The sequence below is a fragment of the Toxotes jaculatrix genome, chromosome 11, assembly GCF_017976425.1.
Source record: "Toxotes jaculatrix isolate fToxJac2 chromosome 11, fToxJac2.pri, whole genome shotgun sequence".
Taxonomy (NCBI): Eukaryota; Metazoa; Chordata; class Actinopteri; family Toxotidae; genus Toxotes; species Toxotes jaculatrix.
Window position 1 is genome coordinate 20905582 of NC_054404.1, and position 288358 is coordinate 21193939.

Sequence of the window (288358 nt, forward strand, 5' to 3'; positions counted from 1 at the left end):
ACGCTCACACAAGGCTTGCATCCATATTTCATAGCAGAAATATATCCGCCCGACAGTGTTTTACACCCACTGCAGAGCTCACCTCCCAGTGGCTGAGAGGGCTGAGGAGGGCCGAGCCTGGAGGCTGCTCCTCTTCCACCGACTGAGCCAAGAGCAACAGGGCCAATCGTGCAATCATCTGGAGCAGGAGAGTGGAGGCAGCTACGGGGGCTTAAAGAGGAAGATCCATCAGTCCGTTTTCCAGCCCTGTCTTGCTACTTGTCAAATTTGTTGATCAATAACTCAGCTCTGACTCGGTCTGACACAGCCGGATCTTTATCACGAAAGCCGAACAGGTTGCAGAAAGTGGCAGCTTTACCCTCATGACCTTTGCCCCCTACGAATTCTCAGACCTCCTGGAAAGTTGACTCCCCACCTGTCCAACATCTGCTAGCCAAATGAAAGCCAGGTTCTGCTTCACATAATCTGATTAAAGCCAACCCCACATCCAAACCGCGCTTAACCTTCTTCTCCGACACCCCTTTTCCTTCGACAGTCTCTCTACCCCTCCGTTCCAGAGAACTTGGACCACATGTGAACAGTCAGTGAACGGCATCTGGACTGGCCTCTTTTTTTTTGTTCTCTGGCAGAGACACTGGAAAATTTCAGTGGGCATGTCCTGTTAATTCCTCTGTCTTTCTCCCCTCCTTCGCTCTTTCTCATTCTCCATTACTGACTCCCTCCCTGACCCTATTTCAATCTCTCTCTCTATATGTACAGTGTGTATAGACCATATGTAGATGCATACATATCAAGGGAATTTTTTCCTTCTGAACATATTCGGCTCACAATACAGAGGTTTAGTGTATCCTATCTATCTTCTTCTCTCCCTTTCTTTCTTCTCTGCTCTCGTTTCTATCACTTTTCTTCTCTCCCCTGTCCTTCTCCTCCATTGCAGTGTATCATTGCAGCTTGGCTGGCCTCTGCATAAACCCTGGGCTCGTTCAGCAGCCATGCTTACTCTCACCCTTGGCCTCCCCATCGCTCTGTGGGCCTCCGGAAAGTTCTCCTCGTGCTGAGCGCTGGCATCAGGACCCAATCCATGTATGTGTTTATGGAGTTCTGACAAATTCCTTCCTCCTCGCTCCCTCTCTTGCGTCGCAGACTTGACATGCGAGCATTATATTTAATCCCTCATTCCCCGTGCAGGCAGAAGCAGTGTGGTGGAGGAACAGTGGGGCTTGGAGCTGGAGCTATGGCCTCTGTGGTGGCTGGTGCACCATTATGGAGGCAGGAGGACAGGCAAGCGATGGGTTCAGATAGGTCTTGTGGTAGAGCTATGGGATATGTGGTGGAGCTGTATTTTCTTATGGCGGGGTACTGCCTGGGTCATTGGCACTGGGGATGCTGGTCACTTTGTAATTAATTGAATTATGATTAAGCAACTCCGTTTCTCAGAGTATTAGGTTCTCCAGTGGAGGTTAGAGAAATAACTGGAGCTGTGCCTGCTTCTTTGTTAACTGGACCCAGTTATACCATGCCACATTATGACTAAAGTGAAACATAAAAATGCATAGTAAAGCTACCGCACATAATGGTACACCACATATGGTGCTATAAGTATAAATCAGTCCCATAACAACCCTGTTAGTAGACAGTGTTGCCTCCAGACTGGGGTCAAATTACATTTGCAAAAAAAGGCACTACATGGCCAGTCTACCACATGACTTCTGAAATGCAGCAAAATAAATTAAATTGACTTTTAAATGTGAATTAAACCTCTTTGGACCTGAACTACACCCCACTTATCTGGTGCACCACAGAGTCTGAAACAAGACTACAGGCCTCAAGATACATCAGTGTTTGTTTAAGCACCTAACGGGGCCTGAAACCGCCTTTCCCAAAATCTGACAGTCCGACAAGCACGGCCACTTAAAGGCACCCTGTGAGTTTTCCACCACTGTTAATGCGATGGAGCATTGTTTTTACATGTGGATCCGTGTTTGGTTTAACAAAGGCAGGCAAAGTGTTATGTGAGTAACACAGGATGGGAACAGCAATGTGTTTGTTTACAAGAAAAATACACAGAGCATCTTTAAGAAAAAACCGACCACAGTTTCCCAGAGAGATATTTACTTCCTGTATTGAAGTGCCAATGAATTGAATTGGTTGCAATGTGCATGTGGTCCACTGAGGTGCACATCTATACTTAACCTGCTGGTTACAAGAGTGTCAAGACTACTATGACACCCATAAGCCGGTTGCTGACATTTGCTGTTTTGAATGAAAAAAATAGTGGTGGAGCCTTAAGTGCAGAAACAACTGTACTTGATGTGAGACACTGCTTGACTTCCTGTTTGTAATGCAAACTTTAGGTATGTCTGTTTCGCTTTTTGTCTTTGGTGTCTTGTGTTCATCTCCATTTTGTTGCAGGGCATCTATAGCGTCACTCTGGAATCTGTGGCCGTGTCCCATAACTGTTGTACCTCAGAGCACACATTTGGTTGCACTTGAGTTTCTTGTTAGGGGGGGTCTAGTGGTTAGAGAACCTTACGCACAAGATGTGGAATAAACATAAAGCTGGGCTCCGACAGTTCTCTCAGCAGCCCAGCAACCTCCATCCTTATTTCGGGACCAACGGCTCGTATAGTCTTTAGGAAGTGAGATGATAGGTTTCCTGAAAAAGTGGCTCAGTGTGTTGTAAACTCTGAAGAAAATCCTCTACTACCATTTGTCATGTTGACAGCGCATGAACAAAAATGAGGATGTAGATGGTGATTAAGTCAATTTACATGTGGCATTTCTCTTCTTCAAGATCTTCTGGACTCCACTGCGCTTGCCCGACATGACAGCTGCTCCGTCATGAACTTGACTCAGGATCTTGGCTGCGCTCAGCTCTGCTTTTCTTGACTTCAGTGATTCTGGTGTCGGTCAAAGGTTTAGTGTCCCCATGCATCAACAGAAGCCCCTGAGAGCAGGCGCTCCCTGATTTCTTTGTTATCTTCAGAGACAAAATAAGCAACTACTGATTCTTCATGCCAGTGGGATCCGTTGTGCAAATTCTGTTGTATAAAAGACTCCTCTATTTCTTTTACCATTGTGTCAGTGATGATTGACAATCAGTTGGTTGTGCCCATTATGGCATGTGTACGCTGCATTACATAGAATAGTTTGCACTATTTTGACCACCTCTTTTTCTATTGTGTAATCCAATAAAAACAAAAAAACTCAAACTTCCTCCATCTGCAGTATCATGACATGTCAGCCTTTTTCTCTAAGAGGAAACTGAGTTGATGCTAGAAATTAAATTACATCCGTGATTGTCAAAATATAGACTCTACTCTTTTTCAGCTGGTCTGAATTCACAAACGATGACGTTTCTTTTCCTGTTTCACATTTTGCTTCTCGTTCCCTCTACAGAGACTGACAGGTGAGATGTTTCTTGGCAGTAGCATACTTGTAGAAGCCCCTGTTAGACTCCAAAGCATGTTACCAGTTATAGTGGCCCTTAAGCTGAAATGTTGAATCAGAGCTCTGGGCCACCGCCCTAAATTTTCAGCATGGATAACAGAATGTGGTGTCAGCTTTGACCGTACAGTCCAGCCAGTCTCTGCTTTGAAACCACGAGCTCATGAATGGACTCTTTTCTTTTTCCCCCTGAAACACACGGGTTGGATGTTTTTCTAATTTCACCTGTGCAGGACTGCCTGTGCCAAGGTCGTCACATGGTCCAGTTGGGACTGAAACTCCCGGAGGTCAATCACAACTGACACGCCAACAAAAACATTCAAACTTCAGCTTTAGTCAGATTCACAGTTCACAGAAATAGACATAGATATGAATGAGCATCATCATCATGTGATCAGTGAATTGCCACATTTTAAAAATGGAAAAGTTCTGTTGCCATAAAACCAAAACAATGAGCTGAGAGACAACAAATGCTGTGCAGAGCGGACGGGAACTGCAGAGTCGGGTAGATGTGTTACTACAAGCAGCTTTAAACCTGCTGAAGAACCAAGTGACTGCCATTATTAAAGCCTGGCTCCTTCTAACTTTGCTGAAACACACAATTAATTACTTGTTAATAACTGAAAAGGTCCTGCTCAGCCTTAACAATGAAAAGCATCAGCACCTCGGTCCCTTTCCTGTTAAGATGTCTTCCAGGCATGGAGAGAAACAACAAGAACAAAGGACAAAAGAAATGAGAGGAGATCAACACGGCAGTGAGAAACAGGGCTGTTTTGCGGTTTCCTTTCCGACCCAGCTTTCCCAGAAGAGTGAATCAGCTAAGGGCGACCACAGAGGAGCCCAGAGGTTCTTCATCAAGGCCCCAGGGTCTCTTCCAGGACGAGCAGGGAGGGAGGGGTGTCAGGGGCTGAACCACCACTCAGCTGCCACAGTGGCCCCTCTCTGTGTTTCCCAGTGACTCACACAGCTGTTGTGTTGTCACACCACTGGGCACCAGCTTTTTGACCACAACCCACCCAGGTTGTAGAAGGTTCAATTGTTTTGTTAATGTGTTGACGTATTTTCTCTGGCAGGACCAGTCATAACTCCCCATACGCTGTTTACATGCTGCTGACATGTTTTATTTTGTCTGGCATCTGTGACACATGTAACTCTGCTCAGGGGGCTATAAATGCTATGTATGAGCGTCTGTGGTGTTGAATGATCTTCTTTGACCGGCTCATATGCATCCACTGTGGATGTTGATGTTGATGCTGTGCCTACAGCTGTGGGGTACTTTATGAGTAGTAATATTTCCAGTTTGATTCCTCCACTTGTACACTACCTTATTCTTATCTATGTTTTTTTTAAATGCTGTGTGTTTCCAGCCGTGCTCCAAACTGACCCTGTGCTTCAGCCTCAGACAGAACCTTTATTATCAAGCTCTGCAATATTTTGTTTCAGTGGAATTTTGAAGAGAGTAATTTTAGTTGCTGTTTCTTGTAATCTTTGTTTCACTAGAAAATGTTCTTGGAGACCTCTGCTCTTTTCTCAGCAAGGCTCGCTTTCACATCCTGCATGGGAGCTGCCCAAAACAACCACAGGTCATTGAGCAACTCCGCTGGAGCTGCTGCTTTTTGGGTAACTTGCTCAAGGGCATCTGTGGATGTGAACTTCTCCATCTGCCTAAGCTTTTCAAGGTATTCTGACACAAGCCTTTTCTTTGTACGCATATTTTCAAAATATCCAAGCTTTGCAACTTAAAGGATAATAACCAAGAATAATTCTGTGGTATTACAACTTGGGCCTTACTCTTGTAGTTTTGGATATTTTTCCAACAAGTGGTAAAAATACCATTGTTATTATTCCTAAAAATACCAACGCAGTACTAACAAAGTTACTGTAATTGCTGAAATCTGGGAATGTGTAGACATTGCTAAACAGAAGTCCAGTGCAGCAAGAAACAGAAGCAGCCCACAGCTTTTAAAGGACAAGTTTAATTTATTCTTGTTACCAAGGATCAATTAATTTGTTCTACCAAAACGTGTGTGTGTATATCCAAAGCTGCATTTGTGATCATAAACTATTAAAAACGCATCAGTGATTAGCCTTAGTGTAGCAGTGGGAGACATGGGACTGAAAACCACAAGCAGACTGGGAGAGGCAGAACGTATTGAGGCGTGGACTAACATGGCATTGGACTGGGTCTTATATTATTTCCATAATATTTCCAGATTAACCCTTTAAACAAACCCCCAGATTAGCCTAATCTATACAGATTTACCCATACAGGCAGATGTGGGGACAAACAGTAAAAATTGTCCCTAAACTTTTCACTGTAAACATCTGTAACAGGTTACAGGCTGACTTCATGGTTCAACTTTGACCTTGTGTACTTACTATAACTGTACATTCTTACATATAGTCACAGTCCAGTTTAATGCAGGATGATTATGGAAATTACTGAAACACTTTCAATTTTACCCCCAAATGCAGTGGTTAATGTCACCTGGATAAACTGCTGGTAAATGATGGACAAAACAATCACTGTTGTATGATGGTTGATCTGCTGGATCAGGACAGTCACTGAACGTCCCTCTGCAGCTGCAGCCTTACTGTTAGACACTGCTTGAAGACACATAGCCATTCTGCTCCCTGTTGAATGTATATTTGTAGAATGATCTGTGTAGTCTACTGTCCAAACTTTGTCTTGCACTACTGTGCCTCTGCAGTGCATGTGAGGTCCTCATGTCCCAGGTCAGAACAGTGTACCGTATGTTAAGCCTCTGTACCAGTGTCGACATTGATTTCTGTATATTTATTAGTGTGGATATGAATGTAGAAGCATTGTAAAAAAATCAAAGTGCAGGGGATTATGTGTAATTTATTGTTTGAGAGAAAAAAAAAGATTTGTCCGAGCACTGTAAAATTCTTTGTTAAAATAAATCAAAACAGTGCCGCTTTGTTAGCAGCTTTGCTGATTTACATTAGGAACATGTGAGATTATTTAACCAGCTTTTTGGGCTTGTTTTGACAGGAGGATTTTAGGTGTCATCCTAAATGAAGTGCAGCGGTGAACCACAGACCAAGTGTCCTTTGGTTTATCTCTGCGGTGGATGTCGCGTAACGACATGGACAGCTCACTAGGGACGCACTGTGCTTGGGTGTGTGAGGAATGGTGTGATGGTGGAGGCCAAGCGCAGAGGCACAGAGCGTTTGAGTCTGCTTGTGGTCAAAAGCACAGCGAGTCCTGCAACAGGAAATGACAGAACTCGGCGCAGTGGCTAAAAATAATGCCCGTTGTTAAGGGAGAACAGAGCCGGGGAGGCAGCGGAGTACAGCAAATATTATTTCAATTAAACCACAGGCCCAAAACCACGGCCCTCTTTTCAGAGAAAAACCCAGGTGCCTGCCAGGGGAAAAAATAAAGTGAGGAGAGGGAGAGGTGAGGAGTTGAGGCTCTCACAAACGCAGTTAAAGGCTGGGTGTTGGTGATGTTGTGGTGATGGGTGGGGGTTCTGAGTAGAATTCCTGTGAAGTTATGCCATGACAATGGGCATTTCTTTGGGCCTTTTTCGCAATGGCCTCCACCGCCTCCTGCCCTGACTTCACCATTGTTACCAAGAGAGGGAGGAGGGGGCGTGGAGGGCTGTAACGTTGGCATCAAACTGACACTAACTCCACTCCAGTTCACCTCCCCCTTTTCTAACACACACACACACACAAATACACACTGGCAAGCTCAACACACCCTGGCACTCAGTGGTGCCGAGCTAAGAATGGAGCGCTCCTTCAGCTCACGCAATGTGGTGTGCTGAAATTTCCTGCAATAAAAACGTGATTGGGAAGATACCCATTAAAACGTGTGAGGAAAGAGGAAAGAGCCGAGAGCCTGCCAGCCAACAAAGAATGAGAAGGCAGAGAAGAGGAGGAGGAGGTTGATGGACGCGGTGGGGTGGGTTGGGAGGGGGGGAGTTGTGTAGAGAAAAGTCAGAGGAAGAGAAGGATCAGGGAGGGGAGGTTGAGGGATATTCTCTGCGCTGACCACTGGCTATCCTGCCACCCCTCCGCAAGAAAAAAAAATTGGCTTCTTTTGCCTTCTCTCGCACTCCTCTCTTTCTCTCGCTCTCTCTTTTTTTTTTTCAAATGCTGTTTTCATTTAGCACATGGCAGCGCTCCCTCAAACTCTTGAGTTTCCCAAACCAAAAGCTATTTCCTGATTCACTCCCTCTCTCATATAATTATTCTGCTGGACCGTTTCTCAGTTCTTTTTTCAGGCCTTCTTTTCCAGCACTGCCTGTTCTGTACTCAGGGTGACATCACAGCCTCAATGGGGCAAAGGCGGCCAGGTTTGTACTCCGTAGGTCAGAGGTCAAGGCTGCTCCCACTCGTTCACACATACTTCATAACTGTTTGCACTAGCGCTGCGTTAGATCTGATGTAATTTTCTGAAACACTTTTTGCATGGGATAATGAGATCTGTCTGAATCAGGGGCCCTCAAATGCAGTCGTTTAAGGTTAAGAATTTGATTTTGGCAAAGAAAATCTTGCCCTAGGAAAATACCATGCAACACTTATGCATGCAATACCATCTGTATCTGTATTTGGGGGTATGGGTGTATTGCAGGAGGGTGCAGCCGGGGTTGTTACAAGACATTTTCTGAGCTCAAGCAGGTCACATGGTTAATATGTTAAGGGCCCTTGTTAAAGGCTGCAGTATTCACCCCATAAATGGCCACATTGTTCCCGTTCACACACACACACACACACACACTTGTGCACACACTGAGGCTTTTTATGCCATAACTATTCTGAATCACCCATAATGTGCCCTCAAATCTGCTGTTAAAAGTGCACACTCAGTCGCATTAACAGTGCATTACAGCCACTCAACCTATGTGCTCTGTGTTTTCTAGCCCCTCTGCCTGTGTTTCTGCCGGTGGTGTGAGCAGTGTTAAGATGCGTTGACGCCCCCCTCCCTCCCAGCTGTGTGCTTCTGTCTTCGTTCCAGCTGTTCGGGTGTGGCTGCTGCTGGCACCATCAGAAACCTCCACAAACTCAGGGACGTTGTGCTCATTAATTGGCTGCTGGAGACGAGGCTGCAAGAGGACAGGCAGGCTGCGGACAGACGCGTACTGGATAGTTATGTCTGTATTACTGCATGTTAACACAATGGTTAGATCAGGGAACTTATACGGACTTTAGATTCTAATCCACCGTTGTAATGTACAGGGTGATAACATACAACAGTTTAAGCTCAGAAAAATACCAACAAATACAAATATAGTGTATCAAACTGACAATGAAATATAAATGATAATGGATTTTGAAGCTGCAATGATTAAGATTTTCATATTAAAAATGGGTTCACGGACAGTTTATAATATAAAAGGCGTCCTTCGTAGTAACAAACTCACAGAGAATTAACACCCAACCCTGCAGCTCAAATCCCCTTTAATAAACAAAGAAACTAATAAAATGCATAGTTTTTTGCTGAAATGAAATACAGTCTAAAATTAGCAAAATGATTATTTAAAGAGTAAATAATCTAAGAAAGACAAGACCAAGTCTGACAATACCAACTTTTGGTATTTAACAGTTTTCTATACTCAGTTCTGCTATTTGGTTGGTATCCAAAGAGTATTGAAGTTTGTCAGCCAGACTCACTGTATGTGACTATAAATGAATGGAGATTGTTTATCCAACATAAATGCCAAACATATACACCCAGCATTAGCTGCAGAGTAACATGGGGACAGCAGATTATATTTAGGAGCCATCACACATGTACTTCTGACAGCAATGCTTCACACCAGATTCAATCATCTGAATGGAACCGTACCATTGCTTTCATGCTGAGCTCAAGTTTGGTGAACTTTTAACCTGAAGATTCAAACTACTAACAGATAGCAAAGCTGCTTTGAGTTTGCTCACCTCGTAATGGGTGGTCAAAAAAATGGAGCCCAAAGTGCTAGAAGCAATCCAGCTCATGCGGTTTTATATGAATCTCTTCTGGCTGAGTAAAAGTTATAATGCAATAGTGGCAATAGTTTTTTTTTTTTTTTTTTACTGTGTTCTTATTTTATTTTTGGAACATCCCCTAAGCGCCCCAGCTTGGGAATGGCCAATTCCCCTCACACTCCTCTCTTCCACAGCCACCACTTTTTGCATCCCAGGCGCACACAGCTAGGTGTTTTTAAGATGTGAATGATGTAGCTAGTTTGAGAGCTAACGCTACTAGTACTATAATGACAGTATAAGAGGCTAGTATGCATTGTTGGACACAAAGTCCATTTGACTTGGAATTTCTTCAGTCAAAGCTGCAAACCATCAACGTCTTTGACAAAAACAAACAGAACCAGACTAAGGCAGCGTTAAAATAATTCGGTCTCTGTGCATCAGATACGTCATTTGCTGATTTGTGGAGGTATGCAGCATATATCTGATGCAGACTTTAAAAACCTTCCCACTCTCCTGTTCATGTTTTCACTTATAGCGGCGCTAAGAATAGCCTGCAGACTAGACTACAATATGCACTGTAATAGCAGCAGAAATCCTATACCAGTCTAGAGGTCACACAGTGTACATGCAAGTGCCGATCTGAGTTGAGAGAGCATGAGTTTGCGGGGTAATATATAGCCTACATGTGTGTTAAGTCGAGAAGCATGCATGTCTACATGACTGTGAGTATGTGCATGTGGGGCCTAACAGTGTATGATTGGCTGGTGATGAAGAGGAAACTGCTCAGCGAGGTTAGTGTAGTGTGCCGGAGGTAAGAGCAGGGCTTAGCACCAATGACCATGATATAACACGTAGAGTAGTACAACCATGCAGGAGAGGTAGCAAGCAGCCCTTTCAAACCAGCTGCAGTCACCATGGTTACGACCACCAAGATGCTGGCACACCCTGTCTATGAAAAGCAAGTTGTTGCACAAGAGGAAGCGTTAAACAATCAATTCAAGTAGATGCTCATAAACAAGGTTGCACAAGAAAAAAGAGACATAACCGTGAGGGCTGTGGAGGAATGTTACTCAGGGCATGGTGAGTCCATGTACCCTGTAAGTTATAGCTCATAGCAGGTCAAAGATCATTTGAAAAAATAAAATACGATAAACCAATTTAGCTGCTACTTCTGTGAACTATGTCTAATTGACCATTCACTAAACCCTCCCATTATAGTTCAGCAACCATCACTGGGTACAACAGGCCTGTCAAGTTTTAGATCCCTCTGTGAGTTAAAAATAAATTAGTTTAATTAGCTAGCTACATCTGGTAAAATCTGCTGGCAACAGATTTGTCATTTCAAATCAAAATGAGAAGCTTGTTTGTGTTTACCTGTATCTGAAATCAAGGACCCGTTGTTAAAATAATTACAAAGACTTTTCACTGGTAAGGATCAAGCTCGACAGGTGGAACAACTGTAGCTGAGGCTAAATGTGCAGTTACAACAACTAAGTAATAATATCCTGTCAGACAGTCGTTGCTTTAATTTGCCTGTGGATAATTTGATATAAGTAGGTTTCATGGTGGTAAATTGCACTTACATCTTTGCCATAGCTTAGAGTTTAGTGAGTTGATCCTCCTGTTAAGTACACCGACCCAGTTTAAGGTGCAAAGTTGAGCAATAGAGGAATCATGAGATATCTTGTGAGGAAATCAAGGTGAAGAGAGAGATTTAGAAAGAAGATAATTATACCATGCCACACTGAGCCTCTTCCAGGCCATTTCCTTCCTTGTGGCAGCGGATGAGGGCAGAGATGGGGTGGCAGGTTTGGGGGCAGAGTATCATGCATGGGTTCGGGGAGTGCCTTTGAGGGCCACAGGAGGCCCGAGGAGCCAATAAAAGGCTGGCAGGGGAGAAAGAGGACACCACCAAGGGAGTCTGGAGCAGGTGGAGGCATCCAGACAACAGCTCTGCAAATCCACCAGCCCTCCCTGCCAAACAGCTGAACCTCGAAAACCTCACGCAGGGCAAGCTGCCACACGCCACCATTATCTCAATCACTCTACAATAAAGCTGACATTTTCATGGAAGTACAAGGGGAACAGCAAACAATTTGTATTCTTAAAATTACGTTTAGAGCTACAGTCAGAAAAGTACTAATCTTTTAGGCTGTAGGACTCAAGGCTGCATTGTATAACCTGCTGAATAGGACGTCTTTGCAGCGCCCAGGACAACCTGTCCAGTTCAAACCTGGCATTCTTGGCTTTGTATCTGTATCTGGGAAAGATGAGATTCCCAAGGCGCAGGGTAATATGACGGCCTAGATGAGTTAAATGTCATAAGAGAACACAGAGTACTCCTGCAGGCACATGGGCACTGAGAGGGTGGTGCTGCATACCGCACCATCTGCTGAGTCATAATGGGCGCAATGGTTCCCACTTCAGCCTGCAGACTGGCCCAGTGGTCAGAGAGAGACAAAGCTATAACCAGAATGATTTGGGCTGAAACAGTACTCAGAGTACTGAAGAGCCTCACTTTGCTTCAGTAACCGTGTGACAAACTGTGTAATCAGTGTCAATAAAATAGCAAGTAAAGACATTTTAAGCCGAGAAGTTTTAAAGAACAAGATGAAAAGTACCAAGAAGTCTACACTAATGAGGCTGTAAGGGTCAGAAAACAAAAATGTAGGTTACTCCATACATACATAATACAATCAAATGAGCTGTATTTTGTCTGCCTCATGGCACTTGAGATGCATTTGTGTCATGTGCGATAAAAGGTAGTGGTGATAAGGATTCCCATGGCAAGTGTTCACAGCACTTGACGCTTCAAGGTGGCCTGTGTCACATATGAGTGTAACATACTCAGTGGTTATCCAGCAGTTAGAGCAGGCCATCTGTAAGTTTAATGATTAAACCTGATTTTTTTCTCTTTTTGGGGGGGGGGGGGGGGTCATCTGGGGGCAAAGCAACAAGCTTTTACCACTGCATCTGACACATTATCATCTTACTGAGTTGATATGGACAACATGTTAAGCAAACAATTCCCTTTGACAGATCAGTTCCAGCAGACAGAAAAGCTTTAGCATTCATCTGGAGTCATGTTTCAGACCACCTGACGTATGTAAGTAATATCATACTTCATGAATATTGATCCAGCACTGAGTTATGATAGACACAGTCAGTCATCCATTTACCAATTTAGGTATAAATTAGGGAGCAGGTACCAAGTTCAAAGCTAATTAAAGGAATAATGATTAAAATTTCCTGTTGTAACTACCACATGGGTGACAGTGTGAGCTGCAGCTGCAAGCTGGTTTACATGGTAACATCCATGTGATGAGAATGTGACTTTGGGCTTTAACATTAACATGAGCTTTGTTCTGAGCTCAGTGCCAAACTCAGCATGCTCCTTCTGTTACCGGATCTGTAGTTTTTGTTTATTGGTGTTGGGAGTTATAAATGGTCATGTGGTTGCTTTTGTTTCTCTTTGTTTTTGCTCTTATTTTTATTGTGGAGTTCCTTTGCTTGCCTTTTGCGCTTACTGTTTATGTTGTTACTTTTCAACTCTTGTTGCTGCCTTTGCTCTTGTTGTGACAGATATTGGTCGTTCTGCTGTTGCTCTTGTTCCAGTTGTTGCTGCTCTTGTGGTTATTTTGGTGGGACTGGCAGTATTTTCTGAGTTGCATAAATTAGAAAAGAAAATAAGAATTGCACTGTGTGTTGGCTCATCAGTGACACTCAGAGACACAGAAACACATAGAGGACACCTCAAAGATTAACACTCGCTCACTGAGGAGTTTGAGAACTGGTTAGAGGTAAAATGCATCCGTCTCACCCTACAGTACCGTATGTTTCTCTCAGTGTCCTCACACAGCTGGGCCAGCAGACTGCTGGATGGGGGTGGGGGGGTTGTTGAGGGTGATGTGGGGGGAGTTGAGTTACATTCCTTCCATCGGGGCTGTGTGTCTGCCAACCAGGTCACTCCCAGTTCAGTCCCGGGAACTTGGGAGGGAAGAATTTCCTCTATGTGTCCATACTGGACATGTCCACAAAGATGCAGAAGCCTGTGTGCATTGTGCACCGAGGGCACATGCGTGTGCATGTGTGTGTGCGTGTATACTGTATATGTGTGTGTGTGTGTATGATGTTTGAAAGTGATCACCCAGTGTTGTATTACTTGCTTACTATTTTCTTGCGAGTACATTGTAGGAGAGGTGGGGTTGTACATGCTGTGTAAGTGCGTACTGTATCAAATTGTGTCGGCATGTGTGTACTCTGCAACTGATGTGTGTGTCTGTGTAACTGAGATGCAGAGAGATAACAGAAGTTCTTCTCTCCAACATTCTTGGGCTGGATCTACAATATTTTTCACATTTTACTGACGAAAATATTAGTTCAGGACTCCGAGACAATGTAGTATTTTCATCATCCATCAAACCTGTGGCCTCTAATGATCTCTGTAATGATGACAGCTCTTCACGTCAACGATGAAACCAAGACAAGTTTTTACCTATCCAAAAAAAAAGAAAAACAGATCCACTTACTGAAGCAATGCTTTAGCCTCCTTCCAGCCGTCCCTGCATCCCCTGTCCTGTTCACTACAGACTCACTATGCACAGCAACAACACACAGATGATGGATGATTCCAGAAGATTCCAGGTCTTCTGGCCTCGCTGCAGCCTAATAATAGAAAGATGGAAAGACAAACATAACCATGCATTAATGTCAACCTCCTAAGTGTGCACAGGCCATTTCACACACATTTGTTGCTTTTCTTTGTTTTTCATACAGACATTAGTTGTTGAAAATGGTGTTAAAGTGATGCTCACTGAGGATATCTGCTCATCTGGGAAACAGTGGTTCCAACGACTGAGGTGTAGATGGGACTAATTTGCATAAGACCCTATAGAAAATAAATTATAATTATGCACAGACATGCACAGTGATGAGCAGTAACTTTTGGCCACAGTTGCTTATTTTCCAAATCCACTAGATTCAGAGAAGCTTAGCATTTAAGTAATGTGTCTGTAGATCTGGGGAATGTAAGCCCAATATTCACTGTTTTTTTGGCTCTGTTTTTGGTCTCCACCGATTTCTGAGGAAAATATCTATCTCTTTAGCTGCTATATGCTCCACTATGTTCACCTCGTACTTGGTAACTGTGTGTGCCTGCTGTGTGGTGCTAGGCAGATGGTGTACTGTGCCTTTATTAATGACTTTTTTGCTGAAAACAGCTGCTTCCCGCATCTAGGAACACAAGTAATGGGAGTGGTTAGAAAAAAAAATCAAAACAGTAAAGTTGTGGACCATAAAACCAAAAAAATTAGTTAAAAGACACTGAAATGAAAAAGAGCTGAAGGGAACAGCAGAATCAAAGGATTATTATCTGTAAGTTTGTCACCGCAAGCAGCCTCTTCCCATACACACAGTAATTGAATCCAGTTTTGAGTATAAAATAGTTATAGCAACTTCAAATTAATGTGTCATAACCTGGTAAATTTTGAGACACGAGCCGATCTTTAAAAACAAAGGCAGCCTCATCATTCTATCGTGCCACAGGGTTTTGGCAGGAAAAACTGGCCTGCTCTATAGCTCTAAGGAGAGTTGCTTCATGGCACCAAACAGAAAGTGATTTTGCTCAGCAATAAGTTGAACTTTTACTTCAGCTCCACGACTCTGATGGAAAATGTTCAGTTTAAGCTTTTTGTACCTTGAACCAAATTCCTGTGGACTGACATCTGGAACAAAGAAGAGGACATATGGTAACATCCTCCCCAAGACAGGAAGTCTGGGGTTTTTGTGAAATATGGTCTTGATTTTGAGATATAAAAATTCTATACATTGAACCAGCCAGTGGTTGTTGCTCATTTTTTGCTCAGACAAGTGCAAAAATCTCCCAGTGAACTGAGACAACCTCCGTCTTTTCACCATCAGCCTCTTCTATATTGTTGTTCAGAATCCAAAGCCAATACCTTCTGTAAAAATATACATGAGGATAATAAATTTTAAGCCTAAATCATTGTCTCTTCTAGACACATTTATTAGGGAGACAAACAGAAGTGGAGGTACAGACTGAAAACACAGACAGGCTCACTGTGCTTTGCTGGGGGTGGAAGGGGGGGTTGTAGCTAAGTCGTCTGGGGCAGGAAACGTGTGAGCTGAATATGGGATCCGTAGAGGACTTGGCAGAGTTATCACAAATACACACACACACACACACACACACACAATGCAGGGAAGATGGAAGCTCTTCCAGGACACACAGGACTTGGCCCTTGCAAACAACGAGTCACAAGGAATTAAATTAGATGTTGCTGCGCAGAGAGCCCAGAACAAGCAGAGGGACTTTCTCAAGGAATTTGCAGTAAAGTTGGTTCTCAAGAGTAATTCAGCCACAGAATTCATGTGTAGCAGACGATCCTTCAGACCTTCAGGCCATTCAATCTCTGCATTTTGTCTGTTACCCTTTCCTGGTAAAGATCCTGCAGCGGGGGCAGAGGCGGGTGGGTGTGTGGGGGGGAGTAATACACAATCTACTGTATCAGTGTGACACATCAGTCTGCATTTGAACCTCTGATTTACTGGTTCTTGGGAGTCACATGTATCACTCGGGTCAAATGGCTTGTGATATGACAGACATGTTACACAAGATGGAGAGGGACAACTCAGAATTTAACACTATCAAACACACACTGCTATACGAAACTCTAATCTGACACAGTAACCACCCTTCTTGGATAAGCTGCATGTGCCCAACATGTGCAGGCCACTATATGGATATACATTCACACACAAGTAAACAGCACTTGTTTGGCAAATATAGTACATGATGAATTACTGCCTCGTTTGAGCCTTGATATAAAGCCAGCTGCTGCTCTCCAACTATGTAGCTGCCTCCCATGCTGCCCTGTCATGACTCAGTGCTGAGTAGGACATTAGTGGGTCTCTTCCTAGTATCCAGCACAGTGTGAGAGGGCCATTCCTCCACAATGGCCCTGGACTGAGTTTAGCATCATGGGAACTGCTGATAGCAGCTGGGGTCCTGGGAGGTTACACGGGAGTTCATCTGAGTTAATCCAGCTGACGGGGTGCCCTGTCAGTCAAGATACAGCAAACCAAAGGCAGGAACTGACCTGACAGGGGTTGTGTTTGTGGAAGACAGGGGAGTGTACTCAGCTGGGTGGTCTCAGCCCCTGCACCAAAATGTAGACTTCTGAGGATTGTTCGTTTTGCATATGCAAGGTTTTGTAATTCAGCTTTCAGTTTGCCTCTGTGCCACAGCCTGAGGGCCACCTAGTGGTCACAAAGGCTGCTGCAACTCACCAGACTTCTGATCAAAAACAACAAAAGTAGCATTACGAGTCCAATGCAAAGAATACATTTCTCTGTTATCTGTTTCTGTAAAAAAAAAAAAAAAAAAGAGCAATGAGAATCTTTGACATTCAAGGGCATTGTGGGAAATGTAGGAAATTCACTGTCATGACTAGCCCCTAAGGGGGCTGATCTCTGAAACCTTTTGTTATGTTTGGATCTCTTTTGTGGACATTTGGACCTTTTCAGATTCTTGTTTAGTTTGTTAAGTTTTGTTCACTGTTCCTGTTTTATTTTGAAATCATGGCCTTTGTGTATCTTGTCTTTTTCTACTTCTACTGTCTTTGTCTCGTCTCCCTCCATTTGTGATTGTCTGCCCCGCCCTAATTGGTTTCACCTGTTGCCATTTACCTTGTGTATTTAAGTCTCGTTGTTTCCCTGTGTTCTTGTCAGTTTGTCTGTGTCCATGCCTGTGCCGATACCCAAGTCTGTACCTGGGTCTGTGTCTTACCTGTGTTTGTTCCTGTACCTGTGCCTTTCTTTTTTTCCCCACCTCAGGGACTTACCTTAGTTTCCTCTGTTTTCCTGTAAGAACATTTTGTATTTTCATTTGGTTTTGTTTCTGAGTATTTTTCTCCTGCGTGGATGATTTTTAGTTATTTCAGTTTTGTTTCCTGGCCCTGGACACTTCCAGTGATTTTTGGTTTATTAAAAGACTTTTAGTTCACTCCTTTGCTTTGGGGTTTTGCTTTTGGGTCCTGGCCTGATTCCTAGTCTCAGCCTAACATTCACAAAAACAAATGCAGATATTTGAGAAAGATGGATACACCAAAAATTGTATCGCATCTCAAAATAATACAGTAAATAAACTGAACTTAATAGCATGAAGATATGTGAGACTCAAAATGCAAAGGTCTCCCTGAGCTGCATTAGACTCAGAAATATTCTGGTTCGGTGGATGCAGTCCTCTGGCCCCTGATGCACACCCACATAGTTGAAGGTAAAGCTGATGGGTGGGACATGGGCACGACATGTGACTTTATGGTCAGTTGTGTCTATGCAGGGATCAGATAATGCAGACCTTCCCATCACTGAGCAGAGCTGCAGTTATGGCCCAGGTAAAGGTAACAGGGGACACAGTGAGGAGCCACCAGGACTGTGCTGAGGTTTACTCTGATATGGCTACTGTCAGCTCCAGTGCAGGTGAGTCCAAAAAGACACATAATATGAAAATTATTATTAGATTAAAAAAATAAAAGATTATTTAAGTTACTTTAATGCAGTGATGCTCTCCATCTATTCAGTCAGTAGAGAGTTAGAGTTGTATCGTGTCCTAAGGGGCTGTTTTTAGAGGGATCGCATTTTCAACTTGAAAACGTATGAAATTTCAAAATTGTTTAATTAAAAGACACTGAAACTAGCACAGATTGACGTGTCGCAGCAGCTTTAAAATTAAACAGCCCTGAAAAGCTCATTGGTCAGGTCCTAATTGTGTATTAATTATTGAAGCTGCCAATTGGCAAAATAAAGTTATTATTTTGTCACGGTATTCAAAGCTTAATAGTTTGTACTGTGTAAATCCAATTAAATTCTAATTTGAAAAAGGATTTTTGAGACTGTTTGTAGAAAAAAATAAAGAAATAAACCAGAGAAAATACAAACTGTGTCAGAAAGCACACAACTATGTCATCAATTCTGCACCTTCAATGTCTTTTCAGCCATCGTGATGTGAATAGACAAGGTCGTCTCAGTCCACCAATTTGACAGATTAGTCACTTTGTTAGTGATTGTGCTAATAACCTTGGTCAAATCCCCCAGTTTCTGGTATCCCGTTCTCACGAGCTTGTCTTTGGCAGCTAAAGCTCTCTGGCTCTCAGGTTGCCTGATGGCAGTGGGAACCATTAAGTCAGTATAATCCCTCTTTTTTGAGACAGTCATTGGCGAAAAGCGCTCTTACAAGTTTAGGACACTTTTTTCCATCATGCCAACCTGGGAAACACAAGGAAGTCAAGAAACAGGAGCTGGAGAGTTGTCTGCAAAAAAGTGAAAGTCTTTTCAGCAGTTTTGCAAAGCCTCAACCTTTTTTCTTCCTCATGAAAACAGATATAGGAGAGACAGGGAGGAAGGGCTCATTGTGTGGGACCCCCATGGCTGCTGGTCTCAGTCGGCGGAGCAGAGCCTACCCCTCTCCAGCTAGGAGACGCCACCGCACCACCTTCAGCCACAAGCAGCTGGAACAGCTGGAAGTGGCCTTTGGACAAAACCAGTATCCCGACATCTACTACAGAGAGGAGCTGGCCCGCATCACCAAACTCAACGAGGCTCGCATACAGGTAAGACGGCCTTCAAACTGCAGGTCTCTTACAACGTCAGCTTTTTAACTGTTGTGATGTGCAACTTAATATTTAGGAAAGAGATGTGGGTTAGTTATTTTATGAATAATCAACTTCACTTTGTCACTTTCACCCAGCAGAGGTGTTACTGATAACAGTAACAACAACTCTGTTCTGTTCAAGTGTCCCAGTGAGTGTAGTTCACACACTGTGACGTGACAGGGCCTGATCAATGGTACCACACCTCAGGTCAAGTCAAGTCAGGCAGGTCTTATTGTCGTTTCAGCCATATACATAGTATACAGTGAGACGAAACAACGTTTCACTGGGAACAGTTGGTGAGATACACAACTGTTGTTGTACACAGTAGAGACGAGACAGATACTTGTTCAGAGAACAAGCAATGCTGAACCCACCCTGTTGAATTGCATTATGACATCAGGTGTTTGTGGTATTATTTATATGAAGGAGTGCAGGCCACCCAATCTGTCCTTTTCTCTAACCCTCCCTTGTCTCCACAGGTGTGGTTTCAAAACAGAAGAGCCAAACAGCGGAAGCAGGAGCGGGCCTCCCAGAAGGTGCTCCCAGTGGGCGTGATGCCGGGCCACAGGGCTCTGCTGGGAGGAGTGCACGTCCAGCCATCCAGCATGGCTCGACCGTACTACACTCAGCCCCTGGCTCACATCTCCCGCCTCTCCCCCATGTTACCCTCAGGGGCGTACTCCCGCCACCCAGGCCCGGTCAGCCAGTGTCCCTGCCCCAGTGTCCCCCCACAGCCTGCGTCCCAACGCCAGCATGACGACTGGTACAGCCCTCTGAGGGGCAACCTCACCTCACCCATGTTCTCCCTGGCCTCCATGCAGCCTCTGGACCACACCTCTCACTGGAGCTAAGATGTAACCAGGGAAACATATTGAGTATTTCAAAATAAAATATGTTCAAACATTTCCTTTTTTATCTACATCTTGTTACACATTCACATTGAGTCTGCTGTTTCACCCCTGACTTTTCCAAGCTACTCTGTGGATTTTTTTTTCTTTTATTCTGTACTGAAATGTTTGTTCATATGTATTAAAATATTCTTTAAATTGAACATGAAGGATATTTTTCCCTTGGAAGTAAATTCCATCCACTGTTGAAGGCCTGAAGATGTGTCTGAAAAGTCCAGAAGAAATCTGGTTATTAGCTATTAGTTGACTATGTGCAGAAACACACACACACACACAGAAACATAAAACATGTTTTTATTGCATTTCATCAAAATATGGTTTGGAATCTGCTCCATGTGCAGACCATCTCTTAACTATGTCACTGTAATGAAAGATGAAGCTCCATGGTCTGAAAATCTTTGTCTTTCATAAATGAACATCTGCAGATGATGATGATTAAATGTGATTTAATCCTACACCATAATTCACAAAAGAGACATAAAACAAAGATTGTAGTTCTTTTGTTTATTTGACATTCCAGAGACAATACAGTTGCATCTGTTATGCTTTCAGTTTTTTTTTTTAAATATTTGCATTCAAGAACCTGAATTGATTGAAGAATCAATACTGGATGGCAAAAATATAGAATTCATCCATATGAAAATCATACTTCAGAAGAAATCACAGATCTATTCAACAAACGCTGACACACACACACACACACACAGACCTGAAGTGTTGTCTCCACATCTGTTTTAAAGGCAGCTATTATCGGAAGCGAAGGAGTTGTGTACAAGTGCTTTTCTGGAAACCCATGAAACTGCAATGGCGGCAGCATCAACCAGTGTGCTTTAAGTCTAGCTTATCCAGTGACAAAGAATCAACCTTGCACAGTACGGTGCTGATTTACATTCACTTTATGAGAACAGGTTAATATGAAGTGCTAGCTGACCAGCTACAGGGAGGATGATGGCAACTGGCTCATATTGTTGTTATAATAATCATGAAGACCACAGAAAAACTACCTCAGAAATGTTAGGTGCTGATGTGCCACGCCACGCTGCAGGGAACATTCACTTTTATCTTGTTCTGCTTGTAACCTTAGGCTCCGACCAAAAAAAAAAAAAAAAAAAACTCCTTCAAAGCCACCTCATCAGTTCAACAAGGTTTCCTGCTCCCTACACACATAGCAAGGCCACTTTCTGTTGTCACGAGAATGGCCTGTTAGTCGCATCATCCTCATCACAAACAGCAAATGAAATGGATCCACAAAAGGAATCATTTGGTCCACGATGCTGAGTATCAAACGGCAAGTGTGTGCTAGTTAATGTAAGTGATTTACACAGCTCAGTGTGAAGTGGAAACTGGTCCATTTAAAGTGATGACATTCTGTTTCGATGCTTCTGGGCTACCAGAGGGAATTAAGTGTAGCACCACTAAAAGAAGAACAACACACAAGTAGACACACATTACAGCACTGTGGTATTTATAAAGGGTCAGTTCACCCAAATTACAAAACTTGTTTTATAGCTTGTTAGTATAGTTTTTAATAGATCTGATCTGATCTGCTGCTGAGACCTCTGCTACCATTTCAATGCAGTGGAGGTGAATCAATGTTCAGGTCACTCAGTTGAAGTCCACAGACAATTCTCACTGGCAGCTGTACATTGGTAGAAAACCGTCCCCGAAGAAAAAATTTGGAGCTTTACTTTATTTGGCCGTTGACAGGAGCCAGATGGAATTCTATGTTTAGATACCAATAAGGTTTTAAGGTTTGTTCTTTAGTGATATTGGGTGAACTGGCCCTTTTAAAATGGCATTATTTCAAGAAGCCTACAAAAACAGAAGATGCAGAAATTTCCCTCTGTGATTTATAAATTTACTGGCACAACCCCATTGGCTCCTGCTTTCCAGCTTGAAGAAGAAAAAAAATTGTCACAAGCTTAGAAAGAACAAAAAACTAAATAAATTATCAACAGCCCTGATCGATCGCCTGTGAGAGAGACAGATAAGATTGAGTGATGGTTTTCCAGAATGTGGTGCACCTTCTCAGCTTGGCTCCATGTACGCCCACTAATGGCCCTTCCTTTCTCTGCAGATGTCTCGCTGCTGTTGTGGACATGAAGAAACATGAAGACACTTTACTCCAGTGATTTGGCAAACTCTGCGTAATCTATATAACCGTCGTTGTTTTTGTCATCGTCCCTCAGAACATCATCGATAAGACTAATAAGGTCCTCCTCTTTCATTGGTTGGCTGTTTTCTCCTCTCTCCTAAAAAAAGAAAAGAAAAATAAATGGACAAATGTCTGACGGTGGACATATTATGTGGTGAAAACAGAGGTTATTCATCAGGAAAGCTACAACATTTAAAATAAAATAAATTGCTGATTAATCAATCAACAGGAAATAAATAAGCAACAATTTTAATAATAATTTTAAAAATGGCAAACATTTGATGGTTAAAGTTTTCAAATGTGTATTTCACAGACTAAATGATACACAATTAATCAAATAATCAAAAGTGGTCGATAATGAAAATAACTTTAAACGTTTCAGACAGTATTCTAAAGATGTTCTAACAAAACTCATGACTCAGACAGGGACATGTTGGTGGTGTAATATCTAATAAGGGCAGTGAAACCTGTTGCACGGTCAGAGATGTGTATGGGATAAAAAAAAAAAAAAGAAAGAAAAAAGTAATAACCATTAAGTGCATTTTCCAAAGTAGTGCAAGCAATTATGTTGAGATGTAAAAAATTGAAAATAAAAAAAGGAAATTAATGAGGAATGCTTAGGTGCATTAAAGCTTAAGTGCACTAAGCTTAAGTGCACAGAGGACACATACATATCCTCTGTGCTCCCTCTTTAAGCCGTCAGTAACAAATGGTTTTAGGAAGTTAAGGTAAACGGGTATTATGTTCACACTGAAAAGGACAAAAGCAAATGTATACACAAGCACACACCCCTACCTCTCTGTGTACATGTGTGATTGCTGTGGCTAGCTCCAACCCGTCCAAGAGGTTGTTTCCATCATAATCGTGCATCTTGAAGTAGTGCAGCTGAAGCTCCTGGGGTGTCATGTCTTTCTCTGGTTTGTCTATCACTCCCTCCAGATGCTCCATGATGTGACTGGTAGACAAAGAACCACGGCTTTTGAATACACACAGTGTGTGAACGCTGTTGCTGACTGAGTTCAAAGTTCATTAGTATCTGCAAATAAGCCCTTAGAAAATATTAGGAAATATCACTCACTCTTTGTCCTGGACCATGTTTTTGTCCAGGCGACCATGACCATGGCCCGACAGGTGAGCTGCACTCTCTACGACGGGTGGCTGCTGCTGCTGCTGCGGATCCCCGTGAGAATCAGCACAAATCAGACAGCAGGACAGGAGGAGGAGCAGACCCCCCCAGTGCACACTGGACCTGTCACTCTTCATTCTGCTGGGCACACAGACAGACAGAAAGACAGGAAGACAGACAGATAGACAGGTAGAGTGAAGACTGGTGTGCTGGGGTGCTTATATATTTACTTCTACTTTTCTACATTCTGTAATTCAGTTTTCTCACACTTTTCATTCCTGTATCCTAGTGATATAACCAGACATCCATTAACATTTAGACTCTTAGTTATAACATATTCTTGATTGTTGTTTCTTGTTGTTAAATCACCATTGAATGCCATATGTTTAAAGTCACAGATTCATAGAACTACCACAGATAAACATGTCTATAGGCTATAGGCTAACTGCATTATTGTTTCTCTGTAGATATCCTATTGAGCCCCTTCTGAACTATGAGGTTACATTACTCTGCTAATTAAAGCCCAGAAATTAACGGTCGCAGTCACTAACGTTAGCTAAAAAGCTATACTAAGATTTGCTAGCACGAAGCTTCATTTCAGCACATTGAAATGAAAAGGCCTGTTTAACTACTACAAGACTTGTAGTAACTACGATATAATTAGTGAAAATAGTGGTTCAATACCTACTTGAATGTAACGTGTATCTTCTCCTTGGGCAGTTATGTTGTTTGAATAGTTGACTGGCAATAACGATTAGTCACCGCTTTTAAGGTCCAAGTCGCTTGCCGTAGCCCCCTTTGGACACGACAGCTGATTATGATTGGTTAACATTGTCAGAGAATAAACAACCGAAGCGAGATGATTCACTACACTAACTTCCGTATGTTACTAAATATTTTTCCATACAGATTACATGGCAACTTTTAGCTGTCCACGAGAGAATGACACTTTTATTATAACCTGTACATGTTTCACTGTAATGTATAAGCTTACAGTGGGATAATGACACAACTATAACACCTAGAAATACCACTAATTAGTCGACAAAGCGTATGTTTCGTATGGTAAACTGTGTGTAGTCGTGTTAAGTTGTGAAGTATCTTGAGTAAACTGACACAAGCTAACGTTCAGACTGTTTGGCTAAATACCGTCCGCCTCACGTTAAGCTACATGTGCACTTGTGGCACTTTCCGAGGGAAACAGTATTTTGCGACGTGATGTATCTTGACAGAGGAAAAAAGCCTTTGAGGTAACTGTGTTGTTGTGTCAGCAGGGGGAGTGAAGCGGCCACTCAGCCGTCACAACTGCCCCGCACAGGTGCTCGCTGCGCGGTGCACGTCTGCTGAGAAGACGGAGAGGCGTCGACCTGTGTCAATCAAATGTCAAGTTTCCAGAGAGAAAATGACGCTGCTAAATCTCTGTTCAGGAGGCTTGAGGTTTTATTTTATGTCATAAAGTAGCTGACATAGACTCGCAGTCAAATCCCTCAGTAGTGAGTGACCCTTGTCTCTGTGTATTGACACCCTGTGCTGTGGTTGATATGACTAATGTTAGCTGTTGCTCAGCTGCTGGTGAATTATTCCCTTTTTCCTCAACTTCACAGTTTCCCCTATTTAGGAGAAAATATTTTAGTGCCCTCTGCCTAATGCATCCATTGGTTTGTTAAACCTTGTGTCTGATACAGTGCAATTACATGTCACACTGTAATAGCTGACAGATGTAATATTTTTGTAACTGAGCCAGGAGGTTAGCCAGCGTCAGCCTGCCAGTGTTGATGAACCCAGATCAGGGAGCAAGCCAAGCAATTACAAATTGATTTTTTGTTCCACTGAATTCATCTATGAAATGAAGAAAACAGCACCTTACATGCATGTATCCTGCCTCAGCTGGGTTGCACACTTTGCTGCATTAGAGTGCAGCATTCTTTGCATCGTTGTTTCTTAAGCCCCATCTGATCCAGTTAAAGTGTTAACGGAAAGGATTAGGGACATGGGTCTTAAAAGGAAGACACTCTTCTCTCAGACAGCTACAGATCAAGCCCTCTCAAAATGCCACACTTATTTCAAGAAGAAACCTTTACTGACAGGAGTCACTAATGCATTGCCAAATGCTAGACAAGATCATTTGTATATAATAGTGTGCAAAGTGATAAATATGCATTGTAAAGTTCTGCAAGATGGCAGGAAATAAGAGGGTTCAAGGTGAAAAAAGATGAATTTACCATGAATATTACAGACAGTTTCTTTCCAAATGGAATAAAACTCGGGCCTGTTATAGATAATATTACACATTAATAATTCTTTCCTGTAATAACAATAACATCATGACACCTGTTCCCACACTGAGAATTAAAAACAGCGACATTTATGCCAGTATTTCCTTTTGTGCACTGGCTTTTGTTGCTCATGACCTTCTGTGCCTGTAGTAACCCACACTCCACCCTCCCCACTCAAAGATTACACATTTATTTCTCCTTGTAGTCTGCAGTTACTCCCATCGTGTCCGGGGAGTACAGTCACCACCGGGACAGAGCACCGATGGCATCCCGGGTCTCCTTCACCCAGATCCGGCTGGAAGCGGAGCTGGAGCGCTACCGGGCCGAGTGCCAGTGGGACAAGATGCCGGCGATCATCGAGCAGATGCAGGCTGCGAAGATCCACGAGGACGGTGAGTGAGTGGTTTACACCTGGAGGATTTAAGCCTCCTGTCGCTTCCTGACTGTCTTAACCGCTCGCTGATGTGCACGCTGCAAAAAAATACCACTTGAAAAAAGTTTAAAAAGTTCACTTAACTGGTCGAAAATAGTGTATCTCGCATAATAAGATTGAAAAGCTGCCTTAAGTGGCTTAAATTCCACTTGTTTTAGTCCTGTCACTTGTTTCAGGAAGCTGTTTTCAGGTTGTCTTGTTAGTGTTAAGAAAGTTCTCGATACTAGTAATATTTGAAATATGGGAACAAGCAGGATTTACTGTGCCTCAATCATTTACACAATTGTTCAGCTGATTTGTACAAAAGTATGGTTTTAAGACTCAGTAAGAATCTAAAGTGTTTTGTCATGGATGGATATTTCTTGCAGTGCAGAGATACAAGTTGAACTTTGGACTTGCAACAAGATAGATTGAGTTACTGTACTTCAATGTTTCTCAGCAAATGTTTTCAACAGCAACAACAATAACAATAACAATGAGTTTCTTACATCTGTCCCAGTGGGTCAGAGCAGGGGTCACAGGGGGGTTACCAGATCTCTCCAAGAATAAAATGTCCCTCCCTGAAGGTTTACAGTGTACACAGTGAAAGGTTGCATGCATGATCAAAGGTATTGTGTGGACCTCCACATTGTTAACACCCCTCACACAGGACAGACAGTGCCATCTGCTATTTCTCATGCAAAACAAGATTTCCCAGTGAACTACTCACTGCCTGCCTTTACCCTTGAAAACATTCCACACTGTACATGTGCTCAAAGAAATGCAAACACACTTATCAGCCTGTCCCCTCATAAAGCATTACTTTGGTAGGTTAACTAATGCACCTGCCTCCACCTCTCACCTCAGTAAAGTAAATATGGGTTCAGGTGACTGGACTGCAAGTCTGCTGTTATTGAGCCCATAACAGGCAGACCAGCCGTTTCTCCCTGCCTGCACACGCATTGATGTGTTAAATCAGTGTGGTATTACTGTGTGCATGCATGCCTCGCATTAGCTGATCAGACAGTGAGTGTGCATTGAAGACATGGAGAGTTAGTTTAGTAGAGACAGAGGAACTTCATGGCAGGTAAAGCAATAAGGAATTAAACCTCAGTGGTAAAATCCACCCTGCTGTAAAACAGTCAGTGTTACTCTGCAGGCTGAATGAGGTATTTTACTTTGCATAGCATGTAGTTAGGTGATGTAGTGATTATGGTGTAATAATCTAATTTGATGTCAGTCAGACACAAAGAGCGAGGATTGTTATTGAAATGTGATACGATACAACAAGGTCACAGAGAGACACTGAAAGTACAACAGACAAATAAACCAGTTCAGAACTGTACTGCTACAGTTTCAGAGACACTGGGTCATGTCCACTGTATTTTTTCTGGTAATTTGGGAGTTCAGTAACCTGAGGGGGAATTATGATCAACAGTTAAAAATCATGATGAGTATTTCACAGGCTGACTCAAGTATTTTTAGACTCCTGTGGAGTTTTCCTCTAAACTAAACATATATGTTAGCATTTAGTGTTTCTCAACTAATTACATAGTGTGTACTTTTGGCCTTCTGGGGGCAGCAGAGACAAACTGTAAACACAGCCCTGACATGCAGTAGTTTATACGGTTTACACGTTGGTAAACAGTTGTTTATTTACACTACCAGTTAAGGAGTGTTTGTTTCTAGCCCTCCCCTCATGTGGTGTCGTGGTTATGTCCACCTTAACATTAAGTCCCTATGTCCCTTATGTTCCCTCTCCTTTTAGCTCTGCTTTTGGTCTCCTGAGGAAAATATTTGGCTCTTTAGCTGCTGAAGTCTCGGCCACTTTATCTTTTTCTCAGTTGGAGAGCTGTCACTCACACACACATACAGCAAAACTTATCAAAGGGGCAGTTCTTTAAAATTATTGAATAACTGAAGATGAGGAAGAAAAAAGGAAAATAACTCCTGGAAAACAGTGTGAGTGAACTCATGGGCATTTTCTTTTACTGCCAAATCTTCTTTATCTCAGACTATCACACAACAGTGTTACCAATTGGTTACTGTATTGCAACATTGGTTCTTACCAGAGTCTATGCTGCAACTTGTTTGAAATTACTAAATAGCTCGCACTGTGATTATGGGCTGAAACATGTCCTGCTGTTTATCCCTCACCTTCCCCACACTGATAGGTTTAGCCTCGGCTGTGCTGATAAAACCAACTGGCAAATATGTCAAGTATATCAGGACATAAACACTGCTCACAGAGTTGGCGTCAGAACACACACACATACACAGGGTGACAAAGTTAAACAGGAAGGCTTTAATCAAGTGTGTGTGTACACAAAAACTTAGAGGTTTACTACCGGACACTGAGGGAATGTGAGGCACAGTCAGAACAGGGTTAGTTTATCATATGAATAAACTTTGATAAACTTTGATTCAGTGTAGGTGGATGTGGAGTCCTTATCATGTGATTATAATGTTAAAGCTATTTAAGGAAAGTATGAGGGAAATGGAAACTGTAGCCTTTAAACAGACGTCATGTTTGAACTGCCCTCCCTGAGCCGGTGGGAAATGCTGTTTTTAATGGACTGAGTGAGGTTTGCTTTGGCTACAGAAACAAATGACCTGTGACCTGCAGCTCAGACCTACTCCAGCAAACTCAGTTCACTTTTAACTTTTTGAAAACCCTCCCCCCAGATGACTATGGGACACTGTTGATGGCTGAGGCGTTGCTGGAGGAGTGCCTGCAGGAAAACATGGACCTGTTACGGAGATCCACACCTTTGATGGACAAGACCCAGCCCAGGTTGTGCAAGGCCAAAGGCCACCTCAACACCATCCTGAGCCGAGGCCGTCTCACAGTCAGTCTGATCTGTGTTTCTTCATGTCATCCTATAGTTATAGATTCCTCTCTGCCTCTATAAAGCTTATTTTCTTTATTTAACCATATAAAGGACATAAATTGTCATGGCACAGAGCACAGGAAGCTTTATATACAAATCTTTGTCCTGCTTCTCCATTTATTCCCTCTTGTCCTCCAGCCCAGGTACTTGAATGAGGCTCTGCTGCTGATGGCCAAAGTGCATTATGTGCAGGGTCGCTACCGGGACGCCCAGGGAATGTGTGCCAGAGTGGGGCTGGAGGAGCTGACACAGGATGACCAGCCAACCTACCACCTGCGACTGCTGGCTGAGGCGTTCGTCATCAAAGGTAAGTGTTATTCCAGATGCAACAACGACAACAGCACTGTGCTCACCACAGTAACTGGTCCGGTCTGGGAACACTGTAACATCACTAAAAAGAAATAAGGCAAAACGACAATCAGACATGTTTTTAGCAAAACCAACAATTTTTAAATTATTATTTAATTATTTGGAAAAGATTATTTTAAATACTGAGTACAATCTTAACTCACCTGATAGCATGATAGCAGCCATGGCCTATGAACTATGAAAACTAGACCCAAGTTGTATAAAAACTGGAATTTTCCTTTGAAAGTGTTGCGTGAATCATTTAAACTTCTTCAGTTGCCATGAGACTTTAGTATGATTATGATAAACAAATGAGCTGCTGTTTCCAGCACAGAAAGAGCTTTTAAAAAAACTAAGCCAGAACAGAATCACATATATGTGAAAAAACACTTCTCTTTATTGGTTGAGACTTCCAAGCAGTTTTTATTATGTCTATCCGCACCCTAGTCAGTGATTTCATATATTTTGCCCTTGACATCTGAAGGAAAATACTAGCTCTGACATCAGTGATTGGGGTGTGTCCAGAAGTGAAAGACATTTCAGCTGAGAGAGAGAAGGCCAGCAGCAGAGTCCCTTCCTGTGAAATTCATTGTTAAATTACGCTTTTTTAAGAACTTTGAAATTGTTTGTCAGTGAAAGGCCAGTGGAAAAGAATACTTCCTACATGGTTATCTTTATAAAAGTCACTGAGCAACAAACACATGCACCAATGGCAGAGAAGGAAAGGGGAGAGCTATCAATAACATGAAGCAACAGGTTTGTCAGATAATTTGACAATCAGACATATCTGTATCTACTAGCTCACGCACAAACATGCAAATGTATGCACAGCACTGCCAGTGATTTCACACTGTTCCCACCAACTGACAGTTAACACTCAGCTCGCAAATATTGTTGTAAAGGATGCAGCTAGCAAATGTTTAATGAGGAAGGAAATGCATTCAACACATTTGTCAGACCTCAAGGTTACACATGCATTTTGTTGAAAAACTGTGAATATAAACACAACTGTGCTGCAAATTAGACAAAATAATGATGGTAGAAACTTTCAGGTAATGCCTTACAGTATCAAAAGTATTAAAAGAGTATAAAGCTGTTCATTAGGTGTGGGACTCATATACATCCATTCAGAGAAACCTGTGCAGTGGTCTTACACCACTCAGCTAGGGTGTGACAAAGCTATTTACTGTTGTAGTGCAAAAAACATATGTATCATGGGCCCTAATAACCGCTGGAGCCTGGTGCTTGCTCAGTGGGATTTCAGACACTTTAGTGCTGCACGGTTTACATTTACAGCAGATCTCCTACCTGTTAGCCCGGGCCTTACATAACAGAGGCAGCACTGCAGACTGGCATGTTTCCCTGAAAAACACCACAAGCAAGACTGAACAGCTCCCTGCATACATTTCCTTGATGATCCCATTCCTAATCCATTTGCTAGGAGTTATTACAGCCTTAAAATCACAATGACCTTGTATGGTGTTAAGAAGTGGAAATGGAAGTGAGCAGGGGTGGGTGGGTGAAATTCAGTCTGTGGAAATGAATGTAACACGGCTGGAAAACATCAGTTTGATTGGAAAGATAGTCATGTCAGTAACCTCCTAGTGAGTTTTGCTTGAGTTTTAGCCTCAGCTTGTGGATGACACTGATGAGGTGAAAGTGTGAAAGATTGGCCCCATCATCATGCACGACAAAGACAGCCTTTGTGTTTTCTCTGTAGCTGCTCCTGAAGACACCTCTGGGAGTAATAAAGTCTCACACTGGATAGACTCAGAGTGAAGTAACAACACGAAGCCCTTCTGGGAACAGATTTACAGCAATTGGTGTGTGCCCTGACAGTTTTCTGTACAGATGCTGTTTTAAGCGCCCGATGATTGTGAATCATATGTCAGGGAAGCGTGAACTGTTACTCACAGTCACACATGCACGCAAGATGTCTCAAGTTAAAAGAGGCAGTTTTGTTAATAGTGGATTATTTGGGGGTTTCTTTAAAAATGCCCTTTTTCCAGTCAGACACCATCCTGATTGTTTCTGTCTACTTTAACACACTGAATACCAACATTGTGAAAGGTCAAAGGTCACAGAACTTTGTACAGTAGGTGGTGCTTAGAGCAGCGGAGAATCTTGTTACACTCATCATCATCATGTCATTATACTCCCTGTTTCCTGATAAGCGGACATGACCTCATGCTCATGAAACTGAAAGAATTTTGTAATAATAACTGTCAGATTTTGATTTCATTTGATTGTTTTGAAACCCACTAAATCACATTTACAGTGGATTGTTATGATAACTCTCAGAGGCTAGATGAGGAAACAGATCAGATCCTGTGGGGGTTGCATAGCTCCTTCCCATGCTTTTTTTGTGTACGTATTGTGTATTGTACTGGGAATTAAGTCTGATGTGAATATTTAGATGATGATGTCTTGTCTCTGGGCAGCTGTCTGCTGATTTAATTAGGCCTGGCATCTGGCCTGAGGTTGCTGTCCGTCACAGGCCTACCATGGTCTAGAAAAGTTCCTGCTCCATCCATTTATTTGTACCAATAAGTCCAATAACAGACATCAGAGCAGGCATCTGGACCACCACTGCCCCACTCACTCTTTCCTCTGTATTTATAAATCTGTAATGCATCCATCTACATGGCACAGTATTTTAAAAACAAGCATCATAAATTTAGAAATGCAGAAAAAACAATCAGTCCATGCACTTTAGCTATGAGCTGACTCCTGTGACTGGTTTCTGTTAAATCAAAATAGCTGCATATATGTTGTCATATGGTGAAATTTTCCAAACAACTAAAACAGATGAGATTAAAACACAGGGGGATGTGACACCAAAACTGAAACTATAAGTATAAACTATAAAAAAAAAAGAAACTATAACTGAAACTATAAAAACTAAAACTCCAATAATGGTATCTGCACTCTTGCAACTTAAATCACTTTACCAGCATTTTTCTAGCACTGCAGCTCAGTGATTTAGTATTGCAATTTTATAAAACTAGAGGACTTCTGGGGAACAAGTGACAGATTATTAAAAAAAAAAAAGAATTCTCAAAGGGATGAGTTATCATCTCCTTTAGTCTGTAGTAAGAGGCAAGCTCCAGTAACACTTCCCATACTGCAATCCATAATTCATTATACCTTCTTTGCCTGGTAAATACCCTGATGACATCATCAGGGTTAGTTTCTCCATTTTGAAGGAGCATCAGGGACTCGCTGCATGTTTTTACTCTTGCTTTACTCTTTACAACGAGTGAACTGACTTTTATGTTTAAAACTGGTGGAATTTCCATTTCTTTGATCAGTTCGCTCCATCACACAAACCTCATGCATTTACAACTTAAACCCTGCTACAAAACGAGAACAATTAAATGCTTTAAATTAGGGCTGAACGATTTATTGTTTTCTGATCCAAACTGTGATTTCAGACAACGCGATCATGTGATCGCCAAAGCTGCGTTTTTTTTGCAGTGCTCCTGGCTGACCCAGGATCTGCTGTGTCAACTATTTTACGCATACATTGCGTCTCTCTACCTGCCAAGCTCACCAATCAGAAGCGGCATTTGCTGCGCGTGGACAGGTCGCGCTAACGCAATCAGTGTAACCTGCTGCACGTGCTGCTTAATTAGTGAAATGGCTTCAGCTGGACCAGAAGCCGAGTTACGGGATTTAATCCCCCCAAAAAATAGCACGTCGGTTATTTGGGAGTATTTCGGGTTTGAGGCTGCAGACGTGTGACAGAAACAGGTACTGTGCAAATGTTGTAGCGCTAAAGTTGCAACATCCAGCGGAAACACAACCAATTTGTACCGACACTTGAAAAATCACCACAGGCGTTAGCTTGACGAAAAAGTCCGGTGAAAAGTCTCGGCCTGTAGTAGCGAACAGAGAACAATTACAGCATCTTTTGCCAGCGTAACTCCGTATGATAAGAGCAGCCGAAGACACCGGGAGATAACGTGGTGACTTTTAACACGGTCACCAAAGACGGATTTAAAAACCTCCTCCACACGCTGGATAGAAGGTATGTGACTCCCCCCCCGCACCTGTTTTAGCCATGTTGCCATCGCACAGCTTGTTCGCGGAGTGTAAAGAAAAAGTGGTAACAGAGCTGAAAAATGTGGAGTATTATGCCACAGCTACTGATATGTGGTCAAGCAGAACGACCGGGCCGTATCTTAGGTCGACTGTGTATTTCGTAAATGACAACTTTGAGTTGAAAAGTCGCTGTTTGCGGACAGAATACTTTCCCACTGACCACACCGGAGAGAATATTGCCCTGGAATATTTAACTTTTTAAAACTTAACACAGTTAAGTCAGTTTTGTTTTTTTGCATTACTCTAAGTTCAGACAGTCAAAGATGGCTCTTTTAGCATTAGAGTAATGACATTTAATGTTTTAGTGGTATGGTGTAGTTTTCTGTCATGTTTAACTGTTACTTGTTGTGAATATTGCACTGAAGAAAATCATGAATCAAATCAAAATAGTAATATCTGCCAGAAAAATCACAATTGAAGGATTTTTCCTAAAATCCTTCAGACCTACTTTAAATGGTACGTTTTACAATAGACTTTCATTTCTGTTGTAGACCACACATTCCTTTCTTTTTCCATGACCACTGTGTCCCCTTGTGTTTCAGGTCTGTCTCTGGACCATCAGACAGTTTCTGCAGTGTCTCGGGTTCGTCTGTCAGAGAGGGAGGAGGAGAGTCTGTCCTGTTACCTCAGGGCCTGCGATGCTGCTCTGTCCTACCTGCAGGAGCTTGACAAGGTGGATTTTTATACATGCAGAGTGTGTGTGATATGTGAGCAAGTTTTTGAGTGTGTGTTTCTGTAGAGTCACTTACATTAAAAACCAATGTATAGCGTCTGTGTGAATTAAGTACAGCTTGTTGTAAGAGGAGTTGTGATCGTCAACTATACTTGTTGCCAGCACTTTTTTTTTGAGTATTTATAGTTTAGTTTTTTTGTTCTTGTTTTCTAATGCAAATATTTAATATTTAGTAATCTGTGGTTCTGTATCTGTCAGTGCTGTAATTCAACTAAGTTTGGTTGTATGCAAAACTTTGGGCACCCCCAGGGGGGGCCCAAGTTCTATGTTGGGATTTGGGGTTTTTAAGTGAAAGGAAGTAAACACAACCCCTGCAGCCAAAAATGTATGTGTAATAAAAAGTAACATACAAAAATTTTTGTGTTCCACAATTTCTGTTATTTAAGTTAATTGAATAAAAAGTAGATCAGTGCGTTAGCATTTAACAAAAGGCTCATTTTAATACCTATTTGCTTCAGGTTTTGTTTTCTACTTCTTTTCACCTACCCAAACTTTATTTTTGTACAGCTGTACATTTAAGGTACATACTTGAATATTTCCAGCTCAAACTCTCCATTTATTTATTTATTTTATTTATTTTGCAGCTGTAGTTACTGGTTAATTTTAGGTTTAGATTTGACATATAAAACTACTGTTGCACAACAGAGTGTTAGGTAGTTATGATTAACTGCTTCCTAAAGGATTCGAACATTAAAATATTGCTTACATGTCAATGCATCAATACTAATGATCCAATAATATAATATTCTGTCATAAGTATTTTCACTTTTGACACTTTACATTTTATTGCCAACACTTCTGTGTGTTGTGCAAGTGTACTGAATATAAACTATATTGTGTGTTTACAGGTAGTTACCACGCCACACACCAAGACAGCCAAAGCCAGTCTGCTTCCTCCACCTGTGGACATCGACCTGGGCTACTTCCTGCAGGCTGCGTTACAGAGTGCTTACATTTGTCTGCTGCAGAGGGGGTGAATCTACCAACCATATATAGATATATATATATATAGATACATACACACACACACACACACACACACACACACACACACACACACACACACACACACACACAAAACAACACAACACAACACACACCAAATACCTAGTGTCTGCCTTCTTCTTTGCTGCTCCGTAACCCATTTACATGTTCTGTTATAAATGCTTCTTTAAATAATTCTGACTTGACCTTCAGGAGTTAAAATATATCAGGTAATAAAAAAATACTCAACTACATGTTACGCACAGTTGTGTAATAATTAAATACCAACCTCCTCTACAGCAGTACAAGTCAACCGATTCTGAAAAGTCTGCCAACTATAACTGCTTCTTAATCAGGATCATTTTTAAGAAAAGCAGAAATAACAGAATGCATCTATTAAATTGATTTTTGTTATGTAATTGGCTGTGGGCCTTATGTAATCACAGACTGGAAGTCATAGTTTATCCACCTGTATTTATGTGATGTCACTGGCTATGCAGTATGTTTATTGGCTGCATTCTCTGCTGATTCATCCCCGTCTGTGATGGAGGGAACCTTGGGCTTTGTCCTCCTGTCTTGTTTTAGAAAGTGAGGAGAAGAAGAAATCAAGCTTTCACTTGCTACACAACCTCAGGGCAGGAGATATGCAATTTAATTTGTGACCAGCAGGTGTCAGTGTTGCTCTAAGACTCAGGAAAGCAAAGTAGCCTTTGAACTAGTGTTGGACTGTCTCATACACTCCGTTGTCAGTTTATTAGGTACACCCAGCTAAAACAAATGCAGTCTAATACAACAGTCTAATAATGTTCTTTGCTGAAACTGTTTTAGATGTTGATTCAACTGCATGACCATCTTGGAGGCTGTAGTTTGGGGCGTTGTTGAATTGTATTACGCTGGTAGTGTTTTTCTAGTATTTCCACCATCACTGATGTCAATAGGGTGGATGAAATATTGCAGCTGTGGCCCAGGATATGTAAAGCAGTTTGCAATCAGAATATCAGTTCTATTATAAAGAGTATTAAATGTGTTAACTGCTGTTCTGTCCAGAAGACCATATATGTAGCTGCTTTGTCTTCAGTGTATTTATTTTTTTGTATTTTTTACAACTTCACAACCTATACATCACACTGATATACGCCTACTCTGTGTGTGTGTGTGTGTGTGTTAGTCATCTTGCGCAGGGTGCTCACCAGCTGCGTAGGGTGCTCAGGGTGGTAGAGTCACGAGGGTCTCAGAGCTTCAGGAAGGTGAGGTGTCTCACTCATACACATACACATACGCACACACACAAGTTGTGGCTGTACTTTGCATTAAAAGCTACTAAGCATTAATTATTCTATAGCTTAACATTGCACTGTATTCCATTACTCTTTCTGTTCTAAACTTTCATCCATAGTCCATTTAGTATTGATTATTAAGGAATATATTGATATAAATGAAATGCACAATATATGATGAAAACAGAATTCTGTGCTTTGAAGATTAAGCATAATTTCCCTGTTGCCATCTGGGGTACAGATGATGGACTGATGGGACATGTGTATCACTAAAAGTCTCACATTGAGTCTCTTCAATTAACATTGGTTCAGTATAATTAGTAATGATTACTTATCATGTTTCTGTCTATTATAATCACTTAATATGCTCATCAACATGTCAGTATAGACAGGATTTTAAATAGTTCAGTAATTACTGCATTGTGGTTGCATCCTAGTCTGCAGCGAGGAAGCTAGCAGAGGTGCTGCTGAGCTCAGTGAGTGAAGACAGCTACTGGCCTCCGCTGGGCCCCCCTCCCTCAGCCTGGCTCCACAGAGAGGGAGCCGCCGCCTCCAAAGACGCCATATACCCCACTGTTAAACCACCGCAACGTTATAGCACTGAATGGTTTGTGTTGCCTTTTCTTTTTTGTTTCACTCTTTTTTGTTTTTTGTGGACAGTGTGCTAAGTCAAACTGCTTAACTCAAACTCAGCATTTACACAGCCATCTGTGGTTGTGTTTTGTTGCTCCACTGTAACAACTAACTATTGTGTACAAAGCAATTGTCTCTGTAGGTTTCAGTTTCCTTTTGTCAAAGTTTTGCTTTCAGTGTATCAGAAGTGAATCAGTTTTGTCCAACTTACCGTCCTATCAGCTACTGTAGATCTTGGAAGCTGGTGCCAGTTTTCTTTGTTCTAGTGGTTCTTGGATGATTTTGTTCTAAATATTATGAGTCATCAGCAGGGTGGTGTGAATCTGAGCCATATCTCTACAAAGTAAAAGAACACCCTTTTATGGAAAGCAAATTGGTATTATGTAACACAGCTGCCAGCAGGGTGCTCCTATAGGTTACCAGTTAGGGTCATCCAAGGTGAGTTTACTTCACACTCCTTCCTGCTCTTATCAGTGTGATCTAAAATTCAACTTTCAACTAGGATGTTTGGTCCTGTTCAAGTCATCTAGAAAGACAAATATGACAGAAAAAAATATATATACTTGGGTTTGACTGCAGTCTATGGGATATCATATGAGTACAACTTTGACAAAGAATACTGTACACAATACTAAGAAGACCAATGTTTTCCATTTTCTTAGACAGTGCTGACCTGCAATTTTCAATTACCCAAAACAGAAATCCACAAAAGTTATTAACTTCAAACTTTCTGCATCATCCCTCAGAGTTGAACAACACGTGCATGTAAAGAGTGCTATATATAGCTCATCTCATTATACCTGAGGTCACAAATTTGTAGCTTGTCATTAGCGTAGCTGCAGTTTAAGGTTTAAGATGAGTTTAAACCTACACCATTGCTGTGTCTTCAGAGGCTGTGGTTTAAAGTGTACCAATGACTTACCTGTGTCTTGTAGAAACCACCTAAACAAAACCACCAGAGGCAACCATGTATTATTTAATGCAGTGCTAGTTCGGTCCCTATTCCTGGCTGTCCTATCTTCCTCCTTTTCCTCCTTTCACCCAGCCCGGCCATCGGCAGGAGGGTCCCCCATCTGAGCCAGGTTCTGCTCAAGGTTTCTTCCTGTTAAAAGGGAGTTTTTCCTTGCCACTGTCGCCTTAAGTGCTTGCTCTGGGGTCAGGCTCTGGGTCTCTGTAAAGCGCTTTGAGACAATTTTGATTGTGGAAGGCGCTACATAAAATTGAATTGAAATACAGATACCTTATGAGTTTGTTGGTTTATCAGTAATCTAGACACCTGTGAACTCTGTCACCTGACAGTACAATTCTTTTCCAAAGTAGGATTTTTATATATATATATATATATATATATATATATATATATATATATATATATATATATATATATATATATATATATATATATATATTACCATTTACTTTGATCACCCTTTTCCTGAGACTTACATCATTATTATGTGGCTTTTCTTTATAAAGTAACTTCATCATACATCAGATTCAACTTAGCGTACAAATGACTTTTAAACCCCTCAAAGTTCCAGTTTAACTGAAAGCTCTTAAAGCCACTCAGATGTAAAGTGGCACAGAAACATACTATCATCTTATTATGTATGGAAACTGAGACATGTAGGAGATAAATAATATAGTAAGAAATATCATAGTATTGAATAATATAACAGCATAGCATCAAATAGCATGAGATAACACAATATAGCATAACACTGCATAAGAACAGAACCTAACAGACCATAGCATAGCATAAGCTAGTATAGCACAGAATAGGGTAACAACAAAACACAACAGTATAGCATAACATGATATCCTAGAATATAGTATAACAGAAAACAGCAGAGTATTTCATTGGATAACATGACATGACAACGTGAGATAAAGTGGCATAATGTTAACAGGGCATAAAAATCCTTTGCACAGTCCTGACAAGACAAGCTGGTTATCTGCATCATCACACACTACTGTATCACCATTTTGTTGCCTCCTTTCTGCATTTCCCACTTTGCAGGGATCCTGCGCTTGTTGTTCAGGTCCTGCGAGCCATACTTAGTCACCGCCACATGACTAATCCTGCCCACACTATCATAAGTGAAGATCTAAATCCATGTCTGAGATTAGAAGGAGAGGTTGAACAGGAGAATTCCCCCCTGAGGAATAGCTGTACTTCAGTACTGTTCATGGCTTTTGTCATCAGTTACCTCTTCTGAAAAGGCCACGGTGGTGTTTGGTAAATGTGTCCTTGAATAGGACACGGAGCTGACCAGAGAGGGAAGGGAGGCACAGAAAGTGATGAATGAGAGGGATGGGAGAGGTAGAGATGGACGAAATGAAGGAGCCTGTCCGTGTGTGTGTGTGTGTGTGTGTGTGACATCTGAGATAGTGCTGTGTAGCGATATACCCAGGGTGGTCCGTCTTGTGTTACAGCACCACAGGTGAGACAGAAACTGGACACTCCTGGCAATCTGACAGTCTACCTCTGGACAAGCAGTGTGTATGTGTGTGTGTGTGTGTGTGTGTGTGTGTGTGTGTGTGTGTGTGTGTGTGTGTGTGTGTGTGTGTGTGTGTGTGTTAGGGATAGACTTGCTGTTCTTGGTACTACTTCCTGTTTCCTGTGTCCTGGCAGTTGCTTCTGTCCTCAGGACGTGGTGGAAGAGGCAGTGTTGCTGCTGCTCATCACAGAGTCCATGGTGAGATACACACACACACTGTTTTCTGCCTTTTTTGCTTCTGAACATTTCAACACATTTCTCAGAGAACACTGTGACTAAGAGCTTAGACCACCAGTCCAGCCACCTTTTCCTTCCTTTGTCTTCCTCCTTTTCCTCCCTCCTCCTTCTCTTCTTCACCCCGTCTCTCTCTTCATCCAGGCCAGCGGTGAAGCGGTCATCAGTCGTCTGCCTGACCAGGCGGAGGCTCGCCAGGCCAGTCTGCAGGATGCCACCTCTGTCTACGACCTGCTCACCATCGGCATGGCCAGGAGGGGGCAGTACGCCATGCTGTCTGAGGTGTGCTCATACACTTACACGCACTCTGTGTTGGAGGTCTGAGGGGAGCAGAGCAACAGAGTGAGAGATGAGATGTGTTAGTAAGAGCTTTGCCTTTGTCAAACTTTTTAATGAATGCCCTCATCACTTTGAGCAAGGGGGTTATGTATCTCTTTCTCTCACTGTCTCTCCGTCTTTTCTCATCTCTCAGCATCCATTTCCTGCTTCTTCCTCACTTGGTCTTCCACTATCTTGCTCCAAAGTCCACCTCTGTTTTCCCACTTTTTTTACTCTCTCTGTTACCCCCCTAATGTGACAACTACCCCAGATGTGGGAAGTTGGGGAGACAGAGGTTGGAGGGGTCACCTGAAGTTAGGTTTGTCCACCTGTCTGACTGATTCATAGACAGCATCAGTCATCTTATAAAGAGGACCACACACACACACACTGAGGTAGTTCCACCTACACCAGTGGGCCAGTTTGCTGATGTATAAGGCCAGTATGGGCCATTTATTAAAACTTAGATGTCAGCCAGTCAGTGCCATCCATCTCTCCTGTGATGAATACAATTCACTGTGATTGATCACGTACCCACTGTAGCATTAATCAATTCATGGGGTGTCTGCTGCAAACTCCAGTTCTAATGTCAAATCTCAGTTCAGGGATACACATCTATGTATCAGTATTATTATAATGCTTGAAAGTGAAACATTCAAGGAAAATGTTGAAGGCTTGTATGGAAAAAAAAAAAATCAAATTCAGTGATCTGGAATATCTACTGAGTAAAATAAACTCCTGGCTGTGGTGAAACATTTAAATATTGTAGTTAAGACAAAGTAGCAATACCAACATTTAAAAATATTCCATTACAAGTACAAATATATAACTGTTATGAGGAAAATGTATCAAAAATAAATTTGTTTTTTATGCATGATCATTTTCAGACTGTTAAGTTACTAAATCTGTTAAATTGTTGGACTGATATGTCAACATCACTTTAACGTTGCTGATTGAAGTGGAGCTGGTTTAACTACTTTATACAGTAACGGGTTGTTTAATCTATGGAAATGCAACTTATTGTACTACATGTACTAAATTTGTAGAGAAATGTAAAATCTTAATCTGCAAAGTAACACAACCAGCAGATACAGAGCAACATGAGCATTAATTTGAATCAGTGTTTGTGTCCAATGCGTAAAGTCCAACATTCTGTCTCCTTTTAGCTCTGTTTTGGTCTCCGTTAACTCCTGAGGGAAATAACTCATCTTTAGCTGCAAAATGATCCACTATGTTCACCAGCTAGTCTCTAACTTTGTCTCCTGAGAGTTTTTTTTCACCGAGAACAGCCAAATGCTCCTGCTGGAGAAAGGGGATGATGAGAGCAGTGAGGCTAAACCGAAACAGTGAAGTTGTAAATCGGTCCTTAATCTAAAACACTGAGTGGATAGCTGCTGAAACACAGTCTGGAGCTGAGGGAAACTGCAGAGTTTGGTGATAATTCTCTGGCTTTGTCATCACACATGACACTGTACATATTACGCATCATTCACGTCATTAGAACAAATGAGAATAAAAAAAAAAATCAATTGCAGCTTTAAAAACAGTTGTTGAGTCAGTGTACCTTCTCACCTCAGCCTCTTGGCAGTTGTCTGGTCCTGTGTCCCTGAAACCTAATTCAGCCTCTGCTTGTTAACTGTCCACACAGGGGTTAAACGGGGATTTGTAATTGGGTGGGGCCTGATTTAGTAGGGTTAACAAGGGTCAGCACTGTTATGTAGCAGCAAAGATAGTCACAGCTTCAAATGGCTTTATAAAGACCGAGGATATATCAGTGAAGCATTACAATTCATACATTGTTTAGTTCATTCATTTGTCCTTTTTAAAGAAATGTCTAAAGTCTGTTTAGTCCAGAGTTACTCAGATCACTCAGAGGGTGATACTGTACGATGGGCTCTGTACAGCAGGACGTCTTTCTCTTTAATGAGAATATTGGGCAGACCTTTCTCCTGGTTTAGCTCACTTCTGCATGAGTGACAACGTCTAACTGAGTGGCGCTCCATACCGTCCTCTGCTCGTCCACACACACATCAATCACATCATTATGTACTCCAGCAGAACAGAGTGGGTGGTGTGTGGTGACTGACAGTCATTCCAAGCTAGAAAAATGTAGCCAAGCAGAGAGGCCATTCAGCTTAGTCACTATGTAAAGGAGGAAAAAAATGAGTTAATAAATTGAATGATCCTCACACCCCTGTTTTTCTTGTCTTAAAAATTGGTTTCCTAATGACTTGGTGTAGGGACAGTTTGAACACAAACACACATTTTTTTTTTTTTCTGGGTCGGTCCAAGCTTGTACAGTCTCTCTGCTACAAAATTACATAACTAAAACATATCTGTCTGTCTTCTCCAGTGTCTGGAGCGAGCCATGAAGTTCTCATTCAACGAGTTCCACCTCTGGCACCAGCTGGGCCTGTCACTCATGGCGGCCGGGAAGGTGAGCTCACTTCTCCTTATATACCAGCAACAGACCTTCACGCACACACCACGCCACACCCAAAGGAGACATCCATCTTCTGCCATGCCTCTGTCCTGTACACTGCGGTGCTCCGTCCTCACCCCTGTGTCCAGGCGAGCAACAAATAGCATTCACAGCTAAGTGTTTGCTGTGCTTGGAGGGGCAGATGGTTTGAATTTAACTCAATCTGGATGATTCAGGTACTGCCAGGTAATGGACAGTTACATAAAAAGTACAGTGAAAGGTGATTCATGTACCTTTTAAATCTAAACCATGTAGTATAGATTGTATTTCATACTAATGCTACCCCCACCGCCATCTGCTACTATAAGAATAACCTTGAAATTATTGGGAAGTGATATTGAATGTATTTGGTGCTAAGTAAATGTAAAAGCTGCTCTAAGGTTAAAAAACTGGACATTCTTTAAATGGGAGAGGAATATGGAATAGCTAACAATCCTCTCTATCTTCCTCCTTCTGTCTCTCTCAGTCCCTCTGAGTATGTGAGTGTGTGTGTGCGTGCGTGCACCCATGTGTACCCATGTGTGTGACAGAAAAATTGATCTGGGTTGCAGGATAAAGTGACACTGCAGATCAATGGAGAGCTCTAGAAATAGGCTGCTCCCTAGAAGGAGAAGGGGCCGCCTCAGTGTCGTCAGATCCGCTTCTATTTAGGGCCAGCCGAGTGTGTGTGTGTGTGTGTGTGTGTGTGTGTGTGTGTATGTGCATGTGCATGTGCATGTGTGTGAGCGCATGTGTGAGTGCACGTGGTCCATTAATGATTGACCCATATGTATTAAGTGACTCTGTGTCTAAATGGGTCTATTAGGGCTGTGTAAGGACAGTTGATGTGTGTTTGATATACTCGCTTAAAGCACTCGGTGTCATCTGTGGTTGCATGATAACTGACTACTGCATTCACATGAATCACAATTTGTCACTGACATTTGTATGTGTGTGTGTTTTCCAGGGGGTTGGTGCTGTGTCTGTATTTAAAGAGTGTGCCAGGATGAGACCTGAGGACCCCTCATTGCCCCTGTTGGCTGCTAAAGTCTGCATTGGTCAACTGCACTGGGTGAATACACACATAACACCTACATAAACTTGTATGCAATAACATGCACACACGGGCAGTTGGGAGTCAGGCCTGGGAGCCTGAAAAAAATCACACACATTTGAATAATAATCTTTAGTCTTTTTCTGTCTCCGTATCGTTGATGATCGGTGGTGTCCTTGCTGTCCTGTTTTTGTGCTGATTTTCCTGGAGATACTTGTTGCTGTGAATTTTCTGTGGGTGGAGCTGTTTTCCATGTCTGTTCAGCCATGTGGCGGCTCCTCTGTTTAGCGTGATGCCAGTGTTTCGCCTAGGATTTTTTTCAGCAGTTGTGTGCATGTCCACGAGAGCGTGGTGCCGCACCGTGGCCATATTATGTGATGAGAAATAACAAATGGATCTTGGTTCATTTTAAAGTTTCATTAGTCAGAAAAAAGTTGGGAACCACTGGTTTACAACAGCTTTTTCTTCCTGTGTTCCCCCTGTTGATTCATCTTTCTTTCACATGCTTAGGTGCCTCAGTAAGACAACCAGTGGTACAAACTAGCTGCACAGTTATGCACAGTTATGCATTAAAAATCTTAGTAATTTAGATATAGTCTCTCAGTAGATTTATTCCAGTGTCTGGACTGACTGCAACTATCTCACACATGCGATCCTGCATTAACCCTTAAAATAAATAAGAAGAAAATAAATTCTGTGAGAAAAGATATGTTTAGTTTTAAAGGTTTTATCCATGCTGAGAGCATGGCTCTAAGCATGGCAGTATTGGTCTATTAGTTTTATCACTTCTTCCAGACTGAAATAAGAACTACCATATGGATTGCCAAAAAGTTTTGTACAGACAATTATGGGCTCCAGACAATGAATTCTCCTGAACATGAGGTTGACATTTGTGGTTTTGTTGCCTTGACAACAATCAGATGGATCGCCATGAAATGTCGTGCACACATTCATGTTCCCTGCAGGGGGATTTTAAATATTTTTTTGTGATCCCCTTCACTTTTCATCAAAGGTCAAAACATTTTGTTTGTCTAGTTCTTTGGTTTTTGACCAAAATACATTCAAAGCTAAAGATATTCCCATCAGCCTCAGCTGTACTTTGTGTTAATGCTAATTAACGAATGATAGCATGCTGACCTACAAAACCCAAATTACTGTACAGTAAACATTATACCTGCTAAACATCAGCATTCTAGTTCTGTTGTTGTGAGCATGTTAACATACATTAGTCTTCAGCTTAGTCTTGTTTCATGTTGAATGTAATGTAACACAACTATTTGACATGCACTGTGACAAGCGGCCAAAAGGACAAATTGCTTTGCATCAAGGGGTTAGAGTAGAAAAGTAGAAAAGGTTGCTGACTTAAAGCACCAGTCCAGTCAGTGTCAACAAAATATGGACCAATCACAAAGGCAAACAGTAATGTATGTAAAGGTTAAAATTACACAGGATTACAGTGATAGAAACAAAGGTCCATTCACCATCTGGAACTAATGAGATACTGCAAATCTGCATGTGAATGCAGTATCACGGACAATCACTTTTGTAATCCATGCATGTTCATCTGCATTTAGTTAGACCTTCAGCTTCGGGTTAAAACTTATAAGACCATGAGCTGGAAGGTGAAGTTGCGTCATAGAATTCAGTAGTTCACGGACTGGAGGTTTATGAAATATTTGATGTGTGTATTTGTGTTTTGAAATGCAGTGCGTGTGCATGAAGTCAGAAAGTCATGGCGCAGCATCACTGTGCCGCTAATGTTTCAGGATTGACACTGGGGTCACTCAGGCAGATACACATCACCGTGAAGCCCCGGCCAGCTTGGGTAGTCCTGCTGTTCATGATCTGGGCAGGAGGGAGAAAGTCACATCAACAGTGGTATTCAGGGTGGAGGGAGGGAGAGAGAGAAAGAGAGACTGAGGGTGAGTTAGACAGAGAGAGAGAGAGAAAGGGGTCAGAGATTAGGAAAGAGGAGCTAACAGGGGCGAATGGAGAGAGCACATCTGTCAGTGGCTGGAGATCATGGCAGGCCGGAGACACTAAGGAGCTTACAGCCTTAATCACAATGGGACACTATGGCCATAGTGCAGTGGGGCATTACATAAATGGGCCACCATTATCCACCATCAGCTCCACTGGACAGTCTGGACTGTCATCCAGCCAGCAACACATATTGCATCAGACCAGACCAGACCAAACCTATATAAGAATTTCTTCATATTTTTTCAGGTTTTCATTGTTCTCCTATACATGTATGTGAAATGGTAAAAGGCCACGCAAGCCAGGGCATGTGAAACCCCCGTCCAAACCCATGACATCACTGCAAACTGCACGATTGGAGATCTGAAAGCAAAGCTGCTTTTCTAAATTCCTGAAGAGCAGTTTTGCAGATGCAAGTTTTTCACCCAACAACAGCGACATGCTCTTCTTTCACACCATTCAAGGGAGGAAAAAAAAAACGTAATCCTCCTAAGACGTGCATGGACGGGCTGCGTGTTTAAATGACAGGCTATTGTGTGCTGGCTTTGAGCTCGCAAGGACTGGAGTCACAGAAAGAGACAGAGAGAGAACAGAGGAGGATGATGGGAGGAAGAGGAGGGAGGGTGTCAGAGCAGTTGGCTTGCTGTTGCGCTGGCTCGCCGTCAAAGGCATTACCCCCCTACGCCCACCTACCCACCTGCCTGCCCACCACCAGCCATACCTCACACGGAGTGACACACTTTTTCCTCGGCTCAGCTCAGCCACACACCGCCTGCAGTCTACTGCTGTGTGTGTGGGCGAGTGTGTGTGTGTCCTTCACCAAACTCTGCGTTGTCCTTCAGCTGAATCTGGTCGGACTAAACTCACACCAGGCTCAGGCAACAGTACTCCATTCCCTGCTGTACTTCAGCCAAATTTGCCCTTCAGTGCTACAAAGGCTTTTCCTGTCACACACTCATGTAAGAGGATGTTGCAGGTCCTGCTTACAGCACAATATTTTGCAATGCTCCTAGGAGAATTTTTGTTTTGTATTATACATCAGTGGTTTCATGATGTAACTGCATTTGTGTGAAATAGCAGAATAATTCAGTTTCACCTGCCGATTGAAGTATATACACTTATTTGAACATCCTTCAGAGATTAACTGCGTATATGTTTTGTATTTGTGTCTGTGTCCAGTTTGAGGAGGCAGAGGTCCTGTCCCAGAGTGTGGTGTCTATGGGGGAGGAAGCTGGAGAATTTCTACCCAGGGCCTACCTGGCTCTGGGACTCTGCTGCAGTCTACAGGCCTCTGATGGTATGGATACACACAGGCAGGCCACAAAACCTCTTAAGGAGGAGTCAAAGGAGGGTGGTTAACTATGGCGTGCTTTAGTTGCATAGAGTTAACCAGATCTTGAGAAATGTTTAGCATTTTGGGAAAACTCATTTATTCACATTATTGTCAAATGTTAGATAAGAGGACACCACTGTGCTAACATGGTGACCGTTAGCTTAGCTTAGCATGAAGACTGAAAGTAGGGGCAAACAGCTATCCTTTGGACCTGGATGGTCTAAAGCCCATCAAAGTCTTTTGGTCCAGGGCTTAAAAAATTCTGCCTTCCAGCACCTCTAAAGCTCACTAATGAATATGTTAATGTTTAATCCATATAAAAATCAAACCAATCATTGTTCATTCTGTTGTTGCTTTTACACAAAATTCTATGCCAGACTGTTTTTGGCTGGGCGCAGTGACCTAGAGTGTTGACACCGTGAGGTTGCCAGGAAGTTACTGTGCCAGCTGGGTTATCTGTTCCCAGTATTGCCAGTATTTATGCTACATTATGGGTCATAAAGGTACATGTGTCATAAGGGTCATTTTAAAAGAGTACTGATGAATTACCTGCTTTGTTGTTTAGGTATCAGGACTTGTTTAGCACATGGTGCTTTCATTTTATACAACATAAACTTCTTACTGTTAAAAATATAAGAAAGCTAAAAACTAATGTCTTTCTGCAGCTTCTCTCAAAGCAGATCGGAACGAATTCAACAAGAAAGCACTACAGGCTCTGAGAAAGTAGGTCCTGCTTCTTCCAATCTTTACTACATAGGAGTTGCCACCGTTTTTGTCACTAAATAAACAGCAAAACTAATGACATTCCCATCAGCTCAGCTGTACTGTATACTGTATTTACTGCTAATTATCAAATGTTAAGATGCTACATTAAGATGGTGAACATATAAACAGCATATCTGCATATAACAGCAGCATGTTAGCATTTAGCTCAAAGCACCACTGCACTAAAGCACAGCCTCACAGGGCTGCCAGCATGGCTGTAGACTTGTTGACTGCTTTATATGCTGTTGATTAGTTTAACCTATAAAAGTGCATGTCTCTGTTTCCTCCACAGGGCTCATTCATTAGACCCCCACGATGCTCAGATTGCTATGTACCTGGCTCTGCAGCTGGCAATTGTACGCCAGGTATAAGCAAACAGAAGGAAAATATATGTTTGGATAATCAACAACAGGTATTATTTATTAGAAAACATTGCAGACTGTAAGTTATACCTGAGAGTGTGTGTGTGTGTGTGTGGCAGGTATCGGCAGCCATGGAGCCCCTGCAGGCAGCTTTATCTCTCTATCGGGACGACTTACACTCCCTCCACCTGCTGACCCTGCTGCTCAGCGCCCAGAAACACCACCATCATGCCTTGGACACCCTTGGCCTGGCCCTCAGCCAGCACCCCGACAACTTCAAGTAAAGCCCACTACACCATCCCACTCACACGCGCAACAGAAAATGTAGTTAGAAGTGTTGGTGAATTGAGGATAAGGTGCCAAACGACTGCTGTACTTTTTAAACTTTTCTCACGTGTGAGTATGTGTGTGTTTAAGAGTAGCTCCAGTGAGTGGTGCAGCAAGGGCCTGTCTTAACACTAGTCCTCTCCGTAGGGATAGGGTGTCTCAGCTTCACTGTGTTGGAGGCCAAGCACACACACACACACACACTTGAAGCCTTATTTAGATGTGCCAGAGTGGAGGCCTGCATTGCGGTACCTATGCCCCTCATACACCCTTACCCTTTTAACTCTGCAGCTCTGACCCGAGCCCCAGTGCTGCTTTCCTGACAGAAGTGAATCATCCAACACATAAACCCACTCTTCTAGGCTAAGCAGGTTAAAACACAGTAAAAGAGATTTTTACACTCTAATCATTTTGGGACATGTAGGGATTTAGCACTTTGCTGTAGGGCACTTTGAAGGGACTCAACCTTTGACCTTTTGGTTGTGGGTTGGTATCTTTAATCATGCATTCACCATTTTAAGTCATACCTGACGTAGGTTTTATATGTGCATACATTTAATGAATTATATTATTGCATCATATCCTGTAGCTTTAAAGTATATCAGAGTTACTGAGAAGGATATGAGATAGATAATGAAGATAATTAATATTTTTAACACCAGAATTCTGTTCTTGTCAAGGTTAAAAAGGCTCAAAAAAGTCATATTTGATTCTCAATGAGAATCAAATATGAAATTAAATAGTTTGAGGCAGGTTAGGGGCTGTACAAACTGGTTTGAGATGCTCACATTATGTCACAGAAATGTTTTCAGTCAGTCGTGCTGAATAAAAACAACAAAAACATGTTCATTAGCTCTGGAGGAAGCTCTGTTGTATCAGAGACAGACAGCATTAACCATCCAAGCCAATTATTCCACACTAACCATAACACAGAAGCATGTTGCATCATCTCTCTGTGGTTTGATACTCTCTATTTCAAAACCCAGTAAAGCATTTCATAATGCAGCCATTTGGGGTCAGTGTTGGCCTCCATGGTCCCAGCACAGACAGATGGGGTACATGCATACATCAGGAGAGCGAGGGAGAGAGAGGGGAAATGCAGAAAAACAATAAAACTGATGACACAATGAAGGCAAGGAAGGATGTAAGAGCCTGACAGGAAGACGAAAACACAGAGACAGAGTGTGAGGATGCAGGAAAGACGATGGTTTCATCATTACACGGGTTTTACTGATAAGTACTGTATGTACATTTGAAAGATGAAATCTGTTCTCTTTCTCTCTAGATGCACAATCACACTCTTAGAGAGAGAGACACACACACACACACACACCTCCTCCGTAGAGACACTTGACTGCTTTGACCCATTTAAGAGCTCTTTTCCGGGCTCAGCCAATCACATCGTTCTCTGCGCCAGGAATCCCCATCGCCCCAGTAACCATGAGGTCATATGGGTAGAGCAGGCAGCATCAGTTGTTGTTCCCAAACTGTTGTTATGGAGTGGCAGAGAGACACTGAGTCAGAGAGGAAGAGAGAGAGAGAGAGAGAGAGAGACAAATGCATGTATCTGTGGTTTGCTGAATGGAAAAGCTGAATTAAAATGGCTTGTTAGTGAATGTTCATTAACTGTATTATTACCTCTAAGATTTATTGATCTATATTAATGATGACAGTTTTACTGTTCTGACATGCCTGCAGAACAAATAGTAACTGAACCCACTGAGAGGTATAGAGAGATGCAGACAGTAGATCTCTGCATGGACCTGAAATTTCCACCCTAATCTGACCTTGCCCAATTGATTTGTGCCCAAACTTAGTCTGGGACCAACAGCACACTCTCTCATAAAATAATGGAGTAGACTGGTTTGAGTGGAGCAGTGTAACAAACCAGTGGTCTAGTCTGCATTTAAATCAGTCTGTCCATAATGATTGAGTAACCATCTGTGGATATTACTGGAAACATCATGTAGTGTTGTATACTAAACGTATGTCAGTATTATAGAACATAGTATAGAAACATAACATGTTGTGTTATGTTCCCTGGTGCGTTTCAGTATCTTTCAGCTTATTGTTTTGGTGTTTTACTTGAATATCTTTGTTCCACCTCAGTGCTAGCACAAAAAACATCAGATAGGCAAAGTTAGCGCCTAGCTGGTGAACATAGAGGAACATTTAAAGAGCCAGATAATTCCCTCCAGGAGTTTGTGGAGATGAAAAAAGAGCCAAAAATGAGAAATGAATTGCTAATATTACTCACAGAGAAACAAGCTGCATGTCTCCAAATGACACCTGAATATGTTTGCCAACATGCAGACAGAGAAGAATGTTCCAAGTGTGAAAAGGACAAGATTATTAGTATGCAATGTCTTTTAGCCCTAAACCCAACCCAAACCAACAATATGCACATGAAGATTAATCCACACCCAGTCAGACTGTATCAATACCCTCGGAACCCATCGGGCTGAGGCCGAGTTGCAGATCTCAGAGTCAGAAAATCAGAGATTGAGACAGAAAGAGAGATGGGGGGGGAGAGAGAGAGAGAGAGAGAGTGTGATAGTGAAAGGAGGTGTATTCTCAGTAACAAGCTCATTGAATATTATTTGCTTTGGATGTGTGAGCGAGCATCAGAGATCAAAGCTTGTATCGTGCATGGTGCTGGGCATTCCACAACAGTGTGTGTACTTATGTGTTGTGCTGCTGGGGGGATGTGGGTCTTCACGTGTACCAGATCATAATCTTGTACATGCATGTTTGTGTGTCACTGTGTGTTTTTGTATGTGATTCTTGTTAGCCACTGCCTCCCTGCACCACAGCAAACTGTCAGCTCGCTGTAGCATACCGAATTTCTCCTTCCTCCTTTTCTCCCACATCCTCTACCCCCGGCTTCTGTCTTTCTCTCGCTCTCTCTCTCTCTCTCTCGCTCTCTCTCGCTCTCTCTCTCTCTCTCTCTTTCTCTCTCTCTCTCTCTCTTTCTCTCTCTCTCTCTCTCTCTCTCTCTCTCTCTCTCTCTCTCTCTCTCTCTCTCTCTCTCTCTCTCATTCTCCATCTCTTCCTCTCTTTCTTCCTTTCTCACCCTCTCTTTCTCTCCCTGGCTCTCATCTTTTTTTTTATCTCTCTCTCTGTTTCTCCCTTTTCTTTGAAAATTTAATCACCCAGTAAACAGGCATGCATTTCAATGTGAAATGTGATTCTCCTACAGATTGAGAGAGCTGAGGAAAGAGAGGGAGAGAGGGGGGAGGGCTGTGTGTGAGAGAGAGAGAGAGAGAGAGAGAGGGAAAGGGGGGAAGAGAGGTAGAGAGAATGATCATGGTCTCACAGTTTGTACCAAAGAGAATGATTAATCCCAGCCTTTGATTCTGCATTCATCCAACGGGATGTTGCAGCATGAGCAAGTGTGTGCGTGTGCATGTGTGTGCATCTGTACGCATCTGTACAAGAGTGTGTATAAGCATGCACATGCGTGCCTGGCTTATGCTCTACTACACAAAGCAAGCATGTCTGCACAGGCTTGTGTGTGTTAATCTCTTTGCATGTACTGTATACACCAATGAGCCACAACCTTAAAACCAGTTACCAGTATATAAATATATATATATATACACACACACACACACACACACACTACACACGTGTGTGTGTAATGTGTGTGTGCAGTGTTCTGGCTGTAGAGAATACACACTCTGATCTGTGGGAGTGCAGAATGAGTAATACTGTAGATGTACCACTTTTTTTCAAGGGAACATTATTAGCTATTTTTACATGGAGTTTACACTGGCACTCACTACTCTTGGTTGGCCACCACTGAGCATTTATACCGAGCTACACTGCTACACATCCATCCTCAATCACTACACGCCAGGCTCATTCCCAGGAGGCTGGAAATGACAGCCTTTGTAATCTGATGTGTAGTTGTGAGTGCTGTAATCTTGATGAAATCTATTTTTTTCTGGAGCTACGAGGGAAACACTTTTGTGTCTGTGATCGAGCAATAAATACCAACATGGAAAAGACTCTATCCTTGGATGACTTATATCAGTTTGATATTACTTACCATGATGTACCAGGTGCCATGTCCTCATGGCAGATTAAATATGTCAATACATTTCAAAGAAGTAGTTATTCCATATTCTTCTTTCCAAATATTGCCCTCACATGCAGAGAAAACAAACCCTTTATTGCAAACAGGCTTTGACAGATCTTTAAACCTATTTTTTTTTATTTATATGGCTTCCATATTAGTTTGCTGTTAATCCAAACTCACGCCTTCCTCTGTTTCCATTGTTTCAATCTGTATTAAGCTGTTGGCAATTAAGATAAAGACCTTCCAGGTTCTGCCACAGTCTAAGGGCATAGCACCTCCCTTCCTTATAGGCTTTTAATGTGAAACATCTGCAGGAAGTGCTGAGTTTCTTTGATGTTAGCTTATGAATAAATGGTATATAATAGTAATTATTTTAAAAACAAAAAACAAGAACGGTCAGTAAAACAGACTCAGCTATTATTTGAACACCATTTGAACAGCATGCATTACCAGCTATATTTAATTCATGTTGTAAACACTCGTGACGGCATACAAATGTGAATAAAGGGCAAAGAGGTGTAAATAAGGTGTAAAATCTCTGCAATGTTTTTTGATAAACAGTGGCCTCACCGGCAGGAAGAATGGGGAAACGTGGCCTTTTCCTGTGGTGAAAATTGATAGAATGCACATCCAGTCCCAGCTGTGTTGGGGCTCCCCACACACACTTAAATTGAACAAGTTCCCAGGAAATGCGACTGAACTGCGTTTCAGTCTACAAGGTCTCTGTCAGGCAAATATTATTGTGAACAAAAATGGGCTGTATATACAGACCAAAAAGTTAGAGGCCCACTTACAAATAAAAGCTCACACGATACTAAATAATTGAGTCACAAGTAAAGATATTTATTTAGAATAATCTGAATATTTTGAGAATTTATGGTAAACTCTGTTTTGGTGTTTCATCATAGAGTATTGTATTGTATATAGTAGTACTGTACAAGACAAAGAGAGAAGTCAGTCCTTTGTCCGGATGATGTACACCCACACAGACACCTTGTCACGTTTCAGCACTAGGATGGATTTACACCATCACAGCGCTAAACGCTTTGCCACACTGGTAATGGGGAGCCCAGAGACACACAAAATCACACACATACTCCGGTGGACCCCTACTGGCAGGCGCAGCCTTAACACAACGTCCCTCGGCAGCACTTGTCATCTGCACGTCAGAAAATCCAACCTCCCTCCTCCCACACACATACACTTTCAATTTTTTCTTTCTCAACATCCCCCCATCTTCTCACACACACACACACACATACATACACACACCCTTCCCCCAGTCGTCCACCGACCCGTGAGTTGGTAACGAGGCGCATTTCACTGAGAGTTTTCTCCCCTGACACAAGCTCGTCTCGCTCTGCTATTGATCCTCACTCTCTCTCCATCCCTTCATCCATCTCTTCATCCTTCCCTTTCTCCTTTCTCTCCCTCTATCTCCCCCCGCCCCCCCCCACCTCCACCCCCATCCTCTGACAGGAGAGCATGGAATAATTGGAGGAGCCTTCAACAACAGGGAGGCAGTGGACGGCTAGGCAGGCGTGCATCAGATGTGGTGCACTACATAGTCTCCTTGTCTCTCTCACTCTCTCTCTCTCCGTCCTCACACTCATGGATGAGTGATGCCCATGACAGACAGCATCCTCTGAGAGCCCCTTCTGGCAATTACTACACACACACACACACACACACACACACATACATCAGAGACTCCCACATCACTTAACCAGTTGTCTTCAACTAAAAGGGCTGAGCGGAAATACTCTATGGCCTCTACTCATCAACCTCTCAACACACCGCAACACACACACACACACACACACACACACACACACACACACACACACACACACACACACACACACACACACATACACGCACACACACACACACACAAGCACACACACTCTTAGAGCTTGTTGTTGATGGCTGTCTTTACCCCCTCTCTTTTTCTATTGATCCTTGTGTGCCTCAGTCCACATGCATCAGTTCAGATGTTTATGGATCCTAAGCACTTACCCAGCTACTGTAGAAGCCCAGACTTTTATACAAGGGCATGACTGTGTACATGTGTGCATATTTATATGCTTCTTTATTTTTATAGCCAAAGAAGCAGCTGGGATAATATCAGCTAGTTGCCACTGCTCATCCACAGAGCAGTTTGCAGAGAGCCACTTCTCAGTAGCCAACACTGACAAGCATTGGAAGTGTTGGTCTCTTGCGAACCTTCAGTTGTTAACATGTTGTGTGTTCATATTCCAGCTAATGTGATCAGTGACAATAAGAACAGGTTTGACTGTGTTTGGGTCCAACTAAACATTCCTTCAGGCTCATTTACTCAGTTCACACTTTAATTTCCATACAGGTGCAAAAACAGCAGATAATTCAGTGCGTAATAAGATTACATAAGTGCATGATATGGCAATAAAACATGAAAAAAGCACCGTAACATTACAAACCTGAGCAACGTGTGTGTGTGTGTTTGTTTTTGTGGTCCAGTTTGCTGTTCACCAAAGTGAAGCTTGAAGAGGCCCTGTTTGGCCCGGCTGTAGCTCTGCAGACCTGTGAAGAGATGCTGCAACGCTGGCAAAGCCGCTATGATGTCAGCCGCTCCAGGTGAGTGTGCTTGTGCAGGATGTGCGTTTGTGCTGCTTTGCTTATCGTGTACTGCAGAATGTGTGATATCTCACTTCTCTAATGTGTTCTTTCTCTGCTATGCATGTTGAAGCTGGGAGTGGGAAACTTTTGCTGCTGTGGCATTGATTATATTGATGTCTTATTGCGCGTGTGTTTGTGTTTGTGTGCACATGCATCTCTGCATTTCTGATATATCATTACCATCGAATTATAGGTTCTGCTGCTGAGCTAGCAATATAATTTGATTTAAACTCTTTCTTTGTTACAATACACAAAATCAATGTACTAATTACTGGTGGAAGATACTTTGGCACACACAACAGTTCAGACAGATTTTGGAATTTAGACTTAAAAAACCGTTTAAGTCAAGTCTGTCACATTCTGTTGATACTTTCTGTCCATATTCAACATTTCTTTCCTGACGGCATCTGTTCCCCTGTTTCATGTTCTTCCTTTCAGTGCACACGCAATATGTGTATTGTAGAAAAATCACCAAAATGAACATTAACAAGAAACTATGACATTATGTACTGAAAATTGTCCTGAAATATTAAATTTGGGTTCAATTCACAGTCGACTTCCACTTAAGACTCTTTTACAGGACAGTGACACAGCACGGAGGGTTAGGGTTGTTGATTGGTTCTCCTTTTTTCATTCCAATTACTGATTGGCTTCACAGATGGAACATTATAGGCTCTGGAAAATAACTTAATACTGGTATAATACTTGCATTGGTGGGTGTGCTTGTTCATGTCAGTTCATACTGTACTATACACGTCTTCATTGGTGTGTTCATGTTTGTTGCAGTGAGACAGATGACAGCAGCAGTATACCGATGGCTGAGAGGACAGAGGTCAGCCCTGGAGGCAGGAAACCCTCCATCCACCTCACCCTGCCTGACTTTCAGGACGCCTCCACTGGTCTGCTCTCTTGCTGGTTTGAAGTGTTTGTAATGAGGGCCTGCCACTGAGCATATTTGGAGTGTAACAGGCTGAATTGATTATTTTAAGTTAAACACATCTCTCTTCCTCTCTGATGTTGGGTAAATACCAGTGAGGAAGGTGAATGTGCAGGTCAGTTTAAATCCCCCAGCATTTGACCTTTTATGGATTAAAACTATGTTTGCCTGTCAGCAAACCCTTTTTGGACAACAGATGTGCTCTTTAAATATCAGACTCACCTCCACATCCGTGTTTCTAACAGGATGAGCGCTCTGTACATTTGCCATTCAGTCACAGGAAATCTGTTGATGTTCTGAAAATGAACAGGGAATGAGTGTTTGTTTCCCTGAGCGTGGCGCGATTCCGTCATCGTGTTATTTCCCGATGGCAAATGAACAAGTGATCTCACATTTGATGATGATTAAATACTAGTCATTTGGGACAAAATATTGTTTCAGTGTTTTTACTATTCAGTATTTGTAACATCGTATTAATTGTGTTAAAATGTAATCAGTTTGCCAACCAGTATTTAGTTTTCTCCAGTCCCGTGAAAAGGTACAGTATTTGCCAACTCTAAAAGCTTTTCTGTCCCTTCATTTCTCTTCGCAGGTTCATTGAGCCCTTCGTCAGTGGCAGTTTCTCGTCTGGAAGCGGCGCTTTCTGAGGTGTCAGACATCAGCTCCACCCGTCGCCAAGGACCCATCTACATCTGGACCACTCTGGAACGCATTTGGCTGCAGGCTGGTACGACAGCGATACACGTGGCCATAACACAGTTTTTCAAACCTTGAGGTTGTGATCTCTTGGAAAAGTGGATTTGAAATTCCTTCTGTCAACAAGCAATTGCTTTTACCATTGTAATTACCATGTAATCACAATGTGTGCTGCACGGGAGTTCATTTGCTGTTGGCCTGAGAGAACAGGGAAACTTTCCCCTTTGTATTTATGGACTGTGAGCTGAAACAAAGTTAGCCATAAGAAAACTTGGAAACTGACAATCGACAGTAATCAGATTCCACAGTTTTGTGTGTCACAGTGTTATTAAGCTTTATGAATAATAATCCCATTGGGAAGTGCAAAATGGACAGGACATTGATTTCAGACAGTTCAAGCTTTCCAGTTCTGCACTTTTTGTATGAGAGAGTACAGCAACAAAACCTAACAAGACTAAGAGTCTACAGCCCTGCTGTAAACCTGAGCGCCGATGTTAGCACTCCTTCATGCACACAGTGACAATGTTAACATGCTGATGTTTAACAGGTACCATCTAAGTTTAGTGTGTTAGCATGCTAACATTTGGTAATTAGTATGAAACACAAATTTTGCCACTGACAGACTGACTGACACTACTGTTCCAAGATGTTAAAAACAGTACTTTAAGAGTATTGTTTTAGTGTAAAGGCATTTTAGTTTGTTCATACTGGTCCTGCATGCATCTTAACATTTGTGACTTTGACACTAATGATTGTACCTCGCTGGATTGTTTCTCTTCCTGTTTGTTAAACAGGAAAGTTGTGACTTTATTGTGGAAACATGTGGCGGAGCTCAAGGATCTGTTGTTGAATTACACATACGTATGATTCAGCATATTGTTCAAACGTATCCCAACAGTTAAGGCCCAAGTAGGGGTGGAAATCTTGCCCTCCATGTTAGGAAGGCCGTCATCAGAAAAATCCAGATCAAACAAAAATAAAAATCAGACTATTTTTTTGGAACTTCTGAGTGAAAATCATCTCCGCACAGACTGTGTTATGTAGATGCTGCTGTGAAAGCTGTTCAGCCTGACTGTCTTACACAGCTTACTGACCTGCTTACAAGCTCAGTTAAATTTCAGTCTCTCTGGGGAGCGACACATTGTTTATGCTCTTGGTACAATGTGAGCACACATTTTTCTCATATTTTGAGCATCGCAGTCACAGAAATTCGGTTGACGTCACATATGCATGAGAAAAGTTTGAAAAACCTTGTGTTATAACGTCAGGGATATAGGTAAACAACAAAGCAGTTCCTTTGTAACATTATTTAAAACAACATAATTTATTGTTCCCATTTTCTATTGATGCTGCCTTCACAAGCAAGAGTAAATAAGGAAAACTGTTAACAATTCAGTGGTCAGAGCCATTTCAGTCCCATTGAACACTGCATACCTTGTGTAGGAGTGCTCGCTGTACCTGTATACATGCTGCCGCTGGTCTATTAAGGGCAGGATGGCAGTGATGCATACAGTTATTACTTCCACCCCTTCAGCCTTCAGTCTGCATGTGGACGTTCACAGGAGAGCAGAGCATTAGCAGGAAATGAAGGGAGAGGAGTACAGAGAGGCTCCTCACAAACAACACTCCATCCATCCACTCAGCTGGAGTGGGTGAGGCATGGGAATGGGAATCCATACAGCCACCAAGTGAAGGCAGTGATGCAATATCAGTGTGTCACAGTATAGGATGGGATGGGTGGAGGGGGTCGAGGGGTCATGTCCCCTGTGGCCAAATGTAATTAGAAGGTTATTTTCTACGTCCAACCTTTGAACCCAACCATTCCTCTGTTGAGAACAGGCAAAATAGAGCGTGTACACTTAACTGTGTGTCTGTGTGTGTGTGTGTGTGTGTGTGTGTGTGTGTGTGTGTGTGTGTGTGTGTGTACATGTGGGACCAGGGGTGTGTCCCCCCGACCCCCTCCACCATAGCATTCCTCTTCACATCGGTCACTTCCTCCCTCAATCTCACATTCTCATTGACCACATGGGAAAAAAAAAACACACACACACACACACAGGCCTCTTTAAAGAAAATACCTGCAAACATATAAATGGACTGTATACATGCATGCACTGATCTAATAGTTTGTTTTTTTTCTGAGAGCTCAGGTGAGGAGCAGGAAAAAGCCTTACATAACCGTTCACTGAACCCTTTTTCCCCGAAATGAAGCTATGAAAAGGAACCCTGTGGCAGGGAAATAGCTCTTTTTCATCTCACAGAGGTAGCATGCGTGCACTAAGAATTTCCCATCTGTGCATCTGTGAGACACAGGTAAACAAACAAAACATCCACTACCAAACACACACATGGGCTCACACAGTGCTCAGGAGCAGACGGCGCGTACAATGTATTTGCACAGCACAGTACACTCTATCTCTGTGTAACGAACACACAGGCTGCCTGTGTTCAGAGCCGAGGGTTTTTTTTTCTTAGGGTTTCTCCGGGTGTTGACCCAGCGTCCACTCGTGAGAGTGACTGACAGCTCCCCGCTCCAGCTTCCTGTCCACGCAATGGTCGGCTCTGTCCTCAGGGGCGGGTCCTCTGGTCAGCTCTGTGTCTGAGGTCTTATTGGACAATGAATTGCTTGTAGGCGTAATTCTTTGTGTGTGTTTGTGTGTATAAGTGTGTGTGCCTGGGGTTTGTCCTCGTCTTCCCAGCAGCAGCAAAGAAAGGAGGCAGGCAGCTTTAGTATGCGATGGCCATATTTAGGCAAGACTTTCATGACTTCCCAGGCACTACATTTCTCCCACTCTCTCTTTCACACTGTGTGTGTGTGTGTGTGTGTGTGTGTGTGTGTGTGTGTGTGTGTGTGTGTGTGTGTGTGTGTGTTTGTGTGTTTGTGTTTGTGCGTGTGCTGCACAGTTTACATTTTAATATGATGCTGTTGAACTCACAGTTAAGACATCTCTGTCACCTTCACTTATTACTGAGGGGATTAATAATATTTTTTTTCCTCCATTCTCTGTCCCTGATAATCCCTCTTTTCTTCATCCCTCATTTTCTTACCCTCTTTTCCTTTAACTCTTGTGCCCTCTCTTACCTCCCTCTCTGTCCTCCTTCACCCCTCTCTGTCCTTTCTCCTCTTCGCTCCATTCTCCTTTCACTATCGTCTTTTCCTTTCTCTTTCCTGTACCCCTCCTTCCATTTCTTCTTCTCTCTCTTTATTTTCCTCCATTCTAACTCCCTTTTTCCTATCCTCTCCCCCTTCCCCCCTTTCTCTCCATGCCTCCCCCTTCCTCTCTCTCTCCTCGTCCTCCAACAGGGGAGTTGTTCATGGCAGACGGTCGGTTAAAGGAGGCCCAGTTCTGCATCGCCGAGGCCAGCTCAATCTTCCCCAATTCTCACTCAGTGCTGCTGCAGCGGGGCCGCCTGGCCGAGCTCCGGGGCCAACTGGACGAAGCCAAAGGCCTGTATGATGAGGCGCTGGCCATCCATCCCACAGGAGAGCGCATACTGGTGCACATGGTGAGAGACAGTGAAAGCATTAGAGGCTGCTAAATTGAATTAGAATTTATGTAACATTCTGCTCTGTTAAGTGTCTCACACAATCTATGGTATTAAATTACCAGTGATGTAAGATGTAGGCCAAACATTCATACACTCATGTATGCACCCCCTGGCACGCACACTGTACACATACACACACATCCATATACGCATTCAAAATGCTTTACTTGAGCTCACTAAATTATATTACACTCTATGTTACACAAGAGCTTCAGAACCAAGTCAGCATCACACATGCAGACGCATAGAGAGATGCACACAAATTTAAATGTTTTTTTTTTCCTCAAATCCACTAAATTAAGTTACACAAAATAAAATAAACTGTGTGCAAAAATACACACACACACACACACATATACACTCAGGAATTAAATCTGATGGGTTCCAACCTGGACATCACATGATGTATATTTAGACACAAATGCACATGCACTAAGCATTCAGACCTTCAGCTAGGTAAACAGGGATTTACAAATGTAAATACTGCCAGAATATTAATTTGTGGACATTTTAAATTGTATTAGAAAACCTAAACTTATTTATGAATAAATCATAACGATAACAGTGTCTTTGCATTGAAAGGATTCAACAATCAATATATGTGGAATATCTGTAAATCTTAATCACAGCTTTAATGTATCCTGGCATCTTTAATATCTAATCAATACCTCATCAGGCTGAACCAGGTGTGTTGGCGGTGGAGCTTAACAAAGACCTCCTTTTTTAAAGTGAATGTGTGTAATTGTTAGTGTAGGGCCTTTCTCAGAAGTATTCACTATCCACCTGTCAGCAACAACGGCAGCTGCTGACAATCATTATTCTTTCTGAACTGGACAAATCCCTCCTTTTTTAAAAGGTTGTAGACTTTGTAAGCCTCAAATACTCCACTGCATTGTACATTGTTGTAATTGCAGTGCCTCTCTGAGAAGACAGTATCACTGTTGGTTCACAACATTTGTGTTTTTGTTGTGTAGCGCAACAGAAATGATGAGGCTAGGTGGATCACTGCTAATATTAGCGCGCACTCTGTCAGTAGCGGTGGCAGCTGCTCATAATCATTACTCTGGAACAGAACAAATCCCTCCTTTCTTTCAAAAGCGTATGGTGTATGTTAGCCTGAAATACTCAGTTAAACTAAATTTAATAGTAAGTGTTTAAAATGTTTATTTTCTAAGAAATAAACATTTTACTTGTGTAATGTAACAAGAATTATAAGGCTAGTTTGGTATTAACTGCCCACAAGCTGGCAATATTAATGTCAGCTCCTCATAATCATTATTGTTTTTCTCCCGCGTGCAGCACTGTACTGTGTCAGTGTCAGGCTTGTGGTCATTATAGTAATACCACAATATAGCTCAGTCATATTCTGAGATGTGTTAATTTGTTGTGGGCAAACTTCAAATTTCAGAAAATAGAAACAGGCTTTGGTCCATAACCAAAAAAAAAAACAAATACTGCTTAAAGACTGTCTCTCTCTCTCTCGCCTGATCACTCCCCCACATTTCTTTCATCCGAGCAGATCCTCTCTCTCTCATTTCCGCACTATAAAGATTCTCTCTCGCCCACCTCCACCCACTCCCTCGCTCAGTCTCTCTCCCAGTCGGTCCTCCAGATGATCCACTGGATTAACCACAGTTGCTCTGACCTTTGAACTTTCTGTGTTGTCATGGTGAAGGGACCAGAGAGGGATATTCGTCAAATCCAAGACACACACACACACACACAATGACTGTGGTCTCCATAGTGACCATAGATGTGCTGGTTGATATCTCTTTGACTTAAGGACTGGCCACCGTGTGACCACATAAGGCTAATGCTTTTGTCTTTTGTTCCTACTGTGCACTTTAGTTTGGGTGTGTGTATCCTTGTGTGTGTGTGTGTGTGGTGTCGTGTCCCACTGGGACAGACATTGGGGTAGACAGAGGTACGCATCTCTTCCATATTTGGCCTGTGGGAGAACCAATCCCAGGGGGTGAAAAGTTGAAACAAAGCCAGCTGGCAGTGTCCTACTCTGGGTCTCTTACAGGGCAGATGTGTTCTCAGTCTGAGTGTGTGTGTGTGTGTGTGCTCACATGTGCATGTGTTAAAGGATGCCTGTGTTTGTGTGTGCCTGCCTTCCTCCGTGGATTTGCACACATGTAGACTATTTGTTCATTTTTTTGAGTATAGTTGCTTTAGAAAGTATTCAGACCTCCTCATTTTTTGCATGTTTAATTTTAAATAGATAAAATTGCCGTCTTCGCCCATCAATCTAATTGAAAAGTGAAAATGTTTTTATAAATTCCTTCAAATTTATTAAAAATCAAACACTGTTCAGACCCTTTGCTGTGACACTCAGAAATGTGGTGAAACTTGAGTTAGTATAGTTTAGACTGTGTATATAAGGTCCTACATTTCACTCTGGATGTCAGGACAAAAACTAAAGCATCAAATACAAGGAACTCTCTGTGATAAACCTGTGGTGAGGCATCGATCAGGGCAGTGGTTTCTCAGCAGCAGGGTCAGGGAGACAGGTCAGAATTTAGGGGAAGATGAATGCAGTCAAATACAGAGAAAAGTTTTATCCATTTTATCCATATTAACATTAAATTACAACACAGTGAATTGTGCAGAAAGGGAAGGGTCAGAATAGTCTAAAGCCACTGCATGTACTTGGATTAAATCATATGTTTCTGTAGGAACTAATAGACCCAAATATAAAAATGCTGCTATATAGAACTCTGTATATTGTGGCTTATACATTGAAGATGCTAATGGAGCAGTGTGATAAATAGTTGCATCCTTGCATTGTGATGGAGCCTAAGTGGGACAGTGTGTGGGACATTTTATTTGGAGCACTGCCCATGTTTCTGGCTTGCATCAGCCTGCCAGAGTAAAACCTACAGTTGCTGCTACTCAGTGGCTCTGGCTTCATGCATTTATTTTTATACTGTATCTGCTGTGGACACTTTGTGTGCCGGTGGCCCATTTATTCTGCTCTGCCTTAAGGGGGATTCTGATGATATTCTTGGTTGATATTCTTACACTTGAGCTATTATTCTGCAAAAGTACATACTGTACTTTCCTTGAATGTCCTTAAGATCTTTTACAGCTTTTTTTAGTTATTAGGGGTACAGATAAAAAAAGATGTACTCATACTGTGGCTTCACAATGAAGTTGTTGTTTTTTTTTTCATTCTCATGCAGTATCCATTTCATTTTGCCTTGGACAGCCTACAGTGTCGATATAGACAGGAAATATAGGGAAAGAAAGCATTTGATTACAGTGCAATACTTTCCCCACAATTTTCCCAATTCAAACATTTAAGGTTTATTTTTACACATTTAATTTTCTTTTCATTAAAAAAAAAGCTATTGTTAAGCCCCTTAAAGGAATAATTTGACATTTTGGCAAATGTGTTTATGAGCTTCCTTGCTGAGAGTTCGATGAGAAGGACGATACCACTCTCATGTTTGTGCATTAAGCTGGAGAGGCTTGAGGCGATTAGCTTAGCTTAGCATAAAGACTGGAAGCAGGGGGAAATGCCTAGCCTGGCTCTCTCATACACAAAAATAAACATATAAATAAGAATTTGTGGTTTTTCTTGGCATTATGTACTGTAACTACCTACTGGCAAAAAACATTTGGGAGCAGTGACTTCTCCTTTGGTTATATATGTAATGGGCTTTTGAGTCTTAAGTAGATTGATTTTTGAACTTCAGTGAGGGCCAGGCTCGCCATTTTTCTCAGCCTTCTATCTATCTATCACTGACAATTAAAATTGCTCTTCTAAGACCAGAAGAAGAAATGAAGAAAGAGAATTCTTTTGAAGTTTAAGACAGAACTGCCTAGCTTCACCTAAACCAACCAGAGTGGCGTGTAGTCGTAAATCTCTCCGCAGTAGCCACAGTAGATGGAAAGGGGAAATGTGAGTAAGGGAAACCCATAACTGGAAGTCATAAAGAAGCTCACCAGCCCCTGTGGTGTGGTTCATAATAACACACCACCACCATCTTCCTCCATTCACCGCACCCCACTTCACTCAGTCCATCTCTACATGTTAACATGTCCACACGGTTTGTGAGTGTGTGAGAGAGAGAGAGAAATTCAGTGATCAGACAGTGACTCACAGCTCTGGTCAGCTGCTGGTTTCAGAGTATTTTTGGATGGACGAGGGTGTGTTAGTGAGGGAAACCAATATAGGGCTATGGTATGCTTTCTCTTTGTGTGTTAGTTTGTGTGTGTGCTAATGGTGAGCTGCAGATTTCTGGTTTAATGTCTTGGTTGTTACAGTCCACGAAGCATCTATTCTGTTTGTCTATCATGTTATTAGCCATGTCAGCTTTTACACCTATGTCTGTCTGTCTCATTATCGTAAGTGTTTGGTTGACGTGTGTATATGTGTGGCATGTGGTGCATGTTCGTCTGTTCTGATGGATAGCTGATCCTGAAACACGGCCCAACCTTGCTTCCGGCGTTGGTATGAAATGAATCTGACCCACTCCCAACATCCTCCACATCTCATCCCTCCTGTTCTGTAGTGGAGCCTGCTCTGAGTCAGCCACACACACACACACTTTTCCTCCTCTCCAACTGAAGCATATTCATACACAGCTTCACATGCATGCATACTCTCAAGGACGAGGACTTGTGCTCATTGAATTAATCGCGTTCCAATTATCAAATGCCCCCATCTTTCTCTTCCTCTCTCTCTCTTTCTTCCTCTACTCTCCTTTCTGTGTAGATGGGGGGGTGTCAGCTGATTAGATAATGCAAATACATTATTTATAACACTTTGCTCGTTCTCGCCGCTTTATGGGATTGCCTAGCAACCAGGGAAATATATTCTATTGAGCAAGACCTCTGATAACCAGAGAGAGAGATAGAGAGAGAATGAGATTGTGTGTGTGAGAGAGAGAGAGAAAGACGATGAAAAAAATTGGGGTTGCAAACAGAGAGACGATTGGGAGTTGGCTGGTGCCTCCGTTGCTATGTATGGCTCATCTGGGCTCACTTATTTTTTTCCTTTTTCTTTGACGCCTCTCTCTTTTTTTCTTCTCCATCTTTTTCTCTCTATTCATTGTTCCTGTTTTAGCTCTTTCTCGCTTGCTCACACTCCCTTCCTTTCTTGCTTTCTTCCTTTTCCTTTCCTCTGAGGCTCCTGCATCACTCCTCTCTTTCATGCCTTCCTCCTCTTTTCCTTTCCTGTTGCTATCTTTCCGTGTGAGTGTGTTTTCGCAAGTGTGCGTGTGTCATGTTGACTTTAAGACTGTTCTATATTTGTATAACTGCTTTAATTTGTAGAAAGGTGAGAATATACTTTGCAGTGCAGGAATCGATTCTAGATGCACTGTTTATGCTATTTATTTTTTCTCACCCTTTTCACATACACACTACAGGATTAGATACACATATATATACACATACTATTTGCCATGCAAACACGCACAGGCATACCATGGTGGAGATGCTTAACATGTAAAGGTCAGCATGATCAATATCATATCATGCTGACAAAAACAAAAACATACTGTGAACAGATGGCTCAGTGAAAGTGTGAAGAGGCTTTAACCTCTTAAATCCCACCGTGAGCAGTTGGTGAGTCAGTGGTTACACACTGTTCGAACCCAAACTTCATATTGAATTTTAATGGAACTCCTAAAGTTTCCAAACATGATGATGATCATGTTAAATTGTAAGGCATGTAGACTGAATGTAAAGCTACTGCAACGAAGCAAAGAGTGTTACTTTCCTCAATGTTGAAGTTTTACTCAAAATAAAAGAGGGGTAAAAGGGAAACTGTACAGTAAGAAGTTAGGAAAGGGGTAAAGAAAGTTCAAGCCAATATGACTGAGGTAAATACAGGAGGCTTGGTTCACCTCACTTCTCCCTGTCTGCCCAGACTTAACCACTGATGGGATTAAAGGTTCAGACAAAGATTCAATGGCAGGGCAATGGGCCACTAGGTTACACTGCATGTATGTGTGTAGTAGATATGATCCTGCGGGGGTTCAACAGATGGTTATTGGGTGTCAAGTCATAACAAGCCCTCTGGCTGCCACACTGCATTATTATGGACCTTACTGACCTGAACCATGCCATGCACACACGTAACCACTTCTAGGCTAAAACAAATTAGAAGCTTGTAACTAAACTTAACAATTTATTACCTTATTCTTATTTTCTAGTCTGCCTGGTCAGTCACAGCTCCTCAGCTCTGTAGGCAGCATGGCTGACAACAGCAGATTGCAAGTCTAAATTTAGAGTTCAGCTGTCTCTACACTGTCTAGAAGATGTTAATTCCTGTGCTTTTTTTCCTGGGAACTGATTCATATAACCATTTTATCACTGACTGATTTTGTGTTTATGTCATGTTGCTTCCTAAAGTATTCAGACTCCTTCACTCGCTATGCACTTTATTGTGTTGTAGGTTTCACTGTAAATTGATAAAACTGCCATTTTACCCATAACGACAGAGTGAAAACATATTTTTAGAAATTTCTGCAAATGTATTAAAAATCAAAAACTGAAATATATATGGTACTGTAAGTGTGTAGCTAGCTGGCCATCAGTCTTCCCGTTATGTGGTTAGAGCGGTTTGGCCCTACGTCAATTCACACATTTGTTTAAAGCCTATATTACAGCTTTGAATCAGTGTGTGGCTTTATTCATTAGCTGGATTTGCATCTGAGTTTTCTATGTGAACTATGATGTAATGAAAGAGTTTTACTGTTCGCTTAAGGCACAAAAAGTTTTTTGGTAATAAAGAAGTTATACAATAAATATTATTCCCATAAATAAATCTCCGTGGTGGCTGCTTAGCTGCGGTTGATGCGTTAGGATATTACAAAGCACTCTTTTTGTCCTTGCACAGTATGAAATATGAATTACATTAGCTGACACCAAAGAACAAAAACTCATTTCCCCAATGCTAATCAATTCCATAATCAAATCTCTGTTGGGTGTGTTTGTTTGTGACATTCAGAAAGCTTTTTTCACTCTCTCCAATCTAGCTGATGGAAATATACTTAATTAAATGCTGTGTGTTCTTTCAGCATTTCAAAAGTTTGCTTAAATTTAGCTTGAACGATGGATGAAAACACCACTGCCCACTTGCTCAGTTTGGCTCAGCTCAGCTCAGTTGTGCTTTAATGGCACGACAAGAAACAAACCTAGGCTGCCAAGCTTGATGGGATCAGCTGAGGTAAAACTGGAGACAGATGGCTGGGAGTAATTAAAGCAAAACCAATAGATACCAGTTTTATCAGTGTAATGCCAAAAACACTCGGTAGCAATCTAAATGTTCTTGAACACACATTTGTTCCCTCCCTTCCTTTTTTGTCTGTTCACTCTCCTACTCCCTCTTTCATTTTCTGCATGGCTGCATTTATATTTCACTTTTATCCATAGCACTTTACAATCTGCCTCGTTCACCCATTCGCACTCACACACTGACGACGGTGAGCTATCATCAGAAGCAATTTGGGGTTCAGTCCCTTGCCCAAGGACACTTTGACATGTGGACAGACGGAACTGGGGATTTAACCGCCAACCCTGTGATCAGGATGACCCGTGTGTCATTTTCTGTTCTCATACTGATTGAAAAATTTATTTTGTATTCCCTGGAAATCTGTCTTCTTTATCTTTCTGTGAATAATTTTATTTTTTGGCTCCAAGTTAAAGGAATAGTTCAGTGTTTTGGGAATTACACACTTGCTTTCTTTCTGATATTGCGACAACAACATTTATTTCAATCCCTTGTCTGTGCATTGTGGGTACTGAGCTGGACTCAGGACGTTGTTAGCCTAGGTTGGCATGAAGACCAAAATGGAAATAAAACACCGACCAAAGCCCCTAAAAGTTCACTGACATTTTGTATCTAGTTTAATAATTTCTCAAACAGAAATGTAAAAGCAACAAGTTGTGGTTGTTGGAGAAGTTAAATACTGGAACTTTTTCTTTGGTTACTTCAGGTACTGTGTGCAAGTCTTGTTACACTAAAGGCCTGAATGTACCAGGAAGTGGCCAAGTGAAATTAATCTGCTTTTTTTTTTTTAGATAATCTACATGGGTCTTGAAGCTTGGACCCTTGGTCACTGCTCAAAGGGCTGGTTGGTGAACTGAATACTGTCAGTGGCACACTACTCACTAACACAGCAGCCAGCTGGGACATGTTAGCTGTGTGATTGTGGCGAGCTTGATAGCTAAGGGGACAATTTGTTCAGACAGTGTTTGTGCCAGCAACTTCTGCAACTATCTGTATATCAAGTCTGCTGTGGCGCAGTTTACACTCTGACAGAGAAGGTTATATAAAACTGGATGGCACAATACAGCTAATAAGTTATAGAAACCTGCTCCATTTTGGATGTCCCTGTGCTCCAAGGTGAGCAACGTTTGGTAATAGGATGCTGTGAATTTGCAGGTCAAAGTTCACCAAAGTTGAACTCGGATGATTTATTTGCCTCAGCAGGCAAATCCAGTAAATGTGGCAGTCACAAGGAATTAACTGATTTTGCTGTGAGATTCTGCAGCTTGTGTGAACAGACCTTAAAACCATCATGTTTACACAGACCAAAACCAAAATGTTGTCTTTTTATTTAAATGTTTTACATGCTTCACTATTGGTCAGTAGGTGTATCGTGATGTATGTTCCTGTATGCTTGTCTTATTCAGCCTCTCCTGTCTTTATATCAGACCACACTATACAGTCGTGTTTATTTGATTGAGCTGCTGACCCCGAAGGATCAACTTTTCCATGATTACCAGCATAACTGATGTGCTGCACAGATGGAAGGGTGTGCATTGGTGTGTATTAGTGTGTGTTAGTCCAGCAGTCGACTCTGTTTATGTTAGAAACGTTGGAACAATGTAACCCCTGTGAGTCTGGACACTGGGGAGCACAGACAGTAAGATGTTGAAGCTAGTGGCCAAACCAGCGGCAAGGAATACATCATATACCTCGAGAATACACCCACACACACACGTGTGCATGCAAACACACACTCTTATAGTCACACACAATGGTAAACCTGTGTTTACATCCTGTGACAGGTTTTCTCCATACCCAAGAGTTTCAGTCTTCCTCTGAGTTTTCCCACACAGCAGTGCTGAGGAAAAGGGGCACCGAGAAAGAGAGAGAGAGAAGGAGTGTGTGTGTCTTTGTCATAGGCTACTTTTGGGGACAAATTTCAGACAAAAGACCAGTTAATTGGGGACAGCTTGTCCAATTGGGGACAAAAGCTGTGCCCCTCATTGGGGAAAAGCTGATTTTTGGCTCAGTGATCAAGGTTAGGCTTAGACAAATAGTGATTATGGTTAGGGTAAGTCTCCAGGAAATTAATTTAAGTCTATTTAATGTCTCCAAATGTGACCTTGATCGACATGTGTGTGTATGTGTGCTGTTATTGAAAGTTGCATCAGAGCCCCTAGACAGCTATGTGAATTTCAGCCCAATTAATCTGGAGCTTGTGAGTAGAGACAGCATAACAAGACTCGTCTGTCTGACCTCAGGCCAGCTCTGTGTGTGTGCGTGTGTGTGTGTGAGTATGAGTATGAGTATGTGTAACAGCTAGTCAAAAAAAAGGGACGAGATGATATTGTGCAAGAGTGGCTGCCTGTTGTCACCTTGAGTGTCCATGTGACACTGTAGCTTTTATGTGTGTGTGTTTGAGTGTGCGGTATGTTTGTGAGACAGATTTGACTCCATGCTGTTGGTCAGTTGCGTGACGCCCTTTTCTGCTGGGTTCTCAAACACACCACACCCCAACTGAGCTGAGCTCCGAAGAGACACACACACACACACACAAAGTTCTGCGTGACCTTTAACATGGCGTCAACAGATATCATCTGGAATATCCGTCTCCTTTACACATATATTCTTTTTTACACACACGCACACACACACACACCTTGAAACATCAGCCATAATAGCAATTTATTCAGTTTATATATCTTTACAGTTTACATGAAATGCCAGAAACTGTGTGAATGTATATTCACACAGAGTAAAGCCAGTGAGTATAGAGATTGCATGCATACCCACCACTCTTCCTGGCAGAGCCCTGGGCAGTACTCGGCCAGCACGCCACTGCAAATGAACACTTTGGAGTAACATGTTCTTTAAAGGTACATACAGTCAGTTTTATCTATTTTTCTCCCTTCCAACAGAGCCATTAAGTTCAGTTCATTTTAACATGTTTTCATAGCTTTGAAACTTTGAAAACCTGAAGACCAGTGTTGGGCAGTAATGTATTACCTTGGTAACATGTAAAAGCAATGTGACTAGTTTTGTTTTGTTTTTTTTGTACGGGATAACAGTTTGGTTTTTTGGGGTTTTTTTTTAATTAGTGAGCACATAACATTTACTTAATCCCAGTATCACTCTGTTACTGTGGTATTGCAGATTGTTGGTCAGTTTGTTTGTCTGCACCTGACAGACTTGTCCAGTACCTATGCATTACCTCAGCACATTGGCTGGAGGTGTGGGAGAGGAAGTTACAGGGTAGCTTCGACTAAAGAGAGGAAATGCACCTTTGGGTAATTCCAGAGCTGTCTGGTTTTCACATTCTTTCACATACTGGAGCTTGAACAGAGGAAAGGTATATTTTACCAGAGTAAAAAAATTGAGGCTATGCTTTGGCAAATCATCCACAGTGATGTTAAGCGTACAGAATATGTTTACACTTTTTGACCTGCAGTCTCTGATCTGAGCGGGTTAAAGGGAGCATCATTTTCACGTTCATCACTCTATTCTGTGTGTGTGTGTGTGTGTGTGTGTGTGTTGTGCCCAACTCCTAACATAGTGCATAATCTTTCTGCAGAGGGCTACCCCTAATCTCATGATTTGTGGATTTTCTCCCTTCAGTTGTACAATCCCAGTTGAATATGACTCTAGTCAAGTGTGGCACAGTTGGTTGTTGTTGGCGTTTTTTTTTTGTTTGTTTTTCTACTAAACTGGTCCACAGGACAGCAGGCAATATAATCCAAGATTTGGATTTTTTTTGTAAAAAGCCACCATCTGCATACTTGATCTTATCATGCCATGAAAAGTGTTTTAATGGTAGATATTTAGGATAAAAAAAAAAAAAAAAGCATTAGAGACAAGGTTCTGAGGTTTAATGTGATATCGCCCTTGTGTATTGTGAAAATGAGAGCATGCCATAGGTCAACTTTTATCCTGTAACTTACCTCAGAAGTGGGATTAATTCAGTTTTATCTCAACACATTTAACAATTAAATAACACTTTGTTCCATTTAAACCACTGTCTGTTTAATTACTTTTTATTCCCAAAATATAAACTTTTCAAGAACTGTGTACCTTTGAGTTACTGTTTGTATATCAGAGTTTTAAAAGGGTTCCAGGGGATGAATAGAAACACTGGGATAACATAACCGCTGCCATAGATTTTTCGCATTGGTGCAAATGATCTGATTTTTATTTCAATTAACATTTTCCACTGACTAAGACATTGAACATCGCTGTATCCATCTGTCCATCCAGGGCCGTTTGCTCGTGAAAAGCGGCCGTGTCCACCTTGGGGAGAAGGTCCTGCGTGATGCAGTTCAGGTCCACAGCACCTCCCATGAGGCATGGAGTGGCCTGGGCGAGGCCCTGCAGTCTCAGAGCTCCAGCCAGGCCCCCGACTGCTTCTTGATGGCTCTGGAGCTGGAGGCTTCTTGCCCCATCCGGCCCTTCACCATCATCCCCAGGGAGCTCTGAGGGGCCGGAGCCAGGGTGGAGGTTTGGGTTAAGGCTAAGGAATTTGCCTTTGGCTGGATGATTATACATCGATGCAGATACACTGTAAAGCAGTGCTGGGTTCAAAAATATTCCTTAAGTGAAGAGTTTGACATTTTGGGATATAAACCTGTTTGCTTTCTTGCCAAGAGTAAGATGAGAACATTGATTCTGACATGTGTCCATTAAATATAAAGCTACAGCCAGGAGATTTCAAGTTTTCATACAAATCAAACAAATAAGATATGTGTTTATTAAAGGACTTAAGAGGTTAAGAGATGTCCTGTTTGGACTCAGCCAGGCTATCTGCTGCCTCCTGTTTCCAGTCTTTATGCTAAAATAAGCTAACAGTCTCCTGGATGTAGTTTCATATTAATGGAATCAGTTTTCTCGTCTCACTGTAGGCAAGAAAGTGAACGTGTTCTTCCCAAAATTTGAAGTATTTCTTTCCAAAATACCCAAAATTCCAAAATACTTTATCTGTACATTCCAAGCATCCGATCTTAATAAGCTATATTGGATGAAAAATAGCAAAAATACATATTTTCACCTAGTGTTGAATATTAACATGAAAACAGTAAAAAAAAAAAAAGGTACAGAAGGATCCAGAGGTTTTCAGATAACAGAAGGTTGTATAGAAAAAAAATAAGTACTGTACCAATGTACATCTCCTATGGAGTTATTAATACAGAAGTAGTTTTTTTCAAAATTAGTGATGAAATGATGAGTAATAGTTTCAGTGATCCGAATCACTGGGTATCACTTTAATGGCTCATAAATGGCAGAGATGTGCTGGTTACGTCTTGAGATAGAATGTACAGTATGTTGTTGTGTTACATGTGGAAATGCAGATACATAGATTATGTATAGGCTGAGAGACACAACAGGAGCTCCACTTCATCTTTATTTTAGCCTTTGATGCATATTTGATGATCATGTTGATTGACACAGCTTTTATGTACACACACACACACACACACATCCCACCCTCTAATCTTCAAATGAGAGCTTGTATATGTTCTAGCAGGGGCATTCACTTATCAGTCCATATGTCGCCATTATGAATGTGTGTGTCTGTGTGTTTTCATACAGTGCGTCTTTACATTATGTATCTTCACGCATGTGTGTTTGTTTAAGACCATCCCTCTGGGGTGTTATCAGTCCCTGTTATGTTTGTTCTGTTCTGGTCTGTGTGTGCGTGTGCGTTTTGTTGGGTTTTGTTTGTTTGTTTTTTGACTCATCTGTTAGTAATGTTCTCCATTATAAACAACAATGGCTTTTAAAAATCACTGCTGGATGCTGCGTCTTCACCTGCTTTGTCACTTGTGACTAATGGACATCACTTCCGAGTGCCTAACCACATTAATGTGAGCAGTGGGACTGGGCTGCCGGCTTATGTAATACTGCCAGCACAGTTTTCTGCCTCCAAACTCCCTCCTCCTCCTATCTCTCTCTCTCTCTCTCTCTCCCCTCCTCTGTCTCTCTATGTCTCTCGCCCTCTCCCAGCTTGCCTGATGTGATGTGATGTGGCTTGGTTGCCTAGCAGCCATCCCCTTGTTTGAGTAACTGGGGAAGTGGAGAGATATCTGGTCTGCTGAGCAACACACACACACACACACACACACACACACAGTGAGAGGCAGATAATGCCCCTGTTGTGTGGTTTTACAGGCTTGACAGTGTCTGTTTGATGTCTGCTGTTACCATGTGAGGTATGAGCCAGCTATAATCAATGTCTCAGGCTGGTGTAAATTGATTTGTGTTATGGGAAGAGTCCCTGCCTTTGCTCTCAGCAAACCCACAATTTCTTAACCCTTTACCTCCCTGCAGGGCTGCGAGCAGTAATCCCTGCCTTCTCTGTCTTATTTTAAAACTCCACAATCGCCCACGTTCCCAACGCTCCCGGCATGAAAATCTCACATTTATCAATATTTCGTTTTTTCGCGCGGGAATTATCGATCACTGTCACCTCTTTTCTGCCGTCCGAAAAATCTATTTTTACTTTTTTTCCTCTCCTCGCTCGCCGGCTCTCCCTTGTTCCATCCTCTCCTCATTAGCGTTGTGTGTGACACCTACACAGGGGCTTCGGGAGATGAATGGTCTAATCCCTGTGGGTAAGGAGTGAAATATTACATGGTGTGCTCACACACACACACACTGACAATGAGAGACACTTGAACACATTGTGTAGTACACATGCTCACATACGCACTTGCACAGACAGACACACACATGCCATGGTCTTGACAGCTCTGGTAAAAGGAGACAGATTAATGGAGGAAGTGGCCCGCTGCAAAGCCTTTCAGAACGACAACAAGCAGAGGAAGCTCTATTCGCTTGACCGGGTGTCACCACACACACACTTATATATACAGTACATACACCTGGGATCAATAAGCAGAATGCATAGGATCTTACTTGCTGTGTTTGTACTTGTACATCATTGAGATATCAGAGCAGCCAGATGAGTCACTCTCACTTCTACACCTGAGCATCACAAGACTGTCTGTGTGACAGGAGGGAGGGGTGGTGAGGAGCGACAGATATCAAATGCCCATGTACACGGGCATTGTACTGTACGTTTATGGTTGTGTAGACACACACACACACACACCTCCATACACAGCATCATGAAATACAATAGCTATGTTAGATCGAATAGGGATCAATAACAAAGTACTGACAATCAAAAGTGGTGACCGCTCTGAGTGAGGTGTGTGTGTGCTTGGTATTCAGGTCACTGTGATGTGTATGTGTGTGTGTGGATGCCAGCCCTGCAGGGGGCATATGGAGGGCATGGGCTGGGTGGTGCTGGTGCAGGGCGCCAAGAAGGAAACCATAAACCGCCATTGTGATGTCCAAACAAGGCCGGGGAGTCATGGATGGGTGAGGGGTGTGATGGAGGTTATGAGGATCAGATGCGGTTCCATAATCTCATTTATAAATAAAATGGCTGGTATGGGAGACGTATAGGAAGTTCATCCCCGAGGGCCAAATGTGTTGTTCAATGCAACAGTGCTTTGAGTGTTCACATGTTGACGAGAGAATGTATTGAAAATGCCGTAAAAAGAAATGTGCCTTAGGCAGAGGAGTAAATACAGTATATTCTCAGAGACAAACAAACACAACCAACCATTTCCTGTACATTCCAACATGAGCTGAGCACTTTCCAAAGATGCATGTTTTTTTGCAGTAATTTGTGAGTCCTACATGGTTTGTCATTTTAGGAAATCACTGATTGGCATTCTTTCACCACTCTTACATTTGGATCTATGGTAAACGTGAAGCCACAAGCCGGACTCGGTGCCTCTGCCTCACACATTCAGCACCTCTAAAGCTCACCAATTAGCACATTTGTTTCATCTGTACAAAAACCAAACTGTAAAAACGACAACTTGCGGAGGTCACTGGGCCCAGCCAAGAACACTTTTTAACACTTCAAGTTTTCTACAGATTAAACAAAGGAGATGTTAATGAGTGAGCTTTAGAGGTTCTGGTAGGCACATTTTGCTGCTTTTCAACAGAGCCAAGTTAGTGCAGTCAGTCTTCTCTTGGCAAGAAAGAGAATTTCCCAAAATGTCAACCATTTCTTTTAAACTAAAATATCATACAGGCATGAACATAAAATGCAAGTGTAAAGGCATAAAGGTCACCTTTTCAAACGCACAGCAGCTCTTGTGCTCTGCAGGCCACAGGCAGACCTGATAGCCCTGTTTAATGATATGAAATAAGAGTTGAATTATTCTCACATTGTTGCCGCTCTAGCATGAGACAGATTTTTGGACATGGCTCTGATGCTTGTTTTTTTGAGGCTGAAATGACGGAGCAGAGAGTCCAGTAACAGCACAGTAAACAGCAGCTTGGCAGACAGTGTGTTCTCTTCCATCAATCACTCCAGCTCACCTGATCGCCCTCCAGCACTCTTGGTCCACGTCCACACACGCTGTGACCGTGCCAGCGCCATTACCCACTTAAACAATGACCCCCTTGTTCGCTAACAGTCGCCCATTGGAGCTGATTAAACTTTTAAATGTCATTTAATAGAAGCGTAATGTTGCTCCAATGTGTCTGTCAGCAGCTTGGGGGGGGGGGGGGGTAAAAGGATACCTGGTCACCCTCCTGGCGTGTCACACTGCCTGCTAAATTCCTCGGCTGGCTAGTCATCACCCTTAGTGTGGGATGTGGTGATGAGAGTGAATGTGACCTGGACTTGAAGGAGACATGAGGGAGCAGCACCTCTGAACCTGCCACCTCTTTGTTTGACCCTCTTGCTGCTGGCTGGAGTTTCCCAAGGTGCTTGTGTTATACACCCGGGGAGAAAGGGAGATGAAGCCAGGCCGGTTCTGTGATACTGGGAGGCCATTTTAGTTCAGCACAATGCCAGTGAACGAACAATGGCTGCTCTGTATGTGAGGGGGTTTGTTTGTTTGGCGACCTTTAGCTGCGACTCAGCAAGTGATAATGGCGTTTGTCCCGCACCAGTATTGGATTATGGGTATTTTTAAGTAACCTCACATTCTTAGGAAATTCCAGCAGTCTGCCTTCGTCATCATTCTGGAGCACTGTCACATTTCCTCAGCATGTTGTCCTGAGTTAGCTGTTAATTTGATGTCCTTGACTCTCGCTCGGCTGTACCACTGAGTAGCAGGGTCACCTCCTGTTGGACGCTGCCAAAAACACAGATTTATTCCCGACCCTCACTGATGTGCTACACCGATGTTCTTCCTCAACGTTCTCATTAAGCCGTTCCCGCAAACTGAAGCTGATGTTTGGGTTCCCTGTATGACCTGCCCTGACACCAGATGCTCCTGTGATCTTTAAATGATACAACTCCACTGTGCCAGCTTCTCACCAAACTTCACAGGAAACAGATCTTCACAGATGAAGAGATCGTGTGTGTTGTAGTATTTGTGCTATGCATGCTGTATAGACTTTACTGTGGTGCATGTGTTACCTACCATGCTGATCATTTTCTCTGCAGTGTTGATGCAAGTTCCTCTTTCATTTTCAATAGAGGGTTGATTTATATTTGTAAAACATGTCCATGCTTAAGTGATTGTTTTAAACCTTTAAAATTTGTATTTAAAAAATGAATGGAAAACAGTTGAGTCCATAGAACCTTTAAAAAATGAGAACATCTGTGTGCACGTGTTTGCAGGTTTGCACTTGAGTTCGCAAGAGCGTTTTTAAAAAGCACAGGATCACAAGTGCATGCGTGCATTTGCATTTATGGCATTGTGCGGCTGCTGTCGTATTCTTTGAAGCAATGTGCGTCTACGAGGGGCAGCTTGATTGACAGTGAAAGAGCGGGTGCCTAACCGTGCCTGTGGTCGAGGCAGGCTGTGGGAGATGGAGGGTGTTAAGTCGTCAGTATGAGGCATATGTCAGAGATCAGTGCTGGACTTTGGAGATCACTGAGATGAGAAGGGAGGAAGGGTGCCCGGGGTGGAGAGGGACAGAGATTACTGGGGGCTTGGTGCCTTGACCACAGGCAGAATAGCTGCTCATCACACACAAACACGCACACACACATTCACATCTCTCTTATTGCATCTTCTTCACAAGCAGTGGATACACTTGCCCAGCCTTCCAGAGGCTGCGTGCAAAGCCCCGTGTTAATAAGATTGTCTTCTCCGGGTGGAAGTGTGTGCTCCTTTGTCTCCGCACTAATGACAGGGGGAATAAGAGCCCGGCTCTTGAACCTCTTCATGCTCTTAAGTGTCGGCAACTGAAGGAAAACAGAGTGGTGGAGATTAAAGTCAGGGAAGTAGATCTGCCTTGATAAGGTCCTGCACGCCTCTCCTGCCTGTGGTCCCAAACAAAACACTTCACTGATGTCAGTACGTGTAAAGGGTCAGTACAGAGCCTCTTTATGTACAGTAGTCCCCCTTAGGTCCTCTGTTATCACCAACAAGCAGTTCTTGAAATAAGCCTCTGATCTAGATTTATGCATGTTCACCCTGCTGAAGTTCCCCTGAGCATGACACAAGAACAGTGCTTACCAGCTCTGCGGATACTACTCTGTCATCTGACCCTGAGTGTTAGCCCGCTAGTGGAGGTGGTCTGAGGTGTTGGATAATGAATTAAAGTCTAATATTGTCTGCTGTTCTCCTGTTAACTGTTTTTCGGTCTCCACCAACTGTGGAGCTGTGTACGGAGGGTCTATCAGAGCTTCTTTGCTGAAAACAGCTGCCTTCTGCTGCTAGAAATGGGGCTGATGAATGAGATGAGACTGAATCAAACCAATAAAGCTGTGAGCATTAAAAGATAAACGCTAAAATGTTCCATAGAGCTGAGGGACACTGCTGTCAGGTGATAAATGGGTAATTTGATCTACTGTTAACATCAAAATAATGGTAGGTGCAGCTTTAGTGCACACTCAGTAAAGAAGAAGGGGTGAGCCATGTTTGTAGTTCTAATCTGAAAACTGAATTCACAGAGAGCTAAGAAACTTTTAGCTGCTCAGCTGATGATCTCTAAAAAGCATCCAGCTGATCCAAAATGCTGCAGCGAGAGTACTGACTGGAATTAGCAAGAGAGATCATATTACTTCTGTACTAACTTCTCTTCATTGGCTTCCTGTAAAATCCAGAATTGATTTTAAAATCTTTCTCCTTACATATAAGGCCCTCAATGGCCAGGCTCCTTCATATCTCAAAGAGCTGATAGTACCATATCATCCCAACAGATTGCTTCGTTCCCAGAATGCAGGTTTGTTTATGGTTCCCAAAATCTCTAAAAGTAGAATGGGAGGCCGAGCCTTTAGCTATAAGGCCCCTCTCCTATGGAACCAACTGCCAGTTTGGGTTCGGGAAGCAGACACCCTCTCTAATTTTAAAACGAAGCTTAAAACCTTCTTGTTTGATAAAGCTTATAATTAGTTGTAGTTACAGTCCTAGTTATTTATTAAACTTATAGTTAGTCACAATTATCTCTATAGACACTGACACTGAATCATCCCCTAGTTATGCTGCTATAGGCCTAGGCTGCTGGGGGACATCCCATGATTTACTGTGCACTTCTTCTTTCTCTTTCTCTTTCTCTCCTCAGACCCACTCTCAAATTTATTAGCCTTTATTACATGTCATTAACTCTGTGTCCTCTCTGTCCCGTAGTCCTGTGCTTGTTTCTCTCTGGTCTCTCTTTCTCTGTACCTTACTGCAGGTATCTCTGGCTCCGGAGCTGCATGTCCTGTGGTCCTGGCTCCACCCACCTGCTGCTGTTTATTGTTTACAATGATCTATTTCTAACATGTTTAATGTTCCATTCTGCTACAGATAAATATTGGATTAATATTCTTTGCAAACTGTAATGTAAATAATTACCAGTCATGACAGCTTTTTGCCTCCATTCCTAGCTGTCCTATCTTCCTCCTTTTCCTCCTTTCACACAGCCCAGCCATCGGCAGGAGGGTCCCCCATCTGAGCCAGGTTCTGCTCAAGGTTTCTTCCTGTTAAAAGGGAGTTTTTCCTTGCCACTGTCGCCTTAAGTGCTTGCTCTGGGGTCAGGCTCTGGGTCTCTGTAAAGCGCCTTGAGACAATTTTGATTGTGGAAGGCGCTATATAAATAAAATTGAATTGAATTGAATTGAATTGAATTGACGACTTTGTAGATTCATAAACACACCTGTTGAGTGTCTGCATCCAAATGAGCTCAAAAGTCATGTCTGATTTTCTATCAGTGAAGCAGCTATATGATATTATTGTTTGTTAATGGCCTTGTGCAGACTCCTTGCTGTATAATTAGCTGCTATGGGTGATTATTCATGCACTCAAATAAAGCTCAATCAAGTGGGCTTTAATTACTGTTCATCCTTTCTTCCTTGGATCCGATAGCAGAATCTGGGTGGGCAGTATGGATGAATATAACTCTGCACTCCCTCAACAACTGTCTAAATTGGCCGTGGCACAAAATTGTGCTGCTTTATAGCTTGAGCATCTAACTCTGAATACAAAGCAGTGCTGACATGCTCAGCAAAATCCTTCTCTGAATAAGCAACAGATTAAAAAAAAAACATTGCCTGGGATCACACTAATAACAAACCTGCAACGTGTGTTTTTTTTTTATTTTTCTGCCTTTTCCCTGTTGTGCTGTAATCTACACCACCATTATGTCCCATGCGGAGGTGATTCCTATCACTGCCGCTCTCTGTGTCCCACCATTATTGCCTGTGTTTGTTTGATTCGTCAAAAGAAAGAGTGAGTATGCGGAGTAGGTAGCGATAAGAATAGCTGTTTTATTGTGTGCCACTGCCTTGGCCCCTAATACTGAATGTGTTATCTGAGGGTGCAGCATGCCACACTAAGCTATGTGCATGTGACGCATGGCTGAGCAGCATTCCTCCTCCTGAGTGCATCGCAGGGCAGAGATAGTAGGAAGCCAAAGCAGCCTGACTGCCAACAGAGAGGGAGAGAGGAGCGAGAGCAGCCGAGGAGGGATGAAGGGAGAGAGCAATACTGGGAACATGTAGTTAAGTGGAATGAAGTACCCTTTGTTGCAGATAAGATCATTCTGCTTCCCTGGCTGGCGTCACTAAAGGGATTTGAGCACAACGAATGTAGCTGATTATGTTGTTGGCAGCCCACAAAATCCCTCACTGACATGCAGATAAACATTTGTCCAAGTAATAAGAGACGTGAGGTTTTCGTTCTCTTGTACAGTCAGGATTTTACTTCTTTTTGTTTCAGCAGCAAGGTGAAGGCAGTGTGATCTGCCAGTCGGTTGACAGGATGAGGAGATGGTATTAGGATCAGGGCATTATGGGTAATAAAGTCCACACTAGGGAATGCTGCGGAAAAAGAGGCTGAATGAGGGATCCATGACCTCTGTGTGTAGACGGTCACCCAACTTCCAGCAAGGTTCATAGGCTCCTGGTCCCGGAGTCTTCTGCGGATTACAGAGACAATACACACACACACACACACAAATACATTTTTCATTATACCATAACTCTGAAATACAAAAAAAGAGAGAGACCTTAGCCAAAAGAGAAACAGTTTTTAGTTTTTTCTGTTGAGTTCTCTGTTACATAGAGAACTTATGAATGTTCTGAAGCCCATTGCTTATCTACAGTACACTTATCTCCATTCTTGTCTGTGGTACAGGAGGTGTGTGTTCTTTGCTGCACCCTGTTATGTACAGTGGCTTCAGAAAGTATTTGGATCCATTCACGTTCGGCACTTTTATTGTGCTGCAAATTCAAATTTAAATTCACAAAATTAATCAGTCTTCACTCAATAATCTATACTGACATAGTGAAAATATGTTTTTTGAAATTTTGGCTAATTTATTAAAAATAAAAAAATTTACAAAAGTTTTCAGACTCTTAATTCAGTGCTTTGTGGAAGCCCCCTTTGGCAGCAGTTACAGTCTTCGTGGGTAAGTTTCTACAAGTTTTGCACATCTGGATTTGGGAAGTTTAGCCCATCATCCCATGGGAAGCATCTGAAGTGCCATCTTCAGGTGTCTCCACAGATTTTTCTGTTGGGTCACACTCAGAGACTTGTCCTGACTAACTTGGCATGCATTGACTTGGCTTTTTTTCTTGGTTTTGTACTTTAGGTCTTGGTCGTGATGAAAGGTGAACCGTTGTATTGATAGTATTGATATTCTGTATTTGGCTGCACTTATCCTTCCTTCAATTCTAAACCACCTCCCTGTAGTCAGTTGATGAGCAGAGCCTGATGTTCACCAGGAGTTCTGCTGGGTTTGATTTTTGTCTCATCAGACCAGAGTCTTTCAGTCAGGATCCTTTAAATGCTGTTACTATAATTAGGCGCGGCGACTCAGTTTGGTCGGACAGTGGTTTCAAACTTCTCCCGTTTCATTACTGAGGCCACTGTGTTCCTGAAAACACTCGAAGCCTTACTATTGTTTTATATGCCACAATGTTATCACAGAGGTCTACAGAGAGTACGTATTATTATTATTATTATTATTGGCCTGTGTGCAGCTATAGAAGAGATGTAAACGTGAAGTACTGGACTCACTGGGTGCTCATAGTGGAGCCGTGGCAAAGTGGATTTGAAGCAGGAAGTGATGCCTTTTTCAGGTCTGGTCTGTGGATTGTAGTGACATGGAGCAGGTCCCTCCTTCTGAGGTGGTCAGAGATAGGAGGAATTACTGAGCAAGATTGACTGATTGATTTTATAAGCAAACCTCAATATGCTGTGGAGCAAGGCTAGCATATAATCATTACCATGTAATCACACAGAGTTTTTCCCACATGGCTTCCTGATTACAAATGTCAAACATGAGGTAAAGCTAAACATGAGGTTGGATTATTTTCAGTTGCCTTGTTTTAAACATCCCTTCTCATGCTTTTGGACCCTCAGAAGTCTCTCCACTATAGTTAGACAACCCATCAGGACTAGTGGGGCATCGGGACTACCGAGACAAATCCCAGTGGTCCCCGGTATCAGTGGACCAGTGGACCTGTTCCTTGGCCATCTATCCTTCTTGACAACATGAAAATGCTGTGGTGTATACGCTGCCGTCATGTTCTTTCTATACACTAGCCTTAACGTCGCTGCTGGTCTCTCATCTGCAGTCCCTGTTAACCACATTCAGCTGGCCAGCAACAGAAGGGTCGACTTCCCCTTCCCCTGTAATCCTTAAATTGGCACGATCCATTAACATTACGTATAAAGATTTACGATCTTTATACTTCCATTGCCCCTTTTGCCCCACCAACCCTCTTCTCTTCTTCTTTCCCTTGTCCTGAGCACAAGCACAAACGCCTGCTTTTTCTGATTGGCTGGAATAGTGTTGTGTGGCTCGGTCCATTTACCGAGCCAGAGCTACATAGGAACACTGGAACTTTTTTTCAACACACTCACAGAACAGACAGCTAGCAGACTCTGAGGAGATATAAAGTGTACTGGATTAGAGTGGGTTACTCCTTTAACTCTCACACCCTTGGACCTGTACTCATGAAAAAACTATTGTTATTGCATGCTGATACTCCGATCATCTGACGGATGCACTATCAGTATACACCAGACCTATTTTAGGGTCCCATACCAATATTTTTAAGACTCATGACATAGCATTTGACTCATGACTTTATGGTCTTTGCCAGTAAATCTGTTGTTCAGGTATGTTAGGGTTAGTCTCTAATAAAAGTCAATCTCTCTCTCTCCCTCTCTCTCTCTCTCTCTCTCTCTCTCTCTCTCTCTCTCTCTCTCTCTCTCTCCTTGCCTTTCACTTCTCCTTTCCTCTTACCCACTAACACACATACTGGTCATCACCAGCGGCGTGCCATGCAGAAATAGCATCAGTCCCCCCTTCCACCCTCCTCCTCAGACATAAAACTGTCTCCCTGTCCCTGAACACTGGACTAGCCTTTCATTTTCAGCCGCTCTCTGATTCTGACAGAGGGAGACAGGAAGGTGTCTTTTCTTCTACTCCTTGGAGGAATGGCTGCTACCATTACGTGCCATTTGAACCCAGTTGCCAGTTCACTTGATCATGTGTAACTGGTTCGCTGACCCCCACGTGCCTGGCTGATGCTCCCAGAGGTGCTAATGCAGGTGTATTTCACAGGAGCCAGCGGACAGCAGTGAAACTCTTTTACGGATGTGCCTGAGTGTGTTTGAGGCAAAGCACCTGGCCTACTTTCCTTCAGTGGCACAGCACGTTAGAAATGTTCTCCTGAGTGCCGTAGGTAACTGGCACTTGCTGTGAGTGTCTGTGAAACTTTTAAACTTTGACCTGTTTTTGGTGCTTGCTACACAGTACTCCTTAAATAACCTGGAAACCTTGAATTTATTTTCTAAAATGACGTGAGGTGAAATTAATATGACATATTCTTGAATTTCTTTAAATCACAAAGTACTGAATAAATTCAAATTTGAGCTGAAGGTCAATTTGAGCAAGGCGAAAAGTAAAGGGACCACCAAAGTTTAACATCCTGAGGGGGCCATGAACATCTGAATTCAATTTCATGGCAATCCACCGAATAAATGTGTAGATGCTTCACCTAATACCCCAAATGTCACCCTCACGGTGGTGCCAGAGAAAAAGGCACAAGAACACCATCTTTAAGATTCATCCTCTGGGCACCACAAATATCTGTATCACATTTCATGGCAATTATTGGGTCACAGCTGGTTACAATTCATCCTCTGGGGAATACAAAAGTCTGGTGGACTGATCAATCAACATGACCATTCATAGAGCCTCGCATGGCAAATAAATACCACCAGTCAGCAGGTGTTTCTTCACACACTAGTTATAGGGTGAATCACATTTGTGCCAGAGCAACAGAGAGTAGGATATTTATTCATATGAAAATATCTGGGATTAGGACTTTAATTCAAACAGGCTTGAATCTCAAGGAAGGATTTGTTCCTTCCCGTAGCACGTGCAGTTGATATTGCAAAAAGGCACAAGACGTAAATCTAGGACACACAGTGGCCCCAGGATGCAGAAATTAAGTCAAATCATGAAGAGGAGAATATCGTTTTTGTTGTGTTCCCAAACATCTTCAGCTGACGAGAGGTTTCTTTTTGAACGTGTGCAAATCAATTTCATTTTTTTTCTGGGTTGAGTCCATGCTCAGGGAAGTCTGAAATTCTTGTCTCCCATCTCAGGATAAGACTAGAACCTACTGTAAACTATTAAGACACCTCAACTTTGATCCACTAATGTCCGTCCAGCTCCGTCAGGTCAGCTGTCTAAATGATCTGCTCTTTCAGATAACTTCGCTGCGGGATGTGTGTAGCTGTTTAACCTTTGACAATAAACTTGTCTTAGAGTCGCTATGACACCACTAACAGCAGAAAACTGCTCCCAACTCTGCAGTAATAACACCCTCGGGATTTCTTAGCGCCTTTCCTTCTCTGTCAACACTCAGCAGCTGCCAGTACGGCTCAAATATCCATCAGCTACCAGCATGGCCACACGGGTAAGGCTGCAGCACTCTGCAATATGAACCAAAGCTGACTGGTCAGCCAGTACAGTGCCATAACAGGCACTCGGATGGGGCAAATGATACAATCAGCCGGTGGAATCAGTCTTCTGTTTGTTGTAACTAGCTTGTGTACAGCATGTACCAGATACACATTAGGTCATAGCTTGTAATCAAAATTGTAATAAAGCCTTTTTTGTGGGCAATGGAAAGACTGAATGGTCCTAATAACTAGTCTTGGTGACCAGATACTTACAGGCGGAAAGCTGATCCGTTGCACAGTTGACCGAAACATCACATGCCTGCAAGGAGAGGAGAGGGGAGAGTAGGGAGGGGTGGCTGTCAAAAAAAAAAAAAAAAAGAGGAGAGGAGAACAGTAAGGGGAAGGGTTAGAGAAGAAAAGAAAAAGGCTGTGTGTGATCAGAGGCACAGAAAGTGAGAGAGCAGGTTGGTGATTGCTCCTTCATCTTTGAGATGCAAGGAAGATGAGATAGGGAAGGAGTAGTTGAATCAGGAGGAAGGACTCAGCGATCAAGGGGATGATTCATGGGTTGTGTACTCCGCTGTGAACTGAGAGTTAAAGAGAGGCTGTTTGTCGAGAGCTTACTTGCAGGGAGTCTTTTCCACTGGTTTCGCTGTCACATTGTAGTCGCACGGTGAAGTGTTTATATGCTGCCATAGAGAATAAAGATGAAGAAGAGTTTAAATATACTGTATATGACAGCATCGCCATGGGTTGGCTTGTTTTTGTTTTTTTGTTTTCTTTTTTGTCTGTTGTGTTACGCTGTCTACAGCAGGCTTCTGTTTTCAGGTAGTCTGCTGCAGGTACATGCTGAAGAGCACCTGCTGTAATTTTAAGCAAAGTACTGTGATGATATCCAGATGCCACAGTCAAATACACTATCAAAACACAACAATTAATAAACACTTCTTAAATAAATTACACCCTTAGCCTAAGAAGTTCCTGCTAATAATATCTTCAGCAGGAAATATATTATAGACTGGTCATTACACTGCTCATTCATGTAGTATGCTCATACATTTTGCCCAGTACTGCACAGAAGGACTGGGCAGGGATTTACTTTTGCTGCCAAGACATAGCTTCAACACACAACTCACTAAAATCATTGTTCATAATTTGTCAACAGAAAGTCAAGATTTTTTTTGATAATTTAAAATCCTGCATTGTTTACGTCCATGTTTGCTTGTGCTTGGGATACAAACAAACAAGGACCCACTCTTATAAACTTTACTACATAGCACTACTAGTGGTCAGACACTCCACAGGGTATCTTTAATGCACAGATGTGAGAGTTTTCATCTAACTCTCCAAAAGCGATTTTGGAATTAGCGATTTTCCCAAAATATTGAACTATTCCATTAATATGTGCTAAACTGCAAATACCAGCAGGAGGGTTATAGAGAGAAATCTGAATCCCACCTTGTCTCTGATGCCGAGGGTGACGATGTTGGGCCGTGGACAGTTTTTGAAAGAGTAGGACGCTCGGTGCATCAGGACCTCCTGAGTGGAGTCAGTGTAGTCATACGCTCCAGGCAGCAGCAGATCCCCGTTACGTACGCCCAGAATCTGGGCTTTTCTGCCCACGCCTTTAAACCCGTAGGTCTTCTTCACAGGGTTCAGTTCAGCTTCTTCGATGAAGTCTCGAATGTGATAGAGACCAGGGGTGGGTGTGTCCTGCAAGAAGATGGGAGGGGAAAAGTTTGGGGAATGCTTGACCACATGTAGTATTTATAATATCCTTTTTGAATGCAGCTGTATTTTGACATTGCATGTCATAGGAAGTCACCTGTTTGTACAAGCAGAGCGGATGTGTATTACATAAATGTACTACACTAAACATCAAGCTGCCTGGCCTGTTGTTTGATGTATGGGACACATTATTAGAAAGAAGAAGGCAGCTGGTTAACAATGGAGCCTGAGAGCTGGGATCACATTAAGATAAACTGATAATTAATTAGGTCTACGTGTTATTACGATGAATGCGCTGTGAGGCACTTAGGGACTGGACTCAGTGTAGTGTAAGTGTTTGAATTTATTTCTGGCAGACAGCACACTTTGGACAGAGACAATGGGAAAGTGCTGTGCAATAAAAGCCAGTAATTGAAAACCATATATGCTGAAAGAACAATGATGTGTCTATGAGGCTGTGCTCTGTTTTATAAGCTCAAATCATGGCAACTGGAAGCTACCTGACTGCAGCAGAGTGCTGCTATACCTACACATGAGCTAATGAGCCACTTCAAACTGACAAACCAGTGACAAGTGCTCGGGCCTGCTCAGAAGCTAATGTAGTAGCCTCTGCTCTGAAGACAAGCTATGAAACCTTACTGCAGTATGACACCTACTTTCAGTGCTCCCAGCCACCAGCTCCCCCGGCCACACAAGTCCACCTTGTCATCACCCTGCAGATAAGAACAGGACACAAACCACAATGCAGTAGATTGTTTCAGTTGTGATGAGACTGCTATGCCAGCAATGTGTTGATGCTTCTCCCACTTGCTTTACCAGTTCCTCTTGTCCTCATTAGCCACACAGAGTTATGAGGGCTTTAAAGATAGATCCTTACCTTATCTGCTCGATTACTGCCCCTGGACATGTCACTGACTTTAGAGACGGTTTTGTTTTTCCATGCGGCCGTATCCTGCACTGTACTCATTGTCGTTGGCTACCCGCTTGACTGGAGATCCAGTGACACCTGACCACCATTAAAACTGTGACTGTTACTATAGCAGCGACTCCACTATCGATCAATTTTTCAACAAGCCGGCCCGGTGGAGGGCTAAATTTAGACTCACCTACCAGTTTGACTGAGTGTAAGACACAGTGGCCAGCCAGCACCGAGGTATATAGCCCACTGTTACATAGGTCTCATTATCATTCTCTACCATCATGTGATATTTGGAAGGAGACTATGATATTGATTAGAATAAGGAGATTGAAAGTTGTCATTGAAGTGCAAATTGCAATCCAGGGCGGGATAATACAGGAATGCATGTCTCCTTCTTCCCAATGTCTGGAAGGGACAAGGTTGTTTGTTAGTACTGGTTTCCAAAACTAGAGTCTGAGGACCACTAGCAGTCCAGTAAAGTGAGGAATATTTCTGTCGTACAACTTATTCTCTCTTTTGACATGAAGAAAATAAGAAAGCCATACAGATCATTTCACCTGCAGAGTACAAGCATGTGTAGTCATGTATTTAGGAAAGGTTGGTTCTTGAAATCAAACACTTAAAGAACACTACAGGTTCCTAATATAATACTTGCCTTGGGAAATTCTTTCAAACTAAACCTCATCTCTGTGGATGAAGGGTATCTTACCACTCTTACTCACTCTTTCTCTCAGTACAGCAGAACTAAAGACCTGAATCACCTGAAGTTCTCGCTCTGGGAGCCATAGCGCAACATTTGGCCTCGTTGCTAGGCTACATGGAGCACATGGTTCGAACCAAGAAATCATGTTTACACTACTTGTCAAGGAAGTCTCTCAAGACCTGAGAGTGCATGAGGAGAAATGCACACACCCTGAGAACACACAGGCGGCAAATGGGCTGTTATGTGATTGATATTGTCCTGTACATGTCCCTTTTCATCATAGTACCTGATGAACATTCAGTCTTCTGTCTCCTGTGTTGACAGTGCCTGAACGCAGAGGAGGTCTGGGGACTAGCTTTACATGTGCTGTGTAATTAACAGCTTTTTGTAAGTAGACTGCGATGACACTTTGACTGTGAGAGTTTTTTAAGCCTTGTAATAATTGGTTTTGACAACATGACAGCCACTTGTGTCATCGATTCACACCTGAAATTGCTGTGGGTCGAGGTGTTCCTCTTTTTTCTGTCTTGGAACTGATGTTGTTCCCTTGCAGACTCTGTAAAAGACAATCACCTCATTTTTAGCTACAGATGACAAAAGAAGAAAAAAAATCAAACCAGGCCAAATGTAAATAACTCATTTCTTTACATCATAGTCCTTGTTAAGTTATTCTGATTCTGAATGTGTGAGATGTTACTTAGGTGCATTTTGTAATGCTCTAAATATTTGAATATGCATCCACAGGGAATCCTGAACATGCATGACTGAACAAGCCACAAACAACTGCTGCCCTAACTACTCAACAGACATTACATAAAAACTTCAGACATAAAACAATGACAGCATTTTCCTAGGAAACAATTCAGCCTCTGAGCACTACTTACAAACAGCTAAGCATAGAATTCACACAGGAGACAGAGCAGAGGTCCACAATAGAGCTTTATTTTGTCATTCATCAAAATAACAAACTTAGTATCTCTGCAAGCTACTGTAACAAACTCAATAATCAGAAATTAACAAAAAAAAAAAAAAAAAAAAACAACAGGTACACCTCTATTTACACCATGGTTTCTGATGTACACATCACCTGCACCTTGTGATTGGGGGCAAATCAAATGCCAAGTAAGACATGAGGCAGTCAGCTTCTACATGGTGCTGTGCCAACAGTAGCAGACAACACATGGCCTATATAGTCAGTAGGGGAGCTGGACAGTACAAGGCTAATCTAATGTTGAGTACCATTGTGGGCACTTCACAATAGAAGCCTTTGATCCCACTCAGTGCTTTTATTTTAATGACAATACAAATTTGATCTGAGCTTATCTGAACATTAAGAGGCATTGGCTGATGCTCCTCAGTGCTTTTGGGAAAATTAACAGGGGACACTTTAAATTCAGAAAGTTAAACATTTCATATGTATTCTAAGCGACAAGGAGAAAAAAAAAATCCTATCAAAAACGGAGCATCTTGTCCTCAATACAAAAATGGGAATTATTACAGGTTATACAAACTCAAGGATTCATTAACTGAGAAAACAAGACAATTTTCATATCCGGGTAGATTGTAAATTTTATTGGAAAACAAAAATATACAACTTGGAATGAATTATTTGAGGCATGACCAGAGGTCATTAAAAAAAAAAATAAGAAAAAAAGAAAGAAAAGTAAAAGTTGTGAGTAAAACATTAAAAAGCATAAGATTAGTCGTTTTCTGGTATATAGAACAGCAGATACAAAAAGAGTTTGTACGAGTACCTAGGAGATACACCCGTGTCATTTTTTTTGCAGTAGTGCAATGCTGAGAGATTTCCATATATACTTTGTCCGTAGTCCATGCAGAGTTTAAACTCCTCTACATTGTTTCCATGCCAACAGTGTTGCCAAGTGACAACCAGCTGACAGGTTTCCAATGTCGCCATGCGTGGAGGGGCCCCGAGCACACAAGACAGGAAGATTCGAAGTTCTCCAGCTCCCAGGGGCCTCCACGGGCATCTGGTTGTATGACCGTTCCGTCACTCCAAAACACCATGACAGCAAAAGAAAGGGACATGGGGACAAGAGCCTATGCAGTTTACATGCAGTTCCTTTGGACAGCAGAAGGGGCAGGGACAAAGGGGGGGCTATTAAGATTTTACAGATAAATTACACAAAGAAAAAAAGGCAAATTATTTATATACGAAATCTGTACAAGGCCTTCACTTCGCCGTCATCATTTGTACGAACTCTGCAAAAAAAAAAAGGGGGGGGGGAAAAAAAAGGGTGTGAATCTGTATCCAATGAGCAACCCAAGCAGATTAAAAATATAAAAATACTACATCTACCAACCTTCATAGTTGACCTGTCCATCTCCATCAATGTCTGCTTCTCTGATCATCTCGTCCACTTCTTCATCGGTCAACTTTTCTCCAAGGTTTGTCATCACATGGCGCAGCTCAGCAGCACTGATGTATCCATTGCCATCCTGAAAATCAGATCAGTCAGTAAACAAATTTAAAAACTGCTGTACATGTGCGTGCGTGGGAGAACAGACAGCACTTACCTTGTCAAAGACACGGAATGCTTCTCTGATCTCCTCCTCGCTGTCTGTGTCCTTCATCTTCCTGGCCATCATGGTCAGGAACTCTGGGAAGTCTATCGTTCCATTACCTGAAGACAAAAAACAGACATCAGTGAGGGATGTCCATCCAGCATTTAGATGGTATGTGTGTGGCTAGCATGTATTAAAGCTAGACTGAGTTCTCACCATCAGCATCCACTTCATTGATCATGTCCTGAAGCTCTGCCTCTGTGGGGTTCTGGCCCAGAGAGCGCATAACTGTGCCCAGCTCTTTGGTGGTGATGGTGCCATCCCCATCCTTGTCAAAGAGCGAAAATGCCTCCTTGAACTCTGGTTGCAAAAAATAATAAGAATATCAATTAAAAAAAAAACTTAAAATTAAATTAAAGCAGATATGTACAATGAAACTGATAAGACATTATGGCAGTGGAAAAAACACACTGCAGAAGGCTCAGTCGATCTTAAAAAAAAAAAAAAAAAAACCCAAAAATTTAAATCCATGTAAATGCTGTCAGCCAACGCTGCATAACAAACTCTCCATCTTATCTTTAAGTCTGCCAATCACATTAACCCAAACCCTGAATTAGCTCAGGCCTCAAAAAGGGCATTACGTCACTCATGTTTCAGTTATAAACTAGCTACAGCATAATGATGAGTCTCTCTGTTTTGAGTTCCAACTGCAGACGTTTCTGGCTAAACAAGGACAGCGAACACGAGACCAAGCAGCAGGGCAGAGTCAGGCTGCATCAGCACTGAATGACAGCCTGTGTAGTTTGGTGGAGCCGTGAGAGATGAGGAATGATGACACACATCAAGTGTGATGAGGCCAATGGGCAATGTGCAGTGGCGTGCAGTGGCGTGCAGCAGCTTGTCAGCATCATAAAAACTACAACCTGCCCTGCCATTTGCAGGGTCAAATACACAGGGCAACACCCCTTTTGTCATGAGGAAAGGCCTGCTTTCTGGATCAGCCACAGGAACTGTCAGGGAGGCAGGTGTCTAATTCCTCTTGACCATTAAAACCCCACATCACTGCAACTGCTTACTGCACATGAATTTCCTGTTAATTTCCCCAAGCTATCTAAATCTAAAAACTAGAACATCAGCAAAACATAAAGAGAAGGATTGCCAAATTACAGTAAGCATATGATTAACAGATTGTGAAACCTGAGACCTAAGCTGAAGTCAACAGAAGCAGGAAGATATTGTCAGGAAAACCACTACAACTGTGCCCCATTTTAGACAAGACCTGCACACATTTCAGCAAGTCTGAACACATATTGGAAGCAAGGAGACACTCCTCCTACATGTCTTACATCACAACATCTAAGTCCCATCTTAGGATACCAGTATACTAAGCCCAGGCTGCTACTGCAGTTGTTCTTGAAGCATTCCATCTGAAGAGAACACACCCAGGGCAAAGGACACATCATGCATAGCACGTAAAAGGTGACTGCCAACGCCTCACCAGAACAGCCCTTTCTGATTACATCATTTATAACATGGCAACCATGAAAATGCAAAGTTTTCCATGAGGGAGTCCTCCTGCGTTCCAGCGCCAGCAAGCAACAGCCATTTCATTCATTCCCATTTTATGACCAGTAGGCTGCCCTGTGGAATGCCTTAAAAGGCAAAAGTATAGATCCACTGCTGGGATCCATAATGCAGGCCACTTTGCAGGATATGAGGAAAGTAGAAGATCAATGCAGTGAGGTCTTACCAGCAATCTGCTCTTCTGTAAGCTGATCAGCCTGTAAAAATGAAAATTAGGTAATTAATGGATTGTAATATAGCATATTATCGCAAAACTCCTATTCGTAATAGATGGCCTCATAATTAAGACAGCCTGGTCTTTTGAAATACCGCAAACATGCCTTTGTACAGCTGGTAAAAATGGCTATTACAGCGACTGTAATGTTGTAACTACACTAAAACAAAAGGCATTTTCGTGCTCATAGCAATCTTGTAACTGAATTTTGGAGAAAGCAGAAATACCGAAAGAACGAAAGACTTCGCATGCCCTTCAAACGTTAAATTGATCTACATTTGAATGTTCGATGACGCCAGCTTTGCCACAGACAATGAATACCTTAAATTTGGCGGTAAATGTTAGCTAGAGCTAAAGTTAGCTAGCTACCGTTTTGCGCCGGCTTATGACAAACACCAGCGCTGCACACTTTCAGCAGAATGACTGAGTAATACAGCAGTCGTCACTATCAAGGCAGCGGCTGTCAAACTGAACTAAATGGGACAAGGAACGTATTTAACGAAACGGACAAACGTTCGGCTACCGTCACAATTAAATGAACTATATACTAACTAAAATGCTGTGGGACTTGGACAATAGCAACATTATTTGAGAGCGTAACCCTCACGGATTGTTTCAAGTGTAACTACGTTAACGTTAGGCACACGGGTGTTAACTGCATTCATTCAGAACAACCCAACATCAGCTAACGCTAGCTTTGGCTGCCAAACTAGCAAGTAGCAAGCTGTCATTTATTCGCCCGGCACTGCGGTGGTTCCAGCGCACCGTTTACGTGGGCTTAAGCTTACCCACTGGTGACGTTATGTTTTATTGCAATTAATTTTGAACATTTAAAAATAATAACAGTTGTCGATGTCAACCTATTCTAGACAGGAGAGAAAGAAGAAGAATCTTGTTTTTCTTACCATTTCGATGTAGATGCAGCGGCTGCTTCACGACAAAATCCGTAACAACCAAAGCCAACACAATGCCTCCGTGGACTCACAATCTCTATGAACACACTGAGAAAGAAGCAACTGGACTCGCCTTTAACGGCTATCCTAAACTCCTCCTCTTTTCAATATCACTCCGCCAACTTCTCTTTTCCTCAGTTTCTAAATTAATCAAAAGCGCATTAGTACAAGTGTTTAACTACACAGAAAATCAAAAAACAACTGTAATACCTATATACGACTATGGCGCAGGTTTCGACGTCGATACTACAAATTACATTACCTATCGCTGGTGGTCTACATGACGGCGTATGAATACTTTCTGCTAGAGTGTGATGGTGCACAAGACGTAGCCGAAAGAAACCGCGCTCTCTGATTGGTGTGTTTGTACCTGCAATGCGTCACTCCCATGGTCTGCGCTGCCGCTGCATCTTGTCCATAGACATCTCAGTCAGTGCCACAGGCGTAGCAGGCAAGCTTGTTGCATAGTGTGTATACATATGGGCATCATCCTTAGAGAGGCCAAGTAAGATAGTTTTGATAAGTAAGTAACTACGAGGAGCATAGTTTGTGACTTGTTACTGGGGTATTACTGACCCAGTTTGGGCTAAAATTAGTATTGGTTTTTCCTGTTCCAGTAGTTTTCTTATTTCTGATTACATTACTTGTGTTTTGTATTTCTTAAGTTGGTGTTACAAGGTTACCACAGGCTCATAGGGTTTCTGTGTTTTACTTGAGTAAAGTTCCTCCTGTATGCTGTGCAAGTCTTCATCACTTAAAATGTTTTTTTTCCATAATGAAATGCAGTGTAAGGGCGGAAGTGTTTCTGTGTTATAGTTTGTAATTGGTAATATTTTGTGCATGTGTCTGAGCCTGCGTATTGCCTGTGTGTGTGCACATTTAGATGTGGACTATGTGACTGGGTCTGTAGCAAGAGTGGCTGTCAGATGACTGTGGATTCTCAGGTCTAATTGTGCTGCTGGTGTGGATGGGAGTATCTGATAGCCTGATTGCTTATGCCTGACTGCTCTCCTGTCTCCCAGTGACCACCTGTCTCTGGCCTGATCCCATGGGAGATGCTGTGGAGGAGGGTGGACAGAGATGTGCGAGGAGAAGGATTTGCAGAACCACTCAGAGAATGTACTAGAATCTCTGTGTCCCAAAACAGCCCCCCTTCCTCCCAATTCTGCTGCCTCTCTTATTATTAGACACGGATGTCACACTATAAGCAGGGATTGTGAAAAGCTCAATATCTCACAAGCAGATGTAAGGAATGAGGATCCAAAGTGGTTCTCGCCTCCATCTGCACTATTTACAGAGGTGATGTTGCCTGTTCCATGTGTTCTGCTGAGCAGCCTCAGAATCAACCCAGCTTTTCCCCAACCTGCCTAATCTGGAGCACACTGGGTTCCTTTCATTCAAATCTGTTTTTCAGCTACAAGGTTTTTGTCACTGTGCAGATTATGAAATGCCAAAGGTGACGGTGCAAAGGCCTAAACCCGTCACAAGAATCAGATAAGCTGGAGCATGTGTGAGTACCTGTATGTTGGAGATGTATGAATTCATCTTTTTCCTCTCTGAAAATACTAGAAAATACTGTAAAAATGTGACCTTAGATACTAATATGTAGCTGCTATGAATGTTCAACTGCATTTTTCCTGGTATTCATCTATAGTAAATTGAATACCTATCGTGAATTGTTTCAATGAAACTGTTGTTTAGAGACAATGGTTTACTGTTGGGTCATAAATATTTCAAAATCAGAATAGCTTTCTACTTTGTCCTCCTGCCCGATTTCTATAGCTGCACTTCATCCAATATGCACAATCAGCTGTTTGGTTGGTTGATGACATGCCCTTCAATGATCCCCAGGTCTCCTAGGACCTGCTCCAGGTCAAAGGTGACTGTAGGTTGAAGGTTTATATGGATAAGGCATATTGGAACCCAGGAGACATGACTTAATGGTCTATAAAACCTGAAACCAATCTCCATGATGTAAGTCAAAGGAGACTTAACTCTCAGTGTGGGGGACAATACAGTGTATGTTACAGTTCTGTTTTTGCATTATGGATGTTTGGTGTTATGTTAATTCTGTAGTATTATTATTTTTTGCTCAGATGCATGCACACATACACACACTGTGCTCAAACCACTGCTATTTCTATTATGTTTCCCTCTGGTTATCAGCTCTGTGAATATGTAACTGCCTCACATAATAAGCCCTTATCGGACACAGCCCAACCTAGAACATTTCTATAAAACAGCAGCTTTCATTTCCATACCACAGGGGTCAAAGTTCATTATAGTTGAGTAGAGGCAAGGCTGAAGTCACCCCTCCATCTTCATTAATGTCACCTCCCAGTGGCCTGAAACATCACTCCCGCTGATAGCAGTTAACATTGTTCCCTTCACAGAAAAACTTACCATGTGGGTCAGTTCAGTTTTTGGCAGTGGGGGCGGCCTGGCACAGAGCAGGTGACGTACAGTATGTGGTAGTACTGTGCAGGGTGTTTGCATTGCACATTCATGTTCTAAAATAAAACAGCTGTCGAGCAAAAAGCATAAAGAGAAGGCTAATTTGTGTATCTAAGTGGCCTGTGAGGACTTTTAGGGATAAAGCACTGGTGACAAATATGAGAAGATGTTTACCAGTGTAACTGAAAGACATGGACACCATTATTAATGAATGAGGCTTTGTAATGCACCTGCTGGTTCCACGCCAGGGGAGTGGATCACCTTTCATGGGAGAGAATGGCAGTTGTGTGTGTGTCATGGATGTAGCTACTATTAGTGAAAAGACTTTTACATGGGTTGGGCGATCATGTCAGTGCACATTCAGGCCTGTATCTGTTTGCTCTCGAGTGTGTTTGAACATCTGCCCATGTGTGTCTATACTATATTAGCCTATATGCCTCTATGCAATGCTTCTGTATGTATGCACTGATAGTAAATACAACAGGGAAGGGGTGTGTTCACGTGTTCATGTGCCTTTTTTTTTTTTTTATGACCTACGGGTGATTTCGGCTACATCTGACTGGCGTCTGAGAGTTCCTGATCACCAGTAATACTTCCCAGCGTACTCTGGCCAAAGGTCTAGCTCAGTCAATGGACAAGGTTGATGGTCTACAGCAAACCACTTCCAGTTAGTGTGAATGGTTTTACGGCCGTGCAATAAAGGCATTAGCTGTATAAGGTCCAACAACAGGCAAGCTGCACATGAGCCAATCCCATCAGCATTCTGACCTACCTGTTACTGAGAAATGACTTGTTTTCCAAAATTACATCATGAGGCAGAAATGATTAATGGCCTCAAATCGGATAAGAGGATTTGGTCGGGGCCTGCTACTCCCTGCCTATTTCAATCATGTTGTGTTGAAATGGATATAGTGTTAAGCATGCACTTAGTTTTCCAGCCCCCTAACATGTTTCTGTTTGTTGGGCCTGGCACTAGATCATCAACCGCCTCTAAACCTGCACATGTCACTTGTTTCATTTGAGGGGATCTGAGGGACAAAACCATTTACTGGCTGTCAAATAGAATCCCTGCTGTTGATCTTCACTCCCTCTCTTCTCATTTCCCTCCTTTCCTCTCTCTCTCTGTCTGTCTCTGCCCCTCTCCCTGCCTCCCTCTTTCCCTCACTGGCTTGCCTCCAGGTTGTCTTCTGCAGTCAGTGTGGAGCTGGAGTTCAAACACTGCAGCCTTCAGCAGCACATGAAACATGGCTACTTGGAACCTTCCAGAAGTGTGGCACTACAAAGCTCTCTCTCCAAGGTGATTTCATCCTCACTGGCTGTTTTTTGGTGGCTGCTGCTCACTGTTAGCTTCGCCTTTGTATCACAGGTGTCAGGAGCTCTACTTGCTATGGATTTTTACTCCTTCCAGAAGTTTCCTCTGTAAATCCTGTACGTAGCGTTGTTGGGATAATCTCAGTTTACTCACTCAGTCAGTCTGAAACCGGAGAAATTAAGAAGCACTGCAGAGGTTATGCAGGGGTAGCTGTCTGCACGAGTGTGTACTTTGGTGTGTGACCACAATAAGGAAGTGACAGGGGCAGAGAGTTCTAGAAGCGTCCCGTCCTTGACCCTGGCTGTAGCAAAGGCCAGGTCTGTCTCTGCAGTGGCAGAGACCTGCAGGACTGCTTCGCTCTGCACGCCCCTCAGATGATCTCATTCTGCAGGGGGGCAGCGAGCTCCACCGCATGCTGTGGCCACTTCCAGATGAAGGCTGCAGAGCAGGTGTCCAGTCGTCTGTGTGTGTGTGTGTGTGTGTGTGTGTGTGTGTGTGTGTGTGTGTGTGTGTGTGTGTGTGTGTGTGTGTGTGTGTGTGTGTGTGTGTGTGTGTGTGTGTGTGTGGGGGGCTATGAGAGTACTGCATTTCTGCTTAAACCCTGCTCATAAACAAATGTGATCGATCTACCTTGTGTAGAGGACTCAGCTAGGACACCTGGTGGCTAGAGAAGAAACTGCTGGTCAAATAAAAAATAAAATGAATGCAAACTAACTGTAGCTACACGGGTGGAAGGTAACAAAGTACATTTAGTCAATTACTGTACATAAGAGTAATGTTGAGATAATGCACTGAAGTATTTATATGCATTTTAATGCTGCTTTGTACTTCAACTCCACTGCATGCAACAGCCACTAGTTATTTTGCAGGTGCAAAAAAGATCCAAAATATATGATCAGCAAATATAATGCATTTTTATTGATAAATCTACATGACCGTATATATATAAGGTTAAATTAGCCACCCACCTCAGCTAGCTACACAATTAAAATGTTACTTAAATGTTAATGCACCAATAATAACATCCTTACAATTTACTTTATGTACTAACGTAATGCTCTGAAAGGGCTCGTTCTGCAGTGAGTACTTTTTTGATACCTAAAGTACTTTTTGCTGAAAATACTTTTGAACTTTTACTAAAGTAAATTTTGAATGCAGGACTTTTACTTGTAATGGAGTATTTGTGTATACATTCACGTGTGGCATTCATTCATTAACTTGAAATGTTTTACTCCATTGCATTAACTTGACAGCTATATTTACTCATTGCTTTGGGGACTTTGGGGTTACTGGGTGCCTGGGGCCCCTGGGTAGTCGTCCCCTTCACATGCTTGGTATCTAGCTTACAGAAGTAGCAGTACAGAAGTATAAAGCAGTTAAAATGAGCTAAATCTTGACCAACTACAACCTTAAAACCCTGCTTAGATTCTATTTTTTTCAATGCTGTGGTATTACTTAAGTAAAGCCTCCGAGGAGTTTTTTTTCACTACTGATATGATGACATGAATCTTTAATTTAGTAAGTAAGTAAGTAAGTGTTTAAATTGATCAATATGGCACTGATGGTCAATGGAAAACAAGATCTCAGTACAGCAGGGGAAGTATTGGTGGCCTTAGTTTCAGATTGTGACGTTATTTTACACCCTGCCAAGAATAACATTTGGTGGAAATGACATCATTATTTCAGTTTAAACACTTTTTAAAGACACTGAGTCTTTGCACAAACTATCAGCTGTCAGCAGCTACAGCTTGACGTGTATCAGCTTGCAGGAAGACGACAATGTGATATTCATTTCCTCCTCAGTGGAAGGTTTCAGGTCTAGGTGAGATGTAGAGAAAATCTCTAGAGTTGGTTGAAGGATAAAGTGTCTTACTCAAGGACAATACAGAGTTTAAACCTGGACCTTTCTGTTAGAAGACCATATCTTTTGCTACAAGGCCATTCTGTTCACAGTATTAGTAAAGTGACACGATTGTTTCAATAACAAAATTCAGTCTGTTCTCCCATCTGCTCTTGAAATCACCACAGCAATGTTATCAAAGATGCGCTTTTAATGATTTACATTATATTTACACATTGTGTTTGAACTTGCATCGATGGTCCAGCTTTACAAAAGGCAGCTGTCAGATGAAACACTGAATTACTCTGCTGTGTTAAAGTAACAGGGAAACAATCCAGCCATAATTTGCTGTTTGTTGTTGTGACATTCCAGAGTGACATAAATGCTTTTAAAAAACAGTGACACCCACATTTTTATGGATTGAGGTGCAAAATAATAACACTTGCATAAATTGACTCAACAATGTTTTGGTGATTACGAGTGACGCTGATCTTCCAAATATGGATGTACAGATTGTCCATTTTGGACAAGAACAACACCAAACTCGACACTGAATATAATTGTGAATAGAGGGCAGGAGCGTGACGCCAGGTATTCTGGCAAATGCTAATGTTGCTATCAAGGATGCTGTTGGCCTGGAATCAGCTGGAAGCTAAAGACCACTGCAGTGGTTTACTTTTCATCAGGGTCTCCAGCCAAGAGATTGTCGAGTTCTGCTGGGTCAGACTCTGACTGTAAACTGTTGTCCAGGCGAAAAAAACTTCCAGCTCAGACTTGGCAGGTCCATCGCTCAGCAGAGAGGATTGGAAATAATTGACTTTAAAAGTCACTCAGGTTTAATTATTCCTTTGTTACAGTATAAATAAGAATCATTCATCTCGTCACCATAAAACACATATAGTGGCTCCAAAAGTGCTTGCTTTTCTTTTGTAAGGCTGTGCATTTTTGTGTGAAAGTTTTAGTGTCTTCAGTGTCTGTGTGAGTGATTTGCACATGTGCATGTATGTTTATGTGCTATCTGAGGCGTTGCCTGGGTGTGATGTTGTCTATGATACGAGGGCTGCAGTGGGTCATATAGTGCAGAGCAGGGTCAGAGTAGTTGAAGGGCGGAGGGTTGTACTGCTCCTGGATGTAGTCTGGCAACAAGTGGGGGAGGCTGGAAGAAAACACACGAGCCAATCAGAATGCAGAAGTAAACAAGAAATCACTGCAGTCTGCTTCTCAAGATGCTGTAAAGCTGCAAACATGGAGAGTGATGTCCATATTATTTCTCAGTGTAAGGAGATGATGTCCGTAGTTTGGACTAAATGGGACATTATGTGCTGTGAAACTGGAGAGTGGTAGTAATATTTATCTCTATCAGTGCCAGGAGTTACTTATTCAGTGAGTTCCTGGCTCTGATTAGTGTCGTCTCTAATTCTCTATTCAGTAGACAATCATTTCAGGCAATTTATGGAAATGTTTGGATGGGCAGCAGTTGTTGTGGAATGCTCAGTGACTTATGAATATTCATGCAGCTTCTAGCCTAGATAGTGTTGAAAGATGCTGAAATCAGGGGCTAAAGCTGATTAAAAACATGAAACATACATGCTGAATGTTTCTCCAGACTCACTGTTGTCTGATTTGCAGCTGGGATGTTTTGGATTGTATGTCATTATGGTTGTTCTCTGTGCAAATATGTATATCCTCTCTGATAATGAGGTACAGACTGTGCAACCTGGACAGCCATGAATCACTGAGAATAAATATCAAAGGAGCAAAACACAATTCTCTGCCAAATTATTTCTTGCAAACTTGCCTACTGACTGTACAAACCTCTTCAGACCATTTGTTTGGTCCTTGATTACTGTTAATGTTGTGACATGTTGTGTTCAAACTCTCTGAGGCTTAGTCCAAACTGTAGTCAAGGTCCTGAAATTTGATTTATATGCTGTCTTTATAGTATTTTATTAACACACTGCTGCAGAACACTGTGAAAACCTATATTTGATGTTACATACCTGGAAGTTAAACGGGAACATTGGAAACGTTACGTTAAACCATTGGTGCTCCATCTCCATCATATGACACACATCTGGGATCTTAAGTATTATTATATCATACCATATAATCTTGTTCAGAGATAACCTCCTGCCTGGTTTTTGCTTCTCACTCTAATCTAACAACATAATCCCACAATGCCTGCACTGACCCCGGCCATTATATCCATAGGGTCTAGTTTATTGATAGCAGAGAAAGCAGGCCAGTCGTCAAGGGGATTATGTGTCTCTGTGGCCCACTAACACCTGGTCCAGATGCCATACATCTGTACACACATGCTGGGGCCAAGGACACATGCACATTTATGGTGCACAAAGTCATGAATAGATACACTGCTATGCACATTCAAACACACATACACTGTACATCTGGATGTAGGATGTAATTTAGAGTGATGATATGTTCAGCTTTGTATTAAAACCCTGCAGTCATGTGATATCTTTTTATCTGCCACTGAGAGCATAGTTAAATAATTTCAATCTTTTTAATGGGAATGACCCTTCTATCTACGTTATCTAACTAAATCCTAAGAAGACTGTCATCTTCCTGAAAATAGAAAACACCGCATTTTTATGTTTATTTAAAGGAATAGTTTGACATTTTGGGAAATTACATTATTATCTAATTACTATCTTGCTGAGAAAATTGATACTATTCTCATATCTGTATGGTGAATATAAATCTCCTTAGTTTAGCGTAACAAGATTGGAAACAGCTTGCCTAGCGCTTTCTGAAGATAGCAAAATCCAACTACCAGCCCTAGTAAAGCTGACTAATTAACACTGTATATCTTGTTTGTTTAATCCATACAATAAGAAACTTACTGGCCCCACCTCTGAAATAGTCTAGGCATGCGATATCACATAAAACTTGAGTGAGTCAATTTTTTGATTTTTGGATGGAAAACAAAATATGGTGTTGATCTGGCAGAGAGCCATAGGGCTGCTTCAAGTCTTCATGCCAAGTTAAGCTAACTGCCTTGGCTTCATATTTACCATACAGATATGAGAGCTGTGTTAATATTCTCAGCTAACTCTCTACAAGAAAGCAAATAAGCATGTTCACCAAAAATTTGAACTATTCCTTTAAGAAAATATACTTGATGATTTGATGGGTCTGTTTACCCTCATCATTACTGTGGTTTACTGTATATTCTATCTGCAAACATTCCTCGGTGTTACCCAAGTGCAGTTTCATAACTCGGACCAAAGCTGTTAGTAGGAAGTGCTTTTGTTTAATATAGTAAGAGAGTGGGCAGTTCGTCCTCCAACTGAGAAGTTAAATACAAGAAGACAGTGCTGCAGCAGCAGTACAGAGGACAGGATTTAAAGCCTCCAAGTTGCTGTAAAGGATTGTCTCTGGGCAGACCTACTTGACAACTGTACCTTGAGACTGTGTGTGTGTGTGTGTGTGTGTGTGTGTGTGTGTGTGTGTGTGTGTGTGTGTGTGTGTGTGTGTGTGTGTGTGTGTGTGTGTGTGTGTGTGTGTGTGTGTGTGTGTGTGTGTGTGTGTGTGTGTGGTATCGTCTGATCATTCTCTGCAGCAGTATATTTCATGGTGACCTGAGGTGAACCCTGCCTCACCCTGCCCAAAGGAGCTCTTGACCCACCTAAAAACACAGTTTCATATTTATTCATTCTCAGTGCTCCATGATGGTTCAGCCATTGTTTTGTGTAACAATAGACTTTGTCTTAGAAAGGCCACAGTGAGGCTGCAATACTCAGTACACACAAGAAAATATGATCCGATGAAATCTGATGTGTGATGGTCACCGCACTCCAGAAGATGATGGTTGTATGGATGGAAAATTGAGAGATAACATCTCTATTCTATTCTATTCTATTCTTAGCTATTCTTAGAATAACCATGTTATTCTTTACCACTAGTATGGCTAAAAACACGGCAGGAGGGTGCACCAACAGGAAAAACATAAGCCATGTTGATATATAAATTCAAAGCACTCAAGCTGGAACCACAGTAGGCACAAACAGGTGGTTTGCATTGAGCTATATTTGGGCAAAAATGTGACTTATTGCAACACGATATGATATGGTATAAAAGTGGAGAAATTAATGATGTTGCATGAGTAGTTTGGCAATTTTCTATGGATGTTTTGGTGCTTTTTTTTTTGTCATGAAACAAAGTCACTGTATCTTCTGTGAATCTAAGTTGGCCACACATACAAACATTTTAGAATCACCTGTAAAGGTTACACAAGGAGTGTTTGATGCTCCACATTAGTATTCAGAGTAATCATCACAAAAATAGATTATTCAAAAATTATTCTTTCAAAAACCATCATGTGAATATGTAAATTGCATTTAATGTGTTGCTCATGTTACTCACTCTCCAGTAACAGTCTTCTTGCAGCAGCAGAAACAGGCCAGTGCAGCCAGGAGAAGCAGCAGGAGCAGAGGGATGCCGATGCCCAGAACCAGCCCCAGAACAAGGTCCAGCTCCATTTCGCTCACCATCTCTCTCTCTGGGATGGGTCAATCAATATGAAGTCATGGAAAACTGTGGTAAACTCACATCAAGTCACATATTGCTTCTCAATGTGAGAAATGACAAGCTGTTAAGGTGCCATTTACAGATCTGTGAATGACGACGCCATCCAGTGATTTTTATTAACTGATTAAATGCTTAAATCGTGATCTGCAGAATGACTACAACACTATTAAAAGACATGTTTGAAAGGCCTTAATTCCAGTAGTGAATGTAATTGAAGTGAAAGTGAATTTCCAGTAAGTGTTTTATGGTTTTAGTACTCCTAATATTGATTTTGACAGTTAAGCCTTTGAGTCATTGCTCTATCTGTAAGATGGATGTAAAGTGTGCTCAGATCCTCACCTAATACACAGGACTGGGCTTCATCCATATCAGTGCCGTTACAAACACACCTGTAGCCTCCATAAGTGTTGGTACAGAGGGCCGGATGGGCACACACCACCTCGTTGGTCTTACACTCATCCAGATCTATAGGTGGGGACAGAGAGGCAGTTTTACCATCACCAAGTGCTGCAGTATATTTTATACTTTACCACTCAGGCAAGCTGAAGCACTGTAGTACATGATGTTAGCCACATTCAATGTTAAAGTTAAAATGTTATGTTATCACTCCCTGTTTTTCCTACTTATATAAACTAGATCATACTGTCATATCCGTATTTCCATTACAGTTATTACAATCATGACCCTTATTATCAAGTGATGACGTTTTTTTATGATGCTTTTTTTGAAACGGTGTCATAAACATCATAGCCGTGATTAAACAATAACAACTAAAAGCCAAAGAACAGAAAAGAACAAACATTTGAATAAAAATATAACAAAAGCCATAAACTATAGTAACTGGTTTTATTTAGAAGTATGAAAAGCATCACGCCAAACAACACAACTTAGACAGAAAAGTGATTTTAAGACAGTATTTATAAATGAGTGTTTGCCAGATTTGTTGAGCTTATAAACCTGAAATGCAAAGCTTCCTTCCTCAAAATAAATATATGAATAAAAGCATTTTACCATTAACTTCAATGACATTGATGTCATAGTGGCTGCTGACTCTGGCCAGGTAGTCTCTGATGTACCAGTGGGGTGTGTCACTGGACACGTTGATCCGATATTCATCCAAACCTGGTTTGGGGCCCTGTTCTGGATCCTTCTTACTGGCGTTGTAGAATTTGTTCTGGAAACCCATCAACAAAATGTCCTCCAGCTGAGACACAAGCACAAATAGATTACTGTTTTGAAGCACAGAAATTATAAAAAATTATAATTATGTTATTAGTGTTACATGTTACTAATTAACACACCTGTTTGAGTCCATCAGATCTGTTCTTCTTCCAGATCACAGAGACATTAAACAAATTAGACCCTGCAGAAACACAACAGCAGCAACAGATGTGCAACAACCTCTTATTACCATTTATAGGCATGTTTACCATGGCAACACCAGAGGCAGGGCCAAGCTGGTGATAAAGCCCTCGAAGCCAGAGACTGAAGCATATGGGAGCTCTTACCTGGAGGGTTGGCAGAGTCACCTGCACAGAAACACATTATTCAGAGATGAACCAAATACACTGGTGACACACTGGACATGTACACTGCTGTAAGTTACACTTTTCATAAACACTCAACACACAAGACAGTGTAATTAGTCCAACAGTCTGCTGCTGGCTGAATGACAGTGAACACATGTGATTGTGCACATACCACATCCATCAGTGTCCTTGGTGTCCTTGTATCTACAGAGACAGTCAACAGAGCCGGGCTTGTTCTTACACTCAAACTTAGCATTGGGGCAGGTTGACAGCTGTGCGCACTCGTCTATATCTACGATACAGACAAAGGCAGATGCACAGTTAAATTAGCGTAAATAAATGTGTTAATATTCTCACTGAAGTGTTGACCATTCAGAACCTGTGCAGTTGTGTCCATTTCCAGTAAAGCCAGGTTTGCATGTGCAGGTGTAGTTTTCTTTTGTGCTGCGGCAGTCGGCATCTTTGTGGCAGGGGAAGGGGAAAGGAGGGATGCACATGTCTGAGAAGGTATACAGAGAAAGAAGAATGTGTCATGTTTTTGTCTTGTGTCTAGGTTGTCTTGTGATTTCTGCTTTTATTTTGAAATTTTATCTCGTTTCAGGTAGCTTGCCCTTCCTTCATGTTTCCTGCCAGTCTGATTGTCTTCCCTGCCCTGATTGTTTCCACCTGATCCCCATTACCCTGTGTCTATATAATGTGTGTCTCCCTTTGTTCTGTGGTAGTTCATCTTGTCTCTTGTCATATGAACCAGCATTTTTGCTCTCGTCTATGTTCTTCTAAGTCAGGTCTTGTATTGTTTTGTACTTTGTTCTTTTGATTCTTTCCCTGCGCCTTTGCTGCCTTGCTGATTGTGGACTTTGGTTTCGTTTGTTAGTATTCCTCCTTAGAGTGATTTTGTGTTTTCCTCGTTCTGAGTGATTTTTGGTTCATCTTTTGTATTTTTTGTTTCCACGCCTTTTTCCCAATTTGGGTGATTATTATTTGCTAGTTTGTAAATAAAAACTTTATTTTGATTCTACCTCTTGGAGTGCTCTTGGGTTCTAGTCCTTGCTCAGTTGTGACAGAAAGGGATCAATCAAAGCCTTTCAGGGTCAATTTTTTTCCCCCCAAACCTGATAATGTGACTGCACAAAAAAATCCTGAAAACAAAAAACATTATTGTGCCACAAACCATGTTCAAAGCACTTGTATCCCTGTTTTCCTTTGGAGATAGTATTATCAGGACACTCTCCACAGGTGAACTGCTCAGGCCCTGTCTTCGACTGGCACTTGACCCCTCGGAAACAGGGCTTGCCTTGACATACATCTGAAGTATTCCCGCAGAACTTCCCACTGATTCCATTTGGGCACAGGCACCCCACCACCTCAGAGGAGAAGAACAAATGAGCAGAAGACAGACACAGATTAACATGCTACATATGTCCATAAGAGATACTCATGGGGTACAGGCAGGGGTCCACATTATGATTTAGTTTATTTAGATTAGCCTTTTTTATGTCATTTGAGTGAACCTGTTTATGTTGGAACTCCCTGTAATACATTCCTACTAACAATGTTAACATGTTGATGTTTAGCAGGTCATACTGTTTACTATTTAGTTCAACATGTTAGCATGCTAATGCTGATGATGGTGGAATTAATTGTCTGAACTACATGTTGTGCCAATCCATCAAGCAGATGTTGATAGAGTATGGGAATTTCATTAGATATGAGAATCTACTAAACTAAACTTAAAAAAAAGAAAAAAAAATACCTGGAACTTTCCCTGCTGGTGGTTTTCTGCGATGCTGTCATACTGGCAGGTTCCTCCGTTGAGGCAGCTGCAGACGCGCAGAATGGGGGTGAACAGCGAGCTGGTGAGCTCGTCACTGACCTTGATGGTCAGCTGGACAGGCTGGGTGCTGAGGGGAGTCCATGTCAGGTAGCCATCACCTGGAGTGGAAAGCACAAGAATCATATAACAGAACTATGAACAGAGATCACTAAGGTGCCACACACTGTCCTTCTGATGTCAAAAAAAAATTATACAATTATACACAAGAGAATTTTTTTGCAAAAGTATGAAAACAGTGTGTATATTTTGTCAGTTTTTTGTGTGTTCTGTATCCCTGTGCGTGTCTCTCTCTGTGTGACCCATCCACTGACTCAGCTCTGAAATGTCCCATCTGCTGAAAGACTGCACTGCTGGCTACAGCAGCAGGCTCACCATCCCACTAACAAATGTCAACAGTAACGTCATCTGTAACAGCAAAGGATGAAGGGAGGTGGGGGGGGCGGGGCTCTCTTTGGTATGAAGACTTGAGGGTGAAATGTCTTTATTTGTGTGTGTGTGTGTCTCACCACTGCCAATAGAAGCCCGTGGAGGCCTGGGGTAGAGCAGTGAGTAAGTGATGGGGTCTCCGTTAGGGTCCTGAGCAATGATCCGAATGTTGACAGTAGAATTGACCTTACCGTGGATCACGGTGGGCTCTGTCACTATGGGAGGCATGTTACCTGCCAGACCACAGACATACCCCATCAAATTAGCACAGGTAAATGATGAAAACACACAAAAAAACTTTCCAAAATAGTGCAGACAGTTTACCATAGATCAGAGCCAGGTTCTGGTATTGCTTTTTGGCTTCCAGAGTCTGTAGGCCCACATCAGAGCTGCCAGATGCTAGGGTGTCATGGACACACTCCATGCTGCCTTTACAGGTTCTCCTCAGCTCCTCCACCTCAGCAGGACTGACACGTTCCAGCAGGTGATCAGAGGAGATGTGCTCCAGTGGAACCAGTGGAGACGGAGAGAACAACAGGCTCTCTGGGACCGGGACTGCCCCTAGGAACACACACACAAAACCTGGAAATGAGGATGAATGAGGGGTGAAGGATAGGCGTTGCTGTGATAAACTTCCCATGAGTTGTCTAGATGTTGGCCATCACACAGTATTAGACTGAACTGCAATGGGAAGAAGGTCTGTGGGTGTTACAGGCTTGGCAGGTTTGTAAAAACTCAGCAAGGCCCTCAGAAGGACAAAGAGGTGTTTAACCTAAAGCTTTCCAGTTCCTGGACCTTTGATTAAGCTGTAAACACATCATTGACATATTATTTATACCAAACAGTTGTTACAGGTGAAGTCCAATATTCGTTCTTCTCTTAGCTCTGTTTTGGTTTCCACCACATGCCGAGGGAAATCTCTGGTTCTTTAGTTGCTTTAGTTTCCTCACCAGCTAGTAGCTAACTTTGTCTGCCGTGTGGTGCTGGGCAGGTAGTGAGCAGTAGCTTTTTCCTGAAAACAGCTGCCTGCTGCTCCTGAGAGCATTGAGAGTGAACCAAAAGAGTAAAATTGCAGCTGTAAGATGTCAGAGCTGTGGGGAACTGCAGAGATTAGGTGATAATTCTGTTTCATATTTGTGCTTCCTATATTGTGAATGTTAGCTTTGTTTGACTCCATTTTTATTTCTTAAAATGATCTCAACTTTTGTGAAAAATGAAAGGTCCAAGCGTGTGCATCTGCGGTCCACTCACAGGACAGGCCGAAGTAATGCAGTCTTTCCTCTGAGGGAGGGTTGAGGTCCCCTGAGGGGAGGAGCCTGCCGTCGGACATGAGGAAATCATCGGAGCGGTTGGAGCTCCACAGACCCATGAGACCCACAGTGCGGTTGTAGAAGATCTGAGGGACCTCCACCATGGCCGCCAGCTGATTGCGTCCTCCTCCAACCCGCCACACCACCACGTGGAGACCACCAGCGTACACTGCTGCACAGCGATTCACTGACATACAGCGCACAGCAAAGTCCTTCTCACCCATATGCACGACACCTGAGAGGGCAGTCATGACATATCGGTCATACGATTAAGACAGCAGCTTTTAGGTCTTGTATAGGTATTTGTGTCGGTGTGATTGGATAATAAGCTACAATTTTCTCATTAACTGTTACAGGATTAACAGGGTTATAACTGAGTTATTTTGCAATTGTTTCTTGTCTGCTCCTACTCAATGGGATCTCATACAAAAAAACCCAAAACAAAGCAGCTTTTTTATCATATGTCAGATGTGTGAGGTTATCATTACCAACTGTGACTGGGACCTCGACATTATCCACAAAAACCTGGAGTCCGTCTCCTTTCTCAGCACATCTCCATTCAATCTGAAAATGATACATGAAAATTAGAGTAAGGACCTTAACACTCAAACATGAGGGTGGCACTCTACTCACTCTAATAGTCTTATTTCCAAAATTGAACTACTCCTTTAATACGCACAAACTTTCTCTGTCTCTCTCCCTAGGTATACACACACACTCCAGTGTCTTCCTTCCTGACACACAAATATCCTGACCTTGCCAATGCCCTGGTGGAAGGCAGCCATGCGCACCACCACTGGGACCTCAATGATCCCCTTTGCGTCTATGTGTAGCTTGTCAGTCTGTCCTTGCAGGGTGAAGATATTAGAGCCGGTGGTGGAGGAGAGACGCAATATCACAAACTCTCCCAGGGCCTTGAAGGAGTAATCCGTACCGTCAAAGGTGATGAAATGGAGGCTGCCATACACCATCGCTGAGAGGGGAACATGGTAAAGAGAGGTTTTCTGGGATACAAATTAAATTCATCGTACTAGACTTCTTTGATTAAAGGTACAAGTTCTCTGGGGGTGGACAGACTGCTGACTACCATGACACTAACATTTCTTAAAAACAATTTACATTACTGTGTGAGCTCTTCTGTTGGTTTTAACTTGCTTTGTGTTTACTGAGAGGAGTCCCTCACCTACACCCTGTGTCGCCTTCTTGGCTGGGGTGCAGCCGTCAGGGCTGGCCCAGCTGTAACCCTGGCAACGGTCCAGTGGTCTCTTGTTGAGATACAGGTGACACAGAGGAGACTCAATACAACACCACTGGAACGGCAGGAGGTCTTCATCTGCAGGGAGAAGTTTGAATAAACTGACTTGGAGATATCGTAACAGTAACTTGTAATAATGGGTAATAAGTACTTAATGGGAATTCCTACACATTAATTACTAAAATATTAAAGGGTGCAGTAACAAAGCTCCAAATTTCCATTTATACTTAAAACAAAGTCCTTAAAAACCCTTTTTGTGAGAGAAGTGTGAGAAACTGTGCTTAATGTCTATTTTGGTCTTAGTCATACATACAACTTTATTTGTGCTGTCATGACTTTTCCGTGACCTCCCTTTGGAGCAAATCGTGACTCAGACTCAACTAATGCTGAGTTGAAAACCACCCTGGATTAAAAACATTCCCTAGAGACTAATATAATGTCTATTTCAAACCATTAGGAGATGGTGATTGAACTATAAGTCCTACTTTTATGGTGCATTTGACCTAAAAACCCAGAATCATTGTCCCACCGATGTGTTTCTGTACGCTGTGTCTGGAGAAGTAGCGTTCGTTGTATCCGGCCAGCAGGGGACCCTCTGGTTCATACACACACCTCTTCCCTGAACCATGTCTGTTGGACAGGATCGACTGGAAGATGTGCCCCCCTGCACCCCCCCACCGCTGACCCCTTAGCGTCTTCACCCTTAAGCCCAGATCAGTAGTATCCTGCAAGAATGACATGTCCTCCAGAGCCTGGGTGCGGGTACAGGGACATGAAGGCAGCTCCTTTGTCCATTCAGCAGGGTCAGGCTCCTTCATTGCCCATGTCTGGCACCTTATTTGGGGATCCATGTCTGACCCCGGGGGTCCTGTCAAATCATACACCAGCTGACCTAACTTTCCCAGGGTCCCTTTCACCTGGTGGGGCCTGTATCTGCCTCCAGGACCGAAAAGATTTCCTGGGGGGACAGTGGGCTCCTTAAAGGAGGATTTTCCATCTGTGTAGCCAATGACAGCGTCGTGATATTGCCTCTGGCCAGGACCCCAGCGCATCTCCCCGTATCGCAGGAGGGCAAAGGAGCGTGCACCGTCTGTGGTCAGGATACACTGGAAAGTGTTAGTCTGAAAACAACAAGCCAGAACTGTTTCAGTTATTAAGCAATCATTTTAATCAGTGAATGTATCACTGCCTAACACTGCATGATAACACAATTCCCACTGTAGAAGAAGAACAAGGCCTCAAGAATGACAACGCAAGGAGACACACAGTAGACAGGTGGCAGCAGATATCACTACACTCTGCAGTCAAGCCCTTCAGGATGAAACAACCCCAAGATGGCACCAAAGTTAAACAAAACAGCACAAATACCTGCTGTCTTTCAGTCAAAGGGCTCACAGTGCACATAACAATGGCATTTAAAGCAGGACAAGCATGCAAGCAGACAGACAGCAACAACACTCCCTGCTCCATCACACCTTTCACCCGGACTGGTACATAAGAGATCTGTTTTGTCCAACAGAAACTGGAAATGAAAAAAAAAATGAATATGCCATGTTTGCTAGTTTGTTCTTTCTATGTACGAGGACTGTGCATTTATATACATTTATGATTTGGTGTTAGTGTTTATTTGAGAGAGAATTAAAAAAATGAAACCAAAACCTAACCAACTGTGTAAAGCAAACCGTTGCAAAAATCAAGTATGTACATGTACGATGAATGTGTTTTGCAGAAGCTTTGTTCCTCCCCTTTTATATATTAAGTCAAATTTTTGGTCATGGATCCCATGGACGTCGTTCTGATGACACTTTGGTTCAGAAACATAAAAAAGGATGCATTCTCAATGCTTTTCAGTTTATACCTTTGAATGTTTTCATGATTCGATCTTTACCTCTGAGAGGTTGATCTTCTGGTAGGAGACAGGCATCACATGGTCCCAGGTGATCTTGAGGATCCAGGTGGGGGTGAAAGCAGGCTTGCTTCTCTGCACCTCAAACTGTGTTACTTCATCCGCTGTCCGATTAAACACTATCTGGGAGTAGATGTCTGACACATCTAGTTTATGGTATTCCTGAAAGAAAGAGTAATATTATAACACATAAAGATCTTAAATCATTATGTATGAATGAATGCTAGTTTTGTAGATTCCATCTCCATCAAATTCAGATTAAGCCATTCTATGACTTTGTCTTTGATTTTACTTCATTCTTTCAAGAATGAAGTAAAATCATAAACAAACTTCAGTCTCATTACAACATGAGCCTTGACCCCTGGTGGCATCTAACCTGATAGAGCAGCCCTCCGTAGCCACTGGTGAGGTCAGCATCATCCCAGAACACTGCCAACAGAGCCACATTCATGTCGGTGGGGAAACCACTGGCTAAAGGAGCAGGGAGCAGGTACTGCTCATTCTCAGTGACAGACTGAAACTGGACAAGGCCGTTGTCAGAAAACTGAGAAAGAAAAGGGAAAGATTGTATGAGACAGATATCAAAAAAGTTGACCATCATCCTCTGTCATAAAATCACAACTTTATCACTAATATAATAGTAGTTACAGCAATATCTTTATTTCATTAAAAGAGCCATATGCATTATTGCTAATCAGCCCTTGAGCAAGACATGTAAGCCCCATAAGGATCACATGAATGAGTATAGTAAGTCATGTGCAACTATGTGTATTATTGTCTCAACAAAATCATACTCATGAAGGTTATGGTGTGTTCTGTACTGTCCATTACTGTTATCTCTCCCAAGAAAGTTATGTTTTCATTGCTCTTTGCTGAACATTTTAAAACTAAAAAATTTCAATATGCTGGACAGTGAGGCAGTGAGTGACCAAAATTACTTTTTAGTGCAGATCCAGGATTTTTTCTTTGAAAGTATTTCTAAATATTGTGAAATGTGACGTGTGAAAATGTGAAATGTGAATCCAGACTGACATTTCTTTGAATTTTGTATTTCTCAAAAATAAGAATTTTATAGGAATTTGCAGCCTTGGCAGATACAGTATATGCACTTCCTGAGATGTTTTTAGTGTTGTAAGGAACTGCACTTAGAAACTCACATAAATCCTATTGTATAATTTTCCCATAAAGGGGAGACCCATTGGAGGAGTGATAAATGGTGAATTTCCATCTTCTGCGTCCACCTTTACTTCTTTATCACCAACCTCTGCTCCAAAGGGGTACAGGTTGCTCTCTATTGGGGAAACACAGAAGTTAATCAGTGGCAAAACTAACTAGGATTGCTACATCATATTGTCAACAATCAAACTAACCAGTTCACTGGCTACCAAAAATGAGAGCTGATTGTCTAAGCTGTCACTTTTTATTCAAAATTCAAACTATGGTTTGAACTGTTTTACTCTGATTTCACTTACACTAATTAGGATTTAATTTTGTTGATTTTTTTTGTTCCTTTAAAAGTGACATTTCTAGTTTCAAATGGTATTTGCAAATATAACTAGCTGTACATTATGGAGGAGCTGGATAAATGGGACTTGGTAACTGTCGCTGTTCTCACTGTTAAAACCTTGTTCTTTGTGAAAAACCAATTTTTTTAAAAATTAAATTTACCATTTTTTTGAGATAGAAGATCTTGACCTGACAAAACTGATGTGGAATGCCAGTTACGTTTTGACATTAAAATGCATTTTGGGTGATTGGATTGCACTTATGGTGTTTAACCACATGAAAGTACAGGTGTAAATGCACTCAACGTGCATTGAGTACAGACTGTGATCTGGTTGGCCGGACCACCTCTGGAGGTGGTGAGGGTCACTTTGTGACCACAATAAACACAATAAAGGCAAATTTACAGTGTAAATGTGCTGTCAGAGACACAGAAACACAGACATCAGAGTATGATTATGAAGACAGGTGATTAACAAAGACATAGCCAACCATTTCGAGCCAATGTTCTGCATACTGTGCTGTTTCTGGGACAGGAACAGGTGTAAGACCCTGGCAGGTTGGTACAGGATGTTTGCCCTGGGCAGGTCATGGGTGACGCACACTCGTCCAAGTCCACACATCCTCCTTTTCCATGACCATTATCTTTGGTGGCATTCCAACCTCGAGTGCATGAGCATTTGAAACCTCCCACACCGTTGGAGCAGGTGGCAGCAGAGTGACACTGCCCATTAGCCTGTTGGCATTCATCAAAGTCTACACACAGTGGCCCAATACTTACGAACCCGGGCATACACAGACATATAAATGACCCTGGGGTGTTGTGACAGCGAGCAAGATGGTGGCATGGTTTGGTCAAGGCAACACACTCATCCACATCTTTGCACCAGGAGCCATTTCCGGCGAAGCCCAAAGGGCAGTGGCATGAAAAGGAGCCAAGGGTGTTCCAGCACCGTGCCAAGGGGTGGCATGGTGAATTCTCACATTCATTGGTGTCAACACATGCCTGTTTCTCCTCGTGATACCCCGGGGGACAAGAGCAGTTGTACGCTCCAGGCAGGTTGGTACAGACCTGGTCAAAGCGGCAGGTGGTGTTGTCCTTGCATTCGTTAATATCCTCACAGCCCATGCTGATGGGTTTGTACCCAGGAGAACACGGACAGAAGAAGGACCCTGCTGTGTTGTTACATAATGAGTGCTCAGGGCATGGGTTGCCATCTGGGCTGTGGCACTCATCCACATCCTGACATTCTGTACCATTCAGAATAAAACCCTCATTACAGGGGCAGAGGTACGACCCAGGGATGTTGACACACGTAGAATGGGGCTGACACACTGAAGAGTTGATGGAGTCTGAGCATTCATCTATATCTATGCACTCTGTCCCATTACTCCAGAATCCTTGGAGACATTCACAGTAATATGACCCAACAGCATTCATACATGTCCCATTGGTGCAAAGCTCTTCCACCTCAGTGTCACTGCATTCATCAGTGTCCACACACAAGTCATCCACACTGGAAAATCCAGCATCACAAAGACAAAGGTAGCTTCCATTGGTGTTGATGCACGTGCTATGCTCAGGGCAGGTGGAGTTGTCCAGGCATTCATTGATGTCTTCACAGCCACTGTTGTTGCCTTGGTAACCTTTATGGCACTCACACACAAAAGATCCAACTGTGTTTAAGCAGTTGGAGAAATTAGGGCACTGGATGAGGCCGAGGGAGCACTCATCAACGTCCAAACACAAGGAGCTGTTGCCTGAGAAACCTGGGTCACAGATACATTCGTAGCCCCCTTCTGTATTAGTACAGGTACTGTTGTCCGGGCAGGTGAAGTTCCCCGTCACACATTCATCCGTGTCCTGGCAGTGTGTCCCATTGTCTTCAAACCCTTCCCAGCAGTCACAGATGTAGGAGCCATCCGTGTTGAAGCAGTAGGAGAAGGCGAGGCAGACTTCACCTTGTGAATGGTCACATTCGTCTACATCCCAGCAATCAGTGCCACTTCCTTCAAAACCATTTCTGCACCTGCAGTAGAAGGAACCCTGGTATGGGTGGCACTCAGCGAGGGGGTGGCAGGCGCTACTAGCATTTAGGCAGATGTCTTCACTCACACATGTGCCATTGTCATACACCAAGTCAAAGGTGCATGAACATGTGTAGGAACCAGGAGTATTGCTGCACGTCATGTTCCTGCTACAAGTTGTGGTCAGCTGACATTCATCCACATCTTCACAAACAAAGCCATCACCATGGTATCCATCCTGGCACCGGCAGATGTAGGACCCATCTGAGTTGAGACACAAAGCCTGGGCACTGCAGTTGTGTGGCAGGGAGGAGTTCTGCTCACACTCGTTCACATCCTGGCAGTCAAAGCCGCTGCCCTCCATGCCAGGCGGACAGGCACAGTGGAAAGATCCAGGTGTGTTAGTGCAGCTGGCAACTGGATGGCATCCTCCATTTTGGACTTGGCACTCATCAAAGTCTATAATTTATCCAAAATGGGACAGTGTCAGGGAAACAGCCCCAAATGATGCTAAAAGAAAGCTCACAAGAGAGTCCACTTACATGGGCAAAAAAAACAACTGGCTATATAAAAAACAGCTGGTTATATAATGAGAATTTGATGCTTACCTGAGCAGTTCTTCCCGTCACCTGTGAAGCCACTGAGACAGTAGCAGGAATGGCTGCCCATTGTATTGACGCACTGGGCAAACTCGCTACACTCCTGCTGTCCTGCCACACACTCGTTCACATCTGATGGAGGGAAGGAGGGAGAAAATTAGGATTAAAAGCATCCCATCAGAGGACAATCCATTAGCACAGTTAGTGATTTTTGTGTGATGTTTAAGTTTTGCAGGCGAAAATTTATTCAGAAGCGATGTTCTACAAATACCTTAGTTTGGTGGCTTTGGACAGAAACAAAAATGTGTCAGAATTTTTGAAAAAGAGGCAGCCTCATTATTATGGTGCTGTCATGTCAGGTTGAAATGTTTAGAAACTCATCTGACTTAGAGCCAGTAGCAGTGGGTGGTGTGTCACTCTCTACGCTCGGATGAATATCATATTTTTTTTCTCCCACATGTACAGCACTGTTGAAAAACTGGAAGTGCAATCAAAAAGTACTGTATATTCCTTAATACCATTTTCCCATTACTGGCACTGTGTGTTTCGTTTCCTGAAGCGCAACATATAACGTCTTAACACAAGTACTAACATGATAGTTACAGTAAGCACTAAAATATGTTTCCCTAAGCAGCTTCAAGACATTAGGAGATTTTCTCGGAATTGTTTGCAATAACAGATATTTGGGCAGTTACGCCTAGTTGCTGTCTTAAGATTATTTTCAAACAGAAGAATTTGTTTTGTTTTCTTTTTTTTAATTTAACCTTTATTTAACCAGGAAATTAATCCCATTAAGATTAAGAACCTCTTATTCAAGGCAGTCCTGGCCAAGATAGGCAGCAACAAATACAAACCACAGTTACACAAGAAAAGACAAAATAACAAAGATTCAAATTACATTAAACTTTCATGACCATACTATATGTCTCATACTGGAATTGAGAATTATTCATTACATCATGTATTCTGACACTTTTAATATAGTATTTTCAATCATTTTCTTTTCCAGCCCTGAACTTACTTACTCATTTACTCAAAACTAGAAAGAGGATTTCCACAAACTTCTCCAAAGACAAGGGATAACTTTCTGATAATGCAGGATGTGTTTTTGGACAGTGCTATGTCCTCACAATTTACCTCACAAATTCCTTAAATCTGTGACAACTATAAAGGATAATGACTTCTACCTGGATTTATTCCAGGTATATCAGTATATCAGTTTAGTGCAGAAAGAAATATTATTAGTAATCCTACATTCATGCTGTAGTAATATAACCTAAAATTAGACTGAATTGCCATTTAGTTTAACTTTATTCATTCAAGCTGGTATCATGTGAAGCACTGATTCATAAGGATCGTTGAACAAAGCGACATGGGCAGAGATTCAGAGATCTGGTGTCAGGTTACATGAACCACACTTCATAGATCTATTTGAGAATAAGAATGAAAGACTGTGTTTTACCGACACATTGTGTTCCATTGAGAGTGAAGCCTTTTCTGCAGATGCAAGAAAACGATCCTGGGATATTCACACATTCAGTTTCATTTTCAGGGCAAACGTTTTCCCTCTGGCACTCATCTATGTCTGAACAAGTCAGCCCATCGCCCACATAACCCAGGTCGCACACACACTGGTATCCAGCAGGTGAACGGTGGCACAGGCCACGATTGTGGCAGGCAGGATCACACAGGGGACTGGGTGGCACACAGGTGTCATTGAAGGCCACTGTACCATTCAAACATGAGCAGACATGAGCGCCGGGGGAGTTAATGCACTCTGAGAAGGCTGGGCAGATGGTTTCAGAGAGGGTGCACTCGTCCACATCCTGACAGGAGAAGCCATCACCTTTGAAACCTTGCTCACAGGAGCAGAAGAAGTCCCCTATGAAGTTGGTGCATAGTGCCCGTGGGTGACATGTATCCGTCACAGAACACTCATCGATATCCTCACAGTGGGTGCCATTTGCTGCAAAACCTCGCTTACAGGTACAAGTGTGGGATCCAATGGTGTTGAGGCATGTGGCGTTGACATGGCAAGGATTGTCTTTACACTCGTCCATGTCAACACAGTTCATGTTGCTGGCAGGGCGGTAGTACCCAACCTGGCAGGGGCACTCGTATGACCCATCAGTGTTCTTGCATTCTTCATTCACTCCACATGGATTTTTCAGTTCATTACACTCATTTATATCCTGGCATAGAGTCTGTTTGACCAAGATGAAGCCTGGCAGGCACCGGCAAGAGAAGGAACCCTGGCTGTTGACACATGTAGCCTTGTTTCTGCAACCTCCATTATCCACCAGACACTCGTTCACATCACTGCACTGGATCACCCCATCTCCAGAGTAACCCACCTGGCATGTGCAGTTGTAGGAACCAGGAAGGTTAATGCAGAGGGCATTTGAATGGCACTGCTTAGCCAACGAGCATTCGTCCACATCCACACAGGTGAAGCCATCACCCCTGTACCCTGCTGAACACTGGCAAGAGAAGGAGCCAGGTGAATTGGTGCAGGTTGCATAGCGGCTGCAGCGGCCTGCCACGCACTCATCCACATCATGGCACTTGGAGTCATTGAAGATGAAGCCGCTGCCACAGTCGCAGTAATATGACCCGCCAGTGTTGACGCAGGTGGTGGTAGAAGGGCAGATGTTGGGTGTTGCACACTCATCAATGTCTTCACACTGTCGTCCATCTCCTACAAAACCTCCAAGACAGGAGCATTCGTAACTCCCCAGCCTGTTGATACAGGCAGCACTGGGGTCACACTGATTGTTTTCATTGCATTCATTTATGTCTGCACACGTCAGCCCATTTCCTACAAAACCACTGTTGCAGGTACACCTGTAGGACCCCATGGTGTTTACACAGTCTGCATATAGACTGCAGATGTTGCTTGCACATTCGTTGATGTCCACACAGCTCTGCCCGTTACTTTCAAAGCCGCTGCTGCACGTGCAGTAATAGGTGCCTGGCAGATTTTTACAGCCTTTGTAGCCAAGAGAGGAAGAACAAACATGAGGAGTCTCTGAGCATTCATCTATGTCGAGACACAGGTAGTTTCCGTTACCCTTGTAGCCAGCATTACAGGTACAAACATAGGACCCTGGGTTGTTGGTGCACGTGGCGTTCCAGTGGCAGATCCTTTGGTTAGTGCATTCGTCAACATCAGTACACTGGAAGCCATTGCCCCTGAAGCCAACTTTACACTGGCACTGTCTCCCTCCCTCATAGTTAGTGCAAAGAGCATTGGAGTGGCAACCTCCATTTTCTTTCTGGCACTCGTCAATGTCCTGGCAATTAGTGCCATCTCCAACGTATCCACTGAGGCAGACACAGCTATAGCTGCCCAGAGTGTTGTTGCAGCGGGCTTTTGAGTGACAGCTGTGCAGGCCACTGAGACATTCATCGATGTCACTGCACAGCAGGCCATCGCCCTGGTAGCCCATGCGGCACACACAGGTGAAGTTGTTTTTGACCTTCAGACACTCAGCCTGAGGGTGGCACTGGCTTCCTGCTGCCTCGCAGTCCCTCAGGTCAGCAACTGGAAAGAACACGGGTGAGAGGAAAGAGCTTGAGACACACTGAAGCCAATTATCTGTCAACTCAAATTTTCTTTTTAGAAGTTTCGGGAGCATTTGTAATTTTGTGTTTACTGTCTGTGTGCTGGGTAAAAAAAAACAGTAATGATGGTTTAATTGAAGGTAAAGTACCTGCACTGCAGTATTCCAGCACTGCAAAAAGACTTAGCAGCCACAGGAGTGGAAACCTGTGAAAGCAAAGACAAGAGAATTGATTTCCCATTTCCCTTTAAAGCACGATTCTAACAACAATGATTCTCTGTTTTTCAGAGACACAGTGGACATTCTAGATGATTTCTTTTTGTCGCTGTTATTAAATACAGAAGAGATATGAATGTACAAGAGAGAAGAAGATTCAGTCCTTGAGAAGGTGAGGAGACATCAGTTTCATCCACTTAGTGGTTGCTGCAGCACTCTATGAAAAACGCAGCATAAAATTTCAAACATGCAGAGTGTCAGGTCCGAGGATTATGTGGTCATGCATCACATGAAGTCTGAAATGTCATCTACCTCTGTTCTTGAAACAGGAAGTAAGGTCTTGCTTTGACCTAACTGCAGAGTGTGTGTTACCTTTCTTTTCGTACTTCCACAGCCTACTTTCCTCCTACTCGAACAAAGGCCTGGTGTCTGCTGTTACAGTTGGTGTAGCACAGATAAACCTATTGTCTTTTCCTGACTCACCACCCAAAGAGGGTATTTACTCTCATTCTGCTCTTGCTTATTCAGCACTGCAATTGATTCCGTCCTGATAAAGTTTCTTGATGTACATTAATATTTTCTTATTTTTTGTCCATTCAACAGCCTGTTTATCTCATTTTAAAGTAAGAAATAAAGCCAGTCATTCCACAAATTTTTTTCCAGGTAGTAGCTCAAGAAAGTAGTTGAGCTGAATTATGAGAATAATAACAATAGCTCCTGTTTGTTCTGATTGAGTTACCATCTAAATGTCAATATTCCCCCCAGGCCATACAGGGCTATTGTCTGTGTCTTAGGGAAGGTCCTAAATGGACAGTGGGAGTGCTGAGGCAGACTTCCATTACATAAATGCAGCACTGTCTACGGTAATATATCATATCATATCAAGCCTCCCTGAGGGGCTGCAACTGGGACAAAGATGGGTATGACAGCAGCCATAATCTCATAATGATCGTCTCCATCAATGTGTGGAAATGGTTTCTGTTTGTGATGTTAAAGTACAGTGGAGTCTGAAAGGTCAAACTTGTTTTGAAAGTAACAAAGCCTTTTCATTTCTGTTGTTTCCAATAGAAATGTTAACATTAAATATGAAGCTTCAGTGTGCAGCTGGTTAGCTTGGCTTAGCTCAAAGACTGGAAACAGCAGTAAACAACCAGTCTGGCTCCATCCAAAGGTACCATAAAGAAACTGCCTTTCAGCACCTTTAAATGTTTATAATGAACATATTAACATCTGTTTTGTAATACAAATGTACAGTGTGTTTTCAATGTCTTTTAGAGTTTAAGAATGTATGGTCCAGTTTTAGGCTCTACTCTCAGCTGTTAATTCATTCAGTTTGCTGATTTCTATTATTTGGCCTTTTTTTGTGTTTCATGTAGCTTGGCTGCTGTTGCACTGGAGTTTCACTCTGGGATCCATAAAGTACTCTATAATTTCTTCCATTTGTTTGTTCATTTTGTTTTGTTTTTGAAAATATAATTTTCATCTCTATCTAAACATTAAGCTGCCATTTTGGCCTGCCTTTTGTTCCAAAGGACATATGTGAATTCTGTCTGACTAATTAAACATGTGTATTTATTTGTAAATTGATGGAATTATACAATGTATTGGGGATTTCACCACTAAAGAACTAGAGGGATTAATAAAATAGATAAAGTAACAGATGATGTAATCAATCTGTTGGTAGAAAGTATGATTTAAAAATTATGACGTGTTCAGAACTAAACCATGAAACAAACTGACAATTGTGTAGATAGTGACAAAGGGAACTAATTGGAAAGTCTCTTTAAAAAATGTATTAATGTCTCGTTTTGTTTCTTCACCTAATATTAAGACAGGTGAGGATTAAGAGCTGAATAATAATAATAATGTTAACAGTAAACAATGAATGACAAAATCACATAGGTAAGACAATAATACATGTGTTTTTAGGTTAAACTTAAGGTATTACTGGCAAAAAATATGTCATGAACTGATTCATATACTGTAGCATTGAATGAACCGCTCTTCTCTGTGTCCATATGAAGCCTTTGTGCTTTTAAAAAGTGACCATGAAACAAATGTCAACAAAAATATGAAGAAAAATAAAATTTGGGATCAGGGTCACATGAAATGGATTAATGATAACTTCACAAACTAATCTTGGGAACTCTAATGAGCCACATTCGGCCTCCACTAACAGAAGTCCCAAAAACTTGAACAATAAAGACATAAAAAGAAACTTACAGAACGCAGTGCATAGAGAGATTTTCACTTACCGCATATTTCCCAGTCACCTGGTGGGTTTTGGGTCCTTCGTTGGGGAGAAAGTGCGGACTCTCCTCCTCTGGATCTCTCGCCTTCTCTTCGTCTTTCTCGGCTGAGGGGAACCTCTGTCGTCAAGCAGCCTCCTCCGTTCCTTCTCCTCCACCTCTGTCTTGGTTCCTCCACCCCTGGGATTCGGGACAATGGCCCACCTCACCATACCATGGACTGCCCTGACATCTTAAACCTCTGGGAAGGGGAACACCCATATTCCCTTGTTTATGTGTCAGCTCTCGCACAATACGTGGACCAGTCCCCTAAGGCGTTATATGTCCTCTTCACTGTAGACAAGAGGACGGGACACCAAAAATGACTTTCATTCACCAGTTCACCTGGGGAGAAAGGGATTTGGAGCTCCTGGTATCTGTGTGATTCTTCTGTGTTTGTCAGAGATATCAGTTTATAGCAAAGATGCATGTTGCAAACATGTGGATCATATTACAATCACCAGTGACACCAGAATAATAACTGGAGTTTAGACCATTTAAACCACTTTTTCCATGAGCCACCAAACTGTTAAGAGCTGAATATCTTTGCTTCTGGTTTAAACTCTATTTAGAAAAGTGCCCCTCAATCCTATAGCTGTGAAATGACTTGACTTATTACAACTACATTCTTTGCAATGACTGTAATCTATAGTGTTGTCCAATCAGCTAAATGCTGTTCATCTATTCATGACATGAATATAAGATAAAACAAACCAAAATGTCTAAATATTTGATCTATTTCTGTTGATGTTCCAGGGTAAATTCCACAATCTGCTTTTAGATTTCATTAAGTCCCTGCATCTTTTCTAACAGTTACATGGTATATGATGGTATATGATACACAGAGTAATAAATCCTTGGCAGTAGCCACTGGACAGATAAGGCAGCCACAGATACTGAGCAGTTATGAGCTTTGTACACAGGTGGGAAAAGTGGGACCGTTTTATTGCCCGTCATTAAGATTTATGATCACTTGGGTCTGTGAAGTTGTTTACCTTTGTTACACTTGACATTTTAGTCATAAGGCTTATGGTCTGGGCTTCATATTACTTATCACTCTGTGGGTGTAACAAGCACAGTTTCGATTCTGCACTGTTCAGGGTGGTGCATAAAAACCCTGTGTGTGTTACACTTTCCCAGTAAGGCTCCTCTCTGCCAGATGAAAAGCTCGTCTGGCTCTGTCCAAAAATTCAGCAATCCACCTGCCAATTTGTTTATAGTTAACTTAATCTGTACTCAGGCCAAATTGTAAAAACAACTCTTTGTTGTTTCACATGGAGCTACACGCTGGTGGTTAACAACAGCCGAGTGCAGGAACTTCTCAGTGATTTGTTTATGTATGAATCAAACAAATCGATCACTGCCTGAACCTGCTGCAGTTTGCATACCTGGCTGACATAGGTGTGGAGATTGCCATTCTCTACTTGCTTCACAGGGCTTTAAACACCATCTAGCTGAGAAGCTCTCTGTGATGCAGGTGGACCAGGATCTAGTGGCCTGGATTACAGACTACCTCAAGACTACCCCCGACAGGCTGCAGTACATAAGGCTGCAAGGCTGCTTGTCAGATGTGGTGACGAGCAACACGGGCGCACCCCAAGGAACTGTACTGTCACCGGTTTTGTTCACCCTCTACACCTCTGACTTCTGCTTCCACTCTGGAGCTTGAGAAGTTCTCGGTTGACGCCTCCATTGTCGGCTGTATCACAGATGACATAGCAGCAGCCACCTTCAGCTCAACAAAACAAGGAGCTGGTGGTGGACTTCCAGGACAGCAAGGGGCCTCCCACCCCTGTCTCTTTAAGGAGGCAGGGAGTGCAAATGGTGGTCACCCACAGGTTTCTAAGTGTGTAACTCAACAACAAGCTGGACTGGTCAGACAACACAGAGGGACAGGGAAGGCCAGAGTAGGCTGTTCATACTGAGGTGGCCAAAGTCTTTCAATGTTTGCACCCATATGCAGTCTATCATTCCTATTTTACCTTATTTTGTGTTTTACATATTTCTGATGTATAGGTATTAATAGAAATGTCTTTCATTCCCCTACGAGGGATCAATAAATGTAATAATCTTTCCTTACCTTAATGATTTAAACGATTACTTTAAAGTTTGATTTGTCCCTATCCAAAAAGATTTGGCAGTTCAGTGATTTCTGTAATTCAGTAACTTAAGATGGCTCCTCAGAAACACATCTTTAATCATTTGAACTTTCTTCTAACTGGCCTTGAAAGCATAGTTTTAACTCTATAATCATGCTCAGGTAAATATGTATGTTGATGCTTCTGGTTTAACATCTGGTCATTTCTTTGAGGGCGTAAGGTGCAGGAGGATGGTCTTCTGGAACAGGCCTGTGCCCAGTCTTAATGACTTTTCTGCAGCCCTCACTGCCAGCAGACATTTTGATTTACTATAACAGGAAAAGCACAGGTGTAACCAATGTCGTTAACAAGGGTTCAGTTTTATTAAAGTTACATCTAACTCAAAGCAGAGGAGCAGAGTTAGTTGAGAATTACACAAGCAACAGTTCAAGAACAGATAAAGACATTCAAGCACCTAACAAACCTTTGTCACTGCAGACTTTAGCTGTGTCCCACATCCACGCCACACACTGATTCTGCCACAAGTGTCGCTCTAATGATATTGCATGATGGGGGGCACTCATGTGCCTCTTAACTTAGACTTAGACTTACATAAACTTTATTGATCCACAGGGGAATTTGCTTGGTCACAGTAGCTCAGTCAAAAACAGTCTTGACAACCACTAGCAAAAAATAAAATAAAATAAAAATAAAATAGCATAAGATAGTTATAAGCAAAATAATATAAATAAAATACAACAGCAATACAATAGTATAAGCAGAAAAAAAGAATACCAGATTGCATGTGTGCAAATGTACAAGAAACAGAAATAGAAGTAGATATAAATAAATATAAATATACACTATAGACACACAGGTGGAAAAGTGATAAGGTGCAATAATATGGATAGATGAACTTTGACATGAGTAAGAGTTATCTGTTACAGAACGAGGCAAAACGAGGCAAACACTGATGCACACACTCAGAGGGAAGTGATAACATCTATAGTGACAGATCTGCTCTCAGAAGTACATCTGATAATAACTCACACATTCTTTTGTGACCTGCTTTTAATTCTCTTTCGCTACCGGAGAAAAGGTTTCGTAATCCGACCTGTTTGCCATCAGAGTTTGGTAAACAGTTCTTAATATTTGAGCCTCACAAAAAAAGCCTTTTCTTAAAAACACAGCAGGTTGTTTAACCCAAATTATGCCTGGCTTTGAAATGTGATACTCAGTGAAATAAAAAAAAAGATGTATGTACGAATGTGTCTTAGTAAACCATTGTATTTCCTCTCGACACCCCTCCCATCCTGACACAGCAGCTTCATAAGCTGACAGTAGAAGGACTCAGGTGTCAAATAATCACATGGTTATTGTTATGATGATATTGTTGTGATGGGGGGAAATACTGGTCAGCCATTTGGTATTTTTACGTTACGTAGGCCACATCACAACTGATTAAAGTATATGCAGATTAATGCAGATTCATGAGGTGAAGACCATGAAAAGGACTAACAATTCTGTGAGAAAAACTGTATGAGGGTACAAAACTCACATAAGGAAAGTTACTGGAGTAAGGGAACTTTTGTGCTTGTTAACCAATACTACACTGAATAAAGAGAACTGAATCTGTTAAATAAGTTTCTACTTGGCTGAAAGCCTGAAAATACAAAATACCACACACACACTGTATTATTTTGGTTACTTCTGCCTCTTACATCTGACTTCAAATGAAGAATGTTACATGTGAATGCCATCAAATTGGTCTGGCACACTGCTGCTGAGAGTACTCCTCATACAGATAATCTCGGTGAGACCTGAGGCTGTGACTCAGGCGTCGTGCAGCAGTGCATGACTCACAACACCTGAGAAACATTTTCCCAACCTCTGGTTTCTGTTGTTTTAGGTACCCGCTCCCACAGTTGATGATGTCATCATAATACAATGCTTACAAAATACAATACAACAAACACCTTAGACTTATTTGCTTATTTGCTTGTATATACACACAAATTGCTAAAACATTCTACAGGAATATTACAGTGGTACAATAATGTATTGGGAATTCATGAATACCATTACATAGGTGACTGAAGTGATACATAACATTCTACATACAACATCCTGCATATCATAATGGTACAATAAAATACATGAAGACTGTTAAACATGAAAAGCCTCTATGAGCTGTGATCATTAACACCCTGCTGAAATATTATAGTGATTCCTTAAGTATAAAGGTCAGAGTCAAAGCTACAGTGGAATCCTTTTTCCCCTTCTTCAACTCACATTCATTTTCTTCTTCATTTCATACACATACACTTATAAACACAAACATGTGAAGCTTATAAAACCATATTATTATCACGGTTGTTGCTGCTGCCACTACTACCACTATTATTATTATTACTGCTACTATATATATTTTGATTCCCTTTTGAGGTCTAGTCTGCTTTTGCTTTTTTGCAAGTGTATATAGTGTGTTTGTGTATCATTCTCATCCTTTGTGTTTGTATAGCCCCACTCCATCTCTGTATAACTTTGCCCTTTTGCACCAATAAAAAAAAAACAATAAATATAAATATATGTTTTAAGTATAGAGGTCAGCATAAACCCCAGCCTACACACTTACATGTGGTTTTACAATGATAACCGTAGAAGTCTGCAGAAAGTGAACCACAAAAGTCCTGTATGTGCCTAAAGGAAAGGCAGAGGGCTCCTTCACTTTATGGTTTGTTACAGTCTTCAAAAATACAGAAAGTTAAGGAAATTTAGTTTTAATGAAGAGCTAAAAGAACAAAAAACATGTCAACAAGAGAGAGGGAGGGCGGTGGGGGCACCAAATATGGTAATGCCGGAAAAAAGGTGCGTTTCAAGTCCCGCCCATGCCCCCCGGTCTTCATCGACGTCATGAGACTTGACTCTTGTCCTCTATAAATTGACTTCATGACGGTTTCGTGTCAGTTCCTCGTGAACAAGCAGTAAAGGGGAAATAATCAGCAGTACACTCTGAGTAGTATCTTAGTTTAGGTGGCGCTCGTGCTGTTTTGAGTCCTTACCTTTGTGTGCGCGCGCCCGTCGAGTTTCTCTCCAAACAGGTTTGACCGGGACACACCTGCAGGAAGAAGAAAGGAAGCCCTGTGCTGAGCGACAGTTTTCTTTACTCCATCTTTGACCTTTGTGGACGACGGTCGGATAGAAAAGCAGCAAGGACACTTATTCATCAGTTTTCTTCGTTTCATCATGAAAATTTGGATCGCTGTCCTTCTCGCTGCCTTTGCGGCAGGAGCTTCAGCTCAAGGCTGTGAGTAGTTTGATTTCTGAGACTTTATTAGGCTGAAATGGCTTCATGTCTTACAAAGCAGTGTGGCCTAGACATATTTCTTCTATGATCTAATTTCAAGAACGCTTTTTAGTACTTGAATAGTTTTAGTTACAGATGGAATAATACATTTAAGTGTTATGTTCTGACCGGCTGTAGTTAATTTCTAATCTTTTGTTTTTTTGTTGATTTTTGTTGTTTTTGTTTGTTTGTTTTTGGTATAAAGTGACTTAATTGACGACGAGAGATGTAAAAAGTGGGATTAAAAACTGTTTGGATTTCAAACGTTAGTTTGGTTGTTGCTGGTTTCGTCGGTGAGTGGGGGTGGGGAGGATTAGTCCCGCTCTTTGGGGACTTGGCTGTTCAGAGGAACCAACGCCCAGGTGTTCAGGCGCTCTGCTGGTCTACCTGTTCTCTGCTCTACCTGTTCTGTTTATTGGGCAACAAAACAAAGTGCAATAAATCCTTTATGGAACAGGGTTACACACAGCAAAAAATCGCGCTGTACTCCCTTGTCCTATTATGTGATTGATTATTATACACAATCCCAGTATAGTGATGTCAGTGTGAAGCCTTTAGATATATGGAATATTAACTGAAGTATTATTGTTAGAGATTGCTGACATGATACTAAAATTTGAATCGTGTTAATTACTGTTTGCTGTGAATTACTAATCCTTCTTGTTTTTCTGCTTAGGCTCATGTGACACTATGAAGTGGGCTACCTGCGATGGAAATCCGTGTTCGTGCTACCTTTTTGTCGGTGAAAACGTCAAACAAACGCTGAACTGCACTGCACGTAAGTATTACTGTGATCAGGCCCATAGACATTCTTTCATGCAAGACTCTTGTGCAGGTTTTTTTTTTTTTTTTTTTTTTGCCTGCTCATGATGTACATTTTTCTTTCGTCTTCAGTGATCCCCAAGTGCATCTTGATGAAGGCTGAGATGTACAGAGCAAAAACGGGCCAGAGCACTCGTGGATTCGGAGGAAAGCCAGTGGAGACTGCCTTTGTGGACAACGATGGCATCTATGACCCAGAGTGTGAGAACGACGGCAAATTCAAGGCCAAGCAGTGCAACAACACAGAGGAGTGCTGGTGTGTCAACAGCGCTGGCGTGCGTCGAACTGACAAGGGAGACAAGAATCTGAAGTGTGAGAAGCTGGTGGAGACCTAGTAAGTAAATACATCCTCATTATTGTGCAGAGCTGGTATTAGGATGAATTAGGTGCATTACACTCTATACATGAAGTGTTTGTCTTGCTCTCATTTTTAAATTTTTTATCCCCCACCTCTCCAGCTGGGTCCGTCTCCAGCTGACCCACAAACCAACATCTGGTGACGTGAATCCTTCCAACTTGAAGGCGTAAGTATATTTAACAGACTTCAAACTTTATTGCTAAGATTAGCCTTTCAGTATCTCATAGTTGCAATGATTAATGAATAATCTTTTGCTTTAATGCAGTGCCATTGCGGATGCCATTCACAAGCGCTACAAGAACTTCAACAAGGACATGGTGGAAGACGTCCAGGTAAGTGAGCTTCCAGTTTTATTCACATTTCTACTTAGGGTACTTCATTTTTAGGCAAGTATCACTAAAACACACCACTTACTGACTAACAAACCATCCTGTCTGTCACACTGCAGTATGACCCCGAAGCCCGCATGATTGTGGTGGATGTGAAGAAGCCAAAGGGAGAGCGCAAGAGTGACCTGACCCATATGGCCTATTACATGGAGAAAGATGTATGTGGAAACTAATTTTACAGTGTACTCGGTGTACATTTGTGTTTCATTTGAAGGTTTAAAGAGTGGCTTGTTTACTTATGCTGTCATTTCTTATCATCTCCTCTCCTGCAGGTCAAGGTGCTGCCCCTGTTCACACCGCAGGACAAGTTTGAGCCCGTTGTGGGCGGCCAGAAGCTGGAGATGGACAACATCCTGGTGTACTACGTTGACGAGGAACCCCCGACTTTCACCATGAAGAATCTGTCAGGTGGAATCATTGCCGTCATTGTGGTGGTGGTGCTGGCTGTGGTTGCCGGCCTGCTGGTCCTGGTGAGTGCATGTGGCTACCTGCGGTACATGTCATTGTTTGAAGCACAGTGTAGATTTTCTTTAAGATTGCCGTGCCATTGATTTATGTATGACCTATCAGACAGAGTCCTAATTTTTATTTTTATTTTTTTCTGAAGTTCTTTGCCAGAAGGCGACAGAATCAACAGTACAACAAAGCTCAGGTGAGATTAACTTCCTGTAACGTCTTATTTTTCAATGTAAATCTGTGTGAAGGTTACTTGTTGCACCATAGAATTGCTGTTGGTTAACCTCTATTTCTTTGTTCACTTTTATAATTCAGCAAAGAGAGATGGAGGCCATGTAAAGTCTTCATCGTAGCGGAGCATCCGTGAAGAGTCCGCTAGTGCGTCACCTTTTGGATGAACATTATTCGCAGGGGGAAGTGTGCCATTTTTACTGTTTTACTTGAGGAATGCAGATGATAAAGGAACAAACCAACTTTCTCTTTAATGCTGTCATTGTTGGCACTACTGGTTCCACCATTTATTTATAAATTGTGTAAAGTCTTACTGCGTCATCCAATCTGTTAAGAACTGTGCTTTTTAAAAATTTGTTTGGCACATGCCACATTTTGATGTTAGAACTTGTTGAACGGTTTAAAATTCCATGTTATAGATTGTACAGTTTCTTTCTTATAAATGTGTGTTTGATGGATTGTTTTTAATAAAAATATGTTTTAAAAGACTGTTGTTGTGGTGCACTTTGTTTTTTTTTTTTTTATCTACCCCCCCACCCCCGCCGGTTTGTCAGTAGACTTCGTGCCTTTTATCATAGTGGAAAAGTACAAAGACCATATGGAGAGAGGAAACAAACTACCCGAAGCCACTGTGGGCACATCTGTTTGCATGTTGTAGTGCCTTTTTAGTATTAGTACATGCTCTGAATCACAAAGTTGTTCAGTACCTCTGATACTCAAACCTGATACAAAGTCGGCATAAGCGCTTGGTGCTCTCAAATGATGTCAGTACACAGACATTTTCCTCAGACAGCTCAAACCTCCCTTTGTCTCAGACATGTAAGATGGCTGCTTTGATTAAAGATGGATTGTAATAAACCTTTTGTTTACATGGGGCAGGTCCAATGGGGTTTTGAATAGGTGTGGCAGCCCTGCTTTGAATGTGTCACTGTCCTGGTATTATTTGTTTCTTTTGGAGGAAACTGTAATCCTTGCTTTTCATGGGTTTCTTTTATAGGATAAATTCCCCTTGTTGGCGTCATTGAAAGAGAACATACACCTGTAAATCACTCACTTTCAGACTGCATGAACACAGTGAAAGATCTTAGCAGTAACAACATAAAAACAGCTGAGACTATGGAACATGAGTGTGTTTCATGTTTTGGTGATACTAAATGGCTGACACTAGCTTATATGACAACAGCTGTTAGTGTAGAGGGAGTTGGTTAGTCATTTCTAGCTGTACGTCTGAAACTGTTTGGCATTGTGTTCAACCTGTCAGTCAGGTTCTGGCTCACTCATAAAGGAGCACACGCAGTATTTGCATAATAAATACTGAGCGAGCCTTGAGTTTAAAGGAACATAAAGCGATACCGCTGGAGCCAGGTAACACCGCAGACATCATCTAATTGAACAAAGAGTGTAAGGTGGAAATTTGTTGCTCAACAATAATGTAGTTGTAATAAACAATGTTGCTCTGTTAAGAAATTCAGGTGAACCAGCGGAAGTAAAAATTCCTTTGGTGTCCTGTCAGGACGTGATCACCATGATCAGTGTTTTGTGTGGCTGTGCTCTCCCTGAAGGCAGCACCTCAGGAGGCAATTCCCTGTTTAACCTTAATGTCACAGTGAAGTCCCTCTGAAGGTTAAGCCTCTTTTTCAAGTGACACAAAGGCAACATGAGAAAAATAGCTGCCAACAGTTTCATAACCAGCAAAGAATCCAGTCTATTGCATGTTTACCTTTATTTTGAAATATCAGCCGTACATTTGATTTCTAAACATGAACACGGACTTCCTCTCTTTGATTTCTCTGCATTCTGAGAGTTTTTGTTAACGCACATTAGCAGCCAGAAGAGTATTATCATTAATCATTTGTCTCTTATACCTCAGTTACATTTTGCCTCACCCAGTTTTTCTCATTCTCTCTTTCCCAGTGAGCCCTCCCTCCATTTGTCACCATGGCGACACAGGGACAAAAGCATGTCTGTAACTAGTTCAGGCAGGTTAGGTGTCATATATCCTCCCTCTCCCCTCCCCCCACGCCCCTCCCTGGCTGCTCAGAGAGACTCCAGGAATGAGGGTGTGTCAGTTGCTGTCAGGCACCTGTTGCAGGTATCAGCATGTCAGTTGTGTTTGAACCAATGAGGACGCTGGAGGGCAGTTTTGTGGGACAGGGCTGTAGACGAACAGTGTAGGAAAAAATATGTGTCTGAACGTTCTGGTTTCAGTGGATTTACTGAAACCAAAGGGCACGGTTTATCAATGAAAAACTGATCAGATGGTTTAGAAACCAGGTGTTTGCTCTAGTTAGGTTTATTCAAGCATTAGACTTGTACAATAATTATAACACTTCAAGGAGGATTTAAATACAATGTATTTCATATGACAAATAAATATAAAACCTGACAACACAGGGAAGGGAAAACCTTTTTTTTTAAAGTACCTTACACAAAAAATGTTCTGTTTTTCCAGTTCATCTTTAAGTAAAATGGGTTGCTTCAGCAAAATACCTTCATATTCTCTGTGATGCCAGGCAACAAACAGAACCAAAAACATTTTAGTTCTCTTTAAGAGTTTCCTCATTCTCATCAGGCCATTCTCTCAGCATTGGTCACATCTTCTTACCATCTTCCTCTATAGCACTGTACATAAGTGCTGAATTGGTTCCTGTCCTCAAAACAAAACCCTGCTGTACTTCCCTAAATGATGTGGAGGCATTGTGGTGATTCTGGTCATTCGCTCCCCCTGAGAGGCTTGAAGTATTTGTACGTGATTAAAGTTTCACAGCTCTCCTGGCTGTTCAGTAACTAAGAGCACACAGGGTTCAATAAGCTTTCCTCTTCTAAGGTTCAGTCTTTCTCAACACATCTAAGTCATCCATTCTACATCTATCACACCTGGTTACTGCCTCCTGCTTTCATCATATTGTTCAGTATCCCTCATTATATGATAATATCTCACACTGTTAGAGTTTTAGTTCCTGGTAGAGTTGTGCCCTACAGAAGGGACGAAAAAGACACAAAAATACCCTCTAATATGATTTCTTCATGAAGCATCATTACCTCTTAAATACATGAAGGCGGGAACACAAATATTAACTTCAAACTGCATCTTTACAAAAGAAATCTGCCACACAGCACAGATTAATGAGACCTTTCTAAATGCTAATTCAGTCCGTCAATAGAGGCTGTTGATTTTTCTCTTTGGAGTCAACACATAAAAGCAAATCTCATGACATGGTCTCTGAGAAAGGCATGAGCTAACCTTTCAGAAGGTGTATCAGGACTGAATCAGTCCTACTGCGCTTGTAAATAAGTCCTTCATTTTCAGATTTAAATAAAGTAAAAGGAAGCTCGACAAAGTAAGTATTTCTCAGAGAGATGAGGGTGGTATGTTGTCACGTCGTCACAGCAGTGTAGGGGCCTTGCTGGGGCGTCCCAGCGCTGGTGGGGATTTGCTCCTCAGCTCTTTGCTCTTCAGACTGACAGGCTGGGCCACCATCAGAGCTGGGGCTGAGAGGTGGTGGGCGGCGGCCTTCTGCTGATGAGCACTGTTGATATAGCTGGAAATCAGGAGGGTGATCTCCCTGACCTGTTGATGAAACAAAACAAAGGGGGTGAGACAAGGAGTGTTTGTTTGCTGTTGTAGGGCCAGTACAAGGACACAGACAGATGTGCGTACGTAGAGATGCTCTTATATCTGACACAAATGTAAACAACTGGATTGAAATACCGAAAAAAAAACCCAATGTAGGACGCAGACGGAAAGTGGCGTGGGTTTGGATGGTAGAGAGGATGGTAGGGTGGTTCAAGGAAGGAAATGAAACTGGGTGAAATCTTGATGGTCAAAGTGTTGAGTAATGACGGCTTGTTAAACAAACTAAGAGCCTAAAGAGACTTAAATGTGTAACAAAATGGTGGCAACAGCCAAGAAGACATGTGACGGACAATTCACCTTAGCTGTAAATCACTTGTGCACTAACTTTTGTTGCAGTGATCTGACTACTGTTGCATTCAGGTGGCACTCTGGGGCTCTGCGTTTTCAATGTAGGTTCTCTAACCTGTTTGTTTTTTAATTCTTCATAAGATCAAATATCTTAGACTTAAATTATAAATAATACTGTTACTGTACAATAGTACAACCATTTGATATTTTAGTGGTATTACTCTCTTGTGTTGTGTACTGTGTTGTTTGTAATCTGCACTGTACCTGTGATATCAGACACTGAATGTTATGGCATATAAATGAATCGCAGCTGTTTGTAATAGTTTTCAGTTCTATAACAAAGATGAAAAGAAACAGCACCAAAACCATTATGTGGGAGGTGAGTGAAATGACTCCTACTACATATATCAGTAAAAACTACTGGAGAATTTGTATTTATGATAACATGATCAACTTCACCTACACAGCAAGACTCACGTAAAACCTAATGCAGGTATAGATCTCTCTCACCCTGGAGGTGTCCATAGCGAACAGATGTTTCTCTGTAGGTTTGTCTTTGCCGGTGTTGGCACCAACGCTCTGTCCCACCACCAGCATGAAGTCCTGTTTGCAGCCTCCAAACGTCATCAGGTTCTTGTAGGGATGGGACACCAGTGGTTTCTGAACACATAAGATGCACAGATTTTTGTGATATGACAGAAAACACTGTACAAAGAAATTTTACGTGGAGCTTTTCACAGTCACATAAAAGCATATATCACTATCCCCTATCTATTCTTGTTTATCTTCTTTTTTAACCTTATATGGCTTTGAGATCTAAGTTTTACATCGTCCAACTAATGTGACTTGCATCTAAAAAGTCATATAAAGTTAGCCACACTGTATTAAGTAAGCTACATTATATAAACAAGTACAAATATTTTATACTGCACAGACCACATAGAAATGTCTATTTCCAAGATCACGATTTTAGGAAAACCACATGCATACTTACTTCTTAAATGAAACAGTGTGCTGATGTGTGCTTATTGCTCTGCATCAAAACATCTTGCATCAAATGACTTAAAGTAGGAAAACATTTTATGCACCACAGGCGGCATGACATATAAATATCATCTCTATTCTGACTAACATTAGCAGCGAATGAGCAAAGCAGAGCAAAGGAAACGTGTCTGAACAGCTGTCAGGGGCCGAGATGCATCAGAGATACTTACGACAGAGTTGAGCTCCAGAACACTGATACCATCTTCATGCACTGCCAGCCAAACACGCACACCCTGCTCTGAAGATGAAGTGACAGACTACAAACAGAGAAAGAAACAGGAAGTGAGATTAGTTCCAAATTCATTTTTATAATATACAATAATATGATACAGGGAGGGTGAATATAAAGTTTTTGGAGACACATGAGGCAGGCAAATATTTTGGATGGAGCTTATTCAAAAATAAATTGGTGGACTAATTCATTTAATGATTAGGATTTCAAACTGTAAATATAATAACCTATTGATATTAACATATCAATCGTCCCACAACTTGTTTGCACACCACAGCCTGTGAAAAGTTTGACACTGTGTCAGTGAAGTGTTAATTCAACGTTACTTGTTAGCTCATGTTAAGAAATAGTAGAAACACCTACACTGTACAGAGGTTTCCATTCCTTTCCTCTCTTTCACTTTTTTTACATAAACCATTGTTAAGTCTATATGTTGGACTTGATTTGTTCAACACTGCATCATGGTTTTAAACTGAGAGTAAATAATAATACTTTGTAACACTGTTTATATCAGGGATGATGATAAAGACAGCTTAAATTTACCAGAGATTACAGTTCACACACACACACACACACCTCTGCTTCAAACAGTTTGGCACCAAAGAAAGGCCACTTCCTGGCAACAGTCAGGTAAATCCTGACGCACTCAGATGAACTTCGACCTCTGAGCGAGGCCCAGCGAGCAGACAGACGCTGCAGCAGTTGCCTGAGAGGCGGGGGAGGGTGAGGAGACAATACTGGTGTGAGAGTATAATTCGAAATTGATTTGAAAAGCATCGTGAGATATTTTGATGATCCACTTGAAACTGATGTGAAGACACTGCTGTTTTGTTACATTTAAGGAATACTAAAAATACTAATACTAAAAAAATACTAAAAGAGAGATAGCACAATCCTCTGATGTCATTACTGCAAGTTTGTTTTCCACTAAATATTAAATATGATTGATGACTGTTTGACTTCAATGCAAATCTACTCAGATTAAAGCTGAGATTTGGTACTTTAATGTCCTGAGACAAAGAGCCTGAAGTAAAACAATGTGCAGCTGTACTAATACTTACAGTCTAGACTGTATCTAAAATAGATAGATAGATAGATAGACTAAGAGATATATATATACACATACACATGAAAGTAGGAAATATATGTATATATGTCTGAATCCTAGGTGGTTTTCAGTGTGTTCTGGTACCTGAGCTGCTCCTCAGATGTGGTTCTGCGATAGTGTTTAGGGTAAAACCTTTCCAGAACCTGTTTCAGGGTTTGGTTAGACTTGGTCTGGGCTGATCCAGGAGCAGAGAAGGGACGCTCAAAATCCCCAAACTCCACCTGAACGCAAACATAAAGGTGGGATTTTTATACTCTGTTGGTTTTGGTCTGGTTTATCAAACAAGAACACATGAAATATTTTTCCTTTCAACAGAGTGTGAATAAGTGCATTAGAAATGGAAAACTATCCAATAGACTGTAGTTGTATTACACAACCTGCAGCATCATCCATATAAACCCAGAAATCATTTAACTTCCAGACCTGGGCCAGCAGGGCGGCCATCTCCAGAGCCAATTCCTTGTTGACAGGAAAGTGTCCAGCAACAATGGCTTCATTGGTCTGATAAGCCAGCAGTAGCCTCTCCCTCTCTGACTCCCCCCTGACCTGGAGAGAGAAGTACAGCCTGGGAGTGACAGAGATGATAAGAGAAAAACAGAAACAAGGAGAAGGACAAAGTAGTTGGAGAGAGAATTGTAGTGTTGCATTTCCACTGGACCTGGAATACCCATGCATTGCATTGACTTGTATTAGAATAAATAAAGGGATGAATTAAATACATTTTACTGACTTCCTGTAAAGGGGACCATTATTGAAATTCTCTCTGTAGGATGGTGGCCATCAGACAAGCTCTTTGCTTTTTTATGCAAATAATCTAGTGATTCTGACAAATCCTGGTCAGTCTGAACCATACTCACTAATCTCCTGTCTGCTATAGAGCGTTTATGAAGTAGTGAAATGTTTTGACATATTGAAATTGTGGCGAAATATAAAGAGGAACACCTGGTGTTTGCATACATTTATAGCATGAATCTATTGTGATTTGCAGCCACGGGGGTTGACTGGTTTCTCCTCTACCTGTTCTTGTAGGTGAGGCGTACAGTCCTGGTGTTTTCAGACTTGCCAGTGTGCTGCTCCTTACACGCCTGCTCCCATTTGGAGATAATGTCACAAATCTGTAGAGGGAATGAAGAAGACAATTTTGTGATGAGTGTTCGGAAAAAAAAAAGTAACACTTCCTACCTTGAAGCAGTAATCATCACATGAATAAAAGATGCACCTTGATGCCTCCTTGCAGGCAGTGTTCCAGGTCTCGTCCAGTAGGGTCATCGGTGTACAAGCTGAAACCCGATAGCCCAGTTTTTCTCATGCCGCTGTCCTGGTTGAGGCGGCACTGGAACTCGTCCACTGTGGTTGAAGCATCGAAGCTCACCACCTATGGAGAGGGAGTTAAATGGAGAAGACAAACATTAGGGAAAAGACAAAGATCATGACAGCTAAGCTCCAGTCAGCCCACCCTTCACCTTTGTTGTGAAATTCCCAAGTTCCATACTGATTTTTTTTACCCAGTATATCATCAGATTAATGTCAAAGAAGAAAAAAGAAAAAGAAAATTAATCAGTGTCTGTTTCCTGTGAGTAAATATCATTTCATCCACTATATTTACCCTTGTCCATGGGGTAGGTACTACTATTTTATCTTAAAATGTTAGCCTGATAATATTTGCCACTTTGCACTGAACACAAAATACAACTGAGGCTGATGGGAATGTCATTAGTTTTGTAGGGATCTGGTTAAAAAAAAAATTAGGGCTGGGCAAGTTAATTATTATCGCGTTAACGCATTAATTAATTAACGTTGACAATTATTTTATCGCGCATTAACGCAGTTTTTATTATTATTACTTTTATCAAAATCCATTGCTCACTTGCTCTGAATACACATACAGACAAACCATGGGCCACAGGTGAGGTGGGATGTTGATCAGTATTGGCTCGGGATGGGTGTCATCACGCGTCTCAACTAATGAGAGCGTTTGGGGTGGGCCTAAGACTGCTGCAGCGCTCACGTGAACCGGAACACAAAAGAACAGAGCAGAAGATGGAGAAAGGTACCCAAGTCTTATTTTTTCATTTTAAATCTCTTCCAGACGGTGGAGTTGATAGAACCAAAGTTGTTTGTAACCACTGCAAAGTTGAATTTTCTTATCACCGGAGTACTTCGAGTCTGAAGTATCACTTAAATGCAACACACGCCGTTGATCACCCACCCAAACAAACAGTGACAGTAAATCCCTGCAGTGCACGTTTTTTTGTGTTCGACCACTTCAGTTCATTCTAACAGGGGCACCTACTACTGAACGTAGACTATTTATGCTGCTCCCTGATAAGAGAAAAATGTTTCTGCTGGTACCTGTTCAGAAAAAAAAAGAAAATCGTTTCTCTATAACAAACTAGATAAATTTAATACCCTGGCAGTGGCAAATAGCTTTGGTTTTATATTTGATTTGATTACATTCATCTTTAAGTTGATATTTACAGGAATGTCTGTACCAAATACCAAAGCGGTTGAGAGACTACACTAAAACACAAACAAGCCAGCCTCATGGTGGCACTACTGAAATATTCAGGGGATAACCAAAGTCATTAGGTTGCATGGTCTCAATGAATGTCTGCTCAAAATCTAATGACAACCCACTGAACAGCTGTGGAGACGTTTCAGCCTGGCCCAGAGCGGTGGTCTGACTCACACTGACAGCCATGCTGATGTAGAGACTAAAAATGTTCAAACTTTTATGGAGATATATACTCTCTTACTAATGCTTATCATTATTATTGTCATTATTAAACTGAATTAGTAATGGATTTTGTCAATACATGATAAACACATTTTGGACCAAAGAGCCAACCTATAAAATTATATCTGAAAACTGATTACTGTACTGTACATATATATGTTTCTATGATGTTTCTTTTGTTGTCTTTCACTCTGAAGCATTTTTCAGAATTGGAATTAAAAAGAATATTATAATATTTTAGCCGGGCAAGCTGTGAAAAAGGTTTCTGTATCCTTGTGAGCCCAGAGCTGCTACTAGGGGGGTTTCTTGCCTATGATCTCATCCTTTCCTGCAAACATACATTACGTAGAGAGAGACAGGAAGCAGAGGGCCACAAAAACAAACACCTCCTGGGAGAAACCTGAAGTGTGCAGGTAGATAGTGGGGTGGAGCAGCGAGGCAGCAGAGTGAGCATGTGCATGACAACTTAAACACACTGACTCTTCCCATGGGACTGTTGGATATTTACAAACTGTGTGTGACTTCAGGCGATCTTGTGAGGATGTGTCAGCAAGATTGAAACTTGGCATGATGCTTTTCACACTTCACTATGTCATCATGATTGTCATTATGTGTCTTCCTGTGTGATGTAATATCATTACCTGGTAGGTGTTGTTGAGAAAGTGAACAGGGACGCTGAAGGGCAGCGAGTGGTGATAGGGATTCCTCAGCAGGATAGAGAGGATCTCCATACGGGATGGCCTGGCCTGCCTCTCACCCTTCTGCTGGGTCCGCTCCATGGACCGCTGGCAGTAGATGGCATACTTACCCACCTCAGTCCTTTGGACAGCAGGGAGATAATGATACAATGGCAACTAATGTTTAGAAATCAAAATGTGAACAGTATTCCTCTGTTCACTGAATAATCCTGTTAGATCAGGACAGTCATCACCATGTCAGTATGATCAAAGTGTCAGGTGTGCCAGACAGCCTTAAGTTTCAATGACAGGGCAGGTCAATATTATTTCAGTTAAGTTATTATTAAGTCTGTTATTTAATTCTTAATTGAGTGCATAAGGGCAGTTTTAACAAGTAGTTTAGTGTGTTTTGGCAGATTTTGGTGGACTTCTTTGAGGAAAAATAACTCCTGGAGACTGGAGATCTGGAGTGCATTGGCCTTGTTTTACACAGTGCCTCTGTTCTTTCTGTCAGTGTCCTGGCTGAGAGTGTTTTTGTCACCTGGAGTCTCCGTGTCGTTTGAGATGAACCTGGAGCAGCCAGAGGAAAGGATGCTGAGGCAGAAACAGTCCAACACACAAGGCAAGAAACTGCCAGCCCTGAGGAGTGACAAAAAAAACCAACCACACTGTTACCAAATAAATTAGAATCTGTAAAGACAGTGGCAAAAGTACTAGGGCAGCGTGTGAAAGAGGGACAGCTGTGGTTCTTTGTTGCATGATGTTTTACCACAAAAAAAATGTGACAGTTGTAACCAGTTTTCAGTTCAGAGATCAGCCAATCAAGTCAGTAAGCTCCAGTTCATTCATGTGTCGTATCACTAAAGAGCTAGTGGACTGTGTTATGAATCATCCTGTTGCCTTTAAATCCTGTAGCAGGCTGAGACACAATAATACTTTGGGAATTTTACAGGTAGTGCTGAATGTTCAGCTTCAGTTGCTGCCCTCTGTTGGTGATATGACTGCAGGTGATACTGGCGTTAATGGGTGTGGAAGATCACATGCCTGCATGGAGTTTCAGGTTTAGACTTGAATCCTTTTTTCTGAGAACTTTTGAGGGCTTGGTCTTTGTGTATTCATGCCAACAAAAGCATGGCAAGGCTCTCCAAAGTGCAGTTTATGACTGGCCACATTGGTCAAAATTCTTTGAAAAGAAAGATTTTATCTAGTTTTTTTCCCAGGCAGTTTTGATATCAGTTAACACAGTGAACCCTGATGACTTTACACTTTTTTCCACCCCGTACTTCCTATTTCAAATGTCAGTAAATATCATGAGTCACTGCTGACACCGTGTGGTGAGAATGCAAACCTGCAGGGGTCCTGGATGGCCGTGTGGCTGCCTCTTGCGGGTCTGCTTGATGAGCTGGCAAAAGAGCTCATTCTGAAGCTCCGGGTGGGCCAGACACACCTGCAAAGCACTCTGGGCCAGCGAGACATGGTAGTCGATGGCCGGGGCGTCGATGGCCACGTTGATGAAAAGCTGACAAGTCTGAGGAGAGATGATGCACAGATGATGAGATTGACACAGGAGTCAGTCATATATCAGAAATATCACATGATTATTCACCCACACGGAGGTTTCTGTGTTCATATCAGTGCAGTGTATCTGTGTGTGTATTTTTGAATGTACCTTGAAGAGTTTAACAGCTTCTGTCTGCAGAGCCTGTGAGGGCAGGGTGGTGAGAGGAGATGTCAGAGCCTCCTTACTGAAACACAGCACAGGATGTCTCCAGATCTGAGAGTCTGGAAGACAGACAGACAGACAGGCTGTAATAAGAACATGTCACACATACATTATAAGCTAAAAGAAATATTACAATGAAGAACAAATAACTCATAAGACTGTAAACTAGAACGACTCAGTCCTAACGTGGTTATATTGGGCATTTTAAAAGCAGTTTGGCTTTAGATGTTGTTGTCAATAGCGTCCATGTACAATATATTTTCTGTTGATGATTTTTGTCATTTCTACTTTAGAGATGCAAGACAGGCCAGATAAATCCCAATAATATCACTTTCAAGAAAAACCGAATCATAAAAAAAAAAAACAACAACAACAATGCATGAAATTCTTAGTAAAACACAACCAAATGCAAGGAAATACTCACTTGGATCTCCATCCAGTTGGAAGAGTTTTCCCACCAGTTGTTCGAACTCAGTGCCAACTTTACCCACCGTGGTGCCTGCTGCCACAGACAGATGGTACAGCCATGAATCCTGTCACACATATGAGCAACAACAGGTTTTGTCATAGTTACAGAGAACACTATTAGACTTTACAATCAAGTTACAGCCTAAATTATTAGTCAGTAAAATATAAATTAACATTCCTTCTGCAACTCACCATTACTATGACGTGCAGTAATACAATAGAGTCACCCTTTGTCCAGCAGATTGAAGCTTTTACATTATGTTTACATTCTTTTAACATTTCTAAAGTCTGAGGTATGTTTGTTAGATATGTGCTTCTTTAATGGCTAATTTATAGTAAGGAGAAAAAAGAGCACTGGCATGTACAGTAATGGCCGCTGTGGCAGCAGCAAAGAAAAGAGCACCACTAACAAAAATTTAAACTCTGTCTCGGTCAGCAGAAATTTGAAGACAAAAACATTGCTGTTTATATATATGAATAATCTGACAAAAAAAGAGCTGAAGGGTTATTTTATGTTATTCTGCTATTGTCCAATATGGACTTACTTGACCAGTGTAGTCTACACCACATACCTCCATGTGGTCAGAGAAAAATCAAAAAGCTAAGACGGTGGTGTGAGAGTGCTGCTGTGATGGTGTTGACCTCTGACCTTTTCATGGCAAGACTCGATTAGAAGGTAGGTCGGTCCTTGCTCCTGTGGGTGGACAGCGATGGTGAAGGGTGCCACCTGTAAGCTCCGCCCACACGCCTTCAGGTCATCATCTGAATCCTGGGACCTGTCCACCTCCTCCACCCTGGCCTCCCAAAGCTTAATCTGACCCAGTGGGAACTGCCAACACACAAATAAACACACATGAGCTGCACCACATGATGCACCAATGAAATTTTTTACCATTACATTTCAAATTACTGAAGCTCAAGATTCAGATAAGCTCCCCAAAGAACAGTGCATCACTTGAGGTAAAAAGAGTGACCAAAGTTCCACCTAGCAGGAACATTTGATCTGTACAGTCTGTCAATCTTTAAAAGCTCTTTTGAGTGATTAATCGTACCTTGTCTTCTTGGCTCCGGAAGTAGTAGAGAGTTTTACCAATGAGAGCACACCAAACCCGCTTAGAGTAGCCGTGCTTCACCTGCCGAAGAGCAAGTAACAAAATTTCAGAAACTGCAGTAACTTCAGTGACAGTGTAGTAGGAGATATGTGGTGTTAAATATACATATAAGATGTAAAATGCTGTCAGAGGGCCAAGGAGGAGAGCATCTCACTATGAGATTACACCGTTTACAATGTATATGTTGACAAAATTTATTGCTGGACTGTAAACACTGAACGTTAACAGTTATATATTGTAAAAAGTGAATCATTTTCTTTATTCAGTGCAGAGTTTGAGGCCATATTGGTAAACTGTTGGACCTTGATGAGCAGTCCCTTCATGCCAGGGCGAATATCTGGCTGGGTGAAGAGAGGACTGGCAGCTTTCACCCTCAGCACACTCAGCAGCACCCTGAGCCACTCGTCCAGCAGGTTGGGAGAGTCCGCTTTCAGGTAGTAAACACGCTTGCCCGTCACTATCTACGCACAGTAACAAAAACACAGGTGGAGGTGAAGAAGGGAAAGGGAAGAGGAAATCACCTGACAGTTTATCAATGTTGAGAAAATCAGGTTAATCCCTTTATATGTGCTTCTGTGTTTCTTGAGTAAAGTGGTAGAGATCGTTTGATCAGAGCTGACATGTTAAATGACGGTGCCCATCTACATTTGATTCTTTATTTAAAAGCAGAGATGAATACCTGGAGAACTTGTTTGCCCTCTCCACGGGCGATGCTGCTGGTGGCGTTGACCTCGATCTGACCCTGAGGTTTCCTGATCACATCGCTCTGTGGGGGAGTGCTAAAGTTATATGGCACTCGATAGAGACATGACTCCAGCTCTGACCAACATCAGCTCAGCTGAATAAATATATGTGGCATATCAACTGAACAGCTGGTTAATAATATTAATATCAGATTTGACAATGAAGGCTTCAAGGAATATAAAAAAGGTAAAAATATATTGAAGGAGCCTATTTTTATAAACCCTTCCTTTATTTTAAATACTTAACTTGAGTGCAACAGAATTTAGCAAAAGAAAAAGCACTAAAATCAGAGTTACATAACAAAGCAACAAAATGATAAAAGTAATGAGTAAAACCCACTGGTGACTTGTAGTAGAGCAGCTCTCCGTCTTTGAGGACAAACCAGCGTCTCTTCCAGGTTTTCTTCCAGGTCTTTACCATTTTCAACAGGTAGCCTGACTTCTCCATCGGCTCCTGCAAGATGCAACACTGTTCAGTTTTTCGTAGCGCTACTGAATGTACAATGCGGGAGGTAAAAGTGTACCTCACAAAGATATGGCTAATTTTGTTTATCATTCAAAACCTTATTCCTTGTAACATTTATGTTATTTATGTAATATAGACCTGATTAGGACTGACTGAAAACAGCTCTGACATGTAAGTGTATGAGCTAATAACTGTGGATGATTCTGTAGTGTGTCTCATTGGTAAATGGATCTGCAGGCCTGGATGTTTTCCTAAAGCACAGACTGACTCACAGTCTTGCCGTTGTCGCTGGCTGAAGAGCAGGTCTTGGGCAGTTTCTGCTCTGGTTCAGAGCACTCTGTGTCGGTGGAGTAGGCATCAGGAGGGATGGCATAGTCGCTCTCTGATGTCATTGAAGACATGGACACAGCTAGAGGAGATGGAGAGCGGCCGAGAGGGTGAGAGTCCCACAGATACAGTATGATCATGCATTGATCCATGGTTGACACAGATACTATGAATTTGTAATGGAAATTCAGCAGCTCTGCTCAGGGACGGTTTTCCCTTTGGCTGCTGAGGGAATTCTAACCAACCTTCAGGTACAGCATATGTGGAAGTGTAGTACCTCTCTTGAGGGAGCGCGGGCTGCCAGGGCTGCTGTCCTTGCGGGAACTGGATGAGGTGTGGGAGCTGCAGAAGGAACCGTCCTCCTCTCCTGAACTGGATGAGTCCTCAGAGCTGGACGACTCGTCTGAGAAGGGACTGCTGCTCAGTAGAGTGGCTTTCTGCAAAAATGAGGACATAATATTTGTTTCTACACACTGTTGAACAAACACACAAAAGCACAGAGCCACTGAACAGTTGTGTTAAAACTCACTGCTGTGAAGCTCACAGGGCACAGCTACACTTACCCCCTTCAGAGTAGTGTAAACTGGTGTAGTCATGTTTTTATAGATGAGGGATGTGTACATTACAAAGGCAGGATAGGAGGACTGGAGGGACGGGTCTGCGAGACAGATCACAGTTCAGTTACTGAGTGAAACATCCCTGTTTTGCCTCTTTTTTTTTTTTTTTTTTGTCTTACCTTTGCTAGCAGGGTCTGTGCAGGATGTCTCAGACAGTCTGATTCCTGATTTAGCCACAGCATAGATACGACTCTCCTATGGAGAAAATGTCCCAAATTATCAGTCAACATTTGAAAAACTTTTTCTGTGAGTAAATGTCCAAGAATGGCTAACTGTTTTGTATATACTTGCCCACAGCTGGAAATCATTTTAATGTGTTAACATTGAATTTTATGTCAAGATATGCTTTGTTATTTACAGGGACACAGCTGTCACTGTCTGTTACACTTTTTAAGACAATGTTTGCTAGATCACAATGTCCGCCTAAAGGTTATGCACTCTATATGGCTGTAAATGGCCACCTTAGCAGCAGATGGCACTGTGGGTAACAGAAATACAAACAGCGGCTGGTATGGTTTTCAATGGAGAGCTAAAGTTTCCTGATGTGAATGCTGTTCTGTCTTATACAGTCTATGATGCTGTTTCATCAGACTCATCCCAGATAAGATGGGGTTGTGGTCATGACCTCAATCTTTAGAGAGTTCCCACCTTGTTAAATACATTTTTAAAAGAAACATAAAACAACTTCTGGCAGCTTAACGTTTTTGATACAAGGCTTAAATGACAAATTCTAAGCTCGCATTTCTTTACTCAAGTTGTGTGTGTTGAGTAAACTGTGTATTTGCTGGGGCCTGCTCTTAGCTGTGGATTTGGTGAGCTAGTTAGAATTTACAGCCACAAGATCAGTTTCCCCTCAGGTGAAACACTGGAAGTTCTTACCCAGGAGGGCAGCCTGTGTAAAGGGGGAGTAGGAGGTTTGCTGCCGGGTGCTGAGATGTCACTTTCAGGCCTCTCTGGGCTCGTCTCTGTACCAGGTTTTGGTGAGGCCTGCGAGAAGGACATGGTGGGCGTAGCTTGTGGGCTGCAAAGGACTTGAGGAGGCGTGTCCTTGTCCGTCTTCATGCCAGCCTCCTGCTCCTGGTCAAGGTCAGTTTCCTGTGGTCGGAAAGGGCGGAGCATGCTGAGAGCGTTACGTGTTTGCCCATGTGCTGCCTCTGAGCTGACTGGTGGCTGGCTCAGGTGTTTCTTAGCCAGAGACACATTAATCAACCCGAACCCCGTCGGGGTCCGAAGGCGCGGCTGTTTGGGTGAGGCTGGGTTGTCCCTCGGGTCCTGGGGCGGGTTGGGTCGTTTCGGTGTGAGGGCTGGAGTGAGGATGGGGCTGGGGGTGTTGGGTTCGCTGGAAGAGGACGAGGAGTCAAGTCTTTGTGACTGGAATCGTTTGTTGAGCTCATCAGAGTTGCAGTCCTCCAGCTTGGCCCTGTGTGCCTCCTCCACCCCCTCCTTACACCCTCCCAGGGTCCCATCTGATGATCCCAGTAGGTTGAAGCGGGGCGGCTCTGCTCGCTGCATGTCGTCGTCGAACAGAGAGCTGCTGTCGTCCGAAGCGGTCAGATAGGTCTCACTGCCTGGGCGGCTGAACTCCAGACCGCACACTCCTCCTCTGCCCTCACACCCTCCTCCTCCCTCCCCCTCTGATGCAGCACTGGAGAGCACAGAGGAGACACCCCGAGACTCAGGTCCACATGCATTGTCGCCCAGGCTTTCAGAGGCACTGTCGTCCTCTACAGGAGAATAAAGAAGTCCAGTTTGGTCTGGTCTGTGGGCTTCACTGTCTGTCTCTGAGGAGGCTGTCTGCTTAATCTTCACTGTCAAAGCAAACATGAAAATACATATCCAGTGTATTAATATGTATTAATAATCTCCATTTCATTGTCATAATTTTCAGCAGGGGTCATGGAACCCATTCAATAGTAAAATATTAAAATTATAAATTAAATCCTTAGGTGATCTTTGCCCCATGACAATACATTTGGTAGAAGCAATGATTGCGAGACAGCAAGAGGCAAAATAGTTTAGAAGTGAAAACCTTTCCTTAAGACGCCATAGATATGACCTAATGGCAAAAATAGGTCCTCTGAGTCACTTTCCATTTTCCACTATGAATCTCTGCCTCCCTGTGTCCAGCTCACCAAGAAATATGCTGAATAACAGAAGCTGTCTCCACATCCATAGCTGTGACTCCGTGGGGACTTACCAGTTTCATCTCTGCCCTCAGTCTCTCCCTGGGTGCTGAGGGTCCTCTGGGAGGGTGCTGGTCCGGTGAGAACCTGGGGATTCTTCCCTCTCACCTGGAAGCAGCCAAACGTCAGGCTGCTGAGGCGCTGGGCCTCACCTGGTCTGCACAGGACTCCTCGTCCACCACCACACTTTGCCTCGAAGGCTGCAAATGCACAAACATGTCAGATCGGTACTATGTATGTAGTATGAGCATATATAGGTTTATATGTATATATGTATACAGTTTACTAACTAGCATTTACATTAGCTTGGCCATAGACAGAAAGTTCTTACCCTGCACTTGTTTCTGTAGCTCCACAATCTGAGCCTCCTGTTGCTTGTTGGTTTCTCTTAATGCTGCGTTCTCTACCTCGAACTGAAGGATAAACATATTTTCACAAATAACAGCTTCCGTCTTGTCTCTTTTCCAGCCATACAAACTGTTTTGGGCATACTTATATCAAACACCATAATGTATTTACCTCTGACAACTTCAGCATCACCCATTCTTTGATCTTAGCTGCTTTCTCCTCCACTGTTTTGGCATCTTGAAGTCGGTTCTGTTTCTGGTGAAAGAGAACAAGTTTGGATGCACAAACATCAGCCATGTTCTTCTCTGGTTGAACACAAGTGGATACAAAATATTTCACAACACAGAGGGCGAATAGAGAGCAACTGAGGATGGAAGTGACAGTTGTTACTCAAGGATTATAATAAATACTGCATGTGTCCACAGTGGACTGAGGGTTTGGTACTTTGCCAGTTCAATTCTGCGGCCTTACACTAAATCTTTAAGAAATAAATGTTTTCCTTTTCTCTGCTTGGGTATATTGAGGTTCGATCAAATTATCATGCAAAATCTCAGAGCATGGCAGCAGCTTTTCAGCCAGGTGTTGTAAGAATTTTATGACTCAAAACTGAGGGAGAGTTTGTGTTGTTTGTGTGTCATTGTGTTTGTGAAGACAACTGCATGCTAAATCTTCCCCTCCATTCTTTTTCCCCTGGTGCTAAACCTATTGTTTTGATGAAATTCTTGGTCTGTGTGTGTTTTACCTGCTCCTCCAGCTGCTGCTCCAGCTGGGCGATGACGTCCTCCTTCTCCTGCACCAAGCCCTGCAGCTCCTGGCACCGCTGGAACAAACGCACCTCTGAGTCTCCGGACTGACCATCTGGAGCCTTCAGTTTCTCTTCCATCCACTGCACCTTAAAAGATAAATCGTACAGGTACACTGGGCACGTGTCCCACACACACTGAGCACAGGTAAGCAGACTTTTGTTGGGACCCTTACCTGCTGGTGAGCAGTGAAGGCCCGTTTCTCTGCATCGATCACCTGTGTCTCCAGTTGTTGAATCTAGAAAAGGAAGAATTTTTATTTTATTTTATCCTGTAAATATTTTATGACTCTTGTCATATTCCATATTATATACACACACCACACTGTGACGCTCTTTACACGTGACCTAAAAGGAGCCCATTTATTCCCACTAGCGCTTCTGACCACAATGTCTGCATCCACACGGAGGTGAAATATCAGCTCCACTTCTGCCCCAAGCCAAATACAACAGCACCAAATAAAGACAAAGAAAGAGCTGCAGGCTAGAGACGTAATGAGAACTCTACTTAAGATAAGACTGCTATGCTGGAAAAGAGCAGACGCTTTTCAGCTGATCTTTGACATTCTTCACTTTATATGACTCCGAAGAATGTTTACTATCAGAATTTGGTTATTGAAATTTCACAGATGTATCTTACATCTACATTTACAGTTTAGGAATTTAACAGTTTCCCCCTCATATGAAACCCCTTTCCTAAAAAGTGTCAATTCATGAATTTACATTTACTCATTTGGCACATGCTTTTATTCAAAGCGACTTAAAAGTGAGGGACAACTCTCAAGCTTCACTACAGTAGGAGACTTTGGACAAGGCATCGAGTAGTAAGACTGTTCAATAAGACAAAATGGAAAAGAAATCAGGCAGAGAGGTGCACAGCAAATGTCATGACTAGCCCCTAAGGGGGCTGCTCTCTAAACCCTTTTGGTTATGTTTTGGACTCTCTTTTGGACTTTCGGACTCCTAAAGTTTAACTTTTGTTCATAGTTCCTGTTTTATTTTGAAATCATGGCCCTTGTGCATCTCGCCTTGTTCTACTTCCTGTCTTTGTCTTGTTTTCCTTCATTTGTGATTGTCTGCCCCGCCCTAATTGGTTTCACCTGTTGCCCATTGCCTGGCGTATTTAAGTCTCGTAATTTCGCTGCGTCCTTGTCGGTTCGTCTGTTTCCATGCCTGAGTGTGTACCTGACTCTGTCTCTTCCCCGTGTTTGTTCCCGTACTTGTGCCTTACATTTTTTCCCCACCTTATGCACTTACCTTGATTTCCTTTGTTTCAAGTAAGGACTTTTGTGTTTTTATTTAGTTTGTTCCTAAGTGTTTTTCTCCTTCGTGGAGGATTTTTGGTTGTTTGAGTTTTGTTCCCTGGACACAGTGATTTTTGGTTTATTAAAAGACTCTAAGTTACTGACCTGTCTTGGGGGTTTTTGCTTTTGGGTCCTGGCCTGATTCCTAGTCTCAGCATAACAGGAAAGGTGAGTCAGGCATGTCAAGGTGTTAGAGGTGTTAGGAGAGGAGGTGCCCTAAGAGAAGAAGTTTCAAGAGATTCTTGAAGACAGAGAGGGACAGACGCCCCGGCTCTGATAACATTTGGTAGATTGTTCTACCATCGGGGAACCACAAACGAGAGCAGTCTGGACTGAGACTGCCCTGTGTGCAGGGTTGGCAATGCAGGATGATGATCCTTGGAGGAACGCAGTGGCCAAGAAGGAGCATGTGCAATAAATTTATAAATAAATTTATTTATAAATTTATAAATAAATTTATAGCACAATCTGCTAATATCTTCAACAGCCTCAAAATGGAATCTATTCTCCATAGCCTGCTATTACTCTCATGCTCAAGGGGTGTTTGTGTTGCTCAAGTTTAAATGAACGCTTATCTGCTATTATACTCTGTTTTGCAATAACTTTAACACAAACTATAAAATTCAGTCTAGAGTGTATTGCCAAGAAGAAACTTACAGTTCTTCTTGGCAAAGGACTCATTTGTTTACAACATCTATACTTACATATGTCCAAGAATTGATGAGGCAGCTTTATTTTTGCAGGAGAGCTGCATAAAACGCCTTTAAATAGTTACATAATGATGATGAGGTGTCACATCTGTAAAGGTACAAGCAGCTCTTTGTGCACTAAGATCAGAGCTCAGCATGTGGAACCTGGTAGGAGTGTGTTAAAACTGCAGCAACACCAAAAGGTCACACAGCTTTCGCACACAGGCTGCAGCACACTGGTACACACACACACACACAGACAGACAGATACTGGCACACACACTAGACATACACAGACATACACAGGGATTAAAAAAAAAAAAAAACTCAGTGGAGATTGAGGAGAGAGATGACTTTATGAGAAACATTCCTCTGAAATTCCTCAGCTCAAAGTGGCGGAAGCAGCAGAGAAACCAGTGTCTTCTGAGGAAACTCTCTTAAACCTCAGAGGCTTTATGGAGGAAAATATGTAGGACCGGCGATGGAAATTCTCTGTGAAACAGTTTCTACAACCACCGTGGTTAGAATATTTTGCTGCAGTACACGTGAACACATACACGTACAAATTAGACTAAATTAGAAGAAACTCTGAACAATCCCTGTGGGGAAACTGGCTGACACACCACAGAGTCGGATGTAGCTTAGAATAGAACGGAGTGCTGAAGATAATGAAGGAAGTAATTTATTGTGGTGTAAATACATGTACGGCAATCCAACTGGCAGATTCACGGGTTGATCCAGACAAGTAAAAATAGCTCACCATTCATTTTCACTGAGGACATGTTGGCTAGTGATACAGCAGAAAAAGCACCAGTGGAATAGATACCATTAATGATGAGTGTCTGCATGGCCTATCAGCACTGACATGCTGTCACTATTCAGCTCCAATACACATTTTAAGAAGTATTTACAAATTGGGAAAAAAAATTCAGGTTTTTATTTTATTTTTTTCATATGACAGGTTTGGCCCTGATAATGATTTCAAACATATCGTCCAGTTCTAAGACCCAGTGGTGATTCATTCATCCACCTGTGCCTGTACTTTTAGAGATCATCATACTGAACAAAGACTGAAACACGTTCGGGGGCGATGTGGTCTAGAATTATTTATTATAATGTCAAAATTTTTCAGAACTTCTGCTAATTATAAAGTTCATTATACTGACACAACCAGGACACAAACAAGCAGCAGAAAATGGATTAACCAATTAAAAACCCCAAACTCATTTAAGTTAATCTAAGTCTTTGATAAAACTTTGCCAATCATGAGCTGATCAGCTTCCTGCTGTAGCTGTAGTGACAGTGTTTGTGACAGGTGTGTTGGTGCAGAGTCAAACTCCACAAACAAGGACTGAACAGCCTCCTGCAGCACAATCCACTATTTTAAAAAATCCTTTTAGTTTCTAGGTGTATATTACAGATATAAACATATTTTATGACTATCATTACTAAAGAAAATATATTTAACACTTGTACATTTTTAATACCCTCTAAGCTTCTTGTTTCAAGGAAAATAAATTCAGTGTTTTTGGATTTATTAAAAGAAAAAATACATTTTGGTTCCATTCATCTGTTTTTGCATTCCTTCCTCCACCAAAATTCTTGAAGGAGGGCCGTTCTGTTTTCCTTGTACTTTTACTACAGGACAATGTTTTCAAAGTGGAAAATGACACTCATGTCATATACTCTTTGATGGTGTCAATGTTGGTGTCCAGAGCAGTTCTGTCACATACAGTGTAGAAATAAACAAAGTACTCAGATCAGTGTATCTGGTCTCAGTGCGGATGAGGCCGTTGGAGACTGGCATGGCTGTGATCCAGTTTTCCCCTGCCTCTGTTAACTGCCAGAGACCAGGAGAAGTGGACCCAGCTCAGTCCAAAAGCAGCCACACCCTGCAAGAGACGCTCACTGTTTCCACTGCACGGCCTTTTCTGGACCAAAGTGGAAGCGGGGCCTTTATGCAGCCACTGTTCCACTTGTCATTTCAGTGTAATTTTGGAGAATTTGATTCTAGGGAGCAGATTTATTATGTAAGTGGAATCTGAGCACTTTAACATCTGGTTTTGAAGATATTGATGAATTTCATCCATTTGTGCTGATAAAAACTGAAGCGACAAATATAATAAAGATAGAGACATGACTCCTCTGCATGAATCTCTTGATAATTACTCTTTATACAAACCACAGGAAAACACACTAATTACTTACACGTTAGAAATCGTTGTATAGACTTAAGTTCTGATCAAAAGCAGACAGGGAAAAGGTTAATATGTCATAAACAAACACACACACATACACACACACTCTCTCTCTCTCAATATAGATCCTCTGCTGTACCACAAACCACATGTGCCTCTCTCAATAACAGATATAGCATCTGGCAGAGAACAGCTTGTTAATTACAGGGCATGTATTCTGTAGGTTACAGCTGGAGACGACACACACTCAGTCTCATACACACACCAGACATAACAACATATAAAAAGCCATAAACACATGTCTAATGATGAAGATATTCTCCTGTGTGTCAGACTATGCGTGCAAGTGTGTGTGTTTTGCTCATTCTGTATGTTTTATATAGGATGAGTCAGGTCTGGGTGTTTGTGTCATATCCTGCGCAGCTCAGTTGGGACGACCAATGAGAGGCTAAGGTTTATGCTGTGGTCATTTTAAGACTTGTATGGCTTATTACATTCACATACATGTCCTCCTGCTGCCTCACGGCCTACGTCTGACGCACACGTGACCTCTCTCCTCTCCGTCAGCCCCCATAGTCTCCAAACAACGCTCTATCACCTCTGCAGTCAATTCCCTCTTCAGATCCAAACTCCAATTCAACTTCCATTCCTGGAATTCCACAACTGGCGCTCTGTGGCCAACCTCCCCCTGAACTCCATCCATCCCTCCCCCATCGCTCCATCCGCAGCCAGACAGCCAGCTCACAAAGCCTCTCTCTGTAGTCACTATGACCCATAGTGTTTACCTACAATTATACAAATTTAACTTCAAATAGATTCATCAAATATAGGTACAGTTTTGAGTTATTCTCTGCCAAATCTGCTCACCGATGCTCACCGATGCAGTTAATTGAAAATGTGTTTAATAAAATGAAAACTGGGGATAAATAGAGTCAAAAACACATCAAAAACAAGGCTCCTCTGACACACAGTGCATACATACAGACACAAGGCTACGAACACATGTAATGGAGACGGACACGAACGAAGAAAAGCAACATCTGTGTTGATGGGAAGAAAAAGTCGGAGAAACTTAAGGTTAGCCGTAGGCATCCATGTGGTGATGACTGGGCAGCTGTAGAAGAAAATTGCAAGCGGATGTTTGTGTGTAGTGGCGGAGATAGGTCTGGATGTGTGTGTGTGTGTGTGTGTGTCACATTTTCATCATTCTCTGTTCATATGAATTAGGACATGGTTAGATCTTGACATCCAGGTGATGCATGTAATCCTATTTTTCATCCTGCTGACTGTGACTGACATGTCTCCTCTGATACACAACTGGTCCATATGGTCAGTAAACCCCGCCTAATATATGGGAGGATGTTTTGTTTCTTTCTAAATGTGGAGTCAATCACAGGGGAAGACCAAACTCGAAGGCGTCACTCCACCCCTTGCGGTTTTGGTGTGTGTCTAATGTATGTACAGTATGGACATAAATGTGTGTGTGTGTTCTTATGGGTGCAGCTTCCTGCCTAAAGGATAGGTCTGCTCTATTTATATGCTTCTTATTGTTACCAATTTTATGAAAAGACCCAAATCAGCAATGAATATATCCATCTAACAAGTGTGGTGTTTGAATTTAAACACTGATATACTGATAAAAACACACCACTGAGCCACACTGTTGTACTGGGTGACATGTTCCTCCATTATGATGAACTGTACTGTAAGTTATTAACAGTTAACTCCACATACATTGTCCTGATGCTGTAAATTCTTACTACAGCACCAACTGTGTATTAATCTGCAGCTGAAAACAGTCGACAATAAATGCACAATTTACTCCTGTTTGAGTAATGTTTTCTAAAAACTACATCGCCCTGCTGTTTTTAAGGAAATTATTTAGCCTTGAAAAAATAATATGACATATGTAAATCTGTGAATTGATTAATGAGAAATGGGACGACAGTGTATTGTTGGTTTCGGTCTTTTCATGGGATCTGCTGACAAGAAGAAAACATGGACTAACACCAGATTTATCCTTTAAATAGTATTTATTCAGTATTGGACAGTATAACCTCTGATATTTCACCATGATGATAAACCAAGGTAGTATGACAGGGGCTGGAATCTTTTCTTTAGGGTTCAAGCTCCAAAGGGGCAGAACCCTGTCGTTTGGTTTATTATTATTTTTCTGCCAAATCATCTCAAATTGCCGTGAGCTGGAATGAGCTTTAAACAACTGCTTCCCAAGAAATATGAGTCCAGTCGGCCAGATGGCTGCGCTGTAATTAAGACCCAAAAACGCAGTTTGGGAAAGGCCATGCCCCTCAAACGGTAAGTCCAATTGACTTGAAATTGGACACACAAGCCCAGCTGTACAAAAAAGCCTCTTGGACCATAAAAAGGACTTCAATAAATAGAATAATAAATATATAGAAATTCAGATAAATTAAAGCTTGCAGCTTGCAGCTTTAATTTTGGCTGACTGAGCTGCTTCTTTCTTCTGCGCAAAAAGGGCTTTAACCCGTGCAGCTATATTTTATAATCTGCATTTCACCAGATTCAAAATGTTGATACCTGACAGACAGAGAGAATAAAATATGTCAGTGAGTGTGTTAGGTCAGAAGTAGGGAGTCTGACAGAATCTGAAAATATAACACGCACCTCCTCTTGGTCTCCATCAAGAGATGTATAGCCTACTGTTACAGCTGGAGGCCCTGCTGGCCAAAGCTAACGTCCCTCCCAAATAACTGCACCCACAGACCCCCCCCCCCGCCCCCCCGACACACACACACTCCATAACTTTTCACTTTCTGAAAAGAAAATTCTGCAACTTAAAGCAGTTTCTAAATGAGTTTGACTGGTCTTGCATGCATGTACACACAGAATAACTGAGTGAGTGCTTCGGATTGCAAACTCACTTCCTGTGCAACACACACATGCGTACACACATACTATTTACTAAACTGGGTATTTCCTCCCTTGGGTAGCTCAGTCTTTACACAAGGCTGCATTTTTTCCTCTCTTTCTTTTTCTTCCCCTCATTCCCTCTGCATGCCCTCGCACAGGCTTTCCAGGATTTCAGCAATTTGCCAAATCTACCTGGAGTCATGTAATTCATTTGGTCAACTCAATCTGACCGATCAACTGACAAATCAAAATTATTTCCAATAAATAACGTTTATATTTTAGAAACAGAATTTTAGATTTTAAAAGAAGACATTTTTTTTTTAAAGAAATCTAGATTATGTTTAAAAAGGGAGCTACAGACAAACCGCTTAGTCGCATGTTACTGAATCTCATTTACTAAGGTACTAATATACTCATGTATTAAAAAGTTATGTTGAAGTATTAATAATAGTGAATTTGCTGCTGGTGTGACATGATTTTACTTGATTCTAATGCAAATCTTTGTTGTGCGTTGAATTAAATAAATTCTGAATCAGTCACCTGACTTCAGGTTAAAACAACTCAGCTCTCAGTGGACATACAGACATTCCTTATGGCTACAACAGAAACTTATTACAGTTATAATAGTTATCAACAAAATAAAGATGTTCTGTTGATCTTGCAATCTTATATCATTTCAAACAACTTTCATAATAATACTGTAAGATCTTGAGGCGTCTTCAGCTGTACACTCGTATTATACACATTGAACTCTACATGTAAATGTGCACTACAGCAAAGCAGCTATGAATGGAAACCAGCCTACTGTTTTTTCAGCATCGGAGGCCTCAACAACCTCCACTCAAAATGACTTCTCTTAACCGCCTCTTCATCCTTATATGAGCCCAGCTCCACAGTGAGATATTAGGGGGATTTTGCTGTGATGTACATGCGCCCCCGCACCGCTTTAAAAAACAACAGGCTCAGGCTGAGGCGGTGGGAGCCACGCTAGGGAGGAAAAAAAAAAAAAAACATGAGCAGAGGTCTGGATGTTAACATGATGAGCTCATGGCATCCGGAGGTCAGTGAGCACAAGGTGACGGGTCATTCTACAACAACTTCTATAACTACATGTTAATTCTGACACCTGATGAGAAATCACGGGCCAAGTGTGATCCACGTACTGTGGTAATGCTTCCAGACTGTGTTTATGTTTTATATTAAAAACTGACTATGGTTTTATTTATCTGTGATATGATGGATAGTGAGCCTGATTATTATAGAACTGTTCAGGACTACACTGGTTGTCAGTGGGAGACCTTAAAATAAATTCATTCTGATGTAACACTATAGATTCTAACTACTTTTGCATGATTTGTTTTACTGTTTTATTAATTGTGTTTGCTGAGAGAATTGGCTTTTTCATCCTACCCAACTTAAATTCCTCCGCTGAATTCTTCTGATCATTGACAAAAAACATTGAATATCTGCACATATGATCCGTAGTCTCTAGCTTCATTCCAAAAACACTGTTGTCTCTACTTGTCCTCAAAAATCTGCTGAACTCTGGTTGAACTCTGAATCCTTGGGAACTAAACCAGTGATCCTCCATGTGTGGTGTCTACTATCCTTACAACAAACACACAGACCACTTACTACGGTGTACTAAGGAAAACAGTCCAGTGCAGGCTTAAGGTTTTGTGGTGGTGACCCTAGTTTTACCGAGCCAACATGACACTTCTTGAAATGAAAACTCAGCGCACAAGACAGACAAGACAACCAAGCTCTAAACAACCAGAGTAAGACTGAGTAAACACCACTTAAGTAGAAGATGGTGAAGCTGAGGTGAATTTATAACATGAAGAGGCTTCTTGAAAACACACTGCGTGTTATTCTGCATTTAATGGTGTGTTTTACGATGCTGAGTGGAAAAATACTTTAAAACAGAGTTAAATTCAACCTGTCAAACAAGAAGGATAAGGCCAAGAATATCTAGCGGAGACTTTCACATGTGCTACGTGGGCTGCAAAATCCCACCAAAGCCAATCTTTCTTCCAAGTCCCTCCAGGAGTTTGTTTTGCTGTCCAGCTGAGCTTACTTTGACTCTGTAATTGACTAGAGCTGGGTCAGTCCCATCATGCAGTGCGTGGTGGAGCCCTGTGGTCAGACTGCTGTTTACATTAGAGCTCTAATCAGCATCCCTGGAGAGCAGCTTCAGATCTAGGCCACTGAACAGTTTGGGCCGGCCCAGTGCCGGCTAGCTGGGAGGGACGGGCCGCTCCGTACCCACAAGACACACCACAACTCTCTGTCTGAAAGTGGACGTCTTCCTGTACTTATGAGGACCATATGTTGATGATTTTTAAATTTGGACATCATCTTGACATCAGATCTCATCCACTGCTCCCTTTGTCTTCTCAGTCAAAGCTCAAAGAATCAGTTTAGTGATTGATAAACTGATCTGATGGGACGGTAAAAGGAACCGCCAGCTCTTGCAGGAAACAACATTACTGTAAAAGCAATATTATGATGTAATACTGTCCACTGAAACAGGAATAACAGCCTGGTGTGTATTCAAATAATAAATATGATTAGTGTGTTTTATTTGAATTATTAATCATAAAAACACTTTTAGAACTCTGTCTGCTTAGTTTTTTCCCAGTTAAAATACTTTTAATTTACTTCTTCTCTTATTTTCTGTTTCAAGTACATGTTGGCACCAAAAATGTCCTATACATCTTTACAGACTTTTCCTGACTTTTACAAACCAGTTACAGACCTTATTTAAAACATTTTAATGTTTTTATTTTCTCCTTTAAATCTCTAGTGTTCTGTCAGTAAACAAACTTTAATCGATTGTTGGTGTTATTTCTGTCAGTCACATTCTGTGACACCCTAACACTAGAAATAGAGCCGTAATTAGTGTGGGAGCCGCGGTCATAGAGCGCAGGCATCGTTGTTAGCATACACATTATAGGAAAGTTGAGATTTTCTGTGCCATGACTGATTTATGTCTCCTTAAAATGACACTGGAGTGAGCGAGAGAGATTTTGTTAAATATAGTTCCTTCATCCTCACGTCTCTTCCTCGCATCCCCATTGGGAGGACATAAGATGTGAGGAAAAGACTCAAGTCAGGGACATGAGGAGCCACTGTAGCTCAAAGGAAAGCGTCCTGCTCTACAGACCTGTACAGCAGCTTTACTGTACACTTTCCCTCACTACAACAACATTCAAACAAATCATGATCTCACTCCTTCCACCATTTGGCCACAAATACTCAGTGAGATGCCCTGAAAATGAATTTTGTCATAAACTGATTAACAGAATAAAGTTTATTTGAACCAACTTTGTCGGCGGTGAGTTCTCGAATCTTGATTATCTGCACTCTGAACTTCATGAGCAGAGCCTCCAGGACCATACACTTCTCCTTCCAGTCCTCCTGGCTCATGGCCTCCTCTCCATCTGCCATACCGGCTGACCCTCTGTAACATACACACAGCCAAACGCACAGCAGTGAGAGACAGACAGGGAGTAAATATATGTACATAATAATACAGCACTCTCATACAGGCTTCCTGTGGAAAAATTTCGCTTTTCATTTCCTCCTCCTGAGGGAGATGAGAGATCAGGGTCAGCTGGAGACAACTATCCTTGAAACTGGGATTCAGTGTCTTGCTCATAGGCACCTCCGCTGTATGAATGACTGGTGACACAGGGAGTGCTCTTATTGCTGTTGGTTGTCTTTCTGAAACATCACTGAAACTCAGGAGAGTATATTTGTGTACACACACACACACACACACACACACAGAGGGTTTGTTGTGTTGAAGTGTTGCCACCAGCCATCACCTGAAATATTCCAGGGTCGGGTCCAGCTGGACCAGTGTGGGCAGTGGGCGTATCGCTCAGCTTAGCCAAACAGTAAAACACCAGTGTTCCAAAACACCTCAGCACCCACCCTGGGACAGGCTTGCATCATGTTTTCCAGGGCTATCACTGGAAAACACCCGGTAAATACAGAGAGGAAGAGCGAACAAGAGAAAGGGAGACAGACGGAGAGAGACAGAGAGGCAGAGATGAGGATCTCTGATGAAGGAGAGCAGCAGCAGGACAAGGAGGAGGAGGAGGAGGATAGAAAGCCTGGGTCTCTCTCCTAAGTAATAACCTCTCATTACCAGCCTGGCCTCCTCACAAAGAGACTGCAAACATGTGTGGAGGGAGGCCATAAACTGGTTTCCACAGGCTTATTTCTGTTGCTTGTTTGCTGTGGTAAACACTGACGAAAGCAAGAAAAAAAAGAGGCTCTCACCCAACAAAACAAAACAACAGAAATGAGTGCTGGTGTGGAATTTAATGACATTTTACATGGCAAAAAGGGTCACAAATACCTATAGAAAACCAGGCCATAAGTCTTAAAGAAATTAGTTGTTTTACATGATAGTTTGAAGTATAATATCACTTTATTAGGCTACTTTGTCAAGCAATAACTCTGTTATTATTTCATTAAAGATAGTTTTATTTCTCAGTATTTGTTGTCACAGCACCCTCAAGTATTTTTTTTTTTTTTTTGATAAGTTAATTCATTCACATTTCCTTGTAAGTACATGTTTTGTAGAATTCAATAAGATCCTATGAGAATATTAGTCAGATTTGTGTATGAGGGGACAGATTTTTTTCTGCCCATTCATCTTTTCCCTTCCCTCCAAGCATCATTCCACAGTGGTGATGAAAGGATGTGGTTGGTAGAAAATATTAAAGGCCATTTAACCCCTGAACACTGTCAGAGCTTCTCTTTGTCTCTATCTCTCTCACTTCCTGTTGAGTAAAATCTGTGTCAGTGTTCAGACACAGTGAACCAGAATGAGTTGTGTGTGCACTTCCCTGTGTTTTGGTCTGAGCAGACCTGTGGCGAGCCATTAAAGACGGAAATATTACCTATTATTAGTGTATTTAAAATGATGATTGACAGGGTGTAGAGATAACCTACTTCTCACTGGAAAATAAACTATGATGAAAAATGAAAGAAAAGTACACTAAACCTTGGGCTTATATGTATCATAAGGTATATATAATAAGTCTATTAAACTTGTATTGCCTATAACCAAAACATATTGTAGATTGTTATATGTTGGACATATTGTTTCAGATAAATACTCATGAAGTCATGGAAATGATTTAACTGATGGTAAACTTTACACAGAGCTCAGGCATAGTGGTGAAGAAGAGTAAACTCCAGTAAAGTGGTCAACAATGAGCCTCCATGAGACAAAGAGTTTAGTTTTACATTGTTGGTGGTACTTTAAATTGAATCTATAGAAACTATAGCTCATCATGGGTGATGTGTTTAAGTTAACTGTGATATTACAAGAATATCTTGAAATGTAATTAAAAACAAAACAAAACAACGTACATTTTAGTGTCTAACTTTTAGAGCTACAGCTTTAAAAACAAATCAAAATTAAAACACCAGACCGCAAAAGACAAAAATAGCACCTCTGTATTTGCTTAGAAAACACTACTGTATTCACATTCATGTGTGTGTGTGTGCTCAGCGCATCATTTTCAAATCACAGTTATACCAAATAGCGGTTAGGTGAAAAACTGGTATTCAGTTTAAAAGTTGTAGTGTTAACATTGTCAACACAGTTTCAATCATTCTTACTGTAAAAAGAGGCCGTTTGCTTTCCGTGGTTCTCTATTTAATTAAAACATATTTTCATTAAAGTTTCTCGACTTACCCTTGTGACTAGAGATGGAAACTTAACGAGGGACTTCACGCCATTCCGACTCCAGTGTGTGTATATATTTATTATTATTCCTGGGGAGCAAAGCCTAATTCATGAGTTAAGACGGTGAATGGCTCTCTTTTCCAAACCTTTTCATTTCAGCATTCAGGCAAAAGTTGGATACGGGCTGGATCCAGAGGGCGTGGCTTCGGAAATACATCCAATCACAGGCTTGAGGGGCGTTTCTCTGCGCAGAACAACCACGATGTCTGCGATTGATGGACGTACCACCTCCACCAATAAAAATCCGGAGCGCTGTTTTATGGCCAGATCACCTTCTGAGGGCGCTGTGTGACAACTTGTCGGAAGTGACGTATCACGTGTGCGTGTGTGCGGCATGGACCGTGGTTGTGTCAAACTTCCGAGAACAACACAGGAAACACAAATATGGCTTCGAATTCAAAGCTTTGGTAACAAATAAGTAAATCTGTAAAGCATGTCATACCACACACTTTGTGCCTAATAATTTCTGTCAATCGTGCAATTAAACAAAAAAATAGAAATATTAACAAAAAGTAGACACTAATCGCACATTATTTTTTCTTTGACACTGTTTGTTTTATTCTGAAAAACAATTCTACCGGAAAATGATTTCTTTATCCTCCGACTTGACATTAGTTACCGCTACCAACTGAAGTAGTAGGACTGCAGGTAAAGCACATGCTCAACTGAGGTGAATGCAAGTTATATTTAATTTTGCACCTTTATTGAGCTGTTGGACTCAGTTTTTGTATTGTTTCAGTGTTTACTGTGGCTGTCTCGCTATTTAATTCGGTACGTAGAGTCTGTGCTAAACAGCTAGCAGTGATTGGTTAGCAGCACTAGCAGCAGGACTTTCATCCAAGGTAAAACGAAGCACCTTAGAAAGTGTGGGCGTAAAGTTTCTGTCCTGATAAATTGTGAATACCAGGTGATTGTTTTATCCACGGGGATCGTTAAAGATGTGAAGACTCAGTGTTGTGCTCAGTTTGAGTGTCTGTTATTAAATCTGCTTGTATTCCCTATAACCAGACCATATTCGGATCGTTATGTTGGACATACAGTTGAAACACTAATGCAGTCATTCAAGAGATTTAACTGATGGTACCCATCACACAGGACTGAGCCATGGTGGTGAAGAAGAAGACAGCCAAAGTTGAGGCTGTGGCGTTGGACGAGGAGAAGCTGCACAAGCTCATAGGTAATGAGGACAAACTACTGATGAGCAAACTGAGGCTGTGTTAAATGAAAAACAAAAACAAAGACCTGTAAATCATTGTGTAGATTCAACCAAAAAGATATTACACATCAGTGTGAGCACAGAGCACTTCTCATTCCAGGTGCATGTTAAATGTGTCATAGTTTTTTATTTTGAACACTGTGTGTGTCATGATCTTTCTCAGCATCCCTCTCTGTGGATGGCGAAGACGATGGAGTCAGGCACGTTGCCCAGACCCTGCAGTCCTGTTTGGAGCTGACAGAGCCAGTGCAGCAGATCCAGCTGGTTAAAAAGGTTAGCAACAACAAGGTTAATGTTAACGGTTTTCATTTTATTGTCAGTATTTAACCCACATCACGTTTAGTGGATGGAGCTGAGTAGGTTAGTATTATAAGCCTTACCATATGGTGTGTGACCAGTGTGTGTCCATATCATATCAGGCAGGGTCCCAGTTGGAGGCACTGAGTGAAGAGCAGTCAGGCGGTGCTCTTCTAGATGCCTGTCTACACACCCTGGCTCTGGTCTACACATCCCTTCAGGCCAAGAACCCCCTACGACGAGCCATCGCCAGGTACACAGCTAAGTTTTAATATTTTCCTTGGTAGTTCATAATAACTTGTTTCTCATTTATTTGTCTGTGTTTACAGTGTATTATTTTGTTCTGTAATAAATAATGTGTCTGTGTCGCTCTTTGTCCTCAGTACCTTGGGTTCAGTACCAGCCTGGTTACAGGAGCGGACTGTGAAATGTTTGTGTGCCTGCTTGTCCGACTGTCTGTCCAACTCAGACGCAGACAAATATTCACACACTGTAGACACCATCACTGCCTGTATGGATGGTTTCCCTCTTGGTGAGTGGGTTATTGTTTGCATTTGCTTTTACTGCTGATTTATTCTACTTTTGATTGCTAGATATCAAATAAATCTCACCTCCTGCTACTAAGTAAATAAATAACCACTTTTTCATCATTTCCTATCTGCAGGTGATCGGTGTATTAACAAACTGCTGCCTGAAGGTTAGTGTCTGTACGTCCTTAATGTCTGATTTTGAGCAAAGACTCTGTTTTCTTCCTCAGCCTCATTGTCTTTCTTCTCCTCTGTGTAGTGCTGCAGTTCCTTCACAGGGGACTGAGTGAATACCTTCATCAGAACAGGTACTGAGGCACACTCTGTAATCCCTATCTCTATAAAGATTTTTTATCTTAGCGCCTAAAGCAACTTGTAAGTAATGTGAGTAAAAGTAGTCAAAGCCTCTGCATTTTAAGGACCTCTTCTTTGATATCTGGAATGTGTTTACTTAGATTTACACTTGACATTTCATCACGTCTCAGTATTTTTGAAAGTGAATGCCTTTTTCCTTGCCTTGACACAACTTGCTGCTTACATCACGTGCATCCCAGTGTGCCAATTTAACCCAAATAACAGCTATTGTAGTTATATTTGTGGGGTTCTTGGTTCAGGACAAGGCTGATGTTCGTACTTTGTCTTGTTGTTGATCAGTGTGTCTCTGTCGCCCCCTGCTGTTCTTTAAGTGGCCTAGCAGGCCTTCACATTGCCCAGGCTCAGCTGATGCAGTCCTGTCTGGCTGCAGTGAAGACCTCCATGCTGGTAATCCAGAGGTCCCAAGAGACCATTGGTGCTGCCCTGCAGGGTGAACACGATCACTGCAAGGTGGAAGACGCACTAAGCTGCCTCCTGAGCTGTTACATACACATCCTCACTGATGGTAAGGAACAGAATTTGTACTGTGGGAACCAACTGTGGATTTAAACATGCTAATCTGCTGGTATAGATATATAGTTTTGTCTTTAACCCCCCACACTAAATTTTGAACAAGTGATATTTGAAACTTGAAAATAAGAACCATGAAACCACAAAACTACTATAATCACGTCCTTTTTTCATTTACTCACTGACTTTCTCCTCTGTTCCTCTCTCTGCCTCTAGAGGAGTTCATTCAGTCAGTCCAGAGCACGGCTGGCATGGCTGTGGTGCTGTTGATCAGGTCCGTCATGGGCTCTGGAGATGAAGTTGCTTCTGTGGTGAGTTAAATATTAAAAGTTGTGGATTTTATGAGAAAATGAACTTTTGTTCTGTAAGACGCTGATTTATAACACACCGAATATAACATATACCACATGTAACTCACCTACATAAACTGCAGTAAGTGGTTTACTTCATAATGTAAACCACTTATTATTAACTGAAATCTTTTTAAATTTCAGTTCATGCTAAAAGTTTTAAAGACACATTTAATAGAAAAAAATTCCGTAACTCAAAACAGAAATTACATTTGAAAGACGTGTTTAATCAGCTTAAAATTTCCCTGTTCTTCTTCACTCTTCCTTTGTGTGTGTCTAAGGTGTGTAGTTTGCTGCGTGGCTCAGCTCAGGGCTTGGACTCAGCCCCTCAGTGGCTCAAACAGAGGTGTGTTGGTCTGTGTACCAGCGGTCGCCCACTGGGTGTCTCTCTGTATCTGTGTCATGGGGTTCTGGCTATGCTGAGCTGGAAGGGTGCTCTCCCAGGACCACAATGGGAACAGCTGCTGCTGCTGGTCCCAGACACGCTGCTGGATCTGGATGTCAGGTAGATATATACTGATCACTCTAAAATTAAATTCTGTCATTATGGTATAATGGATCATAATTGAAATGTGTCTCAGACACACAAATTATTCTGGGATGTCTACAGCTTTAAAAGCTGTAAAAAGCATTGTGATATCTGAATTCTTGATCTGTGTGAAGATCATAAATTAAAATGTTAAATCTTTGAACATTTTTCTGAGGTGTAACAAAGCATGCTAATGTTTTTTTTTTCACCGTAGTATAAAGGAATCCAGTACAGCCATGGTGGTGTCTCGGGTGTTGACCTTGTGGAGTGGTGCTGCTCTGGACTGCCTGCAGGGTGAGAATCGGCCTTGCCCACCCCACCTCCAGAAGTCCCTCAGCGGAGGCTCCGATCTACAGCGACACCTGCTGGAGCACATCTATTCCCACTGGGAGCACCCACTGGACGGAGTCCGCCACCAAACCCGCTCACTGTTCCGCAACCTCCTCCTCCTCCATCAGCACACCAGCCCCTCTGCTCCTGACCCTACCAAGGACTCCTACATCACAGAGCTCACCCAAAGCCTGCTGGGACTAGAGTGGCACATGAGGGGGAAGTACGGCTCCTTGGGATGCCTGGTGGAGCTCTATGGAGCGGGGTACTTGCTTAACATCCATCCCCAACTTCCGTCATGTCTCCTGGGCTTGATGGGTGACCAGACCCTGGCTCCGTACGCCAGCGACCTTCTGGAGAGGCTGTTTGTCCGTCACAAGGCACAGCTGGAGAACGAGGCTGGTGAAGCGGGAACGACAGAGGAGTGGATGGAGCACTGGCACCAGACATGGGTGACGCCCCTGCTACAGGTGCTGTGCCATGCCAGACTGGACCAGACCACATACATCCTGGACTACTTCCTGCCCAAGCTTCTTCGCTGCAGCCCCCCCAGTCTGGCTCACATGGTGCAGGCCTTGCAGGACACACCGCCCTGCAGCACAGGCAAAGTCGCAGATACACAGACATCTCCACATACATCTCCACATACATCTCCATATACATTCACATCCCTTATATCTGCAGCTGCTGTCTCTCCTCCCCTCTGGTCATACTCAACACATATTAAAATCTCTCCCTTTCATAAAGCATTCTGTTGTGGCTTGAAATACTGCAGTTAAAGCGACCACAGAGAGAGCATTGTAACAGTCAGGGCAGTTTGAAAAATGTAGAACCTTTCTGTTAATACTGGTTTTATTTTTTGTTAGGTCCTCCAGGCAGTAGGGGTGCACTGGGAGCTCTGATGACGTGCCTCCGAGCGGCCAGGGCCCAGGGTGTTGTTCCATCTTCAGAGGAGGGTCTGTGGGGAGGACTGGTGCCCCTCTGCCTACTCCAACAAGCACTGATACACAAACATGATCAAGTGAGTATTTGTCTTTGCTTGACTATGTATCCAAGGTCTTCAGTATTGTAAGAATTTTAATTTTAGTGGTTTTATTGTTGAGTTTTTATACATTTTGTGTGGCTTATATCTGAATGTTTCTGCTGTATTTATATGTCGTCATTTCTTTCTGCCCAGGTGAGGATAGATGCTTTGGGCTTGGTGTGTGAGAGCCACCGCAGCACTGAGGTTCTGACTTCACAGGAAATGGACCTGATCCGCCACTTCCTGCTGCCTAATCTCAACAGTCAGTCCCCAGGGGTCAGGCAGCAGACAGTCAGCCTGATGAAGAAGGTCAGCAGCTGTTCATGTTCTGTGTTCTCGTTGCATTCGAAATGTCGAGCCATACAATAAGCTTGTGTTTGCTCGTGGCCTGTGATCAGCAGCCTGTGTGTTTTTTCTCACTGAGTCTAACAGGAATCCACCGTACTATCAGCTCATTTGACTAATGAAAACATCAAAATCTTCACTTAATGAAGCTTTAAATCTTCCACTGCATAGTTACTTTGTAGAGTGAAGGACAGCACTCAGCTGCTGCAGAAGAGACTGAGTCAGGAGAGAGACCAGGAGCAGAGAGACAGAGACCAACACACTCTACACCTGTACAAGGTAAACCACACAACAATCAATGCTCAGTTTTTCCCTTTGTGATGATGTTTTTTCTTATATGTTTTTTAAATAAATAAAGGCTTATTTTTTGTGTGTGATGTAGGAGTTCCTGCGGTGGCTGTGTGTGAGGCTGCTGGAGGTTTTGCTTCCTGGTGCTTCCTTTTCTAAATGCCTTATGTCCCTTCACCTGCTGTGTCTCCTGGGCCAGCTCTTCACCTTCAGCTCGGGTACACAAAACATCATATCTGTGTTCAAATGCTCCCACTGTTACTGATCGTTTTACAGCTGACATAATATGTTGCAAAAAATATATTCAGTAACAGTATCACTAGAAAAGCAAGGGCTGTGTAATTTTAACTTTGTTTAGACTGCAACTGGGCAAACTGTTGATGTTTGCAGCGAGTAATTATAATACAGAAATAACGTATTTGTCCTTATGGCTGAACTGTCGTCATACACACAGCGTTTTTTTTTTTTTTCAGATGTTAAAACATCAGACAGTTTGGAGTTCAGTGCTTTACTCAAGGGCACCTTAGTGATGATGCTTGGCACCTTTCATGCAATAGCATTGGCCGGCTCACAGCTTTCTGAACCAGCAGCCTGTCCATTATTGGTCAGTCTCTTTGCTGTGATGCCAGCCTGATGCTCCAGCTGTCTCAGCGTATGCTCTTCTTCTTGTTCCTCACCGTCGCCTCCTGTGATTTTTCACCTCTACCTCTCCGATTTTCCTCAGGGCCCGATGTGTTTGCCCTCGGTGAGGTTGTGACCTCTGGGCATGCTCAGAATGTCCTCTACTGTGTTGCCAGCAACTTCCTGGAAGTCAAACAGCTGGCCTCATCGCTGCTGACACAACTCCCCCCATCGGCTGTAGGACTACAGGTTAATATCCCAGACACTAGCTATTCATCAACTATTTTTATATTGTTAAATGTATAAAAGTGTAGTGTACGTTGCTGTGATGCACTTTTGCTAGGATCTGAAGACTCCACATTCAGATGGAATTTGCATGCAGATAAAGCACAATCATCACTGTGTGTAACGGTGTGTAGTTGATACCTCCTTGGTCTTTGTGATGTTAGGTGCCGGAGAGGATGCGCTGTGTCCTTCAGGCTGCTCTGGACCTCAGTACCAGCACCAAGCCTTTTGACAGCGTTACAGCAGCCCACCTCCTCAACCTGCTGCTGCACCAGCCAGACCTGAGCCAGGCTCTGCTGCACTGTGCCCAGCAGCAGGGCCTCGATTTCCAGCTTCCCTCCCCACTGCCCCAGGCTTCAGAGACACTCATCTTGGAGCTCAACACCCTGGCTGGTAAAATTCAGATGTATTGCCCCAATACATGTATGTATGTGCTAAACGTACACTTAATCGAATATCATAAGTGAAGCATATGTCTTGTTATTGTCTCTCTGTCCACAGTGGTTCAGTTCTTGCTGAGCTGTCTGCAGTCTGAGGTGTTGAGGGCTGAGTCATCTCTCTTACAGGCAGCTGCTTCCTGTCCTCTTTATGGCAGAGCTCACTGCATCACAGCTGTACTGCAGCATCTAAACACTGAGTGAGAACAAGAATCACCACAACACATACATGTTACGGCTTACTTCCATTTGAGTAAATGTTTTGGTCTTTGGCAGTGGAGGAAGGCCTACTGCACAAACTCTGACTACCAGAGCATGTTGGATTTAGAGAGCCTACTCACTTGTGTTGTGTTTTGGTGTTTGTGTGATAAGTGTATGTTTATGTGTGCGTTTAGGACTTTGAGAGAGACTGATCAGTGGAGATGTCTGGTGTCAGAGCTGATCGCTGTGTGCTACAGGATGTCTGATGTGGTTTCCCCTGTAGTTCAGAGCTCTTCCCCAGAAGGACTCATCCCCATGGATACTGACTCAGGTGATCTCATTTCTTAACATTGTCCTCTTCACTTTACTCTGTATTGTAAGTATAATATGTGATAAACAGGAGGACAGTAATCATGGGTTTAAAATAAATTAGAGTTTGTGTCCAAAAACTATGAAACAAAAGAATAAAGAGTCTCACTGAGCACAGAAATGTAGGGAACTTTCTCTGTGGAAAGTCCAAACATTTCTTGAAAATAAATCCACAAATATTAATTAAGTTTTTTTTTTTGTGTGTGTGTGTGTGTTTGGACAGAGACGTCAGCAGGTCTGCAGAAAATCCTGCAGGAGATCCAGCCCAGGGACACCAATGACTTCTTCACCAATGCCAGAGAGCTGGACACACACCATGGAGATGAAAACAACACACAGTGTCAGACCACACACACACCATCACTGGATGCTGGTGAGTTACAGATAATTATATTACACTGATTACATTTAATGTCACACAGGAATATAGCTCTTTTTTTAGACTTTGAATCAGTTGTAGTTGTGAATTGAGTGTGTTCAATGTTAAATATAAGGTTAAGATCAGTAAGATTTGCCTAATTTTGCATAAGCCATGTCTCCTCAGTCTAAAGGGTTTCACTGGTACCGTTTCCACTGTTGACTTCAGAGCAGTAGTAGACTCAGTTTGTGAAAGCACACAGTGTTTGGGTTGAAACCAGTAATTTGTCGCTGCCCTGAGAGTGCAGTATTACTGATGTCCCAGTGGGGGCAGTGTTTGGCCTTTCTTTGCGTGACATATATACATGATGCTCCCTCTGTCACTGCTAGGAAACGTACTTAATAATTACCTAAATGACTGTGATGAGGAAAATAAAAATGGTTTGGTGTATGTGTGTGTTCAGTGAGTGTAACTGTATGTAGCTAATGTAACATAAACAACAAAAACAGGTACATTATGTGACCTTGGGACTTTTTGTGGTTTCTAATGAATACAAAGCTTTAACGTGGTACATTACATAATAAGACAAATAAATCTCTTGTTTTAAATGATTAGGTAATGAACCAAAAAGTGATCAAACTTTTCCCATGTCATTTTTTTCTTTTTGTGCGTGTGTGCGTCACTGTGGGGGCATGTGTTGGTTCCAGGCGGTGAGGGCTATAGGGTGACAGCCCAGATGGTGCTGGTATGTTGCTGGCGGAGCATGAAGGAAGTGGCCATGCTGCTCGGACAGCTGTGTCAGAGCCTGCCTCTGCACTACACCAATGACAAGGCGCGCACACACCCAGGGCTCATCACAGAGGAACAGGTGAGATCCTGAAGAAATTCAGAAACTGTCACTTTTATTGTTCTTGTCCCAACCACTGACTTTGTGAGACAAACCAGTTTAATTAAAAACTAAGACTAATATAACCATTGCTCACCTGTGTCAGCAGGGATCCTCTGATTCAGTGAATCAGTAACACTGAGACCACGTTTAATACAGTTTCTTCATCATCGTCCTTTTAAAATTCAGCGTTAGCTTCATTCAGTCAGCGCAGGGCACTCGCTCAGTTTGACACAGTGATCCCTGGCCTCATGTTACCTTACATAAAAAGTGATCCCAGTGTGGTACCCAGATTTCAGATGTGGTGCAAAAGGAGCACTGGTTGTGGAAATGGGTATTGGAAGAGAAAAAGTCGGATTGATGCATTCCTACATGTCAGTATGAATTGTGTAAAAATCCACATGAGTCTGCTGTGGTAAACCACTAGTAGAAGGTTACATTTAAAACTAAGATATAAAATAGCCTAAGCTCTGCTCCCTCCACGGTATTTTTTTGTATGACGGTGCCTGTGCACATCTGACATTGGGCTCCTCAAACATCTGCTGCCACCATTCAGCTCTGTCTTGTCGCTATTCTTACTGCTTTAAAAGTCTCGTTTTGGGAATGGGAAGGCTAACAAGGTTAACCAAGCTACAACAGCTGAGCTGTGGCAGTGTGCTGCCGAGGACACGTGCTCCCTCCCCGTCAGTCGCATCAGGAATTGGCGATCTCACACAGTGACGAGCTGATGATGTAAAAAATGTATGCGGCTGCCTGGCCCTGATGTGGATGCTGTTGTTGTCTGCAGCCTCACATACACACACCCACAGACACGTGCTACAAACCCAGTATTCCATGTAAAATGGTGTTATTATTATTATTATTTTTTTACCTGTATGTGTGTATATGTGCTGTAGCGGGGGATAATGTGAATGCACGTGACACCACGCTGGGAGGCTCTTCAATTAGCATCCGCCCTCATTAGCGCCGCGCTTTCATTTGAGGCCCGACCCTGCTGGTTTAAGGGCCACAACGCCCCTCCCTTTCCACTGCATTCCTTCCAAATCACTTCCACCACCAGCAGGAAAACACTGAGTGCTGCAAACAACGCACACAAACACATATACACAGACTGACACACAGACAAACTCACACAGGAATAGCTGTCTGAGTGGTTCAGCATGTGAACGTCCATAATAACAAGGGTACCAGACATAGGCTGTGTTTGTCTGTGTAGGGGGTAATGGGTGTGTTTGTCTGTTGACCATGTATTTGCACTCCTGAGAGAGAGAAAGTAGGAAGTATCATGCTGTACTATGTGCTGAATGTGTGATTTTTCCCTGTTTGTTCAGGGCCACAGTTCTGACTGTCCGGGCTCTTTACCTGCAGCAGCTGGAGAAGGAAAAATTTGATTTATTCAGAGTTTAGGAGCAAACTGTGCATTGTACTGTGTGTTCTCCACCAACTGGACTTCATGTTTTAGTTCCAGTTATTCTTGGGCAATGCTCAGTTGACACTGATCCAGTATTGTGGTCCAACTACAACAGTTTATGTAAAATTGCCCATGTGTATGAGCAGCACTGTTGTGTATTATCATACAGTTCACTGTGTATGCCTTGCAGGTTGGATTGAGCTGAACTGAATCTGTTCTACTTGTGTTTTATGCCCAGTTTGTTCAATAATATCATTGTATATTATCACTTTAAACTTCTCAAAGCATATTCTGCAAATCACATTAAAGGGATAGGTCTACATTTTGAAAAATACATTTAGTGACTTTCTTGTTGCCAGTTGAGAAGACTGATACCAACCTCATGTGATTTTAGTGAATATAAAGTTACAGCCAGCAGCTGGTAAGCTTAATTTATCTAGCTTAGCTTTTTAATGAGTGAACTTCAGAGGTGCTGGTTGGTAGACTGTGTTATACCTTTGGACAGAGCCAGGCAGGGGGAACCTTGTTTCTAGTTTTTGTGCCAAGCCAAGCTAAGCAGTTCCTGCTGGGAGCTTCATATTTACCTTTCAAATATGAGAGTGGTATCTGTCTTCTTGTCCAGCTACTGACAAGAAGGTGAATAGGTGCATTTTCCAAAATGTCAGACTGTACGTTTGCCAACCCAGTAACACAGACAGATAATGCAGGACCAGTCTCTGTACACTTGGTACTGAACAGCAGTGTTTGAAAATAGTATCTGAAGATAGTTTTTGTCAGTGACTTGTTCACTTCAGTAGCATGTTAAATTTTTGCTGCAGTGACTTAATATATCCCTCTGAAACCGATACAATGATGGGTGGAATATGAAGCTGTGTAAAACAGCCAGAGTCGTTTTTAACTGTCACTGACTTGATAATGATGTCACCACCACAATGTCCTGAAGACATAATTGATGGTGATGTCATGGATACCATGTTGTCCACTGTGGTAACTATGGCAATGGGCCTCATTACATAACCGATGATTTAACAAACTCATGCTCAGGACCACGCAGACTGTAGGGGAAAATCTGAACTTCTGTCCTCTGTCTTTACCGCATCTCATTTTCTTTTTTATTCGCATGTCATCAATTCCACACTTTGTGTGTGTGTCTGTACGTGTGTGTGTGTTAGCATTAACAGTCAGTGGGGTGATTCCAGTAGTGTTTGGAAAGTTAGGTCTGGCTAAGTCTGTGTGGACAAAGTCATTCTGCCCTACCGCAGTGATGACATGCATGAGCAAACGTGTGTATAAGTGTGTGTGTGTGCGTGTGTGTGCGTGTGTGTGTGTGTGTGTGTGTGTGTGTGAGAGACCAAAACACGTCTTTTTCCAAAATGTGTGCGAGCTCAACACGTCCTGCAGTCCACGGCCAGCATCCTGTGTTATATCCTTGTTGGCCTGGCAACACTGCAGATGTTTCTGTCACTGGGTGGCACCATGATAGATGCAGTGGTTGTAGGTGGGCATTCATGGTGGTGTTTTGATTTCTTTCTGTCATGACTTTTTGACTTTTAGACATTTTCAGCAACGATGATACATTTGGTTTCCCTTTTTCCTGTTGATGAGCTAAGGAGGGGACAGAGCTGTGAAGAAGGCTGATTGTGTTGTGTTAGAGAAAAAAGGAAGGAGTTTAATATTGGACAAAACACGTTTGTGCATGTGTGTGACAGACCCCTGAAGTAGCTGATCAGCTGGAGTTTGACAGCTCGGATTTTTATTTAGCATAGCTCAACTGGGATCAGTCAGTGCCCTGGTTACAGAGAGGAGAGAGAGTATTTGGCTGCTCTGAAACTAAGAAGGAAACACAGCCACATCCACATCCACACACACTGCTATTAACACAATAGGAACGCTTTGACATAACTCTGTATTTGTTCTCTAGTGGACTATATTTTCTCTGCACCATTTCATTTGAGTGTTCAGATTCTAAAAGTGAATGTGTGCTCCCTGATTTTGAAAAATTCACGTTGATCATATTAACATTTAGAAGATAGAGTATAGTAAAGTACAATAGAAGAATAAGTACAATCATAGCAGACATTTTGATAGTCATAGTAGTTACTCTGTCCTGACAGTGTCGAGACTTTCTACATGACTGAGGAATTCAATTAGAAGATAAAACCTATTACAAGTTAAAATATAAAAATGATTTGACGCTGCTATCTCTATTTTCCATCTGTTATTTAAATTTACATAATTCAGTGACTCATAGTTTCTGAAGTTAAAGCATAAACAGTTCAAGAAATCATGGAACAAAATGGAGACTGAGCTGGTCTTCATCATGTGAAGCTACTGTCTGGTTCTTTTCCTCTGATGAATTTCTGTCCAACCAGTCAGTCTTCCTCTGTCACTTGTCTTTTCTTCTCCATTCTGACAGAAATATACAGGACTACGTCCTAATAATTCATCCGAGGGTGTAGTAACACAGTTTGTTCCAACACTGCCTTCATACAGACAGAGGGTTTCACTCATCAGCCAAACATGGCTCACCTGTAGGAAGTGTCTGCATTAACTTTCAAGGCTTCATTTATTAACCAATTTTGTAATTTCTTAAAAGGCCTGTTTTTACTTTTGATTGACCTTTACCATTTTCTTTTTTTTTTGTTTCTTTTTTACCTTGCACAGTTTGCCGCTGACCTTTACACCATTTAAGATTATTCACTGGACTTGAACTGCTGACATTTCAATTAAAACTGGAAAATGGGCTTGTTCTCAAACTTTTGACCTGTAGTGTGTATGTGTGTATATATTTATATTTAGACTTCCTGGAAGCTTCCTGGAAATAACATGTCAACATGTTCACTTGATGACAGATTAAGTCCGACTGCACTGAACTAGAGTAGAAGAGAATCTTACTTATGCTGCAGTAGAATAATTTGAATCTGACTTTATGGCTTTCTATTGCCTGTACATTTACAAACCAGAACTTCATTGCAGCAACAACAGCAACAAACATTATCAGAGTGCTTTCTAACCCTCTCCTGTCAGGGGAGAAGTTGGCTATTTGGGTCACTGTCACGGCCCAGAGCCATACATGTAATTAAACTTGGGAAACTTCTCTCTCCGCACATGGAAGTTTTTCTGGGAAATGGGCACATTTGCAAACAGGAAGTTGACGTCTAAATAAAGTACCCCCCCCCCCCCCCACACACACACCACCCTGCGCAGGAAGCTTGCTCAGCCCTTTTGAACAGTTACACAGACGGGAACCTTCAGGAGGGAAGCTTGAAATAGGCGAAGCCGCGGGCCGGCTCGGCCCTGCTCAGCACCGCAGCGGTCTGGGCCCCGGCAGCCACGGGCCATCTAACAGTGACTGTCGCTGCCGTTTTTAACCCCGGTGAGGTCAGGCCTGTCCTGGGAGTCCACTCTGGCCACCAATGTGATAAGTCATTGGGCTTGGTACCACTGTGGTCTACTCAGACCATACTTTGGTGTTTAAGTTAGTCCACTTTGGGTCTGCAGGGTCAGTCGAGTTTATTGACCAGTCATGTGGCCAAAACTGGGCTGTCTAAGCCCCACATTTTTGTTGCATTCATTCTTTTTGCAACATTTCCATTTTACACATATTTTTCATTCATTTATTTTGTCTGTTTCAGCACATTCTCCTCCTGTTTTCCTCTTATAAACCCATCTTCATGCATCATCGTTCCTTCGCTGAGTGACATCAGGGTTGGCTGCTGAAGGTTACAGTGACTGGCGTACTCCTAGTTCATCTGCGGGTCTGCGTCTGTGTTAGTTTAGATGTTGTGTCTAACCCCACATCCCCTAAGGGGCCATTGGGATTTTTTTTTTCTCCCTTTTCACACAGGGGTTTTTTGCATCGGGGCCCTTGCCACCCCTCCCTGTGCCCTCCATGCCACCCCTGACTAAGTCGGGGCCTGGCTGCCTCTGTGGTGGCGGTGATACCACAGCCTTAATGACAGGGCACTGGAGCTCTGCGTCCGCCTCGCCCTGCCGCCTCACCTGCAACACACTCACCAGTTTACACACTGCCACAGAAACAGCGCTCAGTTGTGTGTGTATGTGTATAGTTAGAATAATGTTGCTAACACTGTTACTAACTGGATGGTTTTACTGACAGTGGCCATTATGTGGATGTCTCAGCATCCTTATTTGAACACACTTGTCACGCTACTGCCATGCCGCTCTCACGCTTGACATGCTCAATGCTCACTGGCTGAAAACTAAGTGGTGTCTCTAAAACAAGAGCGTAGCCAGTGTTACAGCTTCACTATGCTTGCCAAATAGAGAAAAGGCTGAAGTTGGATTAGGTAATGCAGTTCATCCCTGTATGACTGTCCTTTATACGCCCTACTGCATCTGCTTTCAGTTGGATTTCTTCGAAGAAAATGAGCAGTCTGTATAAATGACAAAGCTGGTTTGGCAAATTGTTCTTTTTACTGCTCTATTCTAGGATTTGATTGGCCATGAGTGGGGTGGGTTTGGGTGGGAGCTCATTGTTTTACATTGCTTTGAGTTTATTGAAAGAATTTAGGTGTGTCATTGTTTAATGTTACAAAATGTTTCACACACAAAGCACAAAGTCTACATGAGTGGCTTTATTTAGGTCTTGGCTCTGAAACGTCACCAGTTTAATTCTGGCTGGGGACATGTCATACCCCACCTGCCCCATTTTAGGTTTTGGACTGTTTTGGTCAGACGAAACAAAGTTTTTGACAATATCACTTAGGGCTGTGTTGTTTTTACTATTGTCTGACATTTTATAAAGAACAGATTTGTAATTAATGAATCAGTAAACCATTTGACAGATTAATTGATATTGAAAGTAGTCATCAAATTGCAATTATATAGTACATCAATTAAAATTATTGATACTAGAAATTTGAAGGGCTTGCGTGTTTGTTCAGTCAAGGTATTGCATAGATTTATTTATATAACATAAAATAAAATGAAATAAAATTTTCTCTCTGCACCTCAATTAAGAAAACAGGTCACCTCACTGTTCAGTCAGTCTACACTGATGCACTGGTGTCTGGCTGCTCTGTAACAATATTCAGGTGGTTTGCAAACTTGCCACTAAGTTCACATGATGTTTTTGATTCCAGTTACATAATTTTGACTTGTGCGACACAAGTTAGATCCATTTCTTGGCTTTAAAGTGATTCATACATAACAGACATACACACACACACACACACAGGCACCTAGAAAGCAGTACTGCTCTTGTTACAGTTCAGTTGCTGATTCCCTCTCTGTCTCTCTCTGTTACAGGTGGAGGGGGTTGGCCTGTACTTCCGTCAGCAGCTCCTGCAGTCCCGTCATCGTGGCGCCTTTGAACTGGCTTATGTGGGCTTTGTACGCCTCACCGACATGCTGTGCAGGTGTGTGTGTTCACATTCAGGGCGAAGGGGCTGAAAGGCAATACTGCTGAATGGCTGTGGGCATTAGCTTCCATCATGACAGTGAACATCGGTGTGCCTTGTAATTAGCGACAGGGCGAGTTCTTTCAGTATCACTCTTCAGATATAATATACTGTAATTACATCAGGGCTGGATAATTGGAATTATTCATCATCTGGTGCCCTCTGGACGGCCAACAGAGATACATGGGCATGAAAAAGACTGAGCTGTGGATAATCGAGTAAGACCATGTGTCAATTCACGAGGCAGTGAATCAGTGGAAATGTTCTATGAATTAAAAAGCTGATAAGTTTTTTCTTTTCCGTAAAATTATGATATGTTATTTAATTAAGGGAACAGCATTTGGGGAAATAATCTTATTTACCTTCTTCCCGAGGGTGAGATAACAGAGCTGGAGTCTGGATAAGGTTAGCCTAGCTTAGCATAAAGACAGGGGAAAACACAGTCTGGATCTGTCTAAAGGGAATTAATCCTCCTCAACAACTCAAAAGCTGAATAATCAACACACAGTTTCTTGTTTGTTTTATATGTACACATTCAGAAATGTAGATGTTATAATTTGCCATCATAGGGTGGGAGTTATGTGTGAACTATTTCTTGTCAAACAACAAGTTATCCACCTGTAAAGCACCTCTGCACAGTATGTCCAGCTGTAGTATGAGTTCCTAGATATGTTACCAAGCACAAGCTTTGGTAGCGACAATGAAAACAAACCTGGCAACATCACCGTGATGACAAGACTTCAGGAAGCTGCACACTGTCACCATACTGGAATGTACTTCAATAGCAAGTTAGGGCCAAATATTAGCCCACTGAGGATATCCCCACCTTTATCTCCAATTAATTCAAAGCTGCTCCTGTACTTAAACTGCACAGTGAACAGTATTAGACTGATGGGGCCTCTGTAGTGACAAGCTTCCAGGGGCAACATTAAACTTGGCTGGAGTCTCACACTCAACTCCACACTTCCCATCACCCCTGCTACTCAAGGAAATAATTCCACAGTTATCCTCCCGAGGGGAAGGGAAAAAAATCACTCTTTTAATTCTGAACAACATGAAAGAATTTCTCACTTTCTTGTACCTCCCTGTTTTCCTCAATGGCAGGCTGTGGAAGACGTCTCTAGCCCTGCGGCAGGTGACGAACCACAAAACCGTCGCAGCAGTGTTGACTTTGAACCACCCAGGGCTGAGCAGTTAAAACAAAACTCACTTGTTTTGTTCTTGTACAGAAACCAGTCTCTCGGTGTGTTGTGTAATGAGGGCGACATTCTCGTGGTTGTGTGGAGGAGTACTGGGAGTGTGTGTGTGTGTGTGTGTTCTGCTCGGAACATGTGTGGATGTGTGTGTTTTCAGGAGGGGAAGAGCAGTGTGTGGATGGTATGCAGGCCGTGTGCTGGGTTATGGGGTGTTGATTGCGGGGTGCTTAACCACGGCCTTTTGATGCTCTGCCTTGGGATCTGGCTCTGGTGTGTTCCACTGTGTTTTCACTCTCTCACTCTGTCTCTTTGTCTCTCTCCTCATTCTTCTCCGTTTTCTCTTCCTTTCGCTCTATATTTTTCTGCACTTTCTCTCTCTTTTTTTTGGACTGACTTCCCTGTTTAGGCTCGTGCATTTATATCAGCAGTTGTTTACAGCAGTGGTTCACAGCCTGTTTTTATCTGAGGTGCGCTGCCAGATGAACTCATGTACCCCTTCATGGACGCCACCTGTTGTGTCCTGAATGTGTTCATTAAAAGTGATTTTAAAGTTTATATTTTTAAGCAGTTACTAATGTTAAAGTGGACGTTGCTACAATTTTTTTCAGATAATTGAACTGTCAATCTTTGGGTTGGTTTGATTAAGTTTGTGTTCACAACGCTGCCATATAGAGGCAGAAGCTCAATGTTTAAATCATTTATCCACTGTCCTTACCTGTTTCAATATTATATCCCCTGCTTTTTGGTAACAGTGTCATCAATTTGTCAGTTACTTTTAGTTTATTAACTTTTTCAACCATCTATTACCAGTTTTTAACTGTTTCTCTCTCCATGAGCTATTTTAACAATAGGAATAGGAAACTGCACAGCTGGGGTATTAAGTATACCCTGGCTGTAAGTCACTGGCTCACAGTATGTACCTCACCACAGTTTGTCAGTGAGGATGTGTGTGTCCTCGCTGTGTCAAGTACTTGTGTGTGCGACGGCGTCCACTGGAGTGTGTGTGGCAGCTCTGCGCCCTCGCTCTGCTCTGCACATTGGATTGTTTTAATTCATCCTCTCCGCTTCTCTGGCTCTTGTTAAACAGCAGCTTCTTACAGAACAGGGCAGAGCGGTTTCTTGTGGGTGTGTGTGTGTTTTCCAGACCTGCTTCAGATCATATTCTTAGGATTTGTTTTAAAAACGCTCGGAGTACCAGATGCCACAGATTCAGAGTGAATGTGTCAGTTTATAGCAGCAGCTTCCTTTGTAACGTCAGCCCCTCCTAAGTAGTTACACATAAGATGGTGGATTTACATTCTATTAGATTTTTTTTTCTTAATAAACGAAGTATGATACATTTGTGGTTGTTGGATGCGACTTCACAGGAATCACAGTGGATGAGATTATTGATGGTGATTTTTCATTTTGCTGGAAACCCTCTGGAATCACTAGCTCAGGGTATTTGAAAGATAATCGAGTGCATTGTGTTTTGCTTCATGATTCATCCGACTCTTTCTCAGCTGTCATTTTATGTCACACATTTTATGGAAACCTACTTTGAGATCCATCTGGTTGTCAAAGTGGATCTAAACAAATATAAAAAATGATTTGCGGTGACGTGCTCATGGTTTGGTGTGTCAGTGGACTGTTTTGTGTTGGGAGAAACATTAGATTTACTGTAAAAGAAGTCACGCAACAGTGTGCTGTATGACTTTCCATCTTGAAAATATGCATACAAAGACAATTAATGAGAATATAAACATTGAAGCTGACAACAATGTGTATATAACATCTTAAGTACTGAAAGGCGACCTAGTGTACAGAATGGATTAGCTGCTATCATGGCTAAAATAACAGGAAAATATAACATGGTATCAAATCAGTAAATATGTAACTTAGTAAATCAACACAAGTAGTTTTATGATTTCATTCATTCGTTATTAGACTACAATACATCTTCATGTGATTCTATGATCACACATGCAAAGAAGGAAGCTCAAGGAAACAAGAAACCTGTTATTTATTCCCTGTGATTTTCTGTGTATGTGTGTGTAAGGAGTGGAAGCCAGGCCCTGCAGCAGCTTCCGGGCCGCTGGCTGTCTGAGGTTCTGGAGGAGGTCAAATCCAGTGACCCGTCGTCCAAGCTGTGTGCCACACGACGCAGCGCTGGAATACCCTTCTACATCCAGGTGTGTGTAAGCATGGTTTCCAAGATTTTGACGTAACAAGCAGTAGTGCTGAGAAGCATCAAAAGGGTGCTTGTAAAGTTTCCATCTTGACGCTGGTCTCACGCTGTTGGTTTCAAGGGCTGGCAAGAGGTTATTGTTTAAATTACAACACTTGAGAACGCAGGAGATGCAGACCTTTGTCAGTAAACAGCACATTCCTCTGATTTAGTTTCTGCAGAGTGTGTGGTGGAGTGATGGTCACATTGGTTCACCGGTGAATCTAACTCTTTCTGGACGCACTGATCCTTTGTTACTCTCCTCAGTTCTGGTTTGTCCTCTCTCCTACCTGACACTGGACTTTCAGTGTGTGTAGTTAAAATATGACTTTAATTTGCAGTTCTGAAGATGAGAAATAAGGAGCATTTGGCAAAATTCAAATGTATGTAATAACACAAGTTTGTGTGATGGTCCAGACTAAAATTTGGTCAAAGTTAAGGTTGTGACGGGACGTGTTGCGTGGACACGGTAAAGGTTATGCTTAGTGAATGAATGTTGGAAAGGTCTCAGAGGTTTAGTGATAGAAACCCTTTGTGTGTATGTGTGTGTTTCTGTTCCTGTTTACTTCTAAAAGCAGTGCAGTCAGCAGTTCTTGGCATGCCACTGGAGCACTCATGCTGGAAGAACATTGACTTTCTTAATCCATCTCTTTTTTTTTTTTTCTCTCACTAACACACTCACATAAACACTCATAACACACACACACACACACACTGTCCTTTCAGTGACCCCTCTTAGTAGTCACCAGTCCCACACACCTTAAACAATGTGCTGTAATCTCTTACTAACCTGCCTTAACACTCGACTGACTCAGTCTGTTATTCAGCCACAGCTCTCCTCCCCGTTTCCTCTGATTACTGATATTAAAACTAGACATGACAAAGTTCATGTTTTATCATAGCAGTAATTTTGGATTGGGGTTGCTCTTTGTTGTGGTCATGTGTACGAGGCGCATGGCTGCACCGCTGACATCACTGACTATCTTCTGTTTTCATGCGTTTCTATGCCAAGCATGTGTGCAGTCTAAAAAAAGGTCTGAAATCTTTGAACTGAATGGATTTATTTTGGTTTTGAAATTGTTTTTGAATTTAATTCCATGTTGTAAAAGTCCTAACTTTAACTTTCTGAAACTGACATTCATGGCAGTGATGGAGTTATCCCTGATTATTTAAGGGATGTTATGGGAATGATCTGCATGTTAAATGCTGTGAACATCATCACCGTTGCCTGGCTGAGCTGACTATTCAAATTAAAACACATGAGAGCCAAAGTAGAAGACACAGTTTAGTGAGAGAATAGAGGAAGAGGAGCATGGCAAAGCATGAGAGAAATCAAAGATGGGTGCCTTAAGATAAGGATGAAGAAAGACGGCGAGATAGAGAAAAGATAAAGGTGAAGGAGGGACAGCCTGACAAAGCGGAGGAAGTCTGGGGAGAAGCAGAAGTCCACACCTTGGCAGAGCTGTGGGCTGCATTCCTGCACACAGAACAACAGAGTCCGGTCCAGGACTCGCTCTCGCCTCATGCCGGTCTGGACCGACCTGGGACAGACTTCACAGGAGCTGGACTAGCTCTCCTCTTCCTCTTACCTTTCTTCATCCCAACCCCCCAAGAGTTCACAGGAGCCAGACTGTGCCTCCTTCTCCTCCTCTTCCTCCTTTCCTCCCTACCTCTGTCTGCCATCTCTCCATCCCTCCCAGGCCTAACTCTTAACCATAACCCAGGCCAGACACACAGCTGGCTCCCATCAGCTCCCACAGTAAGATAACTCCTTTCTCACACAGCAGCCAAGTGCTGTCACCTCCTCGCTCCCACATTCCCAACTCCCACTCCTGGCACATACAAATGATGTCATTCAGTGAAGCCACCAATATAGACAAACTTATGTAATTACAGGCTCTTTGTTACAGGTGAAGATTTTATATGGTGGTTTGCACAATTTGGTTCAGTTTAGCATTTCATCTGCTCCACATCTTTGAGAGCTGACCCTTTGCAGTAATATTGTATTAGTGCACAAACAAAATGAAAATGTGGTGAAAATGCATCTCTGATGAACAGACATATCATCCAGCTTGTTTTTCTTTTTTTGCACTGTTATTTTACTTACTTTATAGCTGTTCTGTTAATGTTTTATTTCCATTTCTGCAGGCTCTGCTCTCCTCGGAGCCCAAGTCGTCCAGTTGCAGTCTGTTGAAGATGACCATGAGAGAGCTGATCGCCCTGGCCTCGCCATCTGCTGACAGGAACACCGACAGCTCCACTGTCCCTCAGGTACGATCATCCAGTACCTCCATGCACGAGTCCTACATGTAGTCAGATCTCACCTGGGACAGCTGTCCCCAACAGACAGAAGTGGCATCATAAGGAGAACTGGTGTAATGGATGCTCTTATATATTTACTTTCGCTCTTCGAGCTAAAATTTTTAGACAGTTTCATTCACTTGTCTTCAGCCAAGCAGCATGAAGAACAGGTTAAGAACTGGATGTGATGAGTTTTGCACTGGATCATCTTAGGTGACGTGAACAAACTATTATCATGGTCACGTGAAGGTTTTGTTGTGTGATCTCTCTAATATGTTTGACAGGTATCATTGTATTTAATGTGATCTGCTGAGTGGTTAAATATTATCTGTTTACCACAGGTCCATGCTCTGAACATCCTCAGGGCTCTGTACAGGGACACTCGTCTGGGGGAAAACATCATCCCCTTCGTCTCAGATGGCATGCAGGCTGCTGTGCTGGGCTTCACCTCTCCCGTCTGGGCAGTGAGTTTCAGTTTCCTTCTTTTTTCTAACTTTTATTCATCATCTCTAATGTGCATCTTAACTTGTCAGAGCAGGTTTAAAATGGTTTTCTCAGACACCTTCCAGGTGTTTTCTGATGCCACTCCATTATATCACACATCTGTATAAAGTAACTCAGTAAAATTCAACAGCACCACAAACTGCAGCCTGCAAAATGACCCTAAAGTTGAATCACCTCTCTGATTATGACCTTCGTGGTGCTGATATTTATTGCAGGGCTGTTGTGTTGAATTGCACAAGTTTTAGCTCACTGGACTTAATTAACTTACCGTCGGTCTGAGGCAGGGAATCGCTGCAAAACTGCCTGGTGCTGAGGAAAATCACTGCTCTCTAATTCCTCTTATGTTACGACAAACAGACATAGACTCTCTCTCTCTCTGTTTTCCTTCCCTCTCATTCCCTGATGTTTTTTTTTCTGTCCCAGGTGAGGAACTCCTCCACTCTTCTTTTCAGCACTCTGATCACAAGGATCTTTGGAGTGAAGAAAGGGAAGGACGAGCACTCAAAAAAGAACAGGTCTGCTTCTTCTCCCTCCCTAATACTGCTTTACTAGTTCAAGTTTACTGTCATGTGCATCAGTGCAGAATGAAAAGCTTATATTTAAATGAGGGAAGTGCAAATCCACAGTCATCAGTCATAAATGAGCACATAAGCTCCAGAAGTTAAAATTACTAGTATGAAAAAAAAAATAGAAAATGAAATGACTTTGATCAAGGGAAGTTCAGTCAGTGGGTTGAGGTTATTCCCCTTATTTCCAGTGCAGCTTCACTGGCTTCAACAGTTTTATAAAAAAATGCAAGTCATCTTCTGCCTGACTATAATTATCCCAGCTGACTGTAATTACTTTTTCCCTCATTTGTTTTAAGATCTAAATTATTTTACTCTCTGATCTTGACTGTCTAAGATAGGAAGTAATAAATCTATTTTTTTTTATAAAACAATAGGGAATTTACAAGAAAGCAAACAATTCAGTATCAACATTCAGAGTTCTCAAAAACAAGGTCAAAGAAGCAGATGTGTATAAGCAGTTGCTATGTTATGCCACCGAGTGGCGCTGTTGTAACAGCACTCCTCCACTTGTCTCAAACCCTCTGCTGTGTTTTGCTTGTGGAGATTCAGCTCTGCTGCTGTACCAGCAACAGGGAGGCAAAGAAAAAGTTCTATCCCAACTGGTCCGCTAATCCTGGTTTCATCTAGGCTGAAAGTACCATCAAGCATTGTATTTGCATTTGTTGCAAATGTATGCCATCAAATTTATGAATACAAACAAAAAGCTATGTGATATTTAATGAAACTTTACATTTAATCACCTCAGAGTCTCTGACTGTCAGAGATTAAACCTATACTGACATGCCTTGTGGTAGCTTTTTTTTTGTTTTTTTTAGATTTAGGTTTAAAGTGTGTGTACACAGGACTCACCTTCCACCTGACCACTCGATTTTTATTTTTCACTTTTTGGAAAAACTGCCACCTGAAAATGGCACGGTTACAGAAAACAAGTGATGATATTCTTACACATTATCAGGAGAAAAGTGTTAAGATTACCAGAAACGTCCATAATCACTAACTAACATATCCAAAATGTTCTGTCTGTCATGCCAATAATAATGTTGCTGGATGATTATCTGCGGCAGTCACATAGCCAGTCAGAATGGGGTCGAGTGATGAATCGGTTTAGAGCTGTAGCTGTCTCCATTGTAGCTGGCAGGACATCGGTTGTCAGTCCTTCTCCGCTGTCAAGGATTTTTTTGAAAATTTGTAGATTGTTTTTCAGATTTCTAGAAAAGAGTCTTAAATTATGAGAGGCTCCCGATGCCTTGTCAAGCAACCATCCAAGGATTTGGAAACCTGGAAAATGAAAATGGTAGCAGACCTGGGTCAAGTGGGGGTTTTTTTCCACATATATTTTATGATTTGTTGTATCCACAGAGGCAGGTTAGGAGGAGTTAAGCACTTGGGATGCGGCAAGTCAGCTCCTTAACATCGGCGTGGCTGTAGACTCTTATGGCACATCCACCTCATATGGGATGGATGGTACAGATGGAGAAGATTCACAAGCAAGCGTTTACGTCATCAAGATGGTTGTGTGGAGTTTGTTGTGAGGGTTAGAAAAACTCTGGACAATATAACACCATATCCTTAAAATTTGTGTCTAATTACATTGAACAACGGTCTTTGGCTGATTTAAGCCTTGTGATGCTAATATAAGATAACCACGTCCTGCCTTCAGCTAAGCTGGGAGAAGATGGTAAACATTATATCTGCTAAACATTAGCGTGTTAGCATTGTCACAGTGAGCGGGTCTATATTGAGCTCTGAAGTGATTTGTTACCCCACAGATAATCCAGGGTAGAGTTTCACATGGCTTTGGGCCCTGATCCAGGAAGGCCAGTCTGGTCCCTTTTACTGTATTTCTATTGGCTGGTTCTCTGAAGGCCTCCGAAAACTCTTCACCAAGCCAAGGCTGCTCCTCTCTCCTAAAAACACAAGTGAAAACAGACGAGATAAACTTGTCTGTTTTTAGTCTGCTGTCCCTCCCTTTGTATAGCTCTGAGTTACCCCCCCTCCTCATGTCTGCTGCTTTCTTTTCTCTCATTACTGCGTGGGGTTATTTTTATATGCATGTGGGAGAGTTTGTGATGAATGAGGAAAAGGACAATGGCTAAGAAAATTGGCCTCACTTGTATTTTAGTTTGACTTAACATTGCCTGGACATGTCAGTACTTCTATGTTACAATCATGACATAATGTTTCAGTTGTCATAAAACTAATTGCATTGACCTGAAATTGGAACAGAATTGTTTGTAAGAAAGCTGCAACTCATTTCTAATTGTCTTTGAGAGTTCGCCTTTTCCACAGTCTGTTGTATGTCTGCTCTCTGTTATTACCATGATTTTACGGTTGTGATCTCTGGCAGCAGAAAATGCTTTTTGACAGCTTGTCCACTCTAATATTTTGGCTGTGTGTGTGTGTCAGGGTCTCTTGGTCCACTGAAGCTGGAGCGTAAACACATTTCCCTCGCGCACCAATCTGTTTGTTTGCAGCATCGCGTGTATTTGTGTGTTTGGAAAGACTGAGCTTCTTGCTGTCTGTGGGAATTTCAGCTGTGTATTTTACATACTTACTTGAATCCCAACATATTGTTTGCTTGTAGATCATCGTGGCACACGGGCCTCTCCTCTCTGTAACTGTACATTGATGCTGAACCAGTATCGCTGTTGAGATAAATGCAACTGTAAACAAAGCTGACACAGTGAAGATTGCTTTCTGCATTCCAACCAACGCCTCCAGCTTTATCTCAAGCCTGCGTCAACGCCTCACTTTGCACCACATGTGCTCTTGGACATGCAGAAATGTCCAAATCCATGTTACTGAGCTGCTTTTGAGCATTGTAGCAAATCTTTGTCTCCACAGAGTGAAGGTTTTTGCTCAGCTGGATTATCAGTGGCACATAATGTATTCAGATCTTTTACTTAAGTTAAAAAAAAAACAAACAACACTGAAGATGCTTCGTCACAAGTATAAGTTTTATATTCCAAATCTTATTTATGTAAAAACACAAAAACATTATTAACAAAATGTACGTAGAGTATAAAATGTAAAAGTACTTATTTTTCAGACGTTAGACTTCATTAGAATGTTAATGTTCATGCTTCAGTGCATAAGTAGTATTTTACTGTTGCAGCTGGTCAATGGCAGCTGGTTCTAACTGCTTTATATACAGTTGAGTAGTTTAGGGAAATTATTTCTGTGAGACAAATGTGATAATGTGATGGGAAAGGAAGAAAAAAAGTTTAATAATGTGGAATTTTTCTCTAATCTTTGCTTTTTTGTGAAATATGGTTTTATTTTAAGACATCCGCCAAAACATTTTCATTAACTAAATGAAACCATCAGAGAAGCTCAGAGGGGAAATGTCTCTTTGGTGGAACTAAAAACAACTCACGGACATCTGAAATGTGTTTTTAGGCACAGTATAATCTGAAAAGTAACTACGGAAGTAATCTTCAATATGGTTTTTGTGCCATTTGCCTTGAAGGTAATGTAGCCCGTATGAGTGTTCACACACAGCTTTGAGTCCACATATACAACCAGGCCTTTTTGTTTACACCCCCTCGTCTCTTCTCTCTCCTCCTCTGTGACCTTTACCCCTTTTACCCCATCTAATCTGCTCCGACACAGCCTCTGACCTTTGTCCTCCAGGCAGCAGAGACTTGTCAGACTGAGAGACTCTCATTAGAGAAAGCAGGGGAGGGCGGGGAGCACACGCTCTTATATAATAACACACAGTCCTGTATTCGCACATGTATACAGTGACAATAAAGTTTATTTTCACTTGTTTTCATATACTGTACATGAGCACATGCAGTTACCCCCACAGGTGATCTGCGGGTCAGGTCACAGGGGGTGAAGTGTGTGTCACATCCATGTTAAAAGAGGTTTTGAAACCTACACGTAAGACTCAGTTGTCTACCATGACAGTGTCTGCTGCTAACTTGAACCAGGTCCAAGTATGTGTGTGTGTTTTTGTGCGTTAGCCCAGAATTAGTGGCAGTCGTGACTGAAACAGTATGCGATCTCTCCAGTCTTGTGATCATGTGCTTGGCAGACCAGACCTCTTCCCTTTAGGAGCAACTTGATTTAGACAGGCAGAGTTAAATAAAAACTTTATTGGCCCTGAGGCTGAATGGCGGTTGCATCAGCGAGACCGCCAGTGTTAAATATAAAGTTTGTCATTTTATTGATAGTTGTGTATGTGTGTGAGCAAATACATAAGCACAAACACACGTGACCGTGGCACATGGCGCAGTATCTGTGCATACACACAAGCGGTGCTGTTGATTTCCAGCTGTAGCAGGGAAAACAAACGTAAAGGCTTGATTTGTTTTAGTGAACAGCATTTGGCACAGGATCGTCTCCTTATCAGAACTTAACAATGTTTGACTGAATTTACTCTCTCCATTATTTCCCCTCCTCTGCCTCTTGCTGTTTCTTATTATGCCACTTTCCCTAAATCTGTTGTTTGGATGTAGAGAGAGGGCTGGTATGTGGAGGAGCATGTTAACTTACTGATGGGCAGACAGAAAGTCTGGCTAAACTCAAATTTAACCAGTATTCACTAGTATTTTTATTTCTGTTCACAGTCTTTAATGAAACCAGTCAGTCATGAAGCTGTCACATGCTTATTATTACTATATAGTTCTTGCTCAACACTTAAACACGATTTTCTGTATGTTGTGTTTCCTCTGTTCCCTTCTCACAGATTTGAAGTAGGCACAGAATAAAGGCATTTTCGTGCAGCCATTGGGATTCAGCAACATTTGAATTGTGATGACAATTGTTGGGCTGATCTGATCACAACACACCCACTCAGTCCAGTTCAGGCAGATTAGCTGAGTTAACTTGTCTTTGACTGCATGTGTTGGATGTGATGGTGAAATACTAACAGCCATGTTTTAGGAGCTTTAGCAGGATATTTTGCAGTTATAAAATAAACTTGTCTGTTCTCTCTTGTGCATAAACTCTAAAGGTGACAGTGTTTTTAAATGACCTCAGAATCATTTTCTGTATTATATTCTTGCTCCTTGATCAGCCGACATAAACAGTGGAGACCACTTTCCTATAATGGACATATCAATATACCATCAGCAGTAAGCTAATATTGGCTGATACATCAGTCAGTCAGTCAGTTTGGGCTGTCACAGCCCTGGCCCTTAATGTTTTGAAGTCTGTCTCTTTTAAGTCTCTTTACTTTACTGAAGTGAAATACTAAATTCCTAAAATACCTCTTTCTAAAAAGATAAAAAAGCACCAACAGTTCTTTAAGTCGGAAAACGTCTGTATAGAACCACTCTCCTAAACAAACAGCCTGTTTAAGAACCCTTAGTTCTTTAGCTATATGCGTAAAGAACTGTGAGATACTCATACTCTCTCTCTCCCTCTGCTTCTCCCCTCAGGATGACGGGCCGAGAGTTTTTCACTCGTTTTCCAGCTCTCTATCCGTTCCTTCTGAACCAGCTGAAAGAGGCGGCAGCCACAGTGGAAAGGTGAGCTGGTTCTCCTTAATCCACAAACGCACACACACACGCACACACACACACACTCCACCTTCAGCCCTTGCCGTGGCTTTTCACACTTCCTTGATCCCATTATGGGTTTTAATTTTAATTTTACTTACGATGAAGCCATACGAGACAGCTGTTTTGTTTTGTTAAGCCGATCAAGCAGTGCTGCTTTGTGCTTTGTGGATTCCTGAAGTAAGTTAGTGCGACTTTTTGTTAGTCCTAAAACTGGATTTTTCTTGAGTGGGAACATAAACTATGAACTCAGCTCTTACCTCTAATCAAGCAGCATTGCCTTTGGATTGAGTCCTCGTCCTTTTTTCACTTGAGTAGTTGACAGACTGTTTACTCAAAGCACAAGACTTTACGACTGAGTAAAGTAAATGTCTTGTTGTGATTTAGTTTTTGGGTTTTTTTTTCAGTAAGGAGTTGAGTCCGCTGAGGTTCATTGGCCTTATCTTTTTCTGCTCAGCCCAAACTCCCTTTTTAAAAGCACTGGAATCGTCCAGCAGCTCCCCAGGCAGCCTTATCTTAATATGTATCCAATTAATTGAATGCTCTTTCAGACCGGCTCTTTCACAATTCCGCTCACTCCCTTCGACCCTTGTTAAAACATTTGCAAATTTCCCACGGAAACAGATCTCAGCCGTCTGAATTCCGTCGTGCATCATGCATCGCGCCACCCAAAGCAGACCAGCCACACCATACTGTGGCAGTGCACAGCAGGACAGGAGGTGGAAGAGCTGCTGTTAGTGGTTTTAAACAGTCTTGTGGAAGCTGCAGTACAAGTGCATTCCCCAAAATAGGTCACAGTATACAAAAGATTATAGAAATGAGATTTGGGACTGTAAGGTTATACTTTAGAGTCCGTGTATATACATTATGCACTATGTAATCCATCCGTTCTACACAAATGCTGTCCCCAAAAATACTGTAGGGAAGATTTATGAATGGAAAACAATCCTGTCTGCACAGATAGTTGAGAGGTCAAAAGTAGTGACATACACACAGTTGGAACCAGTGTTAAAAGTGCACACAAAGCAAAAGATGAAATAAAAACTGACTGTAACGTAGAGAACCTGCAGATAGACGACGTGTTTGGAGCGTGTGCATAGGCAGCACTTTTCAGGCTTGTTGTGTCACAGCTAAAAAAAATATGGAGCATTAAATGCATGTGATAAAATGAATAAAAATAGCTGCCAGAATTAACTCTACTCACTTTCGCTTCCTCATCCATACAAATATGTTCCTGAGAAGGATTAATCATCTTACTATTGCCTTCATCTGTATCTGAATCACTATCTTCCTCCTTCACTGTTAGATGTCACATTTTGCACAGAGCATACGTTTTCTTTGTTTTGGATTTGACCTGTGGGATTTTTTTTTTTTTTGTGCCATCTCATTTATCTCAGACTCTCCATGGCATAGACAGACTGTGTATATTTGTATAATCTGTCACCCTAAACCTAATTTGATTTAGAAAAGAATGTGCTGTAAGCCTGAGCACACACTGAGCATAGAGGTTATGTACTTCTCAGTAACAGAATTCTGTTTGTACTTTTTAGATTCATAAATTAAAAACAAATCTTAACTTTATTATCTCAGTGCAGAAAACTTAACCCAGTTTATCTCTGAAGTTATTTCAGGTCACTACCCACATTTAAACTGTCTTATCTGCTCCTGCCTTCGCTTCCAAAGAAAACAGTTTTCATATCATACTCCAAGTTCTTTTCTCCAATTTCCTAAACAAAGCTGATGATTTATTTGTCTGAGAGCTAACTAAATGGTGAGCTAAAGGTTTAGTTTACTTTAGAGCTTCTTCTGTGTCTCTGCTACTGTGTCCCTTTCACTACTTTCTAAGTGAAGAATAAAAATGCTGAAGGTCGGTGCTCTGTTTCCACTCTCTTTAAAAGATGTAAAACGAAAATAAGCCTTTCATCAAAGACCCGGATACTGAAGATGATGGAGGAGTTTGAGGGAGAGAGGGCAGAAAATTCATGGAAGACCTTAGCGTGGAATTTAAGAGTGCCATTAAATGCCACAGAGTCTCTTTTTCATCCTGTCAAGCGTTTGAGCCTCCAGCTGTATCCCAACATGGCCTGATATGTTTTCAATTCCCCTGTATCTCTGACATCACATCCTGTCCCACTGTGCTCGACTGAACTGTGACACTAAACACATTAGACCGGTTCCTAATTGGGCCGCTATTACATTTCCCATCTTGCCGATCTGTGGCAGTCCCGGCTGATGGTTCTGCGCTGAATGAAGTAATGAAAAGCACAAGTTGTTTTTCGCGGGGGGTCGTTGCTCTGTCTCTGTTCCATGAGATCCTCATGACTAATGACAGGGCCCGAAGGACGTTCTGCTCTCCTAACACACGCATTTACACAAGCAAATCATACATACTTACAGACCTACACAAAACTCAGCTGCATTGTAAACACTGTTTTCCCATCATGCTGCCATATTCTAAGATGATGTTTTCACTCTGCTAAACTCACACTGATAAAGATGGAGAGAGTTTTTTAACACCAAGATATAGTAGCAGGCCTCCTTTAGGAGCAGATATACTGTAAAGCTCACTGAAACATTGACGTTGATCTCAGCTTTATTCATCCTTCCAAGAGCTGGACTCTGACTGCAGGACAAGAGGGAGTCAAACTGTTCTGAAGGCAAAGATTCTCTATGTTTGTACATTTTAGTCATTTTTTCTTACTTTCTAGCCTCAGTTCTTGTCTGTTTCCCTGTTTTTCTTCATATTCCTCCCTCCTTTCCTCACTGTGAGTGTGTCTGAGTGAAACTGTGAAACCGCTGGCACAGACTGACAGTTTCCATTCTGACTCAGTTGGCGATGATGAGATTTGGATGGAGGAAAAAAGGGAGGTGAAAAGCTCAGCTCAAGGACGGATAAGGAGATGACTGTATTGGAGTGTGGGTGGTTTTAAATATGCACCGTGTGTATTAAAAAAGCCAGAGGAATTTAGGCCTGTTGTATTTTGTGTTGGAATCTTGATTGTGTGTGGTTTTCATATTGTTCTTTAGTCCTGAAAATGGACAGCACGTTAGAACCGCATCCAAACTATTTGTTTCTCATATGCTGCTATAGCTACAGCCTATCAACAAAGATCACAAAAATCATACCACTCCGAGGCAGAAGAGCGATATCAATCTTCTCATCTAACCCTCAGCAAAAAAGCCAGCAAACGTGTTTCTCAAAATAGCAAACTATTCTTTTAATGCAAATCTTTGAAAAATAGGCAATAAAGTTAATAATAGTCATTGTGCTTATCAGAACTTCTCAAGCAGGTCACAATTCTCGGAAGCTTAGGTATTTTTAATCTTTCATTGTAATGATTCTATCTAACCATTTCTGAAGAAGCAGCAGTCATATACGACCATATTGATGTGACTAAGATGCTGAAATTACTTGCCCATGGTTAAGTCTAATTGCTCTTAATGTAGGATAATGGCTGATTCACACAGAACAAGTTTGACAGCACAGGAGAGTGAGCCCTACAGGTGCATCGTGCCAGGTTATGATCTCTGTCTCTGCCAAGTTCTTTACAACATTCTTACTGGCCAGTCAGGCCAGGTTTATGTGTATAACTCAATATCACATACAGTGGCTCTGGGCTCTGTAGACCCACAACAGCAGTGGTTCTGTTGGAACCACTGTGTTCAGTGGTCAAATGAATCCAAACACAGCCACAGTTAAAGCCACGTAGCTCCACTCCCTACGTTTACAGTGCAGCTATTGTTGATATTAATGTTGCATTGTCAAAATCTGAGTGTGTGTGTGTCTTTGTGTGTCTTTGTGTGTGTCTTTGTGTGTGTGTGTGTGTGTGTGTGTGTTCAGTGACAGCGGCCAGGTGAAGCTACACCCCAGTCTGTTCTTGCTGCTGCTGGTGCTCAGTCGACTCTACCCTTCTCCCATGGATGGATCCTCCTCACCTCTGGGACTTGCCCCGTTCATGCCCTTCATCATTAGGTGGGTGTCAGTGTTACACACATATTCATGTACATCACAGACACATATACAGTGGACATTTACAGACCAAATTATATTATTTTCAGTTTGGTTTAGAAGTCAAGGTGATGCTAGGAACAAGTTTGTATAACGTTCTTGTTATTCCACACTGCTACTATGCATCTGTCAACTCACTCCCATCATGAAAGAGTTGACCCATCCCTGAACAAGAATTTCAGCTCTTAATTGCTCCAAGAGCGTCCCAGCAGGGATGTTCAATCACAAAGCGCAGTATGTGAATGGACGTAATGCATCTTCTATCAGCAGCTCCTCCCTTGTGTCATCACTATCAATGAGAATGTGTTTCCAGTCAGCTCGCCTGCTTATATAAAGATTAAAAAAAAAAAAAAAACATTAACCAAGGGAATGCTCTGTCAAATCCAAGAGGGTCACGCACCTGCTCTCTCAGCCATGATAAACCTCTCAAACAACATTTGTCTGAACCAGGACTTATTCTAAGTATAGAACACTTCACAATCACTGAGACAAAACATGTTTGGCTTAAAAGTCTAAACATTAATGCGTGTTCCTTTGTTTTGTATGCACAGGTCCTTCTGCAACTTTCGTCATTTCTTTTTTTGTTTTTTTCTAAATTCACAATCCCCCAAAGACCAGATTGTACCACATATTTTAACACTGACAAAAAAACATGATATACATCATTTTATGTGCCCGTGTGTTCATCTCTGTCTGACAAAACACCTGTGTAGTCCCAGTTGGTCTCTGCAGAGAGTTTTGTTGTTGTTGTTAGTGCTGTCTCGTGTGGCAGCACTCGATTAGATTGTGGCTGGTTTTATCTGAATCCACTCACTGTTTGCTGCAGAGTAAACCTCACAGGCCACTGGGAAACTGTGGTTACAGCCTTCATTTCTTACATTCCTCAGATGGAGAAATCTATAAATATTATTGGAACATGTTCATCTACATGCACTGCACCTGCAAATAGAACTTAAACTTGTACGCCCTACACACTCGGTTTGTGTAACTGCTCTTGTGAGGACCTTTGTCGACCTAATACATTTGACTCAGTGTGTATCAGAAAGGACACATGGTGGTCACACCCTCGCCAGAAAATGTAAAATATATCACTTCGTGTGTTTAGGCAAGCTTGTACACGGTAAAGTATAAAAGCTTTCATGCATGTAATCTGAGTGTGTGTGTGTGTGTGTGTTAGGGAGGAGGTGGGGGGGGTTAGGGTTAGGTTAAGGCCTTGAGCTTGGAATGCTTTACTGACAGTTTAGATAACAGCACTTGACTGTGGGTGTTGTTCAGCTGTGTGTCTATTACTTTATGTGTGTTGGTAGTCGGTAAATGTTGATCGTACATGGCTGATATATTAATATAGTTTTATTGTGTTCTTTGTAAGTAGATATTGTATTTGGTTGTTTTTGGGATGTTATCGCTGAAGTGTTTGACTGCTGCTCCATTAGCTGCACCTTTCACTGTTTAGCCGTATCCACATAGTGATTGATTCTCAAGATGTTTTTGAATGTTTATGAATCGATGGATGTCTGTTGGTCAGTCGGTTGGTCCACCACTTTGGTCCAGACTGAAATATCCCAGCATTGGTTGGATTGCCTTAAACTTTGTACAGACATTCGTGGTAACCATGAATGTTTATGCCACCGTGACACTGACATTTGTGGTTTTGAGAACTTCAGACCACGGGAACATACAGTAGTTGATGAATGGGTACAACTATTGCTAACAAGTCCAGGGTTTGTCTGTCCACAGCATCTACTCACTGCTGTTTGAGAGACGCTTGAGTTTCCCATTGAATCATTTGATTACCTCCTACAGTAAAATTCTGTCTCTTAAACCGGACAGGACACTCATTTCTGTTTCAGTTGCATTAATAATGAAGTAACAAAAGAGTTGACCATTTATCAGAATGACATTGACAGAACAGTTGACCAACATTACATTACATTGTGCCAGTAATCTGATAGTGTGCTGCCTGAGCACAGTTCTGAAATTATAAGAAGTGCCTTTGTTCTGTGATTTCTAAATGCATGTATGGACGGTTATTCACAGTGGACATCTGAGATGATAACCTTCCCAAGAAGCACAAGTCACTCTGAATCTAAAATGACTTGTATCATGTCTGTGTGTTCAGCTTTGCCCAGGTTATGACTCACAGAGGGAGTGCCATGTTTGACACAAATGGGGGGCTAATCAGTGGGCCCAACTGCAATGACTAACTTCCTGTTGTTTTTAGAACACCAGCATGCATCAGTCTCTTTCACCTCACATAATATCTTTCTCTCACATCTCTTCTTCCACACCCTCCCTTCATCTCTCCTGCACCCCTCGGGTCAACAGGAACGAGTTACCATTTGGAACTGCAAATGTGCCAAGTGGCCGTGTGCAGCCTAAAGAACAATTTACAGCGGTGTCCAAACGTCTGAGACCACTTTACCATTCACTTTCCTGTTCAATGGACATTCAGGTGGATGGGAAAGTGAAAGTGGTCTCAGACTTTTGGACCCCACTGTAAATTGTGCTCCAAATCAGTTACTCCTAGTTGCTGATGAACTGATTTACCAGACTTTTATTTTTTAACGAATCAGTATTTTGGTGAATTTTTTAAAAGTAGCCCATCTCTTCTTGGTGCAGTTAACGGGTCTTGGCTGAGTGCTGACTGGCTGGCTGACTCTCTCTGTCAGAGAAAGGTATGCGGTGCACACATCCACCCAAATGAAGCCCACATGTGGGAGATGTTAAATATAACCCAGCCCTAACGTCTTTGGCTCCAGCCGTGTTTCTCGACACTAGCCCACCATCCCCCAACCCATCTTCCCCAGGCGTGTGCGGACGTGTCTGATGAGCTCGATGACTGTCAGCCCCCTCCACCTCCACCTCCTCCTCCTCGTCCTCCTCCTCCGCACCCTTTTCTTCCTTCTCCCCTTATGATCTGAGTTACCACCACCTTCAAGTATTAAATGTAGCTCAGCTCCTCTTCTGTAGACAGGACAGAGAGTAATGCCTAATAATTCTTGCCCTATATCCCTCCATCACACCACACAGCGTTTTATCTTCATGCCCTCCCTCCACCCCCACACAAATTTTCACGTTCCTTTGCTGCCTGGCCTCTGCATGCGTCACACCTGGACGGCTAATGACGAAAAGAATGATGATGATGACGACAAAGAGGGGGAGGATGATGAAGATGAGCGGACACATTTATTCTAATAACTGATGGCTGCTTCATTCCAGCCTTTGACATCTTTATATCTGGTGAACAGTTCTGCTCTGCTCTCTTTCACATTCTCTCTTTTTTCCTCTCCTTCTCGCTCTTTCTCTGCCTTAATGCTAAAGCCTCAGACTGCCGTGATAGTGAGTTATGTCCTGCGATATCCAGTCCAGGCATCTCTCCTCACCCTCCCTCCCTGCCTTACTCTTTTCCTTTCCCGTCCTCACTGTCTCATATCTCATTTCTTTTCAAAGGGCACAGTAGTGCCCGTAAACTTAAAATGAGGCTTCACAAGGGACCACTGTCATCTCCTTTCCCTTCATTGCTCATGTTATTATCAGTGTGTGGCAAGTTTTAATATTGTTTATAATCTGTTATGGCCCACAGTGCTTAGAGAACTTGTCAGCCGAGGCTGAACCCTGCCAGATACAAAGACCAGCATATTATTACTAATAGTGGTTTGGTTTGGTTTGGTTTGGTAATAAAAATGTATGAAAAGTGGTGTGATATTAGCAAAAGATACATTTTTGTTATTCAGTTTTAAGTGTGGTTGCACTAAAGTTGTATTAATGTTTTATTCATCTGCATAGTATCAGTATACAAATTCCTCGATCAGGAATAGAAAGACTCTTAGCAGCCTGTGATGTCTGCCAGAGGATGGGGGCTACTAAGTACAGATTCAGTCGAGGGCCCACACTTTGGCACAGGCCACAATTACTGTTTGCTTTCTATGTTTTAAGTTCACCAAAGAATCAGTAAGTAACATAAGTAACAACAGTGAAGTAACATTTGAAGACAGGCTCATTTTGCTGCTTAATTTGTCCATGGTGTACAACTCTAAGTACGTTATGTAGATATAAACTTCCAAACCTTTGCTTTAGACTACTTGTTCTTCCATGGGTGGCACCAAACCCAGACAATCCTAGATTCCACACATAGAGGTTTGACAGCAAACTAAACAATTAAATGTCAAAGAAGAAGAGTTTGGGGTGTAAAGCAAAAGAATGATTTGTATTTAGACAACTGTATCTCATCCATATGAATGAAAGATGCAAAATTATTTTAAGTGTGTCACCGCTGAATTTCCTAACTTGCCCAGATTCTTCAGTGGCAGACTTTGTTGCTTAGGCTTGTTTAGCTAACATGCTACAGTCTCTGTGGAGGAAACTGTTCTCCCAGTTCTCCAAAATGAGGCCCAGATGAGTCTCGTCCATGCCAGTCAACAGTCTGCCTCCTGACCCCACAGGGGACGGCCCTGTTTCTAAAATTACACCCCTCCAAACTGTCATTTCCTTTTGGAAAAGAGTTTCAATGGGACAAATTAGCACAGATAGTTAACATATGGGCCCCAAATGGTGGCGGGGAGGGGTGGAGAGTGAGGAATGGACATGGATTTTGGTCATTAGACGTGTTTGTGTGTGTGTATGTGTGACTTTGAGTGAACTTCTGTGCACATAAATTCACATGTACAGGCGTGTAGAGCTCAGGAATGCAAACTGTTGTCTGTGTTTGATACAGGGTCTTTGGTTGTCTGTTTGGTTATAGGTGTGTGTGTGTGTGTGTGTGTGTGTGTGTGTGTGTGTGTGTGTGTGTGTGTGAGTGTGAGTGTGAGTGTGTGAGGGAGGCATGCTCACAGCAGGTGGAATAGCATTTGTTGGCAGTTGACTTGTTGCTCCAAACAGTCCTCTCTTTGTTTAAGTCCATATACATTTCATGTCTTTAATTTTCCCTGCCTCTTATTCTGACCAGCAGTGGATTTTTGACTGACTGAAATCAAAAACGTGCCAGTAATTATTTTCAAGTACTTACTGGCTTGTTCCTCTTCCTCACACTCTATTTTTTGTCAACATAGATTATGCACAGCTGTAAGTTTGTGTCTTTTAAACTTGTCTCGCCCTCCCTCATACCAAAGCCAAAAAAGCAAGCTTCCTTTTCATCTCTGCATACCGCTGTAGTGATGGATTGGTGTTTCACATTTCTCTGTAACCTTCTGCTGAATTTTCCACTGTGGGGATGAGCTGCTTGTTTGGCCTCCACCACCCACTTTAATACCATTACTGACCCTATAAACAGCCTGCATGTTTGCTGTGCATGTGAGTGTGGCTGTACAGGCCCAATTCAACTTATGGTCTCTACACATATGTAAGGCCCCGCTGTTTCAGGCAGTGCTTATTCCTTGGCTGTATGGTGTTTTGTGCTGTCCACACAAGCATTTTTGAAGTATCTACAAATATTACTTGTAAAGTATGTATGTCAATTAAACTGACCAATAGTTTGGAGGTAATTCTGATAAAAGTCAGTCTGGTGAAGACAGTTCAGCTGCTGTCCTCACAGAACCCCTGGATCCCAGAAGCCATGCCATGACAAGGTCAGGTTTTACGTCAGGTGTGGTGTCGATTGGACAGATGGATGTTTTGTTCCCCCTGACACATTGCTTCTGGTGTCAGTTTTGCATAAGACCAACCTCTGACTGCCTTGATGTTGGTGTGTTGCTACAGGTATCATTGAGCAGGTAAGTACAGTACAAATCAGGAAGTCCAGTTCAGATTCAGACAGAGGGAGAATGTGCAGTAGTTTTGTATCTGCTCCTTATGGGCAGGATCTTACTGGATCTATGCAGCTTTTCCTCCTCTGAAATAAAATGTAGAACTAGCAGAATGCTCCAAGTTACATGCTGGATGCTGCATGGTGAATTCTGTTCTGGCTCTTTTACCCTTATTGCCACCATGAGGTTTACATTTGTAGGTCTGTGTGAAATATCTTGATAAATTTTGAATAGACTCTCATGAAATTTGGTACACATATCCATGTCCCTGTCAGGATAGACTGAATTTGGTGACCCCCTTACTTTTAATCAAGTGCTTTGATCAGGTCAATTTTTGTTTTGTTTGTTTTTCCAATACTTGGATTTATAGCTAAATACCTTCAAAAGTAATGGGATTCTTATCAGCTTGAACTACCTGGTGCCTGGTCGGGTGGTAGTATCAAAAATACACCGCACTACTATACCTTTAAGTCATAGTTGCAGTCTTTGTGCTAAGCTAATCAGCTAGCCTTATATTTAACAGACAGATGTGAGAATGGATCAGTCTTTTATCAACGACAAAAAAGGCCAAACTATTCCTTTAAAATTGATACTTTACATGAAAGTGTTTTTTGAAGACTTCACTTTAAACTACTGCTAACTGAAAAGTCTGTTGGGATGGCCTCCTGCTTCCAGTAGCAGGCACTCTTACTCTGCCCCTTTTGATCTGGATCACTCCTCCTCCTCCTCCTCTCATCTCATTCAGGTCTTGGTCATGTCCTTCCCTCGTGTCAGCGATGGCAGTGTTATGACACTGGAGATGGAAAGACTATCAGCTTGTAAACAAGGTTAATTTTAGCCTGCACTCAGGGTGACTGGCCACATTCTCCATCACCAGTGAATACTGTAAATGACCGTGTGTGTGTGTGTGTGTGTGTGTGTGTGTGTGATGTAGACATCTGTGTGTGGGCAAAAACAAAATGGAAAAAGTTATTTCCTGGCTGGTTAGGTAAGGATTTGAAGTATTGGATTGGAATTATTGAAGATCTGCTTAGGAGCTGTTTAGGTTCAAAATGATTGCCTTTGCAACAGGGAAACAGAAAGAAACAGGCACAGAGAGGGATGTTACATAACGTATGCATAAAAATAGCGACCAACTGTCTGAAATTAAATCACTCATGGGTCTTCATTCCTAACTCAAGAATTTGTCCATGACATGAGGTGACTGGAGAACAAAATAATAATACACACACAGTAATTACATTATTTTTCATAACATAGTTGCATCTGTAAAATAAATTGAACTCAACAGTTATGAAAACAACCCCTGACCTATGATAATGGGAAACCTTAATAACTTCCTCCATTAACTCAAATATACTCCAGTCTTACGTAATGCAAGACGAAAAGACTATTATAACTATGCAGCTGTCTGTTCTCCATGATTTTAATGACTTTCCATGACACTAATGTTGCTGTGTGTGCGTGTGTGTGTGTGTTCTGCAGATGCGGCCGTTCTGCAGTGTATCGGACCAGAGAAATGGCAGCTCGGGCCCTTGTCCCCTTTGTGCTGGTCACCCAGGTCCCTTCCACAGTCCTCTCCTTACTGCAGGATCTTCCCCCAGAGCCAGGACCCAGGATCCAACACAACCACATCCACGGGACTCTGCTGCAGGTCTGAACCCACACACATCAACATGCAGCAACATAAATATATATACTGTATATATACATAAAATACGTCAGAACATTTAGTCAGAAGTTGCTTAAATGACCACAAGTGTTTATTTAGTTATATATTTAGTATATTGTACTTTCATACAGATTTATATAATGTACACACACACACTTATCCTGGGCTTCATGTACACATAAGTTGTCATGGACCTTTACATACAAACAAAGGGCGCGGACGCGAAGCTTTCATCTGCATCTGCTTTATCGTGCCATGATTGCCGTCACCATCAGTCATGTAATAACAGTTATATGGTTGGGAGGTCGTTGTGATTGTGGGGTTTTGAATTCAAGTCACATGTCTTAGGCTTGTCTTATGAAATGATACATGTCACACTACAAGTTGAAAGTGCTACAGGTTCATACAGTACATGCTGTCAGACAAGTTGACAGAATGCAAAGGCATTTACATGTGATAGTATTCCTATTTGTGTCTCATGAGGTGTCTTCAACACACAACTTATTGTCTTCCACTGAAACACAACAGGGTAAAACAGTTTTTACATAGTGTGGTCCCCAGAATTACTGACACACTCCAGTATCTGTGTGTATCATAGCACCCAGGCACTAAATAAACTATATTATATACAATATATGTATTGTTTATAATGTACAATATCATGTATCTGGTGTGAATGTCTCATATTTGCATTTACAGCCTCTCTTTTAGAATCGAATGTCTTCACTTCATAGATGAGTGTAAAATCTTTTCACTGTTTGAGGTTAAAACATGGAAATGTTCACAACTGGACTCGAGAGGTTTTCACTCAACAAAAACAAAACAGAAAATCCAGTCATCAAAGCAGTTATCATAACATGTGTATGTGCACACACACAAATTATAAATACAGGGCATCAAGCCTTAACACTCACATGCTCATACACACACACACACACACATATCCTTGTTTTACTATAACAGTAGGAAACCATTATGGACTTGATGCATTCCCTGGCCGGTTACCCAAACCCTGACCATCATACCTAAATGCTTAACCCCAGCCCAAACCTAAACCTAATTCTAGCCCTCAAAAAGCCATTTAAACTTGCAGAGTCCAGCATTTTGGTCCCCACAGAGATGTTGAACCCCACAAGTATAGTGGGCTTCCAGTTTTCGGACTCTACGAATATAGTAAAACAAGCCCACTCACACAGATTCATTCTCTGTCAGTCCCACACACCCAGTTTCCACAGAGAGCCTGTCCAGACAAGGCGGTTATCGCAGGGTAAATGCCAGTGTTTTGTTCTGTCATCACACACTGACAAATACAACCAAACAGTCTGCTGGTAATATCAACACACAGAGAGGAAAAGGGGATTGGGGGGGGTTTCCCTGGCCTTTCATTGAACAGCAGTGATGGGGTCGGTGAGGGGGCTGGAGGCGTGGAATGGTAGGACCCAGACCGAGGGGTCAACCCAAAGAATGAAAACTGCACCGTTTCCTCCAGGATTTGATGGAGCACTTCTGGTTTGATAGCGGTCTGGACTGCAGGGAGGTCCGCTGTGGGATGAAGGCTAGGGTGGCGAGGAGGAGGAGCAGGAGGGAAGGTGGGCCTCTTAAAGGCTTAGAGGAGATTTCAGGAGGAGAGTGGATTTTAGTTTGCTTTCCTGTCATGGCTGCCATGTGTGGAGTTTCCAGATGTCTCCTGATGTGTTTCTGCATCTTTTTCTTCTCCATCTCTGTTTCTCTGTTTTCTGGCTCTTCTTTTATAAACTTCTGTCCTGTTATCTTTCCTATCTCCAGTTGTTTTGTCTCTCCGTCTTTCTACCATTGGTCTTTTTCTTCATATCCTCTGTTTCCATCTGTCTCCATTTCACATAGAAAAGGGTGAGATCATTTATTCTCCTGCCCTGTTTCATTTAACATCTGTCTGATGTAATAAATGTTGTAACAGTGGGTCCTTTCTTTGTTCCTGTCACATGTCACGTGTGCCCTGAACCATTAGCCTGTTTTTCTAGTAAACAGTATGATTAACATTTACGGTATAATGTAGTATAGGGCCGGACACAGAGCCACAAAATGAAAAAACATTCCTTTTTAATGGTTATTACAAAGAAGCAAGTTATGGTCAACCTATTATAAAAATGTAGTTGTGCTAAATTCATAGAAGGATTTACAACAGATTTTCAAAGACACACAGTGGCAATGGAGGACACGACAACACACATGACACTTCTAATAAATAATGCTGACTGTTGTCCTTTCTCCTGTAAGACGTCAGAGGGTAGTTACTAAAGATTATTTTCATGTAGACCAGAGAAGGTATTAATTTTGCTTGACCTACTAATTAATTGACTTATCAATTCAGCATTAACATGAACTGTAGCTCTCCAAATCACTGTCATCCTGGTGGAGCACTGGACACTTCTTACCACAATTACACCTTTTAAATGCGGGTGCTTGAGTTTCATTCAGCCTGACTGTCGTATCCACCACAGGTCCCATAGTTACTGTTGCTATGTTGTTTGACCAACAGTGTTGCGTTGACTGCACCTTTTGGCCATCGGCCAGCTATTTGTTATAATCCTTTGATATAAAAACAGTGTCCACACTCTCAAGATGCAGAGTGTTGCTGTTATATATCCAGGCACATCTCTGAGTCGTCTAAGTAGTGGTTGAAGACAGAGCTTAGGATTGGTTCTTTCATTTTTACCCCCATTTGGCAGTTTCGCTGTCGCCTTTTCAGACCCTGTTTCTGTTCTTTCCATTTCTTTTTTCAGCTTTTACTCGAACCATTCGGCCGAGAGAGAGTAGAGATGTACAGGACATCGCACAGTCACAAAAATGTCTGTTCGGGATATGGCACAGCTGATGCCTGCAGGCTTTCCTTAGACATTTAATTTCCTTTTTCCTTCCACCAAAAGCACACCAGACCATTTAACCTCACACACTGTTCAGCTTCACTGGCTCTATGAAAACAGTCTCTCTTGTTGGGCCAGAATACAGTAACACATTTACTCTTCTTGTGTATTTCTATGTCACATCAGTGGGTGTAAGTTTTCAGTTGTGTAGCATTGAACTTTATTGCAATGTGTTGTATAATTTTTATACTAATTTTGCTCAATTCTTATTGAGTAATGGTTCTTCACAAGGACCATTACTGATTCAGTTTAATCACAGGAATACTTTCTTCTGTTTCTTCACCAGAAGAAATTGGAAATTTGAGTTAGTGACACCCATCCTGATAGGTCTGTGTATATCTGTAGGGTCCATCTTTAACCAGGCTATAGATAGCCAGTGTGTAGGTAATTGGATGGGGGCATCATGGAGATGATGGGGGCAGATGTTTCAGGAGTGTGTAGCTGTGGGAAGAGGATAGGACGGCCATAGCAGGGGCTGTAGATCTGTATGCAGGTGAGGTGGTCTAAGCATAGTAAAACAGAGATGTAGCGTACGTGTGGAGGGGAGCATCACACACACGGTCGCAGCGCATGCTGTGAAGTGTGTGTAAAGTATTCTTCACTTCAGTAAAATGAACAGACAGAGAGAAAGGGAGTGAGTGAGTGTGTATTTGATTGTGTGTGTCTGTACATGTACACCACACACTGGCTGTGTGCTTATGCTGCGACGATGAGGACATTGTGTTTAGCCTCGAGAGATACATAATGTATGTAATAAGTGTGTGTGTGTGTGTAACAGGTAGCAGATGTTTTTGCTGGAGGGAGAAATGACTTCCTCTGTTATTGTCAAAGAACAACTGTTAGTGGGCCAAGTGTGGAGCTGGGAACCATCACAGCTACTGAGGCACGCTGTACCACCCTGCTGGCTGTCTCACACACACAGTGAAGTGGTCTGATACCCACACACAAGAAAATGTTTCCATCCAACTCCACTTCAAGCCCCGGTTCATTCTTCCTTACCTTGCGAATGTCTCTGCGTTATTGTGAATAGGAATTTCACTCCTATGCTGAATTAAGAGTGTAAATCAGTAATAGCTAGACCTCTGTCAGCATGGCTAGTTGGTGAACTACTGTAGCCAGAGAACTAACTGCAAACATGGTAGTCAGCTGAAAAAAGTCGAGAAATTCCAGAGTAAATCAGTCACAGTAGTTCTGAGCTAGCTGGCTAATCTGCTTGCTTGCTAGATTGTCCACTGACAAGACAAGAAATTCACACCTTTAACTGAAGAGACGTAGTTGTATCTCATGTGGGGCAGATCTGTGAAGAAGGCTTCAGCAGTGCAACAGTGCAAATTCATGTGTCAGATTTCATTTCAAGCTGCGAAAGGTTCAAATTTGCTTCGTCCTCACAAGCAAATCTTCTGATCGTGGCGATTACTTTGAAATTAATTGATTTTGCTGTGAAATTTAAATTTAAATGCAGCTGCCTGCGTTGCCTGAGTAAGACCCTTGTCTTTGATAAAACGTCTTAAAATACACTGGAATCACCTCCATCACTCCACTGCGCCCCAAACCTCTGCTGGTACAACCAGAACTGAGCTTAACAAGCCCATCGGACAGACCGGCACTAAACCAACCCGACACCGATCCCCACTCTTGACACGCGCCAGCAACAGCCATGGCCCACAATGCCTGGTACGGGCCAGAAGTATTAAAGCTGCGGCCTGTGGTGGTTTGAGGAGGGCCAGCTCGGCGGATGTAATCCTTTGTGTATTTCCACAACAGAGGCTAAATGAAACTGAGACTGAGAGGAGAAGGAGGCCTGAGAATTAGGCGTATTGCTGTCTCCTTTTCTCTGGCAGCAGTGATGTTGGTGTTGTTTTCTGAGATGCATTCTTCCCTGCCGTCTTCCAACTATTTTCCTTTGGTCTGTTGTTACGACTGCTGCCTTTGGCCAGTGGTCTGCCGGGGCTTTCTGAGAAAACCCTCAGGGTTGAACCAGTGAAAGAATGTGTGGGCCTGAAAACCCAGACAGCCTGCTTTTAATAAGACATAAGGTTTATCCAATCCCGAGGGAATCCCAGGTGTTTGATACTGGTGTCAGACATTAGCCTTGAAGTAGTAACACTGCATCCTAGTGGAGCCACACGAGGAAGTCTCTCATGCAGTGTGGTTACAGACAAGGAGCAACAGTAACACAACCTTAGGTTTGGCCACTCTGTGTATACAATCCTTCTTTACTGCTTAAACCGAGTCTAAATGAATGAGTGAATGAATCTATATGATGATTTAAGCGTACAGGTTAAAAGAAGTTAGAGTCTTTGAGAATAAGAACACAAAAATAATTGTAATTGAACTTAATGGATACTCTCACCTCATATTTCAACCATTCATTCTTGTCCTGACAGTAGTATTAATCTGACCATAATATTGACTCCTCAGTGCCACCAGATTTCACAGACCACCTACAGTTTCTATAGCAACTCCTTACAAAGTAAAGGAACTTTTTAAGACCTTGACCTTAACAGATTTAGTATATCTGCTAAATAATTTTAACTCACGGTCCTCTTATAAGGTTTTCTCAGAGCTTTGGACCACATTTCACAATTTTCATCATAGAGTTTGCTTCAGTACATAGGTCACACAGTGACAGCTGAGCCAGCTTTATCTGTATGATGAAGAACATGGGATGCAATTGAAAGCTCTTGAGATAGTAAGGACCTTCAGTTAAGCTGCTGTTATTGAATAACATTTTACTGCTATAGGAGACACTAGTAGTAGGGACTACTGATACACACAAATTATAAATATGGGGTATCAAGCCTCAGCGCTCGTGTGCTCACACACACACAGAGTTCAGGCTGCCAATACAAAAATACATACCTCTCCCTGGACATAATGGAAATAACAAACAGCTCCCTGGGGGCTCTTTGACTTGCACTGTTCTAAGTTTTGACAGAGACAGAGATGTAGTAACAGTTCTTGCGTGCGCACACAGACATATACACACACCACTAAATTACTTGGCTGTCACGCCCATGTGCATATGCATATGTGAGGGAGTATGACTTGGTGTCTAGAGTGCATATGGAAGCTTTGTTTGTGCAAGAATACAGCTATATAGAGTAAGAGAGCGTGTTTATTTCTTTTTATATTTAGCCCGTCTTTATTGGGATCTCGTTTTGCCTAATTGGGCGCGTCCACACTTTGCCTAACCTCTATCTGGTTTTATGTGAACGCCGATTTATATGTTTCTTTGTGCATGTGTTTTACTGGACTGAACCACGAATTGGCGTGCAATTATTTGCACTTGCACTTGCTGTGTGTGTTTGTGCGTGTGTGTGCATGTGTGTGTCTGTGCGCGCGTGTGTGTGCTTGCTGCCGCGTGTGGTCAGTCTGTGGTTGCGGCAGTGGGAGGGACGGCAGGGCAGGCTGATAACAGAGTCTGAAGGGACCTCACATCCACCACCACTATTTTTACCGGGTCCAAAAGAGGAGCAAGGCTTGTTGCAACACACACACAGAAAAACACACACATACACACACACACACACACAAGCAGTTAAACGCCTCACTAGAAAACAAGGCGTACAAATAGGTTTTGATATTTTTTCATATTTAGCATTACTAGTTTTTTTTCTCCATAAAATTGCAACTCAGAGCTCGAGAGGGGAGTTGATTATTACTGCAGTCTTACAGAAGAAAGTATATCAGGGGAATTAATGGATGGAATGAAAATGTCTAATGTGAAAGGTGTTGCTCATAGTGACAAACCCACAGAGAATTATTTGGCCCTGCTCTCACTTCTACTTCCAGCTCATTGTTTTGTTTTTATGGCCCAAAACTCCACTGTTTTGGTTCGCTTTCACTGTTCTCATCAGATAAACCTGCAGTACGCCACCTGCCCAGCACCAAACAGTCAAAGTTAGACTGTCAAGACTAGCTTGTGAACATAGTGGAGCATTTAGTGGCTAAAGGGTCAGATATTAGCCCCTAATGCTACTTAAAAAATAACGAGAAAAATGTGAAGAGTAAGTCTCCATAATTTTTTGTAGATGAGAAATAGAAGATAGACAAAGAGGTTATAGACCTCAAAAGAGGAAATATAAAGAATCCTGCCTAAATTATTTTAACCAGTAAACACTAAGGTCAGGGCCTTAGATGTCCTTAAATTGAATTCACTTGAGGATGTGTATAGTAGTTAGGTTTGAAAGAGTGATAATTCAAATGATGTGTAGGTGTAGTAGTTGTAGCGAGACAAACTGAAGCCTTTCAGCCTTATAGCAAGGATCAGGACAAATCCACATTTTGACACAGTGGAAAAAAAAAAAAAGCTGGATTAACAAAAATTGACCTGCACTTGGTCTCTGTGCTGCTGTCTTATCGTCATATATCCAATCCCAGCATCTCCTTCCACATGGGGTGTAGTTCTGTACTCTGTCTTTGGGAGGAGGAACAGGGAGGCTGCATTTTCTATAAATATTCCGGTTTTCTCCATGCCGGGCTGGATTGAGCTGGTTGAGCCTCCCATGCAGGGACTTCCCAAACCGGTGGATGAGGTGTAGCTGTGGAGTGCACGGAGAGGGAATGAAGACATAGGGCTCTGCCTCTGACACTGGAACCAGTGCTGGCACTGGTGTTGAACCACTGTCGAACCAGCCTGTTAATGAGCAGACCCGTGCTTCTGAATGAGTCTACCGATTTCATAACTGCATGTAATAACTCTGAAGACGAAATATTCCAAAAACCATTGAGAATCTCCTTTGATTTGCAAGTTTCGAGACCTTTCGCACAAAAAGTGAGCTCCATTATTGTGGGGACTATCCAGAAACGTCCACGTCACCTCAGACATGATTGTTGTCAAGTGTAATGTCAGGTCAGATGATGTGTTGGGCACTAAGTCAAAATTTGCAGTACACCATCTGGGAATTAAGACATTTTTTGTGAACAAACAGGCTGATGGGACGCTGTTAGAATAACTTGTTTCTCTCTTGTCAGACACGTGATGCATCAGCAGCTCATTGTGTCAATTGGTCAAATGTGTAAATTTTGCAGATTGAAGTTCTCTACAGGTGAGCTGAGACCTGGGGCTCTGCCAGAACCAGTTGAGGCTCTTGAAACACATTCCTTGAATTATCATTGTTGTGAGATTCATGGAAGTGAATGAGAAGGTCAGTGAATATTCACAGAGACTGGTTCAAGTGTGAATGATTCTTTAGATCCATTTTTTTTCTGACAGTGGAATCACTTGGATTCAGTATTTGGTTTTGGAATCTGCTCCAACATTGGCTCCTTGTAGGTGGAAAAGCCCTTAGAGAGTGACAGCGAGAGGAAGAAGGACCCAGGGGTGTGGAAGCTGTTTGTGTGAGCCAGTGGGTGTTGCCTGGGCGTGGAGACTGCAGGAGAAGAGAAGGGGCAGGCCAGGACTCAGTGGCCAGGCTTGGTGCTACGTGGTCGGCCTGGTTTTTCCCCACGTTGCCTTCCCTGCATAGCGTAATGAATGGCTTCCTACTGGTCTGTGGCCGTGGCCCCGGCTTAAAGAGTATACTTACCAAGGCCCAGAATACACACCCCAGCCAGCCAGCCAGCCAACCAGCCTGTGTCCTGGCCTCTGAACACTCCCAACCACCAGTCCACCTGCTACAAACTGGCTCACTGTGACACTCTCACATCAGCCACAATGAAAAGAACGATTTGATCTTCAATGGGAAACAGTTTTTCAGATTTAAAAAAAAAAAAAAAATTCTTTCACCACAGTTACTGCAGGTCTTTTAAGTCTCACATGTTCTCCACAAGGGTCAGAGCTCAAGTGCCGGAAAGGATGGTTCTCTGGAGCAAACATTCACTGTCTTCTCTTCAAGGCTAAGTTTGGTTTAACACCTAGTAGTTGGTTAAATTGCTCTGTAGTATAAACAGGCTTATGTGTCTGGATGTTTGTCTTAACATTATGTTTCCAAACATGGTTTTGTTGTACTTAGTTTGTTGAGGCTCGTTTGGTTTAATCATCCAAGACTCACTCAAAACTGTGAAAAATGAGATTGACAGGACTTAACCAGAAATCACTTCTAAAAAAACATGCATATGTGTCGACACGTATTTAATTTCTGTTAGTTTAGCACTTGCTTCCCTCTTGATCAGTCACCCTGCAGTGTCATCTTGGTACACGGTCTGTCTGTATTTCTGCTTCGTCCACATAAGTGTGCGGGGGTGGGGGCTGGGGGCCTGGTGCCTATTTCCAGCTCATTTCGGGCAAGAGGTGGGGACATGTCACCAGTGGCCAACACACAGAGACAGACAACCACAGTCACAACAACAGGCCGTGTAGAGACTCAAGTTGAAGTCTCCAGCTGAACCCAGGACGTTTTTGTTGTGCTAATCACTTACCCAGCATGCCACCCATTACATTACACATAATGCAGGAGTGTTAACATAGCCCTGGTTTCAGCCTTTTGCTTTCAGTGTGTATGTAGTTTATGAATCCAAGAAACTTCTATTTTTACTGGATGACTGGACAGAGCAGTATTTAGGTTAGGCTGACCTAGCTAATGTGTAAATGATAGTCCTCAGATGTATTAAACTTCAAGTGTGTGTGTGTGTGTGTGTGCGTGTGTGTTTGTGTGCATGCAGGTGCTGTTTCTTCTGCGCTCCTACCAGACTGACTCACACAGACCCCTGCCAGCAGGAAATGGCATCGGCGAAGCCCTCAGCCAGCGCATGTGGCTCGCTTCTCGGTAATCCTAGACACACACACGCACACATGCACACACAGATAAGCATCCCTCCCTTTTTCCCAATTCGCTCACCAGAAGAATAGCTCCTTGTCTCACTGTTTCATCCCCTCCCCTGGCTGTGTCCGCTTCATGTCCTGTGTCCTGCCCAGGCTTCCATTTCAAAGAGACTGCCTGCTGTCCCATCCGCACAACACCCCCCCCGCCCTCGCTTTCCCCGCCTCCCCTTACCTCTGGCCCTCTCACCCAAGATCGAAGTCTCAAGATGGGGCACAGATTACCCTGTTGCCCCCCTCCTGCCTGGCTGAGGTCAGGCCCAGGTCTCCAGTCTCCCCTGTGCTGCGGCCTACAGCAGATAAGACAGGGTCGCTGGGTTAGCAACACTAGGCCTGCTAGCTCCGCTTGGTTACACTGATGAGCCTTTATTAAGATGACAGGGTGAATTCTTGCTCACCGGAGCGCGTCCACAGACTGTCCGTTTGATCATGCAGCCCCGCAGAGCCCGGCACCCAGATCTAAGGACATCACAGGTCAGAGGATCTCTGTTTTTGGAAAAAGAAAACCTCCTTTCTCGTCCAGAACACCACTAATTTGAAGCGGCCACCTTCCAAAAAGGATGGAATGCATTGTTCGTCTGGTCTGAGTCAGTGTTTGGTTTTGGCCTCACACTGTCTCTGTGTTGTGTCATTTTGGACTTTTTCTGGCTCTCAGAAGGTATCGACGCTGTAACGATGACTGCAGACACTCACGCAACTCACTGCAGTTGACTTTGGCGTTGCGGTGCTGCAGCAGACCCAGTACCAACCTCTTACAACATCTCCAGTGTATTGTTTGGATTGTGATCAAATGATTCAGCTCCTCACAGCCTGTTTTATAATGTTACCTCACACCCATACACACAAACACACTAAACCCACTTCACAGGACTCATCCCTTCCCCAATCTGTTCTCACTTAAGCCACATAGATATATATACACACACACACACACACAAGCACACACACACACCCCTTGCCCCTTTCCCCATACTCCATCATGTGTATTGTGTATGTGTGTGTGTGCACGCACAAAGATTTGTGTATGAGAGTGTGTGTTATTAATATCTGAGTGATGAAAATGTGACGTCAAGCTCGCACACTGCGTCCCTTGTTCTCACACACACACACTCATGTGGGCTTTCACAGCGCTGTGGTCATACCCATGACTGAACGCACACACATCGCGCTGCCCTCAGATGCTGCTTTACTTACATGCAAACCACCACACGCTGATTTAACACACTTATGTCGACACTCCCCAATGGGATAACAATAATAATGTTATTGTGAACACAAAAAGTCACAGGCTTCACAGTGAATTCATTATTAAGTATTTTTACTAATAGAGAGAAAACAAATACAACTGGTTCCTTGATCGTGCAGCTGGGGGCGTCTCATGTGATCCACACACTCGGCTTCAAGGATTCACCACAAATGAAAACGCATGTCAGTGTCCTGTTCATCATCTTATCCTGCGAGTTAACAGTGAAATGATTCTAATTTATCATCCAGTCATGGCCATATGCACTAAGAGTAATACTGCTGAATAGCTGTTTTATTGATCAGTTGATCAACAACAATTTAAAAAATTTGTTTAACCTTAGGAAAGCCTCACTGCAAACGGGATACATCTGACCAAAAACTGCAATTTTGTGGATTTAAAATGAAATCTACAACACAATACATGTGCATAAAGTGAGAATCTCCATGCATTCTTAAGTAACTTTATAAACAGAAGACCTGATACATAAAGCTTGTGGTTGAAAGCTCCACAAGAACTCTGGTTAGAGTACCTTGAGTCCTAAATGTATCTAACTTGTGTTTAGGTCAAAGATGAACGTTCACCCTCATAAAACACCTTGTTTTACCATCATACCCTCTGGAAACATTAATATCTGCTTTGCCAGTTTCATAGCAGGAATCAGGAGGTCTCATCAGGGTAAGGAAAAATAATGTCCGCCCAGGATATCACATTTAACTGCACCAAGTCATGAAGATTCTCACAACCAATAGATTCATTGAGTTACACATGTCCAGTGACCTAATTCCGTAGTTTGTGGTGAGACATGAGCCTGTTTCTGTAGAAAATCTTTGTCTCTGATCTTAATGGAAAATAGATAAGCAATGACTGGAGGCTGCAGTGTTACCTCTTTAACTCGATAAGATGTTTAGAAACATTTCCTTAATAAAAGGAGGCCTTCATTCTCAAACGTTCTTAAACACGAAGATTGTGTTTTTCCCTGATAAATTCAAAGCCAGAGTGATAGAGTCTAAAAAGCCATCTTTCTGAGGTTTTTTCAGTTTTCTGTGCTAGAAAAATGGCAAAACTAATTATCTGAGGTCCATTTGTTGAATGGAATAGCTGAAAGAAAGCCTCTTTTTGTTTGTTTTGCTGTCTTTTTAGGCAGAATAGCTGTGTGGTGACCAGAGGAGCCTTTCTGGATGTGTTGGTGTCTCTGTGTGGGCCCAAAACCAGTCTTCTAGCAGGTGAGTAGTTACTGTGTGGTCTACGTGGAGCAGGACACTAATACAGCTCTTCTCCACTTTCTCTGTATGGAGGTTGTAGGCTTTGGACAGCTCACAATTAAATTTGACAAGAATTTAACAGTGACAAGTTTTCATGGCCAAGAAACATAACAAAGAAACTTCTGAACCTCTCCTTCATGATAACCCTCTTCTCCACTGTTTGTCTATATCCAGCAAGTTTCTGGTACTTTTTTTTTTTTTTTTTTTTGGCTACATATGGCTGAATACACTGTTCCTGTCACATGACCCAGCTTGGCTTGCGAGCAGGCATGTGTTCTGGTTGTCACCTGTTAGATCTCCCTTCTCCTGCCCCCCACTTTCTTTGCTCACCGCTTACAAATGTTGTACTTTACTGACTGGCTTCAAGGACTGATAGATAAATGAGATTACCTGATATCTAACCTAACATAATATAATCAATACTTAATAATGACGAATTATTTCACTGAATTTGGAAGTTTTACTGTAAATGCAAGTATCATATTGAGTGTAAAATTCTTGAATTGTAATGGTCTAGATTTTTATGAATGTTTGTTCTCTCTAGCCCTACATCTTGATTTTGATGGTGTTTTGCTGGTATCACCCAGTGGCTGGGGAGTTCATAAACTCAGTGAGCAGCAACTGCGTTCCCTCCATTTGGTGTGAATTTGACTTTGAATACTTCTGCGTCTGAACAGACAGCCCCGCAGCGTCTGCTGGCGAGGCTGTCCTCCGCGTTCTCCTCTTAGATGGATTGTTGACAAACGTCAGCTTCATGTCTCGGGTAGTTCAGAGAAGCCCCCCTGGTGTTTGTGTGTATGTGTGTGTGTGTGTGTGGGTTTGTATCTGTGTACGTGATGTGGTTGTGTGCACATGTGCTCAGATTGGCGGGGGTCTCCACAGCGGAGGAATGTGAAACCGAAGGCGAGCGATCTCTGACAGATGGTGGGATTGTGCCTATGACCCAGTTTATGGAGGAGTGCTGCACGGAGAGGGAAAAAAGGAGAGAGGAGGGGGAGGCACTTATGTTTTCGGTCGACCATGTGCTGAACACATGTTTGACTTGACAGTGGAAATACCGGGGATTTCTCAAAACAAGCCTGTAGATTGAGGACCCGGCCTGGCCCAACTTGGCTCTGCTCCTTACATAACTAAATAAGTACCCTTTAGCTTACACACCTCTAATGCCTCTCTATTATTATCATAAGTCTTTGGCTTCACCGCCCCCCTCCCACTGGTGGGGTTTGAGTCCTCAGTTGGTCTGTCTTTCTTTGCCTCCTTTCTTCTACCCCTCATTTCCAGTCCCTCTTTTCCTGTTGTGTAATTGCACTTTTCAGACAAATCAGATGTTGAGTTAAAAAGCCGCAGGTTGGGCAAGTTCATATGAAAGCAGCAGGCTCTTAAGAGGGCCTGGCACCAGGGGTAAAGGTGAACAATTGGCTTTTTCAATATTGCTTCTCCTTTCCCCCTTTTAACTGGCGCCCTGCATTAAATAGGAACTTTGCATTTACCAGCCAGTTCCTCTCGGCTCTGAACACAGGCCTTTGTGCATGTGTGTGTGTGTGCGCACACATTTCTCTGCCCCAGCCCTTTGATCCATGCGGACTCATAAAAAACAAAAAAAAGCCCCCACCGTTCATTGCTTCATCTCTACCTCCGCCAGTCTTCTGTTTCTCTGCCAGTAAAATGAGGAATGAGGAAAAGCAAGAAAAGAGACTGACACAAGCTGAGGGAAAAGTCAGACAAAAACATTCAAAGTATCAGTGAATTTGCTGGAATTGCTTGTGTTTCCATTAGTGTGTTAGCAGATGATGATGGTAAGTCACAGTTCCTCTGTCTGAGAGTCTGGGATCAGCCTCAGTTCATTTCCTGATCAATCTTTAAAAATGACTTTTTAAATCTTAAATTTCGTGGTGTGAGTTTTGCTGAATGATCAAATATTTTGTTCTCCTTACTGTGTTTTTTTATGAGATCACACACCATACATTTTTATACCTATCTTAATTCAATACTTCCATTCTATATATACATTGAGAGTAATCGATTGCTATATTCTTACCTCGTCTCCATACAGGCCGTGATGTGATCCCTTTGAAATGTGATAAATCCACAGTCCTTGTTCTGTTCCAAAATGCACTGTAAAGTTGAGCTTAAAGGTACCCTGTAAAGTTTTTGGCCACTGGCGGCACTGTGGAGCAGCGTTTTCACCAGTGTGTCCTCCATGTTGTTTGTCTGTCAGGTTTCCCGCTTTTGACCAAACTGCCACCGTAAATCAACAAAGCAACTCAGCAGCGGCCCTGCAAATGTGATGAAAAGGACTGCAAGTGAGCAAACATGGATGTAAACAAAGTAATATTTAAAATATCAAACATCAGTTTTACAATTGTTTTATGAGGACGAAAAAAAATGCTTTCAACACAGTTGTTAGGCCTCCAGGACACATTCAGGGTGTTTTGGTGAAAAACACTGAATGTAAATATGAATTTGTTTATTTTCAAGAAAACACCAAAGGGCACCTTTAAGCTAATATCAGCAGTAAAGAAAAAATACACTAAGTAAACATTCATCCTGTTAGTTGCATGTACTGTGGGTTCATTTCAGTTTGCAGCTACTGAAACGTATCCCTCTGCAACAGCTCAGGAAGGAATCACTGTCGAGGGAAACGTGACAAATCCCCGCTCGATTTGTCTGACTCACGAACGCGTTTTTGTGTGGAATGAAGATTGTGGATTTTGTTTCCCGTTTCTTACAGTGTGGTTGCGCTGCGATGGGATCTCTGCCCAGTCGCTATGGAGAGGAGGAATGGAGGGTCACAGCGTCCCATAACACTCCCACTGTACATACTATACATGTATGTCACAGTGCGAGTCTTGCATTAAGATAGACATGAAAAAATCCTGTCCTTTAAAATGTAATCTGATTTAGCGCCCAAAAAAAAGCGTGTTACCATAATTAGACTTCTAGTAACTTTAGCACATGGGATTGATGTTCATCTGTGACAGCTTGGTAAGCCATGTAGCTCCATATTTAGATGCACTCATTTAACTTTGAGATGTGCTTTTTTGTCATAAATATGCACCAACCGCTGCAATCCGATGTCAAGAAAAGAACTTTGTATTCCTCCTCCTCCTTCTCTGAAATACTACAGGATACAGCAGTGGTTCCCAAGCTATGGATTGGGGACCCCCTCCCCAAAGATTTTGCAGGACACATCAAACATTTTCTAACTAAAAACTGGCTTTATGTTCTGACTTTACTTTTTTTTCTTGTGTAAAACTGAATAGTTTTACCTCTTCAGAAACTATTCAGATGAAAATAGGGGGTGTTAGCTCTTTGGTTGAACAGCTCTTAGGCATAAGCAATCTGTGATGAGGGGCCACTAGAGGGTATTGCTTTGGCTATACAACATCACAAGTTAAAATGGCTGGGAACCTGTGATCTAGAGGAGTCTAAATTAAATTTTAGCCCTGAAAACAAATTAGATGAAAGCACTGAAAACTCATGAAATGTGGTACTGGATTCTTTCACAGTGCTGTCAAAATAGTATCAATATTTTGGTGCAATGAATCTGCTAATCTGAGGCTATCTACTAAAGCTTTTTCTTTTTCACTCTGTCCCCCTCTCTGTGGGTACCCTGCCTTTGTCATAATTTCCTTCAGTAGCTGTAACTTACACAGTAAAATAGCAAAGCTTGCTCATGAATTTAGGAATCTACCAGCTACTGTGGCTGGCAAAGTCGTCGTAGCTTGCTGCTATTTATATCACTTAGACACTTTAATGACATTGACCAACCCCCACATACACACACACACACACACACACACACACACACACACACACACACACACACACATACATATACATATATATATGTAGAAACAGGGCTTTTAGGGTAATTAGAGGGACGGACCCCAGCAAATTGTAAAGCTCCATCCGTATGAGAAGGAGGTCAGCTCTCTCACACTGGCAGACACACGCGCACACACACACACACACACACACGTAGCGTCTGGAGTTTGTTTTTCACAGTTTGGGTAATGACGGTGGAAGCTGATGTGAAATCCAGCTGTGTGCTTGCGTGTGAGATCACGTGCAAGTGTCTCGCCAAAGTTCTAGCTTGACACAGCAAAGCATCTTTACTGCCAATGGGCTATGGACAGGGCTAATGGAGAACCAGAAAGCTTACTGACATACACACCTACAGCCAAGTACTCATTCAGCACACTTTCTTTTAGTTTCTGTGGTACATCAGTGCAAATCAAACTCTAATTTACTTTATAGAACTCACAGGAATGCACATAACTATATCATATGGGACACTAATTAAAATGAATGGTGTTAAAATGGTGGTGTTGTTGGACTGGATTTGAAATGTCCAATGAATAAAACTGAAAGTTCACAGTTTAGTTTGGATCACAGAATGGTCCCTGGACCAGCATGCTGACCCTCCACCCTCCATCCAAGCCTGATTCAGTACCTGTCTTCTCCTAAACCACCAACTGTAAGGTTGGCCCAGGTTTATTTAAACCAGATGCTGTGGTTACATTTAGTTTAAATATTTGACCTGTACTGTAAAACAGACCATCACACATATAGCACTTGTGTTCCTTTCTCCTGCTCACACATAAACCCTTTCAAAGTTTAGGCAAAGGCTCATCTAGACATGTGAGCAACAGATGATAAGAATCTGGTTTTCTTAAGCTTTGCTTTTCTGGGGGAATATTCAGAGTTTTCATTTTCATTTGGAGTTTCATTCTGGGTGTGCAGGAATGCTAATAATACCAGGCTGAGGCTGGTTCTTTCAGGTTTCAAGTTTCATGTACTAGAACATCATAATTGCACAGTGGAAATCAACAGACCTTGATGTTAGGAGGCTGAACTGTTTATGTTTATAAAGTTTCCCATTCTCACCAATGAAGTTCAGCATGATAACATGCTAACATTAGCTGGACATCAGGTAAGATTTTACAGTTCATCCTAAGGGGAACATGAGCAGTTGTTGATACACATTCTGGATCAGCAGACTGAAATTGCCATCCCCAGAGCAATGCCTCGCACATGACTAAAAATTCAAAAAGTTGTGTACAAGATTTCGCTCTTCACCCTCACACTTGTGTTTGCCTTTATGTCTCTAAACCTCCGAAACAGCATTTAAACCATCACGGTTCACTAAACCTCTCCAGTGACACCTGTACCAACATTTTTTAACACACCAAGTCTGAAGCTTTGCGTGCCTCGTTTTTCCTCTGAGCCATTCCTCATCCCAGAGTATCCTAAAATATGGAATAGTAACCACGACTCACTGGAGTCTGGGCTCAGTACAGCTGCAGGTTTGCACTTGAGCAGCACAAAGAGACACAAGTGTAGTAGACACAGATTTAAATAAACACAGGTGTGGGAGAACAATGGCTATTTATGATCAGACATGAAAACTCACATAGAAATGGCCCTCAGAGGAACGCCTTTCATTTGCTATGGGATTGCCTTACTGCTCCCCTCCTCCACACATTCTATTTTAATAAAGCCCATCTAATCTCTGACTAATGATGTTTTTCCTCTTTCTTTCTTACTCCTTTCTAGTCCTTTCTTCCCTCATTTGAACTTTTTCTTTCGTTTTTCCAGTTATCAACCTGGCCTTTTCTTTCTTTCTCTCGTTTTTAAATTCTCTCCATTTTTCTTTCTTCTTTCTCTAATGAGTGCTTTTGGAGTCAGTTGAAAGTATTTTTGGGCCTCTTTGCTTCTTGATTTGCTTCTCTTTGCTGTGTTTGTAGCGTGTGTGTGTGTGTGTGTGTGTGTGTAGTGATTTGTATCTTTGTAAGAGTTGGGCTATGAATCAGGACCATAACATTACAGTTGAATGCATCAGTCTGTGACTAGCTAATGGCAGCATGCTGTTTCTACAGCCATTTGAGGCACACACACACACACACACACACACACACACACACACCATGCTACACCATGACAGACAGCCGTGTTCCCTTTGACATGCTCCCATTCTCCTTCAGTCATCCTTCTCTCTCTCCTCCCTTCATCATTGGTGTCATTACTGTGCCCCTACCCCCTATTATAACCATTAGGCTATGCTTATTTGGCCCAGGACCCCCCTTTGAGGATCAGGTTCCATAGTAACCTGGCCCATCTCCACGGTAACCCAGCCCATCTCTGGAGGAATGCAGCATTTCCCGCTCTTTTGTCAAGCCACGTTTTGAGTGGTGCTGCAGGGCCGGATTGAGTTGCACTGGGTTTCATAAGCTTTCCCTGTGTGTGTGTGTGTGTGTGTGTGTGTGTGTGTGTGTGTGTGTGTGTGTGTGTGTGTGTGTGTGTACGTGTGCGCACATACATGCATGTGTGTTAAACTAATTGAGTTGGCTGTCAAAGCAGGGTCTGTGTGGAGTCTTGGAGCAATACTGTAGGGAGGAGCACAGCTTTAGAATAGCATTGGGTTACTCTATAGTTGCCCTGCCTCTGGATTAATCTTATATTTCAGAGGAGGTGCATGTGTGCAGGCGCATGTGTGTGTTTATTTGTGTGTCTATCACTCCCCAAGAGTGTATGTTCACAGGTGGCTGGGTTGGCACGGCCATGGGCATTTCCAAACAGACACTGACGCAGCCTTTCCTATAAAAGTGAAAATAGAAAGGAACAGAGGACACTGGCTTCTTCAGGCTGGTCTGTTGTCTGCATCTGTTCACTTCACAACGGACTGTGTGCGTGTGTGCGTGTGTGTGCGTGTGTGCGTGTGTGTGTGTGTGTGTGTGTTTAGCTTGTAGAGAGGCTGGTCTGGATATATCTGAAGGAATTGAACCAATGGGAAAAGCTCAATAAACAAATGTCCTAATTATTTAGAATATACTTGACCAGTTATAAGAGAGTCAAGATAAGCTGAACTGATAGATAGAGCTGCACTGCTAAACTATTATTTGGCTCCAGGTGCTAGAAGAGTGTTCTCAGTTCTCTTAACAGGCTGCACCAGTGAGGATTTTAAAACTTATTTTGCAGTTGAAGTACTTTTTAATGATCATTATGAGGGTGAAGGACACTCCGCTCCGCTTCTTACTCATGTTACCAACAGTTAATTCACTAGTGTCACTAATACATTTTCTCATCAGTGTCATTGTACTGTCCTCCAAACATGGCGTATGGCATTACTGCCAAAAGGTTCCATTCAACTGAGGTGTTTCTTGTGTGGCAAACTGGTACAAGATGATTTGTATAGTTGCATTCAGAGGAGGGTAATCCCTTATCAAACCTATCAATACGCACTAACTCTAATCCAAATTTCCACTGGTAGAAGGAAGAACTACTTAGTGAAAGCAGCTGGTGCCTTTGTGTGTTCAGTACTTTTTTTCCTGTTTTAATCCACTTTATTAATTTTTAGTTATTATTATTATTTTACGTTGTTTGTTAAGTGTTTTGCTGGACAGTCATTTCTCAAACAGGTGAAATGACTGAAAGCTGAAAATATAGAAATGATGGGATGCCTTGATGGCCCAGGAGTCTTTGGTGCTGATAGTTCCCATCTCTCTCTCCCCTCATTTCCTGTCACGTTCCTGTTGTCGTCTGTCTAAGAAGGCGTAGAGTCCAAAGAGTACCTATAAAAAACAGAAATAAAAAAAAGAAAGTTCGGAAATATTGATAATGTGTTTTTACTCTTTTACACTGCAACACAAGGGGAAAAGTTGAGTGAAGCATTGGCTCATTCACAGGATTGTTTTTGTATGTTTTTACTGTGTGATTTGTGAGTAGTATAATTTTTTTTGCTAATTAAATAACACATGTATTACATTTCCTTGAAACTTTTGTTATCACATGAAGACAAATGAGAATATCAGCAAGCCAGCCAGGGTTTATGTCTGTGTAATAATCCCAAACTAGCACCGCACAGTTGCAATGATCAGTTGAACTGAAAATATAATGTCAATAATCAAGTGTGTCCTCATCCTGGTTTTATCAGCTAACATGAAGATTCATGTGTTTTTCAGATTCAGAAGTCAGCGAGCTCCGCAACAAGACTCTGTCCATCCTGATGGCCTCAGACCTGGTCATCTCCGACCCGTCCTTTACCACCCTTGGGCCTGGCAGCACCCAGTACCTGCTCAGCTTGGCACGGGTGGCCCTCAGCGCCAGCGTGGAGATCCCTGAGCTCTGGAGGGGCCCTCAGCTGACGACCCAGCTCCTGCAGTGTCTGCTGCAGTGTCCACAGTATGAGGTGAGGGAGCTGGCGCTGGAGGGGGTCCTGAGGACACTGCAGGTGGAGGAAGAGGAAAAGAAGAGGAGACCTCAGTGGCTGGATGAGACCACCCTGTCTAACCTGACCAGCCTGGCTCTTCACGAGACACACCCCCAGTGTCTAGCCAAGGTGGGACCACACACACACACAAAAACATTATGAGAGGTGCATTTGTTGTGTGTTTGTTTGAGAGCCTGTATATGTGTCTGGTTGTTTTATAGGTGTAAGTGTGTGTGTGCATAATCTCCTGTTTATCCGTGTGTGTGTGTGTGTGTCTGTGACAGGCCACAATCTGAGGGTCTTGTCATGACACAAAGAGGAACACTTTCCCAAAAATATGTTTTTCCTATTCATCACATTTTCACTGAACCACAGTGACATTTGCTGTAAATTGATTAAATGTCCAAATCCATCTCGTGCAGGCTTGCGTGAGAGGCTAATCGGGCGCAGGGAACACGCCAAGCACGCTGGCAGCGAGCTAACTCTTACTTTCTCTCTCTCTCACTTACACACACTCATGAGAGGTTTGGTAGGTTTCCAGTCTAACGAGTTTTGGAGGGGAAAATGCGGCCTATTTCCTGTTTGGGGACAGAAGGTCGTATTTCAGCGTGTTCATAAAGCGAGGACAGGCGGCCAGCAGACCTGCTCTGTCCTGCGCTGTTACTCCTGTCGTTAACACTTCTCCAGAGCCGACTCGAGTCACCACTGCTGGGACTGTATGTGTGTTTCCATGCTGCTGCATGCCTGTTCGCCAGGCACTGCTTTACAGGCCAGCCGTTAATGTTTAAAGTGTCGGCCCCGTTAAGTGGAGCCTCCCCTCCGCCAAGGACACGCCAACCCAACAGGCCTGTTGCCATAGCTCGCCCTGGACTCCGCTGAAGCATTCTGGGAGAGGAGCAGGAGCAGCAGTAGGCCAAGGACATAGTGTTGGTCTGCTATTCTGCCCATGGTGATGCTTCCAAAGTCTGAAGGAAACTAACCTGTCATCTTCCGTCCTTATTCAAAGCATGTATTAGATGACTCACATAGGACACTGACTAGAAAGACAGTTGCCAGATTGGCCCTGAAACAACACACTTTTTTTTTTTTCCAAAATGTTCAGATATTGAGAAGAAATAAGCAAACGCAAAAAAACATATACGTTAGTTTAACACTCTAAATTCTTAGTAAAAAGATTTCAGACAGAGGTGGACAGAAGCGAGATTTACATTTATCAGTGACAGATGTAGATTTCTCCAACTGAAATGACAACTAATACATTTCATCATCTGTAGCTAGCTAATTATTTAGGCTAACGTTAGCTCCATGAGTTGGTTGAAAGCACTGCATCTTAAATGACTTTTTAATCTTTCCATCTGACTCTTTTTGAAATTTAAAATGTGCATTCAGTGGCTACATACAAGCCTCGCACCCTTGCTGCTCTTGCTGTTTGTCACGCTTTCCATTGTTGCAAAGTACATTTACTTCTATTACAATAACAGATGTACCACTCAAAGGCTGTAGTCATTTTTTTAAACAATGGGTCCTTGATTTTGGACAGAAGTTGACAAATGAGTTAAATCATCATCTGTTTTTTATTTCTCTCCCTTCGACGTTCTGAGTTTATTTTCTGCTGAATCTTTCTTTTTACTGAAAGAAATACAGACAGTCATCGCTTGGTTTTGTGAGTCAGCTCTTATGTTGTCTGCCATGATTCCAATCACAGGCACATTTTTTTTATGCCAAAACAGAAAGGAGGAGGTAAGTAGACGAGACTGCGTGATGATATTGTGAGGCAGCTGGAACCGGGTCTATGGAGCAGTGGCTTGAGGAGCAGGTGATGTCTTAAGATCACTCTGCAGTGAAAAAGATTTTCTCTCTTTTTCTTTACACATTCCTCAGGCAGTTTGAGTCTGGATCCATTATGATGTATTGACATCTAAATATAATATAGTGATATTTCATCTCTCAGCCTTGCTCCTCCATAGTTTGACATGGGATCTGCTTTGACCCAAGATTCCAGCAAATACCAGTGAAAAGCAACACCTCGAGGCTCTCAAGGCTAAAAAGACAGAAAGAATGGAGTGTTAGACAGCACTGTAGTGCAAGCTAGGTAGAGTGTAACCCTCGTATTTTCTAACATTTGTGTGTCTGTTCATGCAGGGTGGGCGTCACTGTTTATTTGCATGTTACAGCTATGAAAATCTGTACTCGTCTGCGCCTGAGTTGGCATGTTTTCCTGTGACTGTGTATATTTGAGTATGTGGGCAGTGGAGTGTGTTGCAAGACAGGAGCTCATTAAAGCAGGTTTTAAAAGTCAGAGGCAGCCGAGACGGTCAGACCAGCTGCGGTGGAGCAGGCAGTTAAATACCTGGGAGACGTGAGGCGTGTGGATGAATGGTGATAAACATAGGCAGTAGCTGGGATTTTTACCTGATATATTCCCCCAGTACTGAAAACTAGAAAGAAAAAATGTACTGGAAGTTTTTCAGTTAGTCAATAAAGAGAGAGAAATGCAGTGGCCAAATGAGTAACGACACTGGCTGAGCATTACTCACCCAATGATTGATTCGCTTTCATTGGAGTTGAAAAGAGCCAACGGACTTTGTGAAATATTGTCTGAAAAATACCCTGTATGACCACCACAACCTTCCAGGAGAGTGTAACGGGCTGCCTCAGATATTGGACGCTGCTTGTTGGTGCATTAAAACATTTCCAAATGAATGATCTCCAACAGTATGAAAAATGGATCAGTGCTGTGTGTACTCTGTGCACTGTTGTTCTAACCACAGGCTAACTCTGCAGCTAATGTGTTTGCAGTATGCTTAAAGTTGCATGAATGGACTGTATCAGCCTCTTGGGGGCAGTGGAACAAACTGAAAGCACAACATTGACATGATTGACATGATCACATTATTAGGTTGTTACATGCGTTAGCAAACAGTGGTCTGTTTACACATCCAGCAGACACAGAGCAACAAAATTCATTTTCAGTCATGTCTCTGGTCAGCTGACAAATTTAACCAACATACCGCTGCAGAGTGTGCGGGTCCCAGAAACCAAAACAAAGAGCCCACAGATGTTTCATAGCACTTCAATTAATTCTCTGTGGTATGAGCAGCCATTTTTACATCACATATAGTTTTATGATCCACTGGTAATATAAAAAAAAAACAATGCGTGCAGCTTTAAAATGACCTAATTAGTTGAATGAGAACAACTCAGTATACAGTGTTGTAGTGTATGGTACTTGTTTTATAAACCTAATGATGATCAATTTTAGATTGACTTAACTATCACACCAGTCAGACACATTAGCTAAGGAGCTCTAACTTGCTACTTTGTCATTTTTACTGCTCACATGCACAAATATACAGACACACACAGACACAGATGTTTACACACAGACACTGCATACACCCGCTCTCCACCCACACAGATCCTGTAAAGGAAGCTTTATTTTAAAGCTCAAATAACAGGCTGGGGCCTTGAAAGAAATAATAATCACTGAGATATGCAGGAGGAATGTCAACATGTGTTCTCGGCTGGATGTGTGTTTCTAACGGGGGTCTCACGCGGTGGAAAACAAGTCTTTTCCTCCTCTGACTCGGTCAGCTGCCTCCCTCTCTGGAGGAGTGACCGGGCAAAGAAAACAGCGTGGGGAGGATGGAGAGGAGGGGGAAGCAGCTACGGGGTGATGGACAAAGAGAATCAAGTTTAGGAGGTTAAGCTGAATGACGCTTAGAATAGACACAGGACAAAGAGTGTGTTGCTGGCTGATGGAAGAAGGGAGAGAAGTTGAAACTTGTCTTCAATCACATGCTTCTTTTTGTGCGTGCGTGTACTCATCTGCATCCATATACATGCATATAATTGTGTTGTGTGTGTGTGTGTGTGTGTGTGTGTGTTGAGTGTGTGAGAGAGAGCGAAGCAGCTGTGTACCCGTGGTTAGGGTGTGCGTAGGGAGGATCTGACCGGTGTGGTAAAAATACCCTCGGGGCAACTTGCCAGCCGTACAGCAGAGAGGACACCAAAGCTGTGCTGATGGATGGCCCTGAGCAACTTCCCCCACCAGCAGCACTGAGTGTGTGTGTGTGTGAGTGTGAGAGGAAGAGCGAGAAAGAGAGGGAGTTAAAGTTCAGTGTCTCATATAGTATCTCTTACTCCTTTGACATTCCTTCTGTCTGCCTGTCCATCCTCCTCTCAGGTCCTTCAGCTGCTGTGTGTGTTGAGCTCCAGTGGCGAACTCGTATGGAGGGACTGTGCGAAGGTTTTGGCCCAGGATGAGGTCCTTCTGCACCTCCTCACTCTGGCTCAAAACTCTGTTCACAGGTCAGCGAACACACACTTAAACACTTCATGTCCAAATATTCCTTGGCACCATCCTCGTTATCTCAGTATAATACAGTTTCCTCTGGGTCTACAGTGCAACATGTTGCACATGGGCTCTCACCTCATGTAATCATACCAGTTAATACTTTTACTTTCAGATTGGTTATGAGCTCAAAACGTCCTCTTCAGACATTAAACTCATGAGCTCAGTCTGGCTGAATTTCCATAAATATAAAATACCTGTTTAAAACACTGTATTTTCCAACATCTGCCAAACTCTTTTCAAAGCATTTTAAAGTGTTATACTGTGAAATGTTTTTTAATAAATCTAGGATTTAAGATACTTTCAGGTTAAAATGCAAACTGACATCTATTAAGATACTTAATCATGAGGAATTTATCTCAAAACAAGAGCTCACACCAGCAGCCATGCTAGCTGTCTGTAAGGCTATACTTAGCTTTGAGTTAAATAACGTCAGCATGGTAACATGCTCACAGTGTCAATACTGAGAACACATGCTGATGTTGGGGGGCGGGGGTATGAACATCTGTACTACATGTCATGGCTGTCCATCCAGTAGCTGTTGAGATTTTCAGTCTGGACCAAAGACGTGCTGTCAAAACAATCCCCAGGTGATCCCAGACCAGCTTTTAGCTGTGATGGATGGAAGAGACGTGAATGTACTACAGGGGCAAGATGCAACCACACACTCCTCCTCCTCCATCTCCCATGTTTTTGTGGCCTGTGAATGAGCCTTCATGCTGCTGTGGCAGCCTGGCTGTCAGGCCTTCATTCAGAGCCAGAGTCCATGGAGGAGGGACACGTAGGTTCACTGGCTGCACCTTAACACTGCACCTGGGTGCCTGGAGTGTTCCTGCACCTTTCTGTATGGGTGTAGTTGCTCGTCTCCTGTTACGGTATTTACATAACCAAACTGTCCACCGGTCAGGGAGACAGTTAGTTTTTGAAAGTAAAATAAACAGAGAAATGTAAATGTGGAGGAAAGCTGATAGCTCTGCTCTCAAAGGCCATCATCAGAACATTATTCCTACATTAAATTATTCTCAAGTGTCAGACTCGAGCCATTACTTTTGTGAGAGCTTACAAGTTCATGAGTCATAGGGCCCCTCTTACCACAACCTGATTTGGCACATAGTGTTCCCGTGTTTGTGTGTGTGCGTATACTGTAAGCCCTTTGACATGCATTGACAGACACACACACCTTCTTTGACAAGCCACTGCTGTACTTTTCTCACCCCGACAAGAGAATACAGGCTTGAATAAGGATTGGATTACAAAGGCTTTTAGCCCTGTAAAGCCTTTTCCTGGCCACAATCTCTGGGCCCGGGGATCCACTTTCCCTTTGGAGCGGCCCCAGGGTTATGATTAGAGCCAGGGAGGGATGAGATTGGGTTGCTGGCTGCCCTTGTCTGCCGTGTGATTGAATGGCACTGGGTCTATTGTGATCCATAATGTAGTGGTGAGTACCAGCACACTTCTTTTGTGGATTGTGAATCAATACAGTTGAGTGATGTGTGTGCAGTTGACCGCACTGGAGGATTATGTGTGTGTAATGGATTCCACAGAACGACCTGAGGAGCACGTTATCATTTTCAGGTCCTCTCACTGCATTTATGTGGCAACTTAAAGGGTAGTTTCACCCAAAGAACACACACAAAAATAACATTTATGCAAAAATCAGTTTATATAAATCACTACTTTGCCTGAAAGGGATTTACAATCTGTACAATGTATGGCACCACCTATACTTAGACCCCCGTATCAGAGAAGAAGAAAACTCCCCTCATATAGGATGGGCAATAAAAAATAAGCTGACTGAGTTCAACATTTGGACACTGAAGGTGTTTGATTTTGTGTTTCAGTGTGGAGCTCCACTGTGCTGCCCTGACCCTGGCCTCTCAGCTGGTGGTTCAGCTGGTGAACTCTGACCCAAAGGTAAAGACCAATTAACATGTATGTTTTAGTCATTTCAGACCTGGCACAGAGAAATCTGTTGGTAGTTTTAATGTAACTGACTTAAGACACAGAAATGCACATGAGGGGAGTGTTGGTTGTCACCATCAGCCAAATGCTGCTTCACTTTAGCTGTAGCTAGTAGCATAGCATTCTGCTTGTTGCCCTTACTACAGAGCAGTGTTTCCCTGAGGAGCGAGAGCCGTAACACACCTTTTTCATGGCACGTTTTTTTGACTTTCAAACACAGGTGCCACTAAAACTCACCTAATGTGGTCAATGAATCCGATTCATTTTGGGCAAAGTTTGCATTTTTTAATCTGTTCAAATAGTACTGAAAAGCACCCATGAAAAGAAACATGCAGTTCATGTTCTTGATAATGTTATTTAAACAAACTTTTACTTGGCTCTTTTTTCTTAAAGTTTCCTCAGTATTTTTTCAGCTGTCACATTCCACCAGGGAAACCTCGTACTTTGTTCATCCATGTGTAGTTTGCATCTCCTCTATCACTCTTGTTTGGTGAAATAATAATAAAAAAAATAGTAAACATTAAAATCAAACAAACATTATAACCAGTGATCACACAAGCCACATTACTGCCCTACAGGCAGCCATGGATGAACATGTCCTACTTTGAGCTGCACCAGCGAGCAGTATTTCTGGGCTTCTGAAGTGCTGTTTTCAGTGTTGTTCATCACGTCATATTATAAACTAGAACTGGGTGATAATTCAGTATCATCATCATCATCGTGATGTTCTGATCACATCATGTCATCATCTTGTGAAATTCTTCTGTCCAAAGTTTTGATTAAATTCTAATTTAAGAACTGACTAAATGATTTTTGGAGGTTTTTGTTTTACACACGTGAAGAGTTTTATCTGATGTGATGCGTGACAGTAGAACATAGATCACTGATTGAGCATCTGCTATGTTACATACACACACACACACATACACATATACATACACATATACATACATATATATATATATATATACATGTATTTTTATGTATATATATAAAAAGCTTTGATATTAATCTCTAGGGTGCAAGTGCAGTGTCTTGCTTGGCTCAGTGGGGGGCGCTCGTGTGCTCGTGCTGCAGTGAGGAGCAGCCAGTGGAGGTGAAGCTGATGGTCGCCAAGGTGTTGGTCAACTGTACAGACACTGTTCTGACCAGCCCTCATCTGCCACTGGGTGAGTTTCAGTTACGTTCTTTCGTACTTAAATGTTTACCTCTGGTGCAGTGAAGATCCAATCTTTGATTTGAACAGAAATGTATACAGGTCAAATTTGTGTGTGTGTGTGTATCAGGTCTGTCCACTACAGTTTCCCTGTGGCGGAGTCTGTTCACACTGCTGCAGGACGAAGACCAGGACGTCCGAGATTCAGCCTCAGACTTCATCGCTCATGTACCAGCACCTCTACTCAGTAAGGTTACACACTCACTGCCAAGATGGGGAATGAGCATACACACACACACACACACACACAGTAACAACTCTTCATAAATACGTCCTTTCAGACTAACTAATATACCATATCTGCTCAACTCACATTTGCTTAGTTGGGATTTACGTGCACACTCACTCATAACATATACCAAAGCACTGCAAGACTACAGTGATGCTGCATGTCCACTGAAATACACACACACACACACACACACTCATGTATAAACAGACACACACTAACATAAAAAAACCACCACAAACACATGCTGATGTTAAAAAGGACTGATGACATCATTTCGTGCTAAGGGTGGTGAAGCATTCCTGGAATGACGGGCGCTAATTCTAGTTTGGCAGTTGGGACATAACCGTGAAAAGTGTGTGTGTGTGTGTGTGTGTGTGTGTGTGTTTGTTTGTGTGGTTATGAATCATTGTTTGGGAAATGTCTGAGGCCAGTTTTCTGAAGAATTAACCGATGCCCGTCGTAACCAAATGAATTTGCACACAGATACCTTGGATTATCCTCCTGGAAGGACCCTCTCAGTTTCCCTCCCTCACACACACACACACACAGCTGACAGCTCTCAAGTGTCCCTCACAAACAGCCATAGTGCAACTTCCTGTCGTCACAACACTCTCTTCTTGTATTTTCCCAGCTTTCCTCCAGGAACCACCCTTATTGTGTCTGTTGGCACTGATAGTATCTCATAACATAACACGAGATAGCAAAACATCTCAAGTCTCTGCAGCCCCTCATGGCAACACTGTTTATGGATGGGAGGGGGCAGAGTCACGGGGTAAGACTCAGCTCCAGGTTATTTAAGCTAAAGGCGGAATATTTTTTTTTGTATAGTTTTGGGTTTTTTTTCTGAACGGGGGCGAGGGAGTAACTGTCCAAGACAGAAAAAAATCCAAGCATTTCTTTTAATGGCAGAGCGTGTTCCATGATCTGAAGGCCAACGAAGTGCATTTAAAATTCCTCAACTGTTTTGATACCAGGATTTTATCCAAAAGCTGCGTGTGTGTGTGTGTGTGTGTGTGTGTGTGTGTGTGTGTGTGTGTGTGTGTGTGTGTGTGTGTGTTCTGTATGTGTTTATGTACATAAGGCCAGACAGGTTCAGATAAGCTGTCAGCTAAAAATCAGATAGGAGTTCAACAACATGACTAAGATGGAGAGGTTTTCTCTACAACAGGAAGAGAACACAATAGGCATAATTACAGACTGGGTGTCCTTGTGTGTGTGTGTGTCTGTGTCTGTGTGTGTGTGTGTGTGTGTGTGTCTGTGTCTGTGTCTGTGTGTGTGTGTGTGTGTGTGTGTGTGAATGGAGAAAAGAGAGTGGGTTATCGTATCCTCCTTTGTCCATCCTTATTCACTGCTCATTTGGAGATTACAGTTTTCTGTGTGTGTGGGAAGCAGAGTGTGTGTTGCTTACCGTAAACTGGCCTACATTTCCTCCTGGACACACGTCTCCACTGTGGGAAATCAGTGCGAGTGTTTGTCTCTGTTCTTTTGTGTGACCTTTCTCTGTACAGCCAAGCCACTCAGAACGTACTCTAACCTCCAAAATGATCGCAAAAATTGCCCTGAATTCCTAGTTTATTTTAACACGTGTCGTACATGCTGCAGGAATGCGCTCACTGCACAAAAAGATGAAATGAGGCGGTAAATTGGTAATCTTCTGTCAAATGAATGAGTGACTTGGCCAGAAAAGTTGAGTTCCTCATGTAAATGAAAAACAACAGAAAAACCCAAAAGAAATAAAATCCCACTGACTGTAAGAAAAAAAAAAAAAAAACCTTCAATTGGAAAAATATGTCATCTTTCTACTTTTAAAGCTTAAACTCAAGTACTGTTCTAAAATTAAACACACAACAGTGAGCTGGGAGGACATTTTAGTAGCTGGTGGAGCTTTGGCAAAATATAATGAAGTCATCGAGTCTGCAAGAACGCACTTACTGCTGCCTCTAGGAGAACATTCCCAAGTGTATGACCATATGACATGTTAATGTGTCCTGAAGTGTATGTTTGTGTGTGTGTGTGTGTGTGAAGGAGAGTTTGAATTTGTGAGTCCACTTTAATCGATCTTTACTGTGCAGCAGATCTTGCTGGAGAACGGCTTAGCAAGATTAATCTGCGTGTCTTTGAAATATTTGGGTCTGCAGGCTTGTTTTTTTTTTAAACAGGTAAAACCATTTTAAAAAAAGAAAAAAAACTTGGTTACCTAGTTACCCTGACTGTACTGTCTTGCAGTGTTGCATATGAAGGGCAAAAGCCTTGTTGCATGTTGTAACATAGCTAATAAGTTGTAATAGTTTCCTCCAGTTTGGACTCTTTTATTAGCATACGTCTCCTGTAGTGACATGCCAAAATGTTGTGGCTGAAGAAGGTCTACTCACTCTGACAGGCCACAGACAAGAGGTAAATCAATTCTATTCTTCCTCCTCCACTTTTACTTCAAAGGAACAGCTCAGCATTTTGGGAAATGCTCTTATTCCCTCTCCATCTGAGTTCGATAAGAGGATCAAGCTGTTGTTAGGCGTGTTTTTGAACTTTGGAGAGAGCTGAGCTTACGACACAGATTTCTGGTCAAATTTCAGTCTTTTCAAGAGCTTGAGTGTGAGCCACACTGTTAAATAGGTTAAGTGGTCGTCCACCATTGCAGACACCTGATGCTGATTCCAGCAGCGATTCCTCTGGCTTGGTGACCTATATAATATCTCTGGTCAGCAGAGTTATCCCCTGGTGTCAGAGTGCCAGAGTCAGAGTCCCTCACCATAGCTACACAGCACAATGCTGCGCCAGTGGAAAAACATTACTGCATGTCGGTGTGTATGTATGTATACAGGTCACTGTGAGTGTGTGTGTGTGTGTGTGTGTTTGCTTGTGAGTGTCTTTCCCATCTCCTTCAGGCCAGCCAGTCTGCTGGGAGGGTGGTGTGTGTGTGTGTGTGTGTGTGTGTGTGTGTGTGTGTGTGTGTGTTTTATGACCTGCCGTTGCAGAGTCAAGTATCAGAGGTGTTAGCTGCTTCAGATGGAGGCGACGACTCCTGACCCTTTGATATGGAGGACAGCCAAAGATGTGAGAACAGAGACGGGCTCTGTGACACACACACACACACAGACACAAACAATCGCACAAAAGGACAAAATGCAAACCAGTCATCCCCTTTTTAGAAAGAAAGAAAACAAATTTAAAATGTAATTTAAATGTTTTGCTGTGGGTAATATTCTTGCAGGTCAGTATAGATGTAGACACAGTCACTGTGTGGTAGGTTTAACCAGTAAATCTTGCAGACATTAGAAGAACAGTTTGACATTTTGGGAATTTTGCCTTTTAGCTTTCTTTCCAAAAGTTAGATGAGAAGATTGCTACCACAGCTCACCTGGCTTTGAGCAGTATTATCAATCTAACTCATGGCAAGAAAGTGAATAATCATACTTCCCCAGATGTTTGTGAAAGCTCTAAAATCAGTTTCTGTATACTGTGGGTTTTTGGGGAGGGGAATTATTTTGTGTCGGATATTCTTGCATCATCAAACAATAGAAGGACTCGCCTTTCCTTTAATGAAGTGTGTGAATGCTTTGCAGATATCTTGTTTCACTTAAAATAGTTGAATTTGCCTGTCACTCTAACAGATGAGTACTTAGAGCTTAGACCAGGTATAATTCAAATAAACCTGTTTGGAGCACGTGGGAGAGAAATTAGTGCAGATTCACATCAGGCGAGTGAAGGCTCTTCTTCCCAGAGCTGTGAACTACAGTGGAGCCATTGTCCGGGACAGGAAGAGCAAATCTAATTTAACCCCATCCCAGATTTTTTAAACTAACTGTGGAGCAGGGTGGTTGTTTTTGTTTTTCCCAGTTTGAGATGAGAGAGATGCTGGTATGTGGGTTTAGTTACACTGTGACAGAGCCAGGCTAGCTGTTTCCCATGGTTTCCAGTCTTTGTGCTAAGCTAAGCTAATGAGCTGCGTCATATTTACCATACAGATGTGACCAGTGTGTCAGTCTTCTCATCTAACTCTTCAAGAAAGTGAACAAGCACATTTTCCAAAACTGCTGCTCTATTTCTTTAAATAATACAAATCATGAATAAATGCATATTGAATCATTTGAAGCTCCCCGTCCTTCTGTCTGTTTTACCCACCACTGTGAAGTAGTGTTGAACTCTCTTATGAAGTCCAGCAGTAGCCTCACAAACTCTGCTGACGTGCCCATATTTTCCAGGCCATTCTCAGTGAACCATTATCAGCCAGCTCGCCTGGAGTAACCTACTTTGCTTACTGTAAAGCCAACAGATGCCTGTGCAGAGTGTGCCATTCATGTGCCCCCCAGTTCATTCATTTACAGTGGATAACACAGATGAATGGACGTGGACAACCTCACAGAGCTGAGGGACACTCATTAAACAGAGCCCGGCCTATTTTAGCACAATGCTCACTCAGCCATTAAAGCTGGGCTTGTGTTAGTTTGTGTTGGATGAACCGGACTTTAAAAAAGTGTCACATGTCACTCATTTGACAAGAAACTATAAAATAGAAAAAGAACCTGGAGGCAGTTTATGCTGCTGGGGAGTTGCTCAACATTTGATTTGCAGTTCCAGGCTTTACTTTTGGGATAAATAAGCAGTTATCTCTCTCCGGTGAAAACACACAAACAGAAATGGTGTTTTTCCTGCTTTCACTCAAACAGCAGTGTTGGAAATGAGATTTTAATGAGTCACATGTCTGCAGTAATGACTGGTGTCTGCAGGCTGTGTTGAAGCGTGTGTGTGTGTACAGTGTATTCTTTTGCTACAGCAGCAGGTTGTGACACATACTTGACTGTGATGAGTTTTGTAGATGAAATAGGAGTTCAAAGTATGGTGGTGTGGCTCTTTCACAATCTAACCGTGTCAGACTGAGTCGGCCTCGATGTGCATCCTCTGTTACTGTGAAACTGCTGTAATCAGACCTAGATCTGATAGTAGTTTTAGGTCATTTCAATGTTCTTTCTGAACCTCGTGTGGGAAAAGTTTCCTTTACCTGGAGAGTTCAGAAAATGTAGAATTCTCAGGGAAGTAGAACAATCTGTCATAAACCGCTTTTAGACATGCTCCTTGTTACATTAAGGCAGTAGCAGTTTAACATGGCTGAATAAGCCCAAAGTTACTTTTACATAAAAGTCACAATGACAGCATTACTGAGTCATACTTAGTAATATTTCTGTAAGACTTTCAACACAGAATCTGAACTGAATGTTGCCTGATTAATGTAAGGACAGCAGCAGAAAGACAGAAGGAAACAAATTAAATGTATGCAAATGTGGTGTGAGGCAAAAAAAAGAGAAGAAAGTGAGGCATTTAAAAAAAAAAGTACAGCCACAGTCATGATCAGATCAGCTGTCTTCCTGTCTTTTTAACTTTCATTCATACCAGTGGCATGGATGATTAAATGAACATCCAACACAAAAGGCTTGAGATGCAGTCAATGAGCGTAATAATTAAATGTGAGTCAAGAACTAACAATATTCTTGTACTTTTCTCTGATAAAGCATGGGGACAAAATAATAGAAATACCTGTTAGTCTATTTATTAGGACCATAATGACCATACAGTTAAAATACAGTCAACACAGCTCTAAAACATGTTCCTACAAAAGCTTATTATTATAATTCGCTTTCATGCTGGTAGGATTTACTGCAGGTCTGTGGTATTAGAGATAAATTTCATCTACTTTACGCTTCAGTTTAAAATTCATCTGTGATCCAGCCTGTGAGAGAACAGAAAACACTCTTCTTTCCTGATATCTGACTTTTCAACAATGTCTGGCTGGAGATTGGACTAAAAGTCAGGATAAATCTGCCTCTGCTGTCTCGATTTTGACAATTATTTTTGGAAAATCTGTGAGTTCTTCAGCCTTATGGAGATACACTTCTGTTAAAGACGGACTCCAGGGATTTAGTATTGCTACAGAGCCTGTGCTTGACCCCTGTTGAGGCAGCCATTGACTTGTATGTGGTCCTTTGACTGAGCCAGCCACAGACTGGGCTCTATGACAAATGCTGCTGCGGTGAACTCAGACTACATGTACCAGCATATTCTCAGACCATTATTTTTATGTTAATGCTCAGTGACCACTTAGTTTCGTACTCTTATTTTCATGTTAATGTTTCCTGGTGATGTTGTTGTTGTTGTTGTTGTTGCTGCTGCTGCTCTCCGTCTTCAGAGGAAGTCAGAGCTGTAAAGTGTCTGTTTTTATTTCACACTTCTCTCTCTTTCTCACACCTATGCTTCCTGGTGGCTCGGCTCCACTGTAGTGTCTGTAGCCCACACTGTGTGTGTGTGTGTGTGTGTGTGTGTGTGTGTGTGTGTGTGTGTGTGTGTGTGTGTGTGTGTGTGTGTGTGTGTGTGTGTGTGTGTGTGTGTGTGTCTTGTGTGAGAAGGGAAGAGTGTTTCTCTGAGCTTGTATGAAGATTAATGTTGTGAGTCTTCTCCTATCATTGGGTGATACTCGTGTCTTTGTCAACTGTCATTTTGTAGGGTCTTGTTTTCAGACTGGCACCAATGCAGTTTTGAGCTGAAATGAATCAGTTTTCAGAAGCACCAGCGTCCAGCTTCCCTCCTCATCTGATCACAGATTAAATCCTGGACATATAGGTCCTTGTGGCCACAATTTGTCCAGGCTGAATGGAATAAAGACTTGACTGTGGGACAGGGCAGGTGTAACTCAGGGGCCCGTACTGTTGATCAGACACAGTGTGTCTGCAGCACTGTGCAAAATGTGAGTGTTCAACAACCAACAAACAACAGTTATTCAAGGTTTTGGAATTTTTCTGTCTCTTTCTCCATTTTATCAAATGGTTTTCGAAGTTTTGTGTGTTTGCATTAGTAAATGTGACCAAGCCTCATCCTCCTGTGTACTCTGAAACATGATGTGAGGGAAAAGACCAACGAACCAGATAAGGCATGCTATATACATGAAGATAAGCTAGGTTGAAACAGGGAAGGAAATGAATTGGCATGATAAAAGATAAGATTATTTTTTCAGAGACGATTTTGTGTCTTTTTTTGTGCATTTTAACCCTCTTTTTAAAGAGGGGAGCACACCGCCATGTTAGCGTTAGCATCTAGCTGAAAGCACTGCCATGACTATAAGTACAGCATCAAAGAGCCGCTAGCACAGCTGTAGACTCTTTATGTTGTTTAGCATATACTCTGTGTTGCGTGTGTGATCACACCGTTCAGTCCAAACTGGCTGTGAATTAGCATGTAGTATGGAACTGGGACACAGCTTATGGTTACAGCCTAAATCCGTAACTATAATCTGTAAGTTGATTTGGCTGTGTGGATTTTGTGTCCACTTAAGAGGTAGCTGTGTTACAGTTTAGAAATCCTCTTTGGAAATTGGGCTGCTTTCATTCCACCATGAACAGTTCCTCAGGAAAGGTGATAATGTGTGCCTGGTGAAGGCCTTGTTATGGTTCAAGCAGATTTACATATAAAGCACTTTCTAAAAACTCACTTGCCACAGTCTCTAACAAGGCAACGGCAACCAAAGAGAAAAAAAAGAAAGAAAAACTCTTCACAAGCTCAGAATGGTACAACTGTTATACTGTTTCCACAAGTGGCACAAGGTTAAGTTTTTCCCTCACACTCCTGCCCTGCCCAGCTCAAATGAGTGCCAGTGGATGCCAACTGCACAACACACACACACACACACACACACACACACACACACACACACACACACAACACACACACAACACACACACACACACACACACAGCCTCACCCCAGCTTACTCAAACCCATTCCTATACCAACTGGCACTGATATTGTCATTTACAGAGACAAGACTGTCCAACATAAACTCATGTGGTCTTTCATCACAAACAGTGCCTACATAGGACAACACTCACCACACACACACACACACATATACTCGCACACTACACACCAGTAACAGCGTGAAAGACAATCCCCTTGAGAAACAGAGTATTTTGCGCCAAAAGCTCAAGAAGGGAAATCACGTTAAGCAATGTGTGAAACCTCCGTAGAGAAGTAGATAAATTGAATGCAGCTAAAATTTCCTATTATGAGGGGGCAGGGGGCAGGAGTCTGTAAAGGCTTGACATCAGAGGCAGGGCCGTCCCAGAGAGAGGCCACTTCTTGGTAAAGAAAGGAATTTGTCACTCAAGCTCCTAAACTCTTAAATCTCCTCTAATACAGTACAATCAACAGCCTCTAATGTTCACAGACTGGGTTTCCCACTCCGCTCAGACTACGGGCTCTGCTCTGATTTTACGCCGCCTCTCTGAAGAGGAAAAACAATCTGCGTTCCCAACCCTGTGTGTGTGAGTGTGTGTGTGTGTGTGAGTGTGAGTGTGTGTGTGTGTTTGTGTGAGTGTGAGTGTGTTTTATACTGTATGTGTGCTGATGGGGGACTATATACCTCCACCCTCCCTCCCTCCTCTTTTCCCATAGTAGTAGTGTTTTGGCTAGTGGCTCTCAAAGCCTTTTGATGTTTCTGGTGTTATCTGGGTGTCAGCTGTGGTGAGGACGGTCAAGGTGGGAGAAAAACACTCACACACACACACACACACACAAACACACAATCTTTGTGTCAGATAGTTGCTGTGTGGACAACTGGTGATGGTAAATGAAGTCGAACATTACGTTTTCCTTCTGTTTGAAGTGTGTGTCCTTGCACTCACGCTTCCTCCACTGTCTTATACAACACCAACACTGCCTGTGATTATAGTGTGTGTGTGTGTGTGTGTGTGTGTGTGTGTGTAGAAGCAGTATGGAAGTACAAATAGCAAGACTACTAAATAAAACTGAATTTAAATGTCATGTGAATGATTAGTGGCAGTCATTATATGTGTAAAAAAAAAAAAAAATCAGTGTGAACATTACATTCACACATGAAGGCAGTCCATCATCCATCCATTCATTTACACGTAAACAGGAAGTTCAGTGGAACATTTGCTCTTACTGTGTGTGCATGCGCATATTGGTGCAACGTGCAGAATATTTTTGAATCCACTCATACACACCCTGATGGTGGTTGGTTATATGAGTTATAGTTTTGTTTCCCAGAAGGCCGTCCAAGCCCAGAGAAGACACACATGCGCACACATTCACACTAAGTGGGGAACATACTGTCAGCTCTGCATTATTCAAACATCGGTGACATACCCACAAGAGACAAGGTTACTGAGAGAAGTCAGTTCAAAGCAGAAAATTGGGGATTGTGTTTTCACGCAGGTGCTCACTAATCAGATTTCTCCCCCACCCCCTGAACCAGACCGAATGTATTTATTTCATATTTGATAATCCTATAGACTAAAGAGTTTGTTCCGGGTTTGTGGACTTGCGGCGGAGTGACGTGCGCACACACATTTTTTCCTTCGAGTGCAATTCTGTCTGAATTTTACAAATAGTGTACTGTTCAGCCGTGGAAACTGACTTATTTAGAATTATTTATTTCGGTTTGAGTTTTAGTCAGACTTTGGATTTAATTATTTTGGATACAAGGACACACCACTACGAGTAATGGTTTTTCCTTTCATGCTACCACCTCTCATGATAATCCGTGGGCTGGGACGGTGTCATTCACTTGCTCTGTTGTAGAAACCCATTTAGAAATCTGGGTTTAGTGTACATGGCTAAAAAAAAGCTGCTTTCTCTAGCAGAAATCGAGGTGTGGTAACCATGTTCTACTAATCTCTCACCCTGATTGAGGAAACCAGGTTTCTTCCTTACAGGGCTGTCATTTTTAGGAAGTCAGGTTACAGCAAACAGACAACAAAAACCTGGTGACATGTAAACTCACTGACTGATCCATCAGACAACAGATTGGGTGCAGGTTTCCTCACCCAACGTATCTGACTTTCACTGTCTGTTATACTTTTTCCTTTCTCTTTTAAGCCTGACAGACTAACCAGTGTTTCAACTGAGGCATAACTCCACTATTTTAGTTAACTTCTTAAGCAGTAACCGTCCTGATCATTATAGAAGTGATGAATGCTAATAACCAAAAACCAAAGGAAAACAAATATATCTGGAGCTGGTTGCACCAGGTCAAGTTCAAATTTAGCCTTAACTTAAGAGTCCACTCAGTGTGGATTTAAACGTCATTAAATTAACATGTTAAACTGTTTCACAGAGATCAGTTTTTATGAAATATTTCATATTTCACATTTACACACTGTCAGGTGTGACAAAATGAACATTAGCTCGCTAATTTATGAAAAGGAATATGCATCGGTTCTTCTTAGGTTAACACTTAGCCTAGTTACACGGTAACATGTCTACTAAACAGAGATATACTCATTACTGAATTAAGTTAAATAGCTACATTAAAACACTAAGTTCTTTAATTAAAAGAAAATCATAATCATATTTACATAAGCTTAAACAGTCAGGTTTGATGTGTCACAGCCCCACAGAGCAAGCTTGCATCGCAATTACACATTACTAAAGTCTTTACTTGCTAAATCACTAGTCTGACACTAGCTGGTGGTTAAGAGCTTAGGAAGGACACTACACACAAACTCAGTAATGGATTTTCAAATGCAGCACAGTCTTACAGTCTGCATCTTCCCAATTTTTGTCTTGACTTTTGAGATTTTACAATTGTGCAAGTTTGAAAAATGTTTGTAATTTGGATGAAGATGATTTATGATCTTTCAACCTGCTTGTTTATTGTTCGTTCATATTCTGGTTGTGTGTCTGTAATCTAGTTTTGTGTGTCTTTAATGTTCACAGACTTTGCATTAACCCGTTGCCTCATCTGTCCTCAGATGTGGCAGGTGTGTCCGTGTGTCCTCCAGTAGCCATGGACTCGGGCGTGAGGCTCCTGTGTCGGCTGTTTGAGCTGTGGGGACAGGCTGCTGCGGGTGTCCTCGCTCTGACAGAGTGGCTGCTGGGAGGCGAAGAAGGCAGTGACGAGGCAGTAGCAGATGAAGCCTCCAGCCTGGTCAGTATCTGTCATGTAACTTAAGAGGAAGTTTGATCATCAGCTTACTTTGCAGTAACAATGGGTCATTTAAATATTAATACATGTACAGAAAAATCAACACAAATACTGCTACTCAGTTCACTCAGCAACAGTTTAGTTAGCATTAAAGGAATAAAAAACTGAAAGCATTTTGTGATAGAACACGGTTAAACTCTACTTCAAGCCTGTGATTCAGTCGGGTTAGTTGGTTTGTGTCTGTGAAGTGTGGAATCACAGGAACAGATCGAACTGTATTTTATGTTCTCTGTTGCTCTTGTTTTATTCCGCTCTTTGTAACAGTGTAAATAACCGGACGTTTTATAGCCACCAAGGTTTCTGCTCTCCAACCACTTTGTTTAGCTGCCTGTTTAGTTTTGGTTCCTGTTTAGTTGCTGCGCTCTTTCTACTCAGGACTTGCCGGACACTCTGTTAAACAGTTGAGATGCATTGTCAGACACAACTTTAAGCAAGTAACTGGAAACTATGGCTTCTTGTGGCTGATTGCCCAAATATCTTCAGCTGTAATGCCTGGGGTTCCTCTTCTTAAAGCTGCACTACTCAGTATTGTTATATTAACTCTGGGTCGAACCACAGTGTGTAATGTAATTTTGCAGTTCCTCTCAGTTCTACGTAGCATTTTAGCGTTTTTGAGCTTTTTTGGCCCAGTTTTACTGCTTTCACCAGTGTTGTTGTTTCAGTGAACAAAGCTCAGATAAACTGACTTTATTCTACTTGTCCAGCAGCAGAGATAAGTTAGAAACTATCAGGGGAACGTAGCGGAGCATTTAGCAGTTAAAGAGTCAGGTATTTTTCTCAGGAGCTGGTGGAAACAGAGCTAAACGAAGAGTGAATATTGGACTTTAATTTGTCCAGTGACCAGAAACATGACTGAAAATGAAAGCTAATGTTGCCCTGTGTTTGTTGGATTTGTAAATGGGAAGCTGTTTGCCATAATAGCTATAAATGGTGGTAATGTGTCAGCTGTGCGTTGACGACTTGTTCGCACTGTCCCCAAGTGGCCAAAAAAAAATCAGAACGATCTTAACATTTTTCTTTTCTTTTTCTTTGACATTTTTCTCTTAACCAGGATGAGGAAGACTTCCTGTTTGAGAAGGGGGATCTGAACCTGTGGGCCGAGCCTGTGCAGTGGGTGAAGCTGCTTCACAGACACCTCAGCTCCCTTATCCAGACCCTCAAACAGACCCAGCACCCAGGAACGTCCAGCCTGGACCAAGATCAGCTCCACGCACTGTCAACCCAGGCCCAAGCCAAGGCCCTCAGCTCTCAGCGGGCCCTGTACTCCCTCCCTGCCCTGCCCCAGTTCTCCTGCACGGTGGAGCATGCCCGGCTGACATTGCGGCACCAGAGGGCCACGCTGGCTCTGGAAGTGCTGGAGTGGCTGAAGTAGTGGAATTAGCCAGGTTTGTTTCTAATAGCAGCAATTTTTTTTTGGGGGGGGGGGGGGTGTCCTTAAAGTCAGAATTCCTAATATTTCAAAAAAGGGGAAGTGTTCACAAAAATGAACAACCTCAGTCATCAACGTAAGACCACAGACTGACAAGGCTTTTTATTATCAAATCAGGGAAATGAAGGAGACAACAGGTTGTTTTTTTTTTTTACTCTGTACTTGTCTCATACGCTGTCCTACAAACGCTGCCCCCTCTGTTTACCAGATGTGTTTTCAGTTTTATGTGATCACTATTCCTTAATGTCTTTTTAAATAAATATTAAGTCTCAAATTCCTTCATCTTTGATTGAAATGTTGTATTTTTCCTAAAAGCAAAGACACAGTTGAATGTCTCTCTTGTTTTAATGTTAATAAATTCTGTAAAGAGTCATGAAAGAGAAGAAACAGACAGTGATAATATTAATATTGTGTGAATACATAAGGGGCATGTCTGGCACTTGTGAAGCCATAACAATAATTCAGCCCGAGCTTGTGCCCAACAACACTTGATGCACTGTTCTCTTATCAGTGGGAATGTGTCACACGACAAACTTCAACAGTGTCAGCATTGAGTAAACAGACTGTTCGGCTTTCTCCATGTCTACCAGGGATTTAAGGTTTGGAACAAAACAACTCAGCGCCTAAAGCTTCAAGCACCAACTTCAATGGTGTGATTGTGCAGCGAGCCGAGCTTTATGACAGAGGCATGGGATTGTGAAAGCAAGTGTTTGCGCTGACACGTCACCAAAGTTGTATTTCAGTATACGCTCTGACTTCTACTGTATGTTTATACGAGGTGTTATTTTCCTGTGATATTTAATTTACTGCAGGATTCTTCCCATTGGACTGTGTTTTTATGCTTCCCTCTAGTTTTCCTGGTTATGTAATTAGGAGGACGGCACAATGGACTACTGTCCTCTGTGTGTGTGTGTGTATGTGTATAAAAATGTGTGTGTGGATTCATGCTGCCCGCTCATACAGCTGGACCCTTCTCTCTGCCTGGTAGCCATGTTCCCTGTTACAGTAAAACTGACGTAATGTTTTGGAACAGCTCGACATCCCCCAATAAAAACAGAGCCGTGTGATGGGAGAGCGGTTTCTGTGGACGAGGACATGTTCAAGGGATTTCTCAGGAGCCTCACTGTGTCTGTCCTTCACATTAAACTATTTATCACAACTTGCAAAGCGCAAATAGTCCTGGGGCAGCCCTCAGCCTAATTTTAGGGTTGGTAGTAGTAGATTCCAAGCTCTTATGTCACTTGTTTTTCGCCTGTTGCTATTTTCCCTTTTTTTTTTTTTTTTTTTAAACCTCCCTACTTCCTTCTCCAACCAAACCATTCAGCATTTAAGAGAATATTGAATCATGTCACAGAAAGAAAAATCATTTTTAAAACCACTCTTTCAATTATGATCCTATATGGAAAAGATTTAATGGTTACCAGTGTCGCAGAAACCTGCAATTTCTGGTGATATGTGTTGCACAAAGTTTTTACACCCTCCGGACCAAAATATGAGGCTTTCGGAGCCCTGATATAGAGTCCCGTTCTCTGCTGCCAGCTCTGCAATCTTTCCACTGTGGTTTTTAAAACTTGACATAAGTCCAAGAGCAGAGTGGAGTAGTTTGACATTTTCATGTGAACATTTTGCCATCCTGGGAGGGTTACATCATGCTGAGACAGGGGCAGCTCATTGCAACCGCACTGCACTCTTTGACTTTATGAATAAGGGGCCGTGGTGAGCGGGTGGCTTTGTTAAGAGAAAGAAAAGAGGAAGCAGGTTTTGCAGAAATAACCAAAACATCCCTACACAAGAACCCTCTTCTTTATCTGACACTGCGATCTGTCTGTGTGGAGAGAGAGAGAGAACAGAAATTAAACAATGCATGACATTACCACAGACAGTTTGTCCTGAATGTACCTTTAAATCTTGCTCCAGCTCTGCTCAGCAGATGGCGCCCCAGTCTTTGTTTTTCACACTCGGTCCTCATGTTGCTCTCGTGGGGGCAGTGTTGCGCTGCTGTACCGGAGGAAAGCCACATTCCTGCAGTCTGGGCTCTGACACTGTGGGGAAGAGGAGTTAGAGAGAAACCGAGAGTGCTTTGAAGAGACTGAACCAAAGCAGATCCACTTTGTGTTTATAATGACTCAACGTGTTGTGGCTGAAGAGCGACAGATTTCTAATCTTAAGGTGAAGGCAACATTTTGAAGTTTAGTTTTGGGATAATACAAAAGTGGGTCATGTGAGCACAGTGGGCATTAACTGTCTGCTTTTCCCTGTGTAGTAGACTGGAATAGGCTGCTGCTGCTGCTGCTGCACTGTGGAAGCTGATTATGCAACCGGTGGATTCTAAAAATTGTGCTGCACTCTGCCTGGACTCCTCTCCGCTCATACTTGTGGTCTCACCGTCCACAGGGAGAGAGAGGCAGAGGGAGGGAAAGGCAGTTTCCTTCCATTACAAATGCATGTGTCAGCTTCTAAGTGCGGTGGTCCACAGGCGAGAGGAGGTGCCCCCCCCCCACCCCGCCAAAGTTCAAACTCCTGGGCTTTGTTCGATGGTTGAGGGGGTTTTCAGGAACCATTTCCCTTTTATTTAAATTCAGTCAAGGAGTTTGTGAGCAAGGCACCCCCCATACACACACACACACACAGCTTCAGAGGAGGACCCAGGTGTGAATGTGCATGCCTAATTGGCTGGAGAACAGGTCGCATGCATAGTAGACTTCTCTTGATGTCTCTACATTCTTTCTCAGCGAGAGACAACCCCAAAAGCAAAACCAACTTCCACAAAATTGGTTGTGTGATTAAAAGAAAAAAAAAAAAAGAAAAACTTTTTGTGGGGTGTGTGGAGGATAGGGGTGTGTGTGGTGGGGGTACTGGGGTTGGATTTCAAGGCGTGGTGTTAAAGAATAGGCGGCCAACCGGTGAATGGAAGTTTTTTTTCGGAGAGGAGGGCAGGAGGCGTTTCCTCGAAAAAAAAGTCACCGACCTCGGTTCGCCCCTCCCTGGGCCATCGCCTGGCTTTAAATGGCCGCTGAGACGCGAGGGCGCACAGTGAAGCACTCTGGCTCAGCGCTTCTCGAGGGGAGGAAATAAAAACAAAAAACAACCTACAACTCAACAGTACTAACTTATCCCCTCTTTTTTTTCCTTTCCTTCTTCTACGGACTTAAAGTGCACATAAACTTTTACAGCAACTTTTCAAAAGTTTTTTTTTTCCACAACCAAAACCAGTCGTGGCACAAACTAACGCTAGTCGCATTCAAGGATCCTGGTCGGTCCTCCATGAAAGAGGGAGTGCGACAGCAAACTTGGGGAAAAGAGATGTCTGCGACCGTCTTGTCTCCTTTCTACGAGATGGACATGCTTTACAAGGTAAACCATAAAGAAACTGACAAGAACGTGGAGATTTTGGTTTTGCATCCAGACTGAAACTCTTGAAGTGTAGCTGGATTAGCAAGCTTCAACTTGAGTGGAGTTAGCATGTGTTCAGCTGCAACAAGTTGTAATGTAGCAAGCAGGGAGAGCTGTCTTAAACATGCCATGTGGGCAAAATGGCAAAAACAGATTTGGTAGAAGTGCATTGCTAACTCGTGTCTTTTCTTCCAGCAGCAAGATAAAAGCATGAACATGAACGCCCTCCACATAAACAGCATGCTGGACAAGAAGGCGGTGGGGGCTCCGGTCACGACTCCGGGCTCCGGCGGCTCCTTCACGCCGGGATTTTACCGCAGAAACTCCACCAGCAACGTGGAAGCGATGAACAACGGCAATAAATACACGATGGGCTCCTACAGCAGTCTGAAGGAGAACACACCGACCAGCAACAGCAGCGCCACGGCTCTCATGAACAAGGAGAACAAGTTCCGCGACCGAGCTTACAGCGAGAACGGAGACCGGGGCGTGCTGCAGCAGAAGCCCGGCTCACAGATTAACTCCACCCGCTACAAGACCGAGCTGTGTCGGCCCTTCGAGGAGAACGGGTCGTGCAAGTACGGGGAGAAATGTCAGTTCGCTCACGGCTACCACGAGTTGAGGAGCTTGTCCCGCCACCCTAAGTACAAAACTGAGCCGTGCCGCACCTTCCACACCATCGGTTTCTGCCCTTACGGTCCCCGGTGTCACTTTATCCACAACGCCGACGAGCGCCGGCCCGCTCCGGTCGCCAACGCTAACGTGCAGACAGGGGAGCCCAGGTCGGCTCGCGAGCTGTGTGGCTACGGCCAGAGGGAGGTCCTGCCGCCGCAGCAGCTCGGCTACACCCAGAGGGACAGACCAAAGCTTCACCACAGCCTCAGCTTCTCCGGCTTCTCCACCCACCACGGACTCGAGTCTCCCCTGCTCGACAGCCCCACGTCCCGGACCCCGCCGCCACCCACCACCGCCTCCTCCTGCACCTCCGCTTCCAGCTTCTACGAGGAAGTGCTGTCCCCTAACTCCATGTCCTGCATCAACAGTGCCTTCTCTTTCCCCGGACAGGACTTAAAAGCCTTACTGGCCCCCCTGGCTGTGCACACCCCCAGCGGCTACGCCAACAACCACTCCACCGGTGCCTACTACGGGAACATGCAGAGCAGCGTGTGCCCCCCCTCCCCTCCGACCTACAACATGAGCCACTTGCAGGCGCTGCGCCGCCTCAGCGAGTCGCCGGTGTTCGAGCCTCCCCCCAGCCCGCCAGACTCGCTCTCTGACCGGGAGAGCTATGCGAGCGGGTCCCTCAGCTCTTCCGGGAGCCTCAGCGGCTCCGAGTCGCCGAGTCTGGACGCTGGAAGACGTTTGCCAATCTTCAGCAGGCTGTCGATTTCAGATGACTAATCATGTTTTGTTTTTCAAACGGATTTATGGACGGGTCAGGCAGAGGGGGGGTTTAGATGTCAGGGGGTGTCAGTGAGTGAGTGACTGTCCTTCAAGTAGAGGATCCCGTTTAAGCCCCCTCACATATTGCCCCCCCACTAAATTTCAGCAGCATCCACCCCGCTGAAGTGCCCTTGAGCAAGACATTGAATCCCGACTAGCTCCAGGTCTGCTGACCCTGCTCTGACCTCCCTGGAGGGGGGCAAGAGAAGAGAGAATTTCACCAACAGGGATCAATAAAGCTTCATACAGTTTAAAGTGTCCTTGATCTGGCATTAGTTTAGTTTTTTTTTCTGTATGTAATATAGCTGTATTAAAACTTAGATAGCAAACAGAAGGCATTCCATCAGTGCCTTGCCCAAGGGCTCATGGCAGCCCCTTCTCCCTTTTTGCTCTGTCAGGCAAGCCACACTTTTCCTGGGATTAGATGTTTGAGTGTGTGAGTGTGTGTGTGTGTGTAACATGACTTGACAAGAAGAAGAGACTGTAAGCGGTTTCAGATTTCCTCCCATCCTGCCAAGAATATGCCTTGACTCAAAGTAACATTTTTTTTTCTTTATCAAAGCGTGTTATGTTTTTTTTCTTTCCTCTCTGAAAGCTTCAACTTCCATTCCAGATCTGTCTTCTCCCAGCGCCACCCAGTGGTTTGTTTGGTTAGTCTAGTTTGTTGCTTGGTTAAAAAGCTCTCTTGAGTTGGGTTTGTTTGGGGAAATCACTGCTGATGGTTGAATATATATTTTTTTAGCTGTTTTTGAGTGATTTACATAGCAGTGCATAACTGGCTATGGACTATTTAACTTATTTATTATCTTGTGAAAAAAAGTATAGGCTACATTGGTAATTTGTGTCCATACTGTATTTATCAAGTATGATGAAGCAATAGATCTATATTCTTTTATGTTTAAATTATGATCGCCATTATTAATCTGCATAAAGTGGAGTGTATGTTCTTTTCACAGTAATATATATATTTTGTTGGTTTTTTTTCTCCTTTTTTTTGTAACTTCACTTGGTTATTTTTATTGTAAATGAGTAAAAAAAAATCTTAATTTAAGAGAACGTATGTGATATTTATTTCATTAATTTTGTTTCCTTGTTTACGTTTATTAAAAAAAAAGTTTGCGTGATTGCTGTTTGCTCCCGAGGTCGTGTCAGTGCTGTAGAAGGCTTTTTTTTTTTTTTTTTTTTTTGAGGATCCCTATTTAGATGTTTCTGTAGAATGTATAAACAATGTGGTTGTACAGACCGTCCAAACCTTACTTCTTTTGTTGATCTAGATCAGACGTCAGTGACAAAGAACCCAAGTCAATAAATTAACCAAAAAGTATTTTTGTTTTCTCTCTGTTTGCACGAGGTCACACTGTGATTCCAGCCACGTGCTAAAGAATGTAGCAATCCCTTGTGCCCCAGTATTATTGTGTAGTGCCTAAGGGGTTCACCATCTTGACATGCCTTAAAATTAACCAAATAAAGTATTTTTCCTACATGGCATCTTTTTATACACAGGTTGAACTGAATGTAGTGTTGGATTCTGAAACTTTTTTTTTTTTAAGGTTGTTACCACTCTGACAAACAACCGTAACCTTTCTCTAAATCCCCATTCCTCTTTATTCTGATTGCCTTTTGCTCTGTTTTTCTTTTTTTGATATTGAAATCTAGTCTGAGTCTTGAGAGTTTGCTGGAGAGGGAAGTGGATGAACATGTTTGGTTTGTACATAGTAGGTACAGGGGGATGCGCACTATGTACTTTTGACTACTTTATCAGAAGTAAAGCTTTTTGAATGTAACAAAAAAACGGACAAAAAGACAACGAGAGTTGTAATATTATTTTTGGGGAGTCAGTTCACTACAAATTGAGTGAGAGACTGTTAACTTTGTACTGTACATTTTTTGTAGTTCTCCCAATAAAAATCATTTTGAAAGTTTCAGATTGTCAGGCTGTGATTTCTGAAACATTTGAGTGTGAAGATTCAGCAGGTGTGACATACAGATTAAAAACAAACAAACCATGAAGCGATGATGTGCAGGAGTACAACAGCTCTTGTTTTCATGCTGCTCACATAAAGACATCAGATGGCTCAGCATGACCAGTCTCCTTCCTCCTGTGGAAAAAAGCCTGGAGACAGGATAGAGGGAGTGTGTCCTCAGTAGAGCCTTAGTTGCCCTGTGACACGACTTGGCCTGGGACCCTCAGGGTGCCATTTGTAGCAAATATTGGCCCCTTGTCGTCGGTATACAGCAAAAGCACTGACCAGTTATTTTCCAGAGAAAGGCACAACCTGAATTCCTGTCTTATGTTCAACAAAGGAAGAACAGCTGTGGGTATGCTCTGTGTGATGGGGAAAGTCTGGATCTGAAAGCCCATAATGAACATGGAAAGCAGCAGCACCACCACAGAAAGTGACGGCACTGGACAAAATGTATGCAATATTACATAATGTGTAATGTTCTGCTGTAAACAGAGGGCGATGAGGGATATGTCTGCTCCATCTGAGGAATGAGGTCTGGAATTTTAAAATGGAAAAAGCACAGAGGGAGCTGCAGTCACAGGGAAGCCGGGTGAATTGTGTTGGTGGCTCGGGCTGTGGGTCTGTGTGCGTCTCCGCCATTAGGATAAGATTTTAATCTTTTAATAAGTCATGAATTATGATCCCATTTTCTGAGCTAATGTACACTGGCACTCAGCAAATCCTCAACATCCTTGGAGAACAGCCACTTGAAGTCTATATGAAGATCAAGCAGTGGTGGGAGAAGTAGTCTGATTTTTCTTTGGACTTTTAGAGGTGAAGTGTCTCTTTGATGGACCTAGTAACAACTCATACATATCTGGAAAAAAGAGGACAAGGTGTCTCGACTGCTTTTTTTGTAAGGGTTGAATCCTGAACAGTGTACTTTATAAACTTTATAAACTTATTTAAGTTTGTATGTAAAAAGGAACTACAGCATAGATGAAGTACAACAATTTCCCTCTGAAATGTAATGGAATAAACTTGTAAAGAAGCAGAAAATGGAAATACTTCAGTAACATACAAAGGCCTCAAAAGTCAACTTGATTAAATGTACTTTCCACCACTGAGGTTAAGAAGTGAATGATAAACACTCAGCTGCTCTACAGGCTTATAAATGGAGCCATTGCTCACAGATGTGATAAATCAATGTGCTTCAATCACACCTGAATGATCTTATACATTGCTTTACAGAGTGATATGACTGTGCACCGAGGTTAGACAGGACCAGATGGATGTATCAGTCTGGGAACTGAACTCCAGCCATCCACTCATAACTGATTAACTCTGCAGCTGTAAATGTGTTTCTACCATCAGTCACTCGAGCAGGTAAAACAGGGACAGTAGTGAATTTTTCAACTCGCCAGCCTCTAGCTGGGCAAAAAAACCCCAAAAAACATCCTTGTCACATTTGGTCATGTCTAGACCAAATAAAAAGCTCTGGCCTACATTTGTGCATGAAGCCCCTGTCGTTGTGGTGCCTCGATTTCCAGGAGCCTTTCAAAGAAAATCTGTTTTCTGCAGGCTGTTCTGTGAAGTTATCAGTGGTAGCAAAGGCATTAAGAAAATAAAGGGCCTAGGAGTCATGTGGTGCCTGGAGTTCACGCCAAGATAAGGCAGGCAGATAAGGCCCCCGGCAAATATTTACTGTGTCCTCAGGATTTCATAATGAAGTGTTTATCAGAGCAGAGCCAAAGGGCTGCACAATGCACCAGGCCCTGCCAAGTAGGATCCATGGACCTGTGACTCAGTGTGTGAGTCAAACAACAAACCCACATGTAATGTTTAATTGAGTGTATCAGCGTTCATATATGTTATGTCTATAGAAGATAAGGTTTTTCTAAGGATGTAAATGTAGTGGTGTTCGTGTGTGCTCACAGGGGTCTTGCTGGTTAATGGGGTCTGGAGCTCCTACAATGAAAGGAAACACTCTCTGACTTGTGATTAGGGCAGGAAAAGTCCCACTTCCTGGCCACCACCCATTTCCACCTCTTCTTCGTCCTGCTGTTTTTCCTCCTCCTTCAGTTTCCCCTCTCCTCTGTAGTGGCGGCTTCTAGAAGTTACTATTTGTGTTCCACTGCTGCACTGGGAAGCTCGGCTCGTCCTGGTATTGTTTTGGCATGCTAAGCCCCAGACCTGGGGTCAAGTAGTAACAGAACATAGTTTTTAGACTTTGTTTTAGCCTACATGGGTGCCAGATGGGTGGCACTGTGCCAGATAGAAAGTGGAGAGCAGAGGTTGTTAATCATATTTGTGTCAAAAAAACAAAAAAAAAAACACCCCCAAAACATTTAGATTCAGATAAGAATGTAACCATTCATTTGATCAGGTTCTCCCTGCAGGTTTTCTTCTTGTTGATTTAGTAATAAAAGTAGAAGATTACAGAGTTTTTAGAGAAGTCTTCCTGTCTTTAATGAGCTATAATTGCTTCTTATAATTAAAACAAAAGTAAACAATTTCTCATTTTAACTAAAGCCCCCCTCCCTCCCTCCTTTTCCGTCCAAGGCCCTGACTCACTGGTGTCATAAATAATAGTGAAGAACCCTCACGAGCCCCTTCTGTCTGCTTATCTGTGATTGTCAACTTAATGTGACACTATTCTGGTTTCACAATGAGACTATGCGTAGTATGTGCATGTCTTTGTGTGTGAAACTGGCTTGAAACCCCACCCAACTGGCACAACTGTAAGACTCAAACAAACATGTGCAGCTGTCACTTCAAAATTCGATTAAAAAAATACACAAGGTTGACTGAGAAGCAAATTTTCTTCGATTACTGTTTTTACTGCTTTGATTACTATTTTATGTATTGTAAAGGCAGATGATGTCTTAGTCATTCTTATGGTAACAAAAAAACATCCAAAGGAAACAAGACAGAGAGGTACGGTCTAATGGGATCCATCCCTTCAGTCATCTGGATCCAGATACAGTGGAAGGCCTGAGAGGACTGTAACAGCACAGCCATGTACCTTTTTAACAAATAAATAACATGTTCTTCCTGTTGCACGTGAAAAGTTGAATCAGTAATTAATTTGACGTAAGCTTTCTCACTTCATTAAGTGCAGGGTTTTTCTGTTATAGCTTTACTTGGTCTGGTATGACCAGGAGCTTTGATGCAGTTAATGTTAGCACATGTTGGCCTGCATGATATTGCATACAATACGGATTCAGTTTGCTGTTTTAAAGACTACTGTCGCACTACATTTAGCATGTCACAAATAAACATTTCAATGATATTATCACAAAAGTTAAAAAGGAAGTAAATGCATCTTACCTCACCAGGAAACATGTTTGTTGTTTCCCGCCTTGTGGTTCCACACCACTTGCCATCAGTTAGGTCACCAAACGATAATATCTTTAAAGCTGCACCAATCAATATTTTTTATATTCACAACAAACCAGTTGTAGTCGAGCAACTAATCCTATGAGCATGAGTGGAGCCAGGTTGTAGAGAACCAGACGCATTACTCTGAATGACTGTTTGCTGTAGGTGGTGGCAACGTGCCTAATTCGGCCTAAACTGCTATTAAACCCAAAGAAGAAGAGCAAGGTTGGAGGAACAAATACACTGTGCAATGGTCATTTATGTACTTCTATGAATTTGTCATAAATACAAATAACACATTACACAGACTCAGGATCTGTCAGTGTGAAGATGTGGAGTTGGCCTACATAGAGTTATTTCAGCACTGCAGCACTTCTTTACATCATTTTATGCTAAAAACATGATCGAACGTTCAGTACCATTCAAACATCTGGACATGCCTAGCAGTTAACATGAGCTGCTAAAGAAACAGCCCACAGCTGGTCAACAACAGCTCAGCTCAATTGATCTTATTTATACATAATATACCGGTAATCATTTTGATGAAAAAGTTATCAGTCAAAAACACATCATCAAGCATGTCCAGATTTTTGACTGGTACTGCACGACTGCAAATCAATTTTGCTTGTAGGTGACAAACAAATTTAAGCTGTCTGTTATGGGATGTTCACTTCGCTTGATGCAATTTCTTTTTTGACATGATGTAAATTCGGTTCATACATCAGAAGTATCAAATTCCACTGACAGTATGAGCATTGTGCAGTCTGAAAATATAACCCTTTTTTACTGATTCCTTACCTTTCACCTACACATTGTAAAAAAAAAGAAAAAAAAAAAGGATTTTGTGGTGTGGTAAATACAACCCATTCAAATCATTTACATTTTAAAAAGTATATGTTAAAGTGTATTAGTCAGCAAGTAAGATATATAAAAATGGGTAAATTCTAACTGCAACATAAAAAAAAATATCCTGAAATACACCCCAAAAAATTCGCCCTGCACTGCAAAGTGCGCATGCGTCAGAGTACAGGTGTAACGATCAGGGTCTAATCACGTTTCACGTGCGGAACTGGAGGGTGTCTACCTGCTGGCGAAAGTCCTGTTCAAAGTGTCACTGTGCATCATATCATGAATGTAAATGTCGACGTATTTAATGGTAAGAAGTATCACAAGATTAGTAGTCGGTGTGCTTCTGTCTTACACCGGGAATTGAAGTTTGTCGCCTTCTCTGAGCTCTGGCTGACGGTCAGGCTCCAAATTTCACATAGGTAACAAGCGAGCTAGCCAGCTGTCCCATCGGCGCTACAGCTCGTTATAGGCAGGTTTTTAATTTGTAGTCAGTCAATTTAGCTTTCACAGCAAACAGCGGGGTTCAGAATTAGCAGCAGTTTGTTTGAGAGACGGTGGCTGAGAGCAGACAGGTGTTGGTGGTTGGAGCACAGAGTAAATTAGCAGGAAAGTTGTCAAGTGGTATCAAATATGCAGTGTAAGTTTCAGTTTGTCCATGAATAAACACTCCAGTATGCTGTGGTGTGTAGTACCGTGTGTATAGTGTACAGTAATATCATGAAATCACAGTGTTGAAATAAACCAAAAATTCACATTTCATTAAAAAAAAAAAAAAAAAAAAATCACGTTAAATTCAGATGTTGCTGAGCTGTGGTAAACAGAGTAACTTAGTTTTGGAAGTTAGATTTATGTACCTTTATTTTTTGTGTGTGTGTCTTTTAGCCAGTTAACCCCGAACTGTGGCACATGGTTGAGCAGCTAGTGTCTGTAGCAATTGCTTTAACTGCTTCTCTCCATTTGTGAATTGCTGATGTGCCATGTATGCAACAGCAGTGTGTTTTAGGCCAAAATGCAATTATTTCATGTCCTGCCTAAATCTGGATGCTTAAACACTTTTAAAATGTCTCATTTCTGACTTTCTTAATTCTTCCACAGCTGAGGAGCCTGTGAGAAACATTTGTGTACCCAGTCTGTAGAAGAGAGACACAAACCTCAGGTACCTGAATTAAACACTGACTGAAGAACCTTAACTGAGAAATATGATGGGTGTGCTATTTTACTGCAGATGAGTTTGCTGTGGAAAATATGTTTGCAGTCACTTTCTCCTGTTGCACAGTATAGGATAAACCAGTCCACAACATACAGATCACACACAGACCCGACCTCAGTAACTTCACACACTGTACCAACCTTACCTCATTTTTTTTTTTGTGCTGCGCACGTGTTGTCAAATTAGTGATGTTTTTGTAATTTGCTTGTCTTTTGTCTATTTGCATGTGTGTTTGTATTTTGGGGTGTGTTGAGCTCTCAGGGTCACTGTACTCATCTCCAAAATGCATTTCCTTATAGTCCCAGAGTGTTGATAAAAAAAAAAGGGATGCAGTTGTCTGACTGCCAGGTGTGTTATTAAATGATTGATCAGCTCAAGGTTTTCACATGGTTACACAAAGGCTTACCCTGATACCATTGTTTTATTATCGATACAGATCACAGAACTGTGATTCAACCAATCAGCCAATCTGATACCTAACGGCTGATAAATAGTCAGGCTATTACTGTACGCTTTTTCTTGTTTCTATGTTTATTATAAGAAGGTTTAAAACACACACATTATGTTTATCGTGTTTGGTTTTAGATTCGAATGGTAAGGTTCAGGTTTTTTTTTTTTTTTATTGCAGTGTAGCATGGTCCTCCTATAACAGAAAAGACACAAATCGTGTTAATGCAACCAACAGTTCAGAATATCTGTTTTAGTCGTAGAAAACATATCGCATGAGGTGCTGACCTTTATATTCTATTTTGTTTACTTGTTGGCTGATTAATAATTAACAGTATTTGATGGGGAATACTGATAAGTTAATGTTTGATATTGATGGTTTATTGGTTTGACCTACATTATATTCCAGAAGTATGTGAAAGACAAAGACGGGACACATTGATAATGAAAATCTGAATGGTTCACCCCTGTAGTCAGATGGTGTAGTGGTGGCTCTGTTCTTTGTTCTTTGATTCTATGAAAACACAGTGTGCTCTGTTGCACCATGACAAATATTCCATCTACAGCAATGGGTTCTTCAGCAATGGGATTGATAATTGTTTCATTATGGGAAAGTTGGGTCAAGACTTCAGGTCTTGCTTTTAATTTGTCACCTGCTTGTGTTAAAGTTCTGATCAATACTAAAAATCCCGCTTGTGCTGAAATAAATGGCTTGATCAAGAAAACTGAACACTTAATACCAGAACAGCATCTTGTTAATATGCTTAAATTAAAATAAAAAAATGCATTCGCCTTTTGTTTTTCTTTTTTTTTTCTTGCTAGGGCCTCACGGACCAAACCATGATAGAGGGCAACCAAGTCCTGGGCAGGTGTGGAAACTGAACCAAGGCATGTATCCAGTTGACGGCATTCTTCTATGCTAAACTGGTGTTCTGCATCTTCAGCGTCGGCTCAGAAACATGCCCATTGAACCAGATGTAACTTCTGTACTGACTGTGACTAAGCAGTGTTTTATTTCTATAAACTTACAAAATGTTTTACAATTTACTTTGATGTCTGTTTTGAATCATGTGTCACCGCACCGTGTACTCACTTAAAAAAAAAAAAAAGACTCTTGAGAAGTGTTAGACTGTACCTAATTTTGTTTAGTGTGCCACAGCTGTTAAGTTCAGCTACTCTTTACTCTAATTGATTGCAAATTGTTAGCTCTTGCTTATTGAGTAGTTTCTATAAGTTTGTTTTTGCAGTGTATGACCACTGACAGTGTGCCACTGCCTTTTTTTTTTATTGTGAGAAGCTAAAAACATAATTTTCACTTTATTTTCAGGAAGCAGCCTCTGGCCCAACGCTCAGCAGAGTTGACCTCCCCCGCTGCCACAAGGTAGGCCGAAGTAAGCCACAGTGCACAAATGCTGAATAAGGTTATGTTGTTTGCTCAGTGGATTTGAAGTCCGGCGATGGTCAGAACCGATGGGGGGTGGACAGGGTGGAGATGTTTGGGGTGGACAGAGTTGGCTGAGGCTGGTCACGTTTGGCCGGCACTGCTTGGTCCGCCATGTTCCTCTACCTTCAGCGCCTGCCGAGCTGTAAATATTTACAGAGCATCTTGTGAGAGGCCTGAGTGTTTACCGCCAGTGCTTGTGGCTCTTCAGCGCGTGGCATGTGTATATGTGAGTGTGTGCGAGCAATGCAGAAGAGATGCTTCTCTTAGTCCTCACACAGTGTAAACCCTCAGCTGTCTGTGTGTGTCGGATGAGGTACTTCCCTTGGTCTCTCCACGGTTTACTAACACTGGCCCCTGGCTCTTGTTCAGGCCCAGACTCTGAGCTCAATCCATGAATCAACAGAAAAGGCGGGCGAGCAGAGAGAGCGGTTGCACTTCACTCTACCTTCCCTGACCCCTGCAAATGACAGAGAGAGAGGGAGAGAGGGATGCGAGAAGTGTTTGTTTACCTCGCCCCACCCTGTATATGAGGCTGTGGCACTGACATCACGTCTTTGCGGATGGAACATTCTCATAAAACATGTTTTCTTCACTCCTTTCCAAATGTAAATAATACAGAGGGTGTAAATACCATTAAGGGTCGGGTCGGGCCGTTTTTAGGCAAGCACTTCTGTATAAGGATGTTTCCAGATTCATGAAGCCCAGGCTGAGCACGTGGGCGGAAGTTTCACTGTGGTATGGTTAATGAGGTACACACACATGCTAACCTGGCCTGGCTCTAATTCTGTCTCCGGCTGCTTTATTTCAGAGGTCAGAGTATTCTTGGACGCCCTTTAATCTGCCACAGAGGCCACAGTAAATTTACCGTACAAGATAAGACGCTCTTCCACTCCCCACAGGGCAGAAAACCTCCCAAATCCCTGCATTAAAAAACTAATTATGAAGGTTATATGTGAGGTTATATGAAGGTTATAAATATAATATACATTGTGCACAGACTGCTTGCTTTTGTTGTAGTAAAAAGCTACATACACAAACTTTTTATGATCCTTTAAAACTTACTTTCTTTAAAAACAAATCTAATTTGTCTCATAGCTTCTCATCGGCTTCATTATAGATCCCCTGACAGGGGACAAATTCAAGGAAAACCCTGATTAAACAATTGGACAAGTATAATAAAGGCTTCCATACAGGACAGGAGTATGAAGATGATGTGGCTCATATGCAGTGGCCTTCACAGTTACTGTACATACATGTTAGTCTTATTGTTATTCTGTTCTTTTTCTTACCCTTTGTGCTTCTACTTTATGACTACAGCAACTACAGTGATTTGTTGCTCCTATTTGTAAAGCACTGTGTTAGCTAGACCAGACAAAAACCTCTGAATGCACTGAACCCAGCAAGGATGTGTTTTATTGCTTATGAATTCAGCTTTCCATTTGTCATTTCTTCTTTCCAAAGTTGCACATTGTCACTGTAAAATGCTTACACGCACTGAAACAGTAGCACAAGAGTCCTTCATTAGTACTAGCTAATGTTAGCCACCATAAGGAGCCATACCACATCAACTTAGGCCGCAGTAGCTGAACCTCAGTGCATACTGAATTTAGCAAGGGTGTGTTTTGTTGCTATGAATTCAAGTTTGCATTTGTAAGAGAAACCGTATGTTATTTCCTCTTTTAAAGTCTCACTTGAAGGTGAAAAGATGATAGCCTTTAAACGTCTATCTGTAACACCGCTTTGTCAGCTAGCAGCTTTGGAAACAGATCTGATTAGTGAAGTGCCCAAGTACAAAAGAGAGGAACCTGAAAATAACAATCACTATCTCTGCGCTATATGTGTCACTCACTCTACCCGTTCTGCTTATGCAGGCCAACATGACCACGTTCTGAAACTGAAGAGACGGAGGGCAGGCATGAAAGTCTCAAGCCTGGGTATTTGACAGACTTAGCTGTAAAATTTAGCATGTCCTATCTAGTTCAGTAAGGGGCTTTACTTAGACCAGGCGTGGTCTCAAAACACGTGATTGGCAGCCAAACTCAGAGCGTGATAAGGAAGTATCTGTGAGACGCGAGGGTGGGTCGGTGAAGAACTGAATGCTGGGAGTGTGTGTTGACATTGCGTGGCCTACTTACACTTTCTGACCAATGGTGTTAAAGACAGAGAGAGCCACACATGAGATCTAGGCCGTGATGAATGAAGCTTCATGGTCAGCACTGCGGTTTGAGAGAGCAGAGAGTGTGAGAGAAGGGAGTATGGCAATAAGTGACTTAACTGACATGAAAATATTTCATTGGGGTGTTTATTTAGAGAGGATCTTGGCAGTGAGCATGTCCCTGACTTCTTTCATTTGCCTTATTACTCAGTAAACACTTTTCAGCATGGAAGAGAATCCCTGAGGTCAGTGTGTGCAGGTTTGTGTCTATCCATTCATGAGTGTGTGTGCGTGTTTGTGAGTCAGTGTGGATGTCCGTCCACCCGTGCTGCACCGGGTAATTACATATAATCATCCAAAATGTTTATACAGTACAAATAGCATAACTATGCTGAGTGAGTAGCTGTGCAGGACGGGTATAGCTGGTGTTGTGAATGAGCCCGGCCGCTCCGTGATTACCCAGGCTCAGGGCCAGGCTCAGATTGTCATGAGGCAAGACAGAGAGCCTGCTAACGCTCTTTATGACCACCATATCCATCCTGCACTATGCAACATATCATAAAGACATACTGTATAATGTACTCATCATGCATCTGGGCCATGCTTATAGTAAAAACTGATGGAAAGAAGTGTTCTGTATTCATAAACTTCATAAATAGCTTTGCCCTGACAAGCTTCCACCACAAAGCTTTCTTCCAATTAGTCCAGTCACATTTTTCAAACTAATTCAGTTTAACACATGCTACTCATTAAACTGTGCTTTGATACACACCTGCCAAATAGTAATCAACATGCTAAATCTCATATTTTTATGATGTGTACTAGTCTGTACAGTGTGTTTGTGTCATTGTATGACTCTCATTTTGCATTTCCTTGCTAATTAGAGCCTGGTGTATCATTTCCTGGCTGAAACATTATATCTGGCATTATTTAAATGTAATCAGAGAACATTATGTTTTTCTCAGATTAAATAAATGGTGCTTGGAAAGGTTTTGGACTTCTAATACTTTGTTATACTTTATACTTTGTTATAGTACTTGTTTGAGCGTTTGTGTTTTTTTTTTAAGCTATACAAGCAGTTTGCTTCATGGTGAGGGCAGTGTTGGTCTATCAGTCCACTGCTGTGGTCCGGACTGAAATGCTTGAACATTATATACCAAAACATTAACGTGGTAGCATTGTAATTTTGAGCATGTTAGCATACTAACATTAGCATTTAGTCAAAAGCACCGCTTTACAAAATAAGGCCTCACAGAGCTACAACCATGGCTCTTGGTCTTGTTTCTTTTCCTGCAAACTTTTAGTGTCAGTGTCAGCCATTCATAGAAAGTCAAAGCTCTCTGACCCTTTTGATGATTATCATTTGTATCTATAATCTATTTGCATATAGATGTTATGCATCACTGAGTATCCTCCAAGCAATAAGCATTGTGAATGCTCATTAGTGTATATGAAATGATAAAAACAAGGGGTGGTTACCACTGCGGCTGTCAGGGTTAGTGTTCAGCCTACCTTTGAGGTTTGACTTACATCTGGCAAGAAGTTAAAGGGGGCTAAGGGTCACCTGGTCCCGGATGTGGTGCTGGTAAGGCCATGTGTGTCTCTATATGTGCGTTTGCGTATGTGTGTGTGCTAACAGGAGAGAAGGGGTGTTGGTTAGTGCTTCTTGGTCTAGTTGCAGTGGTCTTACTCACGTTCATATTTCATATCTGCGGCTTTCAAACAAAAGCCATATGTTGATACAATCTACTGGCCAGGCAGAGGAAATGAATGTTTGTGTGCTCACTAATGATGTTTCTATTTCTCTTTCTAATGCAATCCAGTTTTTTTCCACTGAGCTCATTAGATTGCCCAGTTTCATTTCTCAACATAACCACATATCTATTCTTCTTTGGGCAGATAGCTTCATCATACTTCTGTGATGATGAAAGGCACATGGGTGAAGTCAAATCATGTCCTATGATTCAGCACGAGTTTTATGAACAGATGATGTTAGCAGTGAGACAGCGTGCTTCTCTGTTTACCTGAAACTCTTGTTTAGAATAACATCTGTAGGCTGTGCGGAGATCAAACCTGCAACCTTGAGGCAGGCTTATAGTGATACTAGCCAGTCAGTCACATTTTCCTCTGTAAAGGTGCGTTCAGACTGAAGGTCATTATTTTAGTGGATCAGTTTAGAAGTGACTTTAGATAAATTTGCATTGGATGACATGAGACAGAGATGTGAAACTTTAAGAAAAATTTTAGCAGCTTGAAGAGGGGAAAGGATAGTGGTTAAAGTTTTGTGATCAGTCAGAGGCTTAGCTGTCACACCAATGCATAGGCTGCCAGTCCAGTCCTCACTCTCACGATCTGTGAATGTGTTGCTAACTAGTTATCAGTACAGCCTGTAGACTGTTCATGTTGCAAAATCACGCAGATAATCTTAACTAGAGGCCTTCACAGGTCCACTTGGTCCAACGCAGCACAAGAGCTGGGTCATGTCCAATTTATACTGTATTCAATTTTGTCAGGTCCAGAAGTCTCCTGTCCCCTCATTGGTTTTCAGGTCTCAATACCCAAGAAGATCATAATAGTGAAGCTATCAGTATTGATGTGTAAAATGTGTTTCCTGAAGCAAGTCAAGAAGTTTTAATTGTTAAGTGCAGGGAAAGATAAGATTTATTTATTGGCTCATCACTCTGCTGCCTGAGTTGATGGAGGGTCTGTTCAGGCTGGATCCATTTTAGGTACGGTCTAATTATCCACAAGTCAGTGTTTTCTCAGTGACTGAAATTTGATTTGAACCCATTCAGCCTTGTAACAGTTTGCATGTGTGACCATGTGCAGGGCCATATTTCAGTCTGTGGTGGCCTCACATACTGGAGGTCTTGGCTGTGTTTGTACGCTGAAGGATCTGATGTTTGGCAGCTCTGGCCATGTTCACAAACTCAGTGTTAGAGATTTTGCTTTACAGACCTGCTCCCACCCCCCCACCCCACCCCCACTCTCTCCTCATCCATCCTCTGCCGGTGTACTGCAGGCAGACGCAGATCCTGGAGCTGCAGCAGCCGGCCGGTCCTCCCATCAATGCTTCCTTTAAGAGTAAGTGGAGCTGAGCTGCAGCACAGACCACCTTTATCTAGCACTCTCAGGACACTCATTCATACACCAGAGAGGGGGAGCTATCCGAAGCAACACACATACACACACACAAACACAAACTGAGCAAAGCCTATGTATGTGTGTACTTGCTTGCCCAAACACCATTGGGGAGCAAGAAAACACACCTCCTGCGCTCATTTCTAGACTCTGTATGTGCATCTGCGTCTGTGTGTGTTTTGCATCTGGGACTATGCATACACACACCTCTGTTTACTGTAAATAAAGATAGATTTCATTTTATAAACAAACTCATGTTTATTTGACTGATCAATCTCAAACTTGTGCTTGTGTGCAAGTATTCAGGAGCTTGGTTTTTTTTGGTGGGCACCATGTGGCCGCTTCTCCACGATGAACAGCAGATACCGTTGACTGTTTCCCATGAAGTTTACCCGGCAACAGTTGGATTTCTCAATGGGGCATTTCACTCGAATAATAAAGAAATTGGTATTTAAAAGATGATTCACAACCACCCCTGCACATATTCGCTGTTGAGTTTGTTTGGGTTGGACACACACAGCGACCCACTAGCACAAGCACACACATACCTCTGTTGTTACTGTAGCTAGTGGAACTAACCTAAATAATCTCTTATTTAAAAAGTTGAGTCATCTTATAAACACACAGTCAGAATGGCCTCAGATCACCCCGAGTTCAAACAAAACAGGAAAGTGGATGTTACTAATAAGGAAAAAATGTCTCTTAAAACAAAGGAAACTGGATTCTGTTTCTTTTCTTTTCCTTTTTTTATATCAGTGGTAATCACATTTGTTCATTCATAAATTGTGCTTATTGTCACAGAAATCTGCCTTATACCCTAACCTCAGATGCTAGACTGTAGCGAAAATAAACCTTTTTATTTAATTCCCTCAGCGTGTAGTCTTCAGTGGATCTAAAAAAAGCTCTCAAAATTGACAACAAGCCTAAACCAGAAACCAGTGCCACCTGATTAGCAGGTTTAAGCACAATGAGAAAGCAACAAATTTTAGATGTCGTAACACTAACTGATGGCAGTAATAAACATAATGACAGATGGTGAATCATTAGGCCTGAAGCGTTTAGACTGCTTGACCTAAATCACAATCTGCCCCTCTCATTCCTGTGTGTCTGTCACTATAGTACAATACATCAGTTATTTACCCAGGACCAGGCCTTATGCAACGTTCATTTGCAACAGAGACTGTTTTGGAAACTCCTTAACCCCGTTTACTGAAAGTGAGGCCTACACAAAGTCACAAGCATCTCATCAGAGAAACCTGATAAGTAGAACAATGATAACTGTTTTCCTCTCACAGTATTTAGTAGTATCATATTTTGAGCTTAAGATGGCATTTCCTCTCCTTCCACTGAACCACCAACCCTCCTCCCTTAGTTACTGCTGCTGCCACTGTCAAGCTTTCCATTGTGGCATGGTACATTAAAGTTTAGAATGATAACAGTGGCAGATTTATCACTCTAGATTCCTGGTAATTTTTTAAACAGTGGGTCCTTGATTTTGACAAAGGTAGGCCAAAGCAGACTTTTTATTTCTAGCTGGCAACAGCTGCTTTTGGTGGCTGAAATTACAAATATTGTTATCAGACTTTAGCAGCTATAGCTTTCTGTCCAATTAAGGAAACCATAAGTGCATGAGTGGTTTGAAAAAGTTTTTGAAGTTTCCAGCTGAGTAGTTTTAAAACAAGAATCTCTCTACTCACTTTTGATGGCCACATATGTGTTACTGTGCTAGAAAATGGAGGCTAAAGCTGCATGTTGCAGGCAGATTGTCATTCACACCAGCTGATCAATGTAGAAGACATGGGCTATGTCTGAAATCACTCCTTCAGTTACTCGATCATGGTGCATCACCTTGTTGGACTGTTAGTAGAAGTGAGTGAATGAAATGGTGGAGGGTAAATATAGTTCACTGTACAGTAAATAGGGAGCAGTTGGGTTGTTTGTGGGATGGAAAGACGGTGTAAACAGAACTTTACCACTAGTGTTTTAGCTGCAGTGTGCAAGCTAACGGTAAACTAGCAGATTGAGTGAGTGGGAAAGAGAGAGTGAGGTAGTGGCGGTGTGACTGCTGTAAGGGTGGACAGGTGTGCTGAACAGTATAAACTCTGAATGTAGCTGCACATGTGTATTATGATCCACATTTTGCATCTTACTGATCCTGCAGCCATGTTTTCCGTAGCCTTCCGCCAAGTCTGAACCCAACCGCCTCGTGACTTGAGCTGTGCTTAGTCAATCAGAACGTTTGGGCAGTTACTTCCATTTAGCAGCAAAATCAGTCCAGGCCACCTCATGTGTGTGAATAGGGCTGAAAGAGGACCTCAGAAAAGTGAGGGAAAATCAAATCAACTCAAAAAGATTTTGAACACCATTACAAACAGTACAGTACTAAAATATGGAGCTTTTAGAATGAGGACTAAGCAGTGTGTTTGGCGAATGTAACACTATAGGGGTATTATTGAAGTTGTTTCCCAAAATCCAATAAAGAACAGAACAGAGCTTCTAACTTTTTTTTCTTTTCACTTTTGCTCTTGTGTTCTTGGGTTTTGGAAACGTCTTTGCAGAATATTACTCCTAATAGCACCATGGACTCTGCTTCAACATGTGGAGAAATCCAAAGCTTGACAGGCCTGCCAGGCTTGGTTGTGGTTGCTCAGCAGTGATTGAACAATCACTATTGAGGGGAGTTTACCAAACGGTCACTTCAAGCTGGAGGCATTTGCAAGCATATATCACTGAAATAATATTGATGGGAGAGCACGTCGTACTCTCCGTGCCTCATATCCACACAGAAATCCCCAAGAACTGCTGCTCTCCAGAGGAAATGAGAGGTTTGAGATCTCTCCGCTGATAGTGGCAAACCTGTCACTGTGTGTTTACAAAGCGGCACGTTTTTGCTGCTTCCCACCACCTTCAACCGCACCGCAACTTCCAATTTAAGTCCTTTTCCACCGCTGCTGTTTATTAGAGGATCATTAGATAGTTTATGAAAAAAAAAAGTTTTCTTTTTTCATTCCCAGAGAAGTGTATGAAGTCATTCATTACTGCTCAGAGTGTTTTAGCCACTCTTTGCGCTCTGCATTAATTCCTTGTCAAACATTTTGGCATGTGAATTCATATTCATAGAAGTAGTTTCCAGCACTGAGGCTGAAATTTACTGATTTTTTTTTTTTTTTTTTTTTTTAACACTTGTAAAAGTCTTTCCAACTGAAGCCAAGAGGCAAAATGTGTGAAGACTTTGTATGAAAGAAATAAGGAGGAGACGAACAGAGCTGCATTAAATAGCTGAACTAATAATGACCGTTTGACTTAAACTGCTTTAAAACTGGGGTATAATTCCTTATATTATGACAAACCAGGTCAGAAATAGGCTTTCATTCCATTATACAGGTTTGATAAAGCCTTTAGGCTTTCTCTCTGGTGCTGCACTTTGTAGAAATGTCCTGCTTTACCAGTCATGTCATTCTTATCTTATATGAAGAGTTTTTTTTTCTCCCACCAGCAATCAAATCCTGGGGGAAACGTTTTTCTGAGTGTTTTTTAGGAAATGGAAACGATCATATGTATTTATGTGATCAATAAATAGACTGCTGTATATTGTGACAGCCGTCAGCAGCTTTAGTCCAAAGATAAGTCTCAGTGACAGCTTTACAAAAGGACATATCATTCAACTAGGTAAACACAATAAAATGGACTCCCTTGCCTCATGGTAACTACTCAACTCCCTTAAGTCTCTCACCCTCTGGCACTGAGTCTAAAAAGGGATTACTCCACCTTGTGATGCAGAGGAAAAGTGCTTGTCACTCTGACAATGGCAAGTCAAGTCAAGTTTATTTGCAAAGCTTGTATCAAATATATTTTCTCAATGGGCTTTACAGGGCTGTGAGAACAAGGAAAACAAGGCAACACTCAGACAAAGCCCGAGTACATAAGGAGAAAAGGAAGAAAAACAAAGAGGAAATTCAAAGACAGATTGGACAACTACAGGTGTGACGAGCTGTAGGCTATTACAACAACTGAACTAAAAGTTATAACTATAACTGTAACCCACTTACCAGCTGGGTTAGTTTCACTCCTCCTCGCGCCATGATTTCACTTCTGCCCTGCTGTAGTCCTGGTTGCAACACTGACCTAGATTCTCACTTAAAGATTACTCAGTGTGTGTGTTCGCATGCACGTATGTAACATGATAAGAGACACAGGTGGCCACGTTGCTGCTCACCATCAGGTTCAGTGAGACCACAGGCCGGCTTTATCCAGGCATAGTACTGTACAACTTGGCCTCACACAGACACACGCACACGCTTTACTGTAGTTATTGACTCACTAATACCGTAAGCCTTTACTTTGCAAACAGAAACTGTGCACATGATGAAATGTACACGGAGTCCTTGTGACCTGGAAACAGTGGGACCTGATGTGAGAAAGGGGATGACGGTAAACATTACTAGGTTTACATTTAACTCACAATCTTAACAGTATTTTAAATAGGTTACAGCTTCTGAATAGACTCAGTGAGACTGAGTGAGTTTTATTAAAGACTGACAGACAAACACAGTATTACACACTAGTACTACAGACCAGTATTAGATCTCCAACGGTGAGACAGCATGTTAAAGCGTTTAAATTCCTCACTCTTGCCCCTGGGTGTACACAGAGGAATCTCAGGCCCATCCAATGAAACAGAGTGTGTTTGTACGACTCCTGACTACTGAGGGCTGCTTTTCACATTACCAAATACTGTACATTCCTCCAAATGGTAAACACATCCCCGGCTCACACACACACACACAAACACACAAATACTGCTGTGTTTGTGTGTGTTGGTGCACAGCACATAAATCCGGTGAGTAACAGATAGCTGATGTGATAACTGTGGTAGTGAGTGCGCAAATGAGTGTGTGCGAGCATGTGTGTGTGTCATTAGTGCTCAGTGCCGCCCAACCCACCTGAAGAAACAGGTAGGGAACAGCTGGAACCAGGCAGCAACACGTCAGTCGTGTAAATCACACACCCCCGTCTGTGTGTGTGTGTGTGTGTGTGTGTGTGTGTGTGTGTGTGTGTGTGTGTGTGTGTGTGTGTGTGTGTGTGTGTGTGTAGAGGGGTTGCGTGACTGTTTGTACACCCATCAATGTTAACCTCTGACACCCTCTCCACCTTCCTCACCCCACCCGTGCCTCACAAGTGCAAGACCTCTACAGGTCCCGGGGTTAAAGTCATATCTGCCCTCGGCCCCCAATACTTTTATCAGCTTGAAGTGTGTTTGGTTTCTGTTGGGAATGAGTGCATGTTCCTGGCAGTTGAAGGTTCACCTCAGAAGGAAGTAGTTGTGAATAAATACCACAAAGGTTTTGATAAGATAATATGTCACAGCAACCTGGGAGATCAAATAATTCTTTGTCTCTAGTAAGGTCTGATAAAATATTCTTGCACAGGAGTTTGCACCAGTATTTTACTGTTATAAAAGCCCTGCATCAGAGATATTATAATACTAAAAGGTAATTATTGTTATCCTTTTAAAAATACAGAATTTTCTATGTATTTTCTTATGAGATAAGCCTGTCTTAGATTAGCTTAAATGCTAGATATCTATAGTTTCACAAAAGTAAAGAAATACACATGTAAATGTCTCAAAAGAGGAACAACTAGTCTGAATTCAAGGGAATTTTAAAAATGGCTACAACTCTGAACTGTCAGTGGTTCAGTTGCATTGTGGGTAACGTAGGCACCAGATTTTGACGTATGTGGAATTAAAAACATGGTTTTTAAACTGTCCATCGTGAGTATGGTCGTGGAGTACTCTTTTAGTAAAATGTTGAAACTGCACGTTTTGAGGGTCTTTAAAGATGTAAACATGTCTCTTAAGTATTTAATTGTCATGATTAAATAAGCAACAATCAAGGTTAAAGACAGAAAATTACATCCTATTTGAGCACTATTGATTTGCAAGCTCAAAAAACTGCTAAAAAATGTAGTGATGCTGAAATAGAAAAAATGTACCAAGTTTAATAACTAAGGCCCTATTTAAAAATGTCGGGTAATGTTGTCATGCATTTACAAACTGGCAAACACATTCATTCATGACATGTTTAGAAAATAGGTCAAATTCACACCATAACCTTAAAGTGTCAGCTCACCCAAACCACAAAAGCATATATTTTATCACGTGGCATCTATGCAGATAGTTTCACTTTTACGTGCTAAGGTTTTGAAATATCCAATTCTACCACCACCTCCCTATACATGCAAAAGACATGCAATTTCATTTGTGCTGCTTGAAACACTTACAGTATACATTTTAAAATAGCACATCTGTGTCATTTATAACTGTTTTTGTTAATATCTTATAATTCAAGCTTATGGGGAGGAGTGACGGGTCCAAAACCTGACTTGAACCCAGACATCAGGGTAGATGTTCCTAAGTCAACCGAGCCATTGTAAGCACCTGTGAGTCAGTTGGATTGAACCAGGCTGCTTTTCTTTGCAGAAGTATCATGGGAAATAAGTCCATCTCCATGTATCACATGCTGGTTCACACAGTTGAGCTTTCTTACGGCTCAGTCACGTCACCGTGTATTCAACTGCTCTGTGAAAACAAAACCGCATCCATTCAGCCTTTATCAGTGCATCAACAGTCAGGGGAACACATGGCTGTCCTCACAGTGCTGGGTTCTCTCTCTATCATATTACCCGCTGTTTCTCCTTTTTCTGTTCTGTCTCTACACCCTGAACAAGAAAGGGTCAATGTAGTACTAGAAAATAGCTCTTCAGGCCTGGAGCAGAACAACTTTTGTTATTATAAAGAGCCTTTTTAGAAAGGGCAACAGGTTACACATGTTGTTTATTTGATTTGCCGTTTTTGAAAACAAATTAAAGGTTATTATGGCTCCATATAGAACCACTCACAAAACCAAAGAACCACTGAAGAGCTCTTCCTTTCCTTGAGAGACGTCTCTGACATTCAGGAAGACTGTTTTTACCTCTGGTTTTCAGAAGCATAGGAGCGTAAAAACCTGACTTTATGCAGTTCAGGAGATATATGGGTTTAGGGTGGATGGCTTGCTATTTGCCACCCTACTACCTATTATTTTGGACCAGTGTATGTGTGTGTGTGTGCTTTTCAAGGCACATGACTTTTAAACGACTGTTTTTGTTGGTTTTGGTTGAGTGTTTGTGTGTGAGAGGGAGAGAACGTGTGTTTGCCTTGTGTGGTTTTCCTCCGGCTGTGGAGGGCTTGACTCAGACTCCTTCACCATCATTGCAGCCAACAGAACAGGAGGGAAACAGAGAACATTAAAGATCAAATTTATGGAGAAATCACTTTAATGAAGTGACACTTTAGGAGCCGTATTAGCTCACTAGCTTGTCTCAACATAAACGGACATGTATGAACGTCATTAAGCCATGTCAGATAGATTATTGCTACTTCACTGTTGGCATTTCGTTTTGACAATAGCCCACATATCTTGTAGATGCTAGCTGTAAGAATCACTAACTGCTAGCAACGTTCAGGGCAAGCTAGCTGTCACAAATGGTAACATTATCAGTTATTTTAAGATTTAACCTACCAGCTATTTAGCCACAAGTCAGTTAAACTAGTTTCATGCTGGAGCACAGATTAGGCTAAATTATGTGTTACATCACCTTACATCTGGAAACACACACACTCACTACAAGCCTTTGTCAGTTTCTTTTTCTAACTTGGTTTTTATTTATCTCTACAATGTCCATCTCTGAACCACACTAATGGCACAGAGGTGGTTTTTGTATTTGTGATAAACCTAAAGCCTCTGTATTGCAAAAACTAACCTCATCTGGGAATAATCTGAATATCAAATGATAAAGCAGTGCAGAATTAGCTAATAGGCTTGGGAAAGGAAAGATGGAGAGCTTGCAAAGCCTCAGACAGGCTTAGGGTTTTCGAGGTGACACACAGTCACTCTCAGCAGGTGGGAAAGAGGCCTGGCGTGTTTGTGCATGTGCGTATGTGTGTTAGGGGTCGGGGAGGTCAGTGGGTGGTTGCCTGGATTCCTTCATGCTAGTATTTAGCCACGCTGCTGCAGACCTTGTGTTTTTAACCATGACAGCTGCTAATCTCTTGTCCCGACGGCCCCCTGACAACCTGACTGACTGGAAATAGAAGTCTTTGTGCATACGCCTGTGTGTGCATGTGAAATTTTGTCCTTCATATGTACATGCTTGAACTTGAACTATGTGTAAGCTGACACAGCAAAGTGCCCCTAATTAGCGTGGAGATAAATTTGCTTTTCCCCGAGGATAGGTAAGGGTGACACGATCTCTGAGTGCTAATGTTTTCAACAGGATAAGTACACAGAACAGATGCAGACATCTTACATCATGCTTGCTCTGCTATAGCTGCAGTTACATTCCCATGTAGAAGTATTTCAAAAACAAGACAAGCCTCTCTCTTAGCCTTCTGCTAACCTGTGTAGGTGGCCTAATGCAACATTTTTACATTGTGCACATGCAAACATTTGCAGAATGTGGAGCATTCAAAAAATTAAAGTATGATACCGGGACTTAGTATTTAGGTACAGACATCTGTGAAATAGAATTTCCAGAAGATGCTCTGAAAAAACATTTTGTGTCCTCTCCTGGTATCAGTATCACAGCAGAGTGACTAACGGCTGCAGTCTTTTATGACCTTCAGTAACACTGCAAAGTTTTTTTTATTACCTGTATATAGAACCAAATATGTTATTTGACATTTCTCTTTGTGCCAATGAGGGTGCAATATATGTTGTATAACGGTTTAGCTACTTTCAGTTCAGATAACTTTCTCTGAACTAAAAATAGCACATGAACATAGAGAAAGCAAAAAGAAAACCAGACGAACTGCTAACACAGCTGCCAAGAACATATTAGTGCTAGCCAGTCACATAGCTTTTATATGTCTTTCAATTTTACTGTACTGTTTTGATTACCTGGTATTCCTTGATATTCTGTTCTGGAGACTGTACAGCATTTCATTAAATAGAGAGCCGTTAAAGAGGGAGGAAAAGCTGTCAGAGTGGACTGTGAGTTAGCAGGCTCGTTAGCTTAGCTTGGTTTCTAATTAGACAATAGGTTCACTCAGTTTAGTCGAGGGACGCTTCTGTACCATCAACTACTGTCTCATAACTGTCTGTAAACCATACTTCTTGTGTGAAGCACTATATACTCCAGCAGAGGAAGATTAAGTAAGGTAAGGCTATGATAGCTTCCTCTATTTAGGTCTCTGTCACCACTGACAAGACAACTTGCTGTTGGTCAGTGGGGAAAATCAGTGTTCACCACTAATAACTGTGTCAATGCAATTTGAATAGACTGATTGTACTGTAAAATTGTGCCGTTTTAAATACAGGTTTAACACGTTCTTTAAAGTAATGAAGAAAATTAAAACTTTAAACCAAATGATTGATAATAATCAGAAAAAAATCTTGCCATACCTTTTTCAGCTCATTATTGAACTGCTTTTATTAAAGTTAGTCTGTCAATTTCTGACTTTAGAACACTTAAGGTCTTGATTGCACAAGACAATGCAAGTATCACTATGAACTTCTGTATCGAGCTATGTCCATGTGGGTTTTCATCTATGCAACATCTGCTCTGCATCAACATAGTTGTAGGTATGTGGATAGCTGAGGGACATTAGACTCAGCCCTTGTAGTAATACATCGTTCATATCTTAGATAACATTTGAATTTCCTGGCGAGCATCCAGATTAAAACTTACTGACACAGTTACTTAACTCTGCCACAATATAGGTCACTAATCCGCTACACACAGTTAAAAGCAGGAGTTTTATTCCATCTTTACCCACAATACTGTATTTGATGACTGTCTATGCTTATTCAGCACAGAATGTAATGACAGCCTAAGTGTATATGTATGTTCCTCTCCCACAGTCTCTCTGTTTCTGGCCCTCTACATGACGTTCCTGAGTGAGTGGCATGAGTGGGGTGACTGAGTTCACAGTGTGTGTGTGTGTGTGTGTGTGCATATGTGTGAGAGAGAGAGAGGGAGAAGGATGGAGGTAGAGAGAGACAGGACAACCGGGGTCGGCTGACCACAGAGGAATTCTCCCTGCAGGCCTCAGGGCCCACAGCTGATCGCAGCACATGCTAATTAGTTTACCTCAGTGTATACACACACAGTCACACACACAAAAACAGACCCACACACACACACGCTAACAAAGGAAAAACACATCTTTTACACACATAGCATTTATAGACTTTCCTGAAATCCATCACAAGTTGTATGTGACTGGTCTCTCTCACTCACTCACTCACTCACTCACACACACACACACACACACAAACACACATCTGGTTGAGTTGCACACACACACTGTCTATCTCTGTCCTTGGGGAACATGGCGGCACAGTCAAATGACATAGGACTTTGTCACACACGTGACATTGCAGTGTGGAAGTGGGTCAGGCAGTATTTGCAAAGCCCAGTGTTTGTTTTAAAGTGTGTGGAAACCAGATGGGTGGAGTCACCCCAACCAGGACAGTCCAGGACAGTTGTTGTCGAATGTTGTCAAATTTAGAAAAGTACACAAAGTCAAGGACATTTTGCTCTGAAGAGCAAAAGCATTTGTTTTATTCTTGTCAGTATCTCAAATTGCGTTTTGAGTAACAGGGGACACAAACGTTTTTCCAATGAAACCTCCAGCGGTAACAGTAAATCATGATTATGTATGCTTATATGAAATCTGTATCATACTAGAATTACTCCAAGCTAACTGCTTCCCACAGACAATTTTATAATATATATGTAATCAGTCACAGTGCATTATATTCTCATCAGTGGTTTCTAACATGATTTGATCTTATAGGTTAATGATTATAGGTTAATGACGCTGTGCTCATCAACAAGCACATATTTCTGGGTTTAAAGTGTGGGAAATATGTCTTTTTACATCTGTTCTATATCAAGCACTATAATCATTGCATTTTTCTATTTAAATATTTTATTGCATTTTCATTGGACAGGAGATTAGCATAGCAACTAATGCCAATTTTCATAACAGACTGATCTTTGCATCATTTTTCAATGAACTGTTTTATTGTTTAATCTAGGAAATCTTCAACATCTGAGAATCCAAAGTGACATTTTACAGTAGTCTTGTTTTGTCTTGCTAACAGACTAACTGAAAAGATATTTTATTTAAAATTATATAAAACAGACAAAAAACTGTTAATGTTCACTTTTGAGAAGCTAGTACTGGCAGGTAGTATAAAATGTCTCAGTGGAAAACAAGTCTGCTACAAACACTGCAGCGTGGACTGTAATAATTGTTTCATAGGTTTAGTCTCACTCGCAACACATTTACTGTACATATACTTTGCTAAGTAAATGTAGTGTATGTAACGCTATGTCACAGGTAATGTGTGATATTGAGGTGTTGACCATCATATGACCGGATCACTGCTCTATAAAAACACAGCCACACACACACACACACACATATACTCATACTGGTTCAATGGGAAACATCACACCACCTCTTTCTCTCTTGACTTTGCAGACCGCACCCGCTGTCGACATGGCAACTCTTGATGAGTAGACGTCATGGCCACCTTGGCTCCACCCTCTTCTCTCCTTGGTGTGTGTGCTAATTGATCATGAGACTATGGAAATACATAAGAGGGAGGGTGAGAGAACTTTGGAAAGAGGGAGACACACACACACAGAAAGAAACAGATGTAAATAGAGATAGAAAAAGAGAAGGGAAAGTCCGCCATTTAGGGATTGAGTTAATTTACATTTATTGAATAACTTTTGACGTCAGTTTTTCAATTACTGTGGAAACTAGGGTCTAAAACTTTAGGGAAATATTTTTTAATTGTGTGTGTGTGTGTGTGTGTGTGAAGCTGTTGCAATCATGAATGAGGATTTCTAAGGAAACTTCATGAATTTAAATCAGATTTTTGATGAAATGTAATAATAATAATGATTTTATACCTGTGGCTTATTTACAACACAAGATGTTTTCAGTGCTTCAGACCAAGAGGCAACAGGAAAAACAAGGTCATCGGTTCCTTCTCGCGATTTCCTTGTGACCCAAAGTATATGCTCCCAGTTACTTCTGTGTACAATACATTGCCTACAGTCTGTCTACAGTCCATGCTGCTCATATGGTAGTTACTGTTCAGTTCCACATATACAGGGTAGTGCAGAAGCCTCTGGCTGCAGTGTCCTGTGATAAACCACTTTATGATGCATCTCACTTTACGTAACACACTACTGGGTCCATGTGGTCTTGTGTAGCTTAATGGGAAACACATGACACAATGTGGATGTGTTGTAAGCTAGTCTAAGTAAGAAGGGCAGCAGGGTTTCAAAGGGTTAGTTCAGCCAAAATTACAAAAAAACTTTTTTTTTCAAATTTGGTTTTATTTGTTCAGATTTTGAGGTATTTATCTCAGAGATTTAGCATTGTAGAGTATGGCTATATTACATTAAAGGCTGGAAAACAGCTAGCCTGGCGCTATAACAAAATCTGTCTGCCAGCTCCTCTAAATCTCACTAAGACACACGTTATTATCTGGTTTGGTTAATCCAATATAGAATAAAAAAAACAAAACTAAACTAAACCTAACCTAAAACTAAACCTAAAAATTGCCAATCTTCATAATGACTGTACTGATATGAGAGTGGTGTTGAACTTATCATTTAAATCTCTAAGCAAACAAGTGTAGTTCCCAAAATATCTAACTGACCCTTTAAGGACAAGTCTGAACTGACTCACCTCATTTTGTGATGAAACTAGTGATGTTTACCGTGCAGTGGTAAAGGGCTCATGGGGAAAAAAACATATGCTAAAAGCATATATTAAATAAACATTGATATTAACTTTGCCCCCTCCCATTTGGACATAAGAAGTGAATAACGCAACTGCATTTTTAGTTCTTCACATTGCTACAAATGATAAAGGGGGTTTGAATTACACTTTATTACTTCTGGAGCAAAACCCAGAAGTTTGTTTCTCTATCAGGTTGGGGGCAGAAATCACAGAGTTGGAGAGATGTCTTTTTAAGTAATTTGGGTGGACTGACCCTTTAACCACTAAGATTCAGGGGTTTGAAATCACCAAAAGGCTCATTAAAAAAAAAAAAAAGCTTTAATTCTACCATTGTTCTGAACAGCATACAAATGAATTTTCTAATGTACAAGCAAAACACTCAAATCTAACTCATTCAACAAACTGACCCTTATCATACTTGATAAAGTCAGTCATTAATAATTTAACGTCTTAAAACACACCCACACCCACACTCATACATACATACACACACACAAATGGACACTAAGCCAGTTATACTATCTAGTAGTCAGGACATTCACATTACACTCATTACAGTACGTGTCACCCTCAGGTCAGCATGATGACCTTTACACTTTATGACGTATGAACTCAGCTAACCTGACCTGTCTGACAGACATCTGTTAGAATCACATACTGCTCCTCTGATGTGTGTGTCTCACCACAGACTGAATGAAAGAGTGGGAACTGTGTGTGTGTGCAGTGTGAAAGGAATTACTCAATCTCTGTTACGTGTGTGTGTGTGTGGTAGTAGTGTCATATGATTACTTTAGTCAGAAACTGAGTGAATGTATAAATGTTTTTTACACAATTATATCTCAGCTTCTTACAGTCATGTTTTAAGGCATCTTAGCATCATGTGAATCTGAGTGTGTGTGTGTAACTGTGTAGTTTTGCTTTTGTTTATGTTCTCATCCATGAAAACTGTTTTCTTAGACCTTCCTCCCTTGTTTATCCAGGCCTATGTGCATTTTTTAAAATGACCTACTATTACATGGACCTATAGAGCATTTTCATACATGTGACCTAATACATGTATCTATGTTACATTTGCATACGGTAAATTTGCATGTGAAACCATGCAGGGACTGAAAGTATGGTTTAACCCTCAAAGCACTGAGTCATATTAGCCCACTAGGGAACTAGCCTTGTCATGCTTTTGCAGCTCTGCTGAGAAACACTCTTTTATCTCTCTTCTCAGAAGATTCTGGATGGATTTATTTGAAACGGTATTCAGATTAGAGTGAAACTGAAAAGGCGTCTTGTGATATAAGCCGTTTGTGTCTTATCTGTTCCCTTACTGAACCTGCTCTGACTCAGACTCTGGCTTCTCACTCATTCATGCCTGCACGCAACAATGCATAGTGATTATCACCATCCCAGCAGATGGCTCCTCTATGTTTTTTGGGTAATTGAAAGCATCCTCTGTTGTCCCTATGCACACTGAGGAGACAAAACTAGAAAAATAATATCAGAGCTTTATGGGATTCTGCTTGCATGGAATTTATGATAATACTGATAATTAGTAATAACACAGGATATTAAAAACACACCAGTGGTGAAAAGTAAATATATTACTCAAGTAATGGATTTACAGTTTTTGAAGTACTTGTTCTATGTCACTTTATCCTTCTCTCCCATAGTTGAACACAGTTGAACATATTAGGAAATTCATATTCAATTTATATTCTCACCTCTGGGCAGTGCCACAGTTGATGCACAAAAGTGCCAATAACCCCACTGTCATGCCAACATATATCTCTTAGTCCCAAACAAAATCTACATTTGTCTGAATTAACACCTGGCACCATAGCTTCCTGCTGACCTCTGATCTCCCATTGTACTTTTATAGATGCATTACAATAAAAAAAATGCCATCATAATCTATATAGTGTATATTTATAGTTATTTATATTTACTTCTATTTCCTTGTAGAAAAATATTAGCTCCTGTGACCAAACAATTTCCCCTGTGGATGAATAAAGTTTATCAAGTATAAGTCTGTATAGTTCGGAGGCAGTTCTGCATCTCTTAATTGAATATCAATATTTTCATTATTACCAAAGATAATGTTTTTATGTATGTGATTGTGTAAAATAGATTTCAGCTGCAAACAGTGGCAGACGTTTGAAAGAATAAAAACAGAATTAAAGCGTGGTACCATTTGGGAGCTGGTGACATGAAAATTGATCATTTGACAGAAAGATAAGAAGACAATGACAGAGGTTTGAAAAGGATCAAACACTCATACAGTGTAGACAAGACAGACATGTTCACAAGATGACAGCATGTGGTGTCACCAGCTCTTCATTTAACACAGCCTCCAGGTCGGTGATGGAGTCATACACTTTGAGCTGATTGTGGCTTTTTAACCAGCAGCTGTTTTACTCAATAAAAGGTTACTACAAGACAAACTACATGACGACAGTATGGAGTAATAGAGAACAATGCATTACAAAGTTTAGAAATACAGTATGTGCGGCTGTCATTGGCCATATTTTGTGTGTGTGTGAGTGTGAGGCAGAGTTGATTCAATATCTGATACATATTTCCTGTATTTCCTTGTACTGTGCCTCTGTCTGTGGCTACAGAGGCCCATGTGGGACAGAAAGCCCTGGGGAGTGGAATAAAGGATAACTGTATCTGGTTGTGGTCAGACTAGTCATAACCCCTCATTCAGCGTGAAGAACATCTCTGGCCTGGGGGGTTGGGGGGGGGTGTGCAAAAAGTTATGAGACAGTGCTCTGGCTAAGGCTTTTTAATATGGTGACCAGCTGTCTATCTGGACCTCTACCTGTCTGTCTCTCTGCCTGTCTGCATGTGTGTAATATTACATCTTTTTAAAATCTGGTGCTGCATACCTGATCGGCGACTTGTTTATGGAAACTCTGATTGCTTCCTCGTCTCAGGCCTCCCAGTCATGCCTGACTCACTTTATGAGGCGTCCCCACGGACAAACAGGCTTTCATGCTTCACGTAACTCTTTGTGAGTGTGGATTGGGAAACTTTTACTCATTCTTAATTGTTTGTGAATGTGCACCCAGGCACGTCTTGCAGTTTTGCAAAAAAAAAAGAAAAAAAATGTTTGTGTTTTTTTTGTTTTGTCAGATATCACCTCAGGTTTTGGTGCTGTTTTCATGGAGCACAGGAGAATACACGCTTATCCAGATGTGCGCTCAGACACTGCTTTATACACATGTATCCTAATCGTGTAACAACATTACACAATACAAAACACACAAATTGTGGAAAAAATCCTGCTGGTCACTGATGACTGACATGATGAGGTAAAACATGCCTACAAATATCTGCAGCTTGTTACACTCAGTCCAGTATGTAGGCCAGCTGACAAGAGCAGTGGTATTAGACATCTAGTTATCAGACTAATATCATACTGTGGTGTCATGGAGACTAATTTCTAACCATCCATCAGCATAGTCCTTCTTAATAATATGTGACACTCTGAGTTATATAACAGTTATTCAGCCTGTTAGACTCCCAGCAAGTGAGCTGAGCTATTGTGAACTGGCAGCTGTGATTAGAGGTCGCCCGGCCCAGTACAATAGAGCTTAAGTTAGTTGTCAGAGATGGGTCGAGTATAGTCCAGAGTCCAGGGCTGATACGAGGGATAATGAGGGCCCATGAAAAAACAGTCAGGTTACACGGTAATATAAGTCCTAGCTCAGCACTTGAACATGAAGTCGTATACGCACACAAAGGTTCCCAGCTCTTGTGGTAACGTTGCAGCTTAGCAGGCTTGGGTACACACAAGTGCACGCAGTGGATTTGGTTAAAATCTAACTGACAGCCTTTGCAGTGTCAGCTTCCACCCATCTCCTTACTGTAATCTCTGCACAGACGTATGTTCAGGAACTGCACAGACACACAAGATCATCAGTCTTACTGTAAGCCAACTTCAGAATGTGAATGGCTGTAGTTTAAATGTATGGCAAGATGCAGTGGCTCTAACTTTGCGCTGTGTTGTGTAGTACACAAAGCCCTCACTTCCTGGAACTGCAGCTGCTCAGCGAAAAGTCCACAAAGAAAAGATGAAGTAAAGCTTGTGGATGTGTAAAAAATGATGCTTCATAAATTAAAACAGGAGCAGTTTTTTGCTGAAACACTGAACTTTTCATAGCAAAGTATAAACGTACTCCCATAGGAAGCAGAAGAAAAATAGTGAATATAATAGCACACCTAGGACTTTATAATTCATAATTCATGTTATATATTTCTATCAACAACATCACATACACATCAAATGCTTCAGTGTCCTTCTATTAGTTATATTGCATTGGTTAGTGGCAACACAGCTTATCCTCTTCAACAAAATGAAAACATAAACATGAAACTGGAAACAAGTTTCACTTCTAAAAATTCCTGCTGGTTTGCAACATTGCGTAGATTATTACTGGATCATGTTCAAGGATGTGAGGATGGAGCGTGTGTGATAGAGCCTAGTGATGGAAAATGCCTCCCTGGAGCACTGGCTTACCGTTAATACAAAACAGGCATAGAGAACAGTGTCCTGGTTAGGAAACTACAAATGGCTTTCCCATTCAATTGAATGCCTAAGATTAAAATAGGGATAATTTTGTTTTACATTGTTTTTTTCATTTCTTTCAGTAACAATAACACACCACATTAATTGCTGAGATTTGGGAGCACTTGCTCAGTGTAGTCAAATTAGTTCAGATGAAAATACAAAGGCAAACGTTAAATTATTAACCACACTGTTCGTTACAAACATCCACCACAGTTTGCCTTTTGACTTTCTGATTCAACTTTGACCTGTTGTACTTGCCGTAGTTGTGTGGGCACAATTCTTTTGCAGTGAGGACTTTTTGCTGACATGTGTTCAGTCCTGGTTCAACCTCCAGGTAGTTGTGGTTCAGATAATCTGGCTTTTTAACATCCATTCTCACTCCACCTGGCTTTGCTGTAGCAGTGTCACTCTGCTCCCATATCCCAGTAATTACTTTGGAGAGTATCATGTCCTCAAAACTACAAGCATAAGATCTAAGTTGTAATAAAATGGAATTAATTAGTAAAACCTACATTATCAGCAGGCACAAAGCTGCTAAATGGGGTCATGGAGACCAAATCTAACCTCATCTAACCTCATCCAGTCGCCCTCCATGATGCAGCACCACTGCTCCATCCAGTATTCATCACCATCTGTGGTCTGCTGCCCCTGCAGGACCTGGCTGCAGGCAGAGCGCACAGTGGTTAATATGGAAGCGCTGGAGAGATGCATGTATGAGGGATGGATAAGCATAGAGTATGGGGGCAGGAAGGACACTGACGGAATAAACTGGGTTGGAAAAAGTGAATTAGTTGTGTTTATTAAAACAGATGCATGTTGTAGACTTGGAGGTGCCCCTGGTCGAGACTGGAGCACGTCATCATGGGACGGCTCAACACTGCAGCTATTTTGTCAGGTAAAAGACACATGGAGAGATAAAAGTACAGAATTCACCTAAAGAAAAAGACGCAAGGGAAAGAGGAAGTGACATGACTGCAGAAGGACACTTCAGGCCTGTTTGTTAGACTCAGTTTACTTGACAGACCATCTCTGTGTGTTTTGGTGAGGGACAGTGAAAAGGTGACTGACAGGCACAAACAGGCTAACCAAACATTCAGGTGACACTGTGTGTGTGTGTGTGTGTGTGTGTGTGTATATAGGTGGGGGGTATCTGCCTCTCTCTGTGTGAGTATGTGTGTTTGGCTGTGGTATGTGAACGAGTGTGTGTGGGTCAGTGTGTATAGCGTCCTGCTGACAGCAGTGTCCTGGCTGTGATGTGGATAGTTGAAGGTGCTGACAGGCTGGTGTTGTTTCATGGTCCTGGCTGGGGGCTGTCGGGGCAGGACGGGGCACAAACGCTCCGGCCTGCTCCCCTTCTGTCCCCGTCATGGCCGGGCCCGTCAGTTAGATGTTCTTTCCCAGAAAACCCTTCGCCTCTTCAACACTTAACCCTTCATGGTGCTTGGCAGGTATGTGCGTTTGGTGCACTCTGAAAAACTTCTTTCTTTTGCTGTGGACTGTCTTTAAATTTAAAGTTGCACTAATTAATATCTTTGTATTAACAATGACTGTGTGTAATGTGAAAAGGGGCACTCATACTGGTGAACCCATATAAAATTATCACCCAATTCACAGTTCTCATGGACTCTGTGGAGCCTTTTAGCATACTTCAGCCTGGTGTTTTGGTTTTCTGGCCCACAACTTTGCTGTTTTGATTCAGTCTCACCACTTGGATCAACCTTGCTTCCGGCAAGATAGCAGCAGACAGCTGTTTTCAGTGAAAAAAAAGCTCTGATGAACCCACTAAACACTATTCGCTCAGGGCCAAACAACAGACAGATGACGTTAGTGGGTAGCTGGTGAACATAGTGGAGTATTTAGATGCGAACAAGCCAGAATTTTCCCTCAGGAGCTGGTGGAGACATAAACAGAACTAAAAGTACAGTGAATTTTGGACTTAGATTCATCTGGTGACCAGAGACATGACATGATAAATGCTAATGTTGCTCTTTGTCTGGTGGTTTTGTGAATAGGCATCAATTTATTTGGTGATAATATGTCAGTATTGTGTTAAGCTTTAAAATTAAAGTTAATATGTCAATGCTGTTTACAATTTTTGCCTTTAAAAACCGCTTGAACAGTTATTAATTAAGTGATTCACCTACCTTTGGGTTGAGAAGCCTCTGAAAGAGCATAATTACCATAGAGCGACACTAGAAGCTTGTGATTGTTCTCAACAGAAAACAGGCTTCGTTGGTTGTTTGTCCATTTATGTTTTCCTGAACGACTTACATGAGTGCATCAGCCCAGTGCTTACATTCTCCAGACCCTGTATATCGTGGAGTGCTGAGATTCAGTTTACTGTTTGTCACTCATCATTGCATGCTCGGGTTGGTTGGCCGTCTTTGATCTTTTGAAGACTCCTCCATTGGCATCATTTTATTAATAAAGCCATTTTTGAGCTCTTAACAGTGTATCTATACATGTTCCTGGAAAGGAAATATGCAAACAGTTATGCCCTTTGCTCACGGGACATATTTTTGTTTAGAGTAAATGGAGTGAATAATGAAAATTACAGTCACTGGTTTCTCTGGGCAGATTTAAAGCTTTACGTCACAACTCTGTGCATCATCATCTACCTCTCAGTGTCAGGGGGCTTGCTTGGAGGTTTTTAATGTTCCACAGCGCTGCTGGTTTTCAGTCCAAAGCTATTTTGTATGTTTTATGGTTGTATTTTTATTTGCTTGGTTTATTATAATTTCAGTAATGATTTTAACATCTAACATTTAACATCCCCATTTGTGCTGTGTGTGTGTGTTGTTGTTAGGTATCCTCCTCTCTGAATCTGAATGTGTGTTACCCATTGTCCTGCCTGTCATTCCTACCTTCGCTGTGAAGGCTGTGTGATGATAAAACTCCCTCCTTATTAATGGACATACAGATGCGCTCTGTGAAGAGAGGACGGCTTATTTCGTGGAAAAAAAAAACAATATTCAGATGTGAAGCGACATTTACATGGAAAAGGTGGACATCTGATCACAGTGGTAGCCTCACTGACCTGTGTGTGTGACGCTGTGTGTGCGTGTGTTCAGGGGCAACCCGGCCAGTGAGAAGGCCAGCAGTCTTTCCATATCTGTCAAATCCTGCATGAGAGGAACAGTCAGCAGGGACACACACAGACACACACACATGCTCTACACAGATGTAATTGCACTTCTTGTCAAACATTCATTGTTTCATCCCATTTTCAGTATTTATGGTCACAAGTGTTTCCATATTTTGTCCTCTTGGTGAGTGTCCTTTTGCTGAGATGATATAAAGCTCACTCCTGCTGTTATTTCAACTTATCGCTGTAGCTGCACATTAGCAAAGTGAACTACTGCAAACGGAGAAATATATCAGCTCCTGGACTTCTTGTCAAAATTTGGCGTACTCCTTTAAGCCGGCTGTCAACGCATGCTGTCATCCACAACTGTCCTGGAGTCAGCGATGGAGCGGAAGGATGGAAAAAGAAAGAGAGGAAAGAAAAATGAGGACGAGGATGATGACAGATGTTGAGAACATCACCCCTGACTCATGAGAGGAGACGGACGAGCCAAATCTGACATTTGTCTGTGATTTAGTTTTGAGGTCCAGTTTAAATCTTTCTCAGCACTCCTCTCTTTTCATCATATTTCCATCCATTCCACATTCATTCATCATCCTCTGGTGTTACTGCTGAGAGAGAGCAAGACAACTGCTTTACTTAAAGTCGCCTGTTTTTCTCCATTTCCTTTTTTCCTTCCCTCTTCCTTCCTTGTGTCCTCAGAGAGCATACTATATGATAAGAAACATGCTAATTATGGCAAAGTAGGCCACTGTGGCCAAGAGCGTCTGGCATAATAAACACTTAGGAGCAGACATGGGCACCGGGTCTCACCAATACACACACATTGTGCCACCCTATAGAGGCTATCACTACAGAGATACGGGCGGTGATCTTAGAAAGAGGAGATAGTAGCTGAACTCAGCCTGTTGTCTATTCTGTGTGTGTGTCTGTGTCTGTGTGAAGGTGATAAAAGCCATATTGATGGATGATAAACTCCACCTGTGCGCTTTTATTTCTTTATGATGGCTACTGGTTGCAGAGTAAGCTAGTAAGTAATCGGCTGCGTTCCACTTCAGAATCTTGTACAGTAACAATGTTTCCTTGCCTATAACACTGTTGGAATTAATCTGGAATTGTTCATTTGTAGGTAGTGGATTTAAATAATGATTGTTAAGTGCACTTGGTTGGTGTGTACTGTATGTCGGCAGTGAGTGAGGTCACATTGTAGTGAAGTGTGTTTCTGTTTGGAATGCAGCCCAGGAGTCTGGGAGGCCATCTGGATTGAAGATTGACCTGTCATACCTGCAAATGATCTACAGCCTTCTGGAATCTAGCACACACACACGCACGCACGCACACACACACACACACACACACACACACACACACACACACACACACACACACACACACACACACACACACACACACACACATTCAGTTGTGCTGTTGTCTGGAAGAGCTTTCACAAACCTAATAACCTATAGTGTACACAGACTTTCACATGCACAACAAATACATAACACAACATACATAGCACACACACACACACACACATACACACACACACAGCTCTGTTGATTATCTCTGCGACCTTCACGGCGGCAGACAAACGCATGCACATGCAGACACACCTGTAGACATGCAGGTACACACAGCTCAGTCGGCCACTAAAAGCATTAGGGAAAGTTCAAATGTTGACTTTTTAAACTCTGAATGTTAATGTCATTTAGAGACACAAAATGCATTGTGCATATATACTGGATATGATTTGGATTTCTTGAGTGCAGTGGAGGACACAGGCGATGAGGAAAGATGTTGTGCATTATGATCCAAAGATTTAAAACTTTTGCAAGAACATGGGATCGCAAGGTTTGACTTTCCTTTTGACTTGCACAGAATCAAAGTAGTTAGCTTAGCAGAAAGACTGGAAATGGAGAAACTAGCCTGACTCTGTTCAAAGGTAAATCTTCCTCCTCCTTCCAGTCGTTATTAACCTGTTTAACAGACAGATATGAGAGTGGTATCTCATATAAATCTTGGCGATCTTACTAAATCACCAAATGAACAAAGAAATCCTTAATAATAAAAACTGACCAGTGACCCATGTTTACAAGTGGACATCAGGCAGCAGCCATGACAGGAATGCCACCAGTGAAACTAGTGATGGTCAACGACAGGTCAAAGGTCACAACAGCACTTGAGAGGATAAAGAGGAGGAGGAGGGATAAGATGAAAAGAACAGAATGGACAGAGGGATGGAAGAATGAAGAGGAAAATGAGAGAAACAGAGGAGTGTGACACACTAGCCAAACACGACAGACCACATTAACACTGCTGAGCTGAGCAGCACTGCTATTTCACTGTGTAGATCTGTGTTTATGTCTGTAAGTTTGTGTTTCTCCCTACATGTGATGGGATGAATTTGTGAGTGTGTTTATGTGTTTGTGTGAGTGTGATTGACAGAGAGAGAGAGCAACAGATAGAAAACAGCTAACTAAACAACAGCAAAAGGAGTAAAAGTGCATCTCTGCTCTGGAAATAGCAAATGGCCTCACAGTGTCAAGCCCAGATGGTTGCACATACACACACACACACTCGAACACACAGCATGCCAACTATCCTCGACGTGTGTGTGTGTGTGCAGGTTGTGGTTTGATGGATGAAGTGATGACGGCCATTTGAGGAGAATCAACTCTAAGCCTGATTCTACTGTACACAAACACACAAAAAGACACAGCAGTGAAAGTGCTTTTCTGAAGTTTTTGACATCATGCAGTTGACGACTTCCCAAATGCATCATGGGAGACCGCACTGAGGATTTTAGGAAACAAGGGAAACCTTGCTTTTGTGTTTGTGAGTGGTCGTTGCAGTCAACACGCTGACACTTTACATCCCCACCACATTCATATGTTACATAAACATAAACTCTGTAGCATGTAACTGTGTGTAGGAATGGGGTTATGACACTGTGTGTATGTGTGTCTTTGGCCGTCTGTTTAGTTTCAAGGACGTTTTAAACACGGCTGTCTTTTTATAGCACCAGCAATTCAGCTTGTGTGTGTTGTGTGTGTGAATGTGTTTGTGTGAGTGAGGAACTTTGTGAATGTGAGAAATAAATTGTGTGTTTGCGAGGAACCGAGTGTAGAAAGATACTTATGATACACTCCTGCTTGTCCTTGGGCCTTTCAGTGCTGCTTCGTGCCCCACTGTCAGGGCACTCATAAAGACGTATGAATCAGCCTGTGTGTGTCCCTGCTCATGCACACACAAGTGTATTTTTCCATTCAAGTGTGAAAAAACAGACAGCACTGTCAGAGAAGAGAGGATGACTCACCTGACCTGTATTTCACACAGTCATTGCACTTGCCTGGGAAACAAACATATCACTGTTATTTTCAACACGTCTGTAGGCCTGCTGTGCAAGGACATGCTGTGGATTATATGGAGGGCTTATCAGGCGTTCATGGTGGGTACGCTAAGCTTTCCGATCAGCTAGTTGTGTCTCTAACATTGTGACGTAGCTGTTTTATATTCTACTTACTAATATGCAGGGCTGGATTACAGAAAATCTTCGATCAGAGACCTATCGGTACAATTTCTGATAAACCTGCTAAAAAAAGGGGTTGACTCAACATCATGAACATGTTGGAAAACAGGGTTAGTAAACAGTAGAAAGCAGCATGGAGGCCAGTGACTGTTGCAGCGGTTACTTACCGACTGTCATCTTGCTGTCCTGTCAGTGTTGCTTCTTGCAGTGTTGCGTATGAACAACAAAATTGCCGTACCATGTTGTTAACATAGACTGTAAAAAAAACCAATACATGTTCCTGACTATTTACGTGCCAAGATCTGGTACTTTGTCGACCGTCATAGTATCGTGCCAGAATAGGGGGGTGTGTCTGCCCAGCTGTCTCATTTCCATCACTGACAATCGGCGCTGGAGGCAGTAAACACCCATGAGTACTGCAGAGTCATTTTTGTAATTGTACCTTTCCCACTGAAACCAGGTCCCTCAGGTTCTTCCATCTCTTTGTACATTCTGCAATGTCCAAACCGATGTTTGCAGAAATCTCTTTTCAAGAATTTGCTGCTATCTGGCAGTCTTTGTAGTGTGCTGAAGAAAAGTTGTACACATGTATATATGTATGGCTTCTCCAATTAGTTTCTCCTCGATTTGATCCATGTTCATTCAACTCATGTCCACCTCAGTTCTAGGTTTCAGTATTGCAGCTTGGAAAGACAGCACAGGTTCAGAGCTCTCTGTGGTCTCTGCGATGCCTGGAATGACAGACATGGCTGTGTGTCAGTTAGCTGACTCACTGCTCCCACTTCCCTGGGCATCAAACAACCTGAATCTCTGCCCCTTTAATTAACCCTTTTGCACAGGTTGTGAGGTCAAAACTAGCATTAAAGCTTCGACTCAGGTTGTTTTTCTTTAGTGTTTTCTTTTAAGGAGTCCTAGACAGCTTTTTCTGAGTTACAAACCGGGCTCTGCTGTTGAAACAAATGAGAGTCCACACACTAATAAAAGGTGAAAGAAGTTTATTAAACAAAATGTAAGAACTCATAATGAAATATGAGAATGTTAGGGAGTGTAAAGTGTGTGTGGATGGTTGAAATATGGGTGTTAGAAGTCAAGGAAAATAGCACAAAAGCAAATGAATCTTAGGTTGAAGGCCATGTGGAAGGTGTCCTAGCTGCTAAGCAATAGAGAACAACTCCTAGGACAACAGCCGTTTTAAAGAAGGGGTGATATACAGTATCACCACATACAGTTCAACTCTTTGAGTGATTATGCAGAAAGTTGACTGAAAATTTAAAGTCACTGCTGTCTGAGAAAAATGAACATCAACCTTTGTGCTGTCATTTGCTTGTAAGAGGGGACTATGTTTGAAAAATAAATGTGCTAGCTCTGATTGGCCTCTCTACACTGGCAGGGAATTAGAGAGGGATAGATAGAAGAGAGAAAGAGAGAGGCCGTCACAAAAGATTCCTTTGTTAAATGTCCTATCGGGTGCATAGGAGTAGCTCCAATTGTTGTTTTTCAAAAAGACGGTCTTGATATGTGGATATAGATCACAGGTTCTCTCTGATTTATGACCGTGTGACACCTGCCATGACAGGCACGAGTGCTGTATGTGATTAAACTGAATAATACAAATCAAACACAGCCAACCACAAGTTGATACATGTACCTGAAGGATACACACCCATTCAATACTTCCTCTTCAAACACTGCTGTCTCCTCCATGTCATATCACGTAGATTCCAGGTCTCGGCTAAGTAGAGACCGTGGACATTGTCACAGGGGTGAAATACAAGCAGCTACAGGTACGCTCCTATTAAGGTTCAGCGGTGTGAGAGAACACTGTAGTTACCAAGTCAGACTGATAACAGGAATGAAAAGGATACCCTCTTATCTTAATACTGTCAGTCATCTCATTTTCCTGCACTCATCTTTCAAAGTGGTGTTTTGGGCGTTTTTGTTTTTGTCCTCATGTGGTGTGTCAAAGATGGACCGTGGGCTCAAACAGACATGGTGAAGTGTGGAACAAATCATACCTTAACCAAAGTGAGTTATTAAAGTGTTGTTGTTATTGTGCAGCTCTAGTCATTGTCTCAGTACATTTACTCAGGTATTTTAAGTAGTTCAATCTGAGATACTTGTACTTTAGTAAAAGTTAAATTCTGCAAAAAGGACTTTTGCAGTCCCGTATTTGTAACACACTATTTTTCATACTAGTATTGCTGCTTTTTCTCGGGTAAAACTTTGTGGCCACTTGTTCAGTTATGCCAACAGTGAACTCTGCAGAGTTAATGCTGAGACATGGGAATGTGACAGCCCCAGTAAAAAGAGGTGAGAGGTTAGATAATCAGACAGGTTGTGAATAAGCTCCCATTAATCAAACTGATTTACTGGCAACAATTTTTGTTAGCAGCTATTAGCAACTTCACAGGTGGACGCACTTTTGTCTTGGCACATTCTCATCAATTACTTTTGTTAGAGCTGTTGTCTTAACCAATTTAGTTGTTGACCAGAAATATAAAAATAAAGCAGTGTTGTTTTCTTTTAGCAGTAAAGTTATTAATTAGTCACATGACAGAAAACTCATCTGCAACTGGGCTTCAGAGTTAAAGTCATTTTTTCTGGCAGAAGTGCCAAACGTTCTCTGGTTGCAGCTTTCTTATGTTTTACATTTAATTAAAATATGTTGAGTTTTGGACTGTTAGTCAGAGAAAAGAAGACATTTAATGATGTTGGACTTTAGGAAGTTGCGACAGACATTTTTTTGTTTTCTGACATTAAAAATGGTTGAACCATTAACTGATTAATCAAGACAATAAATGGCAAATTAATCGATAATGAAAATAGTCACTAGTTGCAACCCAGTTTTCCATTAAGCACGTCCCTCTAAGCTGATGACTTATGTCCACACCGATCAAAAACAGAACAGCTTTAACATAGTCTTACAACCAAGCTTAAAGTGTTGATCTTCTTGAGAATTAAAGAAAATGCAGTATATCTAATTTGTCTGCTTTAAGTTTTAAAAGGCAACTTTACTGGAAAGAGGAAGCATGACATGTTGATGACAGTAACCTGTCCCAGGAAGCTTTTACAGTGTGGTGAACCCATGCTGCTGTGGTGGATGTGGAACTTCATCCCAAGACCCAAACCAGTCATTCAAACCACTTTCTGTCTGTCTGTCTCTTTTTCTCTCTGTCACCTCCCATAAACACCGTGCCACCTTTCAAACACAGCTACTCTCAAATCCACAACTTATATATAGTCTGACAAACTGGCAGTGAACTCTACACATAATCACACCCACTAACTGACATGAACACACACATACACACACGGACACACAACAAAGACACACTCATACACTGGCTTTGTTTGAGGCCAGTGTTGCATGCCAGTGAAAACAATGACCGTTTGTGAGAAACATGCGGGAGCCAACTTGTGCTTGATATGACAGGTGCAATAGCAAAGCCTTTCACATTACACCTGTAATCATTAACTACTTGTAGCCCACTTTCTGTGGGTGTGTGTGGGTGTGGGTGTGCGCCTGCTCACATTTCGGTGCATGTATGGTTATCTCAGTCAATAACTCTGCCCTGCTAGGCTTTCTTATGCAACAGGTCATTGCTTTTGTTGACTAATAGACCTTTATCAGGCCTCAGCAAACGATGATGTCATTCCCAGGTGTGTGAGTGTTTTGTGTGTGTCTGAGTCTAGAAGTGGTAGATGTCTGGTTTACTTTAGATCATTAATCAGAACTGTACAGATTTACTGTACTGTACTCATATCCCCATTCCTGTTTGGTACTGAGGGTGGTAGAGGTCATTAAAACGAATGCAGTTGAAACAGCAAGCAACAGCACA

At 42.1% G+C, this 288358-nt stretch overlaps 10 protein-coding genes and 1 long non-coding RNA gene across 19 annotated transcripts; 5 read left to right on the forward strand and 6 right to left on the reverse strand.

Moving 5' to 3' along the window:
- The first annotated feature begins 17786 nt into the window (after positions 1–17786).
- On the forward strand, positions 17787–19909 carry prop1 (PROP paired-like homeobox 1). Its single transcript, XM_041050363.1, has 3 exons — positions 17787–17886; positions 18787–19016; positions 19538–19909. Exons 1-3 carry the CDS (start codon positions 17793–17795, stop codon positions 19907–19909), a joined length of 696 nt encoding a protein of 231 aa, XP_040906297.1. The 5' UTR covers positions 17787–17792.
- A 544-nt stretch (positions 19910–20453) lies between these two features.
- mcfd2 (multiple coagulation factor deficiency 2, ER cargo receptor complex subunit) lies at positions 20454–24061 on the reverse strand. Of its 4 annotated transcripts, none has more exons than XM_041050667.1 (4): positions 23932–24061; positions 23200–23385; positions 22917–23076; positions 20454–22218 (listed from the first exon to the last, which is right to left on the reverse strand). In XM_041050667.1, the coding sequence occupies exons 2-4, from the start codon at positions 23382–23384 to the stop codon at positions 22087–22089; spliced, it is 477 nt and encodes a 158-aa protein (XP_040906601.1). In that variant the 5' UTR covers position 23385; positions 23932–24061; the 3' UTR covers positions 20454–22086. The 4 variants fall into 4 exon arrangements, with proteins under 4 accessions (XP_040906601.1, XP_040906603.1, XP_040906602.1 ...); XM_041050669.1 differs by having other exon boundaries at positions 23936–24036; XM_041050668.1 differs by having other exon boundaries at positions 23200–23388; positions 23932–24036.
- A 1654-nt stretch (positions 24062–25715) lies between these two features.
- ttc7a (tetratricopeptide repeat domain 7A) lies at positions 25716–74363 on the forward strand. 4 transcript variants are annotated; one of them, XR_005894917.1, is made up of 21 exons: positions 25717–25915; positions 28621–28784; positions 28965–29133; positions 33821–33951; positions 34860–34984; positions 36164–36242; positions 36710–36879; positions 39541–39604; positions 39785–39922; positions 42312–42395; positions 43387–43491; positions 46633–46750; positions 47452–47509; positions 47844–47916; positions 48033–48193; positions 54821–54937; positions 55766–55878; positions 56509–56643; positions 59917–60119; positions 71641–71969; positions 72010–74363. XR_005894917.1 is itself a non-coding variant. In XM_041050543.1 (20 exons), exons 1-20 carry the CDS (start codon positions 25786–25788, stop codon positions 71857–71859), a joined length of 2556 nt encoding a protein of 851 aa, XP_040906477.1. In that variant the 5' UTR covers positions 25716–25785; the 3' UTR covers positions 71860–74363. The 4 variants fall into 4 exon arrangements, 3 of the variants coding, with proteins under 3 accessions (XP_040906477.1, XP_040906478.1, XP_040906479.1); XM_041050543.1 differs by having other exon boundaries at positions 25716–25915; positions 71641–74363; XM_041050544.1 differs by lacking the exons at positions 25717–25915; positions 33821–33951 and having other exon boundaries at positions 28646–28784; positions 71641–74363.
- A 6292-nt stretch (positions 74364–80655) lies between these two features.
- stpg4 (sperm-tail PG-rich repeat containing 4) lies at positions 80656–87405 on the reverse strand. The gene is made up of 7 exons (XM_041050345.1): positions 87376–87405; positions 87155–87211; positions 86229–86483; positions 85395–85459; positions 85044–85089; positions 81867–81971; positions 80656–80763 (listed from the first exon to the last, which is right to left on the reverse strand). Exons 1-7 carry the CDS (start codon positions 87403–87405, stop codon positions 80656–80658), a joined length of 666 nt encoding a protein of 221 aa, XP_040906279.1.
- A 1636-nt stretch (positions 87406–89041) lies between these two features.
- Positions 89042–93476, reverse strand: calm2a (calmodulin 2a (phosphorylase kinase, delta)). The gene is made up of 6 exons (XM_041049488.1): positions 93350–93476; positions 92397–92427; positions 90863–91006; positions 90659–90765; positions 90445–90580; positions 89042–90343 (listed from the first exon to the last, which is right to left on the reverse strand). The coding sequence occupies exons 1-6, from the start codon at positions 93350–93352 to the stop codon at positions 90315–90317; spliced, it is 450 nt and encodes a 149-aa protein (XP_040905422.1). The 5' UTR covers positions 93353–93476; the 3' UTR covers positions 89042–90314.
- Positions 93477–99260: 5784 nt separating this feature from the next.
- On the reverse strand, positions 99261–104073 carry si:ch73-105b23.6. The gene is made up of 3 exons (XM_041050307.1): positions 103894–104073; positions 103390–103525; positions 99261–100159 (listed from the first exon to the last, which is right to left on the reverse strand). The coding sequence occupies exons 1-3, from the start codon at positions 103919–103921 to the stop codon at positions 100018–100020; spliced, it is 306 nt and encodes a 101-aa protein (XP_040906241.1). The 5' UTR covers positions 103922–104073; the 3' UTR covers positions 99261–100017.
- A 22976-nt stretch (positions 104074–127049) lies between these two features.
- epcam (epithelial cell adhesion molecule) lies at positions 127050–130180 on the forward strand. The gene is made up of 9 exons (XM_041050610.1): positions 127050–127396; positions 128112–128213; positions 128330–128591; positions 128716–128781; positions 128881–128947; positions 129064–129162; positions 129277–129474; positions 129612–129656; positions 129776–130180. The coding sequence occupies exons 1-9, from the start codon at positions 127336–127338 to the stop codon at positions 129797–129799; spliced, it is 924 nt and encodes a 307-aa protein (XP_040906544.1). The 5' UTR covers positions 127050–127335; the 3' UTR covers positions 129800–130180.
- A 1788-nt stretch (positions 130181–131968) lies between these two features.
- Positions 131969–161122, reverse strand: plekhh2 (pleckstrin homology domain containing, family H (with MyTH4 domain) member 2). Its single transcript, XM_041050548.1, has 30 exons — positions 161006–161122; positions 158614–158749; positions 148380–148442; positions 148144–148293; positions 147573–147656; positions 147385–147466; positions 147068–147253; positions 145750–146678; positions 144990–145065; positions 144817–144911; positions 144531–144690; positions 144199–144335; positions 143801–143914; positions 143397–143483; positions 143020–143178; positions 142658–142738; positions 142255–142434; positions 141562–141670; positions 141084–141196; positions 140763–140942; positions 139956–140053; positions 139379–139556; positions 137220–137375; positions 137018–137115; positions 136424–136565; positions 136085–136221; positions 135469–135598; positions 134831–134917; positions 134127–134276; positions 131969–133262 (listed from the first exon to the last, which is right to left on the reverse strand). The coding sequence occupies exons 2-30, from the start codon at positions 158734–158736 to the stop codon at positions 133077–133079; spliced, it is 4470 nt and encodes a 1489-aa protein (XP_040906482.1). The 5' UTR covers positions 158737–158749; positions 161006–161122; the 3' UTR covers positions 131969–133076.
- A 563-nt stretch (positions 161123–161685) lies between these two features.
- thada (THADA armadillo repeat containing) lies at positions 161686–241090 on the forward strand. Of its 2 annotated transcripts, none has more exons than XM_041050509.1 (38): positions 161686–161704; positions 162152–162233; positions 162436–162545; positions 162692–162822; positions 162953–163101; positions 163234–163266; positions 163356–163404; positions 163783–163976; positions 164198–164292; positions 164613–164836; positions 165075–165793; positions 166057–166211; positions 166368–166523; positions 166731–166838; positions 166942–167065; positions 167572–167717; positions 167918–168146; positions 168255–168390; positions 168586–168722; positions 168984–169133; positions 169826–169986; positions 176687–176796; positions 180073–180205; positions 182389–182511; positions 182883–183005; positions 183469–183560; positions 189002–189091; positions 192963–193094; positions 200357–200525; positions 210053–210156; positions 212596–212678; positions 220682–221058; positions 225116–225240; positions 227125–227197; positions 228264–228414; positions 228532–228648; positions 239454–239629; positions 240738–241090. In XM_041050509.1, exons 2-38 carry the CDS (start codon positions 162161–162163, stop codon positions 241056–241058), a joined length of 5778 nt encoding a protein of 1925 aa, XP_040906443.1. In that variant the 5' UTR covers positions 161686–161704; positions 162152–162160; the 3' UTR covers positions 241059–241090. The 2 variants fall into 2 exon arrangements, with proteins under 2 accessions (XP_040906443.1, XP_040906444.1); XM_041050510.1 differs by having other exon boundaries at positions 161690–161726.
- LOC121189995 lies at positions 185347–189489 on the reverse strand. The gene is made up of 3 exons (XR_005894915.1): positions 189382–189489; positions 186170–186259; positions 185347–185521 (listed from the first exon to the last, which is right to left on the reverse strand). It is a non-coding gene; the product is annotated as an uncharacterized LOC121189995 (long non-coding RNA).
- A 3048-nt stretch (positions 241091–244138) lies between the features above and the next one.
- Positions 244139–247873, forward strand: zfp36l2 (zinc finger protein 36, C3H type-like 2). Of its 2 annotated transcripts, none has more exons than XM_041049779.1 (2): positions 244139–244469; positions 244704–247873. In XM_041049779.1, exons 1-2 carry the CDS (start codon positions 244380–244382, stop codon positions 245907–245909), a joined length of 1296 nt encoding a protein of 431 aa, XP_040905713.1. In that variant the 5' UTR covers positions 244139–244379; the 3' UTR covers positions 245910–247873. The 2 variants fall into 2 exon arrangements, with proteins under 2 accessions (XP_040905713.1, XP_040905714.1); XM_041049780.1 differs by having other exon boundaries at positions 244707–247873.
- The last annotated feature ends 40485 nt before the right edge of the window (positions 247874–288358 follow it).

What these genes read in the sequence shown, in the direction of transcription:
- prop1 (XM_041050363.1), top strand. Translation starts at nt 17,793, where the DNA reads ATGGCCCAGGTAAAGGTAACAGGGGACACAGTGAGGAGCCACCAGGAC. An exon ending in TACTGTCAGCTCCAGTGCAG is followed by an intron (nt 17,887 to 18,786) that starts GTGAGTCCAAAA and finishes TCATGAAAACAG; the next exon opens with ATATAGGAGAGACAGGGAGG. An exon ending in TCAACGAGGCTCGCATACAG is followed by an intron (nt 19,017 to 19,537) that starts GTAAGACGGCCT and finishes TTGTCTCCACAG; the next exon opens with GTGTGGTTTCAAAACAGAAG.
- mcfd2 (XM_041050667.1), bottom strand. Translation starts at nt 23,384, where the DNA reads ATGAAGAGTGACAGGTCCAGTGTGCACTGGGGGGGTCTGCTCCTCCTC. An exon ending in AACATGGTCCAGGACAAAGA is followed by an intron (nt 23,077 to 23,199) that starts GTGAGTGATATT and finishes TTTGTCTACCAG; the next exon opens with TCACATCATGGAGCATCTGG. An exon ending in TCACACATGTACACAGAGAG is followed by an intron (nt 22,219 to 22,916) that starts GTAGGGGTGTGT and finishes TTCTTTTTTTAG; the next exon opens with GAGAGAGGAGAAAACAGCCA.
- ttc7a (XM_041050543.1), top strand. Translation starts at nt 25,786, where the DNA reads ATGGCATCCCGGGTCTCCTTCACCCAGATCCGGCTGGAAGCGGAGCTG. An exon ending in ACCTGCAGGAGCTTGACAAG is followed by an intron (nt 33,952 to 34,859) that starts GTGGATTTTTAT and finishes GTGTGTTTACAG; the next exon opens with GTAGTTACCACGCCACACAC. An exon ending in AGCGCATACTGGTGCACATG is followed by an intron (nt 60,120 to 71,640) that starts GTGAGAGACAGT and finishes CTGTCCATCCAG; the next exon opens with GGCCGTTTGCTCGTGAAAAG.
- stpg4 (XM_041050345.1), bottom strand. Translation starts at nt 87,405, where the DNA reads ATGTCCAGGGGCAGTAATCGAGCAGATAAG. An exon ending in GTGGAAAAGACTCCCTGCAA is followed by an intron (nt 85,090 to 85,394) that starts GTAAGCTCTCGA and finishes CTCTCCTTGCAG; the next exon opens with GCATGTGATGTTTCGGTCAA. An exon ending in AACGGATCAGCTTTCCGCCT is followed by an intron (nt 81,972 to 85,043) that starts GTAAGTATCTGG and finishes TGACCACCTCAG; the next exon opens with AAGGAGGGACCTGCTCCATG.
- calm2a (XM_041049488.1), bottom strand. An exon ending in CAATGAAGTGGATGCTGATG is followed by an intron (nt 90,766 to 90,862) that starts GTGAGAACTCAG and finishes TTTTGTCTTCAG; the next exon opens with GTAATGGAACGATAGACTTC. An exon ending in TGGACAGGTCAACTATGAAG is followed by an intron (nt 90,344 to 90,444) that starts GTTGGTAGATGT and finishes TTTTTTTTGCAG; the next exon opens with AGTTCGTACAAATGATGACG.
- si:ch73-105b23.6 (XM_041050307.1), bottom strand. Translation starts at nt 103,921, where the DNA reads ATGGATGAAGCCCAGTCCTGTGTATTAG. An exon ending in AGCCCAGTCCTGTGTATTAG is followed by an intron (nt 103,526 to 103,893) that starts GTGAGGATCTGA and finishes GACCCATCCCAG; the next exon opens with AGAGAGAGATGGTGAGCGAA. An exon ending in AAGAAGACTGTTACTGGAGA is followed by an intron (nt 100,160 to 103,389) that starts GTGAGTAACATG and finishes GTTTTCTTCCAG; the next exon opens with CCTCCCCCACTTGTTGCCAG.
- epcam (XM_041050610.1), top strand. Translation starts at nt 127,336, where the DNA reads ATGAAAATTTGGATCGCTGTCCTTCTCGCTGCCTTTGCGGCAGGAGCT. An exon ending in GAGAAGCTGGTGGAGACCTA is followed by an intron (nt 128,592 to 128,715) that starts GTAAGTAAATAC and finishes CCACCTCTCCAG; the next exon opens with CTGGGTCCGTCTCCAGCTGA. An exon ending in ACATGGTGGAAGACGTCCAG is followed by an intron (nt 128,948 to 129,063) that starts GTAAGTGAGCTT and finishes GTCACACTGCAG; the next exon opens with TATGACCCCGAAGCCCGCAT.
- plekhh2 (XM_041050548.1), bottom strand. Translation starts at nt 158,736, where the DNA reads ATGGCAGATGGAGAGGAGGCCATGAGCCAGGAGGACTGGAAGGAGAAG. An exon ending in TGATGCTGAAGTTGTCAGAG is followed by an intron (nt 147,467 to 147,572) that starts GTAAATACATTA and finishes TTTATCCTTCAG; the next exon opens with TTCGAGGTAGAGAACGCAGC. An exon ending in TTTACACTACTCTGAAGGGG is followed by an intron (nt 144,691 to 144,816) that starts GTAAGTGTAGCT and finishes TCATTTTTGCAG; the next exon opens with AAAGCCACTCTACTGAGCAG.
- thada (XM_041050509.1), top strand. Translation starts at nt 162,161, where the DNA reads ATGGTGGTGAAGAAGAAGACAGCCAAAGTTGAGGCTGTGGCGTTGGAC. An exon ending in TCACCTCTCCCGTCTGGGCA is followed by an intron (nt 183,006 to 183,468) that starts GTGAGTTTCAGT and finishes TTTCTGTCCCAG; the next exon opens with GTGAGGAACTCCTCCACTCT. An exon ending in CAAAACCAGTCTTCTAGCAG is followed by an intron (nt 212,679 to 220,681) that starts GTGAGTAGTTAC and finishes TGTGTTTTTCAG; the next exon opens with ATTCAGAAGTCAGCGAGCTC.
- zfp36l2 (XM_041049779.1), top strand. Translation starts at nt 244,380, where the DNA reads ATGAAAGAGGGAGTGCGACAGCAAACTTGGGGAAAAGAGATGTCTGCG. An exon ending in AGATGGACATGCTTTACAAG is followed by an intron (nt 244,470 to 244,703) that starts GTAAACCATAAA and finishes CTTTTCTTCCAG; the next exon opens with CAGCAAGATAAAAGCATGAA.